The sequence below is a fragment of the Hyla sarda genome, chromosome 6 (genome assembly GCF_029499605.1).
Source record: "Hyla sarda isolate aHylSar1 chromosome 6, aHylSar1.hap1, whole genome shotgun sequence".
Classification (NCBI taxonomy): Eukaryota; Metazoa; Chordata; class Amphibia; order Anura; family Hylidae; genus Hyla; species Hyla sarda.
Window position 1 is genome coordinate 126,817,935 of NC_079194.1, and position 264,762 is coordinate 127,082,696.

A 264,762-nucleotide genomic window follows, 5' to 3' on the forward strand; every position below is an offset into this window, starting at 1 on the left:
TCTTCCTTCTGGAGAAAGCTAATTTGCATAATGTTTCTCCAGGAGAATTGCTTGTAAATTCCCATACACCACCACGGTCTCTTGATACCAAATTAAAAAGCTGGGTGTACATCCTGCAAGTGTGATGATTTAATCATTTTTCCCAGGGGTCGTAAATAAATCACGTGACACTGTCTGCTAAGCCAATGTATCTAATCCTGCTGTTTGATACGGTGCCGCTGAATTTAATGCCATTATGTGTGATACTCTTTGCTCAACCAGTATATTCAAGCTTATGATGTTGTGATCCTGTCTTAACCCTTTGTGTATCCAAATCGCAGTAAAAATACAAAAGACGGGTACATTTGTAGAAAGGATTTAATAATTTATATAAAATATTAATGGACAATGCTGGTGATTGGCGGACACAGGGGGGAGGGGCTATCTTGGCCTCATTACAGGTTGGCTTCCTCAATGGGTTTCCGGCAGTAAGGGCAACAGTTGTGCTGTAGGACAAGAAGTTCATAGTCTTCTGCGTGAAACATCTAAAAACAAAAAAAAGGTCAATGAAAAAAATGTTAACATACACAAAGACAACAGAATTGAGCTTGTCATTTTAGCTCATTATGTGGTGGTATCTCATTGTCCAGGTTATAAGAGGTGATGCTACCAATTAAAAGGGGTATTCCCATCTCAATAACAGGTCATGTTAAATATTTTTACAAATACATTCACTTAGAATATGTGCCTCCTTCTCCTGATATTTCTGCCCCTCTCCTTGTTGACAGCTTGTTGCCTAGGTTACAGACCACCACTCCAATAATTCAATACTAATTAAAAACTGTGAATTCGGGTAGAAAACAGACATGGTGCACATCTACATCAACGACCCACTGGCAGAGCGGCCCCAATGCCACTCAAACCAGTCTATGGGCCGCACCCGCCCGCAGACACAGCGCCACGGCAGCAACGGACGCCGCACAGCACCACGCCAGTGTGAACAAGGTGTAATAGCTCACTTACCATGCTCTCCCAGTCAGACTGGGAGGCTGCTAGGAAAGAAATGGCCCATGTGTAGCTAACTACTACTTATATAGGGTTGGGCTGAGGGGGTGGGGAAGAGTGCAACACATGCTCAAACAAAAAAAAAAAAAAAGGAGGGGATAGAAAACACAGTGTGAATTCAGGTAGAAAACAGACATGGTGCACATCTACAATCTTGTATAATGATCTGATTGCTTCTCAGCATAATATCAAAAACTAACAGTTAGTATACATTTTTTGATCAAAAAGTACAAGCCCACTCGCCACGTCAAGGCCACCTATTTAGAGTGGGTCCCTAACGTCCCTAGCATAAAATGGCGTAGCACTGGGCGCTCTGCCAGTGGGTCGTTCCCCCTGTGGGCACTGGTGTCACGGCGGTGGTGGTTGCCGCCCGGTGCTGCGCCATTTTATGCTAGGGACGTTAGGGACCCACTCTAAATAGGTGGCCTTGACGCGGCGAGTGGGCTTGTACTTTTTGATCAAAACGTATATACTAACAACCTGTTAGTTTTTGAAATTATGCTGAGAAACAATTGGATCATTGTGCAAGATTGTAGATGTGCGACCATGTCTGTTTTCTACTTGAATACTAATCAAAAACTAATTAGAAACTTTTCCTGGTGTTCTAAGGAGATAAAGGAGGTAATGTCACAAACCTAGGGCTGTGCCTCCAATTGGTGTACTAGGGTAAAAGAGAGGGTTTAAAGCGCATCTGTCATGACTATGGACCCCCACAACCTAAGCCCAGTTTGTGGAAGATGGTGAGAAGTTTAATGCAGCTATACCTTTGGCTCCGTTTTAGTAATCTTGATTGTCCTAAATTGCTTTTTACTTGCAGCCACCAACAGTCAGATAGGCGTGGCCAGAGGTTAGCAATGTCCCGGAGCCGCCACTCCTATCTCCTGTACATCAGTCCTGGGGCCGCTGTATGATTGACACACAGGTCCTCAGAGCATGCACCAATATAACTCCCCGCGCTCAAGGAGCAGAGATGCAGGGAGTTATATTGGTTAATCATGTGTATTAATCTCTCCTTACAGTTCCTCTATGCTCCGGGCAAGTTTTCTTTGTGACAGCGCTATTTATGGCACACCGCACCTGTTTAATACTGAGACAGCGCTGCCTACTGATGGCTCCTGACACCACACGCCTGTATAAAACTGAGACATAGGTAGCGAGTACTCTCACAGCAGTACACATGCTATCAGTAGCGAGCACTGTCTCGGCGTTACACAGGGCGAGCTGTGTTTGTGACGCTTGCTACTGATGTAACGCAGAGACAGCGCTCGCTACCGATGTCTGAGTTTTACACAGGAACGCTAAGTCTGGAGCCATCAGTAGGCAGCGCTGTTTCAGTGTTACACAGGTGTGCTGTGCGGGGAGCCATAAATAGTGCTGTCACAAATACAACTTGCCCAGTGCATGGAGGACCTGTAAGCTTTACACTTTATTAGCCAGAGTTTAATACACTTGATTAACCAATTTAACTTGCCGCACTCAAGGAGCAGAGATGCAGGGTGCATGCTCTGAGGACCTGTGTGTCAATCACACAGTGGCCCCAGGGCTGATGTACAGGGGCATTGCCAACCCCTGGCCACGCCTTTCCGACTGTTGGTGGCTTCAAGAAAAAAGCCTTTTTAGGACAATCAAGATTAGTAAAAAGGAGCCAAATGTATAGCTGCAATAAGCTTCTCACCATCTTCCACAAACTGGGTTTAGGTTGTGGGGGTCAATAGTCATGACAGCTGCGCTTTAAAAAGTTATTCCAGCCAGCGGCTGTCCGGGCATGCTGGGTGGTGTAGTTTTGCAACATCTGGAGGTCCGCAGGTTGTAGACCACTGCCCTATACTTTACATTGCACGGATCCCTCAACATGCGATGGTTTCAACAAACGATGGTCCGTTTGGAATGGATTACCATCGTATGTTGAGGGACCACTGTATTTGCAGCGACCACTTCTGCAGGAAGGCTATTCCATGCATCCACTATTCTCTCAGTAAAGTAATACTTCCTAATATTACTTTTAAACCTTTGCCCCTCTAATTTAAAGGGGTATTCCAGGCAGGAATTTTTTTTATTTGACTATGCTACAGGGGCTGTAAAGTTAGTGTAGTTCATAATATAATGTCTTTACCTGTGTGTGACGTTTTTTTTCACAATTCTTCTGTGATTTTCACCCCAATATTTATTTTTAGCAGCATACAAAATGGCTGTTGTCTCAGATTTTTCCCAGCTTGCAATGCTGCTGAGACCTGACTCACTAGTCAGCTGATGACAGGGAGCCTGTCTGCTTCAATGGGTGGAGCAATCTCTTGGTGGGAGAGAGATCAATCTGCAACTAATGCAACAGCTGTAGGCACCCTGATTGAAAACCACAGGTCTTTTGTTTCAATGGGTGGAGTGGCAGATGTGTGGGAGGAAAATGGAATTGTGGGATTTGTAGTCAAAAAAAGAAAAGTCAAACAGGAAATAAAAGTTCACAAAAAGCTAGCCACAGTGTTATGGTAATCTCACAACATAGCCATTTAGCCCCAAGACGAGTGCAGATCTGGGAGCGGTAAGCATCAAACTGATCAGCGTCCCCTGCACTACCAGCCAGTACTGCTGGTTAGTGCGGGGGGGGGGGGGGGGGGGGGGGGAGAAAGCTGACAGTTTTCCTTTAACTTTCTAGCACCAGTTGATTTTTAACCCCTTTAACCTTTCCTGGTAAGTTTTATCCTGCAATCCATGTACTAGTTTAGCAGCTCTTCTCTGAATTCTCTCTAGAGTATCTATATCCTTTTGGAGATACAGCCTCCAGTACTGTGCACAATACACCAAGAGAGCACTTCTCTATTTCTACTGCTTATACCTCTCCCTATACATCCAAGCATTCTGCTAGTATTCCCTTCCTATTACATTGTTTTCCTACCTTTAAGTCTTCTGAAATAATGACTCCTAAATCCCTTTCCTCAGATACTGAGGTTAGGACGGTATCACATATTCTATATTCTACCCTTGGGCTTTTATGCCCCAGGTGCATTATCTTGCACCTATCCACATTAAATGTCAGTTGCCAGAGTTCTGACCATTCTTCTAGTTTTCCTAAATCCTTTTCCATTTGGCAGATCCCTCCAGGAACATCAACCATGTTACATATCTTTGGGTCATCAGCAAAAAGACACACCTTACCATTGAGACCTTTTGCAATATCACTAATGAAGATGTTAAACAAAATTGGTCCCAGTACAGATCCCTGAGGTACCCCACTGGTAACAAGACCTTGCTCTGAATATATTCCATTAACTGTGTCACTCAGTCTATGTGGGACAGTGTCAAAAGCCTTACTAAAATCTAGATATGTGATGTCTGCTGCCCCTCCCCCATTTATTATTTTAGTCACCCAATCAATTAATTTCCCCACTATTGATGTCAGACTTACTGGCCTATAGTTGCTTGATTCCTCCCTACTACCTTTCTTGTGAATGGGCACAACATTTGCTAATTTCCAATCTTCCAGGACAACTCCTGTTACCAGTGATTGGTTAAATAAATCTGTTGTAAACGGTTTTGCTAGCTCACCACTAAGCTCTTTTAACAATTTTGGATGTATCCCATCAGGCCCCTGTGACTTATTTTGTCTTCACTTTAGACAGCAGACATAGAACCTCTTCCTCTGTAAAGACACATGCATTCAATGATTCATTAGTCTTTTTCTTCTGTAAAAACTGAACAGAAGCATTCATTAAGGCAGTCGGCTAGCCTTTTATTCTCTTCTACATACCTTCTTACTTTTTTTTTATTTAGTTATTCCTTATTTTAATATCTTTTTTTTTTTCATTTATATATCTGAAGAATGTCTTGGCCTCTTTTTTTTCACAGAGCTTGTTTCTCTTCTGCGTGTGCTTTAGAAGGTCTTATAACTTGCTTGGCCTCTTTCAGCCTAATCTTGTAGATTTCCCTATCTTCATTGCTCTGGGTGTTTTATAATTACTAAATGCTAGATTTTTTTTTTTTATGATTTTAGCTACTTCTGCTGAGTACCACAGTGGTCTCTTCCTTTTTCTGCTTTTACTGACTAGGCTAATGCAATTATCTGTCGCCTACAATAATGCATCTTTTAAGTAGTCTAATTTCTCCTGGACTCTTAATAGGTTCCAGTCTGATAGGGACTGATTTATGACTAATTTAATTTTTGAAAAGTCGGTCAATTTTTCTAAAATCTAAAACCTTTGTTTTTGTGTGGTGTGACTCCTTCACTGTTCTTATATTAAACCACATTGACTGGTGATCACTAGATCCCAAGCTTTCGCCTACAGTAATATCATCCAAATCCCCATCCCCATTGGTAAATACTAAATCTAAAATGGCCTCCCTCCGGGTTGACTCCTCAACTACTTGTTGTAGAGATAATCCCAGTAGGGAATTTAGAATATCTGTACTACTGGCAGAACTAGATATTTTGGTTTTCCAGTTTATATCCGGAAAATTGAAGTCTCCCATCTCCTCAACTAGTAGATCATCCAATTCTTTAACTTGGCCAGGTGGTCTATATATATCACACCTACACGAGTAACTGTCAGATTACCAAACTGCAACGTAACCCAAACTGACTCTATGTTGGCCTCACTAACTTGTATTAGGTTAGATTTTATGCTATTGTCATGACCGACTGGGGGGGGGGACGGGGGGGGACAGGGAGAGTGAGGCCTAAACTGACCCTAAAAACACTCTCCCTGCCTACTTGCCCATACACCCTAAGTGGTGAATCGACAACTTGGAGCCGGTCCCTCCCTGTGCAGGGTCCCTGCACAGGGAAAACTACCAGACAACCAGATATACCAGACAGACTACAAATACTAAACAGGCAGAATATAGTGTATAAACAAACAGTTCATAAACCAGATATCAGATAAAAGGCTGAGATAGATAAAATGAACAAGACTAGGAATGGAACAGGTATACAGCAGTATCCAAGAAATGCAGGGGATGAACGGAAGAACCGAGAGCTAAAACACTAAACTGGTCAGGTAACATAGGACACTGTTTTCACTGGACACATAAACATGAACTTCACAAAAAGGAGTAGCCATAAGAATAAAGCCAAATAGACTACTGTCCAGCAGGCACACTCCACCGTGTAATCAGGATGCTGACCCAGTAGGAAACAGAAATATAATACATGAAACTTCATAAAAAGGGATACAAGAAAACCAAACTCTACAACGTAGAGGAACTCTGGTCAGGATCCTAGACAGGATATTTCTCAAGATTCAAAACAGGATATATATTTCAAGATACAAGACAGGATAAATTCAAAACCAAACTCCACTATGTGGAGGAACAGGACAGGATTCTCACAGTGTGAACACAGACTAAGCAGAACAGACATACATCCTAAAAACAGACAAACAACACAGACTAAAATCTACAATAAACAAGACTATTTAACCATGGCTAAAACTAGGATATATAACAAGATAAATACAAGGTGCATGCTCAAGCAGACTTGGAAGTGTATTGCGCAAACAGACATCATAGTAGCACTACTGCACAAAATAACCAGCAACTAGAATGCAGGAGAACTCTTGTAAAAATACACACACCTGAGTTCTCATTCGTTCAAAGCATTAACTATTCCCTATCCAAGGAGAAAAGCAAACTGCTCTGAACATACTAATATGCGAATACACACTTAAACAGAAAAATACAAAAAACAAATAAACAGACATTACAATCTTCCCATACAGGGCCACCCCTCCCCCTTTCTTGCCTTCTCTGTCTTTTCTGTATAAAAAGAATGCCCTGGTATGGATACGTCCCAGTCATTACTCTCATTAAACCATGTCTCAGTAACAGCCACTAAATCTACATTCTCAGATGCCATTATTAACCCAAGTTCATTATTACCTAAACTGCGAGAGCATTTGTAGACAAAACTCTAAGCTTGTCATTTCTTAACTTATGGCTACTGACATGTCCTGGCATTGTTTTGGGAGGCAAGCAGCCTCAGAGCGGCTTCTTAACAGGATTCATAACCGCACTGAGGCCACTTCTGGGTGTAGCCAAGAAGCTGCTCATGCGCAGTAAACACGATTACAGAGCAGGGAGGAGGGGGGAGAGGCGGAGGGAGGCGGTGAATAATGATTAGCCGGGCCAAGAGCCGAAGAAACAGCGCTGACGTCACAGCAACCAAAGGCTGAATTGTAACCCCACCCGTGCCGCTTACTGCTAATTTGCATATTCAGAAATGGATCCAGGCATTGTAAGCATCATTTTTCTCAGCGTCACCCGCACTACCAGGCAGTACCACTGGTTTGTGCGGGTGACTATTCTGACAGTTTTCCTTTAAATACTCCTTAGCAAATTCTTGGAATTTTTTACTGGGTACATTCGTTCTGAAATGTATAAGGGTAAGTTCACACTGGCAAAAATTTTGCAGAATGTCCGCACGGAATATTCTAGGACTCTGCTGCACACAGAATTTCCGTGCTTCTGGCATGGAAATTCAAATTCCGGCATCTGCAAAAAGAATAGCCAAGTCTATTCTTTCTCTGCGGAGTCTGCAAGGAAATTTACTTCAGTCTATGAGAGGGTACATTTTTGTGCGGACATTCTGCACATCATGTGAACATAAATAGTCTAAATCTGTATGCAGTCAGCTTCCTCTAGTGGTGGCTGCAGGAGCCATGTAAGGCTACAGTCACATCATGTTTTTGCAATTCGGCAGGGGAATTTAAAAGCCAGCTGCTGCAGTATCGTCGCTGGACCAGCATCCCATTCATTTGAATGAGCCGGACAAAAATGCAAAAACTTGGTGTGAATCCACCCTAACTATGGTTGTATGAGGCAGAGTTTTTGGAGCTCTAGCAGAAAAAGAGAGCGACAGCTCCAATAAGGATATATCATAAACATTAATCGGCATAGAATTTTTGACCGATTAAGAAGCATTTAGAAGGTAAGCCAAAGGCTGCAGAGCACTGTATAACTGCAAATCATATGGCTAGTTACAGCTCAATACTTTTGTTGCTGCTGCATACACAACACGTTTTTGCAATTTGGCGCAGCATCCCATTCATTTGAATGAGCCGCACAGAGTCAGATAGTGACTCTGGTTGGCTAATTTTTGTACCGGCCTCAAAACCATGGTCTGCCACAGTTTTAAAACGGCAATAAAACTGATATAGTTAAAAAACAAGCCGACCTGAGTCACTATCTGACTCCGTCTGGCTCATTCAAATGAGCGAGGTGTGGCACTGGCCGGGCGGGGATACGGCAGGAGACTGTTTTTAAATTCCCCCGCCGGACCCATCAGCCGAAATGCAAAAACATGGTGTGAATGTAACCTTATAATGAATGTAACCAGAAGATGAGGTTTCAGCTATTGTTCAGTAAAAACAAGCCATAGTGGGTGGGTGACACCTGAAGGAGGCCTTCAAGTCTCCAGATGACCAGACAATAAATCAGAGAGTAATTTAGAAGGAAGCCCAAGCCCTATGTTAAATAGGACTCATACCTGGAAACAGGACTGACACATGGTGATGGAGACATCGGGGAGCAGGGAGCGGTAATACTGCCACTTCAAGGGCTTCGGCCAACGCTTTACCATGACGTCTCGCCGGGTCATAGACCTCAGGACTGAGCGATTCACGATCACAGGGACAAACTCAGAGCCACCTTGCTATATTAAATTGTAGAAAAAAATTACTTTAGCTGCATCTTTACTCTTAAAGGATTTGTTCTACAAACAACAATTCTCACCTATTCACAGAATCAATGACAGATGTACGATTACTGAGAGCAGACCGCTGATCATAAGATTGGGAGTCTCAGGCGGCAGTCATATGTGCATACTACTGCTCCATTCACCATCTATATGGCTAGCGGAAATAACAGAGTACCGCCCAAAGCTATTTTGTCATTTTCATATACAGTGAGAAGAGCAATAGTAGACAAAAGTGATTATGTAATCTTATGACAATGATTACAAATAAAAAGAAAAGTTTGTGCCAGGATTTCTCTTCTAAAGCTTTGATTCATTCGATCCATGAATACAGCACCAGAACAGAGTGCCACCCTACAATGATATATTTTACACAAAAATTACCACTGCTTCTTTCAGACTGGGAGCCCAGGAACCCTATTCTTGTGATCAGCGGGAGCACTAACCGTTGGACTCCCACCAATCATAGAATTATTATCTATCCTGAGGATAAATGATAAGTGTTGTCCATGGGACAACCGTGCAAGTAAAAACAGGCTATGCCATAAATAGAAGGAGTCCCATGTCTTTCCATGGGTGCAACTGGTAAATATAGTCAAGACACACATCTTTACATGTAAATTAGGTGATCATATATGCCCATAAATTGTAGGATAATCTTAGGCAGACATATAGCCTATATCTCTAGCCCCCCCGCAGCCATCGCATTAGGTATTACCCCCCGCCTGCGCATTAAATATATACCAGCCGACGCATTAAATATATACCCCCGCAGCGCATGTATATGTGCCCTCGCAGCTTTTCTATATACTATACACATGCCCCTACCGCCGTATGAATGAAAAGTATTTCTATTAGCAGCGCATATTGCCGTCTCCCGGCACTATGTGCTGCTAATAGAAATACCTTTCATTCATATGGCAGCAGGGGTATATGTATGTAGAAGCACGGGGGGGGGGGGAGCAGATAACCCTATATGTCTGCCCCCCACAGCTCTTCTATATACATATACCCCTGCTGCCATATGAATGAAAAGTATCTCTATTAACAGCGCATAGAGCCGGGAGCCGACTCTATGCACTGCTAATAGAAATACCTTTCATTCATATAGCAGCAGAGGTATATGTATGTAGAAGCACTGGGGGGGCAGATAACCCTATATGTCTGCCGCCCACAGCTCTTCTATATACACATGCCCCTGCCACCGTATGAATGAAAAGTATTTCTATTAGCAGCGTATAGTGTCGGGAGCCGGCTATATGCGCTGCTAATAGAAATACTTTTCATTCATATGGGAGGAGAGGTATATGTATGTAGAAGCACTGGGAGGGGGGGGGGGGGGGGGGAGAGATAACGCTATATGTTTGCCCCCCACAGCTCTTCTATATACATATGTCCCAACCGCCGTATGAATGAAAGGTATTTCTATTAGCAGCGCACATTGCCGTCTCCCGGCACTATGTGCTGCTAATAGAAATACCTTTCATTCATATGGCAGCAGGGGTATATGTATGTAGAAGCACTGGGGGGGGGGGGGGGGGGCAGATAACCCTATATGTCTGCCCCCCACAGCTCTTCTATATACATATGCCCCTGCTGCCATATGAATGAAAAGTATCTCTATTAACAGCGCATAGAGCCGGGAGACAACTCTATGCACTGCTAATAGAAATACCTTTCATTCATATGGGAGGAGAGGTATATGTATGTAGAAGCACTGGGGGGGGGGGGGGGGGGGGGCAGATAACGCTGTATGTCTGCCCCCCACAGCTCTTCTATATACATATGCCCCTGCCGCCGTATGAAGGAAAGGTATTTCTATTAGCAGTGCATAGAGTCGTCTCCCGGCACTATGCGCTGCTAATAGAGATACTTTTCATTCATACGGCGGCACGGGCATATGTGTATAGAAGAGCTGTGGGGGGCAGACATATAGTGTTATCTGCCCCCCCCAGTGCTTCTACATACATATACCCCTGCTGCCATATGAATGAAAGGTATTTCTATTAGCAGCGCATAGTGTCGGGAGTCGGCAATATGCGCTGCTAACAGAAATACTTTTCATTCATACGGCGGTAGGGGGCATATGTATATAGAAGAGCTGCGAGGGCACATATACATGCACTGTGGAGGTATACATTTAATGCACCGGTGGGGGGTATATATTTAATGCGCCAGCGGGTAAATATTTAATGCGCAGGTGGGGGTCATATCTAATGTGCTGCTGGGGGGCTAGATATATAGGCTATATGTCTGCCCCCCCCCCCCTCTGCAGCACTATAGATCTTGCCCCCCACAGTGCTCTTTGGCCCCTGCTACTCTCAAAGTTCATTTTTCAATCTTTCGATGAGAGCCCTAATTGGCTCCTCAGTACCGGCCATTCAGGGCTTCCTGCGGGGGATTCAAAAATGAAAGTTAAAACACACTGATACATCGCAGGGTTGCGGAGCATGCCGCCCACTCCCCTGCTTAATAACTTTTGATCGCATCGGGTCTCAGAGTCTGTTCCATGATGGGGGTAGTAGTACAAACACTAATGTAGCCTCCCCAGCTGTCTGCAGACTCCTGCAGCCAGGGAATTTCTACTCCCATCATGGAAACAAGTCTGTTCCATGATGGGAGCAGTAGTAGTCCCGGCTGTGGGAGTCTGTAGGCAGAGGTGTTTGGCCATACATGAGGGATAAGGGTAACGGATGAATATTTATTCAGCAGTTCGCACCCTTTATTTCATCCGTTATTAAACGTCCGTTTTTACAGAGGAAACGGACATTTAATAACGGATGAATGCTCATAGTGTGAAAGCAGCCTCAGCCCACCAGCCTATACAAAAAAAGCAACCCTTTCTTCTGTATTGCTATAAAAGCACTGAGAACAAATAGAACTGGCATCCAACCACAAAAATAAATTACCTCAAAGCTTAACTTTGCTGTGAAAGGGTCATCGTCCATGATCACTTCATCCTCATCCAGCTGTAGGGTCTGTGTGTCTTTTTTGCAGGTTAAAGTTATAACGGCAAATGCCAGAAGCTATGGTGGTGCCTTATAATTAGACAGATCTCTCTCTCTCTCACACACACACCTAGATACATTGTATATACTACAGAAAAGTATCACTTAATTTACCAGACTACCCTTTACAGGCTTCTCTCCGAGCTTTTTGTCATCACCGGCCAACATTAATATTTGGCCAAACTGTACCTATATCACCTGTATACAGTTTATTTGTACTGAAATTTATCAGTCAACATTGTAAAATCACCAATTTCAAATAAATATATTTTTAGTGTGCGTTCACACGGAGTAATTCAAGAGGAATTCACTCAAGTAATTCCTCTTGAATTCTCCTCTCCAAATTAATGCACATCTCCTCTGCCCATTGACTTTAATGTTATTTCTGCTGGCCTGTTCACACTGCAGAAATTCCGACGCTGAATTCCGTTCCGCTTGAAGAAAGAACATGTTCATTCTTCAAGCGGAATCCGCTAACAGAAATCAATTGAAGTCAATGGTAAAAAAAAATTCAGCCAGACATCGTATTCGCGGGCAATTTGCGCGGAAATGGCTGAAAAATCCTTCACTTCTTTCTCCCCATGTCTGTGCGCAATTCCGCGCACAATTTCGCACAAATTTGCGTGCGAATTTCCTGCGAATTTGACACAAAAAAAATAAATGTTTCCGCCCCGTAAATTTTTCTGCGTGAATTACTCTCCATTTACTCAGTGTGAACGCACCCTTAAATGAAATATAATTTAATATATAATGTCATATTTAAAAAATGTTTGTCATAGTATATATTAATACTATATAAAAGTACTCATTTCAATGGGCTTCTGTAACTTAAAGGGTACCTCTCATCAAAAAAACTTTTGATATATTATAGACTAATGTATGCAGAATAACTTTACAATTGCATGTTATTAAAAAATATGCTTCTTTCTATTTAATTTTCCACTTTGAAGAATTGACCACTAGGGGTCTCCCTACCAGTCCTGGCAGCAAGCATTTCAGACTCATGCTGGAGTCCTAAACACTACGAGCTGCCAGTCTGCTTTGTTCACAAAGGAGAACACTCAGAGCTGCCAGCCTGCTTTGTTCACAGCCTGTTTGGCTGTGAACAAAGCAGGCTGGCAGCTCTGAGTGTTTAGGACTCCAGCATGAGTCAGAAATGCTTGCTGACAGGACTGAACGGGAAAAATACAATAGAAAAAAGCATATTTTTCATTAACATGCTATTGGAAAGTTATTCAACATTCATTAATCTAAAATATATCAAAAGTTTATTTGATGAGAGGTACCATTTAACATTTATTTATAAAATATTGGAAAAAGAAAATCTAATTTTCCTAGACCCGTCCCATTTCAGTTCTATACATGCACTTAAGCAGTTAAAGGGACTCACACATATAAAGAAGTTCGTGCACAGACTTCATTTCTCAGTTATTATTGGTTTGTGGCAAACACTTTATAGTACTGTAATTTGCAAATCTTCGTATGTCACCACCATATGCATTACATTTTTTTAAGTACCTTTCTCAAGTGTATGTCTAATATTAAAATAGGTGTGGGGAATTAGATACATTTTTTTAATGCATTCACCTCAAATGTAGCAGAATAGACAATATAGTAGAAGATGTAAGCAGTATAAAAAGAAATATAGACATTACAAGTAAAAGTTTTTGCTAAGTCTACACTGAAGTCTATGTAAATGCCAATTCGGCTTAAAATTCATGATTTGGCACTATTTGCATGAAATTTATCAACTGTTTTGACAAATTTCCCACAGGCATAAATAAAAAGTGTGCAGAAAGTATAGGCTCACTTTGTGATATTAATAAATGTGGGTTAGTGATTGTACAGTTGCTTGGATCATTAATCTTTATGTCATTGGACAGACGTTAGTGCAATAAGGATACTAGCCACAGACATCTCCTTCCATCTGTCTTTATTGGCATTATTTCTTGGAGCTTCCAGGTCAATGAGGGACGTGGCCTCTTCGTCAGAGATCCCTTCTTCCAGGTAAAATTCCACCAGAGGCAGCACTTCTACAACCAGAGGGGAAAAGAGCTGAAATAATGCTAGAGACTGAAGCTGCACACTCACTTCTTGCTATGGTCACTTTTATCTATCTGCAAAACCGCAATAAATGGAGTAAAACAAGACGGATGAACCTTGAATGTGTCCATTAAAGTCAGATTTAGTCGCTAAACCTCAAATCTGCTTCTAAGGTGAAAGGTAATCCTGCAAAACATGCTGCTGAGTGTGAAGATGAGGGATGAGCCACTGCAGAGGAGGAGACAATGCACAGGATCGCACTCAAGGATCTAAGTGCTGTGAGGGAGGACAAGCAGCAACCTCTCCATACCTGGATGACATTTCTTGCAAGTTTTCCCCATGTCTACCAGCTTGCAGTCTGAAGACTAATGGCACTACTATGGTACTACTCAGAGACTCTGAGAACAATGCATCCTCTTCAGATTTCTGTCACCTACAGGGAATCCATATAACCATCTACATCCATATCACATCCTTCCACACTTGAACAGTGTGTACATGGTAAAAGTGATGTATTTGGATCCAAACAAAGTGTCCATGAGGACAATGCCCCTAGTAGAAATCAGAAAGGGATATGTTTTCATCAGAATATCTTACACCTGTAACTTTATATGACCAGATCTTAGTGTAAAAAAATAAACTGATTGTATATACTTCTACTTCCTATAGGTCTCCTTTAAAGCCAAAAATACCCTTACCCTTAAATACCCTATTGGCTACTAAATTTATATGGGAATAACCACTTTAAGGTGGTCAGAAACCAGCCCCATACACTAGCACTATGACCCATGTCATCAAAATGAACATGTTTTAGCTGGTAGCTGTCTAATCGGACATGTTTTTTTGCCGGAAAGGTTGAGACAATTTAAAAAAAAGTTGCAGATGATAAATCACTGACCACAGCAAAAAGCTAACCATGCCACACTACATGCAAGTAGTTTTTGCAACTTTTTACCCGTTGTGCAAATGTTTAAACTTTTTAAAACACCAAAGGGTAAAACCAATGATAAATTCCCTTGATGCATCTGTTGTCGGAGTCTATGCAATGAGCAGAGTCTGGTCTTCCTGCACAACGTCTGGCCAGGTTCTATGGCAGCTTGTCTATATATAGCTGTAAATGCCAACAGATCACTTAACTGACTGCTAAACCTTGTTGTGCAGATTAGGAAAGGATTAACCCACTGTCCGGTAATTAATGCCGTGTGTGGACGCTTCAATGTGTCGTATATAATACGCTAATTCATTCCTTTCTCCTGTTCACCCCTAACATGACGAATAGGAATGAACTGGACTATCGCAGTAGAAGGTTTCTCATAAAAAGAAAAGGCCATGTATGTTCTTTTCCTGCTTGTAGGGGGTTATCCTCCCTCACACTTGCCACATGCTGTTGCATGCTACTACCACTAGGACTGCATACAGAATTAGGTTAAGATCATGCTAAACAGAATGGGATGCCAACATAACCATAGCCTGTCCATGCCGGATCCATTAATTTCAATATCTAATCTAATAAGTAGCTTAAACCAGTCTGGCTATGGTGTACGATGTGAAAATTGCACATATAGGGGTGCTCAATCTCCATTCAAAAGTATATCATAATAACAATAATGCAGATATAATGAGAGGTACTTACCATCCCTTGAGCTAAGTGTACTGAGCTGCATTTTAAACAGCAATTAGAATAAACAGTACAATAAGCACAATGGATGGTGAGTGCTTTTCATTATGTCTGCATTATTGTTTTTATGTCTAAAAGTGACTACATTCAGCACATTTTGTGGAATCTAAGTGTGAACATATGATTATACAGCATCTATAACAAAGGTCCTAAGCTCCATACAAAGATGCTACAGACATCAGAGTCTGAAGTCACTTGCACAAGACATGCTAAAGATGTCTACCATACAGTTTGGAGGCATAGAGATGGGGAGGGCAATGGAAAGATACAGAGTCTAACATGTTTGTCCTGCAAACATCTGTAACACATGGCGGTCTGAGCCAGACAGAAGAAAAAAAGAAGATGGCTGCAATTGGGGAAGACCTCATCTGTGAGTCACTAGATGTAACTGCATATGATCACTTCTATTATATACAATTCCCATGTACAGCTGGTATCTACCTCTATATAGGAATTGTAAGTTTGGTGATATTTGCTTGTTATATACGCTTGTTATTTTGTACCTATATATTTTAGTTACAATTCCAAAATGTTAGTTTTTCTTGTGTTTGCTCCTGTATTAAATGGTTGAGCACAATATTCAACATCATCTACATTGCCTGAGGGAGGGAATGTTGACTGTAAGCTGCACTGCTGCAACAGATATGGAGCTACATAAACAATGGAGACATATGCAGAATAATAATAATGCAGGGGCTGCGTACACTCCGGGGCCTCCACTGAGTTTTCATATAAATTTGTAACTATTACAAGATGCCTTTTTTTTCTTTTCTTTTTTTAACACAGTCTCGGCTCCTATAAAGGAAGTTTATACCCTGCGTGTAAGAATGTCTTGGATATCCCTTACAACATATGGATATAGTTTACCCAGCACATTTGTAGTTACAGATTTGTATACATGTCTTGTGGGGGCTGTCATTGTGGAAACAGATTTCCCTTATAAAACACAGAGGCACATGCCTTTATCCGGATATTAGGGGGAAGAAAGAACAACATCAAGTGTGGTTCCTTAAAAGGGCTGTAACAATAACGAACAAGAAGGTAATATAGCATTTGGCAGGATTTACTAATGCAGAAACTGCTACCACCCACACCAAATGTATAGATCTAATCCTATGATCACACCTCCCCTGGAGCCCATCATCCTGCATTCAGAAACTCTGCAGTGATATACACATGTATTATGTACAGGGCCATATTTACTCCTGATGCTGTACAGGCGCAGACACTAAAGTTACCCCTTTAGGCACAGCATATGTGTTGCGGATTTTAGGTGTAAATACTGCACATCATTGAAAAGCTACATCTAATTTATAGTAGAACACTGAGGGGGTTTATGCCCCCCTCGGCTTATACTCAAGTGAACTCTCCGCCTGTCAATCCCTTCTCATAGGTCTCCAAATGTTGCAAAACTAGAACTCCCAGCATGCCCGGACAGCAGGGAGTTGTAGTTTTGAAACCTCCCGAGGTCCGCAGGTTGAAGACCACTGCGGCCTTCGTCATCATCCAGACCTCCCCCCCCCCTTTAGTTTTCTACTCACCTCCCCTCGGTGGGAAGGAAGGGTGAGCTGGTCCGGGCCATCTATGCTGCAGGGACCTTCCGGTTGTCGTTCCGGGCTGTCCATTTTCACTGTGCTCCGGGCCCGCCCTGGACTAGTGACGTTGCCTTGACGTCGACGCACAGGGATGCGCATGAACGTCCCTGTGCAGCGGCGTCAAGGTAATGTCAATAGTCCGGGACAGGCCCGGAGCACGGAGAAGAGGGTCCCCCCGGTGAAAGTGGACAGCCCGGAACGACTAACCCTCCCCACCGGACGGTCCCTGCAGCATAGATGGCCCGGACCAGCTCACTCTTCCTTCCCACCGAGGGGAGGGGAGTAGAAAACATAAGGGGGGTCTGGATGTTGACGAAGGCCGCAGTGGTCTTCAACCTGCGGACCTCCAGAGGTTTCAAAACCACAACTCCCAGCATGCCGGGACTTGTAGTTTTGAAACATCTGGAGGTTCTCAGGTTGAAGACCACTGATGAAGGGATTTACAGGCGGTGATGATGAAGGGGGGGGATGATGACGGGGGTCTGGATGTCGTCATGGGGGGGGGGGGGGAATGATGTATTTCCCACCCTAGGCTTATAGTCGAGTCAATAACCCTTTTCCTGTGTTTTTGGGGTGAAATTAGGGGCCTCGGCTTATATTCGGGGCGGCTTATACTCGAGTATATACGGTATATTACAGTGTCTGATGTAATGTGCTTACAGTCATGTATATTACACTGCCCCCCAATTACCTACAGTGATGTATATTAATCTGTCAATCCCCCCCCACAGTGTCAGTAGTCATGTATAATTTTCCCTGCACTCCTTTTTCAGTGCCTGCAGTGTTGCATATCATCCGGTCTCTGTCAGGCTCTTTCACTGGTGCCTATAGTGATATAAAATGTTGCCCCCTCCAGACCGGAACACCTAGTTCAACTCACCATAAGAGGATGCAGAGAAGACAAATTGTTGTCGGCAGTTGATGCACACGTTCCCCAGGTTGTTAAGAAAAGGATTATTGGTTGAACATCTGTAACACATGGGGACCAGCTCCTGTGGAAAGATGACATGAAATGTAAGGGAATGAGCCCAACACCTGCTGGAGTCAGCAATGTTTATGTATGGTAACTGCAGAATACATGACAGCACGAAAAGTGGTCTACTTACCATAGACCATCACATGTAGTAACACTTGACCTAGGGTCTGGCAGTGGAAACTTCTCCCATAGTCAGGAGCTGGTAAATTTGTAGAGAAAAATCCCAGAGCTCTACTGTATATTGTGCTGGAAATGGTTTTTTAATGGTCTGTTCTTTCCACTAGGATAAGATAATACTATAACTGGCCTACAACATGACATTACAGTGTATTATCAGTCGCCAGAGATCTTACCTGCAGGTTACAACTGTAATGGATAATATGAGGAGAATAAGGTACTGGATGGGCAAAAGTAAAGCCCAGAACTAGTGCAGGGCCTGATAGGGCAGAACATGATACAGGGTATCACTTAAGTGTTCTTGAATGCCTGTGGCATGTTCTGCCCCTCAGCCCAGAATTAGACATAACACAGGCTATCAGTTCTGTCTGGGTTTACCATTAAAGTCTTGGGTCATGTAGTTATTTTGATCAAATGACAGGAACATCAAGAACTGTTGAGCATTGGTGCATCATCCTATAGAAGGATGCAGGGAAAATACTATTTGGGAGTCGCAATTTCAGGGCTTACCAGTGAGGAAGGATGACATTTAATAAACTGCTCGGGCTAAACTCAAGTGGCTACTTCTAGAAAGTGAGAGCCACTATCACTGAACAGCACATCTCACAGAAATGTACTAAGAATGTACACCGTGACCCCTATAAAAGTGTAAATAAAGCTCCTATGAAAAGCTCTGAAGCTTATTATTAGTAGATGCAATCACAAAAGAACAAACAGATCCGGCACAGCCCTATGTACCTGTCAACTTAAATCCTCTAAATACATAATTTGGTGTAACAGGTGTATGCTCTCCTGTGGGTGGTGCTCTACGCCAGTAGTATAAGCAAAATCAATGTCCACAAAAGAAAGAATAGCGGAGCAACTCACCCGGTATTCGTGACGATCGGCATCGCGGTCAGGCGGGGGTGCAGCGGGAGGCGGAAGATGTTATTGGGGGGGGGGGAGTCAGGCGTCAGGTCGCAGGGGCCTGACGAAGCACCAAAAGGTGCGATACGGCTGTGGCCTGATTTGTCCCCGTCCCCCCCCCCGTAACATCTTCCGCCTCCCGCTGCACCCCCGCCTGACTGCGATGCCGATCGTCTGAATTGACGCCACTAATACCGGGTGAGTTGCTCCGCTATTCTTTCTTTTGTGGACACTTATTAGTATGTTTTTATACGAGTAGTCTTCAGGTAATACACTCCATCACTGATGTATATAACACTGTCTTCCTGTCTCCCAGTCGTGTGTTATACCTGAAGAAGAACTTTAAAACAGGTTGTGAGTGGCACCTAATAAGTCATAAATTGTATAATAGTGATAAAAAGTCAAATGGATTCCTTGGGTGGCAGCTGTGCGAGACTTCCATAGACAACGAAACACATTATAAACACTGCTGTACAGTGTACAGAGTGGATAAGGAAGATGCCAAATAAAGCACTGTTCTGTTTCTTTTTTAGCTTTTGTTCACCCCAGGGGTGTCCTACCTTTGTATGTGTAATTAATCAGTTGCCTATATATTTCTAAACAAATATCAACAAACTATAGCTACTCATCCTTATCCATTAAACCCTTCACCTCCTGGTCACAGTACACTCCACCCTACCCCACGATTGTGTGCACTGCTGCTCCTGATGGCCGACTGACATTCCAGACCCACTTATTAAAGAGCAGAAATCTCAATATAAATCAGGCATGTCGGCGGCTTGATATGACATCACAGCAGGGACCTTGAACGTAACTTTACTACAAGACACAGACTGCTCTGCCAACACTCCCAGAGTTCTTTATGACCTTAAAAAATCTTGTGTGTAATTCTCTGGCAACGCTTAGTGGAAACAGATGTGCACTTCTGCACTAGAATTAACCCCCTCCCTGCCAAGGCCTAATTACATAATGATTTATTCTAGGTGAGCTCCAGAACTCCAGCAGTTTATTTTGTTAAGTGAGGCACAGATGACAGTGTTTATGTTAGCATTAAACAAGTCTTCCAACATAATAAAGCCTGGAAGTGGACAGATCCACGAAAGCAGATTCATGCTTCGCTCTGATGATAATTAAAGGAATAGGTACATAGGGGGAGTCTTTTATAAGGCTCATGGAGGTACAGTACTGAACATATGGTCAACTTTGACGCTAATGTATAAAGCCTATGTGTACGTTTGCATTCAAATTTTGTTGTCCTTCAACCAATCTATAAAAATGTAGCAACTGAAGTGTGTATCCCATTGTTTTATGTATTATGCTCCTATGTAGCCCATCTCCAGTCCTATCTGCTATAAACACCCAAAGCCTGTAGGACATAGGTGGGAGATTTTAAAGCGCTAACTTGTTTTTGTGATCTCACTTTATGTGAACTGGTTTTCTTCCAACACTACTGAAATATATTGATAACCTTCCCAGTGGTCCATGTCCCTTGGCTTACAATTCAATTGCGATATTTTAAATATGTGATATAGGGTCAGTTTCAGAGAAAACCAGGTACTCATATTAAATGACATCCAAACAGTAGAAATGGGGGTCACCATTTTCCTCATAAAATTACCAAAGTATAATAAAGTAAAATATTAGAACAACATAAAAAAAAATTGTGTAGAAAAAAAAACACATGTACAGTGAAACGCCAAGGTGTTTCAAGCTATATACAGCAGAATTTCCCAATAGTGGACACTTACAGGGGGGAAAAATTTCCCCTACTGGGAAAAAGGCTCAAAAATCTTTCTAAATGACAGAATACTGTACTGTACTCACTCCAGAGTATAATTACCTATAAAACAAGATAAAAAGTAAAAGAAATAATTTTGCACTTGTAATGGTGAACTACACTGGCGGCCGGGAAAGCATTGCGCTGTGTTCACCGGTCGCCCTGACAAGCTGCAGCACCATATGTATAGAAGCGCTGCAGGGGGGCAATATACATAGCTAGCATGGGGGAATGGGGGGGCAATATACATAGCTAGCGCAGCAGGGGGCCAGACATATAGCGCTAAATATATATTGCCCCCCTGCAGCGCTTCTATATATATATGTCCCTCGCAGCACATACATATGTCCCTCGCATCGCTATCTGTGAAGTATGCTATCAGCAGTATGATGGCATACTTTTCACTGATAGCGCTGCGTGGGACATATGTGTATAGAAGGGCTGCAGGGGGACAGATATATAGTGATATATAGCGGCGCTTCTATACACATATGTCCCTCGCAGCACTATCTTTGAAAAGTATGCTATCAGAAGCGCTGTGGGGAGGAATATATATAGCTTGCGCAGTGGGGGGAAGTTCTATAGGTAGTGCGGCGGGGGGGGGGGGGGGGGGGGGGGGGAGAAGAGATATATAGCTAGTGCAGCTGGGGGTCAGATGTAGTGCTATATGTCCTGCCCCCCGCTGCACTAGCTATACAACTTGCCCCCAGCTGCACTAGCTATTTATATTGTCCTCCGCTGCGCTACCTATAGATCTTGCCCCCCCTGCAGCGCCTCTATACATATGGTCCTGCAGCGCATCAGGGCCGCCGGGGAACGCAGCGCAATGCTTCCCCGGCCGCCAATGTAGTTCACCATTACAATCCTCACTAATGACTTTAAAAACCCCGTCGGGAGCCATGAATGGCCCATCGGTGTCGGCCATTCAGGTCTCCAGGCGGGGTATTTGAAAATGAAAGTAAAACACACTATGTACATCGCAGGAGCATGCCGCCAGCTCCCCTGGTTAATAACTTCTGATCGCATTAGGTCTCAGAAGTGAGACCGAGTGCGATCCATCCATCAGTCCCTCTACTACTACCCCCAACATGGAACAGACTTTGTTCCATGATAGGGGTAGTAGTACAAGCACTAATGTAGCCTCCCACCCACCTGCAGCCTAGAAACTACTACTCCCATCATGGAAAAATTATGTTCCATGATGGGAGTAGTAGTAGTCCCTCAGCACTGCAGGAGTCTGCTGATTTCACTCCTTCTGAGAATGTTCAGAAGTAATAACGGTTAAAAAACATATTAAAAACTGGGTGCAAAGGGAAGGCATTACAGGCTCATCTGTTTGCCATAGACTTCAATGTAAAATTTTTAATATCCGTTTCTATTCCGTTATTTTTTACGGGAGAAAAAAAATACTGCATGCAACATTTTTTCCCCATCAAAAAAAAAAAAAACGGAACAGGAAGCAAATGGGTAATAAAGGTTTGTAAAAAAAAAAAAATCCCATTGACATCAATGGGATTATTTTACAGCAGTTTGCAACCAGTTTGAAAAATTATCAAACGAATTGAAGAATGGGCATGAATTTACAGGGGCAGACAGCCATGTGAACGAGCCCTAAGCCAGGGAATAAAAAACTGTCAGCAATTGGAAGGTGTCCACAAAGGGAGATTTTACTGTATAGTTCTTAGCATTACAGTGCAACAAAGTTCAATGGAGCAGTCAACATAGCTCAGAAGGAAAGGAATCTCCTAGTTATGAGCCAATTGGCCACAGTACTTAGCCAGGGACCTCCACCAATGTTCTCTTCTGCCACGTGAAGTGGAGAAACTCTGTAGGTGATAGAGACTTACTACTCTTAAAAGCAAGATGAATGTTCTGTCTGTCATCATGTATAGAGAGGGTGCTATTAACTGAGAATCTGGTAGTATGGTGCCCCCTTGTGGTCATCCATGATTGTGATCTGGCATTTTATTGAATCTTAGAACAACACATGTAATTTGCAGGAATAGTGCCTGAATAAATTTCCGAATCTAAAGCATGTGCCTAAATGTTACTGATTTCAGGAAAGAATAAAATCTTATTTGGATGAGTCTGTCAGATGCCAAGCTCTAACCCACAGTGGAAGAATTATATAGACAGGCCTAAATAGCATTCACTGTGAAAACTGCACGCATTTTTAATTTACATGGCAGCTGTATTTATAGCACAGCATTCTTGGGCTTATTGTCCTGGACATATTCCAGGAACATTGACCCGATTCTGTTCAAACCACAGAAAGGATCATTAACAAAACACAAAGCGAGAAATCTCACACTCATGAATGGTTTTTATATATGGTACATATATGGTTTTTATATAGAATAAGACAAATATAACTCAGGCAGAATACCCTTAAAGGGGTTATCTAGCTATTTAAAACTTTTCCCCTATCCACACCTCTAAGACCCCAGCCGCTGATTGGCTGAGTGGGCTGTCATTGCAGAAACTAGTAAGTCTCGAAGGATGGGGCTGGAACACTCAGCGGTGGACCTCGTTCTGGAGATTGTTGGGGTCTTAAAGGTAAGACACCCCACAATCAGACACTTATCCCCTATCCTGTCCCAAAGATTCCATGAAGGGTATAAACATCAGCAAGTTATGTAGGTGTCATTTACTCTTGTGGTTTAAGAGGAGTGAAGGCCCCCCCCCCAACACAAACCTAATCACTTCTGTCTTTAGCAGGGCTGTATTGCATGCTTCACCAACTATCATACATGTTCTCATATAAAAGCTATATATGCCATGTACATAGAGCAAAGGAACTGACAATCTTCCAAAAGAGCAGAGATCACCTATTTTAGTTATCTGAGTTCAGTCTCCAGTTTATTGAGCAGGGCTCACTCACATGGCAATATTATGTACCTATGGTTTTGGTACAGATCCATAATATGATAGATGGATGCCAAGATTGTATTTTCATGGAGTTTAGGACTTTGTGTGTCGCCATACATGGTACATGCACGATCAACTTACTGTGTGCTTGATCCTTTTACTAAGGTGGACAACTGCTATCTAAAACTTCTGTGTGTAACATGTTTGCCCCCTAATTTTAGTGGCTTCTGTGCTATGCCTTGTTTCTCTTGCACTTCTGATGCAGGGACAATTACTGAGGTGGGTATCACATGATCAACTAGTAGTACATAACAATTTTTGTGATCACACTTCCAAAATCACTTACAATTAAATTTCTACTTATGAAAGAAAATGGTCTATGGTTGTTCTAAAAATCATATTCATTAACATGGAAAATAGCAAACCCAGTAGGTGAAGATTTATTACACAATTTACATATATTTTACTCTGAAAATTGTATTTTTACCTCACTGTCATGGAATGGCTTAGAGCGGATAGTGAGAATTCCCAGCTCAATGGATTCCTGAAACTTGCTGGGAATTCGAAGACCCTGGAGTCTCTCATACACGTGCCGGGCAAGTTTATAAGCACCCAGGGCATTGCTCTGTTTGGCCAATGTGTATAAAGTATTTCTAATGTCTTGTGTCAAGGAAAATAATGGAAGCTGAAAAAAAAACATGTTTTGCAGATCAACCTCTGGAATTTATAGCTGGGATATATAGATACTGTTCTGTGTTAAAGGATACACTTTGGATATCCCTAGAGTACTTTCTTTGGTCAGACTGTGCAGCAGGAATCTGGAGATATTGAACAAGGTTTCTGGTAAGTGAGAACTGAATGGTTCATCCTGAAATAAAACAGAGTCAACATCTATGGTCAAGATACTATTAAAGTATCCTGTGTGAAGTATTTTCAAATTCTAATACAAAATGTACAGATGTAAGGTGCCAATTACTATTACAAGACAGAGTAATGATCACATGGGTTGTATCCCATGTTTTTCAAAGATCCTCGAGTACCATATAATACTGTAATGTTATATTTACAAGCACCTCCACCCTTTCTGCTGCTACTCTACACAGTGGTTCGGACATTCTGTCTAGGGAGAACCACCACAAAGCTCCTTTTCAGAATCACTGGAATTGTGGAAAAAACACTGAGCTACAAGAGGATGTAAAGAAAACAGTGTTACAAACACTAGGCAATGCTGCACCAATCTAGTGCAAAGTCACTTTTGAAGAAGACCAAAACTGCACCGTTTTACAAGAACATATTTAGCATTGGGTTTCAGAAAAACAATGATACCCAACATTAAAAGAGTACTCTGGGATATGAAATGTATCCCCTACCCTAAGGATAGGGGATAAGTTTCAGATTGCAGAGGGTCTGACCGCTGGGTCCCCCCCCCCCGCTATCTCCCATACGGGGTCCATCGGCTCTTTGGCAAAATAGCGTGTTTCAACCGCCGCATGACGCGGCGGGCGACACGCCCCCTCAATACATTTCTATGGCAGAGGTGGAGACTGCAGAATGGAGCGCTCTGGCTCTCCCATAGAGATGTATTGAGCCGCGTCATGCGGTAGTCTGACACGCCCCCTGGCCACTGACTGCCGGGGCCCCAGCGGTCGGACCCCCCGCAATCTGAAACTTATCCCCTATCCTTAGGATAGGGGATACGTTTCATATCCCAGAGTACTCCTTTAATACATGTCAAGAAAATGTTGGCTCTTCAAAAGTCACTAATGTCTGACAGATGATGCTGGAGGTTATAGTCATTCTGCAATCACCTGTACTACATTCTACATAGACCATTTACTCAACTGTGTATCTCTGAATAGAGTGGTAGGCATGGTAAAGTTCGGCCAGATGCTGGAAATGGTGAAACTTGTGCAGCATGGCATCCTGCTTCTCCTCATTATCTACAGGAAGGAATAAACATTGAGTCATTAACACAACATGAAGCTTCCTGTAAAACCTGAAGATTTAATGTCATTTACATTGTTATTATTGAGGGAACCAGAATATAACTTCAGAGAAATTCAACAAATGATCTCTTGGAGCTCAATAAATGGGCAGTTTAGGTTGAATAAATGGAAGCTTTAATGTTTCACTGACGATACGCCATAGGCCCAAATACAAGAATCAGAATTGGTTTATAAATAAGAGGGTCCCCGGCTGGATCTCTGTAAGGAGAATCAGTACCTTCTAAAAGAGCTTCTACATCTGACACAGTGAACCAGAACCCTGTACTGATCAGGACAGACACATACATGAAATATATCCATAGAGCAGTGTTAACCAGCGTGCCTCCAGCTGTTGCAAAACTACAACTCCCAGCATGCCCGGACAGCCGTAGGCTGGAGGCACGCTGGTTGGGAAACACTGCCATAGAGAGACATTTCACATACATAGAGCTGCCTATATGGACAAGCTACATGAAGCTACAATCAGCAAATGAAGAGCAATGTTTAACCTCTTAAGGACGCAGGGCATATGGATACGCCCTGCATTCCGAGTCCTTAAGGACGCAGGGCGTATCCATACGCCCGTGGGAATTCCGGCCGGAGCCGGATGCCTGCTGAAATCATTCAGCAGGCATCCCGGCATATCGCACAGGGGGGTCCTGAGACCCCCCCCATGTCGTCGATCGGAGAAAATCACATGTCAATTCAGACATGCGATTTTCTCCAATTCCGGGCTGATCGGGTCTCTGGGGACCCGATCACCCGGAAAATAGGGCTGATCGGAGTTGTCAGCAACACCCCCGATCAGCCTAAAGGATAGGAGTGAGGTCGCAAAGCTGCGATCTACTCCTATCCCCTGCCATTACTCAGAACGGAGTTCTGACCAATGGCAGCGCAGGACAGGGGGTTGCCATGGCAACCCCCGTTCTGCCCGCCCCTGGATGTCAAGGGGCTCTGGAAAGAAGATGGAGGCCGTACCTGCAGGAGAAGATGCCTGGGGACCTGGGATCTTCGCTGGAGCCTGCAGGATCCTGATCAGGTAGGGAATCGACAGTGGGGGGGGGGGGGGGGGGGGATTGAAAGTGAAAGTAAATCTATCTTTACTGTGGCAACCACTAGGGGGGGCCAAACTGCAACTCCCAGCATGCCCAGAGAGCCAAAGGCTGTCTGGGCATGCTGGGAGTTGTAGTTTTGCAACATCTGTAGGGTCACAGTTTGGAGACCACTGTTACAGTGGTGCCCAAACAGTAGCCCTCCAGATGTTGCCAAACTACAACTCTCAGCATGCCTTGACTGCCCAGGCATGCTGGGAGTTGTAGTTCTGTAGTTCAGATTTAGCAATTTTCATGACATTTTTGGAAATTACTGCTCTACTTTGAAGCCCTCTAATTTTTTCAAAAAGCAAAAATATGTCCATTTTATGATGCCAAGTGGACATATTGTATTTGTGAAGAAAAATAAAATGTATTTGGAATATCCATTTTCCTTACAATTAGAGAGCTTCAAATTTAGAAAAATGCAAAATTTTCAAAATTTTCATGAAATTTGGGGATTTTTCCCCAAAAAAGGATGCAATTAACGCCGAAAATTTACCACCAAAATAAAGTAGAATATGTCACGAAAAAACAATCTCAGAATCAGAATATTCTGTAAAAGTGTTTTCGCGTTATTAATTCGTAAAGTGACGGTGGTCAGAATTGCGAAAAAGGGCTCAGTCCTTAAGGTGAAAAAGGGCTGCGTCCTTAAGGGGTTAATATATAAACTTAATAATTTTAGTAAAATGGAGTCTTGTTAATGACCCCCTCTCACCTTGTGCTATATCCAGGCATTGCATAGATAGCATCCAGAAATAATAAGAAGCATCATTAAATCTGCTTTCCACTACGGCATTGTGGGTAAGCTGCTCCAGAACCCGGACAGCTTCATCCTGGCGACCAGCTTTGTGGAAGGCTGTTGAGAGGCAGAGAATAAGAGTAATGTGTATTCACATTAAATAGAGCCGCCATTTTCAATAAACACAGCAACAATCCGACAGAATTACAGAATGATAACATACCCTTCTGGGCTTCCTCAAACCGGTCATTTTCTGCCAGCCATTGTGCGTATGGAACGTAGACCTCATCTTTATATTCTGGATATTTTTCTACTAAAGCAAACGCCTGGAAATAGACATAGATACTGTATCGTACACATAAAAGTGGACATCAGATGAAAGAAGGATCCTGATAAGGATTCAGTACTTACCTCTTCCCAGTGTTGAGTCTCCACATGCAACTGGACCAATGCCTTCAGATCCCCGATCTTCATATATGTTTCAGCCGCATAGCCATGATGTTGCAGCTTTTTGAAATAGTAAGCACACCTCGATAGCGGCTCCCTCTCAGCTTTGTCCAGCTTCCTCGCTATATCAATCAACCTGCAGATATAATGTGGCTATTGACAGACAGTTCCCAAGTTTGACAGAGCTTTTACTTAAAAGAGTACTCCGATGCATTTTCTTTTTAACCTTCTGTGCCCGGGCTGCCAAGAGAAACAAAACAAACTTTAACTCACCTTCCTACATTCCCCCGTTGCGCTGATATCTATGTCCCATTCTCCGGTCCCCAACTTCTTCTGCTTCCTGTAAGTCGAAGATGTGACGCTCAGCGAATCACCGGCTGCAGCAGTGTCCCCTTGCGGCCGGTGATACGCTGAGCGTCACATGACTCTTCAACTTACAGGAAGCGGAAGAAGTTGGGGACCGGAGAACGGGACAGATATCAGCGCAACGGGGGAACGTAGGAAGGAGAGCTAACGTTTGTTTTGTTTCGCTAGGCAGCCCGGGCACAGAAGTTTAAAAAGAAAATGCACCGGAGTACTTCTTTAAAATAAAAATCACCTGTAAATACAAGTCCCTGATTCTTCAAATTCTGTTAAGTTAAAACAGTCTATTCAGACATCTCTCAGTAAAATCTGCCAAGTTAATGCAGCTATGTGGAGGTGGGAAACTTATTACTGCATAACTTAACATACTTTCCATTTCAATAAATATTTACAACCCAGATTAAACATAGGACTTATTATCATGCCAAAAGGTCCAAAAAAGCATTGCATTCTGGTCAATAAATCCTCTTTTAAGCATATCTTCCTGTTTGGTCGATCAGCGCCGTGAGCCGGGTTCCTTTGAAGCCAAGTACCTACTACCACTTATACTCCGGAGGGCAGCAGACGGCCTTTTTCTACATCCCTATCCCATTGTTGTGTATGTACTTACACAACCACCCAGGGTGAGCAGTTCTAATTATATAGCCCCCTGGGTCCAACAATATTATTCTATGGAGCGCTTACTTCCTTGTCTCTAAAAGGTCCTGAACGGCTGTTAATAACTCTGGACAAAATTTGTCATCTTCCCCCTCTGGCAGCGGACAATACAGTCCCATTTACTTCCTCCTGCAGAAGTCTTCTCGAATATACTACAATATTGCAGAGGCTCTGCTACTTTGCCCAGGATGTAATAAGCAATCACTGTTCATTTTTTATCATCTATTCAATGGCTATAATATTTAATGGTGGAACAATTTCTTTAATATTATGAGCACCTTAATGAAAAAATAACTGAAAGACCTTAGTAATGCAAGAATCCCCTCCATGCCTATGCCTCCTTGCTAGGAAACATTAATGGGAAACTTGGTTTTGGGGCACATCTCTGCTGTTCTGCTACCAGGAAGTACACATCCTTTAGTCTCTATTAAATTTAATTGTCCTTCTAATTCACCAATAAATCTCCCAGGGTGTTTTTAAGAAAGGGGGGCGGGGGGGGGGGGGGGCTCTAGCCTACAGAAAAAATGTGTGATTATTTAAAACTGGGTCAGGGAATAAATTAATTTATTTAACTCTAGCACCAGTTAATTTTTTTTTAATCAACTGGTGCCAGAAACTTAAACGGATTTGTAAATTATGTGCTAAGTAGAGTAGACACTGGCACTAAAGTCAATATATTGCAATATTTGCAGGTGTCAATTCAACAAAAGGATTTGTAAATTACTTACTTGCTATATGCTCCAGAGGAAGTTTTATAGTTCTTTCCAGTCTGACCACAGTGCTCTCTGATGACACCTCTGTCCATGTCAGTAACTGTCCAGAGTAGGAGAAAATTCCCATAGCAAACCTATCCTGCGCCGCACAGTTCCTGACTTGGACAGAAGTGTCAGCAGAGATAACTGTGGTCAGACTAAAAAGAACTATACAAGTTCCTCTGGAGCATACAGCAGCTGATAAGTACTGGAAGGATTAAGATTTGCAAATAGAAATAATTTACAAATCTGTAAAATTTTTTGGCACCACTTGATTAGAAATGTTTTTTCTTTCCACCGGAGTTACCCTTTAAGGCACACAGCTCAGCATCAAGAAATGATGAGGGTACTGCCAAGGTCAAAAGAAAGCTGCAATGTGAAGTCTGAAGTTAAATAAAAACAGATATATACATGTGTTATTGTCTGCAGACTGCTACATTAGGACACATCTATGATGAGTGACTTCAGCTTAGCTGCATTGTCTACTGGAGTCTATAGTAGTCTGCCAGTTTAGTTCCTTCTCTATTATATGCTTTACATTGCAGCTCTGCGCTCCATTCTTATCAAATGATAGCTGTAGGTGCATCTGACAACTAAAAATGTATTCAATTTTTTTATTTCAGAAAAATTTAAATGTCATGGAAACATGTCAAATTTTTTAAGATAGACAGGGAGAGATGTGTTTGAGTGCTTCTCCTTGCTCATTCTAAAGATTGGTGGGGGTCTAAACACCCAGACCCTGACCGATCAAGCTTTTCTGAAAGTATAGTAACACATTAAAACCCTGCATTATTTCACTGAGCTAATTTCAGTGCTATATATACTTGTGTCAAGACACCCGATGCAGGGGTAACAGTAGCTCTCCTCTCAGTTGATAAAGGGGAGCCCTCATTTGGCAAGCACATCTGCAAAAAATATTCTGTGGGGCACCTCATATTTCCAAGGATAACCCATACAGCCTGGCTTTCAGCTACAGGGCACCTAGCTTGAGTTAAGTTTGGGGAGACCCTACTAACAGAAAGAATATTCCTTGCTCCTAAAGCCACCCTAAAAAGGCCCTATACTTATCACTTAGGTGACAGACATGACTTTAATGGAGAACAGCACAAATCCTGGACCTCGAATAAAAAATAAAAAAATACATTTCCTGCTGGAACTGGAAAAGATGAGCAAATAGACGCGGAAGGACAGGAAACCACATCTTTGTTATCGAGCTGAATGGCTGCAAATAACCCTCTTCCTGTGCGGCCTTATTTTAACTTGTTTTTCAGGTATGCAGCTAACAAAACAAAAGGCTAAACATAACTGAGAAACGTCAGGAGCAGCTGCCTCTAGGTTTTCTGTCCACTTGGTGAAGCTGCCTGTTATTCTCTATATGGATTCTCTCGCAGGACACATCGGAAGAGTGGTGTACAGAGAGCGATTGTTGCACAGAACTAGGCAGGTAAAAGGCAGGAAATTAAAGCCAGCTGAAAGTCGTTTTCGGTCTTAGGTAATGTAATGTCCTGCCCATGTACCCAGCAAGCAGGTGTTCCTGTCACCAACATCTCCTGCCACACCTTATTATTATGAGACGTGAGCTCAGCCCATCAGTCCCTAGAGGTCTATCAGCTTAAACCTTCCATTACATTACACCGAATAGACCAGCTCCATGGATCTAATAACTTTACAAACCATTACTAAAAAGTATGAGGTTGACTTGTAACCTGCCACTGATACTAGATATTACGCAAAGATATTACGCATGTGTCATGGAAATTAAACAGTTAATATACTCAAAGTACAGAATTTGTTAGAAAATAAGCTGAATTTGAGTAAGGCTAAGAAGTTGGTTCTACTTTATATCAGTGTATGAGTTCTCAGGAAGGAATGGCTGAGCTGATAACAGTAAGCTGAGGAGTTTCTGGGAGATCGGTCAAGGGCTGAGATATCAGGCAGGTGTCCTCTGGTTAAATGCTATGTATAACTGTATAACCTGTGACGTACACTTAGTATATACCCAGTGTATAAGAAGTGGGTAGCTCTGCCTAATAAACCGATCAGCACATTATTGTTTTCGTAGAAGCTTGTCTGTGTATTCATTAATGTAGCTTTTCTCATTTGGACAAATTATACCTCTCATCCTAATTTGGACCATCACAGGTGACCTGTAAGCAGTGCTGTGGAGTCGGAGTTGAACGAAATTTTGAGTACCTGGAGTCGGAGTCGGCAAACAATGCACCGACTCCTACAAAATTTAGATTGGAATTTAAAAAAAAAAAACAAGCTTAAATGTCCCAATTCACAAAAAGTTATAATTATTGACTTCTCTACTGTAAGCATAAAGACCAATGCATGCAGTGCCTCATGTAACCGCAAAAAAAAACACGTTAAGTGACGGTGAAGAAGCAAGCTTTTCATGTGCTTCACTATATGGCACGCAACGAACAATTAGGAGCGGCAATACAAATACTTTCCATAGTGTTGTGTTCTGCTGTTACAGGGAACCCATGGGTAACCTAGCCTCTCACTGATAAGGGATTAAGTAAATATGTTTTTTGCCAGACTAGAGACACTTGTATAAGTGAAGGGAATGGAGGGTCAATAGTTCAAGACTGAAGCTGTAAACCATTGGAAAAACTGCTGCCATTCAGCTAAGGCTATAAAAACTTGTAAACTCCAATTGTTAGCTTAAACTTTAAACATGACTATGGGATTCTACTAGGGAAATCATGTTTTATAGTAAATGCCCCTTCCTGGATCCTCCCCCTGCCCTATCTTCAGCAGCAGATCAGCACACAAACAGGAGAAGGCAGCAGCTTCTGCCCAACTACCTCTCTCTGCTAGAAGAGCTTAGAAGAACTTGGTAGAACAGCTTCATGGATTCAACTGTAAGTGTTTATAAATACATTCGCATATTAATACAGAGGAGTCGGAAGTACAAAAAAACTGCGGAGTCGGAACATTTATATACCGACTCCACAGCCCTGCCTGTAAGTGGATGTTTATCCAGTTCACATGTAAAGAAGTATAGTCGCCACCTACAGGAGACTTGTATGTTATCAGCAGCAAAGCGTACAGTCACCATACAAATGAAACAGTGATACCCTATACTAATACAGAGTTACACTGCTTGTTATATTCCAGAGCTGCGATCACTACTCTGCTGGTGGAAACAGTGTACACATACATTACTTATCCTATACTGATACTAAATCACAGCCTGTAATATAGTCACTCTGCTAGTGAAATCACTATGTACATATAGATAATTCACGCGATAGGGAAATGTTTTTTTTTTTAGATTAGCCCCAGATACCCCCAGATATGCCAAAGAAGAAACTTTTCTATTTGAAGTAAAATAAAACTTTAAAAGGTGAAACCTGGAAACAGACTTACAACTCAATCCAGCCATGGTCCCCGCTCAGCTCTATGGCTTTCATGTGCTCTCCAGCTGACAGATACATCTCTGCTGCTGCTTTTGGTTCCCGGATATTCCGGGCCCAGTCTGCCTGCTTTGTAATTAAAGTTTTTGTCTCTTTTGGGTCTCCAGATCCCAAGAAATCCTGAAAGAGAGAGAGACACAGACATGAAACAGAGAAACACACCGAATTAGACATATTTGCCTGCATATAGCCCAGAGAAAGCACAGCTTTCACATATACATTATTGTTATTTATTTTTTTACAATGCCCTGCTGCACCTTATGAGTCTTTGTAAGGGTAATATGTCTGTATTTACATGTGCATTTTACCAATCATGTAGAGTACAGAGTATTCTAACAAAAGTAAACTTTTTTCTCTTATTTCATTAAAATGCAGTTTGTAGAAGGAAATCTCTATTTTATTTGATTAATTTTTAACGTGTCCCTGATGGAATATTACAGAACTCAAAGTGAAGGTCGTACACATTTGAGCACACCTCATACAAGCTTTAATGTCTGCACTTCTCTAAGACCCCAATGGGAAATCTGCCAAATAATGATGCTGCTTCTCTAACTGGAGGTCCTGACTGCTGAAGTGCTTAGTGCTACTTACTTTGTGGTCTTAAATAACTTTCTAATAAATGAACAAGGATAGGCAAACCTAGGACATGAATTGTCACCATGTGCTCATGATGGTCGATAATGGCGGCCACACACAATCACCAATCTTGGCCACAACTGGTGAGACTTTCGGACATTCATGAACCCTGTCAGTTGTATAAGAGGTCCGATCCCTCACTTTTAACTGACAACTAGGGAGTGTTGGGACAATGGGGGGAGATTTAGCAAAACCTGTTCAGAGGAAAAGTTGCTGAGTTGCAACCAATCAGATCACTTCTTTCATTTTTGAAAAGGCCTCTGAAAAATTAAAGAAGCGATCTGATTGGTTGCTATGGGCAACTCAGCAACTTTTCCTCTGAACAGGTTTTGATAAATCAGACAGATAACTGAGAGTAGTCAATGTCTACTTACACAGCCCAATTAAAATCTACACCAACAGGTCCACTGGGCATATAACAAGGATAGCCTGTCAATATCCTCTGTTCAGAATGTAATTAAGAAATGGCAGTAATCAGGAACAGTGGAAGTTAAAGCAAGATCTGGAAGACCAAGAGAAATATCAGACAGAACAGCTCGCAGGATTGTGAGAAAAACAATTCAAAACCCACGTTTGACTGCACAATCACTCCAGAAAGATCTGGCAGACACTGCAGTTGTGGTACAATATTCCACTATAAAGAGATACTTGTACAAATATGGTCTTCATGGAAGAGTCATCAGAAGAAAACCTCTTCTACGTCCTCACCACAAAAATCAGCGTTTGAACTTTGCAAATGAACATATAGACAAGCCTGATGCCTCATGGAAACAAGTTCTGTGGACCGATGAGGTTAAAATGAAACTTTTTGGCTGCAATGAGCAATGGTACGTTTGGAGAAGAAGGGGAACAGAATTTAATGAAAAAAACCTCTGTTCAACTGTTAAGCCTGGGGGTGGATCAATCATGCTTTGGGGTTGTATTGCAGCCAGTGGCACAGGGAACATCTCACGAGTAGAAGGAGAAATGGATTCAATAACATTTCTGCTAATTTTGGATGCTAACTTGATGCCATCTGTGAAAAAGCTGAAGTTAAAGAGAGGATGGTTTCTACAAATGGATAATGATCCTAAACACACCTCAAATCCACGTGGGATTACATCAAGAGGCGTAAACTGAAGGTTTTGCCATGGCCTCCACAATCTCCTGACCTCAACATAATTCAAAATCTATGGATAGACCTTAAAAGAGCAGTACGTGACAGACAGCCCAGAAATCTCAAAGAACTGGAAGACTTTTGTAAGTAAGAATGGGCAAAGATACCTCAAACAAGAATTGAAAGACTCTTGGCTGGCTACAAAAAGCTATTACAAGCTGTGATACTTGCCAAAGGGGGCAGTGCAAGATATTAAAGGGGTATTCCAGCTCAAAACTTTTTTTTATATTTCAACTGGCTCCGGAAAGTTAAACAGATTTGTAAATTACTTCTATTAAAAAAAATCTTAATCCTTCCAATAGTTATTAGCTTCTGAAGTTGAGATGCTGTTTTCTGTCTAACTGCTCTCTGATGACTCACGTCTCGGGAGCTGTGCTGTTCCTATGGGGATATTCTCCCATCATGCACAGCGCCCAGGACGTGACATCATCATTGAGCAGTTAGACAGAAAACTTCAGAAGCTAGTAACTATTGGAAGGATTAAGATTGTTTAATAGAAGTAATTTACAAATCTGTTTAACTTTCTGGAGCCAGTTGATATTTATAAAAAAGGTTTTGCCTGGAATACCCCTTTAACTCTGCAGGGTGCCCAAACTTTTGCAGATGACATTTTTTTGCTTTCTGTGATTTTGAAAGTGTAAATGATGGAAATAAAATCTAACTTTTGTTGACATATTATAAGAATGTCTAATCTGTAATTTGATGCCTTTTGGAGATTTTTCCATCTCTCCTTGGCTTCTTTATGCACATTATGCCCAAACTTTTGATCCCCACTGTAATTTGCACTTCACTATATGTGAAAATCGGATTATAGCATTTATAGGCAATATATGCAATAACTCAATGAAGGAATATCCTTGGCGCTATACCAATGTTGGGTTAAGGACCCACTCTAAATAGGTGGCCTTGACGTGGCGAGTGGGCTTGTACTTTTGGATCAAAATGTATACTAACAACCTGTTCGTGTTTGAATTTATGCTGAGAAGCAAGTAGATCAAAATACAAATGGTGGATCTGCGGCTGTGTTTCTTTTTCTCTATTTTTGTTTTACAGTTGTAGTCTGTCCCCTCTTTCATAGCCAGCACTCTGCTCCACCCATGCGGCCCAGGCGTTTGTAATTAGCAGGAGACTGCATAAGAGTTTCTTCCTAGCATTCTCCCAGCCCTCTGGCAGGGAGCACTTGGTAGGTATTCACATTGGTGTGGTTGCACTGCGGCGGCCATTGTTACTGTGATGCTTTGTCTGTGGGGTGGTGTGGCCCGGAGCCAGGGGCTTGGTCGGGCAGCAGTGGGGCTGTCTGGCCACTGGGTCGCTCCCCCCGTGGGCATGGTGTTGCGGTGGTGGTGGCCGCCGTCCGGCGCTATGCCAATGTTGGGTTAGGGACCCACTCTAAATAGGTGGCCTTGACATGGCAAGTGGGTTTGTACTTTTTGATCACAATGTATACTAACAACCTGTTAGTATTTGAATTTATGCTAAGAAGCAAGTAGATCAAAATACAGATTGTGGATGTGCAGCTGTGTTTCTTTTTCTCTATTTTTTGTTTTACAATATGCTTGTTATGTTCTGACCCACTTTAACCCCTTAACGACGCAGGACGTATATTTACGTCCTGCGCTGGCTCCCGCTATATGAAGCGGGGTCGCATCACATCGCATCGGTCCCGGCGCTCATCAACGGCCGGGACCCGCGGCTAATACCACACATCGCCGATCGCGGCAATGTGCGGTATTAACCCTTTAGAAGCGGCGGTCAAAGCTGACCGCTGCTTCTAAAGTGAAAGTATCCCCGCTAGTCAGTTGGGCTGTTGAAATCGCGGTGTCCCGAACAGCTTACAGGACACCGGGAGGGCCCTTACCTGCCTCCTCGGTGTCCGATCGATGAATGACTGCTCCGTGCCTGAGATCCAGGCAGGAGCAGTCAAGCGCCGATAATACTGATCACAGTTTATCTGTTAATACACGCCTGTGATCTGTGTAAGAGATCAGTGTGTGCAGTGTTATAGATCCCTATGGGAACCTATAACACTGCAAAAAAAAAGTTAAAAAAAAAAGTGTTAATAAAAGGTCATTTAACCCCTTCCCTAATAAAAGTTTGAATCACCCCCCTTTTACCATAAAAAAATAAAACAGTGTAAATAAAAATAAACATATGTGGTATCACCGCGTGCGTAAATGACCGAACTATAAAAATATATCGTTAATTAAACCGCATGGTCAATGGCGTACACGTAAAAAATTCCAAAGTCCAAAAAAGCGTATTTTGGTCACTTTTTATACCATTCAAAAATGTATAAAAAGTGATCAAAAAGTCCGATAAAAACTTCAGATCACGGCGCAAAAAATGAAAGTCTTCATACCGCCCTGTACGTGGAAAAATAAAAAAAGTTATAGGGGTCAGAAGATGACATTTTTTAACGTATAAATTTTCCTGCATGTAGTTATGATTTTTTCCAGAAGTACGACAAAATCAAACCTATATAAGTAGGGTATCATTTTAACCGTATGGACCTACAGAATAATGATAAGGTGTCATTTTTACCAAAATATGCACTGCGTAGAAACGGAAGCCCCAAAAATTCTGTTTCGCCGTGAATTTTTGGGTAAAATGACTAATGTCACTGCAAAGTAGAATTGGTGATGCAAAAAATAAGCCATAATATGGATTTTTAGGTGGAAAATTGAAAGGGTTATGATTTTTAAAAGGTAAGGAGGAAATAACGAAAAGTGCAAAAACGGAAAAACCCTGAGTCCTTAAGGGGTTGAAGAATCTTTCATACTATATTTACACTTTGGAATTACAACTAAAATGCATACCCATGTCTGGTATATATTGTTGGTAATCGAATTGTTGTGACATAGGTGCCTCCCAAGTAGCATTTTGGATTTCTCCTGAACACATTGGCCCAAATTTATCAAACTGTGTGAGAGAAAATTAATAGAGTGATTTTCCCACAACAACCAATCACAGCTCAGCTTTCACTTTACCAGAGCTCATCAGCTGAGCTGTGATTGGTCGCTGTGGGAAAAATCGCTATTTTTTTCTCTCACACAGTTTGATAAATCTGGGCCATTGTGTTTTTTTTTGTTATAGTGATTAAATAAAGTAATGATAAGAGTCACAACAACTAGTCTTTCTCAAAACTATTTCTTTTAAAGGGGCACTCCGGTGAAAACCTTTTTTCTTTTAAATCAACTGGTAGCAGAAAGTTAAACATATTTGTAAATTACTTCTATTAAAAAAATCTTAATCCTTCCAGTACTTATTAGCTGCTGAATGCTACAGAGGAAATTCCTTGATGACATCACAAGCACAGTGCTCACAATGCTGACATCTCTGTCCATTTTAGCAACATGCATAGCAGATGTATGCTAAGGGCAGCATGGTGGCTCAGTGGTTAGCACTGCTGCCTTGCAGTGCTGGGGGGACTTGGGTTCAAATACCACTAAGGGCAACAATAAATAAAGCGTTATTATTGTTATTATTATAACGTCAGCAGAGAGAACTGTGCTCGTGTTGTCACCAGAGAGCATTACAAAAAGAAAAGAATTTCCTCTGTAGTATTCAGCAGCTAATAAGTACAGGAAGGATTAAGATTTTTTTAATAGAAGTAATTTACAAATATGTTTAACTTTCTGCCACCAGTTGATTTAAAGGAAAAAAAAGGGTTTCACGGAGTACCCTTTTAAAGGGGTATTCCAGGCAAAACCTTTTTTTTTATACATATCAACTGGCTCTGTAAATTACTTCTATTAAAAAATCGTAATCCTTCCAAAAGTTATTAGCTTTTGAAGTTTTCTGTGTAACTGCTCAATGATGATGTCACGTTCCGGGAGCTGTGCATGATGGGAGAATATCCCCGGGACGTGAGTCATCAGAGAGCAGTTAGACAGAAAACAACAACTCAACTTCAGAAGCTAATAACTATTGGAAGGGTTAAGATTTTTTAATAGAAGTAATTTACAAATCTGTTTAACTTTCCGGAGCCAGTTGATATATAAAAAAAAGTTTTGGCCTGGAATACCCCTTTAAGCACCCAATCCATATCGGACATCAATTTGTGAAATAAATTTGAAACATACGTGGTTCTAACACAATATTTCTAATACACTTGATATAGAATCTTTAGTACAGACAAAACACAAAGGTTGTTGTTCCATTTTCACCAATATAAGGCAATCTGCATTAGTCCCTACTGAGCTAAATAGAAGATGCATATAAATAGCACTCTAATGGTGTCATTCAAGATTTTTAAGAGTTTGTACGTTTGTGAGTGGATTCATCGTGATCTGTACTAAAATAGTGAAAAGTGCAACCCTTATTGCGTACTTTCATACTCCAAATGATTGTTACTACTATGAAGAATAGTCTACACACAATACCTTGGCGTAGTCAAACATGCGCAGGTCCGTGTACATATTGAGAGCTCGGCTGTCCTGACCACCTTTCTTGTATAGTTTGGCGGCCTCATGGAATTTGCCTTGGTAGGCATACACATCTGCCAAAAATAAGTCATCATTCGAATCGCCTCGCTTTTTACGGTCCTTGAAAACACATAAATGGATAATAGAAAGCAAGAATTATTGTTATTTTCTTAGAATCACTCTTCAGCTATTTCTTTGACATTTTAGTTAGGACATTTAGCTTAAATCACTGAATTAATCTTGATATTAGGGAATATATTGTTATTTATATCTGCAGGCTGATATTGATGAAATGATTGGCTTAAATTGTATCCAGTCTAGACAATACTCTGTAAGCTAAATAGATCTGCATTGACACCCTGTAGAAGGTTATTATTAGGACAGAAGTTTGTGCTGCTGATGTGTTTACCTTACAGAGGATTGTCTGGACCAGTGTGCCTCCAGCTGTGGTAAAACTACAACTCCCAGCATGCAGGGTGTTGTAGTTGTACAAAAGCTGGAGGCACACTGTTTGGGAAACACTGTGAGAACTATTAGTATGGGTTTTCCACCACTGACTGCAAACATGAATGTTCAGATTAATTTCCAACAACCACAGATCTTGAAAATAGTGAATTAATTATATAAGAACATTGCATATCTTTTAAGTATGCAATGACTAAACCGTTATGATAATATTCTATATTAATAATGGATTGCATATTTACTATGGGAACCGCCAACTGATAGCAGCAAATAGGTGTCCTCACCTAGAATTTGCTGCTATCTTATAGCCCAGAAGATTGTAAGGGGTTAATCATTAAATTCCATTTCTAATGCAATATTACTATAGCAGTAATTACACCCTGGTGACTGGAAATAACATTGGGGGACAGGACCTCAGCCCATATGTGTGTCATATGTGGTCTCAGGTGGGGGCTGGAGTGAAAGGAGCATTGTGATTCAGCGACTGTGTAAAGTCTGTGCTGACAGCAACCAGACTGGATTTAATATAAGTGCTCACCATCCCATCTATAAATCTAGTGACTTCCCAAATATACTTAAGGACTGTCTGCAGCAGTTATTAGCTCCTTTCTCATGCCAGTGGATCTGCAGCACATTAAATTATGGTGCACAGTGGGGTCTTTAATATTGAAAGCCACTGGTGGTATTCTCCTAACCTCAGTCATTACCATTAAAACAGATCCTGGCACATCACAGATGTACAATATTACACGTTATTAACATAGAGCCAGAATATTCTGCAGCATTTTACAATTAAGGGGAAAACAACCAAGGAGGAGCATAATGATAATGATTTACTGTATAGTAACAGTGATCATTTCGGAAAGATAACAATCTATACCATTATCTATGAAGATTTCCTTTGCACGATTAGTCTGTGAATAGGTTAGGGGTGTGAGACTTGTGGCCTTCCAGCTGTTGTAAAATTACAATTCGCAGCATACTCGATAGCTGATCAAGGGAGTTGTAGTTGTACAACATCTGTACAGCACTGGGATAGATCTTGGGGATCGAAACCTCTGGGATTCCATACATTCAGGACAATGGGGGGGGGGACTAACCAGAGCAATGGGCATAACCACAATATCAGTGGGTATCCCCATATTAGAACCCCCAACAATACATAATAAAATGTTATTGTGGGAAACACTATTTCATCTTATTAGTCAATAATTGGAAATTCTTTGTATCTGTACCAATTATAAACGTCTTCAGGGTAAAAATACCTTCCTCCTCTATGTATACATTAAGATGTTCCTGTAGCTTATTTCCAAGCCTGTATCCTTAATGAGGAAGGAAATGTGTATTTTATTTTACAGTCACATATTTAAAAAAAAAAATCTCAAACAAAAATTTTGACATTGGCGGCTGCTGACCAGTTCAGTCCTAGACTATCAGCATTGTATACGGGCCCAGAACGGATATAGCTCAATATTAGAAATTTAGGGTGGAGGAAACTTACATTTATAATACAAATGAGGTCATTGAGCTAAACTGAAAAACAAACAAGCAGAGGAAGGAAAGGGAAAAACGTGCAGAATAATCTATGACACTCCCAGCTCTGGACACTACATTCATTCCTTCAATTAAGGGGCATAGAACATAATGTTGCCTTTGTGAAAATATTAGTAATGAAGCCTTACCATACTTTCCAATATTGGTTATTATAGGATTTTCCAATCTCAAGAAAAAGATTGTAAAAAGATTAGTTAGGCAGCACTGGACATGTTAGGACCCTTTCAAAGGGACGCTGTGTCAGCAAACGTCTGTCAGGCACGGACGTTATTTTTGACGGGACACCACGGGTCCGGACAGATCCTATCTACTATTATGGTGTTTGTCGGGCACAGTTGTTTTTTGACGGGAGTAGCGAGAGGGAAAAAACTTTTCATGATTAATTTTTCTCCCGCTATACTCCCCGGGTTCCCCAACGGACATTACACTGCCATGTCACAACGGCAGTGTGAAAGAAACCCAAGTTTGGTTGCACCAAGAATACATGTTATTAACCCCTTAAGGACCAAGCATTAAGGACCAGAGCGTTTTTTGCAAATCTGACCACTGTCACTTTAAGCATTAATAACTCTGGGATGCTTACGTTCTGATTCAGAGATTGTTTCTTCATGACATTTTCTACTTTATATGTAAGCGGTAAATTTTTGTAGATACTTGCATCATTTCTTGGTGAAAAATCCCCAAATTTCCTGAAAATTTTCCTTTTTTTTTTAACTTTGAAGCTCTCTGCTTGTAAGGAAAATGGATATTCCAAATAAATTCTATATTATTTACATATACAATATGTCTACTTTATGTTGGCATGTCTTTACTTTTTGAAGACATTACAGGGCTTCAAAGTTTAGCAGCAATAGTTTTACATTTCACGAAAATGTCAACATCTGAATTTTTCAGGGACCAGTTAAGTTTGAAGTGGATTTGAGGCGCCTTTTGTGAGAAATACCCCATAAATGACCCCATTATAGAAACTACACCCCTCAAAGTATTCAAAATGACATTCAGAAAGTTTGTTAACCCTTTAGGTGTTTTACAAGAATAGCAGCAAAGTGGAGGAGAAAAATCTAAATCTGCATTTTTTTTTTACACTAACATGTTCTTGTAGCCCCATTTTTTTTTTTTTTGGTTCAAGAGGGAAAGAGCAACTGTGGGATTTTTTAAAACAAATTTTGCTGAAATGGTTTTTGGGGGCCATATTACATTTAGGAAGACCCCATGGTGCCAGAACAGCACCATGGGGGCTATTTTGGAAACTACACCCCTCAAGGTACGTAACAAGGGGTATAGTGAGCCTTAACACCTCACAGGTGTTTGATGACTTTGCGTTGAAGTTAAAAGTGAAAATGAAAAATGTGATTTTTAACACTAAATTGCTGGTGTTACCCCAAATCAAGGGGTAATAGGAGAAAATGCCCCCCAAAATTTTAAACCCCATTTCTTATGCGTATGGAAATGCCCCATATGTGGACGTTGAGTGCTCTGCTGGCGAACTACAATGCTCAGAAGAGAAGGAGCAAAATTTGGCTTTTTGAAAGAGAATTTTGCTGAAATGGTTTTTGGGGGGCATGATGTATTGAGGAAGCCCTTATAATCCCAGGACAGGAAAAAAAAAAAAAAAACACATGGCACACTATTTTGGAAACTACACCCTTCAAGGAATGTAAAAAGGGGTGCAGTGAGCCTTAACACCTTACAGGAATTTGACGGGTTTGCATTGAAGTTGGGCGTGAAAATGGAAAATTAGATTTTTAACACTAAAATGATGGTGTTACCCCAAATTTCTGTTTTTTCACAAGAGGTAATAGGAGAAAATGCCACCCAGAATTTAAAACCCCATTTCTTCTGAGTATGGAAATACCCCATATGTGGATGTAAAGGGCTCTGAGGGCACACTACAAGCCTCAGAAAGGAGCAACATTGGTCTTTTGGAGAGAGGATTTGGCTGGAATAAAAGCCATGTTGTGTTTAACAAGTCCCCATCGTGCCAGAACAACAGAAACCCCCCAGATTTGACACCATTTTGGAAATTAAACCCCTCAAGGAATGTAAAAAAGAGCTTTAGTGAGTCTTTATGCCCCACAGATGTTTGGAGCAGTGGGTTATACATACGGAAAATTAGATTTTTTTTACACTAAAATGCTGTTGTAACCCCAAATTTAGCAATTTCAAAGAGGGTAAAAGGAGAAAAGGGTCCCCCCAAATTTCTAGTCTAATTTCTCCAGAGTATGGAAATACCCCATATGTGGATGTAAAGTGCTCTGAGGGCACACTACAGGCCTCAAAGGATGGAGCGACATTGGTCGTTTGGAGAGAGGATTTGGCTGGAATAAAAGTCGGTGGCCATGTCGTGTTTAACAAGTCCCCATAGTGCTAGAACAGCGGAAACCCTCAACATGTGACACCATTTTGGAAACTTAACCCCTCAAGGAACGTAACAAGAGCTTTAGTGACTCTTTATACCCCACATATGTTTGGAACAGTGTTGTGTAAATATGGAAAACTAGATTTTTTTTTTTTTACACTAAAATGCTGTTGTAACCCCAAATTTAGCAATTTCAACCGGGGTAAAAGGAGAAAAAAAAAACTACCAAACTTTGTAATACAATTTCTTCTAAGTGAGTAAATACCTCATATGTGTTTTTTTGGCTTTTTGGCCACATGGTAGGACTGAGAAGGGAAGTAGCATCCTGTGGATTTAAGGACATAGTAATTTTACCTTAAATGATTTTTAGGCCCCACTGCATGTCAGCCAAGGATTGAACTTGCAAGTGATGTAATACAACCATAAGTGAGCTCATTTCTTATTATTGAGATTATAGGGGATTTTGGTTGAATTTGTCATAAAAAGAACAAGAATCTTAGCATCTTTTGTGTGGCACGTCTGTATTTATAGCGTTGTTGATCCTATTTTAGAAATACAGTGAAATACTAATGGTACTAACTTTGCATCCTTGTAAATATGACAATATCATGCTAATTACGCAGCTGACCAAAAACTGTGTCAAGCCATAAAAAAAAAAAACAACTGTGCTGAAGTGAAGGGCAATACATTTTGGACATGGAGGAAAAAAATTTTATTTTATTTTTGGTTATATGGGACTGGTTGTACATGATTCTGGCCCCATTAATCCCTATATAAGGGACAAATGCCAGTTGACATCGGCACACTATAACAGATTCCTGCCCAGAAAGGTAGGAATCGAAATGTGCGCAAAACAAGCAATCACCTCCAGACATGGCAATGTCAAACAACACACGTGAACAGAAATGGATACTATTAGGTATTATCAGGTATAGAAAAATGCCTAATAAACAGCACAAAACCATGAACAAGCCCGTACTGTATTGATCATGTTTCAGATATCCTCCAAACATAATGAACTATGCCCATATCACCAGTTCTAACAATGAAGATAACAGCTTTATACGGCATGACACAGTCATAAAAACTGGTCAAAAAAATTTATGAATAAAATTTTATTAGCAAAATGCCAGTTTAGCGCTTTTGTTGTGCCCCATTTCTACAGATATACCACGTAAAGTATTCATCTAGGGGTATAGTGAGAATCTCTGTCTATGCTTTTTTACACATATTACAATTTAGTGTGATCAGTTGTAAAGGAATATCCCTCTATGTATTCATTTAGGGGTATAGTGAGAATTTCTAATGTCTAAGTTGTGTTAAAAGGATAGCAACAAACGCTTCAACGTGTGGAGGCAGAGACACTGTTGGTTTATTTAAAATATCAACAAAAATAACGGCCTTAATGTCAGGTGCCGAACCCAGCCTTACCTGGTACATGGAAGTGACCTCCCACCCATCTCTTGGCCACTCCAGGATAACCGACCCTGACTAAGGGGGTTGCAACAGCTTATACTACAACTAGGATGTGTCAGTAACATAATATCACTGACACACAAAATTTTCAGTTTTCCTTCACTGAACCCAGGCCTTTCGGTGACACGTAACTGTCTACAAACTGCCTAAAGCCACATAGGAGAGCATTGTAGGGGAAATATGATATATATTATATACACACATATATATATATATATATATATATATATATATATATATATATATATATATACTCATATATATTCATCTAGTGAGAATTCCTAATGTATATGTTGTTTTACACATATCGTAATTTAGTGTGATCTATTGGAAAGGAATATCCCTCTATGTATTCATCTACGGGTATAGTGAGAACTTTTAATGTGTACATTGTTTTAAACATATTTGAATTTAGTGTGACCAATTGGAAGGGAACATCCCTCTGTGTATTCATCTAGGGGTATAGGGAGATTTTTTAAAGGAAAACGGTCAGCTTTCTTCCCCCGCACTAACCAGCAGTACTGGCTGGTAGTGCAGGAGACGCTGATCAGTTTTATGCTTACCGTGCCCGGATCTGCAGCACTGTTCGGCCTTAATCTTCTATTTTCTGTATATTCAAATGAGGTGCTAACTGGCACTCTGATGCCAGACCGGGCCGCAGTGCCGCCCAGCTCATCAATATTCCTCCTCTCTCCATTACAGCGGGGACAAGAGGGAGAGGCGGAAGGAGGGGAGGAATATTGATGAGCTGGGCGGTGCTGCGGCCCGGCACTGACGTCAGAGTGCCAGTTAGCACGTCATTTGAATATACAGAAAATAGAAGATTAAAGCCGAACAGCACATCGGATCCGGGCACGGTAAGGATCAAACTGATCAGCGTACCCAGCACTACCAAACAGTACCGCTGGTTAGTGTGGGGGGAAAGCTGACAGTTTTCCTTTAAAGTTCGTTTGGGGGGGTTAATAAAATGTACAGCGGGGCATACAAGTTAAAACAAAAACAAAAAATGAGTTTAAAATGGCCAATGGGGGATAAAAGACTAAAAAGAAGGGACAAATTAGAATTCTAAGGGTGTATGGTAAATTTGGAAGCATTCTTTCATGCAAAGAACAGGTTTGGAGGGGCACATGTTGCACTGATATGTAACATCTTTTCTTATCCCTCTACGGGCACACACCTGACACCGCTTCTGTGGTCTCTTTTGCTTCTCTGTTGAGGGGATCTCCGAGGAGAAATGTTGCCCGGGAACAATACGGCTGATGCTTACGCCAGAAACGGAGTCTCCGCTCCAGAATTGCTGAAGATAAGGGCCTTTATTACTTTTTCCTGAAACTTCAGGAAAGTTACTATTCCCTGCCTCCTGTGTCTACACAAAATCATTATAAAATGCAATCTGGATGAGGTGGGCTGTCAACTTTTTATACCATGTTCTGGTCTTCCTCATTGTAGGGTTTGATGACTTGGTCCAAGAGGTCCACCCCACCCATGTAGCGGTTGTAGTCCAGTATGGATTTTGGTTTCTGGACATCTGTGCTTGACTCCCTCACAGGAACAGTTCTGCTTTCATCTGGATGAATGGAGGACAGAATTAGAACCTCTCTTTTGTCCCGGTATTTCAGAAAGAAGGTTCTCTCTGCAAACAGCCCTACTTTGCCATTTCGGAAGCAGTGTGAAGAGCAAGGTTTTTGGGAGGCCCTTTTTGTTTTTTCTAATAGTTCCACAAGCTACGGTGGACCTTGCAGCAAGGGACTTAAGAAGCGGAATACTGTTATAAACATTATCTATGTACAGGTGATATCCCTTGTCGAGAAGAGGGTAAATCATATCCCATACAATTTTTCCCGTATTGCCCAGGAAAAGGAGGCAATCAGGGAGGTTAAGGCATGAATCTTTTCCCTTGTAAACTTTAAAGCATTGTTACTTTCACACACCTTATACATTTTGATCCTGTACCGAGCTCTCGTTAGGGAGGTACTGCCGGAACATCAGCCTCCCTTTAAAGCTTACGAGGGATTCGTCAACCGCTATATATTTTTTTTTTATTTGGGGGTATATACTTCAGCAAATTTAGAATTTAGGTTATCCATTAGGTGCCTAATTTTAAATAACCGATCATAATTGGGGTCTTGGCGGGACGGGCAGAGGGTATTGTCATTGTAATGGAGACATTTGAGAAGGATCTTAAAGCGGGACCTACTCATAACGGATGGGTAAAGGGGGGTATTATACAATACATCAGTGGACCAATTGGTTCCTGATGGTTGGCTTCTTAATTATTACCATATTTTAAAAAAGGCCCCCAAATTTACGGATTTCCACTGGGTCTGTGGGGGTTCAATGTTGCCCTAGGGAGATATATAATGCGGGGAGGGAGGCAAGGAGTTGCTGGGCATACAAATTAGTTTGGTGGACCATGTTATTCACTAATTCCTCTGTGAAAAAAAAAAAAAAAAAAAATATCTATCTCCTGGAATCCTACTGTGTTAACTTGGACACCTGAGGAGGCAGTAAAGTTGGGAAGCTGGGGGGTGTAGTTGGTAGAAGATATCCATATGCCGTCCATGTCCGTAGACTCAGGTTCTGCAGCTACTCTTCTGTGCAGTGCAGGGGGCTCATCACTCTCAGAGGATAAGGAAGAGTGCGAGTATGGAGGATGCAGATGAAAGTATTCATTCACCCTCACCGTAACTAGCGCTGTCTGTATCAGCGAATATCATAGCGAAGGCCTCCTCTGCACTGTAATCCCGTCGTGCCTATTTTTTTTATACTACCACATGAATCTGATGACTGAAAAAACGGATCAGATAACTGATGGCACGAATCAGATGGCTAAACCTGATCTGATGGCTAACAACTAACCTTTTTTTTTTTTTTTTTTTGTGTGTGTGTTTTTTTGAGGGGGGGGGAGGGTTACAACAAATACTACACGGATGATCAAATGACGGACTACACGGACCAGATAACTGAACGCACTGATCAGATGATAGAACCTGATCTGATGACTAACAATTTTATTTTTTGCTGTGTTATTAATTTTTACTTTTTTTTTTTTTTTGGGGGGGGGGGGGGTACTGATGGCACAAATCTAGTGGCGGGAACTAGATTTTATTTTATTACACAGTAAAGGATTTTTTGCTGAGGCAGCAGACAGCTCACTGATGGAAAAGGATCTGGATAGATGGATCTGAGGATCTGTGAGAGAGGTAGGATGCAGCAGATCACTCAGGGGGCTGTGGATAAACTTAGGGGGGGGTTATGTGTATGCTTAGGGGCACATTTTGGGGGCCTTTTGTGAGGGCACAAAAAAATCTTCACTGACAAGGAGATAGTCAGTGAGGAGGCCGCTCACTATCGGCGATCTAAGCAAGGACCCAACAGATCGCCTAGGGGACAAAGATTTCACTTGGGGGGGATGTGATAAATGTTTGTGGGGGACAACTTGGGGGGGGTAACTTGCTTATGTGAGATCACAGACAGCGATCTCGATCTCACTGTCCGGAAAGCCGGCAGTAGCAGGATGCAGGAGACCGGCACATCGCTCATGACACAGATCGGTCTGCAGACAGAGACCCGCGCAAGATACACAGCACAGCGATGTCAGCAATGCGGGCATAGCGATCAGGGGTTAATTCTCCTTTTAAAACTGCTTTTGTGGCTGCAGGATGCAGGAGACTACTGAATCCGAGAAGATCAAGCAGCTAAATTAGCTTCTCAGATTCGGTAAACACCGCGAAACCCTGCATGTCATTGGTCAGTCACTTACAGACTGGCCAATGACAACGATCAGTAGCAGGGGACCATTCTGATTGGTCCCTAGCCGCATAACAACATCGGTCAGCTGTTCAAAACAGCTGCGATGATGTTTCTATCACCATGCAATGGGACACGGTGATAGAAAATGTATTGGACGTCTATGAACGTCCATTTGACGTTCATGTTTTGCTTTCCAAGTGTTCGGATTCCCCGGAGAAGTCTGGAATGACAGTCTAAACTAGATTTCCTCAGCTGAAAGAAGTAAAAGGTCTATGGTCACCTTAAGGGGGTTGTCTGCTACAGAGAACCCTTAACCATGTGAAAACTTTCCTGATCATATTCTGACTGTGGGGGCATAAAATGGGGCCTGAATAGTGAGTCCCAAATAATCCCAGCAACATGCATCCATATGCTCTAATAACTAACAAAGCAGATAACTCTTATAAGTGCCAATTTTGCCAATGGCTAAATTAACACCAGCGTGTTTAGTTATTTTATTTGCAAAAGGAATTAGTAGAACCAAGAGCCATGTGAACACAAGAAACATATACAGTCAGAAGAGATTGGACTTGAACCCATGACCAAAGGCACACACATACCTCAATATTGTTGATAAGCTCCAGGTACCGAAGATCCCTTATACGTATAAAAGCCTTAGTAAGGGGGAAAAAAAAGGGGGGAAAAAAATGTTGTTTATATACATTTACCAAGGCATCTGCTTATTTCTAGCCAACACTAAACACATTCTCAGCATTCCTGGCAACTTACTACTTAATTAAGTCACATTCCCCAAAAAAAAATTCTCCACTCAACTCATGCGAAATAACGTATGCCAAACGAACCCCATTCAAAGACAAGGAGACCTGTCAGGACTCTATGTACGCTGTGCAACGGACAGTCTAGCTCCTTTTATTGTTTCTGGAACGCACTGTGTGATGGAGCTCCCGAACAGAGCTTCGAAGCAGATGTAAACTAAGCCTTAGTCGTGTCTAACCGCATCTGCAGGGGAACCGAAGAAATCAAACTACTGCAAAGTTGCTTAAAGAGTACCTTTCTTGTTAAGAGTACCTCTTGCTAAATTTTAGAATCTTCCTGGTTCACTGCCCCCATCATAATAAACCAGGGGTCGGCAACCCGCGGCTCCGGAGCCGCATGCGGCTCTTTTAAGCCTTTGCTGCGGCTCCGCGAGTCTGTCCTGGTCCCGGTCCCCCTTACCTTTACATTTACTCACCTGCCCTGGTGCCATCGGAGCGGAGTGTCTTCTTCCGGGGCCGCGCGGATCCTCACTGTCATGTGACAATGTAATTTAACATGACAGTGACGTTGCCGGCCTGCACGCTGAGTCGAGGAGCGCCGCCGGGAGAGGAAGACGCCTCGCGAGGAGCTTGTGAGTACCATTACTCACTTGCTTAACCCCTCATCCCGCGGCAGCGTTAATGCTGCCGCGGGGTGAGGGGTTAACGCTACCGCTGCCATGGGGTGAGGGGTAACATAACTCCTCACCCCATGGCAGCGGCAGCGTTATCGCTGCCGCAGGGTGAGAGGCCTACCGCTGCCATGTGGTGAGGGGTAACTTAACTCCTCACCAGGCTCATCCCATGGCAGCGGCAGCGTTAACGGTTGGTTAACCCCTCCCCCCGCGGCAGCATTAACCCCCCTCTCCCCAGCCCACCCCAAGCCTGGGCCTAACTAAAAAAAGCCCACCCCAGGCCTGGGCCTAAATTAAAAATCCCACCCATGGCCTGGGCCTAACTGAAAAAACCCACCCAGGGCCTGGACCTAAATAAAAAAAAGCCCACCCGGGTCCAAGTGGCTCTTTTTGTCTTAAAGGTTGCAGACCCCTGTAATAAGCCAACCCCTGCCTTTATTTTTATTATTTTTTAGTTTTCTGCCTTGATATTTCTCTGTATTTTCTGCTCAGTCTCAGTCAGAATTACAGACTGGGAAGGGGAGTTACCCAGCAGGCGTGAAATCATGTGAAGCCATACAGGGGAGAACTTCCTCCCTCACTCTGCTACACACACCCCACAGCAGTTCAGTGTGAGATGAGTTATGATTGGCTTAGGCTGCACACATCCCCCTCAGCACACGTTGAAACATTTATTGGAAGATTTTCCTGGCATAATTGCTAAAAGTGCACCACAGACATGCTGTCAATATTTGTGATCCTGTTTTCATTTCCTGTTTTTGGACTTCTGCCAGGCCAGCAGATGTCCAAGGTCTGTGCAAGAGATAGGTGGAAATGTGCCCTGGAAAGTAGGGAGACACCTGGTGGCAGCTTTTTTTAAACACAAATAAAACATAAAAAAACTTCATTTTTTTCAACAAAGTACATTAGAAATATTTTTTTATTTACCATAAGGAGTGCAAAAGGGTCACTCTCCTTTGTAAAGATTTTTGAATTGTCGTTCAGTCAAAAGTTTAGATTGCAAAAGGTGTCAGTCCTAAAACCTGCTGCGATCCAGAGTTATAACCCTCCACTGCTCGTCAGCCTCTAAACCCAACTCATTCACTATATTTAGGGATATGGTGAATGAGTCAGGTTTAAGTGACAGCAAGTGAGTGAGGGGCACTCTGCTGCCCACTTTACCCAGCTGTAACTCACAAAATGCAGTGGGTTTCAAGAGCGAGAATCGATGCGACAAATGACACTTTAAAGACCACCTGATGCGCCTGGAGTCTGAATTTCAATTATATATTTTTATTTTGCTGCTACCCCCCCTTCCTTGGACATTGGACATAAGGATTTTACTATGTGTTTGACTATTTAAACCTTTCCCTGAATAGTCAGATGGGTGGGAGATTTATTTCATAAAAAGGGTGTGAATGCTTGGCACAGGGGGTATAAGCCTGATTCTTGCACCCTCAGCCGTGACCCTGTTCATCAGAGCAATTTTGGTGAGTAAACTAACCTTATGTTGTACATTGCTGTACAGACAAGTCATCAATGCTATTTCTCTGAAGATCCTTATTGACACTCATATAGGTAAAATGACTTTACATATGATTGTGTACATAAGATAGATTCTCACATGTGTTCATGCTCAGTTTGACTACAGTCACTAAAACCACATCTGCTCTATATTTGATATATGTTTACATATGTGTAATTTAAGTTTAAACATGTCACATGCACTTATGTATGTTAGGCTAAATTCACATTGCATTCAGGGTCTATTATGTTTAGTTGCATTTGGTTTAACTGGTATTTCTTTCTCAGTACAGCTGGGGCAGCAGGACCCTGCTAAATACCCCCAAACATTCAGCAAAAACCCATTAGAATCTATGCGCACGTTGAAACATTTATTGGAAGATTTTCCTGGCATAATTGCTAAAAGTGCACCAGACATGCTGTCAGTATTTGTGATCCTGTTTGTGTAGCCTGGATTGCAGCATTCTTCAGTGTTTTTAGCAGAGTTTGTGTTGGTGTCAGCACTTTTCCATCCTTGCCCCAGACAGGATGATTCTGTGAATTACAGGAAGTGCCTAGGACCTTCGGTTTGGGAATATACAGTAAACAAACAGATCGTATAAGGTCAGACAAAGCAACAAAGCATCCTGGTCAATAAGGAAACATCTTGTCACCTTCTTAGCAGTCTCAAAATCCAGGCCTTCCAAAGCTTCAATTGCCAACTCCCTCCAGTCTAGATCGGTGACTCCCAGGCAGGCAATCTGATAAGCCTCACGGAACATCTTCCTTTCCAAGTATTGATACATTGGAGTAGACTGGAAGTAATGAAAAAAATTTAAGTAGTCAGGATAGCATAGAATGATCCAATGCAGTGCACTTATTCAAGACTTGTGTCTATTTTTCCCAGAATTCCACGATGCCAAGTGGACTGGAACACCTGACCGTCTGGATTAAAAGGGGTATTCCGGGCAAAAACATCTTCTCCCCTATCCAAAAGGATAGGGGACAAGATGTCTGATCGCGGGGGGCCCGCCACTATGACCCCCCGCATCTCCCTGCAGCAGCCCGCATTCTATGCGTAGCTGCGTCTGCAGTTTTGAAAACCGCCGGGCTTCAGAGACGAGGATGTGAAGTCACGCCACGCCCCCTCCATTTATTTCTATGGGAGGGGGCGTAACGGCCGCAACACCCCCTCCCATAGACATGAATGGAGGGGGCGTGGCGTGACGTTATGTCCATGTCTCTGAAGCCCGGCGGTTTCCGTAACTGCATAGAATGCGGGCTGCTGCAGGGAGATCGCAGGGGGTCCCAGCGGTGAGCCCCCTGCAATCAGACATTTTATCCCCTATCCTTTCGATAGGGCATAAGAGGTTTTTGCCCGGAATACCCTTTTAAAGCTGCCCTTACACAAAAGGGGACAGTCAGCCAAAATAGATGATTTTGACTAGGGATGCACCGAAATTTTGGATGCTAAAAAAGCTTCTTTAGGCATTTTCGGTTGATTGAATTTTCAGCCGAAAACTTCCGGGGGCTTGGATTAACCCCTTCCCGACCGATGACATTCATGAACGTCATGGGTCAGGGGGGTTGGTTGAGGACATGACGCGGGCCAGCGGGTCAGGTCCGCGTCATACACGGGAGATGACTGCTGCTATGAGCAGCTAACATCTGCCTGTAATGACGGACATCGGATATTGCTCCGATGTCAGTCATTGACCATACCCCGCAGTTCCCTGCTAATCGCCCCCCTGCAGCGTGATTGTGTGTGTGGGGGGGTGGGGGTGGGGGTGGGGGGGGGGGAGCGATCCACTGTGGCGGTAGCCAGAGGGCTTACCTCTGCTTCATTGGTGTCTTGGTGTCAAATGAGCACAGAGCACACAGATCAATGGAGTTCTATTGGACTCCATTGATCTGTATGAGGAATCTGTAGGCGCTATATAAATAAATAAATCTAATCTAAAAGTCCCCTAAGGAGACAAAGGGTAAAAAAAAAAAAAAAAAAAAGATTAAATCACTCTCCATTTTCCATATAAAAAATATGAAAAAAAATAATAAAAATAAACATATTTGGTATCGCCACAAGCATAATCGTCCCAGCTATTAAATTATTATGTTTCTGATCCTGCACGGTCAACTGCGTAAAACCAAAAAAAATCCCCAAAATCCCCCCCAGAATTGCTGATTTTGGTCACATCACACACAAAAAAAAAGTTATAAAATGTAACAAAAACTATTTTTAAAAAAAAAGGGGGTGGGGCAATAGATTTTCGGTTTCGGCCAAGCATAGCCTAAATTTTCGGTTTCGGACCAAAATTTCCTTTTCAGTGCATCCCTAATTTTGACCATTATGTCCAAAAGCAGCAAATAGTTGACTGTTGTCTGGCACAACTTTGGCTGCGATTGCCTCCAACCAGTGTTTTCCAAAAATTGTGTCTCCGGCTGTTGCAAAACTACAACTCCCAGCATGCCCAGACACTGGGAGTTGTAGCTTTGCAACAGCTGGAGACACACTGTTCGAAAAACGCTGCCTCAAACTATATGTGTACATGATCAGCCAAATCTGACCGAACATGGCATGGTTATAACAAGATCATTCATACAAAGATTGAATTCCGGTCGATCATAGTCCTAGGTACCCTTTACGTGTGCAGATTTTCTGCCCGTAATGAGCACCCATAAGTCATATAGCAAGTTGACTGGTAATAAAGGACTTTCATTTTCATGGTTTAATGTTTGTGAGGGGCTTGTAGGAACAATCATTTGTACAAACCACTTTGTTTTGTGAGGCCAGTTTAAAAATAATAATAATAATAATACAAGTAGAAGTGCTGACGACCAAACGTACTTTTTTTATGCCCATATAAAGAAGCAATCACATGCAAATAAATTTTGGCTGTCATTTGAGCGCAGGGCATGTTTAGACTTGGCACTGAGAATAATCGTTTATATGACTGATAACATAAGTGATCACTGCTCCGTGAAAGGACCTTTTCACCTATTGAAGAGCCCCTAGACCTCTCATATACTATCCAAAGGATCTCTGTGCAGCACTCGGCGTTCGTTTAGAATGCTGGGTGCTGACGGTGCGGGTCGTGACGTCACGGCCAAACCCCCTCCCATGGACTTCCATTGAGGGGGTGTGGCGTGATGTCACAAGGGGCGTTGCAGTGACGTCACAACCCCGCCGCCGCTCCAAGTGTTCGGAACAAAATGTTTCGAACATTGGGACAGCGGAGTACCCCTTTAAGCCTAGACTATAACTGTGTACATTATAAGAATAATAGTCATTATTTTTTCATTTTAAGTGAAGCCATCTTACATTTTTGTTGCACTGCTTTCTTTCTAAATGTTATGTAATACATTGAAAAGGTATTTATTGCATTATGAAGACATAAAATAACTAAGCCAATAAAAAATGTTGTCCAGTAATTTACATAATCTACAGTGGATAATTTTATTTAGATCTCACTATAATACAGCGGTCTCCAACCAATTTTTGGTCTTGTTCCAAAACATTTCTGCAATGTTATACATGCAATTACTAGGCTGTTTTTATCCAGAACATTCAATGTAAGTTCTTACAGTGGAAACAGCCATAGACAACCTTATTTTACATGAACTAAGCATGTTCCGATACTACATGTAGTAACATACAGTAGTCTTTAAGGCTGAAAAAAATGAGATTTTGAACACTTACCGTAAAATCTCTCTCTCAAAGGATCCATTGGGGGACACAGACCGTGGGTGTATGCTGCCGTCTCTAGGAGGTATGACACTATGGCAACAAAGAAGTCGGCTCCTCCCAGCAGGATATACCCGCCTTCAGGCCCTGAGGTAATCAGTTTTAGTACCAGAGCAATAGGAGAGGAGCGACAGGTCAAAAAAAACTGTCCGAGAATCAGACAAAAATATATAACTGAACACACCCTCGGACAGAGAACCAAAGAGAAACCCAAAAGGGCAGGAGCTGTGTCCTCCAATGGATCCTTCGAGAGAGATTTTACAGTAAGTGTTAAAAATCTCCTTTTCTCTATCGGCTCCATTGGGGGACACAGACCGTGGGACGTACTAAAGCCATCCCTTGGGTGGGCAGATAATCAGTCAGGCAGACGGCTGTTCCACTGCCGCCTGCAGCAGTCTACGGCCCAGACTAGCATCAGCCGATGCGAAGGTATGAACTTGGTGGAACCTCGAGGAAGTGTGCAAAGTCGACCAAGTTGCCGCCTTGCAAATCTGCGAGGCCGAGGCTTTGTTCTGGAGAGCCCAGGATGCCCCAATAGAAACGGGTAGAGTGAGCCACAACCCTGAAGGGAGGAATCTTCCCCCTACAGCGATAGGCTTCCGAAATGGCAGACCGGATCCACCGAGAAATGGTGGCCTTGGAAGCAGGTTGTCCCTTGCGACGACCATCCGTAAGGAAGAAAAAGGAATCACACTGACGAAACGAAGAAGTGATGGAGAGATAAGACCGAACAGCCCAAACTACATCCAGCTTGTGTAGTAAGCGCTCCTTAGGATGAGAAGGAGCAGGACAAAAAGACGGGAGGACAATGTCCTCATTGAGATGAAAGGCCGAAACCACGTTAGGCAAAAAGGAGGGATCTGGCCGGAAAACAACCTTGTCTTGGTGGATCACCAGAAACGGAGAACGGCAGGAGAGAGCTGCCAATTCAGACACCCTCCGGATGGAGGTGATAGCAACAAGAAACTCCACTTTCCAAGAAAGGAGGCGGAGAGACACCTCTCTAAGGGGCTCAAAGGGTGCACCCTGGAGGGCACTCAGAACCAAATTCAAGTCCCAAGGGGGAGAGGGTGATCGATAAGGAGGAACAGCATGCGTCACTCCTTGAAGAAAAGTCCGGACATGAGAATTAGAAGCCAGGGGCCGCTGGAAAAGAACAGTAAGGGCCAAAACCTGACCTTTAAGGTAACAGAGACAATCCTAGTTCCAAACCCGACTGCAAAAAGGAGAGAAGACGGGGAACTGAGAAGGTTACCGGGGAGAAGTCTTGAGCTTCACACCAACGAAAATAAGATTGCCAAGTACGGTGGTAAAATTCTTGCAGAGGAGGGCTTATGAGCCTTGATAATGGTGTGAATGACTTGGGAAGAGAACCCGCGGGCCCTCAAAACCGCGGTCTCAACCGCCACGCCGTCAAATGAAGCGACTGTAAATTGGGGTGGCAAAGAGGACCCTGAGAGAGCAGGTCCGGACGGAGCGGAAGGCGCAGTGGAGTGTCGTCCAGGAGCCTGACTACGTCGGTGTACCACGACCTTCGGGGCCAATCTGGAGCTACCAGAATGGCGGGGACGTCCTCTGCCTTGAGCTTCCTCAGCACCCTGGGAAGGAGCAGAAGAGGAGGAAACAGATAGGATAGGGCAAACCCCGCCCAAGGAATCACTAGGGCGTCCACGGCCAGAGCCTGAGGGTCCCGGGACTTGGACACAAAAGGAAGGATCTTCCGATTGTGCCGGGACGCAAAGAGGTCCACGTCCTGAATGCCCCAGAGGTCGCAGAGTTGTGCGAAGACCTCTGGATGTAGAGACCACTCGCCGGGGTCGGGGGAGGACCGACTGAGGAAGTCCACTTCCCAGTTGAGCACCCCCGGAATGTGGATCGCCGAAATGGCCGGAACCTTGCTCTCAGCCCAGGTGAGAATCTTGGTCACCTCGGCCATGGCTGCCGAGCTGCGAGTGCCGCCCTGTCAATTTATGTACGCCACGGCCGTGGCGTTGTCCGACTGAACGCGGACAAGACGGGACTCCCAATGAAGAAGAGAAAGAAGAATCGCCCATAATTCTAATATGTTTATCAGAAGAAGGGTCTCCTGGGGAGACCAGAGTCCCTGAACCGTCCAATCCCTGAACACGCCGCCCCAGCCCGACAGGCTGGCATCCATTGTAACAACCTGCCAGTGAAGGGGAAGAAACGACCGCCCTTGGAGAAGAAGGGGGGAGCGGAGCCACCAGAGCAGAGACTGACTGACCCTGCGAGGGAGAACAATCTGACGATCGAGGGACAGAGGAGACCTGTTCCATCGGGAAAGAATCGCCAGTTGAAGGGGGCGGTATTGAAACTGGGCAAAGGGTACGTCCTCCATAGTTGCCACCGTTCGAACCAGGACTTCCATACAAGTGCGGATGGAGACTGATACCCGGGACCGAAGTGAGCGGACCCCTGACCGGAGCGCCAGAAGTTAAATCCGGGCAGAGGCTGTGTCGAATTGAAGTCCCAGGAAGGTTAGAGACTGGGTGGGGCGGAGGACTGACTTGTCCCGGTTGACCATCCACCCGAAGCGAGTCAGAGAGTGTGGAGAGTGACGTCCAGATTCTTCAGAGTCTGGGCTCTGGTTGGAGCCTTGATGAGAAGGTCATCCAGATAGGGTATCACCGAGATTCCCCTCGACCGTAACAGGCCCATCACTGGCGCAAGGATCTTTGTATAGACCCGAGGAGCCGTGGCTAGACTGAAGGGGAGAGCTACAAATTGTAAGTGCCCCTCCAGAACCGCAAAGCGGTGGTACCGATGATGGCCTGGGAATATTGGCACATGGAGGTAGGCATCCTTGATGTCCACTGATGAAAGGAACTCCCCTTGTTCCAGGGACGCCACCACCGAACGGAGAGATTCCATTCAGAAGTGGCGGATGAGAAGGTGATGGTTGAGACGCTTGTGGTCCAAAATTGGACGCACAGAACCGTCCTTCTTGGAAACCACTAAAAGATTTGAATAGAAACCCCGAAACAATTCCCCTGGAGGAACGGGAACAATAACCCCCTGAAGAAGCAGAGACTGGAGAGCCGCTCGAAATTGCTTCGCCAGAGGAGGAGACCGGGGGGCCCGGGAGCAAAAAAAGCGATCCCTCGGAATTGAGGCGAATTAGATCCGGTAACCGTTGGACACCACATCCCTGACCCAAGAGTCCTGAATGTGAGAGGTCCAAATGTCTCGAAAAAACAAGAGACGACCTCCCACCCGAGAAGAAACCACGGGTGGGGGCCTCACTTCATGGAGAAGTGGGCTTGCGGTTGCCCGATTTGGGCGCCAAGAGGCCGCACCGGTTGGAGTACGACTTCCAAGACGGGCGTGGCCGGAACGAGGGAGCCTTCCTGTCACGCGAGGGCGCCTGCCCGGACCATTTGCTGGAGCCAGAGGTCCGAAAGGAAAAGGGCTTCCTTTGGGAAGTAGGGCGAGCCTTATTTTGAAGTAACAAGGAACTCTTACCTCCCGTTGCCTCAGAGATCATTTCATCAAGGCGTTTGCAAAAAAGACAGCCGCCCATAAAGGGAAGCTCAGTGAGAGACCTTTTGGAAGCGGCATCCGCATTCCAAGCTTTAAGCCACATAGAGCGGCGGAGAGCCGCTAGGTGACCCACAGCAAAAGCAGAACAACGGGCTGCCTGCATGGAAGCTGTGCACAGGAAGTCCCCAGCTTTAGAGCATTGGAGAGCCAGAGCAGATAGATCCTCCGGGGAGGATCCCACTAAGATATCCTGAAGGAGTTTTTGGCACCACTCCGCCAGGCCCTTGGACACCCATGTCGAGGCGAAGATGGGAAGAAGAGAAGAGCCAGCTGCTTCAGTGGCAAACTTCGCTAAGGATTCTACCTTCTTATCCGTGGGATCCTTGAAGGCAGCAGCATCTGCCAGAGGCAGTATAGTCGCCTTAGAGATCCGGGAAATTGGTGGATCCACTGAGGGAGGGGAAACCACCTTAGTGACAAGGTCCTTGTCAAATGGATAAAGTTCTTGAATTGTCTTGATTTCTGGAAACCTCTTGTCTGGATTTTTTCATGCGGTTTCCAGAATGTCGTCAAAGTCAGCGTGAGAGCTGAACCTTTGAAGTGCCGGCTTAGCACGATGAAAGGATACTCCTGGATTGACATCCGAAGATCCTGGGTCCTTTAAGTGAAAGGTGTCTCTTAGGGCTGTCACCAAAGAGTTCACCATTGAAATCGAGTCCGGGCGGTCCTCTGAGTCAGATGCCGGCTCGGAAGCCTCGTCCACCAGTTCACCAGGGGAATGAGAATGAGTAGAGGCAGTCCTGGAGGGGGGCGACCCTGACCGAGTACGCGGCTCTGGCGTGGCAGAGCGGCGACTCCGAGAACGTCCTCTAGAGGAATGACGTTTGTGCCCAGATGACCGGGACCCACGAGAGGAATGCTCACATCTATCTGAAGACTCAATGGAAGAGTCAAACGAGGCACCCCTAGGACGCTTGTGAGAAACCCAGGCTGGTGGAGCACCTGAACCCACCGGGACCGAAGGGACATCAGGGGGTACCAGGGGGGAGCAGTGGAGCAGGCAGGGCAAGTGGGCTCAGCAGAGACAGACATCTTGGTATTACAGTGCTTACAGAGCTAGTAAGTCACGGAAGTTCCAGGTTTCTGTTTAGAGGAAGGAACAGCTCTGGATACGGACATAATGTAGAAAGAAAAAAAGGAGATAGGAACTTTCTCACCCTAGTCTGTGTCCCCTGTCAGCTGCAGAGAGGAGAACTCGCTCTGAGCAGCTAGAAAGAGAGTGAAAAGGCCAGCCAATAGGAAGAGAGGGGCATGCCTGAAGCAAGGCACTCACTAACTGACCCCTTCTAACTGAAAATCACGCCCACGGCGCTGATTGGAGGCTGCTTCGCGCCTCTGAGAGCTCCTATCCCTGTGGGCGGAGCTATAGACGGCCTTAAAGAACTGTCATGGTGCTCGCTCCTTGTCCCAAGCGCACCTGACGGCCGTTTATGCACCCGGGGGAAGAGAGCGGGCGGACAAAGCGCTGGCAGACTGCCGGTGAAAGAGAAAGTAAGCCGGCGCTTAATCCATATAAGGCACTGCCGACGGAACAAAAGTAAACAGGCGCTGAGAGCGCCTGGCCCGATACAGCGCCGCGACTGACAGGCGCTGACAGGCGCATATAAGGCGCTGACATGGTAGCACAAGCACACACATATAAGTGAAGTGCACCAAGCACACACACACACACATAAGTGTAGTGCCCCATAAAAAATGCCCCCTCAGGTGCCACTGCTCCCCCAGAATAAAGTACAGCCCTTGCATAGGCTAGCCAATAAAGTGTAGGTGGACCAAAACAGGGGGTCTCCAGAGGTTGCGAGTTCGTACCTATGGAGAAAAAAAGGGGGAAGTACTTACTTCAGTCAGAAGAACTTACCTAAAGGAGTCTTCAGTGAAGTCTTCAGTCAGCTTTAGTTACCTGCATCACGCCTGGCTGCTATACGCGAGCGAGGCGAGCAGGTAAATAGGGGGACCCGGACCCATGAGGTACCACCAAAGCGCTGACCGTTGGCGAGGGGGGGTTAACAGCGCGTATACGCAATGTCTGTGCCCCCTCACTCGCAATGGGGAAACGGGGAACCGCAGTCCCCGAGTCCCCACCTGAAAACAGAAAAGAAAAGGAATAAAAAACTAACACGTCTCTAACTAGGAAAACAAAAAAACAGAAGACCTGGTCTGGAGCAGTCCAGATCATGTCCACCTCCTTCAGACACTAAGCTTAAACTGATTGGCTCAGAGCCTGAAGGCGGGTATATCCTGCTGGGAGGAGGCAACTGTTTTTGTTGCCATAGTGTCACATCTCCTAGAGACAGCAGCATTCACCCACGGTCTGTGTTCCCCAATGGAGCCGATAGAGAAATTTAGGATACTTTTAAAATACCCCACTTAGTGTCTATACTCTTATTTTTGAATGCAGTGTCCCAGTCTATAGGGTTAAAGGGGTTATCCAGGAAAAAACTTTTTTTTTATATATATATATATATATATATATATATATATATATATATATATATATATATCTCAACTGGCTCCAGAAAGTTAAACAGATTTGTAAATTACTTCTATTAAAAAATCTTAATCCTTTCAGTACTTACGAGCTTCTGAAGTTAAGGTTGTTGCTTTCTGTCTAAGTCCTCTCTGATGACACCTGTCTCGGGAAACGCCCAGTTTAGAAGCAAATCCCCATAGCAAACCTCTTCTAAACTGGGCGTTTCCCGAGACAGGTGTCATCAGAGAGCACTTAGACAGAAATGTACAACCTTAACTTCAGAAGCTCATAAGTACTGAAAGTATTAAGATTTTTTAATAGAAGTAATTTACAAATCTGTTTAACTTTCTGGAGCCAGTTGATATATATAAAAAAAGTTTTTGCCTGGAATACCCCTTTAATAGATTCTCTTAGCTGATAAAACGTTGCTTTCTTGAAGTTCAGTGTTTTTGGGTCTCCTCGACAGAACACCCTATTGAAGGACAAGTTAAAATATTGTGTATTATATTGTGGTCACTATTTCCTAAATGTCCCATATTAGTTTTAGTTTTTTGTTTACAAGTTTATATTGGGGTAGTTAAAAGTCCCTGATGACAACAACAACAACAACCTCGTTGTGGGTTGCAGCCTCATCTATTTACTTTAATAATAGATTCTTTGCAGCTTTTAATGAGGACACGTATATATATATTTACCACACTTCCAGGAACCTGCAAGTCTTACCTGTGGGACATCAACAGAAGACATAGAGTAGACATGTAGGCAGAAGATTTTGGAGCCATTATACCCCACCACAAACCCCTGAAGCTTCTGCTGGTGTACAGGGAAGTTACTAGCTTTGATGTTTAGGTATCCTCCTCCCGAAAAACACAACATGTCCTCACACTGGGTGTTCCAGGCTACACTGTTAGCATTGGGCTCCTAAGTAGACATAGACAGGATTAAAATTAGATGTAGCACATGATTAACTATATTCCAGATTCATCACAAAGCCTAAATAAACTAGCCAATGTGGATTTCTGACCTGGAAGAGCAGCTCCTTGGTTGTGATATCATACACTAGACATGTGTTGTTCTCATCCACCACAGCAAGCTTGTTACGGCTAGCGCTCATATCCAAACACCGGACGGACGTTGATTGTTTCAGTAAGGTGATGGCAAAGAGGTTGTCCACAAAAATCTTCAGGATCTAATTGTAACAGAGTGATAAGGTTATACAAATAACTAAATGTGGCTGGAGGGGGTGGGGGGATAAATAAAACCAAAAACTAGTTTTACCAAAAGTAACCAAACAGGGCTTAGGTTTCATTTTAAGAAAGCTTGTTCAGAAATGAAACCTGTGCAGTGATTGGTTGCTATGGGCCAAACCAGACAGTTTATTCATTTCCCCCTAATGCAGTGTTTCCCAACCAGGGTGCCTCCAGCTGTTGAAAAACTACAACGCCCAGCATGCCCGGACAGCCTTTGGCTGTCCGGGCATGCTGGGAGTTGTAGTTTTTCAACATCTGGAGGCACCCTGGTTGGGAAACACTACCCTAATGTCTTAGGTGTCTAATATTGCAGTCCATAGTTTTAGGTTAAGACCTCGGGATCACCACCTGATCTTTAAGGCTTCCCATCTATGGAATCTATACCCTAGCTGAGATGCAGGGAAACCAATAAGACCTTAAACCAATAGCAATGATCAATAATGAACATAGTAATGAATGCAGAAAGCTAGTTATTTTAAAATGGAGATTTTTTGTACTTACCGTAAAATCTCTCTCTCATAGCCTTCATTGGGGGACACCTATACTGATGGGTTTATGCTCTTGCCACTAGGAGGCGCAGATACTAGGAAAAGAAGTCGGCTCCTCCCCACCCACTGGAAGGGAGGTAATCAGTTTTGTCACAAAGCAGTAGGAGAGGCCTTGTGCGAAAGATCAAAGATCTGAACATCTGCAGTTCCAAAGCACCTATCCAAGAGCCTGCCGTGAGCACCTGGGAGGGGACATAGCTCAACTGGTGTAATCCGGAAGACCGGAACGCCCTCCATTTCGAGAGAACATGGACCCAAAAGGAGATGATGGAAGGGAATAATGGCCAAGAAGAAGCGAAATGTCCAGTAAAGGGGCATCCCGGAACACCAGAGCGACAGACATGAGAAATGGAAGTTCCTGAGTCACCTGGAAGATGGACACAGAAGAATAAAAGGACCAAGAAAGGAGTGGAAGACCCTGAAAAGGAGTATCTGGAACAACGAAGCGGCTGACATGGGAATTGAAGGTTCACAAGTCTCCCGGAAGAGTTACACCCAAAGGGTAATGAAACCCAACATCCACAAAACGCTCCAGGTGACAAAGATCCGTGCCGAGACAGAATAAGTGTGGTACAGAAAGACCACCCCATAAATGAGATCGGAGAGAAATCTGGGCAGGACAGCTACACATGCGCGAGACCTCAACCATCACTAAGGCCCAAAGAACCAGGAGGGCCGACCTAGAGAAGAAGGCACGATACAGCGTCCAAGGATAGTGGCCAAGACAAGGAGACCAACTGATCCTGGGCCTCAGCAGTCCGAGCGGATCAGAGCACTCCGAAGCAACAGCCCGTCAGGACGGGAACGGAGGGGGAACAAAAGGGAACCCGGCTGGGACTCCCAGGCTCTGGGCAAAGAAAGGTGACTTTAGAAAACTGTGGAGTGTGTAGCGCTTCTGACACAGTCATGGGAAGGAGGAACACACCCTACCAGGGAGATCATGCCGAGGGGGAAGGAGAGCAATGGAAGGACACAAATGACAGACGGAGGCTAGACCAGCTGTCTCCGAGCCACACATGATAGCAGAAACCCCTCCGACAGAGGGGAGTGCCAAGGCTGCCTGAGCAGCAGTAGATAGCAAAGAAAAAGGAAGAAAGCCAGGCTGAAATAGTGGGCAGTACGTACACAGGCAGAGACAGCGAAATGCTCTACTGAATGCTCTCAGCGAAAAACAAGAGCCCAGCCAGATATTTCACGTATAAAGTGGGAAGACAGATGACTCCATCTCGGTAGTAGACAGCAACCAGCGAAATAGTCCCCCTAGTGGAGGGGAAAACAAGAGGTGGTGGAGATGAAACTCAGGCACTGACCATGTCAAGCCCACTGATCCCCGTACCCACATGAAAGGAGGATTGTCACAGTAAACCAGGCACTGTAGAAGGGACAAGCCGACCTGCGGCAACGGACAAAGTACTGGGTGAACAAAGCCCCCAGGAACTCTGCGAGAACATATCAAGGAGCCAATTTGTGTCCCCAGAGGTATCTGAATCCTGGACACTGGAGCTGGGCACAGATGCAAAGACATGACTACAAATGCAAAGAAGAAGTACACACACAGCAACCAACAGCTTTGAGAGGAACACACCATCGGGGTGAAACCCCGGGCCAGATGGGCACCAACAGAGCCAGTCTAGTCGTGTGTAAGGCAACCGAGCAGGCGCCTGAGCCACCCTGCACAGGAATCCAGGAAGATATCTGGAGGCATAAAGGGGAGGGGGGGGGGGCTCTGAACTGTATGTGACGACCCACCAGACCCCATGCCAGAGCAAAAGGTACTTAACCGCCGCAGACCTGTGGAAACAAGATTACAGGAAGGTCCAAAGCACACCCCACCGACAGAAGGGAAGGTGGGCTCTACACGTGCCGAGGGACGTAACTACTCGATAGTAGAGAGGAACCAAGATTGCAGACACGAAAGGAATCGCAGACATCCAAATCCGTAGTATGAAAGACAGGCTCAGCACCGAATGGGGTGTCACAACCATGCCCCTAGCAGACCAACGTGGCACTCTTAGAAAGGGGAACAGAGTTCTGCAGTTGCCATGAAAAGCCATGGAACCTGTAGGAAACGCCCACACCCCATTTCCTAATGGTGCCCCACACCAGGACTGCTGTCGCAGATGCAAGAGATGAAGGAGATATGTGGGGCAGGAAACATGCAGAGACAGTCTGAATAGTATAATAGGTTCAATGAACCCACAGAGACACACTTCGTGGAACTTCACATGGAAAGGGAGTCCCCGGGATGCAGTGACGGGAGCAGTAGCAAAGGGGGAGGTGAACTGGTGGATTAGAAACCCTGCAGACATAGTCTGGCTATATGGCATAGGGACCATGGCCACACCTGGTTCTGCAGTCAGAACAAGACATTGAAAGTGGGTTACCAGCCTTCAGCCTTGAGAACGGCAGACATGCAGAGAGGTACCTGCGAACCAGTATGTGGTGCATTTCACAGGGCACATGGAGCAACATGGGTTGACTCACTCAGAACTACACCTCGGCAGTGGGATACCTGAACTGCGGTCCACGGAGTGGGAAGTGTATGGTAGGTGACCCGCAGTAAATCATGGCTGACTGGATTCCTGAATGCACAGGATCACACCTTCGAACCCTCCCACAGAAAGTGGGGTACCGGAGTGCGGCTGATCCGATGGGCGACCTGGTGGTGAACTTGCAGGAACCCTCGTCCAGAAACCCCCCATGCAGAAAGGTATGGGAAAACACTGCCAAGCACACCGTCAAGCACGTGGCAGCCCAGTGCATAGAATCTCCGTCACTATGCAAGATCAGGGGAGGTTGAGGAGCACTGGATTGCATCCCTGTCGCCCTGAAATGGGTCGATAGGACACGTAGGGTCACTTCTTCGGACTCTGTGATATAGCAGTGGGACCATAACTCTTGAAGGGCAACCTAGATGTGTAGGAGACCATGAAGACCACTGTCCAGCTTACTGGAACAGGGTCCCCTTGTACCTATAATGACACCCTTCTGGACTTCTCACATTAGAAGAGGGGTACAGGAACTCCAGCTAAGCACGTGGCAGCCCCATGATGGGAGACCATGGTGTCAGAAAACCGAGCAGACAATAGTCTGGCTTATCAATAGAGAACAACCCCCAGGTGCTGGTGTCCTATTGTCGCATATGGAGGGGCTGGGAGGCTTGGGGCCATGGATAGTATCCCCGTCACCCTGCACAAAATCCATTGTACAAGCCGGGTCACTCCTTCGGACACCACTTGTTAGCAGTGGGGAGCCGTAATTCCAGCCATGGATGAGTGACTGGAAGCAGAGGAAATCACGCAGTCCACGTAGGAACATGTGCTTGAAAACCTTGAACTAGAAGTGTGGGGGGGGGGGGGGGTCCATTCCAAAGACCTATAAAAGGACCTGTGGGAGAAAATTGATACAACTGTGGTTTCCCAGCAGCCTCCCGGGAATAAAGACCACAAAGAGGACACCTGATGTATAAATACACAAGAGAAAGAAACACCTGTGAAAGGCCCTCAGCTAAGGTCAAGGTTGCATCTGCAGGGGCATCCCACCGGTGTCTCGCCCTGGGGAAGGGGCTGGAATGCGGCTGTGGGCGCGGCAGACATGTCATGGCAGAAATGCCACACACAATATCTCTGAGCTGGCGAAGATACCTTTGCCTCTTCAGGTGATAAAACAGGGTTGCGGAAGCAAATATTAAAGTGGCCCAAAAAATAACATTTAATATAAAAAAGGTCCCCAAATCAAAAAGCCAGCAAGATTAAACCGGTAAAAAGCAGACATCAAAAGACTGCAATAGCTGTCTGCCACTACAAGGGGCTGCAATCTACTGAATGGCCACAAGAGGTGGGTAAGAACATGGACTGAGAAATGAAAGATTTATTACATTTTTTTAAATAAAAAGAGCACAGGAAGAAGTGTGCTGCGCAGGGACCCCGAGGCCAGAGCCTGCAGGACCCCTGGGAGAGAAAGGCCGAGAACTGCAGACAAAGCGCCCCTGACCCATGTAGCGAACCCCCACACCCGAGAGCCCCCCCCCAAAAAATGTCAGGGATATCCCCCGACGACGACCCCCAATAATGCTTAGGATTAGCCCCTGTCAGGGTAAAAGCGGGGGGCGGGCGGGCGGACGTTGGGGGGGGGGGTGTTTGAAGATTGCTGCAGATGGGGCTGCCGGTTGAGTGATCAGGAGGCCACAAGGTTAGCCAAGCACAGCCACGTGTAATGGCGGCTGAGGATTCGGCGCAGGGGAAAAGGGAACCTAAGGATAGAAAAACCATAGCGGAGTACAGAAGGGGAAGGGGAGAAAGAGGGGGGCGCAGGGGCAGTGGGGGATCCAGGGTACAACCTCCAGGCGCTGGCCGTTGGAGTGAAGGGGTTGACAGTACATAACTCTGTCTGTGCCCCTTTGTCGCATATAGGGGAACAGGTAGCGCCATGCTCCTGAGCCCCCACCTGAATAAGGGAAACAGAAGGGAGGAAAAAAAAAAACTAAACAGACCTTACTAGAAAATAAATTATTTTCTTGCCTCCTAAAATTGATTACCTCACTTCCAGTGGGTTGGTATATCCTGCCAGGGAGGAGCCGACTTATTTTCCTAGTGTCAGCTCCTCCTAGTGGCAAGAGCATATACCCATCAGTATAGGTATCCCACAAAGAAGAGTGACCGAGAAATTTATTTTTAGCATTTGGAAAAGCGAAAGAAAGTAACAGTCATATTGCGCCACCAAGTGGTTATTTACATACACAACAGAATCTGTAAATTTTTTGCCTCCAGTATTCCGCTTCCAGCCTCCACAATGATCCTTTTCTTGCTTCTTGTTTCTTCTGGTCTGACTATGGCTCAGCTAATCACCGGCTGCAGTCATGTCCTACCTCAGCTGGTGACAGGCTTAGTGGCAGTGTGATGTATTGAGCCCCAGGACTTAATAAGTCCCACTACCGCTAAGCTTATCACTGGCTGATGCAGGACATTGTTTTGGTCAGCGACTTGCTAAGCCTCAGTGTGACTAGAAGTCGACAAGAAGAGGATCACTGTGTAGGCAGGGAGTGGAATACCGAAGGCACCAGGAGAGCAGCAGGAGGCAAGTCCAGTTGTTTTTTTTTAATTGCCGGCATTCTGGGCAAGTTGGGGGGGAAAAAAAAAAAAGGTTCCTGGAGTACCCCAGGAACTTTACCAAATTTTTACATATAATTAAGCTTAAAACAGGATTTACCATGAAGATAAGTAGGTGTAAACCGATGCATTATGCGAAATGAAACATATTTCCAATGTACATGCATTTCTGTAAATGTACAGTTTGAGGGATATTTATACTTCCTATCTCCCAAGTGTCTTTTTTGTTTTGCCCTGTTGCACTTGGTTACAACCATCCTGCACATTGCTTGTTAGTCTTTACAATGTATGTATGTAATTGGAGAAAATGCCCCCTATAATTTGTAACCCCATCTCTTCTGAGTATGCAAATACCCCATGTTAGGACGTAAAATGCTCTGCAGGCGAACTACAATGCTCAGAAGAGAAGGATTCACATTTGGCTTTTGGAAAGCAAATTTTGCTGAAATGGTTTTTGGGGGGCATGTCTCATTTAGGAAGCCCCTATGGTGCCAGAACAGCAAAAAAAAAACAAAAAAAAAACACATGGCATACTATTTTGGAAACTAAACCCCTCAAGGAACATAAGAGGTACAGGGAGCCTTAACACCTCACAGGTGTTTGACGACTTTTCGTTAAAGTTGGATGTGTAAATAAAAAAATTTACAATGTGTAATAGGAGAAAATGACCCCCAAAATTTGTAACCCCATTTCTTCTGAGAATGGAAATACATAGTTACATAGTTAGTACGGTCGAAAAAAGACATATGTCCATCAAGTTCAACCAGGGAATTAAGGGGCAGGGGTGTGGCGCGATATTGGGGAAGGGATGGGATTTTATATTTCTTCATAAGCATTAATGTTATTTTGTTCCAGGAATGTATCTAATCCTGTTTTAAAGCTGTTAATTTTTCCTGCTGTGACCAGTTCCTGAGGTAGACTGTTCCATAAGTTCACAGTTCTCAGGGTAAAGAAGGCGTGTCGCCCCTTGAGACTAAACTTTTTCTTCTCCAGGCGGAGGGAGTGCCCCCTCGTCCTTTGGGGGGGTTTAACCTGGAACAGTTTTTCTCCATATTTTTTGTATGGGCCCTTAATATACTTATATACGTTTATCATATCCCCCCTTAAACGTCTCTTCTCAAGACTAAACAATTGTAACTCCTTTAATCGCTCCTCATAGCTAAAATGTTCCATGCCCCATATTAGTTTAGTCGCGCGTCTCTGCACCCTTTCCAGCTCCACAGTGTCCCTTTTATGTACAGGCGACCAAAACTGAACAGCATATTCCAGGTGAGGCCGTACTAATGCTTTATAAAGGGGGAGTATTATGTCCCTGTCCCTTGAGTCCATGCCTCTTTTGATACATGACAATATCCTGCTGGCTTTGGAAGCAGCAGCCTGACATTGCATGCTATTCTGTAGTCTGTGATCTACAAGTACACCCAGATCCTTCTCTACCAGTGACTCTGCCAGTTTAATCCCCCCTAAGACATACGACGCATGCAGGTTACTAGTACCCAGATGCATAACTTTACATTTATCCACATTGAACCTCATTTGCCAAGTGGATGCCCAGACACTTAGTCTATCCAAGTCATCTTGTAACTTATGCACATCCTCTATAGACTGTACCGTGCTACAAAGCTTGGTGTCATCTGCAAAAATACCCCATGTGTGGACGTCAAGTGCTCTGCTGGCGCACTACAATGCTCAGAAGAGAAGGAGCGCCATTGAGCTTTTGGAAAGAGAATTTGTTTGGAAGTCAGGGGACATGTGCGTTTACACAGCCTCCCGTGGTGCAGAACAGTGGACCTTCCTACATGTGACCCCATTTTGGAAACTACACTCCACACAGAATTTAATAAGGGGTGCAGTGAGCATTCACACCCCACTGGCGTTTGACAGATCTTTGGAACAGTGGGCTGTGCAAATGAAAAATTACATTTTTAATTTTCACGGACCACTGTTCCAAAAATCTGTCAGACATCTGTAGGGCGTAAATGCTCACTGTACCCCTTATTACATTACATGAGGGGTGTAGTTTCCAAAATGGGGTCACATGTGGGGGGGGGGGGTCCATTGTTCTGGCACTATGGGGGCTTTGTAAAACACACGTGGCCTTAAATTCTGGACAAATTTTCTCTCCAAAAGCCCAATGGCGCTCCTTCTCTTCTGAGCATTGTAGTTTGCCCGCAGAGCACTTTACATCCACATATGGGGTATGTTCTTACAAATTTTGGCTTTTTTTCCCCCCCTATTTTCCCTTGTGAAAAATTTAGGGTAACACCAGCATTTTAGTGAAAAAAAATTTTTTTTCTCATTTTCCCATCCAACTTTAATGAAAATTCTTCAAACACCTGTATGGTCTTAAGGCTCACTATACCCCTTGTTACGTTCCGTGAGGGGTGTAGTTTCCAAAATGGGGTCACACGTGGGTATCTATTTTTTTGCGTTTGTGTCAGAACCGCTGTAAAAATCAACCACCCTTGTGCAAATCACCAATTTAGGCCTCAAATGTACATAGTGCGCTCTCACTCCTGAGCCTTGTTGTGCACCCGCAGAGAATTTTACGCCCACATATGGGGTATTTCCATGTATTGCGTTACAAATTTTGGGGGTCTTTTCTTTTTACCGCTTGTGAAAATAAAAAGTATGGGGCAACACCAGCATGTTAGTGTAAATTTTTTTTTTTTTTTACACTAACAGGCTGGTGTAGCCCCCAACTTTTCCTTTTCATAAGGGGTAAAAGGAGAAAAAAAAGCTCCCCAAAATTTGTCGTGCAATTTCTCCCGAGTACAGAAATACCCCATAAGTGGCCCTAAACTGTTTCCTTGAAATACGACAGGGCTCCGAAGTGAGAGAGCGCCATGTGCATTTGAGGACTAAATTAGGGATTGCATAGGGGTGGACATTGGGAATCACTGGCGTAGAATACCCCTAACAGTGTGCCTCCAGCTGTTGCTAAACTCCCAGCATGCCTGGACAGTCAGTGGATGTCCGGAAATGCTGGGAGTTGTTGTTTTGCAACAGCTGGAGGCTCCGTTTTGGAAACACTGCCATACAATACGTTTTTCATTTTCATTGTGGGGGGGGGGGGTGTAAGGGGGTGTATATGTAGTGTTTTACCCTTTATTATGTGTTAGTGTAGTGTAGCGTTTTAAGGGTACATTCACACAGGCGGAGGTTTATAGTGAGTTTCCCGCTAGGAGTTTGCGCTGCGGCAAATTTGCCACAGCTCAAGCTTGAAGCAGGAAACTTACTGTAAACCCGCCTGTGTGAATGTACCCTGTACATCCCAGAGCATGCATTGACAGACCGTGCATGCAGGGAGTTGTACTTTTGCAACAGCTGGAGGCACACTGGTTGGAAAACCACCAGTTAGGTTCTGTTACCTAGCTCAGTAGTTTCCAACCAGTGTGCCTCCAGATGTTGCAAAACTACAACTCCCAGCATGTACTGATCGCCAAAGGGCATGCTGAGAGATTTAGTTATGCAACAGCTGGAGGTACGCAACTACAACTCCAAGCATGCCGAGACAGCTGTTTGCTGTGTGGGCATGCTGCGATTTGCAGTTTTGCTACATCTGGAGAACTAAAGTTTAGAGACCACTGCACAGTGATCTCCAAACTGTGGCCCTCCAGATGTTGCAAAACTACAAATCCCAGCATGCCCAGACAGCAAACGGCTGTTTGGGCATGCTGGGAGTTCTAGTTTTGCAAGATCTAGAGCGCCACAGTTTAGAGACCCCTGCCACCTCTCTCCTATCCCTTCAGGGGTATCTTGGGTGTCTTGGACAACCCCGATCCCCCTTATTTTCTGGGTCACCGGAGACCCGGAATCGATGGTGTGAATTCACGGGAGACTTGCAGCGATCGACAACATCAGCAGTTACCTCGGCCCGGTTCCCGCCAGGCGGGGACCGAAATTCCCACGGACGTACGCGTACGTCCTCGGTCCTTAAGTACCAGGGATCCAGGACATATGCATACATCCGTGGTCCTTAAGGGGTTAAAGGTGTACTCCGGTACTTTTAATCTTATCCCCTATCGACAGGAAAGGGGATAAGTATTATCGCAGGGGGTCTAACTGCCCCTCCCCACACTGTCTATGAGAGAGCTGGAGATAAACGAGCGCTGTACTAATGTATCTCTGCCTCCCCCATAGACAGTGCATGGAGTGGGCATGTTGATCACCGCCGTTCCTAGCACAAGGAGAGCTGGTGTTCTGAACAAAAATCTTCAGAACACCGGGCAGGAGATTGCAGGGGTCCAAGCGGTTAGATCCCCTGTGAGCATACACTTATCCCCTATCCTGTGGATAGGGGATAAGATTAAAAGTACCAGGTTTTACCTTGATTGTTTACTTCTTTTCATCATAGAATTGTTATAATTTTTTATATCATGTAATTGTCATGTCTATGCATGTATATGTATGAGTGTATGAGTGAAAGTTTGTACAAGTAAGTCTGAGCATTCATGTGTAGGAAAGTGTTCATCTGTGTAGGAGAGTGTATGTGTATGTCTAGGTTTGCGAATGTGCAAATGCATGAGTGAAATTATGTATGAGTGTGGATGTGAGATAGTGTATGTTTGTGAGCCTGGGCATACGTATGTGTATAGTGAGCATGTATACATGACTGTACATGTTGAGTGTAAGTACATGTGTATATATTAAAAGTGCCTATGTACATGTGTTTGAATATTATTAATTCATGTAAGAGTGACAAAGCCCCTGTTCACATCATTCTAATAGACTTTTTGATGTAGATGCTGTGAAAAGCTCCTGATGTATTACTCCAACAGACAGCTGTCATGTATTCCACTGTACACCATACAGTGAAAGACACTGCCCATAGAATCTAACTGTAAAAAAGTACACTGTCTGCCATTTTACCTATTTATGTAGGCCTCATTAGGAACTGTCTCTCTGGACTTTTTATTTATTTATATAGCGCCTACAGATTCCGCAGCGCTTACAATTATGGGGTACAAACAAAGACAAGTATCAGACATAATATTACACAATAACTATTCAAACAAGAAGTGTGGGGATATGTTGGGGATATGCTGGGGCCAATTAGAGACTGTTGTAGGCCTGTCTGAAGAGATGTGTTTTTAGGCCACGTTTGAAACTGTGGATGATGTTGTTGAGTCTGAGGGATTGCATGAACTTTATGTTGTTCCAGTCCCCACCCATTATTATGAGGATTACATTACAGATAACAGCATCTCCTTACAGCAGCAAAGTGACAATAGTTTCCCTTGGTATTCAGTATAAAGTTATTTGTCTGACGTTCGGTTAAATTTAAAATATTCTACAAGCAGCCAGTTTGATGCCTCTCCAGTCCTCACCACAGCCTGTGTTTACTTTCCTAGATGACACATCCCCCTGATATCCTGATGATATTTCAAACTCAATGATCCACCAGAATCATTGATCTGAGCGGTCTCAAGATGACTACTGCTGGGGACAGTGACTACAGGATACCCCAGGGACATCATCAAGGGAGCAGAGAGGGCACAAAAGTGAACAGAGGCAATGGTGAGGCCAGAGAGGAAAACGTGCGAGTATGTTGTGTGTGGTCATCTTAGAACCACAAGCAGGCTTTCACACACATATAGATAGATAGATAGATAGATATATATATATATGAACTCCTTAAAGCAAGTCCTTTATACATATCTTTTAAGTGAATTTTAAACACCATAAATACTAGTTGGCTTTTGACATTATTTCTTAGGGTATGTGCACACAAGCATAACTATGTGCAGAGCTGTGGGCAGTGCGGGGAAGCAAGAAGGATTCAGTGGGAGTTTCAGCATGTAGCCGAACATAAAAGGAGTGACATGTCACTTCTTTACTGCACGGTTCCCTACTTTTCATTGAACCCCATTGTGAGCAGGGTTGCTGGCCCTGACCCTGCATGTTTTGTTTTTTGTTTTTTTGCTGCCAAAATCAGTTCATTTTCCAGGGGCAAAAACCACACAGCTCTTAGCCGTATGAACATGTCCTTATATTAGGTTGTGAAATTCGGCAGAAGTACGGGATAACAATAACCAAATATACATTACCTGTCCATTTTTCAGTCCCACTAACAAGCCTTCTCTCCCTGATGGGCCTCCAATAACCTTTATATATCTGATTAAAGATTCCATCATCCACTCTCGCTCCTTTACACCTTTAAAGGACAAGCACTGCAATTTCTTCTCCTGAGATGATTGAAAGATTTTTATAAAATCAACACAGAAACTCCAGTATAAACTAATCACAGCAGTCGCGATAAAGATTAGTAGAGTAAGGGCCTAGGCACACTATGGAATTTCTGCCAGAGTGGGGATTCCGATGCAGCACGGTGCACAATGTGGAATTTAGCCACAGAAATTCCAATTCCGGACTCCACCAAAAGAATGAACGTTTATTTTTTTGGCAGAATTCCTCCAGGAACTGTATTGCCATTAATAGGGCCAGTGTCGACTGTTTCCAGTGGCACCTGCTACACAAGGAATGTCCACCCAGAATTTCTCTGGTTGGAGATTATATAGTGTGTTTGGACCCCTCAGTGCTTAGAAAGACACATACGAAAACAAATGTAATCCTTAAAACCAAGAACAGTCTCTGTCATCAATGGGATTCACAATATAACAAAGGGTCTTTGCTGGTTTTCCAGGGAACTAAAGAGATAAGGTCCCCCCGCCCTCATGGTGCTACGTCAAAAATGCAAACACTAGGGCCGTCAAATCACCATGTGCACAAAACAGCTAGCTAGTAAAGAGTTAACTATGATATACAGAGCTATGTCACTGACACTTGGGGGCTATTATGCAGTTAGTGCATCACTCACCTGGCACAGGATAACATGCTGTGAACAAACCACAAGCAGATTACATTCAAACTTCTTGATAATTTTTTCTTTAACCCGGTAATGCATGTCAGCAGCATCTTCAGAATACAGCTCGTAGATCAAAATCTTCTCAGGCATCTGAATGGCCAGCCTGTTCTTATAGATGGCAATCTTCTTCACCAGCTCACGACACTTAATCCTCACTGGAGAAGGGAAAAAATTAAGAGTTTACATTAGGGATCGACCGATTATCGGTATGGTCGATATTATCGGCCGATAATCAAGATTTTGGGCATTATCGGTATCGGCAATTATCTTGCCGATAATGCCCCGCCCCCACCGCACCGCAACCGCCACCCCCTCGACCCACCGCACCGCGTCGCACCCCCCACCGTCATGCTAGGCGGTATACCGGTATGGATTTTTTCCCATACCGCTATACCGGTCGGGCCCACCCTCCGAGTCAATAAAAAAATTAAACTTACCCGTAATGGGGGTGGTCCAGGCAATCCTTCCTTCATGTAGTGTCCGGGGGCGTTCCGGGTGGAGGGTGGTCCGGTCCGGGCTGTCCTTCTCCCACGGTCTTCTTCTCCACTCCGGGCAGGCTCCGGCCTAGTACGCTGCATAGACGCCGCTACGCTGTGACGTCAGGTGCGTCGCTGCGCACTGGCGTCACTGCGCAGCGACGTCTATGCAGCGTACTAGGCCGGAGCCTGCCCGGAGTGGAGAAGATGACCGCCGGAGAACAAGGACAGCCCGGACCGGACCACCCTCCACCCGGAACGCCCCCGGACACTACATGAACGATGGATGGATGGCCCGGAGCACCCTGGCAGGTAGGGGAGAGAAGCGGGTAGCGGCGGCGGCCTATGGCCCCGCAAAAGCCACTGCAGATCATTGATTTAAAGCGCCCGCTTTAAATCTATGATCTGCAGCGGTGTCGCAGGGGGTTAAATAGCTGATAACTTATACCGGAATATCGGTATAAGTTATCGGCTATCGGCCCTAACCTGCACCGATTATCGTATCGGCCCTAAAAAAATGATATCGGTCGATCCCTAGTTTACATGACTATTCAAGATTAGAGCTTTTTGACTAAAAGAAGCCACAAGCATTTAAACTGTATTTCTGGTGGACAGGCAATTCTGTGAGAAACTGTATGTAGACTACATAAATGTACTGTTCTTTACCTTTTTGCTCAGTGATAAGATGTTGGACTATAACATCAGTCATACAGTCCCTGAAGGCATATCTGTCCTTGTAGAGTCCATGAACTGTGCTGAAAATAAGCTGGTAAAAAGCGAGAGTTCCATCCTGACACCCAATGACCTAAAACATAACATATGTAGGGCTTATAACTCTCACATTCCTACCCAGAATCTCACTCAGCTATTACATTACTCAGTCTTACCACATAGTTTGAATCAGGTTTAACTTTGCATGTCCACACCCAGGAGTTCTGCTCCCCGATTGTGCCCAGTCGCACTCCATCCTTTGTGAACAGGGACACCTGCCTGTCTGAGCCGCTCAGGACAATATATTCACCTTTAGAGAAGTAGCTTACACAGCAGGGATCACAGCCCAGAGATCTGTCCTTCCCAACCTACAACACATAAGAACATCGCATTACTAATAAAACATAGTATTATTGGAATGGGCTATGAAAACAAGTATGGAAAATGTACTTAATCTCTCCATCAATAAGAAATGAGAGGTGCCAGATGAACTCTCTAATCATAGATATCCTTTAGGCAGAATGCAAACTGTTCAACTACCAAACAATTCTTAGCTTTGGATGGATAAAATGTATTACCTTTATAAAAAGATAACGAGAAACCTTTATACACGTTCAGATCAACAATATAATAGGCCAGATGTCCATGTAGTACCTGCTTGCCACTTAGCTGATAAAAGGACAACTTCTGTCCCCAATCTGCCACGGCCAAGATGTCATTGTGTTCGTCCCTGATGGAAAAAGAAACATTTTTACAGTCACTCATAGGCACACATAACACATAAGGGGGAAGACAAAAAGAGGAAGATTTATGAAAACCTGTGCAGAGGAAAAGGGGTGCAGTTTCCCCATAATAACCAGATTGTTTCTATGCTTTTTAAGCTTTTTAAAAATGTATCTGATTGGTTGTTATGGTCAACTGCACCACTTTTACTCTGCAAAAGGTTTTAAAAACAGTCCCTAAAATGCCTACCCAATAGGAAATCCACCTACCTGACATGGATTTTCAACATTACCTTCAGCTAAGTGATGCTTACAAACGCCAATGTATGAGGGAAAAAGATTTAATAGGAGATAGTGATTGATTTGCTAGTCTTATATTTTACGAAATGTTCTAACAAGGTATGCTCTAAATAATAATATCACATGGTAAAGGGCTGTAGAGCCAACAATTTAATAAATATGGGGGCCTCTCGACTCTTTCCCAACAGATGATGGCAAGGGAGAGAATGTTCTGGCATGTTTGCCTTCAACTGCCCCTACCCTTTTGTTCTCAGAAAAATAAGTCACCAGAGTTGTCTGGCAGGGGTTTACCCCTTCTTTCTCCTTTGAGAATTTACAAAAGTTCGGCTACGTCAAATGTTTGTGTGTATGGGGAAATCCGGAGAGATAGCTGTCAGCCAAATGAAAGTTCAGCAGACACTACTTAAATAGGTCTTTCAGACTTAAAAAAATAAAATAAAATATCCCCCTATCCTCAGGACTGTCTGATTCGACTCTCTGCACTGAATGGAGAGGTAGACGACACACACTCCATGTATAGTCTATGGGAGCACCAGAGATACCCAAATGATGTTGGGGCTCTGCTTTTGATATTGTGTGGAGTCCCAGAGGTTAGACATGGCTGGAGACAGAGGACAAAAGGACACAGTTTTGGGGCTTTATAAGATGATACAGCCCCACAGATATATTTAATGTGTACATCGATTTTTTTTTCCTGTATATATGCCAAATGTAGGGCGTCAGATGCAGTGTGCCTAATATGAATACAAATGTACTAGAAACTTACATGACAAAGAAACTCTCAATACAATGTAATCTAACAATACACGTGGGCTATGATCATAAATTTGTTTAATTCAGGTTCCTGTACTAGAACTTACTTTGAAGGGTTCCAGCAGATAGACCAGATTGGTGACAGAGATCCTCCAGGTCGCTCAATTTTCACTTTTTCTTCACCATTCTTGTTCCTAATGCTTACAACTCCGTTAAACATTCCAAGGGCAAGATACTGTCCGTCATTTGTCCAACTTGTAATAAAGCAAAAAATAAGGGCATACAAGAAAGACTCTGTTGAGGTGACTGGTATTAAAGTAACAGAACTTGATTAGTTGACTGTTGTGATATAGCTGACCAATACTGGCTGCATATTCATCTCCAGTAAAATGGGTTTTTACACTAAGCCCTTACCTGCAGCAGGTAATCTTACTGCTCACTTTATGTTTGGAAACAGACTTCTGCTCTGGAGACCAAAGACCTAAAAAATAAAAAAAGGAGATTTGTTGTACTTGCTGTAAAATCTCATTCTCGTAGCCTTCATTGGGGGACACAGAAACCATGGGTATATGCTCTTGCCACTAGGAAAAAAAAACGGCTCCTCCCTGGCAGGATATACCCGCCCACTGGAAGTGAGGTAATCAGTTTTGTCACAAAGCAGTAGGAGAAGCCAACCAAGAGACAAGTCCGAAAGGACCCTAGAAAGGAATCCTGGAGAAACACTCAAGAACAGTTCACACTGTCCATGGAGATGGACTAGGACGCCAAGGAAGTAACCGTCCTTAGAAGAGACTCTAAACGAACAGGCCACAGAGAGAGAGACAAGAAGGGGCGATGCAGAGACCAGATGGGCCGAACCAACTTGGAAGGAGGTAGGAAACCAACTCCAAGAAGCACAGAACCAGACCGAGGAAGAGCCTGGTTGGGAACAAAAAAGGAAAAGGGAACGACAAAAGAACCCCATACAGAGGGCCAATCGAAAGCAGAGAACCTGGCGAGAAAACGCCAGGAAGAGACGAAGGCAAGTCAGTCAAGGTGACTGAAACTTAAGACCAGAAACTTCTGGAAAAAGAGAGATGGGAACTGTCTCAGGAGAGGCATAGTGCAGAAGATCCGAACCAAAATGCTGTAGGCACCAAAAAACACTGTCCAAGGGGCACAGCGTGAGCACCCAGGGAGAAGAGTGGACTCAGAGGACGCCACTCAGGCTGAACAGCGGGAAGAAACACTGCCATGCTGCAGCCGAAATATGGCCCGACTGGAACAACCGGTAGACAGACTTGCCGTTCAACTCTGGAGTAAATGGACACCGAAGGAGGAAAAGGAAAGTAAGGATTAACCCCGAAAACCGGAACAGCGACATGGAACTGGAGACTCTAGAGACACCGGAAGGTGCCCCATCTGTAGGGGGAGCAAAAAACAAAACAACCGCGAAATGCTCCGGGAAACATACTGCTATGTCAGGACAAGAAGAAGAGCGGTACAGAACGACCGCCCCACAATAGAATTGTGGAGAAGCCTGGGCAGGGGCACTACATGTGCCTGGGACCGCAATCATCACGAAGGCCTGAAGGACTAGAAGGACCAACCCAGAAAATAAGGTACACCACAGCAGTCTAGAAGAGAGCCCAAAACAAGGATTAATTGGTCTTGAACCCAGCGGTCAGAGCAAACCAGAGCACTCCCAGCAATGTCTCGTCAAGATGAAAATGGAGGGAAAAGCAAAAAGGGGACTCAGCTGGGACTCCCAGGGTCTGGGCACAAGTTTACTCCAAAAGTTCGGAGTGGCAGTGTAGCGCCACCGACACTGACACAACACCGGATATTGCACCAAGAAAGGATGAGAGCAATGGAAGACTGGCTGTGGCTGAGCTATAAACCCCTCTTACAGAGGAAAATGCCCTAGCTGCATGAACAGGAGTAGACAACCAGAAACAGGAGGAGAGCCAGGCTGCAATAGTGAGAAGTAAGCACACAAGCAGAGCTAGCGAAAAGCACTTCCGATCGCTACCAGTAAAAAAAACAAAGGCCCAGCAAGCTACCCCACCATGTAGGGGGAAGTGCGAGATGGCACCATCTTGGCAGAAGAAAGTGCTCAGTGAAATAGTTGCCCCAGTGTAGGGGAAAAGAAGGGGTGGTGGAGACAAAACTCAGGCACTGACCATGCCAAGCTTCCTGATCACAGTATCCCCTGTGGAAGGGAATTTCCCAAGAGCGCCATGTACTGTAGAAGCAAGGAAATGCCGCCCTATGGTAAAGGATCAAAGCACTGGGTGGATGTAGCCCCCAAGGATCCTGCGAAAACACACCGAGGCACGGAGGAGCCATGTTGTGTCCCCAGAGGGATTTGAATCCTGAACACTAGAGCTGGGAGATACAAAGACAAAACTACAAATGCAAGTAAGAAGCACACCTAGCAACCTACAACGTTGTATGAAACACCTCAATGGGACGAAACCTTGGACCCTGCAACAAAAAGGGGGGGGGGGGCAGATGGTGCGCCCACGCAGCCATCCTGGCCGATGAATAAGGCAACAGAGCAGGCGCCTGAGCCACCCCGTACAGGAACCCAGGAAGATACCTGGAGGCTTTGGGGGGCTGCTGCAGAACAGGCCGTCTCCCAAGCAGGCCCCATTCCCGAACAGAGGGGCTCAACCGCCACAGACCTGTGGAATCAATTACACAGGAAGACCTGAGGTACACCCCACCAAAAAGGAGGGGAGGAAGGCTCTACATGAGCAGGGTGTCCAGAGCATATGTAATGACAAAGACATGGGTACCGGACATTTGGATGTCTGTGGTTCCCTTTGTGGTGGCAGTCTTGGCAGTTGTGGTGGCAAGACTGCCACCATGAAGAGAACCACAGACATCCAAATGTCCGGAAGCATGGAAACTAGTCTCAGCACTCAACGGCGTGCCACAACCATGCCCTGAGAATGTTGCTGTGAGGTCCATAGAACCTGCAGGAAACACCCACACCCCATCTCTTAATGGCACAACACATCAGAACTGCAGTCGCAGACTAAAGAGATGAAGGACGAATGAGGTGCAGGAAATATGCAGACACAGTCTGACTTACCGGTAGAAATGTCCAATTAATCCACAGAGCCACTTCTTCTGAACTTCACACTGAAAGGGGAATGGAGAAGGTGACCTGGTGGATGAAAAAGCCATGCAGACAGTCTGGCTAATTGGAATAAGGACCGTGGACACACCGGTCCAGTACTTAAAAACCACACAATGAAAGTTGCTTACCAGCCCTTATCCGTGATAGCAGCAGGCCTGTGGAGAGGGACCTGGGAAACTAAGGAACCCTGCGAACCACTACGTTGTGCATTGTGAAAGGCCCATGGAGAAACATGGGGTCCCCCGCTCAGAACTACACCTCGGCAGTGGGATACCTGAACTTTCGCCAAGGTGTGGGAAGTGTATGGTAGATGACCCGACGTAGTAGTAAACCACACAGACCAGCCATGCCCGCGGCAGGCCAGGGATGGGAGACCAACTGCATCAGAAACCGTGCAGACAACAGTCTGGCTTAACAAGTATACCTCCAGGTGCTGGCGAGAAAGGAACAACAGTCATATCACCGATCATTGTGCTCCCTTGGTCGCAGCTGGGAGGACAGGGAGGCCTAGAAGCCATGGATAGAATCCCCACCACCCTGGGAGATCGGGGGAGGCTGAGGAGCCATGGATTGTATCCCCGTCGCCTTGTTTAGGGTCCATAGGATACGTCAGGGCACTTCTTTGGACACCGCGCACTGGATGCGGCAGATATGAGATCAGTGACCTGTCGAGGAGGGAATCGTAGTGTATGCCCGCGCAAAGAACCCTCCCCTGATGGATGACCGTTGGAGAAAGAACCCCGAAAAGGCCCTAGGCCAGGAAGGTAAAAGCCCTGTAAGGGCACCGAATCGGAGCCGTGCCCCAATAGGGAGGGACTAGGACCGGTCGTGGGCACAGTAAACATGGCATAGAATATAACCCGGAATCTCCAGGGACCGCGTAACGGCCCGCCACCACGGACGCAGGATGCCCCGCGAATATCCCGAGCCCAAGCCTAGACGCGCTATGGGGGAAGGAGAGGGGCAAAATTGCGCCGATCCTTGCCCGTCAGCACAGGAGAAGAGAGGAACTGCGGGTGTCCTGTGAGACACCCTGGGAAAAGGGCCCACCCTCCAGGAAAGCAATGCTAGTCAGTGCTGGAGGGGGAGGGGGGGGGGGGTAGGGAGGATGATTTACTAACCCACGGTCTTCATATACTCACCCAGACGGCTTCAACCAGCTTATAGCCATACTGCATCATAACAGGCTAAGATAGTGTGGCGAGCAGGGGCAGTGGGGGATCCTGAGACCGGGTAAAACCTCTAGGCGCTGGCCGTTGGCGGGAAGGGGTTAACAGTACATACTCTATGTCTGTGCCCCTTTGTCGCATATGAAGGAACAGGTAGCGCCATGCTCCTGAACCCCCACCTGAAAATGAGAAACAAAAGGGAGGGGAAAAAAGCTAACTGAACAGCCCTTACTAGAAAATAATAAAAAAAAAAGAAAAAAGAAAAAAGAAAAAAAGAGACCAGGTCTGGGGAGCTCCTACTGACACTAGTTAAAACTGATTACCTCACTTCCAGTGGCGGGTATATCCTGCCAGGGAGGAGCCAACTTTTTTTCCAGTGCCTCTAGTGGCAAGAGCATATACCCATTGTCTCTGTGTCCCCCACTGAAGAGCGACCGAGAAATTATAATATTTTTATACCGTATCATTATGTATATTTCAGCAGTAAACCTTACAAATCAGATGTATTACAAGGAGGGCCAAGTGGCTCTTCCTTTCACTGTTGATGTACCCAAGATAATGTAATCTGCTTAATGAGAGCAGAATACAATTCTAAATGCACAACTCTGTTCAGAACCAGAGATTTTAATTTATTATGGATGAATGTGTGGTGCCTCATTGTAGCCAAAATCCTGAATAGAGAAGCTTCACTAATGTAAAATAAATATATGTATCTTACAATAAGTTAGCTAAAAACAGACGGGGAACTCACCAAAATCACTGGAGGAGCAGGATGCCAGCTGATGGGTGACTGGGTTGTAAGATACACACTGGATGGAATCATTGTGCCTAAAGATAGCAAATAAATAGAACTACATTTCTACAAATATTCACTCCAACAAAACTTAATTTAAACTAAAATATTGGGAGGTTCTGGGATTTTAATATTTATTGCCTACCATATTTATCTGAAGGGGATTCAACTTTGGGGACTGCCACCAATCAGCAGAATAAGCGGAATTGGGGCGGAAATCAAGCAGAAATTTTCTGCCTCAAAATATTGTTACTTTTCCATAAGAACTCACAGAGATTTGGCGCGGAAATGAAAATTTCAAGCGGAGGAGGTGAAGAGTATAATATATATATTATCCTCTTTTCTTTTCATGCTGAAATTCCACGCGAATTCCACGCATGGAAATGATTCTGACTTAATAAAAAAAAAATTAACATTGATCTCTATGGGAGTAAGCCGCTGATTCCGCCTGAAAGAAAGAACATGTTTTTTTCTTCAAGCGGAACAGACTTCGTCAGAATTCTGCTTGAGGAAATTCCTCAGTGTGAACTGAGGGGCAGAAATTCTGCACAGCTCTATGGGGATTTTCACTGCTGAATGAATTGGAGAGGAAAAAGCCAGCAGAATTACTCGTGGAAATTCCTCTCCAATTCCTCAGTGTGAACATACCCTAATGAGGTCACAAAGCACTAGAAAGACCTGTAATTCCCTGTTTACACAGGCACAGACATACACATACTAGTACATCCAGGTCCTATACTGGTACCAAGCACAGGGTTGCAATGAACATCTGTGCAGTGTATGTACAAAGGAATTCAACCAGGGTAAAATACATTGGGGGGGTATTTATCAAAACCTGTGCAGGGGAAAAGTTGACCAGTTACACATAGCAGCCAATCAGATAGTTTCTTTCATTTCTCACAGACCTTTTCAAAAATGAATCTGATTGCTTGCTATGGCAACTGGTCAACTTTTCCTCTGCACAGGTTTTGATAAATCTGCCCCATTCTGTGCACTGGTTCTATCTGATCCCAAGGCATGGGTCTCCCACCCCTTTGTTAATAGACAATGTGGAAAGGGATTAACTATAGAGAGCATAGCTATATAAATAAATGAACTTACGTATACTTCAAAATTCCTTCTAGTTTGGATGTCCATATGATGACACTTTTATCAGCAGATCCAGAGGCAAATCTTTTTCCTGGAATCATAGAGGACAGAAAGCCACCAGATATAAGAAGTTAGTAGTGTTAATACGGTGCATGGTTCAAAGAAAAAACAACAATCCTATATTTGCACATAACTTTTATAGCACTGTACAGTAAAGTGTAGAAATAAAGTAGGTTGTCCAGCAAAAGAACAACCTGTGTATGGTGTCAAAAAGTATAATAAAGCAACTTACTAATAAATAGATTTGTTATGCTTACCATAAAATCTCTTTCTCTAAGGATATATTGGGGGCACAGAGACTGTGGGTATATCTTGCTGCCACTAGGCATACAAAAAGAAAGTCGGCCCCTCTTGGCAGGATATACCCCACCTACTGACCCTAAGCTAATCAGTTTAGTCCCAAAGCAGTAGGAGAGGACCAACAGAGAAAGAAACAAACAGGTGTCTGAGGGAACTAAGACGAAAAAGGATCTGAAAACAACCCCTTGGACAGAAAACCAAACCATAGCAACAAACACAATGGGAGGGTGCTGTGTCCCCCAATGTATCCTACGAGGAAGAGATTTTACGGCAAGCATAAAAAAAAGGAGATTTTTATGCTTACCGTAAAATCTCTTTCTCAAAGGATCCATTGGGGGACACAGACTATGGGTGTATGCTGCTGTCTCTAGGAGGTTCGACACTATGGCAACAAGAAAAGTCGGCTCCTCCCAGCAGGGTATACCCGCCCACAGGCACCTGAGGTAATCAGTTTAGTCCCAGAGCAATAGGAGAAGACCGACAGGTCCAGAAAAAGAAAAAAAAAAAAATTTAAAAAAACACAGCCTGTCCAAGCAACCAGAAGAAAAGGTAACTGAACACACCCTCGGACAGATGACTCAAATAGAAACGCCAGAACAGGGTGGGAGCTGTGTCCCCCAATGGATCCTTCGAGAAAGAGATTTTACGGTAAGCATAAAAATCTCCTTTTCTCTATCGGCTCCATTGGGGGACACAGACTATGGGACGTACCAAAGCCGTCCCTTGGGTGGGTAAGGAATCAGACAGGTGGACGGTTGGACCATCACTGCCTGCAACGTCTTACGGCCCAGAATAGCATCAGCTGATGCGAGGGCATGAATCTGGTAGCACTTTCAGAAAGTGTGCAAAGACGACCACGTGGACGCCTCACAGAACTGCAAGGCCGAAGCCACGTAGCGGAAGCCCAGGATGCCCCGAAAAACGGATGGAATGAGCAAAACCCTAAAGGGTGGATCTTCCCCTTGCAGCGGTAAGCTCCCAAAATGGTTGTCTTGTCCAACGACCACAACAGGTTGTGGAACAAACGCTTCCAGAGATGAGAAAGGACCGGAAAAAAGGACGGAAGGACGATGACCTCATTGAGGTGAAAAGGTCAAAGCCATATCAGGTACAAAGGACGGACATGGACGGAAAAACAAGACAACATGTCCTGGTATACAACCAGGAAAGGAGAATTGCAGGAGAGAGCTGCCAGCTCTGACACCTCCCTAACAGAGGGAAGAGCAATAAGGAACGCCACCTTCCGGGGAAGGAGGCGAAGGGAAATGTCCCTGAGAGGTTCAAAAGGGGGGCCTTGCAGGGCATCCAAGGCCCAGTGCAAGTTCCAAGGGAAAAAAGGAGACTGATAAGGAGGGGCAGCTTGTGCCACTCCCTGAACTAGGTTCGGACATGGTAATTGAACGCCAGAGAACGTTGGAAAAGAATGGAAACGGCCAAACCTTTGACCCCTAAGGAAGCTACAGCCAACCACGACCGAAGAAAAAAGGATGAGTGTCACACCAACAGAAATAAGACCGTCAGGTATGGCGGTAAATCTTTGCAGGGGAAGGCTTGTGAGCCCTCAGCATGGTGGGAACTACTTGGGAAGAGAAACCGCGGTTCCTCCGAACCGCTGTCTCAACCGCCACGCCGTCAAAAGCAGAGACGGTAAATAGAGGTGGCCCAGGAGACCTGATACCAGAGGTCTGGACAATAGGGAAGGCGCAGCGGTAAGTAGTTTAGGAGCCTGACCATGATGACGTACCACGCCCGCCGGGGCCAATCTGGGCCCAGAGAATGGCGGGAACGCGCTCTGCTGTGAGATGCCTAGGACCCCAAAAGGAGGGGAAGGGGAGGGAACAGATAAGGAAGGGCAAAGCCCGACCAACAGAAGGAAACGGTATGGTTGTGGCGGAACGTGCAGAGGTCCACGCCTGGAGCGCCCCAGAGGTTGCAGGTCACTGCAAACCCCTCCGGATGAAGGGACCACTTGCCTTGGACGGCTGAGGCCAGTCTGAGAAAGACCACATCCCAAAAACATCCGAAATGATAAACGCTGAGATGCCGGAACCTGAGTTCCGCCCCGAAGGGAATTTCCCAAGAAGCGGGCCAAGAAAGAATTGCCCTAGGACAAAGGCCCCGAGAACGATCTAGCAGTCGAGAGACAATGGAGACCTGTCCCACCAGAAGAGAATCACCAGTTGAAGGGGTCGGTGATTAAACTGGGCAAATGGCATGGCCTCCATGGCCGCTACTAACCGATCCAGGACATCCATGCAAAAGCGAATGTAAACCTGAGCAGGATGCCAAAATCATCGGACTCTTGGTAAGAGAGTCAGCCGACTGGTCGGCGGAAACAAGAGCGGGTAGAGGCCATGTTGAACTAGAGCCCCAGGAGAGCAGGTGGACTTGTCCTTATTGAACACCCAACCGAAGTGAGACAAAGGTCTGGAGGTTGAGACTAAGACTCAAGGATCTGGGCCTTGCTGGAGCTCTGATCAGGAGGTCGACCAAGTAAGGAATCACGGAAACAACTGCTGTCCATAAAGGGGGCTATCACAGGCGCCAGGACTTTGTGAAAGGTCCGCAGAGAAGTGGTCAGACCGAAATGGAGAGCCACAATAGGAGATGACTGTCTGCTGCAAAAGCGGAGCTACCGCGGATGACCGGGAAACAATGAGATGTGGAGGCAGGCATCCTTGATGTCCACCGAGGAAGAAAACTCCCGGTGAACCATGGATGCCAGCACCGAGTGGAGAGACACCATTCGGGATGGAAGGCAGAAGATGCTGGCTGAGATACTCAAGAACCAAGAGTGGGCGAGCAGAAACGCCTTTCTTGGAGACCACAAAGAGGTTGGAATAAACCTCGAAAACGTTCCCCTGAAGGAACCGGGACAATTACTCCCTGGATAAAAAAAGGAGCTGGGGCGTGCCCGGAACTGCTTCCGCTAGAAAGGGGAACCGGAGGGTCCAGGAAAGAAAAAGGCAATCCCAAGAAAGGGAAGCAAATTCGATCCTGTATCCGTTGACTACCACATCCCTGACCTAGGAGTCCTGAGTGCTTGTAGTCCGGGCGTCCCGGAAGAGTAAGATGCGACCAACCCCCCGAGAAAGGTCGGCGGGTGGGGGCGACCCTTCTGACCGAGGAAGGCCTACGGGTGCCTGATGGGGCCGCAAAAGATAGCCGACCTCCAGGGCAGGTCCGGAAGGAGGGAGCCCTCTTTCCGTGAAAGCACCTGGCTGGACCCTTGTTGGTACCCCTTGATGGTACCAAAGGTCCGCAGAACAAGAAGGAGGACTTATGACAGAAAGCGGTTCTGTGAGCCTTATCAGAGGTAATAAAGAACTTTACTCCGCCCGTCGCCTCATTTCTTGAAGGCGGCGTCCGCATTCCAGGCTTTAAGCCATAAGGAGGGATGGTGGCTACCAAGTAGCTTATGGCAAAGGCAGCACAGTGTCTGCGCATGAAGCAGAACACAGAAAATCTCCAGCTGCGGAGCTAGATTAAACAAATCCTCTAGAGGGATCTTGAAGACTACCCTGGTGGAGTTGGGAGACCATACTGAAAGGGCCTTTGACACCCAGGCTGAAGCAAAAGCAGGAAGAACCTGCTGTCTCAAAGGCAAAGTTTGCCAAAGTCTTGACCTTCATGTCCGCTGGATCCTTAAAGGCAGCCGCATCAGCAAACAGTCGGGTAGGCGCCTTAGAGAGGCGGGAGACCGATAGATCCACAGTTGGAGAGGAGGTCCACCGAGCAATGAGGTCCATGGCGAAGGGATACCGTGCTCGAACCTTCTTGTCAGGGTGCCTCGAGGCAGATACCAGCAGGGCGTAAAATTCAGCTTGAGAGCTGAAAGCCTTGGTGCCAGTCGGGCACAAAGCAAGGAGACTTCTGGAGCGACATCCGAAGTTCCTGGGTCAATTAGATGGAAGGTGTGTCTTCTGGCCGAAACCAATGAGTACACCACATCAGGCATCCGTGCGTTCCTTGAGTCGGAGGCCGAATCAGAAACCTCAACCACAAGTCCTCCAGTTGAATGGGGACGAGGTGAGGCAGCCCTGGAAGAGGTCGGGCACGATGAGAGGAAACTTCTGGACCACGTCCGAAGTTCCTGGGTCCTTCAGTTGGAAGGTGTCTCTTTCGGACGAAACCAATGAGTACACCACAACAGGATTATCCATGCGATCCATTATGAAAGGAAACTTCTGGAGCTGCGTCCGAAGATCCTGATGAGAGGAAACCTCTGGACCGCGTCCGAAGTTCCTGGGTCCTTTTGCTGGAAGGTGTCTCTCATGGCCGAAACCAATGAGTACACCACATCAGGCATATCTGTGCTGTCCCCTGTGAAAGGAAATTTCTGGAGCCACGTCCGAAATTCCTGGGTGCATTAGATGGAAGGTGTCTCTTATGGCCGAAACCAATGTGTGCACCATGTCAGATGTATCCAATCGGAAACTCCATCCACAAGTTCTCCAGGTAAAAGGGAACGAGGTGAGCCAGATGAAACACCTTGATGATGCTTGCGAGAGCGGTTAGTATAGGGGGAGAGAGGGTCCCTCTGGAGGGCCGGCGTAGGGCGGACCTCTCCAAGGCTGTCACCACAGAACGGGAGACCTGAGCCAAGTCGATATAGACTGGGAGATTGGTAGAAATAGCAGGGGAAGCAGTGGTGCAGGCGGAGCAAGTGGGTTTAGCAGAACCAAGTATGGTAGAGTTGCTAACCCCTGCAAGAACAATAGGTGACCAGGCCGGACACCTCCATTCTATATATTTATTTAATTTTTTTACATTTATTTATTTTTTACGTTTCAAAGGTTTTTATTGGATTTTGTACATAACAATAAGGAGCATTGCGTAACATAATGCACTACATTAAATACATTAAATATAAAATACACAGCTTAATACAGGTTAAAGAAAAGCCAGTGACCAAAAAGTCAGGAAGGCTGCTTCCCACCACTACCTCCCGCTACGATGTCAGCAGACACTCGGTTTGCACGTCTGCCCAACCACGGAGGGAGTGGCTGCTCCTCGAAACACCTGATCAAGTAAGCCAATAAAAGAAACACAACAGAACTAGTAACAATAAAGGTGGTGTTCAAATATGTCAGACAAGTAGTGAAAAAGCCTGTCTGTAAACCCTTCATAGTATAGATGTGGCTTGATTCTGTGGCTACAGTCGAATACCATTCTGGTCTTCCCAAACTCTAAGTACTATATAGCAGTGAAGCATTGAGTGTCCCCATTTAATCCCCTACTCCCTCTATCGAAATCCCCCGGACAGTCAGCACTCCTCTATCTGCCAGTCAGTATATTCCCCTACCCCGATAAGGGGAGGAGGGGGGGGGGGAGAGATGAAGAGACCAACAATCCCCCTGGTAGAGCCGTGATGGTTTACGCTGGCCCACCCCTAGATGTAAAGACAGTCCACGCATCCCATGTCACCCTATGGGCAGGAAAATTACCCTGTCCTGTCGCCCAGACCTCCTCCAATGAGCAGATATGCTTAATCAAAGTCACAAGTTCTTCCACCCTGGGGGGGGGCTGTGTTTCTCCAGTTACGAGTGATTAAGATCTTTGCCAGAACCAGAATTTTACAGAAAAGGACTCTCGCAGAGGGAGGGAAGTCTTGCATGTCAATTAGTAATAAGGCTGTCTGAGGGGTAAGTTGGATAGGGTCCCCTAGTACGTCACTCAACAAACTCCCTATCTCTTTCCAGTATTGGGCCAGTTTCGGGCACGCCCATAACACATGCAGTAGAGTGCCTCTCTGAGAACACTCCCTCCAACACCTATCTGAGCTCAAGGGGTACATAACATGGAGTCTAGCAGGGGTGTAGTACCACCTAAGGTGCGTTTTGACTACAGCTTCTAGATGGGAGACAGCTTTTAAAGACTTTTGGACCAGTTTAAACGCCCCATTCCACTTCTCAATAGGCAGTTCCAGGTTCAACTCCAAATCCCATGCCCTCATATACTGTGTCTTCTCCAGTGGGTCATTAGAGGACAAATCATCATACAAGGGTTTGAGCCCTTTAAGTTGTTTAGAGAAATATTCCACTAAACTAATGCTCATTGGCGGAACAATGCGGCCTGCTTCAACTAAAAAGCTTTTAATACGTAGATATGGGAATATTAGTTGAGTAGGGAGGCCAAATTTAGCTTGTAGATCTGAATATTGCAACAACTGGTCGTTCTCATATAGATCTGACACTCGAAGAACACCCCTGTCCACCCATTTCCTCACATCAAGATCTTCCACCACCAAGGAAAGTATAGAGAATGGGGCCATTTTATTCCCAGTAAATGACGTGTCAGTCCTATTCTGTTGTGCGTAGGCGTAACATTGTTGAGCTGCAGATGTAAACAAAGATGTCCTGGGCGAGGTGGGAACTCGCCAGGCGTGGAAAAATATTATACTTCGGGGGTCATGTATAGACGCCAAAAAGCACTCAATTTGAACCCAGTGAACATCAGTTCTCCTTTCCCAACTTGGTCTCAATAGGGAGATTATCGTAGCTGTATGGTATCTGCGTATGTCAGGGATCCCCAAACCTCCCATCTTCCTGTGTTTAGTCGCCACGCAATACGGAGTTCGTGGCTTTTTATTGGCCCATATGAAAGACGATATTAGAGTGCGCACCGTGGTGAAAAAGGATAGAGGAGGCTTGATGGGTAGAGTGCGGAATAGATATAGCAACTTAGGGAGAACCGACATTTTAAATGCAGCTATTCTACCTAGCCATGAGATTTCTGCTTTGCCAATGGATTGTAAGTCACTCTCCAGGACTTTGAAATACGGGACATAGTTAGTTAAGTATAGGGAGCGTGCATGAGAGGTTAGGGAGATTCCTAAATATTTGATATGATGTTGTTGCCAGTCCAGTGGATAACGGAGCTTTAAATCATTTAACAACTGAGGGGGTAAATTTAGAGGGAGGACTTGGGATTTAAGTTCATTCAGCTTATAATAAGAGGTAAGACCAAATTTATGTAATAGTGACAGCGCGGCCGGAAGGGACACCGCAGGGTTGGACAGGGACAAGATAATATCGTCCGCATATAATGAGACTATATGGTCTACATGTCCCACCTTGATGCCCGTTATGGTATCTGCCTCCCTCATCGCCTGTGCCAACGGTTCTAAAGAGATTATAAAAAGTAAGGGGGACAGTGGGCACCCCTGTCGGGTCCCGTTGGACAGGCGAAAAGGGTCAGACAGGGTCCCATTAGTGAAGACTTGGGCAGAAGGGTGTGAATAAAGTGCTCTAATGGCCTTAACTATATCGCCCTGAAACCCCAGTTTACCCAGGACTGCGAACGCATATTCCCAGTGAAGGCGATCGAACGCCTTTTCGGCGTCTAATGCTACCATGACAGCCGGCAAGTTATAGTGATTAGCATAATGTATTAGATTAAGTACCCTCCGGGAATTATCAGACGACTGGCGTCCTACAACAAACCCTGTTTGGTCCTGGTTGATTAGACTAGGCAATATAACAGCCAATCGTTTTGCTAATAATTTGGCATATATTTTGGCATCACAGTTTAGCAAGGATATGGGCCTAAAGTTTTGGGGGATGTCCGGTTCCTTCCCAGCTTTGGGAAGAGTCACAATAAGAGCCCTCTGGTTTTCTTCTGGAAAGGACCCGGACATAATCGCTAATCTAAAAAAGGATAACATAGGAGCACGCAGAATATGGGCAAATTTCTTAAAGTATTCGTTGGTAAGCCCATCTGGTCCAGGTGATTTACCAGATGAGAGGGAACGTATCACATTATCAAGTTCCATCAAACTGATGGGCTCATTTAGACTATTAATTTGGGTGGACGTAAGCTTTGGCAGGTTAACAGATGTTAAAAACGCATTAATGGTATCGTCAGAAGGCTGAGGTGTGGATCCATCCGAGGCCAAGTTATACAAAGACGCATAGAATTTTTGAAACCTATTTGCTATTGCTTTAGGGTCTACCAATTTCCCTTTTTTATCCCCATCCCATAGGAATGGAATAGTGGATTTAAGCTGTTTAGCTTTGATGCGGGACGCTAATAGTTTCCCAGCCCTGTCAGAGCAGGCATAAAAGGTCGCTTTCATTTTCCTGGCTTTCCTTTCATAGTCTACAAATAATCGCTCTCTAAGAGTGCGCCTCAGATCTTTAAGGCTACTTGCCAGCAATTCAGACGGGGACGTTTTATTAAGGACCTCACATCTATGTATGTCATCCAACAAATTATTAATTTCTACCCTTCGGGTCTTCTTAAGTTGGGCACCTAGCTTGATGAAAGTCCCACGAATAAATGCTTTGTGGGCATTCCACACAGAGAACATGTTAGTCTGCGAGTTATCATGAACCCGGAAGTACTCCTCCAGGTCCCTGCCTACTATTTTAGAGAAAGCCGGATGCTTTATTATATATTGATTAGCCCTCCACAAATATGTTAGCGGGAGCCTATCACTCTCTTTCAGGGTCAGAACAATAGCAGCATGATCAGACCACTTAATTAAGTCTATGGACGATGACATAGCGTCAAGCAACACACTCCTGTCCACCAGAAACATGTCGAGTCTAGCATAGCTGTTATGGGCCGCTGAGTGAAAAGTAAAATCCTTTTCCGAGGAATGGTGCGCCCTCCACACATCATGCAGGTCTGAGGACAATAATATGTCTTTTATATTAGAGGGCCTAAGATGTGACCCCCCAGTGCAGTCCCATTCCCTGTCCACCACTGCATTAATGTCTCCGCAGAGAATAACTCTACCTTGGCGAAGTCTGTCAATTCTAGATAGTACTTTGCGTAGAAACCTCTCCTGACCCCTGTTAGGGGCATACACTGAGGCCAATGTGTAGAGAACATTATTGAAATAACCTATTACTATAACATATCTACCTTGCGAGTCCGTTACTACCTCTTTAAGCTGAAATGCAACAGTATGTTTAATAGCAATCATCACCCCTCTAGTTTTACTGTTAGCATGTGCCTGAAATATGTGAGGATAAAACCTATTACACAATCTATGCGCATCTTTCTTAAGTAAATGCGTCTCCTGCGCACACAATACATCACTCTTTAACTGCTTGGCTTCATTCCACAGATAATTTCTCTTTTGTGGGCTATTAAGCCCGTTAACATTAATGGATGAAAAACAAATCACCATAGTAAATACCCATTAACGCTAGATACGAAGAGCATAAGGAATACCATACAGAAAGACACATCTCAGGGTCCACGCTGGAATGAAGCAGTCCACCTAGAACAGAACAAAAAATAACAAAAAACCACGGCAGGTATGTGCCATCAAAAGAAAAAAAAGGAAAAACCGGGAAAACCTGTTGAGAAAAACAGATAAGACCGTCTTGGACAGGGAGCATAGTTCACTTGAGCCAGAACAGCCCTATGACCAAAGGCCAGCACTGCGACTAAACAAAAGGCCCTCAGGTTGCAGTCCCAACTCTTTTCCATTCCTCAGCAATTCTAGAAGGAGGTTTCTTGGTGGTGAGCGGATCTCTCGGCTGCGGTAAATTCCACTGCTGTAGAAGGTTGGCACCTTCCTCCACGTTGCGCACCACGTGCATGCTGTTATCCCTCTGTATCAGGAGGCGAACCGGAAACCCCCAGCGATACAAAATTTTATGATCCCGGAGCACTGCAGTAATGGGCGCTAAGTTGCGCCGTTGCTGAAGGGTTGCTGCAGACAAATCAGTGAACAATAAAATCTTGCTAAAGTCTCCAGATAACTCCAAAGGCTTCCTTGTAGCCGCCATAAGCTCTTCCTTAATATGGAAGTAGTGGATCCGGGCCAGTACATCTCTTGGTACATCCTCCGCGAGGTGTTTGGGTCTCGGGACCCTATGAGCTCTATCAATCACCATATCAATCTCAGTGCTATGAGGAAGGACCGTTTTGATAAAGTCCTGCAAGAACTTCTTCAATGCTGAAGGTGGTATACTTTCAGGTACACCCCGGAATTTAATATTGTTCCGGCGGGACCTGTCTTCTAGGTCCGCCATCTTTGCTCTCATTAGCTGTATCTCGTCTTCCACCTCATAGTGTGCATCCAGCAGCTCATTATGCGAGGACACTAACTCTCCCATTTTGTTCTCGATATGATTAACCCTGGATTGCACCTCCACTAGGTCCCTTTTTACCGGAGACAGCATGGTCGCAACGTCCACATGTATAGACTGGTGGAGAGCCATAAGCATGTTCTTTAAAGTCACTTCAGTAACCGGGGCATTAGAGGAGGGATGGCTCGCCAGACAGTCAGCAATGAAAGTATCAGTTCCACTCACCTCCACCCCTTGCTGTTCGTCCTCTGAATGTAGTCGCTGTCTCTGCTTAGCAGGGCTTCCCGAGAGTGGTGAAGCAGGCGCAGAGGCCGGCAGCCCCGTACCGTGTAGTCCACGGCCGCGTCCTCCGGAGCTGAGAGGTGAGCCTCCATCCTCCCGAACATCAGGTAATGGGCTCGGGGGTGCAGACACGCTCCTCCGGTTGTCATCTCGGGAGGAGGGTAGCGCTACTTTATGTCTCCGGGAGCCCATTGAGTCCCGGAGGGTAGCGCGGGGCCGCGCCATCTTGGAAATCCCCCGGGTCAGCCGCGAGGTAAAAGTCTGTGAGTTTGCGGAGTCTGGGGTTCGCTTTTCCTCTCCTTCTAGGTCTAGATGCCATCGTGGGATGAAATAGGTGGGTTTGGCGCAATTATCTTCCTTAAAACGGGCAGTAAGTCGCTTTAGTTGCTTGCAGTGCTCGGAGCTCTCTGATCAAGCAGCCATCTCCGGCAAGCGCCAAGCCACGCCCCCTTATTTATTTTTTAAAGAAACTGCTCACTCAGTGTATGTGTCCCCAATAAGGTAGCGGCTGTGAGGAGTGCTGCACGGCTGAGGGGAGAGAGCGAGGGAGAAGAAGCATAGCCAATGAGAAGAGAGAGAGACCGGCCTAGCCAAAGGGCGCCACTCATTGGCCCTCAGAAACCCTCTGCACGCTGATTGGCAGAGAAGGGACTGGCCGCATACAGAGAAGGGGAGAGAGAAGGATTCCCGCAGCTGTGAGTGGGCGGGGCTAAAGCCCAACAAGGACCCGGGGCCAGAGAAAGAAAAATGGCCGGGCTCTAATGGCGTCCTCGCTCCCATAAATAAAAAGCACCGCCGGCAGCACGCCACTGCCGACAGGAGAGCAGGGCTGTATTACGGCGCAGTGAGCGATATGGCCGGAGATAGGGGCCGCAGTCACTGAAAGTGCAGGAGGAGTCGGCAGTGCTCCGCTGCCGAAATGAAATTAACTGCTGCCGATAGGAGAGCACAGGAGAGCAGGGCTGTGTTATGGCGCAGTGAGCGACATGGCCGGAGATAGGTGCCGTGCTCACTGAGAGCGCAGGAGTCGGCAGTGTTCCGCTGCCGAAATAAAAGTAACTACCCAAGTAGTGTCGGACGCCGAAGAAAAGGAAAGACTTGCACAGTCCTACACCACTGATTTTAAGCCCCCATTGCCTGAAAGGGTTCCCACAATTCAGGACATAACAATATAGAGGAGTGGGCTGAAGAAGGGGGTCTCCAGAGGATGAAGAATCCTAGGACCTGAAAGAAAAGTGGGGAATTATACTCACCTTTAGTCAGAAGAACTTACCTAATGAAGTCTTCAGTTATGAAGTCTTCAGTCAGCATTTTGTCACCTGCATAATGCTAGGCTTGAAAAGCGAGACAAGCAGGGAAAGAAGGGGGACCCGGACCCATGAGGTAAACCCCAGACGCTGACCGTTGGCGAGAGGGGGTTAACAGTACATCCAAGATGCCTGCCACCTCTCACAATGGGGAAACAGTGAACACTATGTTCCTGAGTCCCCACCTGAAAACAGGAAAGAAAAAGGAATAAAAAAGCTAACATTCCCTAACTAGGAAAATAAAAAATATGAGACCTGGTCTGGAGAGAACTCCAGACCGTGTCTACCTCCTTAGACACTAAGCAAAAACTGATTACCTCAGGTGCTTGTGGGCAGGTATACCCTGCTGGGAGGAGCCGACTTTTCTTGTTGCCATAGTGTCGAACCTCTTAGAGACAGCAGCATACACCCATAGTCTGTGTCCCCCAATGGAGCCAATAGAGAAAATCTACTTTTCTCGGTCAGCTCCATTGGGGGGGGACGGGGGGGACGGGGGGGGACGACAGAGATCATGGGACGTACCAAAGCAGTGCCCGGAGTGGGAGAAATACCTAACTCAGAATCAGGCAGAAGACACTGCCACTAATTAAGCAGAATGAATTACAAGATGTGATCTGTAGATTTACCATCTTTAGCATATGCCACACAGTAGACCATGTCCTTGTGTCCTTTCAAAGGCTGCAGCAATGTCCCATCTGATGTGTCATAAACCTGAAAAAAAAATTTAAAAGAAGAAACCCAATTAATACTGTATCACATTGTAGATATAAAGAACAGCCCCAGTACCTTTGACTTATTAGGTCATAAGGTCACCTATTTTCCAGATTCCCTCTATATGTCAGAACAGGTAAACCACTATGGGGGACATTTATCAAGCTTTTTACACTGCTTTTTGGTGTAAATTTGTCACACTTGCGAAAAAAGTATGTAATTTAAAAAAAAAGTGATTTAGACTAAAATTACTTTGGTACACACTTTTGCATTGGTAAGAGATTTGTGAAGTGCGGCTTTTCTCAAAAAGTTGCAGATTTGTTGCATAACCTTCAAATAAACCCCAACCATACACCAGCCCTGACCTGGTTAACAAAGATGGTCGCACTGGTGAATAAAGTTGCAGGGAAGGAATTATACTAAGTGATGTTCTGAAGTAAAATTTCTAAACAATGTGTACTAGGACCATACCTATCACATGCCCTGCACCATTTAATATATTTGGTGCATATACACACACCATTAAAACATCAGTGCACCTCTGTACAAGCGTCTCCCTTGAGTTACGCTGTTCTTGTATGGAAACTATGGACGGGCATTCATCTGAAGGACCTCTATGTAATACTACATTTACCCTACAGAAGCCACTGCAGTAGAAAGAACTGGCCGGATTAGCTGTCTGCCATGGGTGGCTACATTTTCAGTTCTTTTTTTCTTTGCTGTGCAAATTTGGGGGGAGTGGCTCCCTCTGTAGCCGTACATCCCCTCCCCTATTTTCACAGGAGGTGGTTTGGATCGTTAGTGGATCCAACATGTCACCCAGCCTGAGGTAGGTGAGTGTTTAGGGACCCATCCGATAAGAGGCCACCTCCGCGTGGTGGATGGGGGACACGTTTTGATCAAAAAGTGCGCTAAGAGCCTCCATTTTGTTGACCAAGTGTGCTGCTGCCATTTTCTTTTCTTTTTTTTACATGCCATGGGTGTCAGCACTGGTATTAAAACTGATCTCCCGGGGGGCACATTCTGAAAGGTGTTATATTTTAAAAGCTTTTTGTTGAAGTTTTTTATTCAGTTTTTGAGCCAAAGCCAGAAGTGGAATTAAAAGGAATGTGAAATATTCACATTCACAAGAAGAGACTTCTATCTGCTGGATCCACTTCTGGCTATGGCTAAAAAAATATGAAAAATTGCCACAGAAGGGAATAAGGGGACTTTCTAATTTTATGTATATATAAAATGTAAGCACTGTATGCTGAATAGTTCTGCAACTTTCTAATAAACTGTGTTTTTAGTCCCCACAATTTTAATATCTCTGTTTGTTGTCAGTGAACAGGAACATTACTATTACAAACCTGGGTTGTTCATGTCTGATATTTCACACTGCAGCTCTTCTTCAATAGGACACATATGAACAGTACCTTCAGCTAAACAGCACTGTCTATTGGGGTAAACTAATATCCACCTGCTGCCTCAGCAGATACTCAGGTTGCTGCTCTATCCCACTATAATGCTTAACACTGCAGCTCTGCTTGCTTAACTGTGGATAAGCTCAGCTGATATCAAATCAGTCCTTTGAGAATGGTCATAGCATAAAAGCAGCTAAATCTCAGGAAAAACTGCTGCCCATAGACTGAGTTGAGGATCCTCAATATGCCTAAAGAATGACCTTTTCATATATGTATTAAAGTATCCTAAAGATATGCCAAAACATTTGAGTAGCCAGACCTCCAGCGATCATTAGAACGAGCAGGGAGGTGTGCACGCTTGAAAGCTTCACTTCTCAGCTCGCAGCAATCTCTATCCAGGTCACTATACAGGCTCCATGGACTTATAATAGAGCCCATCTACTGAAGCTGGGCAAAGATCGCAGCATGGTGAAGCGCTTTAACACGCGTTTCTTCTTGCTTCTTCTACTGATCAGCTGAGGTCTGCGCACTCACATCCTGAACGATCAAAACCTTTGATATATCTCTAGTACATGACAAAAGTTTTGGTTATTGACAGTGACATTTTAATGTAAAAATCTAATGTAATTTTAAGGTTTTACTTACCAGCACTTTGTTCCCTGCAGCCACAATAAGCTGAGTTCCATCGGGTTTAAAAGCAAGGTCATAAATGCTGGAAAATAAGAGGAAATGAAATTTAGTAAACTTACATTTAAGATATTAACTTTTTCATGCTTCCTATGCACTTTTACTACCCTGTGTGGATAGATGACTAACATCTTTGACAGCTGAATGTAGGCCCCTCAAAACATGAGAATAAGGATACAATTAGAGATGAGCGAACTTACAGTAAATTCGATTCGTCACGAACTTCTTGGCTCGGCAGTTGATGACTTTTCCTGCGTAAACTAGTTCAGCTTTCAGGTGCTTCGGTGGGCTGGAAAAGGTGGATACAGTTCTAGGAAAGGGTCTCCTAGGACTGTATCCACCTTTTCCAGCCCACCGGAGCACCGGAAAGCTGAACTAATTTATGCAGGAAAAGTCATCAACTGCCGAGCCGAGAAGTTCGTGACGAATCGAATTTACTGTAAGTTCGCTCATCTCTAGATACAAGCAATGAAAGTGAAAGTAAAGCGATCTTTACTGTGGCAACCACTAGGAAGGCAGAACTGCAACTGGGCATGCTGGGAGTTGTAGTTTTGCAACATCTGGAGGGTCACAGTTTGGAGACTACTGTTACAGTGGTGCCCAAACGGTTGCCCTCCAGATGTTGCCAAACTACAACTCTCAGCAAGCCTAGACTGCCCAGGCATGCTGGGAGTTGTAGTTCTGTAACATCTGTCCCTTCAGATTTTGCAATTTTCATGACATTTTTGAAAATTGCTGCTCTACTTTGAAGCCCTCTAATTTTTTCAAAAAGTAAAAATATGTCCATTTTATGATGCCAACATAAAGTGGACATATTGTATTTGTGAATAAAAATAAAATTTATTTGGAATATCCATTTTCCTTACAAGCAGAGAGCTTCAAAGTTAGAAAAATGCAAAATTTTCAAAAATGTAACGACGAAAATTTACCACCAAAATAAAGTAGAATATGTCACGAAAAAACAATCTCAGAATATTCTGTAAAAGCGTTTTAGAGTTATTAATGTGCAAAGCAACGGTGGTCAGAATTGCGAAAAAAGGGCTCAGTCCTTAAGGTGAAAAAAAGGGCTGCATCCTTAAGGGGTTAAAGGGGTACACCCGGTGGGAAAAAGGTTTAAATCAACTGGTGCCAGAAAGTTAAACAGATTTGTAAATGAGCACAGCAAAGGATAGTCAGTTCACCAGTTCACCGGACGGCAAGAAAGTCCTCCAAGTTTAGTTAGAAAAAAAGGGGGTTATGCCAGTGAGTAAGAAACTTCACCTTTATTTTGTCACTTTAAAAGCATTGACATGGAAAAACTTCAATAGCAGACATGGATAAAATCCTTGGAGAAAGCGCCTAGCATGATGCGTTTCAGGTCATGTGACATTTCATCAGATGCATGGTGGGAAGCCGAGGCGTAGGGAATATATCAGGCAAAATAAATGGAACAGGTGAGTGAAACACTAACCTGGGATTAACCCCATATGTTCCGAAAGTGCATTATCCCTTCGGCTAAGCACCATGGCAAATAAAATTCAAAGAATACAGACATGAAAAAAGTTTTTCAGAAAGAAACTGACCACATAATGACTGAATACCATTTGTGGGATGCATAACACAAGATTTGTAAATGACTTCTATTAAAAAAAATCTTTAACCTTTTTAGCAGCTCACAGAGGAAACTCTTTTTCTTTTTGAATTTCTTTTTTGTCTTGTCCACAGTGCTCTCTGCTGACACCTGATGCCTGTATCAGGAGAAAATCCCCATTACAAACATATGCTGCTCTGGACAGTTCCTGACATGTACAGAGGTGTCAGCAGAGAGCACTGTGGACAAGACAAAAAAGAAATTCAAAAAGAAAGGAATTTCCTCCGTAGCATACAGCTGCTAAAAAGTATTGGAAGGGTAAAGATTTTTTAATAGAAGTAATTTACAAATCTGTTTAACTTTCTGGCACCAGTTGATTTAAAAAAATAAAAATAAATGTTTTCCACCGGAGTACCCCTTTAGTATTACGATTGTGCAATGTGTGGCAGATAAATATCAGCAGACTGCTAAAATGGACCAACCACATATGCATGCACTGGCAGACACGAGCCCCATTGGATTCAATGGCCCAAACATTCTAGTCATGTAAGTGTCCCATGTTGACACTTTGCCGACATATACAGTCTCCAGACTCGGGACCTCCACCTGTTGCAAAACTACAACTCCCTATATGCCCTGACAGCCAAAGGGCTCCATTCATTGATCAATGGCATGGATCTTGCAAATTGTGAGTCAGTAGTTTGTCAACCTGTGGCTGTCCGGCTGTTGCAAAACTACAACTCCCAGCATGCCCTGTCCTGACCGCCAAAGGGAATGATAGAAGTTGTGGTTTTGCACAGTTGGAGAGCCACATGTGAGGGGATCAATTGGGCTGGCCCTTTAAGAACACTGGTACTGTAATCTTTATGGTCAGTTTGCAGATAAGCTTTTGTATCTAAGCATTTTGTATGTGTGATACAACTCAAGACAACCAACAGAAGTGTCTATGCTATGCTGCAGCCATGTTGCTCACATAATAGATGCTCAGCTCCTGGTTGCTATGCATCTATGGCAGTGTTTCCCAACCAGGGTGCCTCCAGCTGTTGCAAAACTACAACTCCCAGCATGCCCGGAAAGCCAAAGGCTGTCCGGGCATGCTGGGAGTTGTAGTTTTGCAACAGCTGGAGGCACCCTGGTTGGGAAACACTGATCTATGCACTTCCAGTAACTGTTTGCTATGCAGCTTTGGAACCTCAGTATCTGACTACTCCGAGTCCCCAATTCCTGGTTGCTATGCACTTCTACACCCCCCACTACCCGGTTACTATGCATTTTTACCCTTCAAGCTCCAGGTTGCTATGTATATATGGACCCCCGGTAACCTCAGTATCTGGTTGCTATGCACATTTACACTCCCGCTACCCGGTTACTATGCACTTTTACACTACAAGCCCCCGGTTGCTATGTATATATGGACCCCAGTAACCTCAGTATCTGGTTGCTATGCACATTTACACCCCCCACTACCCCGTTACTATGCACTTTTACACTACAAGCCCACAGTTGCTATGCACCTTTACACCCCCTCACTACCTGGTTACTATGCACTTTTACACTACAAGCCCCCGGTTGCTATGTAACTTTACACCCCCCCCCACTACCCGGTTACTATGCACTTTTACACTACAAGCCCCCGGTTGCTATGTACCTTTACACCCCCCCCACTACCCGGTTACTATGCACTTTTACACTACAAGCCCCCGGTTGCTATGTAACTTTACACCCCCCCACTACCCGGTTACTATGCACTTTTACACTACAAGCCCCCGGTTGCTAAGCACCTTTACACCCCCCCACTACCCGGTTACTATGCACTTTTACACTACAAGCCCCCGGTTGCTATGTACCTTTACACTCCCCCCCACTACCCGGTTACTATGCACTTTTACACTACAAGCCCCCGGTTGCTAAGCACCTTTACACCCCCCCACTACCCGGTTACTATGCACTTTTACACTACAAGCCCCCGGTTGCTGTGTATATATGGACCCCAGTAACCTCAGTATCTGGTTGCTATGCACATTTACACCCCCACTACCCCGTTACTATGCACTTTTACACTACAATCCCCCGGTTGCTATGTAACTTTACACCCCCCCCCCACTACCCGGTTACTATGCACTTTTACACTACAAGCCCCCGGTTGCTATGTACCTTTACACCCCCCCACTACCCGGTTACTATGCACTTTTACACTACAAGCCCCCGGTTGCTAAGCACCTTTACACCCCCCCCCCCCCCACTACCCGGTTACTATGCACTTTTACACTACAAGCCCCCGGTTGCTATGTACCTTTACACCCCCCCCCCCCCCACTACCCGGTTACTATGCACTTTTACACTACAAGCCCCCGATTGCTGTGTATATATGGACCCCAGTAACCTCAGTATCTGGTTGCTATGCACATTTACACCCCCACTAGCCCGTTACTATGCACTTAAACCCTCCAAGCTCCCGGTTGCTATGCACCTTTACACCCCCACTACCCGGTTACTATGCACTTAAACCCTCCAAGCTCCCGGTTGCTATGCACCTTTACACCCCCACTACCCAGTTACTATGCACTTAAACCCTCCAAGCCCCCGGTTACTATGCACCTTTACACCCCCACTACCCGGTTACTATGCACTTTTACACTACAAGCCCCCGGTTGCTATATATATATGGACCCCAGTAACCTCAGTATCTGGTTGCTATGCACATTTACACCCCCCACTACCCCCATTACTATGCACTTTTACACTACAAGTGCCCAGTTGCTATGCACCTTTACACCCCCACTACCCGGTTACTATGCACTTTAACCCTCCAAGCTCCCGGTTGCTAAGCACTCGGGCTGACCCAGTCGGGCTTCTTACCACTGCTCCACCTTGTCCCTGTCATGGACCTTATCCACCCAGGTGGGCACAGCCCTCATGGTGCCGGTTTTCTGGGCTTTAGGGATCCGTTACCGCCGCTCACCCGACTCCAGGGTTACCACAACAGCTAGAAGAAGATTTCCATACCAAGCCACGCCCCTGGAACTAGGTCACACAGCGCCTGCGCGGGATAGACAGATATTGTTGTGGGCTTGCGCAGTAGGGGGTGTTCGGTTTAGTCACATGATCCTGCAGAAAACAAACATGGCTGCCCCCATCCAGGACAGGTAATTACACGCTGGTTCTTGTTACTGAGAATCGGGAATAATCATAACTAGGGAGAAGACGGTAGAACAGATTTGATGGGCTGGGTGGTGGTTACGAGCGGCATTGCCCATATTCGAATTCGCGATATTTCGCGAATATATAGACGAATATTCGTCTTATATTTGCGAATATGGCGTATTCGTTATATTCGCAATGCAATACGCATATTCGAGGAAGAAAACAGAGAGTGGGTGGGCAACTTTACTATTGGTTGCTAGGGATGTTGTTGATAACCTCTGTATTTGCATCATTCTAATTGGCCCACAAGTGAAAAGAAGGAATATGCAAATATGCAGAAAAAAGTGAATATTCGTAATTTTGAATATATAGCGAATATCGCAAATTAGCAATAAAAATTCGAAATGCGAATATTCACGCCCAACACTAGTGCTTAGTGATGAGCGGCATAGGCCATATTTGAATTTGCGATATTTCGCAAATATATGGACAAATATTCGTCTCATATTCGTGAAATTTGCATTTTCGCTATGTTCGTTTTTTTGTTTTTTGTTTTGTTGTTCATGTGAAAATTCGTAATGAAATTCGTATAGTGCGCATACGCAATTATATCTGTCACCTAAAAGAAGGGAGGGATCTGTGTCCTCTGACTGGAAGTGCCGATATTTGCATATTCGCAAAAAAACTAAACAAAAAATGAATATTTGTCATTACTAATATATATATCCCTATATTTTAAATATTTGCGAAATTGCGAAGTGACGATATTTGCGGTAAAAATTCACATTTCGAATATTCGCGTGGTGGTGTGATACAGTTACTTGAATATAAGTCACATTTTACTGGTATTTAGACGTGCATTTTAGTTTTGAATATTGTGCACACACAATCAATTTTTAACCCCTTAAGGACCAGGCCATTTTACACCTTAGGACCAGAGCGTTTTTTGCACATCTGACCACTGTCACTTTAAACATTAATAACTCTGGAATGCTTTTACCTTTCATTCTGATTCTGAGATTGTTTTTTCGTGACATATTCTACTTTATTTTGGTGGTAAATTTTCGGTGTTACTTGCATCCTTTTTTGGTGAAAAATCCCAAAATTTCATGAAATTTTAGAAAATTTTGCATTTTTCTAACTTTGAAGCTCTCTGCTTGTAAGGAAAATGGATATTCCAAATAAATTTTATTTTTATTCACAAATACAATATGTCCACTTTATGTTGGCATCATAAAATGGACATATTTTTGCTTTTTGAAAAAATTAGAGGGCTTCAAAGTAGAGCAGCAATTTTCAAAAATGTCATGAAAATTGCTAAATCTGAAGGGACAGATGTTACAGAACTACAACTCCCAGCATGCCTGGTCAGTCTAGGCTTGCTGAGAGTTGTAGTTTGGCAACATCTGGAGGGCTACCTTTGGGCACCACTGTAACAGTGGTCTCCAAACTGTGACCCTCCAGATGTTGCAAAACTACAACGCCTTTGGCTGTCTGGGCATGCTGGGAGTTGCAGTTTGGCCTTCCTAGTGGTTGCCACAGTAAAGATCACTTTACTTTCACTTTCAATTCCCCCCTCCCCCACAGAAGTTTCCCTACCTGACCCAGGATCCAGCAGTCTCCAGCAACGATCGGGGTCTCCAGGCATCTTCTCCTGCAGGTACCGACCTCCATCATCTTCCCACGATCCCCTCGACATCCAGGGGTGGCCAGAACGGGGGGTTGCCATGGCAACCCACTGTCCTGCTCTGCCATTGGTCAGAATCAATTCTGACCAATGACAGGGGATTGGAGGAAATCGCAGCATTGCGACTTCACTCCTACCCTTCAGGATGATCTGGGCTGTCACTGACAGGTCAGATCATCACAATTTTCCGGGTGATCGGGTCACCAGAGACCCGATCAGCCCGAAATAGGAGAAAATCGCATGTCTGAATTGACATGCGATTTTCTGCGACCCCCCCCTCGGCATTTGCACTGCATGCCTGCTGAAGGATTTCAGCAGGAATGCCATTCTGATCTCTGCCCGGCGAGCGGCAGAGACTGGAGAAACACCAGGACATTCTGGAACGTCCTTGGTCCTTAAAGCCCAGGGTGCGGGGACGTTCCAGAACGTCCTTGGTCCTTAATTGATTAAAGTGGGAGAAATACACATATATAGTAATAAAGGGGAGGGGGTTCATTAAGATTGTATTTGTGCAGAATGGAGATTACTGTTAATAAAGCCAAAAGAAAAGAAAAAAAGGTTTGATGTCCTATGTACAATATGGGAGAGATTTATCAAAACTTGTCTAGAGGAGAAGTTGCCCATAGCAACCAATCAGATTCCTTCTTTAATTTTTCAGAGGCCCTTTTCAAAAATGAAAGAAGAGATCTAATTGGTTGCTATGGGCAACTTTTCCTCTGGACGGGTTTTGATAAATCTCCCCCTATGTCCCCATGACTGCTGTGACCAGTTCTACACTGTAAATATAATTTTTGCCTGAAAAAACCTTATTGGGGGTTTTACACACGTACAGTATCCTGTGCAGATTTTATCAATGTAAACTAAGTGACTGAATACAGCATCAAATCAGCAGGTTCAAAATCTGTGCATCAAATATGTGCAGGATCCTGTACATGTAATTTCACTCCTAGGGTAAATTCACACATACAGGATCTGCTGATTTTGTTACCCATTGAACTTAATGGGAAGCAAAATCCGCTACACAAAATATGCGGCAAAAATATGCATCAGATCCTGTACGCGTGAACGTACCCTTAGGGAACATGCGCACGTGCATATTTTCTGTAGCAGATTTTGCTACCCATGGACAGCAAAATATGCAGCAGCAAAAAATATGTGAATATACCCTTAGGGTAAGGTCACATGTACAGGATCTGATGCATATTTTCTGATGCAGATTTTTTACCCATTGAAGTTAAAGGAGTAGTGTAGCAGTGTTTTTTTATGATCCCTTTGTCCCAGGGCTGCAAAAAGTAAGAAAACAAACTAACTCACCTTCCGTCACTCCCCTGTTGCGCTGCTATAGCTGTTCGGTCCTCTCCAGTCCTGATCTTCTTCCTGCTTCCGTCAAACTGCGATCAGCGTATCGCTGGCTGCATCGATGTCCCGCCTCAGCTGGTGATAGGCTGAGTGTAGTGTCATGTAACAGGCCTGGGCAGCAGGGAGAAGGCGGGGCCCAGATTCCTTACATGACACTGTGCTCAGCCTATCACTGGCCAAGGCGGCACATCGCTGCTTTCAGCAATATGCTGATTGCAGTGTGACGATCGGTGAACAAGGAAGCAGGAAGAAGACTGGGACCGAATAGCTATAGCAGAGTGAGGGAAGGTGAGTTAAAGGTTTTTTTTTTTTAACTTTTTGCAGCCCGGGCAGAATAAGATCATAAAAACCTCTGCTATCCTACTCCTTTAACCCCTTAAGGACGCAGGACGTAAATGTATGTCCTGGTGCGGTGGTACTTAACGCACCAGGACGTACATTTACGTCCTGTACATAACCGCGGGCATCGGAGCGATGCCCGTGTCATGCGCGGCTGATCCCGGCTGCTGATCGCAGCCAGAGACCCGCCAGCAATGGCCGACGCCCACGATCTCGCGGGCGTCCGCCATTAACCCCTCAGATGCCGGGATCAATACAGATCCCGACATCTGCGGCAGTACGCGATTTCAATGAATGATCTGATCGCCCGCAGCGCTGCCTCTGTCCGGCTCCCGGTGTCTTCTACTCTGGTCTGAGATCGAGCAGACCAGAGCAGAAGATAATCGATAACACTGATCTGTTCTATGTCCTATACATAGAACAGATCAGTATTAGCAATCATGGTATTGCTATGAATAGTCCCCTATGGGGACTATTCAAGTGTAAAAAAAAAATTTTAAATTAAAGGTAAAAAAAAAGTGAAAAATCCCCTCCCCCAATAAAAAAGTAAAACGTCCGTTTTTCCTATTTTACCCCCAAAAAGCGTAAAAAATAAATTTAATAGACATATTTGGTATCGCCGCGTCTGTAAATGTCCGAACTATTAAAATAAAATGTTAATGATCCCGTACGGTGAACGGCGTGAACGTAAAAAAAAAAATCCAAAATTGCTACTTTTTTAATACATTTTATTTAAAAAAAATTACAAAGAATTTATTAAAAGCCAGATCATGGCGCAAAAAATGAGCCCTCATACCGCCGCTTATACGGAAAAATGAAAAAGTTATAGGTCATCAAAATAAAGGGATTATAAATGTACTAATTTGGTTAAAAAGTTTTTTTTTTTTTTTTTTTTTTTAAGCCTAACAATAATATAAAAGTAGGTAATAATGGGTATCATTTTAATCGTATTGACCCTAAGAATAAAGAACACACGTCATTTATATCGTAAATTGTACGGTGTGAAAACGAAACCTTCCAAAATTAGCAAAATTGCATTTTTCTTTTTAATTTCCCCACAAAAATAGTGTTTTTTGGTTGCACCATACATTTTATGATATAATGAGTGATGTCATTACAAAGGACAACTGGTCGCGCAAAAAACAAGCCCTCATACTAGTCTGTGGATGAAAATATAAAAGAGTTATGATTTTTAGAAGGCGAGGAGGAAAAAAAGAAAACGTAAAAATTAAATTGTCTGAGTCCTTAAATGGGCACTGTCATGAAGTACAAAAATTGATATGTTGTAGTACTTAAGTACTACAACATATCTCTAATATACTTTAATTAAAAAAAGTGATTTTAAACAAGTTTAAAATCACTTTTAAATTCGGCCACTAGGGGTCGCCCTCCTAGTGGCCGAATGCATTCAGCAGTGACGTCACCACTGAATTTCGACTCATTTCAGCCGGGCAATGAGTCGAAATTCAGGCACTGCTGTGCTCGCTCCCGCCTGTCAATCAAACAGGCAAGAGCGAGCACGCTGATAGCTGGCCTTGCGCGCGGCCCCGCCCGCCCCCGTTACCCTGTCCGGAGGCAGCGCGAGCACTCATTGCTGCGCTGATCCTCCGGATGGGTAAGTCTGATCTGAGGTCTTATATTAGCCGGTGTGAGGTGGACGCATGGATCTACGGTGGCGCAAAAAACCACCTCACACCGGCAGTAATATCGTGCACGGCAGGCCGGCGTTGCTCCTCTACTCCTCCTCCCTGGATAGCACATGCACAGCTAAACAGGGAGGAGGAGACCCCGGAGCTGCCTGCCGTGCTATTGGCAGATCATCTATGTGCGCTCCCGACAGGAGCGCTGCATAGACGATCTGAGGGCGGAAGCAAACGCCCGGCAAGGCATCAGTGACGTCACGCCTGCTGGGAAGCGCTGCTTCCTGCCCTGCTTGATAGAGCAGATTTAGAAGCACTAAATCTGCTCTATTAAAGCGATTTAACATGTTTTTAAAGCCAGGTAGGGGGTTAGGGCTAGATTACTAATAGGTAGGGACATATTAGATTATATATAACTTGGTGGGAGCTACACTTTAAGGCCAAAATGGGCTGAGTCCTTAAGGGGTTAATGAGTAGAAAAATCGGCAGCACAAAATATGCAGTAAAAATATGCAGCAGATTTTATACATGTAAACGTACCCCCAGGGTGTGTTCACACATACAGTATACTGCACATATTTGATGCGCAGGATTTAAAGCTGCAGATTTGATGCTGTATTTAGTCATTTAGTTTACATTGTAATCTGCAGCATAAAATGTGACCTATGGGAGCTTTACTGATTATGACCATGAAGTCATTCAGTGCAGATGTAAGGCAGTGTCCTCTTCGCTTCTCTTAGGCTAGGTTTCCAAACTGTGTTTTTATCTGGCGTTTTTTGGAAAATGCCATTGCTTTTTGAGCCAGACCGGAAAGTGGATCCAAAAGACTTGTGCTTCTCCTTCCTACTGGATCCATTTCTGACTTTGGGGCTCAAAACAGCAGTGGCAGTTTTCCAAAAACCTGTGTGGAAACCCCTGGTCACCGAGCAGTGCATGAAACTGCAGACTACCTCATTCACTTGAATCAGCATCACTAGGGTCCTAGAATGTGCAGATTTCTAAGATTACTAGATAGGTAAACAGTTGAATGGTTGCCCAAAGGGACCAATCAGATTCTAGCTTTTTGTCAGACCTTTTTAAAAATGAAATAAGCAAAAAAAATAAATTAAATAAATAAATAATATATATATGTGTATGTATGTATTAGGGATGCACCAATATTTTAGTAACTGTAACATATTGGCTGAAAATCGTGTTTGGGGCGTGGCTTATGAAAAGGTCATGGCTTGCGAGTCAGGAGTTTTAATCATTGCCTGACACTATACTAGTGCTCAGGGGCCCATACATTAGCTCCCCAGGGACTGACACCCAAGGCCTCTGAGACCACATGATCTCCAGCAGCATTTACTCCCAGCAGCAGTAAATCTACAGCAGTGTTTCCCAAACAGGGGGCCTCCAGCTGTTGCAAAACTACAACTCCCAGCATGCCCGGACAGCCTGGGAGTTGTAGTTTTGCCACAGCTGGAGGCACCCTGGTTGGGAAACACTAATTTACAGGATTCTTCAGTACTGTCAGGCTTGTAGTTTTCTGTGACCTTACGTAAATTATAGTGCAACATGCTGGTACTATGCTGTATTTGGACATGCTGGGAGTTGTAGTTAGTAACTAACTTTAACTCAGAGCATTATCTCACACAGCCTATGGCTCTGCAGCTGACAAAAAACTAGTACTAGTTTTTGGGTTGTTTGGTTTTTCTAAGTGGGCGGGGCAAGTCATTTTCAGTTTCCGTTTTTGGCCAAGCACATCCCAAATTTTTGGTTCTGGACTCAAATTTTTCTTCATACATTTTCAATTCTTTTACCCAGTTATATAATTACACATGCTGACACATAGTAGGGTCCAGAACCCAATGATGTCCTAATAATCACTTTTCCATATTTACTCTACATACTATCTTCCACCAGCAAGAAGAAGAAACTAGAAACAAAAACATGTTAAAAAAAAACTATATATATTTCAGAGAACACATTTTTGTATATCATCTAGCCAAGTAGACTTCAGCTATATAACAATGATATTACCTCTTATAGGCAACTGCTCCACTGTCCCCTGCCCAAGGTTTGATTAAGCTCCCCTGTTGTGTTAGATTTGCTCCTCATTTTTAAAGTGTACCTATCGCTTTAAAAACCTTTTGACAGGTAAAGAGATTTTTTATTGGATGGGGTCTGAGTGTTCCAATCCCATAGACTTATATTGCTTGGTATGCTCTACTCCCAGCTAGTTATAGCTATTAATTGCAGTTTGAACAATCAGACCCCGATCAATTAAAACTTTTGACATATCCCCATGTCAAAAGTTTTTTAAAGTGACAGTGCCCATTTAAAATCTCTCTCTTGCTGGGCAGGATCATTCTTGTTTAAATCCATATGATGAAAACCTGTACAGGCTTAATGCTTCTGACAGCTGAGGATTTGTCAACATATCATCAGCACAAATGTCCCTACTGTCCTGATCATTCTTTACACGTCAATGCAGGCTAGTTCAGATTCCCTAAACTGAGGACCGATGTAAGAAACACTGAGAAACGTTAGGTTTGGACATGATGATCCCATTTACTGACTGCAAAGGGATCCAGATTTTACATGCTGCTAAATGTAACCAAGCTCACTTCATTCTTTTCCTTCCAGGGGGCAAGTTGCTGATACTAAGGAATCCAAAGTTCTGTATTCGCAGAATGCAACCTTAAATATGTCCATTAATACAGAAATATGCAGAGATAACAGCAACAAGGATTCAGGTCCTGAAGTCCCGGTAACCCTTCCCAAGGGCTGGAAAAAAGTCATAACCCAAAGACAGACCGGAAAAACAGCTGGAAAATATGATGTATTATTTGTGAGGTCAGTCATGTACAACAAGCACCATAAATGTAAGACTTGTTACTGCGTATTATGCACTGATATCCTTATGTCACAGCAATGCTCACAAACTACACTGCTCAAAAACATAAAGGGAACACTTAATTAAACAACACAATGTAACTCCAAGTCAATCACACGTCTGTGAAATCACACTGTCCACTCAGGAAGCAACACTGATTGACAATCAATTTCACCTGCTGTTGTGCAAATGGAACAGACAACAGGTGGAAATTATAGGCAATTAGCAAGACAGCCCCAATAAAGAAGTGGTTCTGCAGGTGGTGACCACAGACCACTTCTCAGTTCCTATGCTTCTTGGCTGATGTTTTGGTCACTTTTGAATGCTGGCGGTGCTTTCACTCTAGTGGTAAGCAGGAGACAGAGTCTACAACCCACACAAGTGGCTCAGGTAGTGCAGCTCATCCAGGATGGCACATCAATGCGAGCTGTGGCAAGAAAGTTTGCTGTGTCTGTCAGCGTAGTGTCCAGAGCATGGAGGCGCTACCAGGAAACAGGCCAGTACATCAGGAGATGTGGAGGAGGCCATAGGAGGGTAACAACCCAGCAGCAGGACCGCTACCTCTGCATTTGTGCAAGAAGGAGCAGGAGGAGCACTGCCAGAGCCCTGCAAAATGATCTCCAGCAGGCCACAAATGTGCATGTGTCCATTCAAACGGTCAGAAACAGACTCCATGAGGGTGGTATGAGGGTCCACAGGTGGGGGTTGTGCTTACAGCCCAACACCGTGCAGGATGCTTGGCATTTGCCAGAGAACACAAAGATTGGCCAATTTGCCACTGGCGCCCTGTGCTCTTCACAGATGAAAGCAGGTTCACACTGAGCACATGTGACAGAGTCTAGAGACACCGTGGAGAACGTTCTACTGCCTGCAACATCCTCCAGCATGACCGGTTTGGTGGTGGGTCAGTAATGGTGTGGGGTGGCATTTCTTTGGGGGGCCGTACAGCCCTCCATGTGCTTTCCAGAGGTAGCCTGACTGCCATTAGGTACCGAGATAAGATCCTCAGACCCCTTGTGAGACCATATGCTGGTGCGGTTGGCCCTGGGTTCCTCCTAATGCAAGACAATGCTAGACCTCGTGTGGCTGGAGTGTGTCAGCAGTTCCTGCAAGAGGAAGGCATTGATGCTATGGACTGGCCTGCCCCTTCCCCGGACCTGAATCCGATTGAGCACATCTGGGACATCATGTCTCGCTCCATCCAACAATGCCACGTTGCACCACAGACTGTCCAGTAGTTGGCGGATGCTTTAGTCCAGGTCTGGGTGGACATCCCTCAGGAGACCATCCACCACCTCATCAGGAGCAGGCCCAGGCATTGTAGGGAGGTCATACAAGGCACGTGGAGGCCACACACACTACTGAGCCTCATTTTGACTTAAGGACATTACATCAAAGCTGGATCGGCCTGTAGTGTGGTTTTGCACTTTGATTTTGAGTGTGACTCCATATCCAGACCTCCATGGGTTGATGAATTTGATTTCCATTGATAATTTTTGTGTGATTTTGTAAAGATGAAAGTATTTCATACGATTAGTTCATTCATTCAGATCTAGGATGTGTTCTCTTAGTGTTTCCTTTATTTTTTTTTTGAGCAGTGTATAAGGCTGCATAGATCTTAGGTAGTATAACCACCAGTGTGGCCCAATGGGAACATGCACATCCACTGTACATGCATTCCCACCACTCTGTTCCAAGCTGCCAGTAATTTTTGCTTCTAATCTGGCATAAGATTATTTTCATCAATTGCTGAATTAGCACCATTTCCATACCATTGGTTTTCAGGTATTAAGAAATTTGATTTTATTTGAATCATTTATTTTATTTCTTTGTTCATTTCCCAGCCCCCAAGGAACCAAACTGAGATCAAAATGTGCTCTTATAAAATATATTGATGCCAATCATGTCAAAACGAAAGTAGAAGACTTTGATTTCTCTGTTCCATCTCAGAAGAAAGTAACTAAGCAAGAAGGTGAAAACGGTGATGATCCCTCAAGCATTGACCCTTCACCAAGTGAATGTGGGACTGAGACTTTATGTAATACAAGGACAATGCATGATGCAGAAGATGACATATTTTCTGTGGGTGACAAGGAAAAAAATGGTAATATGAAAAAAGATGGTGGCCGGAAAAGGGTAAGAAGTCTGAGAAGACAGTCGGAAAGGGGGTTAAAGGGATCAGTATCTAAGCCGCTAATTCAGATTAAAAAAAGGAAATGCAATAAAAGGATAAATCTAAGGAAAAGAAATGGGGAAAATGGAGCACATTTGATGAATAATACCCAATTACAGTTGCCCAGTAACTCTAAAAGAAGAGACGATTCTGTATACCAAAGTGAGCCTGAAGTGACTTGTTCTGAGGAAACACAAGACCAGTCAGTCTCCTGTGCTTTACAGCAGTCTACTGACTCTGAGCAGGAGAAAACTGCACCTCATTTTAACCAAGATAAGAGTGACCAAGAACTCATCCCAAGATCTCAGGTGGACAGGAGAAAGACTAGCCCTTATTTTTCCAAAAAAGCTTTAAGCGAAGGTTTGTTTTGGTTGCTAGTGTTTTTTCCTCCTCCTCTTCTGTTTGATATGATTTGTAATAATACATCCAATAATAGGAAATTACGAGGTTGGTCAGGGTGTCTCTATGTGGTATTGTATTGGGAATTGTAATCTTTGCATGAGGCACTGTACAGTAATATAAATTTGTAAAAAGTAAGGCTCTGTATACGTATGTCTGTTGCCCCATATCTGTCCTGGATGAGGACGTTGGATGCAACAGTTGTTCCATTTGGTGCCCCATAGGGGCTGAAATGGTGTATGGTGCTTGATCAACATACTATCTGGCATAGTTGCCCCATTGTTTTAGATCTGGCACGACCACGCTGGGTGGCATCTAAGCCGGGCCATGTGTGAGCATAGCCTAACTGCCCTATGTTCACAAACAGAATAGTGAGTGCAGCTCTAGAGTATAATACAGGCTGTAACTCAGGATAAGTACAGTTTGTATACCATTCCTTTTCCAAGACCAGTGAGTGCAGCTTGGAGGTATAAAACAAACTCTAGATTAGTACACGATAACTACTGTAATGGCATTTGCAGAGTTTGTGTAGATTTATTTTAGATGTAGGATGTTGAAAATGTTGTTCAGAGAATTTATGTATCCTTCAAAGGGGTTGTGTAGGTATACTCTTCTGCATTATCTGATATTGGGCATTGGGGGGTACAATTGTATGCTGGATGGGACAGTTTCCTGTTAACCCTTATGAGAAACCTATATAAAGTAATGGGCATGTTAAAGTGCTAGTCTGTTCAAAGATTGAAAAACTATGCGGTAAATGGTTGGCATTCCTAGAAGTAGTATAAAAGCACTGGTCCGATTGACTGTTTTATCACAGTTTGGCATAATAGCATTACAATCGCATCTACTAGTGGTACTTCCAGGTTTTCTTTTTATTTTTCTTATAAAGGATACATGGGGTGGTGGTTTCATGAGTGGCTGGGGGTTGGGGGGGGGATGGGTGTTTTAAATGATTTCGCTGATGAACTGTCTTTGATAATTTTAAAATTGACTTATTGCATATGATCATATGTTGTTATGCTTGCTGATCTTTATTAAAAACAATGTGATCGTATAAAAAAAAAAAAAAAAGTAGAGGTGCACCAAAATGGAAATTTCAGAACTGAAACAAAACCGAAATAAAAAAAAAATGTCCGGCCAATACCGAAACCGAAAATGACTTCTCCCCGTCTTCTGGTAAAATGCAGCGCTCCGCTCTCCATCCTCCGGGAGGGGGGATGAGGGGGCGTGGCTTCAACTCGGGCTCTGCCCTCGCTCCTCCCCGCTCTCTCTTTGGCAATTTTCACCCATCACCGCCTCTACTATTTAACTAAGGTAAGATCGTAGTGCAGTAATTGAAAACAATAGCAAACCTGCTATTGGCTATTTCAAAATGCAATAGCCAATCGCAGGTTGGCTATTGGACCCGCCAACTATCTGCAGAGGAGCGGACCTGAAGGAGAACTTACTCCTTCAGCAGGCAGAGGGCGGGTCCAAAAGCCAACCTGCGATTGGCTATTGCATTTTGAAATAGCCAATAGCAGGTTTTTCTATTTGGTAAATTGTATACGAGAAGCGGAGCTTGCAGAGGCCCCGGAGCGGATCGGCCAGCAGGAGATGGTGAGTTGGGATGGTCTTGGGAATGGGGTGGTGTGGGGGAGCGGAGGTAACTCTGCGGTGCCTCAGACATCCAGGCTGGAATCAAGTCAAAAGACAGCTGCCGGCCACAAGATTATGCCGCCGAGAGCTGATTGTAAGCACGGAAAATAAATGGATTAGAGGTGCGGGGCGGGCCTGAAGGTATTAAGCTGTGCCGATTTCCCCCCCCCCCACCCCCCACCCCCCACCCCCCCCCCCCACTCCCTCCTTCATTTTCAATGTGGCCATCTATACCTGCACTGTACGGGAGAATTTTCACCGCTCGCACAAAAGGTCAGTCTGAGTGCGGTCTTGGCAGAGTGACAGCAAATGGCGGGGGCTTCAGATTGGTGGGCACTGGCAGTGTTTGTAACTTAAGCTGTGGGCGGGCAGGGGAGGTGGGTCATTATCGGCAAATTTTTTGTTGTTTCAGCATTTCCCCAAAATAGCCATTTTCGGCCGATATATATCGGTGCATCCCTAAAAAGAAGTAAGTAAGTCTGCCTAAGGGCTGTTTGTATGTACATGACCAAAATTTTACTTCCTGATCATATCCAAGGAAAGTTGGCTAAGACCTGGACAAAGCAGTTTAATTTCTTAATACTATACGTACATTACTGCACCAGTGCTTGTGTAGCATATGTTGTTTGAATAACCATTATTCCAATCACAGAACTCTCTGTCATTGGAGAAGTATAGTTATATGTATGTTTTCAGCATTTTGGTTGTATATAAACTGTAAAAATGTAGTCTTCTGCACTTCCTTTGCAGCTTTGGACCCACCTCGAAGGAAAGCTTTCTCCAAGTGGACTCCTCCCCGCTCCCCCTTTAATTTAGTCCAGGAAACGCTCTTTCATGATCCATGGAAGCTTCTCATCGCCACCATCTTTCTGAACAAGACGTCTGGTGAGAATTTTTCCCAAACTTGGTTCAAGACATGCATTTTATGGAGGACGGTGGGGGGCTCAGGATGCAATCTTATTATATTTGCCAACATGGCATCTTAAATGGGCACTGTCATGAAAAATAATTTTTGATATGTTGTAGTACTCAAGTACTACAACATATCTCTAATATACTTTTATTTAAAAAAATGCTTTTAAAACATTTTAAAAGCAATTTGAAATTCGGCCACTAGGGGGCGCCCTCCTAGTGGCCGAATGCAGTGCGGAGTGACGTCACTGCAAAATTCCGACTGATTCCGGCAGGGCATCAGTCGAAATTTTGCGCAGGCGCAGTAACAGCCAGGGCTCCGCATCGGCTTCCCGCACTCGCCGACGGCCCTGCTGCAAGGTGCAGGCGGCGCGGGGGGTTGGCTGCTACAGCAAGGTGCGGGAAGTGCTGCTCCAAGGTACGGGGGGGATGGGGAAAGCTGCTGCAAGGTGCGGGGCGCTGCTGCAAGGTACGAGCGGGATGGGGGGCGCTGCTGAAAGGTACGGGGGAGGATGGGGGGCGCTGCTGCAAGGTACGGGGGGGGGGGTTTACTTACCGAGCGGCAGGAAGAGTCTCCCCCGCACCCGTCCCTCCCGCATCGGCTCCTGGCTCACTCCTTCCCCAATGAAACTCCTGTCCTGGGTGCCTCCAGTTGTTTTACCACTACAACTCCCAGCATGCCCTGACAGCCAATAGATGTCAGGGCATGCTGGGAGTTGTAGTGGTGAAACAGCTGGAGGCACCCTGTTGGGAGAACTAAGGGCGGAAGTCCCCCCCAGCAGGCATCAGTGACGTGGTGCCTGCTGGGGAAGTCTGCCTGGTAGTGAGCACACTACCAGGCAGACTAAATGCCATTTTAAAAATAGTAAAAAATAAAAATAAAGGCAGGGAGGGTGTTAGGGATAGAAGTGCAATAGGCAGGGACAGAAAAAAAAAAATCATGATGGTGGGAGCTACCCTTTAATGGGCCTTCATTGCCTCTGTATAGGGAAGACCTTATGTATAAAATAAAATTCTATGGTTATGAACAGTTGTTATCCAGCTTTCCTAGAGCCCTGACTGATATTTTCTGACAATGCAGTTATATTCTTGCCATTCACGATACTGCGTAACAAACTCATATGGAAGCAGTAATATTGCCTGTCAACAGCAACATCTAAATCTGTACTTTCTGCTTAGGAAAAATGGCTATACCGGTCCTGTGGAGTTTCCTAGAAAAATTCCCAACCCCAGAGGTGGCCAGAGCTGGAGACTGGAAGGAGATATCTGAAATTCTGCAGCCACTTGGACTCTTTGAGCTCAGAGCAAAGACCATTGTCAGATTTTCAGGTATTTTTGTGCGCAGTCACTTATCCAATGGAAATGTAATAAAAAAAAAAAAAACTACCTGTCCACAGGACTAAAACGGAGCAAAATCTACTTTTCCCTCATGACGATCCACTTGTCTGGACCAATTTTCGCTTTTACACTCAAATTTTTTCCTCTTCGCCCTAGAATAGCCATAACTGCCTACTATAATGATACATTTTAATTTTTCAATAACATATTCTCCGAACCACCGAACCAAAAAAAAAAAAATTATATATATAAAAGTGGTGAAGTGAAATTGAAATAGTAAAAGATAATTTAGCAAATTTGGTGGTTTTCTTTTCTACACCATTTACCTTGTGGTTGAGCTAACGTGTTGTTTTGATACTTTAGGTCGCCTGATTACAGCAATACCAGATCTGTATAGTTTCTGTCATGGTTTACTAATTCCAGAAAAATTCTGAACTTTTTTGAATTTTTTTAATTGCCATTTTTTGACCCCTGTAGCTTTTTTTTTTTTTTTTTTTTCCCCCGTATACCAGGCTGTATGAGGGCTAATTTTTTCGCAATAATCAGTTTTTTTGTATCGGTACCATTTTGGTATTGATCTAACTTTTTTTTCTGGGATATTATAAAAAATTGCAATTCTGTGGTTTGGTATTTTTTTTACATTTACGTCATTTACCGTATGGGATACATAATGTTATATTTTAATAGTTCTTACAATTAGGCAAGTAGAGATACTAAATATGTTTATTTTTATGTTTACATGTTTGTATATAAGAAAAGGGGGTGGTTTAAACTTTTAACATGGAAGGGCTTAATGTCTATCTTTTAAACTTTTATTAAAACTTTTTTTTTTTAGGACTTTTATGAGGAATCATTCCTCATATGGATCAATAGAGTTCATGCTGCGGGAGGTGGTGGCATTCACCCCACTAGTCCATCAGGGAGCATTCACATGTCCCTTTAGACACCGCTGTCAGTGGCGATCTAAAGGATTAATAGCCAGCCGTGGCGATTGCCGCATGCTGGCTATTAGCTGCGGCCCCCAGCTACTGAGAACAGCCGGGGGCTGCCGAGTATGGAGCAGGCATGAGTCCTGAGTTCGTGCTTGTAAGGTCCGGCCCTTCTTGCCCAAAGCAGGGCTAAGGGCCGTAAAAATTCACCTGCCCGGCGCCCAGACTGCATGTCTCGGGCGTCAGGCGATGGGAATTCCACATCCCTGATTTATATACACACATATAAAAACCATAGTACCTGAATTCATCCCAAGCCTCCACATTGAGGGGTGTAAGGGCTCTTATTAATCAGATCAGGCCCCCACACTCTTTATTCACTTCAGTGTTCATTCACTCATTGAAAAAAAAACACTCATGCTTTAAAAAACTGTTTTATATATGTATAAATATATATTTCTTGTGCAGGTGAATATCTCAGTAAGAAGTGGCGTTATCCTATTGAGCTTTATGGAATTGGAAAATATGGCAACGACTCCTATCGTATCTTCTGTGTGAACGAGTGGAAAGAGGTGTGATTTTATGACCCTTTATGTAAATATGATTTAATTATGAATTGTTTCCTGCTTGTTTGATCTTCCCTGGTATTTCTAGGGGATGCTGAGCTTATTTAAGAGCCATGTAAGTCCTCTATGGAATACATTAGCAGTACAAGTCTCCCCTTTGTCCAGGGTGGTTGCTACAGAGTCCAGACTATTTAGCTCACAGAGGGGGTTCAAGACTGGATTCAGTTGTAGCAGACCTGCAGCTTTGAGAAGTACTAAGCTTTACAGGCTTTCAGCTTCAGGATGAAAACATGAGTGTTCTTTTCACTTACAGCAATCAGAGATCTTAAAAATATAGTAAAAAAGCTGAAGAATGTAACATGATTCAGCGATTACTCTTTGTCTACATAAAATGTTCTGTGAATTAAAAAATGTATGGGTTAAAATTGATAACAAAAATCTGCAATTTTTGTTTTAACGCCGTTCACCATGTGGTAAAACTTTTAAAATAAGTTAAATTGAAAGAATATGGGAGAAATTTATCAAAACCAGTGTAGAAGAAGAGTTGTGCATTTGCCCATAGCAACCAATCAGATCACTTCTTTCATTTTTCACAGGTCTCTTTCAAAATGAAAGAAGTGATCTGATTGGTTGCTCTGGGCATCTCAACATCTTTTTCCCTAGGAAGGTTTTGATAAATCTCCCCCTGTATTTTTTTAAATAAATTTTCCAAAATTTTTATTCCCCTATGAACTTAGAGGGGTACTCCGCCCCTAGACATCTTTTCCCCTATCCAAAGGAGGATAAGATGTCAGATCGCCAGGGTCCCGCTGCTGGGGACCCCTGGGATCGCCGCTACGGCACCCCGCTATCATTACTGCACAGAGCGCATAATGACCGGCAATACAGGGGCCGGAGCATCGTTATGTCATGGCTCCGCCCCTCAATACAAGTCTATGGGAGGGGGCGTGGCGGTCATCACGCCCCCTGCGATAGACTTGCATTAAGGGGGTGGGCAGTGATGTCACAAGGGGCGGAGCCATGACGTCACTCTACTCTCTCCCCTGTATCGCCCGTCATTACGCACAGAACGAACTCGCTCTGTGCAGTAATGATAGCACGGTGCCGCAGCGGCGATCCCGGGGGTCCCCAGCAGCGGGACCCTGGCGATCTGACATCTTATCCCCTATCCTTTGGATAGGGGATAAGATGTCTAGGGGCGGAGTACCCCTTTTAAACATGCGATTATTCTTATTCTTTTGTACAGTACACTGCAATACAGAGACTGCACTTAGGCCACATAAATTTGGTATTGGATTCCATTTCAAGGGAAAGTAAAGCTGCTGGCAATGTGATGTAGGTGATTAAATACCCATTCTTTACATGTGGGTGATATGTGTGAGTTTAATGTTTTTTTTTTTTTAGATAATCCTTTTTTTTTTTTTTTTTCTTTTTTTTTTTCTGCTACCTATATATGTCATTGAGGCGTTACACAGCTGCTCTGAGTTGTTTGTCTACACTCACCTCTCCCCCTGTTGCAAGCACACCTCCTGCCTGATAACGGACAGCCCTCAGCCATTAGGCAAGAGGCATGCTTGCAGCAGGGAGAAAGATGAGTGCAGACAGATGACAGCTGTGTTATGCCTAATGACTCCAGGTACTTCTATTACTTTGCATACAGCACAGACAGCAAAGTTTAATATCTAAAAATATCACACAAATGTATAGAGTGGGTATGAAATGACCTACATTGAAATAGCTGCTGACAGGTTCATTTTAAAGTGGACCTGTTAGCAGGTGTTTAAGGTATGATGTAGGGGGATGGCTGTATAGGTCTGTTGACTGTGAATCCACACATAACTCTCATTAGTTAATAGACTCTTCCAGCGAGTATAAAAATATATAAAAATTAGGCTTAGGAGCTTGGAATTTTCCCTCGGCTACTAGATAACAAGGGAGAGGTAGGGGATTACAGTACAGTCTATCAGCTGTCAGTTAGCGGGGTAGAGGAGGTCACCAGTGCACAAAGGGGAGTGACTAACTAGTGAAGGGGCCCATTGTGCTGGGTTCAAAAGCCATTTAAACTCTGATATATCAGTGCTGTAGATGTCCATTAACTAAAGAGAGGTATGTACAGATTCAGTCAAATGCCCTATTCACTGACAGGCCCACTTTAAATCTCTGTTATGCTCTGCCTCCTCTGGACCTACACTAGATATTACAGTGCATTAGCTTTGCCTATATTGTTCCACAAAAAGAAACATTAAAGGGGGTAATTCAGGGAAGTATATGCTCCAAAGCCATCACATTACCAGGATATGTTCCTTGTAAACCATCCTGCCTGATATGCATGGCTCCTGTGGCCTCTGTTGTCTTCTCTGGCTGATTGATATTCTTTGCCATCCTTCTCTTCATTTACCTACATCTCCCAGCAATCATTATAGCTCTGCTCTTCCAGCCCCCAGAGAGATTTGGTGTCTGATTGGCTACGGCTGCACACACCTCCCAGTTCTCAGCACTAAAGGGAGCATGACTAATCAGTGCAGGGCAAAACCACATGGTCTGTGTCTCTCAGGAGGGTGGGGGCTGCTTTCAGAGCGCGATTTGGATAGACACAGAGTGGATGGCTGGCTGATGTCATTCCCCATATAGGTGACAACCAAAGAGGGTAAACTGCTCTATATATCTAATGAATAATATCAAGACAATTTAATAGGTTGTTGAGAGGGAAAGGGCTATGGGCTATGGATTAAGTTCCTGGGAGTACCCCTTTAAGTCACCTCAGTCATGCCTTATTCCTATTATTTTATTTTCTGATTTTACTGTGTCTTTTCAGGTGCATCCAAAGGATCATAAGCTGAATAAGTACCACGCCTGGCTCTGGGAGAACAAGGAAGCATTTGGACTAAGCTGATGATTTTATATTTTATTCTTTTTGCCATCGATCATACACTTATGTACAAATGTAAAATTATATAAGTAAACGTGTTGTCTGTTATTTCTTTATGGAGTTTTAAATGTTATAGCTTTTATAACAAAAAGGTGAAAATGGTAATAAAACTTTTATATTTTTTATATTAAATATTTGTAAAATATTTGTTTATGTTCAACATTAAAACTTGCTTGCTGCCGAATGTGTGGAAACTAGATTCCAGGGAAAGGAGGGCAGTCATATAGAAAAAAAGGTTATATTTCCACTGCTGCATATAACTGCAAATGAGATATCAGAAAATCACATTATACATGGGGGACACAGAAAGCATATGTCCGAAGCATGGCAGGAGGTAAAACATGGCACTCTTTTCTATGTGAATATGTGTGAAAAAAATAAATAAACATCCATATACAATGGGGGGCTCCCAGTGGAATACAGTCCAGTGGGGCTTTTGTCCAAGCAATATCAGTGATACTGTTAGTTTGACAACCAATAACAACTCAATTTGCTTTGTCACTGACCAGCGCCTGTAAATGAGGGTTTATCTGAAATTGGTAGGACCCATTATGCAAATTCTTTTAACAGTCTTGGTTGTCCGCAGTCTGTTGCAGCATCTGAATTTACTAAGTGTGCCATTTTTGGATAGACAATTATTATTTGGATAGAGAATTATTATTTTTCATTCCTTCATTCTGCCCAAGCTTAGAGGTCACACTGCACATTACCGGAATGTCACCTTGGTCAGTGATTCGCTGAGCGGCAGTGTCATGTAACAGCCCAGCCTTCTCCCCGGTGCCCGGGCCCCTTATATTACACTGCCACTTGGCGTATAACCAGCTGAAGCGGGACATCATGGTTCACCCTGCGGAATTCTGACTCGCAATTCAGTGCAGGGCTTATGATGGGCTGTCTGTACCCACATATCACTGCAGGGGGTTTATTGAGGGTCTCTAATGTAAGAGGGTGCACTGTGTGTCATATGTTGGTAACTGCATAATGTGTATTCATGCTTACTGTTAAAGGGGAAGTCTCACTATTAGGACTTATCCCTTATCTACAGAAGTTAGTGTTTACTTTAGTGATGATGGGAGAGCAATGTCCTGTTAGTGTGTCTTTTTGGGGTAGGAGCCTTTTGACCTGGGAGCCCTATGTTATGCCATGTTGGAGGTTGCATTGCTGTATTCCGGTGCCATAGTGTACACTAGGTGATGTTAGATGGGTTCATATATGCCACACTTTGGCACTATTTCAGGGCAGTAGATGAAGTGTGTGTAGTAGGGAAGTGTGCATATCCAGGCCCTCAAGCAAATAGTAGGCCTATGACTCCCTTGTGAAGAGACTGACACCACAGATAGTGGTTATGCCACATAGGCAAATGCTAGAACCAGTATGGGTAATGTAAAGCAAGATCCCAAAAACTTGTTAGATGGAGCCTGCCCATGCCTGAACCTCTGTGATAGAGACTACCCCTTCCCTCTGAACATTGGATTCAGACACAATTTTGTCTTTAATGTATATATGACTGTGTGTGAGCAATCCTCAGGTGCTACAACTATCAGGCCACCATAGCAACTTCTAAAATTGTAGAGGTTCCATCACCCATGGTGCCCCACCCTGTGAGGGTATGTTCATTGCAGATTATTTCCTTTGTGAAATCTACAGCATATTACAGTACTACCAACTGTGCAATTCAGCGTGCAAAATTCCACTCCATTTCCTCAGTGTGAACATACTTTTTAAGGGATAAAAAAAAAAAAAAAATTAAATGGGCACTGTCAGATACAATAACTTTTAAAATATTATAAAGCATGCAAAAACAATGTTTTGCAATTTGCTTTCATAAGAAAATTTTCAGTATTTCATACCGAAAAAGCCAGTCAAAAAATGTGCCCACTAGAGGTCCCCCTGCTTCCTGGAACACATACTAGTCCTGCAGTGTCCAGTGGTTGTCGACACGTCATGCACACCATGAGTGATTGACAGGGCTGCAGGCAAGTCCAGAGCTGCTGTGCTTGCTCCCGAACCTCTGTGAGTCAGAGCAGAGGGAGGGAGGGGGAGGAGTCATCACAGTGAGGAGAAGAGAGGGGTACGCCCCATGCCTCTGCATGGACAAAAACCTCACTGAGCAAATTATGGCAAGTAAATAATGGTAAGTCTGTGAGAGATATAGGTCATAGACACAATTTTTTTTTTTTTTGGGGGGGGTGATCTGACAGGTACACTTTTAAGACCAAGCTAAAAAAGCTGCATTCCAAAGATGGGTAACAAATGCTAATTTCCAGGTTGTATCTGATGCAGCCAGGACAGTAATTGTAGTTGTTACATCTTTAGCAGTTTTTGGTCCTCCGACTTTCCAACCTGTTTCTAGAAATTTGGCAAGAAGTTTGGGTGGCCTGTTTGGGTAGCATTGGTCAAAATCTTCTGCAATGAAATGTGCACTTTTGCAAATGTGGATTATTATAAACATTGTGCTCCATTCCCTGATTCCGTTAAAATGACACTACTTTAGTGGAGGAAAAAAATCTTGCATGTCAGGTTTTTTCCTCTGCTGAACTCCTGAAAAATAATGGACATCTAATAGCACCCCAACAGACCCCCATTCAAAGTGAATGGGACCTGTCGGAATCTGTTGGTGTCCGGTGTCGCATTCTGCATGTGGTCTCGGCTAAATCCAATTTGCTAAAATTGTTTTGCCCTTTTGTTCTAACTCTGACGCAAAAAAACTTTAGTATACAAGACCCTCCCATGGGAGGGCGCTCTACACCTCATGTTCATTGCTAGTCGTTGTGTGAAACCCACCTGCTGCTCTCTTCATGCTGCCAAGGCTGCTGCTGCCAAGAGGCGACTAGCCGTCATCATACGGCTACCCAGGTCATTCATCCCACATCAAGGACGGTAGCTTTTGGTCAGAGTGAGTGGTCCCTATCGGACCGTGCATCTTATATTCCATACCAACTGGCGGTTATTATATATGAAAGCTGCATCTTTTGGTCATTACATTTTTCTTTCCTACAATTGTATCCCCTGATGAACCCCACATTACACCACACTATCCCTTTTGGAGGGGGGGGGGGAAATGCGTCGGGATTAGTAACATTGTTTTTTTTGTGTGTATTGGCACAGTTGATTTTTCTGTAGGATTTTTGTTTGCTGTGATAGGTGAAGGTTTGAGCCCAATATCACTTATCTGAGCTCTTTTTCACCTTTACATGGTTATTCGCTATTGTACTTTGAGGACTATTTATCTTATTACTAAATACTATTAAAAGTTAACGAGCTAACTACTCTACTTCTGTGAAAAAACATGACCATCAAGGGGGAGGTTTATAAAAATCTATGCAGAGGAAAAGTTGCCCAGTTACCCATAGCAACCAATCAGATTGCTTATTTCATTTTTCACAGGCTTTTTAAATATGAAGCAATCTGGTTGCTATGGGCAACTGGACAATTTTTCCTTTGCACATGTTTTGTTAAATCTTCTCCTTAGTTTCCTAAACATCTTCCATATCCCTGCTTGATTTTATAGAAATGAGAAATCATAACAGCTGTTTTTGGTGTTTACTGTTTACCCCAGTGTTTCCCAACCAGGGTGCCTCCAGATGTTGCAAAACTACAACTCCCAGCATGCCCGGACAGCCAAACACTGTTTTACCCTCACATTTTCTTTGTGGCGTTTGACATATTTGGAGCAGTTTAGTTGCAGTCAGGGGAGGGTTATCAAAACTAGTGCAGTTGCCCTTAGCAACCGAATAGATTGCTTCTTTAATTAAAAAAAAAAAAAAAGCCTCTAAAAAAATCAAAATAAAAGAAGCAATCTGGTTGCTCTATGTTGATAAATCTCCCCCATAGTATGCAGAAATGTTTGAATCGAGTCTAGAAAATAGGGCAAGGCTAAGAGCATACAGTGATCCCTCCACTTACAATGGCCTCAACATACAATAGTTTCAACATACAATTGTCTTTTCTGGACCATTGCAACTATAAACCAGACTCAACATACAATGTACAGACAGTCCAGATCTGTGAAACATCTCAATGGCTGGAAGAACCGACCAATCAGAATGGACAATTTACTGGTAAAACCCCTGTATTATTGAAGTGTATGCACTGAATTCCTATCTGGTAGCGCCCCCTACAGTACAGGGAGGTACTACATGTTTATTACTTTTATATGTAAGGACCTGCCTTATCTATATTAGTTATCTACTTATTTTTGTTTAATCCTCACTTTTCCTATTTTTGGATGACATTTTGGTGGCTTCAGAACCAACATATAATGGTTTCAACATACAATGGTTGTCCTGGAACCAAATAATATTGTAACTTGAGGGACCACTGTACTCCATTTTTCCTCACAAGATCTTGGCTAGCTAGCGCTCCACCTAGAAGTAGCAGTAAAATGGTGGCATTACTGCGACTCACAAATGAGGAATGTACAGTTGTGTGCAACCTGTGATGATCAGTAAATAACCCTTGTTTTGTAGAATTATTATTACTGTTTTGAATATTTTTTCTCTGAATGACAGGGGTAGACTTAAAGTAATGCCACCGTTTTACCAATGCAATTCATGCTCCAGGCTGCATCTACCATTAGAGGGGGCACTGTGGAGGGCAGCATCCAAATTAACCATTCGGATACCACAATGTCATTTTGTTGAGCCAATATGTAAAGCTTCAGACAGATTTGATCTTCAGAAATATGGCTGCCTAGTGTCCTGAGGAGACATACTGCAGCTGTTCTCAACTGTAAACAAAAGTCCTGCCCTTAGCCAATCAGTGCGGGGGGCGGAGCTGTTACCATGGTGCTTGTAAACAGTGATCCTGGAGATTTACACTGTCTGAAGGCTGCACAGGTGTGTATGGGGACCTGGGAGACTCCTCTGTATACAGATCTCACTGCAGGGGCTTCTGCATTCACATACTGAAACAGGAGGCCATCTTCTCAAATCAGTGCAGGGGATGCCAAAAGGTCATCTGTACCCACATATCTGTGCTGGGGGCTTATCATGGGTTGTCTGTACCCACATATCTGTGCTGGGGGCTTATCATGGGTTGTCTGTACCCACATATCTGTGCTGGGGGCTTATCATGGGTTGTCTGTACCCACATATCTGTGCTGGGGGCTTATCATGGGTTGTCTGTACCCACATATCTGTGCTGGGGGCTTATCATGGGTTGTCTGTACCCACATATCTGTGCTGGGGGCTTATCATGGGTTGTCTGTACCCACATATCTGTGCTGGGGGCTTATCATGGGTTGTCTGTACCCACATATCTGTGCTGGGGGCTTATCATGGGTTGTCTGTACCCACATATCTGTGCTGGGGGCTTATCATGGGTTGTCTGTACCCACATATCTGTGCTGGGGGCTTATCATGGGTTGTCTGTACCCACATATCTGTGCTGGGGGCTTATCATGGGTTGTTTGTACCCACATATCTGTGCTGGGGGCTTATCATGGGTTGTCTGTACCCACATATCTGTGCTGGGGGCTTATCATGGGTTGTCTGTACCCACATATCTGTGCTGGGGGCTTATCATGGGTTGTCTGTACCCACATATCTGTGCTGGGGGCTTATCATGGGTTGTCTGTACCCACATATCTGTGCTGGGGGCTTATCATGGGTTGTCTGTACCCACATATCTGTGCTGGGGGCTTATCATGGGTTGTCTGTACCCACATATCTGTGCTGGGGGCTTATCATGGGTTGTCTGTACCCATATATCTGTGCTGGGGGCTTATCATGGGTTGTCTGTATCCACATATCTGTGCTGGGGGCTTATCATGGGTTGTCTGTACCCACATATCTGTGCTGGGGGCTTATCATGGGTTGTCTGTACCCACATATCTGTGCTGGGGGCTTATCATGGGTTGTCTGTACCCATATATCTGTGCTGGGGGCTTATCATGGGTTGTCTGTACCCACATATCTGTGCTGGGGGCTTATCATGGGTTGTCTGTACCCATATATCTGTGCTGGGGGCTTATCATGGGTTGTCTGTACCCATATATCTGTGCTGGGGGCGTAACCACATAGTGCAGGGGGTTTATTGAGGGTCTCTGATGTTAGAGGGTGCACTGTGTGTCATATGATGGCATCTCCATTATGTGTATTTATGAGTCTCACTATTTGGACTTATCCCTTATCTACAGAAGTTAGTGTCTACTGTTAGTGTGTTTTTTGGGGGTAGGAGCCTCCATGTTGGAGGTTGCCTTGCTGTATTCCGGTGCCATAGTGTACACTAGGTGATGGGTTCATATATGCCACACTTTGGCACTATTTCAGGGCAGTAGATGAAGTGTGTGTAGTAGGGAAGTGTGCATATCCAGGCCCTCAAGCAAATAGTAGGCCTATGACTCCCCTGTGAAGAGACTGACACCACACATAATGGTTATGCCACATAGGCAAATGCTAGAACCAGTATGGGTAATGTAAAGCAAGATCCCAAAAACATATTAGATTGAGCCAGCCCATGCCTGAACCTCAGTGATAGAGACTACCCCTTCCCTCTGAATATTGGATTTAGAGACGATTTTAAAGTACACCCGAGTGTGTGAGCAATCCTCAGGTGCTGCAACTATCAGGCCACCATATCAACGTCTGAAATCGTGGAGCTTCCGTGCCCCATCCTGTGAGGGTATGTTCACGGCAGATGTTCTACAGTGGATTTCGTTTATGAAATCTACCGCATATTACAGTACTACCGACAATGTGAACTTTAAAGGCTTTTTCGGAGATAAAAAAAATATAAACAAATAAATAAAGCCTGCTGTGGTTATAAAATAACAAAATACAACATACTCACCTGTCTTTGGTATTCCGAGTCCAGCACTGCCGCTCGGGTCCGTCCCGTTACTTCTGTTTACTGCCCTGATGACAAACTCTTCCTGCTCTGTCTATGATGTCCTGAAACCACTGCAGCCAATAACTGACCTAAGCCGTGTATTCAGGGCGACCAGAACATCATCGGGGAGCAGGTAGTGTCATCCAGGAAAGTAAACAGAAGCAGCAGGGAGGAAATCTAAGACAGGCGAATACAGTGACCCCCCGACCTACGATGGCCCCGACATATGATGAAATCGACATACGATGGCCTCTCAGAGGCCATTGCATGTTGATGTCAGCATCGACATACGATGCCTTTTTATGTCGGGGCCATCGCATTAAGTGCTATCCGGCAGCGCCAAATGCTTAAGCTGCTGCCGGATAGCAGCTTAATGTTCCCCGTGTGGTGCGGTAAGTATTACTTACCCCTCCACGATGCTCCGGGGTGCCCTCCGGGTCCAGTGCTGGTCTTCCGGTGTCTTCTCGGCCCTCTCCGATGACGTCAATACGCTGCTGCGCACGTCATCCAATAGGAATGGAGTACGCAGCATCGTAATGACGTTGCTACGCAGGCCCAGTAAGGCCTTGCGGAAGACAGAAGAGGACCGGAGAAGACAGAAGAGGACCGGAGAAGACAGCGGAGAGCCCAGCGGAGGCCGGGGTCACCATCGGGAGCGGCGGGGACACCATCTCGAGCGGCGGGGACAAGAGAGTACAGCTTCCTATACTTTACATTGCACGAATCCCTCAACATACGATGGATTCGACAAACGATGGCTCGTTTGGAACGAATTACCATCGTATGTTGAGGGACCACTGTATAGTGTTTTATATTGTATAACCATAGAATGCAGGATTGTGCCATGTGAACATATCCTCACTGTTGCAGATTTGCTGTAGAAATGCTGCAGAACCAGATTATGACTGGTTTGGTGCAGATTTGCATTTTTGGATTTATCTCTGGAAATGTAGATTTTCTGATTCTATCCTGTGTGGCTGAGCTTTGACACTTTCATTTTTGCATCTACACAGAATAGGACAATGGCTAAAGAGGTTTCTTTTCAAGACATGAGATCCAACAATGAGTCTTTAAGGTGGAAACAGCGAGATATGTCCCAAACTCGGTTCTTCAAGGTGGCCTGCAGGACATTTGGTCCTCCAAAGTCAAGGTCACGCCGAATCATTGCTCCTTCCATGGAAAAATTAATAACTGATAAAACGAAAGAGGAGACCTCTGTGACATCCACGAATATCTTCAGATCACAAGCTGATTGGTCGAGAGGAACAGGAGAGCCCGGTCATGCCGGGAGAAGTATTTCAGAACAGATTTTGGAAAGGCAGAATTTAAGGATTCAGCTGGACAATATGGGGGATGTAGGAAAGTGGCTGCAAGGCAAACCAGAGTTGACAAATCTAGAGAGACGTGTACAGACCAAGATGGAAGAGAGACGGACTGAAAGCCAGCTGTCCAGAGAGAATACCCAAAATATGGTGGGTACTACAAATATATCATTGTTATTTGAAAGAGACCTTATAGATGAATCAGAACATGCTTCATGTGGAAGAGTGGTTTAATATGGGAATTACCGTATTTTTTGCCCTATAGGACGCACCGGCATATAAGACGCACCCAATTTTAAAGGTGCAAAATCTAGAAAAAAAAGATTCTGCACCCAACAGTGATCTACAACCTGCAGACCTCCAGATGTTGCAAAACTACAACTCCCAGCATGCTGGGAGTTGTAGTTTTGCAACATCTGGAGGTCCGCAGGTTGAAGACCACTGGATAGGAGGTAGTACTCACGTGTCCCTGCCGCTCCGGACCCGTCACCGCTGCCCTGGATGTCGCTCCATCGCTGTCGCCGTGTCCCCGGGGTGTCCCCGACGCTCCGGACGTCTTCTTCTCCGGGATCCACGCTCTCCGTCGCCGTCATCACGTTGCCGTCATCACGTCGCTACTCACGCCGCTCCTATTGGATGACGGGACGGCATGCGCGACGACGTGATGACGTCGAAGGAGAGCGCCGCCATGCAGGGGATCCCGGCACGGAGCAGACACCGAGGAGGCAGGTAAGGTCCCTCCCGGTGTCCTGTAAGCTGTTCAGGACGCCGCGATTTCACCGCGGTGGTCCCGAACAGCCCGACTTTCGCTTCAGACGCGGCGGTCAGCTTTGATCCCCGCGTCTGAAGGGTTAATACAGGGCATCACCCCGATCGGTGATATCCTGTATTAGCCGCTGGTCCCGGCCGTTGATGGCCGCAGGGACCAACCCGATAGGTGTGTATTCGCCGTATAAGACGCACCAACTTTCCCCCCCCCCCTAGTTTTGGGGAAGAAAAAGTGCGTCTTATACGGCGAAAAATACGGTAATCATAAAATATCTGAGGGGTCAGTATTGCCTTCTATCATTAGAAGTATGGGGTCACAGTGTTCTACTGGGCATCATTCTGCACTCAATACCCCATAATGACAAAGTGAATACAGAATATTAGAATTCTTGGCTAACTTATGTCAATGCAATATTTTAGTTATTCCTTTTCAATAAGTATTCAGACCCTTTACTCAGTACTTAGCTGATGAACCAGGAGAATCTTGAGACATGAAAGCTGAGCTATGATTGCTTGCTATGGGAAACACGATAAATCTCTCCCAGTGTGGACCCACGGTCAGGCCTGCCCTTCAGCTGTAATATGGACTCAAATGTGTCTGTCTTGTGTAATTCCATCTTAGATAATCATATAGCCATTATATGAGTGGATTCACATATACTGGGATGTTTTGCCATAGACAGATCCACCACAAAGTCTGCAGGTTGTACATACAGATTTAGATGTATATTTGCTGTATATTTTAGCTTTTGCATTGCTCAAGGTGAAACCTGTAGCAAGTCCAAACAGATATGCACCTAACCCTTCATGTATGACATACAGACTTGTCTGTGGTAGAAATACACAAGTCAGTATAAGGTTGGATTCACTCTAACATAACACAGATATTTCCATCTGTATGACAGCCACAAGTACCAGCCTGACTGTAGGTCTGATGAGCAAAATCTAACACTGAGGGCCCATACCCTGGGTGTTTTAGGGCCCTAGCAAGGCCCCTGCTTTGTACTTTGTCTATTTATCTTTTCAGTCTTCCTGTCCAAGCCACTAAAAGACACCCACAGCTTGATGCTGCCACCACCATGCTTCAATCATGGCCCCCGGTGATTCTGCTTAAAATCGAGGATACTTCCCAAATTAAGTCATTAGGTGTGATTAGGGTCCGATGCTTCCATTTAAAGTATTTGTGGGCATCCTATTTACAGCAGGATACCGACGGATAAGATTAACAGGGGCAGGAACACAGTGTGGACTCACCCTTATTTAGGACAAGCTTCTGTAAAGCCCAGATTGGTGGAGTGCTTCAGTGACTTTCTTTCATCTACACAACTTTGGAGCTCAGCCATTTCTTTTGGGAACTTTAACTGCAGCAGATTTTTTCTGTACCCTTCTCCAGATCTGTGCTTTAACACAATCTTGTCTCTGAGCTCTACAGGCAGTTTATTCCTCCTCGTGGCTTTTATATGCATTATCAGCTGTGATACCTTATATAGACAAGGCTGTGTCTTTCCCAATCATTGTCCAATCAAATTAATTTACGGTACCTCAGGTGACTCCAAACAAGGTGTAGAATCATCTCAGATATGATCAAGAAAAATTGGAGGCTCCGGATCTAAGGGCACAAACACACTATGTTTCTGCCCCCATTAATGGTATCCGTCAGCATCTTGCTGAAAATGGGATGCCAACATATACTGTTAAAGGGAGCAGCGAACTCCATTCACTTCTATGTCTGAAAGGAGTCGCCTAGTGAAACAGCCCCCATCATGAGTCCATTTAAAATAGCTTATATGTCCTTAACTAGGCGACTCCTTTCAGCCATAGAAGAGAATTGGGTCGGCTGCTCCTGTATACGTCGGCATCCCATTTTCAGCGGATACGATTAGTTGAGGCAGAAACAAAGTGTGTTAGTACTCTTAAAGAGGTACTCCGGCGGATAGGATAGGGGATAAGATGCCTGATCGCGGGGGTCCCGCCGCTGGGGACCCCCGTGATCTTCCACGCCGCACCCCGTTAGAATCAGCCCCCGGAGCGTGTTCGCTCCGGGTCTGATTACTGGCGATCACGGGGACGGAGCATAGTGACGTCACGGCTGCGCCCCCGTGTGACGTCACGCTCTGCCCCCTCAAAGCAAGACCAGGGAGAGGGCGTGGCAGGGATAAGATGTCTTAGCGCCAGAGTACCCCTTTGATTGTAAGTGTCATAGCAAAGGGTCTGAATACTTATGTCCTTGTGGGAATTAAGTTTCCTTTTTAAATAAATTTGCAAAAATCTCTAAAATTCTGTTTTTACTACTTTACTACTTGCTATTGTGGGGTAGTGAGTGCAGAATGATGGGAGAAAACTTGGATTTATTTTTTTATTGTATCACAATGACTCAACATAAAAAAACAAAATTGGACCGAAAACTTTCTAAATTCATTGTATAATACTATATTGACTATTTCTCTAACTAATCTCATTTGTAGGATGAAGAATACAGTGTATCAAAGAGTGCAAAACACCGTGTGATCAACCCCTCCATCCAGCAACCAAGCCCTGAAGCCCTGGCTATTCTGGATTATTACTTGCACCAAAAGCGAATTCGCCTTGTAGACATTTATAACCAGACAAACAAAAGCAAAAAGAAAGAAATCTCCAGTCAGGACCTGAAGTCTGTGAGGAAAGAGGTGATGAAAATGTCCAAAATTACAGTATATACCAATTCATATGTGACAATATTATAGTTTTATACATGCACATAGGGAGAGGTATTACGGTAGTTATATTGTCGTACATAGAGGGCAGTATTTTAGAAGTTATATTCTTGTATTTAGGGGAAATATTATAGTAGCTACGGTATATTCTTTTACATAGGAGGCAGAATTATAATATTCTTGTACATAGAGAGCAGTATTGAAGGATATTCTTGTACATAAAGGGCAGTATTATAGTAGTTATATTCTTGTACATAGGGGGCATTATTTTAGTAGTTATAGTACTTATTTATACTATTCTCTCAGGCTAACTTACCTATCAGCGACTTGCAGTTTGATGATCTGGTCGTCTCACTCAGCAACAAATATCCAAATAGCATAAATTACAAGGAGCTTTCAAATGGACGGCATTTATGGTGGAAGAAGACCATGCACGAGCGGAAGAAAGGGATCTCAGTTGACCCAGGTAGAGTAACAAGGTCACAATCCAACAGACTTTCTAAACTGTCAAATATTCAATTAAAGTGGTACTCTGCTGGAAAATATTTTATCCCCTATCTAAAAGGGGACCCCTGCGATCTCCGTGCCGGCAGCTGCGGCGTCCGGGACACGGAAGCTTGGAGCTTCCGTGTTTGTGACATCACGCCATGCCCCCTCCATTCATTTCTATGGGAGGGGTTGTGACGGCTAGTACGTAGCTGTCACGCCTCCTCGCTTAGACATGAATGTAGAGGGTGTAGCGGCTGTAGTCGCCGGTCATCCAGCACGGAGCGGAGTTGGCTTTGTGCAAGGGATGACTGGGGTGCCGCAGTAGGGGATAAGATGTTTTCCAGTGGAGTACCCCTTTAAAGGATTTATACCTAAGAAGTGCTCTCCATTTACCAAACCCTTATATACTGCTCAAAAAAGTAAAGGGAACACTAAGATAACACATCCTAGATCTGAATGAATTAACAAATCGAATGAAATACTTTCGTCTTTACATAGTTGAATGTGCTGACAACAAAATCACACAAAAATTATCAATGGAAATCAAATTTATCAACCCATGGAGGTCTGGATATGGAGTCACACTCAAAATCAAAGTGGAAAACCCCACTACAGGCTGATCCAACTTTGATGTCCTTAAAACAAGTCAAAATGAGGCTCAGTAGTGTGTGTGGCCTCCACGTGCCCGTATGACCTCCCTACAAAGCCTGGGCATGCTCCTGATGAGGTGGCGGATTCCCGGACAGTCTGTGGTGCAACGTGGCGTTGGTGGATGGAGCGAGACATGATGTCCCAGATGTGCTCAATCGGATTCAGGTCTGGGGAATGGGCGGGCCAGTCCATAGCATCAATGCCTTCCTCTTGCAGGAACTGCTGACACACTCCAGCCACATGAGGTCTAGCAGTGTCTTGCATTAGGAGGAACCCAGGGCCAACCGCACCAGCATGTGGTCTCACAAAGGGTCTGAGGATCTCATCTCGGCACCTAATGGCAGTCAGGCTACCTCTGGCAAGCACATGGAGGGCTGTACGGCCCCCAAAGAAATGCCACCCTACACCATTACTGACCTACCACCAAACCACGGCGTCTCCAGATTCTGTCATGTCTGTCACGTGCTCAGTGTGAACCTGCTTTCATCTGTGAAGAGCACAGGGCGCCAGTGGTGAATTTGCCAATCTTGGTGTTCTCTGGCAAATGCCAAACGTCCTGCACGATGTTGGGCTGTAAGCACAACTCCCACCTGTGGACGTCGGACCCTCATGGAGTCTGTTTCTGACCGTTTGAGTGGACACATGCACATTTGTGGCCTGCTGGAGGTCATTTTGCAGGGCTCTGGCAGTGCTCCTCCTGCTCCTCCTTGCACAAAGGCGGAGGTAGCGGTCCTGCTGCTGGGTTGTTGCCCTCCTCGTCTCCACGTCTCCTGATGTACTGGCTTGTCTCCTGGTAGCGCCTCCATGCTCTGGACACTACGTTGACAGACACAGCAAACCTTCTTGCCACAGCTCGCATTGATGTGCCATCCTGGATGAGCTGCACTACCTGAGCCACTTGTTTGGGTTGTAGACTCCGTCTCATGCAACCACTAGAGTGAAAGCACCGCCAGCATTAAAAATTGACCAAAACATCAGCCAGGAAGCATAGGAACTGAGAAGCGGTCTGTGGTCACCACCTGCAGAACCGCTCCTTTATTGGGGGTGTCTTGCTAATTGCCTATAATTTCCACCTGTTGTCTGTTCCATTTGCACAACAACATGTGAAATTGATTGTCAATCAGTGTTCTTCCTGAGTGGACAGTGGGATTTCACAGAAGTGTGATTGACTTGGAGTTACATTGTGTTGTTTAAGTGTTCCCTTAATTTTTTTGAGCAGTGTATTATATGGTTCGTGTTTCTGCAGCTGCTGTAAAATGCTTTTTGCCACCAAGTGATGCCCAACATGAGCCTTCTACTTCTGGAACTCCTGATAGCCTGAAGGATTACAAATGGAGATCACATCAAGTCAGCAGTCTACAAAGTGAGAGCAGCAAGTCACAGTTCTTACAGGTGCCCCTGGTCAGTATGGACGAGATGAGACCCCTCAGCTATGAGGACATGGAGGAGATTGGAAAGAATTACAGGGAAAGGAGACGAAGAGCACAGGTGAGGGCCTCAGATATCTGTTATTATGAAACCATAACCATAAAGCAGCAGAGTAGAAGCCATAGGTGCCAGTACCCTACTATTATGTCTGCCAGAACAGCTTACCCTTGTTTTCTATGCTCTAGGAGGAAATAAGCCTATTCCTAGAAGATTGTGAGGAGGAAAGTGGGTGCATTGGTGGTTTTATCAGTTGTAACAACTCTACTTTTTAGAGAAATTAAATATAAATTAAAGTATAAATATTTACTCATTTAAAAAGTGTGTAGTAAAGATGATTAATTAGTGATCTGCTTTCTCCTGTCCTTAGAGCAACACCCGGCTATTAGAATGGCTGGAGCAGTGCCGTCTGGTGCGTACTGGTAATGCGACTGTAGATGCCCACTCTTTGCCCTCTACCCTGGGAGAGGAGGCAGCTGAGCTGGTGGAGCAGTTCAGAAGACAAGGCCTTCAGCAATACCACAAGATCTTAAAACTGTGCAAGACCTATGGGGTCCCCCTCACTGAGAAGCTGCTAGAACAAGGTAACACCACAATTTCATTATTAACTTTCTGTGTTAGGACAATTTATTTTGGTCTGAATCTGAAAATGGCAAATAATTTCAGCTTTATTATATCCTGGGGACAAGTTGGTTTGTGAATCTAAAGAACATCTGCAGCTCCGTCAGCCCGGGACAGGACTGAGGTCCAAATATTCTATCAAGGGGGAAAATAATGGGGCGACATCTTCTCTAGAGAGAGAAAGAAGGGACAAGAAATTGAGGAATTCTTCTGAGACTTGGTAAGATGCCATGATGAATGAATATAAAATAGGGAAATCTAGATGGATACATAGAGAGAGCCCCATGGCAAAAATGAAAATAGGGCACCCACCTATGTTTTCTGAAAATGGGCCCCCCTTCTCTTGCTCTTACCCATAATAGGTATAGATGGGCAATGCTTGTTTGCCCTCTATCCCATGCTTTCTTTACATCCTCTGTAATTCTTGCACTATGTTCATAAACCAGGGGATTTGGGATGAACAGAACTATATGTCCTGTCCAGACAATATGCTGTGTAGAGAATTATGGAAAGAGAAAAGAAAAAGACTTTTAAATGGTGATGCATTTCTGGTTTTAGCAGCAGTGGCCCATATCCTCCAGAGAAATATGTCAAATGGGTCAAGAGAAAAGTAAGAGGCAAAAAGAATGCCAGGATGGAAACACTGAAATGCTGGACAACATTTGAGCAATTTGAAGAAATGAGTCGGTAAGATGAAAAGTCAAATGTAGCCCTGTAAAATCATAGCATATTTTAGCACATAATGTGCTGATGTTGTGGGAAGTCATAGACTAAGGCTGGGTTTACATTTGCATCCGTATTCCACCTGTCTGCATTTGATTTCAGTAATCAGACCTGCGCACAGGTTGGGATTTGTGGCCGAAAATGGACGCAAAAATGCACCCGTATTAGGCCAGTGTGAAACCAGTCTAAGATTTACTTAGGAAAAGGTTGCAATTTTAAATATTTCAAGAAGACTAAGATTTAGGGCTCTTTAAGATGGGCACAGCTTAATTATTGTGCAGGTCAGGATGCACGAACTATTGGCGGATTGTTTGGGCGGGTACTTTAATTTTATCATTGTCAGCCACACATCCGCTATTTACATAGAGGGTTGTGTGGCTGATACTGATTTTAATGCACGCATAAAATATCAGATCAACCAAAGGGTGTTTTCTCATTCATCGGATGATTACTGCCCCATTTACACAGGACAATTATTGGAAACGAGAGTTCCTATTTGTCTGATAATCAGTCTGTGCTGTGTAAAGGGGCCCATAGACATGAATGGAGGGGGTATGGTGTGGCATGGGGTCATGAACACAGAAGCCCTAGGCTTCCGGGTTCATGAACACTGCAGCACTGGCCCAGAGATCATGGGGGGGGGGGGGGTCCCAGTGGCGGGACCCCCGCGATCAGACATTTTATCCCCTATCATTTGGATAGGGGATAACATGTCTAGGGGCGTAGTACCCCTTTAAAGCTTTGTAGTCCTAGATTATTTTGTGCAAATTACCAGCCTACAAATTCTTTAATCCACCATGTTCATCTTTTCTTTTTTAGAAACCTAAGGCACCGATTTCCTCACTGCTTCTATACGTCTGATGACAACATGTTTTGGCCAGGGCAGATTCTGGAGAAACTTTGTATCTATCTTCCAAAATTATCTGTGACATCTAAAAGTTGATTCACATCAGTGTAACATGCATATTGTGATAAAATGGATTTTCTTTCTTAATACAAACCTTGTTTATTGTATTTATTACTGACTCAATAAGATACCACTTTTAAATTCAGAGATGAGTGACCATCTCTTACGAGTTTTGTCTTGAACCCTCAGGCTGGGTTCACACTGTGTAATATTTGGGGTGTAATTTATTGCACGTGGTGATTTGCAGTGAAAATTTGTCCGTAAGCTGTAAAAATGTTGATGTAAGCTGTTAAAATGTGGCTGCATTTTCGCAGGATATCCGTGCAGAAAATACAATTTGCGCCCAAAATTTTACGTTGTGTGAACCCAGCTTTATACGTGCCTACCCCCTGCATGCAACCTTTTAAATGTGTACTAGTTATCCAGGTTTAGCCAGGAAGCCATCTATGTTTTATTTCTTACAATAAGATGTGTTGAAACATTCAGAGATGACTACAACCCCAATGTTTCTCTCCCCCATATCACACTTCCAGGAGTTCAGTGAGATATGAGTAGCTATTAGTGTGGCTCAGATAGGGGGGCCTGGATTGTGGTCCACTAGGACAATCCTGAGGGCAGAGGTTGAGTCCAGTAGAGAGCGAAAGAGGTAATGATGTGGGGTCCATGAGAGTACAGTGTGTAAGAACAAGATTACACTGCTCACAGTGCTAAGGGGAGATCTAAAGACAGGCCATATAGTATAGTGATAGAGCCTACTGGGCAGTATTTTGACAGAAAACAATGTTGAGGTCAGATCTATTGAGAGTGGGCTATAAAAGATGATGTCAAATAAATGGTGGAAAGTTTGACTATGTAAAGAAACATGTGCCCAGGCTGTCTGATAAAAATATAAAAAGCATGTACTTACCTCCCTTGCGGCCTGTTATCACGGTACTCAGTCTTCACTGAACTTCACTTCCTGCTGCTGTCAATATGTCACATTGCTGCTCAGCCAATCACTGGCTGATAAGGGGCACAGCTGTGGCCGGTGATTATATCAATATGGCACGCCGACCCCAGCGCCCGAAAATGAAATTTAGCAGAGACCCCTTGCTGAGGTTGGCGTGTCACTTTGTGTGATTACATCGCAGGGATGCCAATCAGGCCACTAGATACCAGGGATGCAACTCAAGACAGTTCAAATCCCACGATTGCTACTAATTGTGGCACTTAAACAATTAAATGACCAGCAGCTGAGTGATCTCTGATGTCAGTCATTACTGACATCTCTTGGCTACAGATAGTTCCCAAGCCCGCTTCATACTTGCGTGATGCCCAGCTGCCATACAGAAGTATTCTGGCGCAGCACATTTTAGTGCTAACATCCCCAGGCTGCCATTATATAAAACAACAAAGAGGACTTACCTGCCGCAGCTCCCTCAGTGCCACAGTTCCCTGGAGCTGTCTTCTTCCTGGGCACAATACGTCACTCTACGGACCTATAATCGCCGTCTGCCTTGGACAGTACAGCAGGAATAATAAGAAAAACATTGCTTTGGTTGAGTATTTTCCTATGGGTGATAGGGGCATGAAGAAGTTTGCGGGAAAAGAGGCATCAATTAAAATGAAAATGTAGTCAATACTGATAAATCTGCGACCACTGCAACCCTAGGAAAGAAAAAAGCTTATGGTAGAATGTTCCTGAAAAATAGAATGTATTAAAGGTGCACAAAAAACGTGACACAGTTCCATTAAAAAAAGGAGGATAAGTGATGATGAATTCTTCCCATTGGCCCAGATTTATCAATCTGTCCAAGACAAAAACTGGAGTGATTTGCCAATAGCAACCAATCATACTATTAGCGCTAATAGGGACTTGCTAAAAGTGCAAAGGGCATGGAATAAAGTAAAAACCGCAGATAATGAAAATGCGGTGTCCGTAAGGCATTTTCAAACCAGCGTCCATCATTTACGCTCATTATCTGGGGTTTTTACTTTATTCCATGCACTTTGCACTTTTAGCAAGTCCCTATTAGCGCTGCTGTCAATCATATTTATGTTTTATTGCTGCATCACATTTTAATGGTGACACAGGGTCCTACCTGGAATCCATAGCGCCAAGGGGTATTTCCTATTTTTTCAGTCAAGCAAACAATCATAGCTCAGATTTTATTTTACCAGAGCTTGTTATGAAATAAAAAAAACAGATCTTAGTTGCTTGGGGCAAACCACTCCAGGTTTTTTTTTTTGCCCAGTGTTTTCATGGCTGCAGTACCGCTGGGTGCCGCTATATAGGTGTCGCTGTTGTTACAGGAAGTCACGGGCTCTTCTTTACCTCGCCCAGCGCCTCTAACTCTCTCTCTTCCTCGGGCTGTCTGCGGAGAAGGCAGACGCACCGAACCGGTGAGTGAATCTATCGGCATCCGCGGTGATTCTTTCGTTGTTTTGTTCCGGCAGATACATCATCGTTAGCCGGTAGTGTTGCTGGGGTTATCCGCAGTGTTATTTTGTACGGGAGTCCGGTATATAGACGGGATAGAGGTGCTAGGTCTGCCGGCCTGGGAGGAATATGGCGGCTTGTGTATGTGCGGGCGGTAATGTGGCGGCCAAGCAGACGACAACACAGAGGCCGGTGCGGGCACGTATAGCCCTGTATACCGCTGTAATCTACGTGTGGTGCATGGCGGCCCGGCCTGGGTGTTATTACGGGAAGCTGCACTGTGAGGGCCTATAGACCCCTCCGCATAGCGTCACCGCGACATGTGGGGAAGAGGGTTGGGGGGCAATCACTGCTATATGGGGGGGGGCAGTCACTGCTATATGGGGGGGGGCAGTCACTGCTATATGGGGGGGGGCAGTCACTGCTATATGGGGGGGGGCAGTCACTGCTATATGGGGGGCACTGCGGGATCCAGAGGGCAGTTAACCCTTCCCTCCCCACACTGCTCAGTGCTGTCATGGCTAGGCCTGTGTGATGTAGCAGAGACCTGATTCTTCTGGGATAGGTATGTGGGGATCAGGCAGAGGGTTCTGCTTTCTATGAACCTGTTCACACTTGTGTCTGTACATTGTGTTCAACTGAGCTGCATGCATTGATGTTTCTTAACTGGTGTGCCTCCAGCTGTTGCAAAACTCCCAGCCTTTAGCAGTGGACACTAGAGATGAGTGAAGTTACAGTACTTTGATTCTACATGAACCTCATGGCTCTGGTGGGCTGGAAAATATGGATACAGTCCTAGGAGACTCTCTTAGGATGGCTTCACATCCTCATATGGCAGGGGGAGCTAAACACTTGTGCTCCTGTATCCCTGCGCATGCGGTCCTGTATGTAATTCATTTCAGTGAGCTGACTGGAGTGAACCGGTCGGCTCATTTTCCCCCGGATGCAGTTTTCTACCGTACCAAATCCGTAGTCATCCATGGATTTAGGTCTGGTAGAAAACTGCATACGGGGAAAAATGAGCCGACCAGTTCACTCCAGTCAGCTCACTGAAATGAATTACATATGGGACCACATACGCAAGGATACGGGAGCACAAGTGTTTAGCTCTCCCCTGCCGCATGCGCTCCCGTATGGGGAAAAGCGTGGTGTGAACCCACCTTTTCCAGCCCACCGGAGTACCTGAAAGCTTCACACCACGTTTTTTGCCATACTGTTTTCAATCAGTTTTTCTAAAGAAACCCGGATGGGACAGTATGGGGTAAAAGTAAACCTGAGTCAAAATCGTGGGTGACTGTTTTGTCTCTGGTTTAAAAACCGTACTGCAACCGCATACATTTTTAACATGGACGTCAATTGGAAATGCACATGTATGCGGTTTCTTACGGGAAAATGTATACGGTTTTTACTGTGCACATGCGCATTTACATCCTAAAGTCCCCACCAACACCTCTCCCATTTAAAATGGACAACATTTTCAAAAACGTGTGTATTTTTTAATATAAAAACGGACGGAACTGTATGCACTTTTAAAAACAGTATACAGTTAAAAAAAAACGCATACAGTTTACTTTTTCCCATACGGTTCCAATTTATACAGGCTAAAGTCAGCAACTGCCCAGCCGTGAGGTTCATGCAGAATCGAAGTACTGTAACTTTGCTCATCTCTAGTGGACATGCTGGGAATTACAGCTTTGCAACAGCTGGAGACACCCTGGCTTGGGCTTTGATGGGTTGACCTCTGGTCATTACCCCTTAGTACCCTGGTATTCCTGCACTATGTACAGTCATGTGCTACGTGGAGTCCACCTGGAGAAATTGTGGCCAGTGACTCGGATTTGTTATGAAAACTGTCCCTGTAGCAGCATGTGACCGTCTGCACAGCATCAGTTTTCTGCTTGACAGTCCTTTCTATCCCTGCTGTTGCATGACTACTTCCCCCAGCATGTCCTCACTGTAAGGACATGCTGTGGGAGTTGTAGTCTTTCAGCAGGTGGTGGATAATGTTGTGGGGTGCTCCTGTGGTGGGGAGATGTGTGGAGAAAATGTCCCTGTCCCCCTAGGTGAGAGGGAGTGGGATGTAAAGCAGAAAACTGTCCCTGTGTGGAGGGTCACATTCCGCCACAGGTAGTTTTCTTCATTACACTGGCTCTGGTTACTGTGAGGATGTCCATTTTATTAGGTCCTTGTAAATATTGTGATGCATGGAAGATGAGGCACAAACACTTTGCATATTGTTTAATGACTTGAGTCTTCTCAGTGTGTATAATGGTTTCACACTTATTTATGGCTGTTTCCCAGACAGGGAGCCTCCTGCGTTGATAAATTACAACTCCCAGCATTGCCAGACAGCCTTTGGCTGTCTGGCAATGCTGGGAGTTGTAATTTAGCTACAGCAGGAGGCTCCCTGTCTGGGAAAGTGTGTGATTATTGGTGATCCCGATCTATCGTACAGTTCTCTACTCAGGAGATAACTGGTCTTCCCAGATAAAGATTATTGGGGCTTGCAGTCAGACTCATTAAAGGGTTACTCCGCAAGCCAGCGTCCTGAACACTTGAGTTTCGAACACACTGGCCCTCATTTACTATTCTAAACCTGACTTGTTTTGTCGTTTTTTTTTTGGCGCATCTTTGTCTGCGACATGTCGCAGACATCGTGCGCCAGTCTGCGACACAATGCGACATTTTTTCCCGACGGGCCCGATGTGGATTCTCCCAAACCCTAAAAAGGGGCATAACCCGACATTTCGGAGCTTTCCCACCTATTTATAAAGGTTTCCAACCCGAATTTGTTGAATTGATTTTTTTCCCGACAACTCAGAGGAGTTGGAAACCAAAACCAACAAAACCCACGTGCGACAAACAGGATGCGACATAATAATAAATACCTGGGGGAAAAAAGCAGTCGGGTAAGAAAGCAACATAGACTTACAACCCGATTTCCTAAGTAAATAAGGGCCACTGTGCGTGCTTCCGTGTTCACGCCCGCCACCTCGTGACGTGACCGCCTGCCCCCTCAATGAAAGTCTATGGGAAGGGGGTGCGACTGCAGTCACTCCCCCTGCCATAGACTGAGGGGGCGGGCGTGAACGCGGAAGCCCGCACACAGTGTTCGGAACTCAGTGTTCCGGATGCTGGGGAGTGGAGTAACCCTTTAAGCATATATGTTGTGGATGGTAAAGCCCTTTCACCCTCCATACTGGAGTCTGTGGGGCGCTCAGTGCCCTTGCAGCGGGCGTCTGTGGAGGGAGAGCACTGCAGGGTGATACCCATTCCGTTGCTGGTCTCTTGTAGCAGTAGACGGAAGTTTTCCTGCAACAAGTGAGTGAGTTTGTGCCTCTTCAGCATAGAAAACGATTGAATGTTGACCGATTGTGTTGTCTTTAGGTATCATGGCGGCCCTCCGACCTCTCATTAGACCCAGGATCATCAAGAAGCGGACGAAGAAGTTCATCCGCCACCAGTCAGACCGTTATGTTAAGATTAAGGTCAGTACAGACACCTTCATTTGTTGTGTATATCAGATGCTGGTCGTCTTGTGGTAACGTGCCAACAACTCTTCCTTCCTGCAGCGTAACTGGCGTAAACCCAGAGGTATTGATAACAGAGCCCGCAGGAGGTTCAAGGGACAGATCCTGATGCCCAACATTGGTTATGGTAGCAACAAGAAGACCAAACACATGCTGCCCACAGGATTCCGCAAGTTCCTTGTCCACAATGTCAAGGAACTAGAGGTTCTGATGATGAGCAACAAGTAAGTGGCTTGAGAACATTTCCAGGGTTAGGAGGTGGCAGTGTCTGGGCATGATTGGTGTTTTAAGGGTGTTCTGCAAATACTGCTTAAAGGGAACCTGTCAGCACAATTGTGGCAATAAAAACAAGGGTAATGTGTAACAGGGTGTGTTTTTGTTTTCTACCACGTGTTGCAGGAACTGCAGTCTAAATGCCCGAATAATACTTTTAATTCAGTGAGTGGGGTTTGCAAATGGTTTCAAAGTACAGTAGGGCATTAGGATGGAGACCAAGCCGCAACTAGTAACTGCTCACTGTAATGATAGGCAAAGACTTCCATGTCCTGGCAGCAAATGATTTAGAAGCCCAGACAGAATTGCGGCTAGTTACATCTTCAACAAATGCATAGTGGGAAACATTAAAACACCTATTATGCACTGTCACTACTTTTAGGGCTTAATTGTCCTGATGGGTTCCTTTATAAAAGGAAATGCCACCTGTATCATGACTATGGGTTGGTTACTGCCTTTAGCGCCTTCTTATAAATGCTGTTCTATTATAGGCTTGCATATTATAATTAAGAAATGTGCCCTTTGTTTTGCACTGCTGTCTAATACCTTCTAGATTTCTTGCATCTAGGCATGAGTTCTGGCTGTATGTGAATGCAGACAATGTTCTGATCAAATGAATTGGCTACATGTTTCTTTCCAACTCATTGCTGGATTTTCTAGTAAATCTATGGAGCAAGTCTCCCACAGCAATCCAGGGAGAGAAGCCCTCAGCTGAGTGTATCCCCTGACTCACTTAGCGATCAGGAGTTGGGTCTGGGTCTAAAATCTAAACTCTTGATTTGTCCCTATGACAAGTGAGTTTCGTTAAATCACAGCAACGATTTAGTGAAATATTAAAGGACTGCTTAGGTTTATGAACTACTTTTAAATTATTTTTTCCATGAATGTAAAAGATTGCTTCCTGGCCATCTCCAGCATTCCTCAGTTGACCGTTGGACACACAGCCTAGTCGGTTGTGTTACGCAGTTTAACTCCCACTGCCACAAATGGGTGTTGTGCAGATGGCGCATCCGGGGGGGGGTTGCTACGCTATGAACATAACTCTGGAGGTTATGCAAACAGCATAGCTTGCGGAGCTGCTATTTTCACAGCTTCACTTAGAGTACCTGTCGCCAAACTAAACTTTTAATTGTTCCTTATGCTATTATAAGACACTTTGCTATTCACTTGCTGTTAACACTCTCAACCTTTTTAGGTTTTTTAATGTGATTGAAAAAAAAAAAAAAATGGCCACTAGGTGACTTAGTTCCCTGCGCAAGTCAAACTGTTTGGTCTCCTGCCAGGCCAGGAGGAGACCAAACTCAGGAAGTGCATGCGGGACACAGCTCTTATGTGCTTCAGTGTCTTCACGCCTTCTGGGGAACATGCACTTTCTCCTGCCGGGCAAGGGGAAAGGTATAATACAGAGCTTTTTAAAGCTCAGAATTATTATTATTTTTTTTTTTTTAAGGGCAGGAGGGGTGTTGGGAATAGTTAAGAATATAATCTGAGTGAGTTTTGAAAATATGGTTTGATGGCAGGTACTCTTTAATGTGTTAAGGGTATGTTCACACTATGGAATTCCACGGTGTGAACTTAACATTTGTGTGAATGGGTCTTCCGCGAGACTCGTTGACACTGGAATTTCAGTGGCGGACAATTCCGCCGCTGAAATTGTTCTGTGCAAAGAAAGAACATGTTCATTCTTTGCGCGGAAGTCTGCGAGCACTGCATAACAGTCAGGGGTGACGGCGCGGTCCTCCCGCCGCCGGCTGCCAGTCTGAATCTCTGAATTCAGCGAGCGGAGATTCCGCTCACACTCTGTAGTGTGAACATACCCTAACAGAAGTTGATCTGTGGGGGACTTGCTGCTGGGACCTACACAGATCCATAGAACTGCAATGTTGGAAAGTCCCTAGAAAATGAATGCAGCTGCTGGGTAGCACTTTCCTGACAAGCATGTGGTGTATGTTTCATTCATAGCTTCAGTAACTTTGGAGTGTCTGGCACTTGGTTTGTAAGAATAGATCTGTTCCATCAGAATCTTAAAAACTTCTTCTTTCCTAGGTCCTTCTGTGCAGAAATTGCTCACAATGTCTCCTCAAAGAACCGAAAGACCATTGTGGAAAGAGCAGCACAGCTCGCCATCAAAGTCACAAACCCCAACGCCAGACTTCGCAGCGAGGAGAATGAATAAACTTCTGGTTATTTGTGCTAAATAAACATAAAAGAGAAATTTTTGGACTTCAGTCTCTGTCTTCATTCTGAACCATTTAAGTATCAAAGGAAATATGCTTCGAGGGGAGGTATCTGGTCTTTACACATCACAAACTGGTATTCCACAGTTCAAAACCTCAGGAAGGCTGCAGGCTCTTTACACACAAAGCGACAGCATAATGCTAATCTAATGCCCTATACAGTGGCAATACCTGTGTTTGGTTCTACGTTCTGTAGAACTAATGTTCCAAACACTGGTATTGCCACTGTATAGGGTATCAGATTAGGTATTGCCACTACCCTAAAAAGGAACTTTTTAGGGTAGCAGGCTAAAGTTCCCATTGTGCACTGTGGACATACTATTCTATAATTTTTATATTCTTCCCTTGGTTTCTACAGTCTCCATCCTTCTGTGCACTATATTGCACTTTATATTGTGCTACTTGTCAAATTGGCTCCTAGTTCTCATCCTCTGCTTTGTCGTAGACCACTCCTCCACTAACACTTTCCCAACCAGGGTGCCTCTGGGTGTTAAACTCCCAGCATTCCCAGACTGCTTTTGGCTGTCAGGGCATGCTGAGATGGGACTTGTTTTTGCAGCAGCTGAAGACACCCTGGTTGGGAAACAATACTCTAAACACCTAGGGGAATATTTATCAAAACCTGTCAGGAGGAAAAGTTGCTGAGTTGTTCATAGCAACCAACCAGATTGCTTTTTACTTTCCAGAGGCTTTTTCAAAGGCCCCATGTTTCAGTTGAGCTTGTGGGACCAACAAGCTGCAGGTAAACTAAAGGGGTACACTGGTACTAGACATCCTATCCCTTATCCTGTGGCTAGGTGTTAAGATGTTTGACTGCTGAGACCTCTGTGATCTCCAGCCCAACATTTATGTTTAGAATGCCAGCTGTGCCTATGGGAGAGACTGAAATACAGCGTCCGTAAATCTCCCATAGATTACTGGGTTCCTGGCTCTCGTGCATGAAGCAGTGGTCGACAATGCCCCCCCCCCCCCCCTACTCTACATGCATCTCTATGGGGAGAGCCTGCTGTTTTTATGGCAGGGCTAAAATAAGGCAGCGCAGGTCTCTGCTATAACGAACAGTGCAGAAAAACCTCTACTCCATGAATAACCCTTCACATTTGTATTGAAAGCATGACTGCTGCACATGAGGGGTCACAATTGCCATGGCAGCTGGGGGCCTTAAGGCCTGCAGCACAGCGGTGTTCCTCTGCGCTGGGTGCACTTGAAATCTACCGTACAGGGCCCTGGCTCTGCGCTGCTAGAGCACGTTTTGTACCTAGGATATTGGCAGGTTTAAATATGCCACCTTTCACATGGAGATAAATGGAGAGCTCACTTTTGTACCTGGTGTGTGCATTATTTCATGCATAAAAAACGTATCTTCTATTCACAGTATAGGAGTTTTTAGATGGGGGGGGGGGGGGGGGGTCTGATCACTGGGACCCCTGGGATCTCCTCTAAGGTGCCCCAGCTGGCGGCGGGAACTGCGTGGCAACCCCCGCACCAAGTAGCGCCAGACATGCCCCCTCCATATATCTCTATGTAGAGCTGTTCGGCTATCTTCTGCTCTCTCATAGGAGATGAAGGGAGTGTTTTGGCTGCCGCTGTGTGTGTGGGATAGATATATAGATATAGAGAGATAAAAGATAGATATATATATATATATATATATATATATATATATATATATATATATATATATATATATATATATATAGATTTTTTTTATCCTAGTATATATAAAGCATACAGAAAATTTAGTTTGTGTGATTTTTTTTTTTTTTATTGCACAAACATACTTCATATTTTGGAGACTTAAGATGCAGCATTGCCTCTGGGTATGGCGCTTTGGCAGGGGTTTTAGCTGCAGAATGGCTTGGTAGCTGTTTATAGGCAGTGCATTGGGTTGGTTCAGTTTATAGCAGCTAGAGTCAAACCCTTAGCTGATGTCCATGATCTCTGTGCTGCAGGCCGTTAGGGAGTCTTTCTGAATGTTCTCCATCAGGGATGAGAGTTCAGGGTTGGCCCTGATCTGAGTCAGGAACTCTGTCATGCTGCGGCTGTTCTCTGCTTCTGGGATGGTGAGCAGAGCAGTGATGGTTCTCATAGCTGATCGCTTCAGCTCATCCTGCTTCTCAAACTCCTGCTTCACTGAGCCGGCTTTCACCTGAAAGTGAATGGCAGTTAACAATGGTTTAGCGAAGATTGATTTTGTAAGGATGTCTACCCAGTAAGGGCTTCTCCACACTGCATTTAGCCTCTGTTTTAAAGTGGTACACCAATACTTAGACTTATTCCTATCCTGTAGATAGGGGATAAGTTGTGTAATCTTCTGACCGGCACTTTGACTCTCCAAATGAGCTTTGTGCAATGGTCAACAGAGCTGTGTTGACCATTGCACAAAGCGGCGGCCGAACCACCCCATCCAAACATTTCTATGGGAGAGTATCTCCGGCTCTCCCATAGAGATGCTTGGAGGGGGCATGTTGAGCACTGCTTCAAGCTGGAGTGCTGGGAAGAATGTGGGGGTCCCAGGGCTCAGACCACCTGCTATCAAAGACTTATCCCCTATCCTGTGAAAAGGGGGTAATTTTGCTAAGTACTGGAGCACCCCTTAAACACAAGCACCAGGATAGAACAACGCATGCATTAAACACCCATAGAGCCCCTTGTACCGGAAGGAGGCCAAAATTGTCGTTATGTTTGGGATGTATACATTGTGGTTTGCCAGGTGGAATAATAACGTAGTTGACCATGCTATTTCATCAGGCGGGATCCCGTTAGTGTGTGGTAGAACGTTTTAATTAAGAATTCCTATTTATGACCGATGCTACTATGGTATTCGTCCTATAGCTGAGTTATAATCTGTTGCAAGAATAACAAAGACCCTATTTGTCTGATGAATCTGGACCAGTCGCAGTATTCAGAATCTTCATGTTTTACACTGGGCATACATTAGAAGATCAACAGAGGTGAGGGGGTGGAAATAGCTAGGGAACATACCTTAGTGGTGCAGGTGCTTCGAAGGGGCTCGATGAGTTGGTCCAGACGCTGGAGAACAGCACTGGGACAAAGAGTAGCCAAACGGGTTAGGATGATAAAGGTCAGAATCTGTAAAAGATGAGGATTTATAAAAAAATATATATGTGAACAAGCCCATTCCCCAAGAAGTTTGAATTGCCCCTCCCCCTTTCTATTCAAATAAAATGATGTAAATAAAAATGAGGTATTGTGTATTCATGAATTCAAATTTAACTTTTATTAAACTACATGGTCAGTGGCATATACATAAAAAAGCCAAAGTCCAGAACTCATGATTTTTGGTAATTTCATATACCAGAAAATTTGTAAAGTCCCATAAAAATGGTAAATAAAAGCCACAGATAACAGGCAAAAAAATTTGACAGTCTACAGGAAAAATGGACAATTTTAAAGTGAACCAATCGGATTTTACCCTGTATAATGCTTGGCAATGCATTATTTGGGGTACATTTTTAATTTCTAACGATAATTTGTTTTCCCTTAGTCCTAACAGTGGCACATATGGAGTGTTTCGCCCACGTGGAACTGGTTAGGACCGGTGGAATTTTTAATGACGCACCACAAGTAGTTAAGTCTTTAGACCCTTCCACCTCCCACAAAAGAGGGGAAACACCCAGCCTCCTTGTGTTATAGCAAATTAAAGAAAAAAAAAACCATAAATATAGGGACGGATTGTTGTGCCACTGTTAGGACTAAGGGAAAACAAATTATCGTTGGAAATTAACGATTCCCTTACGTCCTAACCAGTGGCACACACGGGGATTTAGCAAGCAGATACCCCATGGGAGGGCACTCATGCCTGCTGGAGGATAATACCGACTGCCCAAATCAGAATAGCTAGCTCTTCTGGAATTAACTCTATAGTGTGAGATAAAGGTGGAGTGAGAACTCCAAGAAACTGACTTACAAATGAGTTCCAAAGGAATCGAGCTTCTCTTCCTGCAAAATAAGTAGCTACTCCTTTAGTAGAGTGAGCTTTAACAAATTCAGGGGGCTCCAGACCCTGAGAAACATGAGACTCCCAAATAGCTTCCATAATCCAGCGACTGGTTGGTTTGGAAGCCTTGTGGCTCTTACGGCCACTAAAAAAAAAGGATAAGACGGTTTTCATCGTTACTGGACGCCTTGGATCGATCCAGGTAAATCCGAAGACATCTCGAGGTTGTGAAGGCCTCTGTTTTCTTCCGAGGAGGGGAGTGGAGCTAACACAGGAAGAGAAACAACCTGGTTGATATTTGTAAAAGTTGGCACCTTAGGAAAGAAGGATGGCAAAAGCTTCAAAAGAACCCGGTCCGGGAGGAACTGAATGTAGGGCTCAAATGCTGAGAAGGCTTGGAATTCACAGACTCGTTTAGCAGAGGTAATGGCCAACAGGAAGGTAATCTTCAAGGTGAGGTATTTAAGATCTACCTCCTCCAAAGGCTTGAAGGGGGAGATGATAACCCCCTGAGCACGACTGATAGATCCAATGCAGGGATAGGTCGAATGATTGTAGGCTTTATTCTATAACAGGCATAGGCAACCTTTTTGGACTACATCTTCCATGATGCTTTGTTAGCATTTTGTCTGTAAGAGCATCATGGGAGATGTAGTCCAAAACATCTACTGTGCCGAAGGTTGCCTATGCCTGTTCTAGAAGCTCCTTTAAGGAATCTTCTAACCAGGGGATCTTGAGAGAGAGAGACACCTGTGGAGAAAAGCTGAGATGGCAAACACTTGCACTCTTAAGGTGGAAGGAGATAAACCCTTGTCTAGTCAGTCTTGTAGAAATTGAAGAACTGCAGAAGTGGCAGGATTCTTGGCAGACAATTGGCGTAGCCGGCACCAGGATGAGAATGTATTCCATATTTTATAGGATCTAGACGTGGCTTCAGATCTGGAGTGCGATAAGGTCCTCAAAACGGCCCCTGAAAGCCCTTCTATATTTGGAAGGGACTGGTAAACCTCCAGGCTGTCAGGTTGAACATTTGGAGATTGGAGCAGCTGTGAGTGTCCCCTGACACTCGTGCTTGCTCTGGGGGAAGCCACCAAAAGCCTCCTCTGAATGAGCTGGGTGAACCAAGCTCTTTTGGGCCAGTATGGAATGATGGCTATGACAGAGACTTGGTCTTGCCTGATTTTCATCAATACCCTCGGAATCAAGGAAATTGGAGGGAAGATGTAGGCCAGCCTGAACCTACAAGGCATTGACAGTGCATCTATTGCCACAGGATTTTCCTCCCTGTAAAGGGAGAAAAACCTTTGCACGTTGGCTTTGAACCTTGTTGCCATGAAATCTATCTCTGGCATACCCCACCTGAGCGAAATCTCCTTGAAGATGTCTGGATGAAGAGACCACTCTCCGGTAGGAAGACCTTTGCTCAGGCTATCCGCAATCACATTGTGAGTGCCCCAGATGTGCACGGCCGACAAATGGGTTTCACTTCTGTCCAATCCAGAATCACACCTATCTCTCTCAAAAAGAAAGAGGGAAAGATGCTCCTTGTGGAGTAACGTAGATAGTAAGGGTAGACAATTGGGTAGATTCAATACCGCTTACCAGATCAGGTTGTGCAACTACATACACAACAATGGGAAAGGTGTGTAGTAAAATAAATTCCGTCTGCAGCCTTCCTGAGCACATGTAGAGTATGATCAAAGGGAAGCTTTGTTTGGAGCAGGATAGTGGCGCTGACCGGAACAAAGGATCAAGAAGCCAGTATAAAATCCATCTGTTTTATTTCCAATAATGCAACGCGTTTCGCTGAGCATGCGCAGCTAAACGCGTTGCATTATTGTAAATAAAACAGATGGATTTTATCCTGGCTTCTTGATCCTTTGTTCCGGTCAGCGCCACTATCCTGCTCCAAACAAAGCTTCCCTTTGATTATACCTATCTCTCTCAGGAGACTTTGTGACCTCGTGCCTCCCTGCTTGTTGATCTTTAACTGTCATGCTGTCTGATTGAACCTTCACCACGTTGCCTTGGATGTAAGGAGCAAAGTGAAATAGTGCTTATCTGATGTCCCTGATTTCTCGGAGATTTGAAGACAACATCTTCTCCAGGGGTGACCAGGACCTCTGGACTGTTTTGTCCAACAAGTGCGCTCCCCAGCCTACAAGGGATGCGTCTGTGGTAAGTATGATTCAATTGGGCTGGATCAGGGACTTGCTGTCCTGGAGATGACTCCACCATCTCAGAGAGGACCGGACTAGAGTAGGCAGGGAGTGCACGGATTTTAGTCCCTCTGGACTGTGATCCCACTTGGCTAATACTTCCAACTGAAGCGGACGTAGGTGCCATAATGTCCAAGGAACCGCTTCCACATTGATTAGATAATGAAGGGCTACCCTCCTGGGAACTAAGAGAGATTGGACTGTTTCCTGAACGCGCAGCTTTCTTTTGGGAGTCAGATGAATAGTCATGGCTACTGAGTATATCAGGAACCCCGGGAATCTCACTGAGGTGGCTGGTTGAAGATTGGACTTGTTCCAATTGATTATTCATCCTAGTTGATGGAGGAAGGAAACATCTGTTTGAATATGTTGGGGACAGAATTGCTTGAGAAGAGGCTTTGAGAAGCCAATCGTCTAGGTAAGGGACTATACATAGTCCCTGAAGTCTTAGAGCTGCCACCAGTGAAACTACCACTTTGGTAAAGGTGTGTGGGGCCGAAGAAATTCCAAACGGGAGGACAACAAACTGATAGTGCTTTAGAACTCCCTGAATTTGGACAGCAATCCTTAAGAATCTTCTGGACCAAGGATGGATGGGAATATTAAGGTAAGCATCCTTGAGGTCCAAGGTTGCCAGGAAATCCCCTGGCATAAGAAGATTGATGACAGACTGTATTGTTTTCATGCGGAAATGTTTGCGTCTGATAGACCGGTTGAAAAACCTTAGGTCTATTATCATTCTCCAGTCCTCAGTGACTTTGGGGACCAGGAACACAGGAGAATAGATTCCTGCCCCCTGCGCCTGAAGAGGAACCTCTTCCAAGGCTCCCTTAGAATGTAAGCTTCCAAAACTGTTTATTGGAAGGTAAAAGTCTGGTCCTGACAAACTTGTCTGGAGGAATGCTGTCCAACTCTACCTTGTAACCTTTTGAAATTATCCGAAGGACCCAAGGGTCCTGAATATGAGCTTCACAGGAAGACAGGAAGACCCTTTTATGAGTGGGGTGAGAGGGTCTAAAGACTTAATTACTTGTGGTGTGTCACTGTTGTAAGACAGAAAAGAAAATCACAAATTTCTCTGTTTTATACAGCAGCTAATAAGTACTGGAAGTAATTTACAAATCTGTTTAACTTTCTGGCACCAGTTGATTTGAAAACATTTGTTTTCTACTTGTTTCCACCGGAGTTCCCCTTTAAGCCTTCCTGTACTTATCAGCTGCTGTATACCACAGAGGAAGTTGTGTAGTTCTTTTCTGTCTGACCACAGTGCTCTCTGCTGACACCTCTGTCCATGTCAGGAACTGTTCAGAGCAGGAGAAGTTTGCTATGGGGATTTGTTCCTACTATGGACAGTTGATGAAATGGACAGAGGTGTCAGCAGAGAGCACTGTGGCCCTCCGAAGTACCCCTTTAAAAGAAATGGAAGTGGGACCTACAGTAGATGCAGGCATATTGGTCAAGATTTATCAATCTGCCTGGCTTGACCATAACAACCAATCTTAGCTTGGTTTTCATATCTTCCCAAAAATAGATAAAATAAAAGCTGAGTTGTAATTGGTTGCTATGGGCAAAACCAAACCATCTTGGTTTCACAAGATTGATACATTAAGGCCATTGTGTATTTTTTTCCCCCTAACGTCTCATATTGAAATCCAATGAAAAATTAAATTTTTTATGCAAACCTGCATGGTTTCTGCATAAAAAAAACATGTGGGTTTTACCCATGTGAAGATGCTGGTCATGATCATTGGGCTTTAAACCACATCCAGAAGACCTTGAATTACCCTTATGTCATAGTGATCTTTCAAGCCATCCTCCACATGGTTCAGATACTCATAGATGTCCAGCTGGTCCAAACAGCTCTCCAGCAGTGTGTACATACACTCAAACGCTGCCTTCCGCACATCTAGCCCATCATCCACTGTGTGCTTGAATGGGCCCATCTCCACCTTACATGAAAACAGAAGCAGAGATCACACAATTGGAATTAAGTAAGGATTATTCCTTAAATTGGCAATATAAGATTTAAAAACTTTTTATATGTTGTACATCTTGGCAAAACATTAACCTTTCTAATAAACTTCATAAGAAAATTGTATTCCCATTTTATAGAAATCATGGCTTATAAAATCATGGTAAGTGAGGTTGGGCTAGCACTCCTCCGTGCTCTCTCCTGTCTGAAAGTACTCTTCTGTGCCCTCTCCTGTCTGCTAGTACTCCTCTGTACTCTCTCCTGCCTGATAGCATTCATCTGTGCTCTCTCCTGTCTGATAGTACTCTTCTGTGCTCCCTCCTGACTGATAGTACTCCTCTGTGCTCTCTTCTGTCTGATAGTACTCCTCTGTGCTCTCTTCTGTCTGATAGTACTTCTCTGTGCTCTCTCCTGTCTGATAGAACTCCTCTGTGCTCTCTTCTGTCTGATATTACTCCTCTATGCTCTCTTCTGTCTGATAGTACTCCTCTGTGCTCTCTCCTGTCTGATAGAACTCCTCTGTGCTCTCTCCTGCCTAATAGTACTCTTCTGTGCTCTCTCCTGTCTGATAGCACTCCTCCGTGCTCTCTCCTTTCTGATAGCATTCATCTGTGCTCTCTCCTGTCTGATAGTACTCTTCTGTGCCCTCTCCTGTCTGATAGTACTCCTCTGTACTCTCTCCTGTCTGATAGCATTCATCTGTCCTCTCTCCTGTCTGATAGTACTCTTCTGTGCTCTCTCCTGACTGATAGTACTCCTCTGTGCTCTCTTCTGTCTGATATTACTCCTCTGTGCTCTCTTCTGTCTGATATTACTCCTCTGTGCTCTCTTCTGTCTGATAGTACTCCTCTGTGCTCTCTCCTGTCTGATAGAACTCCTCTGTGCTCTCTTCTGTCTGATAGTACTCCTCTGTGCTCTCTACTGTCTGATAGAACTCCTCTGTGCTCTCTCCTGCCCAATAGTACTCTTCTGTGCTCTATCCTGTCTGGTAGTACTATTCTGTTCTCTCTCCTGTCTGATAGTATTCCTCTGTGCTCTCTCCTGTCTGATAGTACTCTTCTGTGCTCTCCCCTGTCTGATAGCATTCCTCTGTGCTCTCTCCTGTCTGATAGTACTCCTCTGTGCTCTCTCCTGTCTGAAAGAACTCTTCTGTGCTCTCCCCTGTCTGAGAGCACTCCTCTGTGTCCTCTACTGTCTGATAGTACTCCTCTGTGCTCTATCCTGTCTGATAGCTCTCCTCTTGTGTCCCTCCTGTCTAATAGTACTCTTCTGTGCTTTCCTCTGTTTTATAGCATTTCTCTGTGCTCTCTCCTGTCTGAGAGTACTCCTCTGTGCTCTCTCCTGTCTGATAGCATTCCTCTGTGCTCTCTCCTGTCTGATAGTACTCTTCTGTGCTCTCCCCTGTCTGATAGCATCCCTCTGTGCTCTCTTCTGTCTGATAGAACTCTTCTGTGCTTCATCCTGTCTGATAGCTCTCCTCTTGTGTTTCTCCTGTCTGAAAGAACTCTTCTGTGCCCTCTCCTGTCTGATAGCATTCCTCTGTGCTCTCTCCTGTCTGATAGAACTCTTCTGTGCTTTATCCTGTCTGATAGCACTCCTCTGTGCTTTCTCCTGTCTGATAGTACTCCTCTGTGCTCTCTCCTGTCTGATAGCACTCCTCTGTGCTCTCTCCTGTCTGATAGCACTCCTCTGTGCTCTCTCCTGTCTGGTAGCACTCCTCTGTGCTCTCTCCTGTCTGATAGTACTCCTCTGTGCTCTCTCCTGTCTGATAGTACTCCTCTGTGCTCTCTCCTGTCTGATAGTACTCCTCTGTGCTCTCTCCTGTCTGATAGTACTCCTCTGTGCTCTCTCCTGTCTGATAGTACTCCTCTGTGCTCTCTCCTGTCTGATACCACTCCTCTGTGCTCTCTCCTGTCTGATACCACTCCTCTGTGCTCTCTCCTGTCTGATACCACTCCTCTGTGCTCTCTCCTGTCTGATACCACTCCTCTGTGCTCTCTCCTGTTTGATAGGACTCCTCTGTGCTTTCACCTGTCTGATAAGACTACTCTGTACTCTCTCCTATCAGACACAGGAGGAGTCCTATCAGAAAGGAGAGAGCACGGATGAGTGCTAGCCCACCCTAACTTACTTGACTTTGTCCATGCCTGTGCTTTAGATTGGACAAAGCCATGATTTTATAAGCCATCATTTCTATAAAAAGTATGAAGTATATTAGGAAGGTTAATGTTTTGCCAAGATGTACAACATATAAAAAGTTTTTGAATCTGGCAGTGCCCATACAGTGACCTGCCAATGTGACTAACATATATGGGAATTCTGCATATCATGGTCTTCTCACCTCTCTGATAAGTTCTTTGCGCACTTTAGTTTCTTCATACACAGGTGGAAGGACCTTGCTCAGAAGTTTCCGTACCAGAGATGGTTTGTTATGAGCAGCTGAATTAAACATGACCAGAGTGACACGACGTACATTAGGGTCTGTGTCCTGGAGGGGTTTCAGGAAATCTCCTGCACAAGAAACATGGAGGAAAAGCATCATTTAGTATAGTTTTATATATTGTAAAACCATCTTTGGCCTTATTCAGTTTGTTTTTGTGCACTGTAGGACAGTGACCAGTAGATGTCAGTCTTGTGTCTATCCCCAGCACTTACCAATGCAATTCTTCAGGAGGGAGTCAATAGGAGTCGGCTGGTCAGATATGGTGAATTTGATAGCTGTGACTACTGTGCTGCGAGTATGCGAAGAGCCTGCAAATGGCAGGGGAGAAAGAAAACAAGTGCTGAAAAGATCCTAATTTAGAGTTCAATTGCATCTTTACTAATATGTACGCAGTGAACTCCACCTAATAGTGGCTACAGGCAGACAAAATTATATAATTTAAAAGGGTTTTCCCATGGTTCCACTCAGTGGGCCTGACCAAGAAAGATGAGCAGTGTATTCAGTGATCTTTGTCAGGCCCATAGAGTTGAGTAGGAGCACTCCGTCCCCCAGACTGATCAGACACACATTCAATTTTCCTGCAGGTAGGTGATAAGTGACATTTGTGGGAAACCCCTTTAACTTCCTGAGACTATAAAGAAAAAGCAACAAAGAGCAGACTAAGGGAGTCTGATCTCCTTCTCGCCAACACCTTTACCAAGTGTATAAATGTACTCCCTGTGAGTGACAGCCTCCCCACCACCCCCCTCCCAGTAGATCTTCATACTGCATTCACACCACGTTTCCAAAATCCAGCTGCCGGATCCGGCTGGGAAATTTTCAAAACCCAGCATTTCCATATACCAGCCGTACCTGCGCCAAATCTTATCCATTTAAATGCGCCGACCGTAGTCAGTTACTCCGGTTGGCTCATTTTTGCCTCGTATACGGTTTTGTGGCCAGACTGAAAACCATAGCATGCCAAGGTTTTCAGTCCGGCCATATAACCGGATACCGAGCAAAAATTAGCCGACCAGTGTCAGATAGTGACATTTAAATGAATGAGATTTGGCGCTGGTCCGTGGTGTGAATGCACCCTTATATTCGCTCTCTGTGATTTTGGTTTGATCTTTCTACTATAAAGGAAAGCAGAGAGTTTGTGATAATTAAGTCTGCTATACAAATGTGCTATAAAGTGAACTGGTGCACAGTTTTTAACCTATATAGATAATATACTGGTTACACATGTTCTTACAGACAATGTACATTTAAAAAAGGAACCTGTCAGAGTGAAAATGCCGTCCAATCTGCAGTCTGCCTGTTATAGAGCAGTAGGAGCTGAGAAGATTGATACAATATATAGTTTTGTGTGAAAACATTTAGGATAACCTATCATTTATTTATGTAAATCTCTGCTCATTCTGTGCTAAGTAGTCATGTGGGCGGGCCTACTCCGTGATTGACAGCTCTCTCTACCTGCACACATACACACAGTGAGCTGTCAATCACGGAGTAGGCCCGCCCACATGACTACTTAGCCCAGAATGAGCAGAGATTTACATGAATAAATGACAAGTTATCCTAATAGTATTTCACAAAACTCTACATCAATCTGCTCAGCTCGTACTCTCTAACATTGTGCCTACAGTTTGGACTGAAATGTCAATGTGACAGGTTCCATTTATAAGTTGTTTACAGATTTGATGTACTTAGGGGTACTCCCATGGAAAACAAATGTTTTCAAATAAACTGGTGCCAGAATGTAAAACAGATTATAACAGATTGTAAATTACCGCTTTGTAAAAATCTTAATCCTTCCAGTACATATCAGCTGCTGTATGCTCCAGAGGAAGTTGTGTAGTTCTTTCCAGTGTGGCCACAGTGTTCTCTGCTGCCACCTCTGTCCATGCTAGTAAATGTCCAGAGCATGGACAAATCCCCATAAACCTCTCCTGCTCTGGACAGTTCCTGACATTGTCAGAGGTGTCAGCAGAGAGCCCTGTGGTCAGACTGGAAAGAACTACACAACTTCCTCTGGAGCATACGGCAGCTGATAAGTACTGGAAGAATTAAGATTTTTAAATAGCAGTAATTTACAAATCTGTGTAACCTTGTGGCACCAGTTGATTTAAAAAAAAAATCCCACTGGAATACCCCTTTAAGACACAATCTTTATAGATTAAAAAAAAAAGTGTTTAATATGCAAGTCTTGAAAGGGTACTCCTCAGAAAAAAAGTGTTCTTAAATAAACCAATGCAAGAAATGTATGCAAATCTGTAAATTATTTCTATAAAAGGAAAAAAAAGAAAACTCAAGCCTTCCAGTACTTATCCAGCTACTGCATACCTTGGAGGAAGTCGTGTCGTCTTTCCAGTCAGTCACTGTTCTCGGCTGACACCTCTGTCCATGTCAGAAACTGCAGAAAAAGAGTAAATCCCCATAGCAAACCTCTTCTCCTCTGGACAGTTCCTGAGATGGACAGAGGTGTCAGCAGAGGGGACTGTGGTCAGAATGGAAATACTACATACATAACTTCCTACAGGGCATAAAGCAGTACTGAAGGTTATTTAAAATAAAAGTTATTTACTAATTTGTATACATTTCTTGCACCAGTTGACTTAAAGGGGAACTCCAGTAGAAAAAAATGTTTTCAAATCAACTGGTGCCAGAAGGTTAAACAGATTTGTAAATTAAAATGCAAAATATACTTGTGTATCGGCGCACATAAAAGGAACACCTATATGGGAATACACTTACTTAGTATGGTTGATTTATTGGTTTCTGCATGAAATAGACAACTTCCGAAACTGTGCTGATAGTGGTTCCGTTCACTGGGCAAAAAACTGAAGAAAAATGGGAAAACATTTTTTTTAAATAACCGATCCAGATACTGTGTCTATATTGTGATATATTTTTGCAGCATGTATCGGCTTTGTACTGTTACAGAGAGACTTACACAGGTGCCTCTGTAGGAATTAATCTATAGTGAAACTGGATGCCGATTTCCCACCGTACTGGACGGCGTTCCCGATATACTCCTGTATTGGTCACTGTATATATATAAATTAGACCAATAATTACATGTATTATACTGTGCGATATATCCAAATAGAACGTGCTTACACTCTATTGTGCATGAACAAAGAGGCGGCAGGGTGCGCAGCTGTGTTTGCGCTATGTGCTGATCGCCGCGGGTATTAACGGTACCTGTAGTTTGTATATTGGTTTTCACACTGTGGTCCACGGAGTAGTGTTCGTCCTGGAATGTGGTGGGTGATGATTGGGTTCCTCCAGGGGCTCCCAGGAAGATAGTAAGGGAGGGAGTCCGGATATACAGTGGGTGTATGCCCTGGGAGATCTGCTCCGGCCGTGAGCGTCTCACCGATGCAACCGCACTGTAGTAGTTCGCACAGAGATCTGATTACTGAACGTGACGTCACGATTACAGCTACAGCAAGGCACGGGGGACACACTTCATCTAACGGGTTTCGGTCAGTGCGCTGACCTTCGTCAGAGATGGAGTATCAATGATGGCTCCTGATATTTATGCGAACTAGCAGTTGTTAATCCAGGATGGTCCCGACACTCCTAATCACATCCCGACCGACCATATTATCCAGGTTTCAACTTCCTGATAGGACATATTTCCTATATGTGGTCTCTTTTGGTTACTTCATTAGTCCCCCTATGTCTCAAACCCTAATTTTGATATTTACACTTTCATATATGCAGTGCTTCAGAGTCTTTACTGTAAAAAACGCAACAATAACGCAGGTGCAAAAAACGCATTATGTGAACATGCACTTACTCAAAAATTGCTAAAAAGGGGGTAAAGGAGGGAATGTATATATCCTATATGTTGATGGTGATAATCTGGCAACCCACTGAACTATCATTATAATTCTTTTAGCTAAATACCTCACAGAGAAGTATCACAAAAAGGCGAACAGTTCTAAATCGGCATTTAAACTGTATGGAGACATTGTATTTCGATTAAAAATCCAGCGGCTCTCCGCTCTTGACATATCTGCCACATGGTTTCCGCCTCTTCAATGTTTCTTTACTTTTTCCAATCCAAAAAATACAGATTGTGCAAATGATGCATTGTGCTTGTCCACGAAATGCTTTGAGAGTGGATGGCCCAAAAATGTCCTCTCTATGTAATAGATATGCTCTCCAATCCTAGTGGACAAAATATGTTTGGTCCGTCCCACGTACACTTTGCCACACGGGCACTGAATGCCATAAATTACATTTTTAGTTTTACAATTGATGTGTGACTATATGGAGCTTTTATAAGAAGCGTCCCAACTCTCCACTTCACGGATCAGAGTTCTTTTTAGTTCCGTTTTTTTGCAGCATTTACATGAACGATATGGAAAAAAACCATTTTCTTGAAAAAACGTTGGCTGATCCTTATCAGACTTATTTTTGATGGTCGGTGCCACTCTGTTGCCTATATTAGAAGTTTTTTTAATTATGAAGGTGGGGTTTTTCGGTAGAAGTTGTCCCACAATTTTGTCTCTCTTCAGGATCTCCCAGTGAAGAACTAAAAAGAACTCTGATCCGTGAAGTGGAGAGTTGGGACGCTTCTTATAAAAGCTCCATATAGTCACACATCAATTGTAAAACTAAAAATTTAATTTATGGCATTCAGTGCCCGTGTGGCAAAGTGTACGTGGGACAGACCAAACATATTTTGTCCACTAGGATTGGAGAGCATATCTATTACATAGAGAGGACATTTTTGGGCCATCCACTCTCAAAGCATTTCGTGGACAAGCACAATGCATCATTTGCACAATCTGTATTTTTGGGATTGGAAAAAGTAAATAAACATTGGAGAGGCGGAAACCATGTGGCAGATATGTCAAGAGCGGAGAGCCGCTGGATTTTTAATCGAAATACAATGTCTCCATACGGTTTAAATGCCGATTTAGAACTGTTTGCCTTTTTGTGATACTTCTCTGTGAGGTATTTAGCTAAAAGAATTACAATGATAGTTCGGTGGGTTGCCAGATTATCACCATCAACATATAGGATATATACATTCCCTCCTTTACCCCCTTTTTAGCAATTTTTGAGTAAGTGCATGTTCACATAATGCGTTTTTTGCACCTGCGTTATTGGTGCGTTTTTTTACAGTAAAGACTCTGAAGCACTGCATATATGAAAGTGTAAATATCAAAATTAGGGTTTGAGACATAGGGGGACTAATGAAGTAACCAAAAGAGACCACATATAGGAAATATGTCCTATCAGGAAGTTGAAACCTGGATAATATGGTCGGTCGGGATGTGATTAGGAGTGCCGGGACCATCCTGGATTAACAACTGCTAGTTTGCATTAATATCAGGAGCCACCAGTGATACTCCATCTCTGACGAAGGTCAGCGCACTGACCGAAACCCGTTAGATGAAGTGTGTCCCCCGTGCCTTGCTGTAGCTGTAATCGTGACGTCACGTTCAGTAATCAGATCTCTGTGCGAACTACTACAGTGCGGTTGCATCGGTGAGACGCTCACGGCCGGAGCAGATCTCCCAGGGCATACACCCACTGTATATCCGGACTCCCTCCCTTACTATCTTCCTGGGAGCCCCTGGAGGAACCCAATCATCACCCACCACATTCCAGGACGAACACTACTCCGTGGACCACAGTGTGAAAACCAATATACAAACTACAGGTACCGTTAATACCCGCGGCGATCAGCACATAGCGCAAACACAGCTGCGCACCCTGCCGCCTCTTTGTTCATGCACAATAGAGTGTAAGCACGTTCTATTTGGATATATCGCACAGTATAATACATGTAATTATTGGTCTAATTTATATATATATACAGTGACCAATACAGGAGTATATCGGGAACGCCGTCCAGTACGGTGGGAAATCGGCATCCAGTTTCACTATAGATTAATTCCTACAGAGGCACCTGTGTAAGTCTCTCTGTAACAGTACAAAGCCGATACATGCTGCAAAAATATATCACAATATAGACACAGTATCTGGATCGGTTATTTAAAAAAAATGTTTTCCCATTTTTCTTCAGTTTTTTGCCCAGTGAACGGAACCACTATCAGCACAGTTTCAGAAGTTGTCTATTTCATGCAGAAACCAATAAATCAACCATACTAAGTAAGTGTATTCCCATATGGGTGTTCCTTTTATGTGCGCCGATACACAAGTTTATTTTGCTTTTTAGTTTATTCATTTTTGGGCCCCAGCCAGGACCCATATAGTTGTATCTTGGCTGCCTAAAAGGGAACCATTCCTGCGCCAGTGGATATATATTTCCTCTTTCCAGATTTGTAAATTACTTCTATTTAAAAAAATCTTATCCCTTACAGTACTTATCAGTTGCTGTATACTACAGATATACTACAGAGAAATTTGTGAAGTTCTTTCCAGTCTGACCACAGTGCTCTCTGTGACACCTCTGTCCCTGTCAGGAACTGTCCAGAGCAGGAGAGGTTTTCTATTGGGATTTGCTTGTAATCTGGACAGTTCCTGAAACAAACAGAGGTGTCAGCAGAGAGCACTGTTGTCAGGCAGAAAAGAAATTCACAAATTTCTCTCTTTCATACAGCAGCTAATAACTACTGGAAGGATTAAGATTTTTTAATAGAAGTTATTTACAAATCTGTTTAACTCTCTGGCACCAGTTGATTTGAATATTTTTGTTTTCTACTTGTTTCCACCAGAGTTCCCATTAAAAAATTTTTTTCTCTGGAGTATACCTTTAAATTAAAATAAAGTTAATTCAATTTAGTAGGAGGTGCACCCTTCTTAATTAAAGTTGCAAATCTTGGAACATATTTAAGCCAGAAAATGAAATACATGCCTGCTCACAGCTTTTTAACCATTTCCTGGCTTAAAGTATGATAGATTTATTTTACACAACTTAGCTAGAGGTGTAGAAAGTTCCTTAAACCGAAATATGTCACAAAAGGTTTGATAAATTCCCATTTTTTGTGGCGTTCCGACCGCTGGGACCCCCCACAATCTCCTGCCCAATGCCCCAGGTCTTCTTCTCCCCGGAGTGACACGACACCACCATGTCTCTCTATGGGAGAGCCGAAGATACATGAGTACACTGCTCATGTGTCTCCAGCTCTCCTATAGTGCATGGAGGTGGCATGTTGACCACCGCCACTCCGTGCACGAGTAGAGCCGGTGTTGTGAAAACAAATCTTCAAACATCCAGGTGCCGTGCAGGAGATCACAGGGGTGGGGGGTCCCAATGGTCGGACCCCCTGCGATCGGAAGTTAAGTACCAGAGTTCCCCTTTAAGACAGGCTTGTCTTAGTAAATTGCCCCCAAAGTAAATTATAACATTGCATTAAGATTTGTTTACATAGGATTGGCCAACTTAAGTACATTCTTCTAGTTAGTGTACATTTCTGTTGATTCCATTATTTCTCATAATATGTGTATCACCTGAGCTTAGCTGTTTGCACAGTCGTGGTAGGAGTTGTTCTGGGTTTACAAGGGTCAGCTTTCCCACACATTCAGCAACCACGTTCCTGGTGCCTTCCTCTGCAGCCTCACAGTGCTCTAGCAACAGTTTCCAAACGTCCTCCTGGTATGGTCTCAGCTCCTCACTGGGAAGGCAGGTGAGAGCTTCTTTAAGTGAGTGCAGGAGCAAATACTGCCTTCTTAGCTGACCCCCAATTTCATGCAGCAAAAAGGGCAAAAAATCTGCAGGACTCCCCACACAGGCATTTCCTAGGGCGTAAGATGCCGCAGACTTCACCTCTTCACTGGGAGATGCAAAAGCTTCCAGGATAACATTCTTCAGCTCTTTCTGCTGGTTGCCAAGGCTTCTCTCACGTCCAATTTCTGCCAGTGTCAAGAATGCTAACACCTTCACTGGGTCTCCAACACGAGGATTTTTGGCATCTTGTATAAATTGGGTAATGGAAGCATTAGATTCCTTAGGGCAGGCACTAGCTAGAGTGGCCACACACTTAGCCACAGAATGGAAGGCCTGTTTGTGAAGTGTTGGCCCAGTGGAGTGCACAGGACCGGTAAGTTGCTTAAAAAGATCAGCATATCCAAGGTGAGGTGTGTGGCTTGTGACCAGTGCTCGCAAGAAGGAAAGAATGGAGGCCAAAGCACCCCCTTGGAGTAGAGGAGAATGCACCAGCTGAAAAAGTTGAGGGAGGATGCGTGCACTGAGTTTGGGAAGAGATGCTGAATGTGCAGACACCAAAGTAGTGAGAAAATCTAGAGACACTTGAGCCAAATGCATGTCAGATTCCGCCAGAAGAGACGGAAGCTCCCCCAGCACAGGTTCCAACATGGTGGGCTTTAAACAGTCATTGTAATTCCTCACCAACACCTCGAGGGCATATACTGTTCCTAGCCTAAGGGCTCGCTGGTTCTTACGTAGGAAAGAGGCAAGAATGGGCAGTGCATCCTTCAGTAATGGCCGTAAGTCAATCTTGAGAGGAGAGCTTGCTATGAGGGTGAGAACCTTCACTGCTGTCAGTCTAGTAATCTCATTGCGGAGACGTTCAAGGATGAGCTGGAGAGTGGATGGAAGCTCATTCCCCAGCTGGTCTCCAAGGTGACTTATGAGATGACCCATGCAAGACAAAGCCCTTTCCTTAACCTCCTGGTCAATATCTGTTGCCTGTAGTCTTTTCAATGTGGCACTAAATAGCTCTTTTGTATAGGGCGAAGGCTGAGAAACCTTGATCTGGTCTAGTGGCCGGATCACTCTTACCAACTGTTGTGCTACCAACAGGGCCTCCGAAGTGATCTTATAGAAGGGGTCAGAAATACAGGTTACCACTGGTGGTAAGAGGGCGGGAAGGTGAGGCTGGAAGCATTCTGGTGGATGACAGCTGAGGATAACATGAAGAAACATTAGTGTGTCCAGGCGCATATTGGAGCTGCTGACTTTGTCCGTCAAAGAGAAGACAAGACCTATTAGTAGGAGACAAAAAATATGGTCACTTGGTGACACAAGAAGACCACTCCACTCACTGCTTGTCATGCATATGTTGGCTGTATGAGGAGCAGGAGTCATACCTGGAACCAGTGCGGGAATATGCTGGGAGAGGCAGCCTGGAAGTGCACTGGTCAGTTCTGTGAGAACTGCAAAACATCCTTGACGAGACTTGATGCTTTTATCTTTGAGGAGTTTTTGGAGAGACTTCATTACCAATGGGACCTATGGAGGAAGGACAGTGATGTACTGACCAACTTATGCATTTTCAATGGCTGCCAGGGCTTTGGAGACAACCCTATGGTATATCTCCCATCTTCAGTTACCTGTTTCTGCAGGGCACTAAATGGGCTATCCCCTTTGTCAGTGACCTCTACATTCTGCCTGCAGCTGTGAGAACAGCGCGTCTGCCTCAGCAGGGCATTGTAAGCAGAGAAGATATCCGCTTTTACATTCTCTTCTCTTTCTTTAAATCGCAATATGATGGCCGAAGCTGCTGTTTTATAAAATTCCAATAGGAGATCGGGTCTGGCTGTGATCAGAGTCTCCAGGCACTTGGCTGCTGAGCGTCTCACTTTCCAGCTCATGTCATCATCATCGCTGTATTCTTCTTCACTTTCTATGGAGATCAAAGCAACAGAAATCGTTCATAGATGGGAGTCCCCTATAACAGTATTATAGTATTCTTGTACATAGCAATCAGTATTATAGTAGTTATATTCTTATGCATAGAGGGAAGTATTATAGCAGTTATATACTTGTACATGGAACATTATTATGGTAGGTATATTTTTGTACATAAAGGGCAGTATTAAATTAGTTATATTCTTGTACATAGGGCCAGTATTATAGTAGTTATATTCTTATACCTAGAGGGAAATATTATAGCAGTTATATACTTGTACATGGAACATTATTATGGTAGGTATATTTTTGTACATAAAGGGCAGTATTAAATTAGTTATATTCTTGTACATAGAGGCAGTATTATAGTAGTTATATTTTTGCACATAAAGGGCAGTATTAAATTAGTTATATTCTTGTACATAGAGGCAGTATTATAGTAGTTATATTTTTGCACATAAAGGGCAGTATTAAATTAGTTATATTCTTGTACATAGGGGCAGTATTATAGTAGTTATATTCTTGTACATAGAGGGCAGTATTAAATTAGTTATCTTGTACATAGGGACAGTATTATAGTAGTTATCTTCTTGTATATAGAGGGCAGTATTATAGTAGTTATATTCTTGTACATAGGGGCAGTATTATAGTAGTTATATTCTTGTGTATAGAGGGCAGTATTATAGTAGTTATATTCTTGTACATAGGGGCAGTATTATAGTAGTTATATTCTTGTATATAGAGGGCAGTATTATAGTAGTTATATTCTTGTACATAGGGGCAGTATTATAGTAGTTATATTCTTGTACATAGAGGGCAGTATTAAATTAGTTATCTTCTTGTACATAGGGACAGTATTATAGTAGTTATCTTCTTGTATATAGAGGGCAGTATTATAGTAGTTATATTCTTGTACATAGGGGCAGTATTATAGTAGTTATATTCTTGTATATAGAGGGCAGTATTATAGTAGTTATATTCTTGTACATAGGGGCAGTATTATAGTAGTTATATTCTTGTATATAGAGGGCAGTATTATAGTAGTTATATTCTTGTACATAGGGGCAGTATTATAGTAGTTATATTCTTGTATATACAGTGCAGTAGGCAAGTAGTATAATCCTGAACTTAGGAAGCTGAATTCCAGTTACACTCACCTGGTTCTTCCTCGCTTTCTGTCTCCATCATCTCCTCTTCCTCTTCACTATCATAGTTGTAGTTAGGATCATAAGCAATATACTTGAGACACAAATCAATAACTGTTGGGACGTAAGGTGAGACCTCTTTTGGGCAGCGTCTGATGAAGGAGTCCAGTGCCTGAAAACACTGCTCCTGCAGCTCATCATCTTCTACTTTACAAAACCCCACCACTAGGGGCACTATTCTCTCCAGATGTGGTCCTGTAACAAAAAAAAAATAGAAAGGAAAAATAGTAGAAACGTTGCTTCTCTTTAGATACAGTTTGGTGCTACATGATGGAGAATATTAGAACCAGGTAATAGAGTATAATGTTCCTTTAATCACTAGTAAAGCAAATAAAAAGGCAGCAAATCACAATGAGGTGGTAATATTGGGGGACTTGAACTACCCCGATATAAACTGGGAAACTGAGACCTGTGGATCTCATAAGGAAACAGGTTTCTAACTATATAGGACCCAACCAGAAGGGGCACCCTACTGGACCTAACATTAACTAACAGACCTAACACAATTGCTAATGTAATGTGCAGATGGAAGGACACCTAAGAAATAGTGACTACAAGACAATACATTATAACTTGTCCTTTAATAAGGGATCTTTTTGAGGAGCCACAAAAACAGTGAACTTAAGCAAGGTTAAGTTTTATGAGCTCAGAGAAGCCCTTAACATTATAGATTTGGATAATGTGTTCCAAAACAAGAGTACAGACACTAAGTGGGAGATTAATAAAAAAAAATTTCACTGAGAGAGGTAATTATCTTTATGGAAATAAAAGGGTGAGGAACAGGAGAAAACCAATAAATAAATAAAACTGTAAAGGGGGCAAAAAATTACAAAAAAGCATTTAGTGTACTAAAACAGGAAGGCTGTGAAGTAGCATTAAAAAGCCATATGTAAAAACAGATAAAAGCAAAAGTGGAGACAAAAAGACTCATTGCCAAAGTGAGTAACACTAACACCAAATGAAAATGTTGGCCCTTTAAAAAAGTAAAAAGCAATTATAGACGGGGATGAGAAAAAAGCAAATATATTAAGCACTTTCTTCTCCACTCTATTCACAGAGGAAAATGAAATGCCAGGTAAAGGTATAAGGTAAACACCCCCAGTATAAGACACAGAAACCGCCATTAAAAACGCAATGTGTGTTTTACATTGTCGTTATTTATGGCATTTTTTTCTATTTTTAAATAAGAGTAAAAAAAAAATATATTTTGTTGTACACAGGAACAGGAAAAACTGCCAAAGGCCGGATTCACATGGCAGAATTTCTGCACTGAATTCTGCATGAAAATTCTGCATGAATTTATAGCCAACACACTTCAATTCAGCTGTCCCCATTCACACAGCAGAATTTCTGCTGCAGGAATTCCATTAAACTCAATGGGCTATACATTCTTGCAGAATTTCCATGCAGAATTCAGCGCAAAAATCCTGCCGTCTGAATCTGGCCAAAGGAGTAAAAAACGCAGTTTTAAGACAAAGGCAAAACAAAGAATAACATTACATGTTATAGACACTAGGTACATTATGAATGCCATATTTGGAGTGGGAGGAATTTTTCGCCTAGTATGGGGCATTTAGCATCAACCTCATAGTTTTGTTGCCTTCCTGTGGATCAGCACAGTAGGAACACAACAGACATATAGGTTGAACTATGAACTATGTAACTGCAGTGACATCATTGTGTCCGCCTTACCCAGTCTGTGTCCTGCTTGCAAGCATACAGTAGCCACACACTGAATGTATGTTCTAGTGGTAGACGTGGATTCATTCTTTTTCATTTCTGCCACCAGATGTTCCACAAGTTCTGTGAACAGGTTTCCATTACAGGTTTGCACCAGGTGGCCCAGTGCCATGACTGCTCTCTTCCTAACTGCAAGACGAGGGCTGGTGAGTTGGGGCAAGAGACAGCTGAGGATGGAGGGATGGAAAGAGAAAAGGGCTCCTCCTAATCTGCTGGGAACATAGAGGAGGTGAGATAGTAGTCACATTACAGAGATCCACAATAATCAACCTATTACATAGTATCATCTCACCTTCCCAACATGTCTGACAATATATCCAGAGCCTCGAGCTGCACTGCTGCGTCATCCTGTTTTCCTATAGCCCCAGTCAGTTGTCCTGTGATCTTTCTGCACACATTGGCAGCTAAGGAGGAGCCTGTAGGAAAATAACTTAATAACGTAATAAAATAACTTTTAAAATACATTTCAATACATAAGTTGTATTACAGTGCATTTGGAAAGTTTTCAGACCTGTTCACTTTTTTTCACATTGTATTATGTTGCAGCCTTGTGCTCAAGATCCTACAATAACAAAGTGAAAACAAAATGTTCGACATTTTTGATAATTTATTGATAGGAAAAACTACAATATTGCATGGACATAAGTGTTCATATCTTTTACTTTTGGCAGTGATTTTAGCCTCCAGTCTTCTTGGGGATGATGCCACAAGGTTTCCACACTTGGATTTGGGGAGTTTCTTCCAATCTTCACTGTAAATCATCTAAAGTTCTGTCTGGTTGGATAGGAAACTTCGGTGGTTGGCCATTTTCAGGACTTGGTTCAAGTGAGAACTCAGAATGGGCCATTCAAGGACATCACCGAGTTGTCCCTAAGCCACTACTTTGTTGTTCTGGTTGTGTTGTTTTGGCTGTGTTATTGCCTTGTTGGAAGGTGAACCTTGAAACCAGTGAGTGGTCCAGAGCACTCTAAATCAGGTTTTTATTAAGAATATCTCTGTACTTTGCTTCATTCAGCTTTCCCTGACCAATGTCCCTGTCCCAGCTGCTAAAGAACATCCCTACAGCATGATGCTGCCACTGTGCTTCACTGTAGGGATGGTATTAAGCAGGAGATAAGTAGTGCCTGGTTTTCAAAAGACATGACACTTAGAATTGATGCCAAACACTTTAATCTTCATTTAATCCGACCAGAGAATCTTGTTTCTCACAGTCTGAGAGTTTTTAGATGTTTTTCTGCAAACTTCAGGTAGTATACTTGTATATGTTTCGTAAGGGTGGCTACTTTGGGCAATCTGACATAAAGCCCAGATTAGTGGAGTCTGCAGTGTTTGTTGACCTGCTAGAATTTTCTCCTATCTGCACACAGGATCGTTGGAGGTCAGCCAGAGTGACACTGGGTTCTTGGTCAACTCTCTTAAAAAGGTCTGTCTCCCCTAATTACTTTGTTTGGTAGAGCTGAACAACCAGGAAGAATCCTGGTTGTCCCAACCTTATTCAATTTAAAAATTATGAAGATAACACGAGTGGCACGGCACTGCTCTCACTGGTGGACTCGATGTGGTATAAGTGGATAAATGTGGATGAGGGTGGTGGTGCTCTGGTCAAAGCTGAAACACAGGTGATTGGCCATTGGCCGGAGGAAGCACGGTGGTCCATGCGAAACGGAGTCTGTTGCCTGTTTATCCCCCCCACTGCACGTCCTGATCCCCCAAGTGTGTGAGTATTTGTCTATGAATTGCTAACGCAAATAAAGAAGAAGAGAATCGTAGTGAGTCTGCCGATCTGATCTTTTTCCTCTTAAAAATTATGAAGGCACTGTGCTCATGGGAACTTTTTTTGCACCCTTCTCCAGATCTGCACCTTACACAATCTTGTCTTTGAGGTCTACAGACCTTCCATCTCATCGCTCGGTTTTTGCTCTGATATGCATTGTAAGCTGTGAGACTTATATAGACAGGGCTGTGTCTTTCCAAATCTCAGAGCCACATTTCAAGTATCATAGCAAAGGGTCTGAATACTTATGTCTATGCAAGTTTTGAAAAGTGGAAGGGTCTGAAAACGTTCCAAATGCATTGTATACTCCAGAGCTGCACACACTATTCTACTTGTAAAATCACTGTGTACATGCATTGCATTTCTTATCCCATAATAGTCCTAAACTATGGTGTGGATTTTTATCTAAAACAACACAGGGCTCAATCACCTTCAGGCTATGTGCTACAGTTTCTTTGTGGAATTTGTGCCAGAAGTGACAATACTTTTTATTCCACCCACAAAATTAGAAATCCCCTTAGGGAAATCTGCACCGTAATAAACTTTGTGTGACCCTCCTCTTTTCCTACCAACCTTTTCCCTCCTTCTCTTCCCTAAATCTTTAAAAATTAGGTTCCATTGTTTTGTTTTTCTCTTTATTCTAAGTGCTCATAGTGGGGGAGATTTATCAAAACCTGTGCAGAGGAAGAGTGGTGCAGTTGTCCATAGCAACCAATCAGATTGCTTCTTTCATTTTCCACACGCCTCTAAAGAGGCCTGTGGAAAATGAAAGAAGCAATCTGATTGGTTGCTATGGGCAACTGCACCACTCTTCCTCTGCACAGGTTTTGATAAATCTCCCCAATTGACTTAATAGATTTCTTCCTGCCATAATCATACAGTATATCATAAAATGATAGGTCTTCACTTTTCTTTGCGCTGTATGGTTCTTGTTAACAATGTTGTAACTTTATTTGTTGAACATTGTTGTTATATTGTAGGTATTATTTATAATGTTTAAAAAGAAACTATGGTGTGTATTTTTGTTGAAAAACGGGAAGCGGTTTGTGTGGATTTTGCATCTGAATCAATGTGGAATTTAACCCATGTGAACCTATTCTTAGGGTTGTAGTCACGGTACTTGTAGTCACACCATTAAAGAGGAGCTGTGGCCAACCCCCAAAAAGATGAATATATTATTAAAATTACATTAAAGGGGTACTCCCCTGGAAAACATTTTTTTTAAATCAACTGGTGCCAGAAAGTTAAACAGATTTGTAAATTACTTCTATTTAAAAATCTTAATCCTTCCAGTACTTATCAGCTGCTGTATGCTCCACAGGAAGTTCTTTTCTTTTTGAATTTCCTTTCTTTCTGACCACAGTGCTTTCTGCTGACACCTCTGTCCATGTCAGGAACTGTCCAGAGCAGGTTTGTTATGAGGAGAGCGAATGATTGAGCCTTGTGAAGGCTCTGTAAACTGCAGCTTGTCTGTCTGTCAGAAGAAGACCTAAGCTACTGTACTGCTAACGGGACAGTAAGTTTTTATCACATTTACATTTCCAGAATGCAAATCACCAGCTCAAGCTTTGTGCAGACACTGAATATGCAGAGAATGTTGGCGGATTCCGCTCGAAAGCCTGCAGAATTTGGAATGCAGCTCTGCAGTATAACACAGTAATATTAATTAATGTAAATATTTGTACACAGTGTCTACACCAGCAGAATAGTGAATGCAGCTCTGGAATATAATTTGTAACTCAAGATAAATAATATAATCAATATTTTTTACAAAATTTTTCATTATACATCAGTTTACAGTACTTCATGTCAACACTCGATCTACCACATTGCTCCATCTACATGACTCTCTACAGACATTGAACAAAAAAGGTCGACAGTCTGGGAAATCAATGTGATTACTGGATATAGCTCTAGATGGACTGAAGTACAAAACTTTTGATTACTGCAAATAATTTGTAAAGTTACATAAGATTTTATGCGGACAGGATCAAGAAAATTGTGTATTTTAAAGCTCCCTTTACATGAGTCAAAGGTCAACAAAAATACCAAGATTTTAGCCATCCATCCATGTAAATGTATGATATTTCTTGTTCATGATAGCCAACAGCTGATTAATTGGTAAAGGAAACCAAGGCACTCCAATTGTAAATGCAATTCAACTTAAACAGTATTTTATTAGTTAGCATACATCAATGTGGATTTGTGGTTGGTAAGACATATAGGATAGGCAATGTATACCACTAGGATCATAGTAGTGAGTCGTGAGGTCTTCCCTGGCCTTGCTCTCCTCACTTATTAGATTTAGTTCCTTGATCAAGACCTGGGAAGTGCTGAAACACCAGCTTATTGCTCACTGCTAAGATCTTATTGGTATACATTGCCTACCCTCTATGTCACAAATCCCATGTTAATGTATGCTAACCAATAAAATACTTTTTATGTTGAAACTCCTTTACAATAGTAAGGCCATGGTTTTCCTTACCGATACTATTGGATATTCCTGCCCGACCAGTGAGCACCATATCCTACCAGAGCGCAGTGCCACTACAGTTTACTACAATAACAGCAGATTAATATCTGCTAAAAATGTCATGAGTGCTGGATTTTGTGGCCTTGTTTAGTTGAAATAACAATTGTCTGCCCTTGCCTATAGTGCATGCATCTCCTCTGATGTCCCCCATCCTTGCTCATAGTCTTCTGGTGTCTACCTGTGCTTGCTGCAGGAAGTTCTGATATGACAGTCTTTAGCCCGATGCTGCAGATATCTCTCAGCTGTTCTTTCTCTGAAAGCATGTTACTACAAAGAGTGTCCACAATTGTCTCCACCTGATGCTCTTTCACTTTTCCCACCAAAGGACCAAGGCTGAAAAGAAAAAAGTGACAAAAACTCACATTCAGCAATAACACAAACATGGAGTCATGAGAAAGCCAGAGTTGTGTGACCTGTGGCTAAATGGCCTTGTGGTGGCGGGTGGAAGTAAATTGTGGACAATGTTGAACTGTTAAGAGATGGAATCATGGAAATAAGCATTGACTGGGTAATATTAGACTGTTAATGGATAGAGATTGGCTACAAATGAATAGTAGTCAGTTATAAATACTGTAGATGGACTTCAATAGTGACTGTACTTTCACTCAACTGTGAATATATGACTGAAAATTGTGGTTCCTCAGATGTACATGCACAGTGAAGAGCTCAAGTGCGAGAAATATATAACTAATGATGTATGAAGTTCAGCTGTGAATGGACAATTGTCAGACATATATGGGCCTCAATAGTACTGTGAGGAACTGTAGGTAGAACTCAACTGTGAATATATTGTGGCGAGCTATGGATAGGAGAATGTCAAAAGTGAATGGTGGAGAACTGTAGATAGATAAACCTAGACTGTAAAGAGATGGTGTAGAACTGGGAAAAAATAATCCTCAACTGTGAAAGTATGTTGAAGGTCTGAAGATAGCAGGACCACAACTGTAAATGTATTGAGGATGACTGGAGATAGAAGGACATCAACTGTGAATGTTTGGTGAAGAACTGGAGATAGAGGGAATACAGTGTTGGCAAAATTAAAGGGGTATTCCAGGAAAAAACTTTTTTATATATATATATATATATATATATATATATATATATATATATATATATATATCAACTGGCTCCGGAAAGTTAAACAGATTTGTAAATTACTTCTATTAAAAAATCTTAATCCTTCCAATAGTTATTAGCTTCTGAAGTTGAGTTGCTGTTTTCTGTCTAACTGCTTTCTGATGACTCACGTCCCTGGAGCTGTCCAGCTCCTATAGGGATATTCTCCCATCATGGACGTGACATCATCATTGAGCAGTTAGACAGAAAACTTCAGAAGCTAATAACTATTGGAAGGATTAAGATTTTTTTATAGAAGTAATTTACAAATCTGTTTAACTTTCCGGAGCCAGTTGATATATATATAAAAAAGGTTTTGCCTGGAATACCCCTTTAATAGAAATGTTTAAAAACAAAACAAAAAACCTGCATTTTTGCTGTTGCTTTGTCTTGTATCTCAAACGAAAATATCAAATACCACTGAAACAGTTTTTTTTACAAGAAAATCATGAAGAAAAATGTGTAAATATAATGCTTTGCAAGTGATCCTTATGCCAATATAAAGGATTTAACTTGATAAGGCATAGGGTACGTTTACATGTATAGGATCTGCTGCATATTTTGTTCAGCTGATTTTGATACCCATTGACTTCAATGGGAAGCAAAATCAGCTGCACAAAATAGGCAGCAAAAATATGCAGCAGATCCTGTACGTGTAAACTTACTCATAGAGTGAACGAGGTCCTTACAGTGTTCAGTCATACAGTCATAGCGTGCCTAAGCTAAGCCCAAGTTGTTCCATCAGTTGCTGCTTGTATGTTATGGTTTTTTATTTTAGACTTTAGATTATGGGAAGTTCCAAGGTCAGAAATCAAAAAAGATCCATAATAAACAAAATGCAAACTGCTAAAATTTGTTGACATTATGTTTGAATGGGTTGAGATAGATCTCTACGGTTAATGTATGATGAGAACTGGACATAGATTGTAAATTTATGGAGGAGAAGTGGAGACTAAATAATGTAGAACTGGAGATAAACCTCAGCTGTAAATATATAGTAAAGAACTGACCATAGAAGGACTTCAACTGTGAATGTTTGGTGGAGATCTGGAGATAGGTGGACCTCATTTGTAAATGGATGGCTGTAAAGGTGGAAATAACTAAATAAGGGATGCATGGAATTCAACATTCAATTGTAGTAGATGAACTCTGGAGAGGTGTAGTAGGACTGATCTGTTATTGTTAGTGAACTGTCAATGGATATATGTCGGCTGTGTATGGCGAATAGGCAGATGAACCTTAGTTGTGAATGTATATGGATGAATGTATGTAACTATAGCTAGATGAATAAAAACTATACTGTAAGTTGTATGTGTAGTACTGAACTAGGCAAGCTAGATGTAAGCTATAAGCTAGATGTGGTAATGCACGTTAGGTAATGCACGTTAGCTCCGGAAGCGATGGAGGGTCTGGGTCCCGACCATTGGAACGGAAGTCCGTGACGTCACGACTCCGCTCCAGTGTGACATCACGCCCCATCCCCTCAATGCAAGTCTATGGGAGGGGGCGACTTGCATTGAGGGGATGGGGCGTGATGTGACACGGGGGCGGAGTCGTGATGTCACGGACTTTCGTTCTGGTGGTCGGGACCCAGACCCTCCATCGCTTCCGGAGCAGAAACAGGTGGGTGCCGCATGCTATATTGTGGGGGCTCCCAGCGGCGAGACCCCCCGCGATCAGACATCTTATCCCCTATCCTTTGGATAGGGGATAAGATGTCTAGGGGTGGAGTCCCCCCTTTAAGTAGTGGTGGCACATGGCCAAAAATGCAACTGGAAATAGATATTGTAAACTTAGAGCCAATAGAGGCACCTGGAAATGGAAAGAAGTTATTTACGGGCTATGGGACTATCAATAGCTAGGTGAACAAAAGATTATGAAGACCATTATGGATGTCTGGAAACTGTGTGGTACTCTCATATTTACAGACAATGTACACTGAAGACCACTAGATCCCAACATCTCTCTTACCACTTCACTGCTAAGTTCTGCACTTCTCCATTCTTGTCCTCCAGCAGCTTCAGAAGCATCTTGACCACCCTCCGCTCGCTGTCCTCATCTAACTTGATGGAGTCCTTCTGTAGCTCAACCATCAAATCATTTGTAGCCATGAACCTTTAAGAGGAAAGAACAAAAGGGTCAAATGCAATGCTTTTAAGAAAAGCCTGTAACGTCTACATTTTATGGGTGCTTCAATTATATCTTGTTTTCTGTATCAGCCATTTAAAGATGTCTGTAGTTTAAATCAATGAGATGAGGAAACCCCCCTGCCCCGATTAGCACATATCTCCAGTGCTGAGAACCTCCATTTACCTTTATATAATAGGTGTAAGAGACATCAGCAGCTTCTCATATAAAGCTTCTGCGACAATATAAGATATATATTTTAGATCTAGTGCTCCTACCTATTTACTCATTGTTACAGTATCAACTTTTGAATTCACTTTTATCTACACAATGGTTTTCAAAAATCTAAATAATTTTGAGGTATACATCTATCACTGACTCCCCCCTGATGAAGAGCAGCATAGGGTATGATGAGGCATGTAGTCCGCATTCAGTCTACTTTGTGGTCAGGTCACTTTCCTTTTTTTTACAGGGGTGGCTATGAAAATGTCTGCAGTGCCAAAGAATACTTAATGCTATAAGTTATTAACCCTATGATTTTCATTTCACTTAATGGAGGATAAAACACATATAATTCTACAGACATCTCTCTATAGATATTATCACATGTGAAGGACATGCACACATGGCACTAACAACTCCAGACGCCCCCTCCTTACCTGAAGTCCTTGTCACTGGATGTCATCTTCTCCAACAGGCTGGAGATATGATAGGTGACATTGGTCATGGTGACAGCAGCACTAAAGCCAGTCTAGAAAGAATTATAGAGGTCCACGGGGGATAAGTGGGGTTGAAACTTTTGACCCCTAGACAGAGAGAATATGGCGTCGAGGGTGACATGCGATGGGGGGTGGGGGGATCTTGTTTGCTGTCCCCTCTTTGGAAGTCACTGGAAAACCTGACACTGCGCTGGTTATTAATAGATGGTGAGTGAGCATCTCAGAAAAGACCCCTGCTGGCCAACAGGCTGAAATACAAGACAGATTGCAGAGTCATATACAGTACAGGAGAACACGGCACTACATCATCTAATGTTACTGAATTCTACTGAACAATAACCTTTAGGGACAATAATACGGTATCTCAGTCTATCACATGTGATACTATCTGCTGAGCTACTGTCTCTAAGCCTATCATTTATGATACTGTGAACTACTGTATCTAAACCAATCAGATAGTATTATGCCTGCTAAACTGCTGTATCTAAGCTCATCCACTAGGGAGTACAAAGAGTCCTATGGGCCCCTAAGCAAATTGATTAGAGTTGTTCATTCTTTCCAATTTTTTCATCTGTCCATGACCACATGACCCCTTTGTGCCCCCACATAGCAATGACTTTCCCTTTGGTTCCTCTTATGGCAGTTATGCCCACTTTGTTCCCTCACACAACAACTGGCATCCCATTTAGCCTCATTCAGCAATTAGGTTTTTGCCCCTATACAGCATTTAAGCCACTCTTTGTACCTTACATAGCAGTAAATGGGTATTGTTAAATCCAAAATCTTTTTATATGTTGTTACTTATGAAAATGTAAGACATTTTGTAATATGGTAGTTAATTTTTTATATTTAATAAAGAAAATGGACCCTGAAAATCTCACCACTAGGACCTACTGGGACACTAACCAGTCCGGCAGCAACATCAGCTTGTCCATGAGTCATGGACATGAGATGACTCATGGACAAGGCTGCATGATCAGACCAACCAATCACCTCCCACCACCACAAGGGAGGGACACCCCCCCCTTCTCCTGAGAGGATTTCTAACTCTGTCAGCTAATGAAAAGAGGAATTTTTAAAATAATTATAGGTGTTAGAGGCATAAAAATTTGATTACATGGTCAGGATTAGGTACTGAGTTACATATACATTTTTTTTTTTGGATAAGACAGGTACACTTTAAGCCCCCATTGTGCTCCCACATGGTAGTTAGGTCCCTCTTTATGTCCCAAACAGTAGTTAGTCATTACTTTGTGGCTTTTTTTCTTTTCCTGCTGTTAGAATCCAAAAGCAGCGTGTGGTTGACATGAGTAAGTAACAGAGAAGGGAGCCAATGGAACTCTTCTTTCCACACTTTTCAATTGTATCATGCCAGGGGTTTGCGACCCCTAGTCTAGACTACAAGATGATTGCCAAGACCCTGAAACTAAGATGCAGCATGGTGGACAAGATTTTTCAGTGATTTCACAGGACAGTTTCCACTCAGAACAGACCTTGCAATGGTTGACCAAAGAAGTTAAGTGCACATGCCCAGCATAATATCCATTGTCTTTGGGAAATACAGGTATGAGTGGTGCCAGCATTGCTGCAGAGGTTGAAGGGGTGGGGGAAGCCTGTCAGTGCTCAGACCATATGCCGCACACTGTATAAATTTGGTCTGCATGGCAGTAATCCAAGAAGGAAGTCTCTCCTAAAAATGAAGCACAAGAAAGCAAACAGTCTGCTGAAGACAAGCAGACTAAGAACATGGATTACTGGAACCAGGTCTTGTGGTCCGATGAGATCAACATGTACTGTGATATACTTCCCTTCAGAGACTGGACCACAGGGCAGTAATCCAACATGATAATGACCCCAAACACACCTCCAAGACCAGCACTGCTTTGCTAAAGAAGCTGGGGGTAAAGGTAATGGACTGACCAGGCATGTCTCCAGACCTAATCCTTACTGAGCATCTATCTGTGTGTCATCCTCAAACAGAAGGTGGGGGAGCGTAAGGTCTCTAACATCCACCAGCTCTGTGATGTCATCATGGGGGAGTGGAAGAGGACTCCTGTGGTAGTTTGTGGAACTATGGTGAATTCCATGCCCAAGAGGCATAAGGCAGTACTCGAAAATAATGGTGGCCACACAAAATATGGACACTTTGGCCCAGATTTATCAAACTATGTGAGAGAAAAAATAGAATGATTTTCCCACAGCAACCAATCACAGCTCTGCTTTCACTTTACCAGAGCTCGTTAGCTGAGCGGTGATTGGTTGCTGTGGAAAAATCTCTCTATATTTCCTCTCACACAGTTTGATAAATCTGGGCCTTTGAGCCCAATTTAGATGGTTTCACTTAGGGGTGTATTCACTTTCATTGCCAAAGTTTAGCCACTGACAGCTGTGTGTTAAGTTATTTTGAGGGGGCATAACATTAAACACTGTTATACAGGCAGAGCAATGTCATTTCTTCAATGTTGTCACATGAAAAAATATAATAAAATACTTATAAAAATGTGAAGGATGGACTTATGTGAGATACTGTATTATAAATATATATTGTTTTTTCCTGAGCTATCACGTTGTCATCAGTTATGGCATCAGTTGCGTTGGGATCTAGCCCGTTGGGATCTAGCCCGGATGGCGGTAGGGTTGCCACCTTTCTTGCAAAAAAATACTGTCCATTATATATGCGTAACATCACAGGATACACATATGCGGAGGAAATTTTGTCCTATTCCCCTATATCTTTTTTATTTCTCCTTTTATGGGCCTTTATGAGAGCTCATTTTTTGTGCCCTGATCTGTAGTTTTTAAAGGTACCATGGGACATTTTGATCGCTTTTTTTTATTAAATTCGGGAGTTGCAGTTAGTTACTAACTACAACTCCCAGCATGCCTTAATACAGCCTGTGGCTCAGCAAATGCCCCAAATGAAAACTACAAATCCCAGCATGTTGGACCATATAGTAGTGTATAGTATAGGTCAGTGTTTTCCAACCAGGGTGCCTCCAGCTGTTGCAAAACTACAACTCCCAGCATGTTGGACTATATAGTAGTATATAAAGTTTAGGTCAGTGTTTTCCAACCAGGGGTGCCTCCAGCTGTTGAAAAACTACAACTTGGAGTCGTAGTTTTGCAACAGCTGGAGGCGCTCTGGTTGGGAAACACTGGTATAGTATATGGTGCAACATTCCAGGACTTGGAGGATTGGTTGGATAAATACCAGCCATTGCATTGCTGGTATTTTTATTATAAAAATACCGACAGGGTGGCCAAAATACCGGCTGTGCCGGTATAATAACGGCCAGGTGGCAACCCTAGATGCCGGACATATGTGAACCCAGCCTAAGTACTGCACATCTTGATCATTCTGACTAAGTGTGCTGAGCACCATGTAGAGGAGCATCCCATGTCCATGAGAGGGGCAAGGAGGGCGGTGTTATGTGGAGATAGTGCCGCTCTATTTTCAATGTGCCTTGCTTTTCCCCACCATAAACTGTGTATATATATATATATATATATATATATATATATATATATATATGTGTGTGTGTGTGTATATATATATATATATATATATGTGTATATATATATATATTGTATATATATATATATATATATATATATATATATATACACATATATATCCTGTTCGTTCCACGTCTATCAACCACAAGAAAAATATTATGCATCCATTTCTATGAGATTCATGTTCATTCCACTATAAACTGCACATTTATTCATTTTATCTCTGGTCTATCAGGAAAAGAAAAGATATTAGGCATCTGTTAGGGTGGGTTCACACCACGTTTTTCCAGTGTTTCACACCACGTTTTTCATGCATCCTGTTGCGTACGGTTTGCTTGCCATACGGTTTTCTCCCGTACCCAAAACCGTGGTTGACCATGGTTTTGTCTACGGTTTAAAAACTGTACTGCAACCGCATACGTTTTTTTTTTTAACATGGATGTCAATGAGAAACGCACATGTATACGGTTCCATAGGGGAAACCATATACGGTTTTTACTTTGCACATGTGCATTTGCATCCTTAAGTCCCCACCCAAGACCCTTCCCATTAAAAATGGACATTTTCAAAAACGTATGTTTATTTTAAAAATAAAAACGGACAGAACTGTATGCACTTTTAAAAACGCATACGGTGTACTTTTTACCATACTGTTCCATCCGTTTTTTTGTCATACGGTTTTCTTTAGAAAAACCGATTGAAAACAGTATGGCAAAAACGTGGTGTGAACCCAGCCTTACTATGGAATTTGTGTTTGTTTCCCATTAACTATGAAAAGAACCTGTTTATTCCAGGTCTATCAATACTGGAGAACTCATTACATCATCTTTTATGTTTTTCTCCCGGATTACTGCATTGATGTGCAGCAGCTCCATAATAACATATTTTCTGTCATTACTACTGGGGTTTCCATTCAGTGACAGGTGTCATGACGAATGGCCCTGGCTCTACACCAGGTATAGGAACTTCGGAACTGCAGATGTTTTGGACTACATCTCCCATGATGCTCTTACAGCCAAAATGCTGCAAAACTATAATGGGAAATGTAGTCCAAAGCATCTGCAGAGCCGAAGGTTGCCTATACATGCTTTACACCTAATGTGCACAGATGTAGTGCGGAACGTTTGTAACTTGGAACCTATACCCACCCGGACCGGAAGCTGCAGTCACTCGCCGGAAGTACTGGCTGCTTGGACGCAACTGGAGCAGCCGGGAGCTGCCACGTCTGAGAGAGACACCAGAGGGACAGAGGCGGCGCACACAGGGCCCGTGAAGCGGACACCATGGTTCGTATTAGCTGCCCGGCCATCCTTACCCCCCGCTGGTGCCCGTCCTATACAGCCCGGGCGGGCCTCTGTTGTCAGGGGAAGTTAGTGATTCTCGGGTTATTCTGGGCCAGTATAGGAATCCAGTAGGATAGAAGTTATAGGATATACAGCTGATTTATTATGGCAGGTTTACTAAGCAGGCATGCTGGGAGTGTGGCAACTGATGTAGTAGAGCGGAGTGTCATTTATCTCTGGTGTTACATAGGACTGCAGGTAGTATGCATTGCATTATCTCTACTCAGAGCTGTGTTTCCCAACCAGGGTGCCTCCAGCTGCTGCAAAACTACAACTCCCAGCATGCCCAGACAGCCAGAGGCTGTCTGGGCATGCTGGGAGTTGTAGTTTTGCAACAGCTGGAAGCACCCAGGTTGGGAAACACTGACTCAGAGAGTTATTACTATGTGTTATCCATGCTGTTACATAGGACTGCAAATAGCATTTATAGCATTTACTGCCTTATCTGTAATTACTTTGTGTCATCTATGGTCATACATAGGAGTAGGGATGTCCCAATAGCATTTTTTTTAAGACTGAGTACAAGTACCGATACTTTAATTCTAGTACTCTCCGATACCAAGTACTTTTATTTTAAAGGGAATCTGACCCCAGAGTGACCCGGTCTCTGGCACTGATTACCGTGCTGATACCATCCTCGTTGTATACAATGGAGGCGGCTGCTGTAGTATGAGCCAAGATTTCTCTCTTCTCCATTGGACAGAACAGGGAATTTGCATTGGCGGTGAGACTAATGTCTCATGGTGAGCAGCGGTAGAAACCGGGTCACATGTACTACCTATAAATTGAAGTTAGTGCAGGTGACTCTGCTGTAAGATTGTCTTTAATAGTAGGTAGTATCCCCTTGTAGGTAATAGATAGTTGCAGACATTAGTAGCAGCCCCCCTGTAAACAGCAGGCCCCCCATTCCCTTATAGACAGTGCCCCCTTGTAAACAGCAGGCCCCCCTTCCCTTATAGACAGTGCCCCCTGTAAACACAGGCCCCCCCTTCCCTTGTAGACAGTGCCCCCTTGTAAACAGCAGCCCCCACCCTTCCCTTGTAGACACAGTGCCCCCTTGTAGACAGCAGCCCCCTCCTTCCCTTGTAGACAGTGCCCCCTTGTAAACACAGGCCCCCCCTTCCCTTGTAGATAGTGCCTCCTTGTAAACAGCAGGCCCCCCTTCTCTTGTAGACAGTGCCCCCTTGTAAACAGCAGGCCCCCCTTCCCTTGTAGACACAGTGTTCCCCCTTGTAGACACAGTGCCCCCTTGTAGACAGCAGCCCCCTCCTTTCCTTGTAGACAGTGCCCCCTTGTAAACAGCAGCCCCCCCTTCCCTTGTAGACAGTGCCTCCTTGTAAACAGCAGGCCCCCCTTCCCTTGTAGACAGTGCCCCCTTGTAAACAGCAGCCCCCCCTTCCCTTGTAGACAGTGCCTCCTTGTAAACAGCAGCCCCCCTTCCCTTGTAGACAGTGCCTCCTTGTAAACAGCAGGCCCCCCTTCCCTTGTAGACAGTGCCTCCTTGTAAACAGCAGGCCCCCCTTCCCTTGTAGACAGTGCCTCCTTGTAAACAGCAGGCCCCCCTTCCCTTGTAGACAGTGCCCCCCTGTTAACAGCAGGCCCCCCTTCCCTTGTAGACAGTGCCCCCCTGTAAACAGCAGGCCCCCCTTCCCTTGTAGACAGTGCCACCTTGTAAACAGCAAGAAAGTGCCCCCACGGTAGTTGCTCACCTGCGGTTGTCGCTCTGCTGCCCCATTCTCCTGTCCGCATCATGGCGTCCGATAGAGGATCATGTGACATACACGTCACTCTGCTTCCTCCGTAGTGTTACGCTGGGCGCAGTGGAGGAGGTGGAGAGACGTGTGTATCACATTCTCCTCCATCGGACGCCATGATGCGGACAGCGGAACGGGGCAGCGGAGCAGGGAATTTGACGGCCGCACTGCAGCAGGTATCGGCCTTGGTATCGGGGACATTAAAATGGGTCTGCGATACCATGCAAAGGCCGGTATCGGCCCCGATACTAGTATAGGGACATCCCTACATAGGAGTACAGGTAATATTTACTGTATTAGCCATAACTATAGTTATCACTGTGTTATTTGTGGCTTTGCACAGGACTGCAGAGAACACCTAGGGCACATTGATAAGTTATCATGTTTACATAGGACTGAGTTCTGGGGTAGAGGAATGCAATGGAATTGGGGTCCTGCGGATCCTGATATAAAACTTGTGGGAGCTAGCGATTTTTAGTCTGGAGCGGGTGGTCAGGGAACATACAACATAGAGCGGGTCCTGCAAAATCCTGTGCACTCCCACAAACTGATGAAAGGCACCGGGGAGGGCGATCTCTGAAAGCTGTGACAAAATATTTGTGGATTGGGCACACGTTGCAGAAGCGGGTGGTATTGGCCAGAAATTAAGCAGTATAAGGATTAAGAAAACAGGTCTAATTTGAGGTATTTCTCATGCAGTAATACCACCTCATAATCCACTATAAGATAAAATGAATAGGGAACATTTATAAAAGCATTTAGTATATCAGTTTTTTTTGTTATACTTGTCTCTCAAATGTGTCTTGTGCAACTAGGCACTTTTTTGTGTGACTTTTAACCAGCGAGAAGAGCTAGAAAATTCTGTTTGGCTGAAAGCAAATCTTCAAAAATGACTTGTAGTGTTCAGAGATTTATAATGTGCGAAAAAAGTTGCACGCCATGAAAAAAAAATGCCATATATTGTAGCCATACCCTGGCTTACAGATTTGGTTTCCACAAGCAAAATCTCAAAATGGAAAACAGATTGTAAGGAGGAAAGTAAAGTTTCATATACAACAATCTCAATAAAGAAGCATAACTGCAGTGTAAAGCATAATGGAGGGAGATGGCCACAGCCTTACATCTCATACTACAAAAGGCAATGTTCCTCATACACCAGTAGACAGTGCAGCTACGTCAGTCACTGGTCAGTGATGTGTTCTAATGGAGCAGAAGCCCCATAGTCATTAAGCAGTGAGGGCTGTGCCTCATCCCCTGATGATAAAGGGGTACAGCTTACCCTAACATGTGATTGGATGGTTGTTATTGTTATACAAAGCGCATACATATGATCTGACCACTGACCTTTCTCTCTCTTTCAGGTTTCCGTAATCAACACAGTGGACACCTCCCATGAGGATATGATTGTGAGTGAAATCTTATCTATCATTTACAGCCCCCGTATATCTCCAGCACCCTAATAGAGAATCTATTGAGCACGTACTGACCCCACGCTCTATGCAGTGTGAAGATTCAGGACCCCATCCTGGAGATCGTGGTTGGTCCTAGAGGTTAGACCCCCACTATCAGACACCTATCCCAGGAATAGATTTTTAAACACTGAAATTTACCTTTAACTTTCACATTTTTAGCAGTGCTGTAGAATTTTAAGTATTTTCTGACTTTTTTAAAATAGAAGCCATATCTCTATAGGGGTTATGGTAACCACCAAGGATACGCAAGTTTTTGTAGCCCCCTATTGAATTGCTCATCACTGCAAAGCGGTACAGGGATCTCCTTTTCTAACAATTTTTGTTAGAACCCTTGGTTCTAATGTTATGTTATTTCTGGTTAACCCTTGGTTTTGTGTCTATTAAGATCTTTGTGTTTATATATGACTGTATGAGAATGGTTTGTTTTTGGCTTCCCAGCACGATGCTCAGATGGATTACTATGGTACACGACTTGCCACCTGCTCCTCTGACAGATCCGTGAAGATCTTTGATGTGAAGAATGGCGGTCAGATACTGATTGCTGATCTGCGGGGGTGAGTGAAGCCATAGTCTGATGAGGAGCAAATATTTAAGGTTCCATTGATATTATAGATCCTTAAAGGGGATCTCCCATGATATACTCGGTGTATCCAATGCTGTAAACATAAAAGTCAAACAAGCAGGTATATGGCCATTGAAACCCTCACAGTACTAAAAACAGGTCCTGTTAAAGAAGTGACCCCCACTTCATAGGACTGGTGCAGGAGTTAGAAGCTGATATGCGATTAGTCTGTCATAGGAAGGCCTCTTTAAAGTGTTACTACCGTGCTGACAACTTATCCTCTATCTAAAGGATAGGGGATAGGTTGCCTGATCGCACGGGGTCCTGCCGCTGGGGACCCCCGCGATCTCGCACGCAGCACCCTGCTCTCAGGCCGCGGAGCGAACATCCGCTCCGGGTCTGATGACTGGGCCGGTGATCGCGACGTCACAGCTCCGCCCCTCAGTGCAAGTCTATGACAGCTGTCTCGCCCCCTGCCATAGACTTACATTGAGGGGTGGAGCTGTGATGTCACATGTGGGTGGAGCCGTGACGTCACGATACTCCGGCCCCATGATCGGCAGTTATCAGACCCGAAGCGATGTTTGCTCCGGGGCGTATGAGAACGGGGTGCTGCGTGCAAGATCGCGGGGGTCCCCAGCAGCGGGACCCCGCACGATCAGGCAACTTATCCCCTATATAGCAGTCAGAATAAATCCTAATGTTCTGTCCCTATAGATCTAGAATCCATAACCAGTATTTTATTAGATTAAATATGAATGGTTTTGGTCACTGCCGACTACTTATTCCTGTTGACTTGTTAACAATCGGGCAGATTCCTGACCATCTAGATTTCTTTAATCTTATTATATTGTATAGACTAATATTATATTTGCAGGTCAAGTAATGTCAACCATATTTGAGAACTTTTTTATATTCTTATAACATTTGTTTTTGTTTTCAGTCATGAGGGGCCAGTTTGGCAAGTGGCCTGGGCTCATCCCATGTATGGCAACATCTTGGCCTCCTGCTCCTATGACAGGAAAGTCATTATATGGAAAGAAGAAAACGGGACCTGGGACAAAACATATGAATACACAGGCCACGACTCTTCAGGTGACTACATTTGCCTGTAGGAGGATGGTGGTGATAGTAGTTCTGCAATGATGATAATTTGTTGCCTCCCCCTCCTCACTTATTATTCTTATATCAGAAAATACTTGTGCTTCTAACACCATCTTGTTTCTTTTTCAGTGAATTCTGTGTGCTGGGCTCCTCATGACTTTGGGCTGATGTTGGCCTGTGGCAGTTCAGATGGTGCAATTTCTCTCCTCACTTACACGGGTGACGGTCCCTGGGATGTCAAAAAGATAAGCAACGCACATACGGTAAATGCCAGTATATAAGTATATTTACCAAACATATAGGGCAAATCATTGAATCAATTCCCTGAGAGACCACCAGATGGCAGTGTGATCTATTGAAAAAAAGAATGCCACTATAGCAGTGGTCTTCAACCTGCGGACCTCCAGATGTTGCAAAACTACAACTCCCAGCATGCCCGGACAGCCAACGGCTGTCCGGGCATGCTGGGAGTTGTAGTTTTGCAACATCTGGAGGTCTGCAGGTTGAAGACCACTACACTATAGAACAAATTGTATTATTTTTTTCCTGTGTGCTTCCTTTAGATAGTGGTTTAATTGTAGACATTTCTCTGCCTCAATTAGATCGGGTGTAATGCAGTCAGCTGGGCTCCTTCTGTTGTCCCAGGCAGTTTGGTGGATCAGCCATCTGGACAGAGACCAAGCTATATCAAGAGATTCGTCTCTGGTGGATGTGACAACCTTGTTAAAATTTGGAGGTAAGTGACAACCTCTGTTTATATAGGCATGTGCCACCTGGCTGAAAAGAATTGTATTGGTAATACTAAGGGGGCCATACACCCCTGCAACATCCAGTATTATTGCTATGTGTTCTTTTAGCCACTTGACTTACATAAGTGAAAAGAGCTTCCTTGTATGATCAAACATGTTCAGTAAATGGAGGGTAATTGTGTTATGGGCAGGACAACTAAGTTCTCATGATCTGTAGAGAAAAGAAAGGACCGACGGACGGCGCCTCGTGTATTTACCCTCAATGTGGTGGGTGGGGGGGGCAACCCCACGGGGCTTATAGATGGCCGCTCACCTTGAGATCTATGCAAAAAAGCATATCACCCACGATATAATCTGGGTACTGTAGTACGAGTCGCTGCTATACCGATGGGTTGCAGGAGGAAACAAGTCGTCCTGGGAGTCAATATTAGAAGTAGAGCTGGAAAAAACCCTCAGGTATGGCGCTGCAGACTCTTGTAGACAGATGAGGCGGATGCCAAAGGTAATAGGAAAGTCCTCAGCAGGACATTTTATTGTTTTTTTAATAAAATGTCCTGCTGAGGACTTTCCTATTACCTTTGGCATCCGCCTCATCTGTCTACAACAGTCTGCAGCGCCATACCTGAGGGTTTTTTCCTGCTCTACTTCTAATAAGTTCTCATGATTGTCTGGTTCCTAGTTGTTGGCTGCCATCTATAAGGCTATGACATGCAGGTTTTATTGTAACATGCATCTTTCAGGATAGTTTTTTATAGGTCTGTTCATAACTGAGATAACATAATTGAGGTAATAAAACTTTTGCTTTTAATAGAGAAGAGGACGGGCAGTGGAAAGAAGATCAGAAGCTGGAGGCGCACAGTGACTGGGTGCGGGATGTGGCCTGGGCACCTTCTATTGGTCTCCCTACCAGCACCATAGCCAGTTGTTCTCAGGTAATGTTGGGCGCTGGGTTGATGTGTGATAGCAGAGGTGTGTGTGTATATAGTGTTCTGAGCCTCTTATGTGTATTTGCAGGATGGCAGAGTTTACATCTGGACCTGTGATGACCCATCCAATAACAGCTGGACCCCAAAACTTCTACACAAGTTTAATGATGTAGTCTGGCACGTGAGCTGGTCCATCACAGCCAACATCCTGGCCGTGTCTGGGGGAGACAACAAGGTATAGGGGAAGGGGCATGCTTCTAAAGTTACTAAAAGATTCAGGTATATGCAGGGCACCTTCTTCATACCAGTAAATCTTTAAAGGGGTATTCCAGGAAAAAACTTTTTTTTATATATCAACTGGTTCCAGAAAGTTTAACAGATTTGTAAATTACTTCTATTAAAAAAAATCTTAATCCTTTCAGTACTTATGAGCTTCTGAAGTTAAGGTTGTTCTTGTTCTCTCTGATGACACGTGTCTCGGGAAACACCCAGTTTAGAAGCAAATTCCCATAGCAAACCTCTTCTAAACTGGGCGGTTCCCGAGACACGTGTCATCAGAGATTACTTAGACAGAAAAGAACAACCTAAACTTCAGAAGCTCATTAAGTACTGAAAGGATTAATATTTTTTAATAGAAGTCATTTACAAATCTGTTTAACATTCTGGAGCCAGTTGATATATATAAAAAAAGTTTTTTCCTGGAATACCCCTTTAAATCCTCATGCCAGGTGGTGGGGGAGTGATATTCTTCTATATTCACATCTGAACAAACAGAAATGTATTTTTTTTCTGCCTAGAAATAGGCTGCACTTGTATATATTTTATGTCCATTTACCCATTATGTGTATTAACACTTTCACTTGTCCTGTTATTAGGTCACCCTGTGGAAGGAGTCTGTGGATGGCCAGTGGGCAATGATCAGTGATGTAAACAAAGGACAAGGGGCTGTGTCTGCAGCGACAGACGGACACCAGAACGAGCAGTGACACCTCTGTGCATCCCAAAGATTAATTCCATTTTCTTGCTCTGTAAGAATTAATCATGAAAGGACAGTTTTACCCTGATACGTATAAAATCATTCATGACCAAGTGGACCTGCATACTCCTCTCCCACTTCCTTCTGAGATTGCAGATTTGGGGGGGCATTCAACAATTGCTCAGCATTTTCCCCCTTTATTTTTACTAAATTATTGGTTACACCAGTGCAAACAGTAAACACTGTCAACTGCAATGATCACGACCTGGAATCTCCCTATAAATGTTTTATAAAATTTCAATGTTGCCCATTTTGCTCTTTATTTGTAAACTTTGTTAATTCTTGGATTAAAATATCTACTTGTTGAAGTGGTCACGGAAAGCTTTATCTCCAATACGACAACTTCCTCTCCATCCAACATAAGCTTGTATGTCTTTGCCACAGCTTTAAAAAGAAAATAGGAGTGATGCAGGAACATGACAGATAGTTGTGTTATCCATCTGCACACTATGAAGTAGGGTTACAGTCTTATATACAGGATGTGCTGCAGATTTGATGCTGGGTTCAATCATTCAGTTTACATTGAAATTCACAGCAGATCCTGTATGTGTGAATGTACTGAAAGGATAAATGACACATATGTTCATCCTTCTTTCCTGCAGTGTTGGTCCAGAGGAAGGCAAAAAAGAAACTTCCATGAGGTAGAATCCAGTTGTTTTCAAATGTATTTCTGACTTCAAATATGGCATTCAAAATAAATCTTTTGCTCAATAACCCTTATCTAGAATCTAGTGACACTAACCTATAAAGTGATTACACTCCTTCTACTGTGTGTTTGTCCAGCTTGCAAACCACATCTCCTTCCTGTAAAATCACACCCCCTTATATTTTTCATTCTTCAGCATACAATCTCTTCATCACCGCTCTTCCACAAGGTTTAGGTAGGAAGACCATGCAATGCCAGGTACTCTGCTAGTATATAAATATGCACACAGAATGGAACAATTAAAGGGGTACTCCGGGGATCTAAACCCATAGCCCATCCTTTCCCTCTCACCAACCTATGTATTTGTCTAAATATCGTTCATTAGCTAAATATAGCGGTTCCCTCTTTCAGCTATCATATGCAGGGAGTGAGAGAAAGACGTCATAATCTGATCCTGCTTGTCTTTGTGCAAACTTCTCGCTGAGACTAGCCCCCACCCTCCTGGAAGACAAACACCCCGTGATTTCTGTCTAGGGCTTTGTCTCCTCAGCACATAACGCTGCTTTTTGCCTGCTGTAGATTTAATCACGGACTGCTGCCATTCAGAGAATATCATGATTTATTGGTGAGGGAGGGATAGTTTGAAAGAAAAGACTTGTACACTGTGTTTACAACAACACAACTTGCACACAGATAGTTAAAGAAATTGGCTGCAGCTATTACACAGAGCTGCACTGATTGCTGGGAGTTGTAGTCTGGGCTGCAAGCAAGGAAAAAGAATATTCAGGAGCTGGTACAATCACATGGATAACTACATGGTCTTAGCAGTAGGATAGTCAGCCGCAAAAACGACTGCCAAATGTACAATGTCTAGGGAAGCTGAAGGTGGCACGTACAGGAAAAGTAAAACATGGGACATTATGTATAAACAAATATCTACCATGGGGGTCTCTTCGAGTAGTTATGGGCTCATATCTAAGTGACCTATGTACTAAGACAGACACACCTCTAGAGTATGAAGTATGGAAAGAGTGTAAGGACCACTGTATCCACGGGCGGGAGAGTGTTTCCTATCTGAGGTGAGATGGGATTCTTGTAAAGAAACAATGTGGGGGTTAAAGGCATAGATCTGATTAAACAGAAGAAAGAGAAAAGGGGAGGGCAAAAAAAGAGAAGAAATGAATATAAAGAAGATCAGCAAGAGAGAGGTGTAGGAGAGAGCAACAAAGGCAGAGTAAGGAGGCATGATGAGCAGCATCAACAAAAATAAAACCTCTGAAGATAAGTCTAAGGCACAATTCGGGAGCTTGAGGAGCAGTACATGCAACAGGAAGACCAAAGTCCTAAAACCACGGAGCAACCTTGGGCAGGCAGTCCATTAGTGCCTAGTCAGGCACAGCCTTCCAAGGGATGGAAGGAAGGGTACAAACAGGAGAGCAGCAATGGGAGCAGGGTCAAGGGTCTCATGGCTGGGAAGGGAGCTCCGTCCAGCAGATGTAGGGGGCAAGAGAGCAGCCGAAAATCTCAGAGATGAGGGGGAGCGGGGGCCATCTCCTAGAGCTGGGCAAAATTCAGGGCAGTCCCAAACTTGAAGGAACTCACAGTGGAGCATCTGAGTCCCTAAACCAACGGAGTATCTTGTATCCATCCATGTGCAATCCAGCACAGTGTTCCGAGGAATGGAGGGAGAGGGATGAACAGGGCAGCAGTGGTGGGTTCAGGGTGCAGGGCCACAGGTTGAGGGAAGGGAAAGGGAGCTCTGTCCAGCAGATCAGGGGGGCAGGATATTAACGGAGAGTCACAGGGATGGGGGGACAGGGGCCAACTCCCAGTACTAGAGAAAGTGCAGGATAGTCTCAAACTTAAAACTCACGGCACCATGTCCGCAGCAGTGCAGGATAGAATGACCCCTCAGCTCCGATCCAAGTAGAAAGGGAAAAGTGCAGGTCTCGGAAAACTGCTAATCTCCAGCAAGATCCACGATCAGTCAGTCGCCTCTCAGGTGGCGGGACAGCCACTCATCCGCCTCCTGTGGGGACGTGAAGAACACTGTCTGGTCTCCATCTACAATCCGCAAACGGGCAAGATAGGCCATAGAATACAGGATACCTTCAGCTTTCATCCGTCCCTTCACTGCAGCAAAGGTGGCACATCTGCGCTGAAGATCTGAGGAGAAGTCAGAGTAGATGGACACCCTCGCATTACCAAAGGTGAGATACGGGAGCCTCCAAGCTGCCCGCAGTGCCACATCTCTGTCGTTGCAATTTAGGAGCCCGGCGAGAAACGGCCTTGGTGGAGCTTCAGGTAGAGGGGGCCGGGCAGGTACTCTGTGAGCCCTTTCCACTGCAAATGCTGAGGAGAAGGGTGCATCAGGAAAAAGTTCTTTCAGCCACCGCTCCATAAAGACACTGGGGTTTTGGCCCTCAGCTCTCTCCGGAAGGCCTATTACCTCAGGTTGTTCCGACGCAGCCAGTTCTCCAGGTCATCATTTTTCTGTTTAGCTAATTCCACCTGGGATCGGAAGGGTAGCAATGGATTCAGGTACCAGAGCCACTGTGTCTTCCACCGCAGAGATGCGTCGTACAGTCTCAGATACCTTGTCCCTCAGCGTCTGGAGATCATGGCGTAGTAGGCCCACATCCACCTTTAGCTCCTCCAGTTTGCCCGTAAGAGAAGTATTGAAAGTTTGGATAGGCGAGAGCAGGAGCTCACTCACTTCTTTGAGGGTAAGTTCCTCCGGGTCCTCAAGACTTTCGACCGGGGAGCCAGGCTGCGCCACAGGTGCAGGAGAGGAGCGCACCTCCAGGAGCTTCTCAGCCGCTTATATATTGGAATTCCTGTTCAGATCCACTTTAGGGCCCATCTTCCCGGTCTTGACCCTCTGTGTAGTGGTCCGTTAAGCCAGGATGTGCAGTCAGGATAGTATATTAGCAGGTTCGAAGCGGGAGCACTCACAGCATGCGACCACTTATACCAAACGCCAGGCCACACCCCTGACCACATCCTTGTCACCCATTTAGACAAGGGACTAAAGTGGCGGGGTATCAGGGCAGGTGAGTATAGTTTTGTTTACATTGGACAACCCATTTAAGTGGACTCTGTTAGCTGCAATTCACGTTCCAAACTGCTAAAAATGTTAGGGCTCATTTACACTAGGCGAAATCCTCAAGGAATATTAATGAGGAATTCCTTGTGGATTTGCCTTGCTGCACGGTTAATCAATGGGACTTCGAATTTCAGCACTTTTTTCCGAAGAAAGGGAACAAAAGTCAGAGAAGAAATTTTCCTCATTGAATTCAAAGAGTAAACATACCATTTCATAGCTGTTAGTGCAAGGTGACATGGTACCTTTCGTATATCTGTCTGTTTCCATAAGATAGAAAAATGCTTTTATTCTCTGGTGCTAAGTGTCAAAGTTTCCTTTCCAATCCCCTGGTGTGATGACGGCCGGAACGCCTCCCTGCTCCCCTTCCCATTCCTGCCCCTGCTTGATTAACAGTCAGTTGGAAGCTGAGCCCTGTTATCCAAATCTCACACCTGTTTACAAGTCATATAATAAATTACAATCACACAATGCATGACTGTCAATCAAGCAGGATTGGGGGGGGGGGGGGGGGGATTCGTTCCAGCCCTCAGCACTTCGGCTGCTTGGGAATCCTTCTGTGACTTTTGGCACTAGAGAATATATAAAGCTATAGGAACCACTTGCAGCAGACTCTGAGTTTCAATAAAAATATATTTTATTAGCTTACATTAAAAACATACACAAAACACAATCACATACAGTGGGGAAAAAAGTATTTAATCAGCCACCAATTTTGCAAGTTCTCCCACTTAAAAAGATGAGAGATGCCTGTAATTTTCATCATAGGTATACCTCAACTATGAGAGACATAATGAGAAAAAATCCATAAAATCACATTGTCTGGTATTAAAATAATTTATCTACAAATTATGGTGGAAAATAAGTATTTGGTCACCTACAAACAAGCAAGATTCCTGACTCACACAGACCTGTAACTTCTTCTTTAACCCCTTAACGACGCAGGACGTAAATGTACGTCCTGGTGAGCTGGTACTTAACGCACCAGGACATACATTTACGTCCTAAGCATAACCGCGAGCATCGGAGTGATGCCCGGATCATGCGTGGCAGGTTCCGGCTGCTTATCGCAGCCAGGGACCTGCCCGTAATAGATCCGATCATCCAGCACGGCAGACGGAGATCCCCTCACCTGGCTTCGCTGCCTTCCCGGCGTCTTCTGCTCTGATCTGCCTTCCCGCAGACCAGAGCAGAAGATGACCGATAATGCTGATCAGTGCTATGTCCTATACATAGCACTGAACAGGATTAGCAATCGAGTGATTGCTATAAATAGTCCCCTATGGGGACTATTAAAGTGTAAAAATAAAAGTTAAAAAATAAAGTAAAAAAAATTTGAAAAACCCCCTCCCCCAATAAAAACATAAATTGTCCCAGTTTCCCTATTTCACCCCCAAAAAGTGTTAAAAAAATATTTTATATACATATTTGGTATCGCCGCGTGCATAAATATCTGAACTATTAAAATAAGATGTTAATGATACCGTACGGTGAACGGCGTGAACGTAAAAATAAAAAAAGTCCGAAATAGATACTTTTTTATAACATTTTATTCAGAAAAAATTAATAAAAAATAGATTAAAAGTTTTATATAAGCAAATATGGTATCAATAAAAAGTAAAGATCACGGCGCAAAAGATGAGCCCTCATACCGCCACTTATATGGAAAAATGAAAAAGTTATAGGTCTTCAAATAGGGGATTTTAAACATACTAATTTGGTTAAAAAGTTAGCAATTTTTTTAAAGCACAACAGTAATATAAAAGTAGTTATCATGGGTATCATTTTAATCGTACTGACCCAAAGAATAAAGAACACATGTAATTTTTACCGTAAATTGTACGGCGTGAAAGCGGAACCTTCCAAAATTAGCAAAATTGCGGTTTTCTTTTTAATTTCCCCACACAAATAGTATTTTTTTGGTTGCGCCATACATTTTATGGTAAAGTGAGTGATGGCATTACAATGGACAACTGGTCATGCAAAAAACAAGCCCTCATACTAGTCTGTGGATGAAAATATAAAAAAGTTATGATTTTTTGAAGGCAAGGAGGAAAAAACTAAAACGTAAAAATTAAATTGTCTGCGTCCTTAAGGCCCAAATGGGCTGAGTCCCTAAGGGGTTAAGAGTCTCCTCTGTCCTTCACTCGTTACCTGTATTAATGGCACCTGTTTGAACTTGTTATCAGTATAAAAGACACCTGTCCACAAACTCAAACAGTCACACTCCAAGCTCCAATATGGACAAGACCAAAGAGCTGTCGAAGGACACCAGAAACAAAATTGTAGACCTGCACCAGGCTGGGAAAACTGAATCTGGAATAGGCAAGCAGCTTGGTGTGAAGAAATCAACTGTGGGAGCAATTATTAGAAAAATGAAAAACATACAAGACCACTGATAATCGCCCTCGATCTGGGGCTCCACGCAAAATCTCACCCCACACTGTCAAAATGATCACAAGAACGGTGAGCAAAAATCCCAGAACCACACGTGGCGCCCACCCCTATGACCGTTTCGGATATGGTCCTTCCTCAAGGGGTCGAGAAGGAGGTTCAGAAGGACTAGAGAATATAAAAGCATTATTCTATTTTATGGAAGTAAAGTCAGATATATAAAAGGCACCTGGGGGGGGGGGGGGGGGGGGATTTATCATTGTGTAAATCAAGTTATTTTTATCCCCGTTTGCCTGGTTGAACGTGATGTCGATTTCCCCCACATTTATCAAAGAACTGCATGTTCTTCATAAATGGGCAAGTAGCTTAGATGTAGACGAGTTTCTAAGTGTGCTCCACGTTGGTGTTAGATTGCGCAAAAAAATTGCGACAGCATACAATGTCATCCTACATTCAAGTTGTTTTCATTACTTTTTCACAATTTTCTGAGTGCAACCTGTGTGAATGTCATATGCAATTGTTGCCATTGGGAATCCACACCATAGGTTGCACTGTCATCTACAGTACAGAATCAAGGAGCCAGGGTGAAAAAATGTGGAAACTTGGGGTGACTCCTCCGCATACAAGCTGCTAATCCGAGTGTACGATTTTAAGCCTGTTCACTGGGGATTCTATGATGGATTTTTCTGAGGGGAAAAATAAACATACCCTATAGGTCAGTGTTTATCAACCAATGTGCATCCAGCTGTTCCAAAACTACAACTCCCAGCATAGGTGTTGGTAAATCCATCCGGTGTTCAGCTCATAAAGGTGGATTCAGAGCAGATACATTGCAGAAAACTGTGAACAGGACTAAGTCAGGACCAGGACAGGTTTCCAGGCAGTGAATGAAAATGAGGATGTTTCTATTCACTGACAGCAACTAAAAACCTTGAAATTGTTAAAGTATTTAAATACAAATGTGTATCCGAAGTTAGCAAAAAAAAAAAGAATATATATATATATTTATAGTGAATTTGAGAAGCCGTTTGAGTTGCAGTATCTTGTAATACCTTTTTTATTGGACTAACAGCATTTCGTAGAGACAAGATTTCGGGATTCCTCCCTTTATCAAGTCCCTTTATCAAGATTTGCTTTGGACTTGATAAAGGGAGGAATCCTGAAATCTTGTCTCTACAAAATGCTGTTAGTCCAATAAAAAAAGGTATTACAAGATACTGCAACATTTTATGATTTGCAGCTATATATTTATATCAACATATATATGCACAGTACCTGGAAATAAAGCTCCAGATGGCATATTAATTCACAGTTTACATGAATATGTTGCCCAGTCCAGGTCTGAAGATGACAGCTGTGCGACTATGAAGGTAAATAACAGGACTTAAGTATGATACAGCCAATATATTTGCTTTTCACACTTGTGCAAACACATCACTCCTAACAGGGACCGCTGCAATACACAAGGAATTCATTACAATAAAGAGGGAAAGACCACATGCAAACAAAATATAAGAGCAATGACAGGAAATGTTCTATCCTATCAGTATCAGCATAAGAAAACACAAGTACAAACATTTTACAATGGAGGACTGCCTGGAATAGGTCCCTGGGGTCAGCTACAATGGCCACGGTCACTTCCATCCTTCAGATCAGAACAAAGGGGTTTCTTTACATTACCTGGTTGTGTAGATGCAGCACTACAGATGTCCCCGTATTTCACCTCCTCACTGATTTTCATCACTTCTGGTGCCTTGGGATACGCTCAAAATTCCATTGGCCTTTCCTATAAATATGCAGTGGACTAAAGGGTGCTAAAACTTTCCTGTGAGACTCCATGTAAGTCACATCCACAGGTCATTTCCAGTTTTTGCTTTCGACTTTGTTTAATATCTTTTTTTCCATTTTGCAGACCTCCTGTGGAAAATCTGAATTAGAGATGATGTTGGCTAAAGTTGCTGTCTGTGGCATCGTCCTGTTTTGTCTTCTGTGGACGGAGGATGTGGAGGCAGGATCAAGCTTCTTAAGTCCATCAGATATGCAGAAAAATGCGGTAAGAGGGCATGCAGTATTATACAGGTAAAACGCACTCCAGTGCAGTGGTCTCCTTACTTTAGCTCTCCAGCTGTTGCAAAACAATGCGGCTGTCGAGGTTTGCCTGTAGTTTTATAACAGCTGGCAAACCATAGCTTGGAGATCGCTGTCGTAGACTATGTTCACTTCATGCTTTTTAAAGGAGTTCTGTAGTGAAACATAACTTATCCCCTTTCCAAAGAATAGGGGATAAGTTATCGACTGCTGGGACCCCCGTGATCTCCTGAACAGGGCCCCGGCAGTCTGCTGGAAGGGGGCCTGCTGACCCCCCACACGGAGCGACGGCGGACATGCCCCCTCCATGTATCCCATAGAGATACATGGAGGGGGCATGTCAGGTGTGGCTTCCTGCAGGGGTCGGAACGGGCGCTTCCAGCAGACTGCCGTGGACCCGTTTAAGAGATCACAGGTAGAGATGAGCGAACTTACAGTAAATTTGATTCGTCACAAACTTCTCGGCTCGGCAGTTGATGACTTATCCTGCATAAATTAGTTCAGCTTTCAGGTCCTCCCGTTGGCTGGAAAAGGTTGATACAGTCCTAGGAAAGAGTCTCCTAGGACTGTATCCACCTTTTCCAGCCCACCGGAGCACCTGAAAGCTGAACTAATTTATGCAGGATAAGTCATCAACTGCCGAGCCGAGAAGTTCGTGGCGAATCGAATTTACTGTAAGTTCGCTCATCTCTACTGCTGACTAAAAATACAGGTTGTGTATAAAATAAGTGACATATCGTTTCCTTGCTTTATATTGCACATTTCCTTCTTTTTAACTGAGCTGTATTCTCGAAAATATGCTAAAAATTATAGTTGTCAAATAAGACAAAAAAAATAAAAACTTGTAAAATATTAAAAATACCTGTTAACTAGACAAGTAATGCTGATTTCTCTTTCAGTTATCTTAGCAGTCACTGCATATAAAGCAGGTTCAGAATCTGAGCCCACTCCATATGTCAGTGGTCTTCAACCTGCGGACCTCCAGGTGTTTCAAAACTACAACTCCCAGCATGCCCGGACAGCCAACGGCTGTCCGGGCATGCTGGGAGTTGTAGTTTTGCGACATCTGGAGGTCCGCAGGTTGAAGACCACTGCCCTATGTGGTGATGCCGGTTGTATATTACAGACAACACTTACTGTTAGGATCGGATGTAGAGGGAGCTGATACAACCAATGCACCTCCAGTAATGTTCAAATGATTTAACATTAATTGTAATTTTTTTACTACCATAAAATCTCTTTCCTATAGTCAAAAGCAGCAGAACCAATTCAGAATATTCTGTTTTACTGTAATGATAGGACAGGTGATATAAATTAACCATTTAATTCCATATGACACTTCCTACTTCTAACGACAAACTTCAAGGTTTGCTGTATAACTGTTTTATTGGTTGGGAAATATGTGCTGCTGCTTTGGACTAAAGGAAAGGTAATTTAGGGTGAGTTAAAAAATTACACTTTCCTTTACATCCTAAAGCAGCACCAATGGGGATTTAGAAATGAAGGAGGGGGGGGGGGGGGGGGCTTGCTATGCACTGCAGTACCATTCTGCTGAAGATTGGTTGTCTAGCTTTTCCAATGTCCATTCTGTAGTACTTCACAAAATGTGTGAGACAGAGACCGATGTGCAATTTCACCACTCTGGTCAGTAGGGATTAATCCCCCCCAATGATAAAAAAAGACTCTTCTGTGGGTGAGTGAGCTCTTGTGGATGAGGTTCTTGTACTCAGCTTGCGTACAGCAAACGGAAATGTTCTCCCCTATCCATCTGGATAAGCAGCCCAGATACGTTAAGACACTTGTTCTTCCTTATGAAAGAAAGTAAGAACATCTCTTTCATATCTCGTTGGTGCGCTCCACATAGATGTTTTAGGGTTCTGTCTACATGAAGAGAGTACAGTCTCTTCTGCAAACCCAGTAATTCAATCTGATGGTCAATGTTGTTGAAGGAAACCTTAGCATAGAATGAGGTTAAAGTTCTCAAGAGAACTCTAAGTAAAATTATCTAAGGGTCAATGGCTGCTAAAGCATGGATCCCACTAAGGGTCAATGGCTGCTAAAGCATGGATCCCACTAAGGGTCAATGGCTGCTAAAGCATGGATCCCACTAAGGGTCAATGGCTGCTAAAGCATGGATCCCACTAATGGTCAATGGCTGCTAAAGCATGGATCCCACTAATGCATTTAGTAGGGGGTTATGGACACAAGAAAGAAGACCTTGAGATATAAATGGTTTAAATCTGAAGCTCAAATGGGGCTTGACAGACTTAGGGTACGTTCACACGTGCGGATTTTTTAGCGGGTTTTCCGCTGCGTATTTGAAAGTGGGCGGGCTCTTCTCGGCTGTCCGCAGCAGATTTTCCGCGGCGGAATGTACACTGCGAAAAATCCGCCGCAAGCCCCATTGAAGTCAGTAGGGACTGTGGCGGATTTTCCGCAGCGTAAATTCCGCCGCGAAAAATCTAGAGAAGAGCCCGCCCACTTTCAAATATGCAGCGGAAAACCCGCTAAAAAATCTGCGCGTGTGAACGTACCCTTAGTCTAGAAACAAGACTGAGGTCCTTTCATATGAATCTCCTCTTGTAGGAAATTTTAGATAGTAGTAGAGGGAAAATGATCTTGCTTTATCCAGCTCCAGCCAGAGAAGACTCTCCTAATCCTCTAGATTGTGTCAGAGGACAGACTAGACCAAAACTTCAAGGCCATAAAGGTAAGGACGAAATTGGCCATCCTGAGTCACTAGATATGTTATTTGTGGACAGTTCTTTTAATCTGTTGGGAGTCCCAGTGATCATAAACCTATCACCTATAGATAGACACTGTTAGTGGGCAAACACCTGTATAGGATTTGTTGCTTATGACTTGGTGCCAGATACCACTAAACCTTGGCAGGGCATGCCAGGCCTCAGAGGGTCTGTGGGAGCGGTTTTACAGCATAAAGGAGATTCATAGTTTTAATCTTATGACTGATAGGTGTATATGAAAAAGCCAAACATGAAATATTTCCTGTAACCCTGTGTTGGGTCCTTAAATACCATCATTTAAAAAAATGTTTTTATACTAAAGAATTAAGAAAAAAAATGTAACCTTTTATACATTTTTTCCAGGGAAAGAAGCTGCCAAAAAAGCTGCCATACACCATGAGCCGCAGGGAGGCTGTAGACTCTTGGGGGAATCCTGTGGATGAACATTCAGAAGACCAGGAAGAGATTGGGGTCTGTAGTTTAGTGTTAAATAGCGGGGTTCACCCCTGTGATCATCTGGTACTACCGTAGCAGCCAATGGTGCACAGCTTTGTAGTATTACATGGAGACCAATGACATTTATGAGGGCTGTGTACCACATGGTTTTGCCAAGACCTGTACCAAGAGTTGCCCTCTGCTGCTGGTTCTTTACTTACATTAGAATGTTCTCAATTCCAGGTGACAATCCCTTTGGATATTAACCTGAAGCTGACTCAGGAACAGTTCAAGAGGCAGAAAGCCGCCATAGAAAACCTTCTGCTCGGACTGTTCTCCCTCGGCTCAGCTCAAGGTACAAACAATTCTATTTTGTGGTTTGCATGTGATGATGTTACAAATATCACAGTATAAAGCATACATATACATAAGCACAAAGTAATCCCCACTACTCCAATGTTTGTACTCTGCAGTGACAGAGGAGGTGTATGATGTATGGAGGTCTATAATGGAAAAAAAACCTTTGAGTGTATTAAATGGGTTCCATGTTTAAAAGGGGGGTAGGAGTCCCAAACACAATTATTTAAAGAAAAACCTGCAGAAGAATTACCTGCACTGACCTGAATATACAGGTAGATAGTGCAGGTGACCCTGTTTATAGCGCTTCTTTCTGGGTTGAAATAGAGGAGCTGGAAGATATTCATCTTGTTACTAATATGGTTTTTACTTCTTGACTGCACTGGAGGAGGCTACTGCTGTATGCTTAATGCTTTCTCCCACCCACTCCAGAAATATCCATCCCCTCTTCCTCAGCATGTCCATGAAGGGGGTAGAGTTAATGGCTGAAGGAGGTGGGAGAAAGCATTGCATATATTGCAGCAGCAGCCACCTCCCTGTGCAGTTAACCCCTTAAGGACTGAGCGATTTCACGTTTTTCCATTTTCTTTTTTTCCACTTTGCCTTTAAAAATCATAACCCTTTCAATTTTGCACCTAAAAATCTGTATTATGGCTTATTTTTGTCACCACCAATTCTACTTTACAGTGACAGTCATTTTACTGAAAAATCCACAGCGAAATGGAAAAAAAAATCATTGTGCGACAAACTTGAAGAAAAAATGCCATTTTGTAAATTTTGGGTGCTTCCGTTTCTACACAGTACATTTTTCGGTAAAAATTACTCCTCTTTATTCTGTAGGTCCATACGGTTAAAATGATACCCTACTTATATAGGTTTGATTTTGTATTACTTCAGAAAAAAATCATAAATACATGCAGGAAAATGTATACGTTTAAAATTGTCATTTTCTGTGCCCTATAACTTTTTAATTTTTCTGTGTTCAGGGCGCTATGAGAGCTCATTTTTTGCGCTGGGATCTGAAGTTTTTAGCGGTACCATTTTTGTTCTGATCAGACTTTTTGATCACTTTTTAGTGGTATAAAAAGTGATAAAAAATTAGCTCTTTTGGATTTTAGAATTTTTTTGCGCGTACACCATTGAACGTGCGGTTTTAAAAGTGATATATTTTTATAATTCAGACATTTCCGCACGCGGTGATACCACATATGTTTATTTTTATTTACACTGTTTTATTTTGTTACTAGGAAATGCCGGGTGATTTAAACTTTTAATTCAGAAGGGAATACCTGAAAGGGTTAACTTTTTTTTTTACACTTTTTTTTGCGAGCTCATAGCTCCTATAGGGACCTATGAGCTTGCAATGGCTGATTGTATACACAGATTGTTGCCTTGCCGTTGCATGGCAACAAGCTGTGTAATCGGCGGTTGATTGCTCCAGCCTGTAACTCAGGCATGGAGCAATCAATCAGAGCCCAGACACCGACGGAAGAAGGTGGGGACCTTCTTCTCTCCGGGTAGCTGATCGGAGCATCACGATTTTATCACGATGACCCCGATCAGCCCGACTGAGCAGCCGGGAAGCATTTACTTTTTACTTACTATTAGTTTTGAGCGCCGCATCGGAAGGGTTAATAGTGCGTGGCCGAACGATCGCAGCCGCGTGCTATTAGCCACGGGTCCCAGCTGTGAATAGGCGCCGGGACCATCCCGCTATGATGCGAGGTCCGGGACCCCGCGTTATAGACAGGGACCGGACTTAGGACGTACTCATATGTCCTACGTCCTTAAGGGGTTAAAGGATTATTCCACTTTTTTTTTTCTTTTAGCCAATGATGCCATGTTATAATACTGTGTAATATACTTCTATACCTTGGTGCCCCGCTTTGTCCTGTTTTCATGCACTGGACCCACAATTGGAAGTGTTGTAGTGCAAGTCTTTATGTTACTGTTGCCTATGACCTTTCCCAGAATTCATCTGGCCAGAGACAATGGCCCTCATTTACTAAGAGTGTTGTGTTGGTTTCTTTGTGAGTTTTAATTCCCTACAATTTATTTTCCACGGTATTTACTAAGGTTTCCCTACATTTTCCACTTTCCCTACATTTTGCTTTTTTTAAACATGCTCTGATCTGTCTGGTTTCCTCAGCTCAAATCCACCACATTTTATGTGGAAACCTTAGTAAATATGTTTGTTTTTTTGTGAAAATGTCGGGAACACACCCCTTTCAAGGACCACGCTCACTTCCACCGGCAGCCATGCCCCTTTTTAGGGGTTTTCCCCGCAAAATTGAGTTAGTCAGGTTTTTTTCATTTCTGGCGCAGACAGAATTTCTGGCGCAATGGGACAGAATCTGGCGCCCAACCCGTCAAAACATGTTGGGTTTGCAATAGTAAATGAGGGCCAATGTGTCATAAGGTCTCCAGGGGGCAAGGCTATGCTGCAGTGGGTGGGTGTATAGCAGGGTGATTTACTGAAGTAATACTATCCACCTCCCCACTGCAGCGTAGCCATTTTCCTGAATGGCTGCACTGATTTTCACGCAGTAATAAGTGTTCGATATATCACCACCTGCACTATCTACCTGTATATTTAGGTTAGTTCCCATGATGATCCAACATACAAGCAGTCAACATATGACCGCTGCTGCCAATCAGTGGCCTTGGCATTCAGGTGTCATACTCGTGACATCATTGCTCCCATCACTGAGCTGTGCTGCCAGGAGTGCAGTTGCATGTGACTGCCAAGGTTACCAATTGACTGCAGTGGTCACGTGACAGCCGCTTGTAAATAAAGAATGGGGTGGAATTTGAAAGGTACATCTCCACAGGTTCTGAGAGGCAACAGTCTTGTTTCTTCTTGTTTTTTGGGGCCTTTTTTATTTTATTTTTATAAACATGGATAACAAATGTCCGCCAGTGAAACCTGTTACATACTACTAGGCATGTGTGAAACCAAGTTACTCTATATAAGAACCAATTATGCTACTAGCAATTAATGAAAAAAAAAAAATACAAAAATGTTATAAAAATGGTGAAATATTTTGCAGCATTAAATGACTTTCTGCTGCCTTAAACATCATCCTGTTGTATCTTATTTTATCAGCTGAGAATTTGTAAAATATCATATAATGTACCTAGTATAGTGTGTTATATCATATAATTGACTGTATTAATATATATATATAGTATAACGTGTCTCCTCTCTCGATCTCACCAGGTACACAAGAGGAGAAAGCCTAGTGGTCCTCATCCTGTACACACAGCTGTAGACGACCTCCCTATCCTGTCAGTCAATGCCTGAACCTGTCTGTGAAATAAAGTAGATATTTACAAGCAAGAAATCCATCTTGTGGAGTCATTTTTGATCTGCAGCACTTATAATATTGCATTTAAGAAAAAAAAAGGATAGCTGTAGCCAGAAGAGTAGTAATGATGTCAAGAAGTAAGGAGGGGGAGGGTATCGTGGAAGGGGCCAAGAGGGAGCGGAGGAGGAAAAGATGGAAAGAGGGGGGGGGGGGGGGGCAGGGGTGAGGACCGGTCCATGGAGGAGAAGGAAAAGCAGAGGGAGGTGGTGGGGGGTTAGGAGAGAAGGGGACAAGGTGGACAAAAAGAAGTTATTTTCTTTTTTAATTTCCTTTCTTTTCTTTTTGAATTTGCCTGACCACAGTGCTCTCTGCTGACACCTCTGTCCATTTTAGGAAAAGTCCAAAGTACGAGCAAATCCCCATAGAAAACCTCTTCTGCTCTGGACAGAGGTGTCAGGAGAGAGCACTGTGGTCAGGCAGAAAGGAAATTGAAAAAGAAAAGAACTTCTTGTGGATCATAACAGCAGCTGATAAGTACTGGAAGGATTAAGATTTTTTTAATAGAAGCAATTTACAAATCTGTTTAACTTTCTGGCACCAGTTGATTTAAAAAAAATAAATAAAAATGTTTTCCAGTGGCGTACCCCTTTAACTGTGGGCAGGTCCTTCCTGGTGTGATACCAGAGCCGTGACATGTGCTCTTATCTCAGTATCAAATACAAAAGGAAGCTGCTGCTGTGTCTCCTTCACCTGTATTCTTTACACTTACAGTATATACTCGAGTATAAGCCGAGTTTTTCAGCACGATTTTTCGTGCTGAAAACACCCCCCTCGGCTTATACTCGAGTGAACTCTCCACCCGCAGTGGTCTTCAACCTGCGGACCTCCAGAGGTTTAAAAACTACAACTCCCAGCAAGCCCGGGCAGCCATCGGCTTTCCGGGCTTGCTGGGAGTTGTAGTTTTGAAACCTCCGGAGGTCCGCAGGTTGAAGACCACTGCGGCCTTCGACATCATCCAGCCCCCTCTCACCCCCCTTTAGTTCTGCACAGTACTCACCTCCGCTCGGCGCTGGTCCGGTGCTGCAGGGCTGTCCGGTGAGGAGGTCGTCCGGTGGGATAGTGGTTCCGGGCTGCTATCTTCACCGGGGAGGCCTCTTCTAGGCGCTTCGGGCCCGGCCCCAGAATAGTCAACGACAACGACGCAGAGGTACGTTCATTGCCAACGTACTTCTGCGTCATTGTCAAGGCAACGCCTCTATTCCGGGCCCGCAGCGCGGAGAAGAGGCGCCCCCAGTGAAGATAGCAGCCCGGAACCACTATCCCACCGGACCACCTCCTCTCCGGACAGCCCTGCAGCACCGGACAGTCCTGCAGCACCGGACCAGCGCCGAACGGAGGTGAGTACTGTACAGAACTAAAGGGGGGTGAGAGGGGGCTGGATGATGTCGAAGGCCGCAGTGGTCTTCAACCTGCGGACCTCCGGAGGTTTCAAAACTACAACTCCCAGCAAGCCCGGACAGCCGATGGCTGCCCGGGCTTGCTGGGAGTTGTAGTTTTGAAACCTCTGGAGGTCCGCAGGTTGAAGACCACTGTGGGCAGATGATGAGAAGAGGATGATGAAGGGGGGGTGTGGGATGATGACAAGAGGATGATGAAGGGGGGGGGGGTGGGATGATGAAGGGGGGTGGGGATGATGACAAGGGGATGATGAAGGGGGGATGTGTGGGATGATGACAAGGGGATGATGACAGGTGATGATGATGAGGGTCTGGATGATGACAGGCGGTGATGATGATGAGGATGTTATTGACGGGTCTGGATGATGACAGGGGGGGATGATGTATTTCCCACCCTAGGCTTATACTCGAGTCAATAACTTTTCCTGGGATTTTGGGTTGAAATTAGGGGTCTCTGCTTATACTCGGGTCGGCTTATACTCGAGTATATACGGTAACAAGATTTGTAAGTAGGGTTGTGAATATTTACAGCAATCCTGCAAGCAGGGTAAGGAAACTACATGCTGCTGGGAGGTGTAGAAAATACCTCTTGCCCGTAATAAGATCAGCAGACAGAGAGAATTAATACAAATTCCCAAGGAATTGTCCTTGTAAGTGTCCTAAAAGCAAGCAAGTCCCACCAATGCCAATATTTTCTTAGGACATGCTGCAGGTTGTCAAAGCCCTACCTATTATTGCAATGCAAACTTTGACATGCAATCTCCCGATCCAGATGGATATAATCAATTCCTGGTTATTTTATTATATTCAGCTTCTCCCCAGTCAACTTTAAAGGGTGAAATGCTTTTTAATAACACAAATGTAAACAACTGTTTACAATCATATAGGAAAAAACCTAATTAAAACTGAAATCTTAAAATATCTCATCTTTTTTAACAGACAAGACATCCACTTAAAAGAAGAGACTTCCAAACCCAGAACAGAAATAACTCTGATAGAACATTTCCCTCTCTGGTTTCCAGAGAAAAGTAAGACACATGTCATTAAAATAAGGCGGCAACTGGAAGCATAAGGCACTTATATACTATATATCCGGTATGTGTTTTCCCGTAATTTTGACATGATGGTTTTGACAGGTAAATTTCGGAGTCTGGCGATTTCATGAACAGTGTGTAAAGCCAGACCGGGGTGGGCAAATTTACACACTCGTTTAGGCACCTAAAAAAGAAGAGAAAAAAATATTACCAAAATTGGTGACCATCAAGGTTTCCTTGGTATTACGCTAAAAATTGTGCCGACTGCTATCATATGTATTATATAAAAATATGAATCATATGAGGCTAAAAGCCAATCGCTAGTTCAGCTGACTGCTCTCCCAACTTTCACTCAGCTGAGTGTTTATGTTATTTTAATGATGAAGACAAGTCATATGTCCTGTGATAGCAAAACATTAGGCCTGCTGAAGTCCAACATGCTAATCCTTCATTCCCCCACTATCTGATATTAGGGAACAGAGAGGCTGCTGTAAACAATAAGGGGGAGATTGATCAAAACTTGTGAAAAGAAAAAGTTGCCCATAGCAAACAATCAGATCACTTCTTTCATTTTGTAGAGACCTTGTTAAAAATAAAAGAAGCGATCTGATTGGTTGCTATGGGCAACTTTTCCTCTGGACAGGTTATGATAAATCTCTCCCTAAATCATTAACTGATCCAACAACAATCTGCATAGGTTGACAATAAGTGATATAATGTATATGACCCATATGTATAAGGTTGTACAGGACTGAAAATGATGGTTGTATTTTCCTCCAGGAATGGCGCTACACACATCCACAGGTTGTTTCTGGTACTGCAGCTCCAATATAGTAAATAGGATGGCGCTGCAATATCACATTGAACCTGTGGACAGGAGCGGTACTCTACTGGAAGAAAGCTGCCATGTTTTTCCAATGCTGTACATCCAATTTAAATGCTGGTTTCACACAACAGTATTTGGCCAAGTATTTTGCATCATTATTTGTAAGCCAAATCTGAGCCCAAAACACAGAAAAAGGGGCATCTTTCCATAATGTTTCTTCCACCGATACAAATACTGCTGTGTGAAACCAGCCTGAGGGTGCGTTCACATGTACAGGATCCTGCGCAGATTTGATGCATAGGATTTGTAACTGCAGATTAGAAGCTGTGCTCAGTCATTTAGTTTACACTGAAATCTGCAGCAGAAAATCCTGTGCATCAAATCTGCGTACGTACCCAAGAGGAATTACACGGGAATGCATCTGCAGCATATTTGACTCCATGGATCTGCTGCTGGCACACACAGAGTGGTGGATTTCTTACTAAGACTAATTAAAAAAAAAGTAGATGTGAACAGCCTTTTAGATTCTGCAAGTTGCCATTATCATAAGTGGATATATAATATCCCTTATGGGCAATATCGCAGAATCCCAAAGAACTGTAGTCTTGATTCAGATCTTAAAAAAACAATCTAGGATTTTGTTTAATCGTTTTCAGGAAAAAGGTTATTCTAAAATTCTATTATGGACAGCTTTTTAAAAACACAATGTCTAAAGTAGAGCGACGTGATAAAGGATGAAAACACAAATAAAAACAAAAATAAAAGTAGTGGTAAAAATTCCTCTTAATTTAATTACTATTTATAATAGTTTGAGTTCTAAAATAAAATTGATTCCCAGTAGTCACTGGATGATCCTGAAGGTTGACACTATTATAAAAAAACATATTCCTGCGAAACCTAGCATCACATATCGCAGAGCCAAAAGTCTTAAAAATATTCTTGCCCCCAGTAGGTTACGATCAACAGTGGTTAGATGTCTTTGCTGCCTATAGATTGTTATGCCTGCTAGAAATTCTGTTCAATCCTTTTTCCACGGCTGAGGCTGGGTCCACACTACGTTTTGTCCCATACGGGAGCGCATTCGGCAGGAGGGAGCTAAAACCTCGCGCTCCCGTATGTGACCGTATGCGCTCCCGTATGTCATTCACTTCAATGAGCCGACCGGAGTGAAACGTTCGGTCCGGTCGGCTCATTTTTGCGCCGTATGCGCTTTTACAACCGGACCTAAAACCGTGGTCAACCACGGTTTTAGGTCCGGTTGTAAAAGCGCATACGGAGCAAAAATGAGCCGACCGGACCGAACGTTTCACTCCGGTCGGCTCATTGAAGTGAATGACATACGGGAGCGCATACGGTCACATACGGGAGCGCGAGGTTTTAGCTCCCTCCTGCCGTATGCGCTCCCGTATGGGACAAAACGTAGTGTGGACCCAGCCTGAGTTGTTCACGATTAGGGACCTTGTGTATTTGTTAAAGGGGTACTCCACTGGAAAACATTTTTCATTATCAGCTGATGTATGCTCCACAGGAAATTTTATTTTTGAATTTCTTTTCTATTTGACCACAGTGCTCTCTGCCGACGCCTCTGTCCGTGTCAGGAACTGTCCAGAGCAGGAGAGGTTTTCTATGGGGATTTGCTCCTTCTCTGGACAGTTCCTGACATGGACAGAGGCGTCAGTAGAGAGCACTTTGGTCAAAGTGCTCTCTACTGACACCTCTGTCCATGTCACGAATAACTCAAAGAGAGGCAACAAACGGTCTTATGAGGCGCTGCTTGGGAGATCACAAAACGGAGAGACTTGGGCCAGCACAGGACAAGTGATTTTTATTTGCAAAAAAGGACAACGCGTTTCGGCACATACAAAGTGCCTTCCTCAGGTCCAAACGTATAGCAGCACTCTTCAGACGCTGATGGGTGCAAGAGATACTGTTGAGGATCCTGTGTGATGCGGCACCTCTATCCATTTTGTGATCTCCCAAGCAGCGCCTCATAAGACCGTTTTATGCCTCTCTGGTGTCGTAAAACTGGCTCTTCCTGCTAAGAGTCCAGTCCCGGTCTGAGTGCAGCAGCTTCTCTATATTTTCTACCCCCAAACCCTCCAGAGATTTTCACCAATGCCAACGGATGAGTAATATCACCTAGGTGTGGTGGAGGGACCCACAGATCTTTTACCTGATACAAAGGGAGTGCCCCCTGTCTCTTGTTTTTTGTCTTTTATCTCTGAGCTCTGTCCATGTCAGGAACTGTCCAGAGCAGGAGCAAATCCCCATAGAAAACCTCTCCTGCTCTGGACAGTTCCTGACACAGACAGAGGTGTCAGCAGAGAGCACTGTGGTCAGATAGAAAAGAAATTCAAAAAGAAAAGAACATCCTGTGGAGCATACAGTAGCTGATAAGTACTTGAAGGATTACGATTTTTAAATAGAAGCAATTTACAAATCTGTTTAACTTTCTGGCACCAGTTGATTTAAAGAAAAATGTTTTCCAGTGGAGTACCCCTTTAACATTTATTTGTGGGCTTCAATACGTGGGGCGCACCGTTCAGATTGTGCGCCAGCATATCAATAAACACTGACACAATATCTGTATCAGATTTATGAAACATAGTAGATGACGTCATGTTTGTTTGGTACATGGGGGTGATATAGATGTTCTTAGTTTGTCTATTATTGAGTCTGTCCTGTCGTCTGCCTCCAATAGATTCTAGCGTCTAATTAATAGAGAGTAATTTTGGATCTATAGGTTTTACTGCTCTGGATGTGACTAGAGCAATAATCTCCAACCTTGGGATGGCTAGCATTTACAAAACAACAAAAGCTTGCATGCAAGCTATAAAGTTTGCTTGGAGTAGTAGCTTTGCTGGACAGCCACAGGTCGCATAAGTTATACATGTTATACTGCTACGTATTAAAGGAGATGTCCGGTGCAGACTTTTTCCATTCTGCCCGGGCTGCAAAAAAAAAAAAAAAACACAAAACAAACTCACTTACCTTCCTACGTTCCCCTGGAGCTCCGCAACAGCTGATCGGTCGGCCGGGCGGTTTACTTCCTACTTCCCTTATCCCGGTACGTCACATGGCGCTTCAGCCTATCACCAGCCGAGGCGGGACATCGCTGCGGCCGGTGATAGGCTGAAGCGCCGCGTGACGTACCGGGATAAGGGAAGTAGTAAGTAGACAGCTGTTGCGGAGCTCCGGGGGAACGTAGGAAGGGAAGTAAAAGTTTGTTTTGTCTTTTTTTGCAGCCCGGGCAGGATGGAATAGAAAAGGTCTGCACTGGACATCTCCTTTAAGTATGTTATACATGTTATACTGCTACTGCTAAGTATTTGCAAAATTTAAGAACACTGATGCTTCTTTCCTCCCACCGCTGTTGTCCAGTGTACCCATGTCATGTATAGGATGTCCATAAGTGCCACAGGTGACAACAAGGACATAATAGACAATCATGAGCTGTAGTGACAGCCATCTCCAGCAGCACCTATGGAGCAGTCACAGAAGCATGTTTAGTGCAGCTCCCTCTTGTCCTGACCATACCTGTTTAGGAACGAAAAATGGGGCATCTGTCTCCACAATCAGCCTCTCCAAAGGGATTTTTGCCACTGCATCACGCGCCTCCCAGGCGGAAGGATAAGTCAAGACGGCAGTAAAACCCACAGCCATGTTTGGAAACTCATTCAGAAATGGCTCTATGTCTTCATACTTGCCAGTGAAGCAGTGTCTGCAATAGAAAGGAAGAGGTTATCAGGATCTACACTAAGTAAGTACACAATTAGATCAGATAAGGACACAGATCTCACCGATGTATCTTGTAGTCCTGGGGAACCCATTTTTTCATTATTTTGAACAAGTCCTTGTCTGCGCCCCGGCAGTGAATGACCAGGGGCTTCCCCAAAGGCACCACCAGCTTCAGCTGCTTCTCAAAGACCTTCCCATGTGGAAATTAGAGTAATGTCACAAGTAAACCTGATAAAAAATTTACCAAAAATTGTATACTAAATCCTCTGGAGATGTGTTATAACCCAGAGCAGCCATACTGTCCAGAACTTTTTTCCTTAACATTTAAAAATCTCAAAAATATCATGGATTTTCTTCTAGACAGAGTGAATAAAGGGAAATTCTGACTTCAGCAACATCTGGCATGGAAATTCTGCCGTTTGCACAGCGCAGCAGAATCCCAATGAATTCAACAGGACTCTGCTGCAGCAGAATCTCCACGTGGAATTCAAAGCTGAAATAGGTACGAAAATTCCGATGTGTGAACACAGCCTTACAGGGGATAAAAATCAGTCTTGGTCACGTGGTGGACGCAAACTCACCTTATCGGCTTATTACAAGACATGGCTGATAACTGCTGTAGTGGTTTCTATTGAATGACAGCAAGTGGAGAGCTTGATAAATATGAGGAACGGATATAAGAAGTTGCACACAAATTATAACTTATTTATCCTCTAATTGGTATAGGTCACAGCAAAAAGTATGCAGACTCCCAATTTCAAAAAGGCTGTGGTCTTTATTTAGGTCATCAGCAATGCAACGTTTCGGCTATAGTGTAGCCTTTGTCAAGCATGACAAAGGCTACACTATAGCTGAAACGTTGCATTGCTGATGACCTAAATAAAGACCACAGCCTTTTTGAAATTGGGAGTCTGCATACTTTTTGCTGTGACCTATACCAATTGGATGTTCTATATCTGGACTGGTTATCCGGATGGTGACGGGCATAAGAGCAGGGACTAGTGCTGTCTTCCTCCTTGGACGTTATTTATCCTCTATTTATCCTCTTCTGGTAGAGATGAATAGTGGCTTTGTCTAGTTCATGCAACATCTAGGAAAGCTACTGGTGGCCATACTGACTTTCACCTAACTCTCCAATATTTTAGGAAATTCGGTTAGAACAATTGGCTGTATGGGTTATGGCACAATCTCAACAAGAAACTCTATAGAAATAATTTTTTCTCACCGTCATTTGGTCAGGAATACTAGTGGAACATTTATGTGAATAGTCCAGGCCCATTTCTCCAAAAGCAATAGCTTTCGGGTGCCGTAAAGCCATCATCATGTCTTCATGCAGGTGGTCATCATAATACTGAGCAAAGTGGGGGTGACAGCCAAATGCCCCCCAGACCAAGTCCTCGTTCAGCACCTGCTGCCATGGAAGGTTTTGCAGAGTGCGAGGATCACAGTAGTCAGTAATGCAGCCATGGAACTCCTGGGGAAAGGTAGAGGTATACTGCTTCCTAAGATCTGCAAAGGAACTCCTGTGTGACAATCTTGCAAAGAGCATGTCAAGGTGGCAATGTGTGTCTATAAAACCACCATCCAGGAACTTTGAGTCTGTGCTCGAAGGAAGAGGAATCTCTAGAGACCTTCTAACGGATTTAATTGTGTGCTCAAAGGTCCAAGAATTGGTTCGCTTGCGGCTTTTTTCTACAGGACTCTCATTACTGGACACACTCAAGTAACTGCTGTTCAGAAGGGAATGTTCTGACAAGTAGGTGCTGTCCTGTTCTTTCTGACGCCAGGTGTTGTGTTCTGCTGCTGGCCTATAAATTGGACTGCTCAAGGGCTGCTCTGTGTAACGTCTCCATGGACTTTCATATTGGTAATTTGAAGTTTTAATGTCGTCTTGCATTGAACAGCAAGGTGAAACCTCACTGTCTTGAGGAAATCTGGCTAGTGGTTCCACATCTTCTATATCAGAGAAGTCACTACCAATAGAAGGATCCTTCTCCCCCAGATCAGTCTGCAAAAATCAAGAATAAGATAAATATAGTGACTGTACTGTTAGGCATCTATATCGTTTTTCCTGTATTTCTTGATATTTTTCTGCATCAAATGAGTCAAGATTGAAACTACCTTGTATTGGGCGTTGGGGTGGGGAAAGATGGGTTTCTTTCTATGTGTATAAAAACTCAAAAATCATTTTATTTATAAGAATAAAAAAAAACAAGATACAACTGTTATTTTGTGTTAACTGTATATAATCAAAGTATCTCTGCCCTTCACCAATCATGTATGGAAACTGCCAGACTAATAAGACTATGTGAGAAAGGCCTAAAGTATTACTATACTATAAAAGTAAAATTCTATTAGCCACCTAATAGGCCTTAGTCTGAATTGCCATGCTATAGTGCTCAAGAATACGTTCTACACGTGTCCCATGCCACCATAAAGCAGGTGCTCAGCAGGGGCTGCACAATTCAGATCATCAGCTTTTCAAGTGACATGACTGCAGACTGAGGGACCAACGTGCAGCCAGTGCTAGGGGCCTATAAAGAACCCTAAGGCTGTATGTACACTAAGGGGGAGATTTATCAAAACTTGTGTAGAGGAAAAGTTGCTGAGTTGCCCATAGCAACCAATCAGATCCTTTCTTTCATTTTTGGAAAGGCCTCTGAAAAATGAAAGAAGTGATCTGATTGGTTGCTCTGGGCAACTCAGCAACTTTTCCTCTTACAGGTGTTGATAAATCTCTACCTAAGTGTTTCCCTAACACACTGTGCCATAATGACACAGGAAATAATGTGTACAGAAGAATGTTAAAACAGTCAAAAGGAAACCAGAAATGTTGAAAATGCAGTCCAATCTGGGACAACCCCTGGGTCATCAGGACAACCCCTGCATACACCAATGTTACACTTCTGTTCAGTGCGTAGACCAGCGTTTTCCAACCAGGGTGCCTCAAGCTGTTGCAAAACTACAACTCTCAGCATGTCCGGACATGCTGGAAGTTGCAGTTTTGCAACAGCTGGAGGCACCCTGGTTGGAACACGCTGGCGTAGACAAAGAGACTGAAACCAGAAGAATCTCCTAGCCGCTTCTCCAGAGATCTGATTAAATGGTACTTACGGTTTTATCCACATCTTCATCAGAATTTTCATCTAGAAATACAAGTCGGGGGGTTTCTGGCAGGACATTGGCTTTCTGAGTGGGCGTGACATTGGTGACAACGCGTCTTGTGCTGGGGGCTTTCTTTACGTCTTCACTCCTCTGTTTCCTTTCTCCCACAACTTTCTTTTCAGAGCTGGTGGATTTTGCAGTTAAGGGGGTAAGTGGTGACTCCTGTGGGTCAGAATGACTTCTTTTCTCTACCTTCTTTCCTTCCAGGGAACGTCTTGTCTCACTGTCCAGCGATCTCCTGGGTCTGCAAGGAGTCCCCAGGATGTCACTGAAGGCTTTCTTGAATAAAAGGGATGGCCCACTGACTTTTGAGTTTCGCATTTTATGTACTTCATAGCCTGATCTTGAATTACCTTCAGTATTTTCCTCTTCCTGATGATCATGCTGAAAAGAAAAGTTATATAAAACCAATGAAACACCTTGTGAATGCAAGAAGAAAAGAGATCGCACACCGGCGCCTCGTGTATTACCCAAGGACAAAAGGAGAAAAAAGCCACAGGGACAGACAGACGCCTCTGATAGATGGCCGCTCAGCTCAAGTAAGTGATAAGAGCGCTTATCACTCCAGTTCTGTATTGGGATGACAGGGGCAGCCTGTCCTGTAAAATATCCAATACGGTGATGCAAAAAAAAAACTTGTAACTGGCACTGCTACTTCTGGTCAAGGAAGGAGGAGAAAAAACTCCAGAGATACTTCCAAGCGATTTATGGAATAAAGTAGCAGCGTCAGGTACAAGGTTTTTTTTGCACCCCCATATTGGATAAAACACCCTGAGCAGTTCTGTCATGGTAGCTGAACTTCGGACAAGCCTCCATGGTGCAACAAAGTCATATGTGGGCACAAGAAGGATTAGGACATTTGTGAGAGGCCCTATCTAAGCTGAATGAATGGCTACACTTGTACTCACTAAATGGTTCTCAGAAGTGCTGATAATGGGATCTGAAGAGTGTTCCCCTGTTTGGCAGGTGGGGAAGTGTGACATTTGATCCCTCTGAAAACTGAATTGCTTATACAAGTAGTAGACTGTGGGGCATACAGGGAAGGCATCAAACACTTGTTTAGTCTTTTGGAGATTCATTTGGGAGGTACCTGTCAGAATATAGGTGAGTGAGCATAATGCCCATGTACCTTTTTTCTGTATTCATCTTCTAAGATACTGAATATTACCTCTTTGTCTAGCCGCTTTTCTGAGGTCTCTGTCTGGGAGTCATCTCTGTGGGTTTGCAGGCCATCAGTTTGTCTGATCCTGGCTCTCACAGTGGAGCGAACACCAGCGCCTATATCCAGCCTGCGTCTGGGCGTACTCTCGTGGGGGCGATATGTCACCCGCCTATCCTGTGATGGACTGGGACTTTCAGCATCACGGTCTCTGCTGTGACTGACTCTCCGTGACTCGCCACTTCTTAAATATTTGCTAGGAGACATCTCTGGTGGACTCAGCCATTTATGCTTCCGTGAACCACTCGCACTTCTGTCAGCCATGATGCCTGAAATACAAAAAACAAAAAACTATTAGAAACAAAACAAATTGCCCTATGGCAGGATTCCCCCAACCAGTGGCTAATTTTAAGGCAGAGCTTTTTTACCCCATGTTTTTATTTTTTTATTTTTTCAGCTTTGCTAGCATTATCTCACTATAATATACTATTACTCATTACTATTATTTCCAGTGATTTGTTTCCCAACACTGTTGTGTATCTCTCAATATCGATGCCAGATACACAGCATTGGGTACAGCATTTGAGAGCACCATGGACAGCAGAGCACGCAGTACAGCCTTACAATGGCTCTTTAGGATTAGCTGCAGTTTTCTCACAGAAGGGTTGTAAATAGCTCAATAAAGTAACCGTAAAGAAGCACTCTGAAATGTATTTTATTTTTTGGGAATAAAGTGCAGCATAGGCTATTAGAGAATAATGTACAGGTTCTTGTGTATGCCTTGTGCTTCCATGTTTTAGCTGATGTGACAGACATGGGTTAGGTTCCAAGTTACATGCAACCCGATTACTGAGATGATTTGAAATTATAATGCTGCCTATATTTCCCACTTCGTTCATTTTTACAAAGGCCTCTAATAACTGAAAGAAGCAATCTGATTGGTTGCTGTGGACTAGCAAACAACTATTCCTCTACACAAGTTTGACCAATCTCCCCGTTTAACCCTGTGAATTAGGTCCAATGTCAGTGAACCAGATGTCAATTAAAGTGTACTTTAAAGTTCCTTTAAAGTGTACCTGTCATATTGCCAAAAAAAAAAAAAAAGTGATACAGTCATGGTCGTAAATGTTGGCACCCCTGAAATATTTCAAGAAAATTAAGTATTTCCCAAAGAAAAGGATTGCATTAACACATATTTTGCTATACACATGTTTATTCCCTTTGTGTGTATTGGAGATAAGCCAAAAAAGGGAGGAAAAACAACAAATTGGAGATAACGTCACACCAAACTCCAAAAATGGTCTGGACAAAAATTATTGGCACCCTTTTAAAATTGTGGATAAATAAGATTGTTTCAAGCATGTGATGCACCTTTAAACTCACCTGGGGCAAGTAACATGTGTGGGAAATATAAAAATCACATCTGAAAGCACATAAAAAGGAGAGAAGTTCACTTAGTCTTTGCATTGTGTGTCTGTGTGCCACACTAAGCATGGACAACAGAAAGAGAAGAAGAGAACTGTCTCAGGACTTGAGAACCAAAATTGTGGAAAAATATCAACAATCTCAAGGTTACAAGTCCATCTTCAGAAATCTAGATTTGCCTTTGTCCACAGTGCGCAACATTATCAACAAATTTGCAACTCATGGCACTGTAGCTAATCTCCCTGGGCATGGACGGAAGAGAAAAATTGATGAAAGGTGTAAACGCAGGATAGTACGGATGGTGGATAAGCAGCCCCAAACAAGTTCCAAAGATATTCAAGCTGTCTTGCAGGCCCAGGGAGCATCAGTGTCAGCACGAACTATCCGTCAACATTCAAATGAAACGAAACTCTATGGCAGGAGACCCAGGAGGACCCCACTGCTGACACAGAGACTTAAAAAAAGACTACATTTTGCCAAAATGAACTTGAGTAAGCCAAAATCCTTCTGGAAAAATGTCTGAGACCAAGATAGAGCTTTTTGGTAAAGCACATCATTCTACTGTTTACAGAAAATGGAATGAGGCCTACAAAGAAAAGAACACAGTACCTACAGTGAAATAGGGTTGAGGTTCAATTATGTTTTGGAGTTGTCTTGCTGCCTCGGGCGCTGCAGAGTATGTAGCGGGCACGAGTCCGGAGCCTGCTCCATACACAATGCAGAGCACCGCATGCTGGATACTAGCGGCGGTGATGCATCAGCGGCCCCCGGCTACTTAAATCAGCCGGGGGTCGCAGAGTACGGAGCGGGCACGAGTCGGAGCCCGCTCCATACACCCAGAGCGCCGCCGCGTCAGATCCGGCCTGCCCGGCTCCACAAATGTGGAACTTGTATCTCCTGATGCCCGGGACATGCTGTTCCGGGCGTCAGGAGATACAAATTCCACATCCCTAAAAGAATCGATTCAAAAATATTTTGAATCGATTCAGTATCGCCAGATGAAAAAAAATCGCAATAATCGCGCAAATCGATTTTTTCTTACATCCCTAGTTCCAATACACACAAAGGGAATAAACATGTGTATAGCAAAACATGTGTTACTGCAATCATTTTCTGTGAGAAATACTTCATTTTCTAGAAAAATTTCAGGGGTGCCAACATTTACGGCCATGACTGTGTGTTACTCAGTACCTAATCCTACATATCCCTAACAAATAGCGTTTATGACTTGCTCACTTGCTTTGTGTTCTTACCTTATGGAGGGGGCGTGTCCATCTCTCTCCCTCACTGTGATGACTCATCTGCTCTGAGTCTGGGAGCAGACTGGTAGTCTGCATATCACTGCACAGTAGTTTTTATGCATACATTTTCTATCTGTTCCTAGTAACTGTATAGCAAAAACGTGGCGTGCACACACCGTGCACGCCACGTTTTTGCTATACAGTTCCCATATATGGTTTCAAGTTAAAAACCATACGGAACCGTATAGAAAACCGTATGTCAAACGCATCATCCAGTTGCATCCGATTTGGCCGTTTTTTCCCTGTACCCAAAACCGTAGACTACCACGATTTTTGGTCCGGGTGAAAAACAGTATTAAACCGTATACTTTTTTTTTTTTTTACATGGGAGTCAATGGAAACCGTACAGAACCATATGTGCGTACAGTTCCATCCGGTTTGCACCATACGGTTTTTGACTTTGCACAGTTTTTTTTCTTTCAAACAAACAAGTGAAAGTTTATTCAAAATAAAGTGAAAAGTTAAAAAAGGTATATGTTTTTTTCTTAAAAAACGGATGCAACCGGACATCATTTTTCAAACCGTACACAGTTTTTAACCGTATACAGGTTGAAATTTGTACACACGTTTTGATACAGTTTAGTCTGGTTTTGAGGAATCCGTTTTTCATCAAAAACCTGATACGGGAACTGTCTTGCAAAAATGGGGTGTGCATGCACCCTAAAGCTGGATTGCTAATCAACATAGCTGTCACTATGTGTCATTCAGCTTTTAAAGACTCCTGAATGTCTGATCAGCTTCTTTGTCATTCAGGAGTCAGAGAAAGCTTTGCCTATTCAAGTATGCTGGGAGTTGCAGTTTTGCAACAGCTGGAGCTGCAGTGTTTGTAAAGCACTGTGTTATAGCAGTGTTGAATTCAGCTGTTGCAAAAACTACAACTTCCAGCATGCCCACATATTCTTTGCCTGTAGTTCTGCAAGAGCTGGAGACACACAGCTGGAGAATCCACAGCTCTAAAACAGAGTTTTACAAAGATCGTACCCCCAGCTGTTGCAAAACTACAAAAACTACAACTCCCATCATGGGAATTGTAGTTTAGGAACAGCTGGAGGCTGTAGTGGTGCAATGGTGATCTCCTATACTAGATACCAACACACTTTACGGCCGGTATCCAGTATGCTGCAAAATACAGAGTCTGTCTGTCTGTCTTTAAAGGAAAGCAGTCATCCAGTTCACCCACACTAGACCAAATACACTGGGTTATAGTGAGAGTGAACAGGAGACCGATGCAGGCTCTCTGACTAACATACATACCTTCAGTCCGGCGCCCGGTCCCTCTGAAGGTCCATTTCTTTCTCCGGCGAATTGCGCACAGGAGGCGGCCCGCTGGATGAATTTAAATATTCATGTGGTGCTGGTCACGTGAGTGCTTGCGCCTACGTGACCAGCGCTTACGAATATTCAAATTCACCCGTCAGGCCCGCCTCCTGTGCACAATTCACAAAGAAAGAAGCCGATCTTCAGAGGGTGCGGGCGCTGGACTGAAGGTACATATGTCAGACACACTGCATCGATCTCCTGTTCACCATCTAGCTGTTGCAAAACTACAACTCCCAGCATGCCCGGTTAGCCGTAGGCTGTCCGGGCATGCTGGGAGTTGTAGTTTTGCAACAGATCACAGGAAAGGGCGTACCTCACCTCATGTGCGGGTGACAGTGGTCTCAGCAATGCTTTTAGTAGGGGGCTGCACCGCTAACACCTCTCATAGTGGCCATAGTAGTAACATACTACCTGCACGCCCAGCAGAGGGCGCATTCACATGTAGCAGGAATCCATGCAGAAGTTTACTACATTCAGGTGAAAGGGACAGTCACTATATTAGGGTGCATGCACACCACGTTTTGCTATGCAGTTTCCCGTATACAGTTTCAAGTTAAAAACCGTACGGAACTGTATAGAAAACCGTATGCATTGACTTAACATTGTAAACCGTATATCAAACGCATCATCCGGTTTAGTCCGTTTTGCTTCTTATACGGTTTTGTCCGTTTTTTTAACCTGTACTCACAACCGTAGTCTACCACGTTTTTTGGTCCGGGTGAAAAACTGTATTAAACCGTATAGTTTTTTATTTTATTTATTTTTTTTTTTACATGGGAGTCAATGGGAGCCGTACAGAACTGTATGTGCCGTACGGTTCCATCAGGTTTTCACCATACGGTTTTTTACTTTGCACAGTTTTTTTCTTGGAATTTCAATCAAACAAGTGAAACTTTATTCAAGATGGAGTGAAAAGTTTAAAACGTATAAGTTTTTTTTCTTAAAAAACGGATGCAACTGGACATTTTTCAAACTGTATATGGGTTAAAATTTGTACACATGTTATGATACAGTTTAGTCAGGTTTTGAGGAATCCGTTTTTCGTCAAAAACCTGATTCGGGAACTGTATTGCAAAAACGTGGTGTGAATGCAGCCATATGAGGGAGCACAAGTCCCAGCAATGACTGGCTGTGTGGTCTCTTCATTGACATTTATTAGATGCGGTGATCTGATCACTTTGGGGGGAGACTTATCAAAACCTGTGTAGAGGAAAAGTTGCCCATAGCAACCAATCAGATCGCTTCTTTCATTTTGTAGAGGCCCTATTAAAAATAAAAGAAGCGAGCTCATTGGTTGCTATGGGCAACTGCACCCTTTGCACAGGTTTTGATAAATCTCCCCCTATATGTTAGACAACAGCAGGAACAGCATTTCCATACACGTATTATTACGGCTGACTCGTATATAACAGCACGACACAGGCCTAGAAGGAAACCATAGACTCCCGGGATGACATAATTGTGGAATTGTAATGTACAGTGAAGAGTACAGACCGAACATAATAAACGTAAAAGTGCTGGTGGACGGGCAAGTTGTGGGCAGTGCACCAGGGGGACCCAGTACTGACCTGATCCCCCCCACCTCACCGACACACGTGAGTACAGACACAGCACGTTACCCCGTACTCACAGCCCTCACCGCGGCCCCGTGGTCTCTCCCCTCTCTCTTTCTGCACTCCGGTAACCACTCCCCCTCTTCTGCACGCCTAGAACCGATTGGTTGACACCCAGCGAGGCTTCTCCCCTCTGCTGCTTGCTGATTGGTCAATATTAATACCCGCTTTTTTTCTATTGGCTGAGAAGGGGCGCTGTATTTTCATTGGCCGAGACGTACACGCTGATAACTGGTGCGTCAGTCCTGGTGAGAGTGAAAGTATAGAGCCCTGTTCCCGTCAGGGCATGCTGGGAGTTATAGTTGTGTAACAACTGGGGGCACAGCCACAGATTGAGAAACAGCTAATCTAGAGGAATGCATGAGGTAATTCACTGGTTATTGTACATTGACCAGATGCACAGGGCGTGGCCTCACTGCGCGGACATAGTCACGTCCTGGAATATGATTGGTCGCTGTCTGCTAAAGACAGATAATCTATAGCTTTATGCTACAGTAGGATGCAAAATGTAGTACATAGAAGAGGAGAAGGTAATGGGGAAAATAACGGGTAGAGGAAGGTGAGTAGACCAGTGTATGGGGGGCATTGGAAGCAGTATATAGGGAGCAGTATATAGGGAGCGGGGACATCATAGGGAGCAGTATATAGGGAGCGGGGACATCATAGGGAGCAGGGAGATCATAGGGAGCAGTATATAGGGAGCGGGGACATCATAGGGAGCAGTATATAAGGAGCGGGGAGATCATAGGGAGCAGGGAGATCATAGGGAGCGGGGACATCATAGGGAGCGGGGACATCATAGGGAGCTGTATATAGGGAGCAGGGAGATCATAGGGAGCGGTATATAGGGTGCGGGGACATCATAGGGAGCAGTATATAGGGAGCAGTATATAGGGAGCGGGGAGATCATAGGGAGCAGGGAGATCATAGGGAGCAGGGAGATCATAGGGAACGGTATATAGGGAGCGGGGACATCATAGGGAGCGGTATATAGGGAGCAGGGAGATCATAGGGAGCAGTATATAGGGAGCGGGGACATCATAGCGAGCTGTATATAGGGAGCAGGGAGATCATAGGGAACGGTATATAGGGAGCGGGGACATCATAGGGAGCGGTATATAGGGAGCAGGGAGATCATAGGGAGTGGTATATAGGGAGCAGGGAGATCATAGGGAGCAGTATATAGGGAGCAGGGAGATCATAGGGAGTGGTATATAGGGAGCAGGGAGATCATAGGGAGCAGTATATAGGGAGCAGGGAGATCATAAGGAGCAGTATATAGGGAGCAGGGAGATCATAGGGAGCAGTATATAGGGAGCAGGGAGATCATAAGGAGCAGTATATAGGGAGCAGGGAGATCATAGGGAGCAGTATATAGGGAGCAGGGAGATCATAAGGAGCAGTATATAGGGAGCAGGGAGATCATAGGGAGAGGTATATAGGGAGCAGTGTATATAGGGATCAATATATAGGGAGCGGGGAGATGATAGGGAGCAGTATATAGGGAGCAGGGAGATCATAGGGAGCAGTATATAGGGAGATCATAGGGAGAGGTATATAGGGAGCAGTGTATATAGGGAGCGGGGAGATGATAGGGAGCAGGGAGATCATAGGGAGCAGTATATAGGGAGCAGGGAGATCATAGGGAGCAGTATATAGGGAGCAGGGAGATCATAGGGAGCAGTATATAGGGAGCAGGGAGATTATAGGGAGCAGGGAGATCATAGGGAGCAGTATATAGGGAGCAGGGAGATCATAGGGAGCAGTATATAGGGAGCAGGGAGATTATAGGGAGCAGGGAGATCATAGGGAGCAGTATATAGGGAGCAGGGAGATCATAGGGAGAGGTATATAGGGAGCAGGGAGATCATAGGGAGCGGGGAGATGATAGGGAGCAGGGACATCATAGGGAGCGGTATATAGGGAGCAGTGTATATAGGGAGCGGTATATAGGGAGCAGTGTATATAGGGAGCAGTATATAGGGAGCGGGGAGATCATAGGGAGCAGTATATAGGGAGCAGAGAGATCATAGGGAGAGGTATATAGGGAGCAGTATATAGGGAGCAGGGAGATCATAGGGAGCGGTATATAGGGAGTAGAGATGAGCGAACTTACAGTAAATTCGATTCGTCACAAACTTCTCGGCTCGGCAGTTGATGACTTTTCCTGCATAAATTAGTTCAGCTTTCAGGTGCTCCCGTGGGCTGGAAAAGGTGGATACAGTCCTAGGAGACTCTTTCCTAGGAATGTATCCACCTTTTCCAGCCCACCGGAGCACCGGAAAGCTGAACTAATTTATGCAGGATAAGTCATCAACTGCCGAGCCGAGAAGTTTATGACGAATCGGATTTACTGTAAATTCGCTCATCTCTCATAGGGAGCAGGGAGATTATAGGGAGCAGTATATAGGGAGCGGGGAGATCATAGGGAGCAGTATATAGGGAGCAGGGAGATTATAGGGAGCAGGGAGATCATAGGGAGCAGTATATAGGGAGCAGGGAGATCATAGGGAGCAGTATATAGGGAGCAGGGAGATCATAGGGAGCAGTATATAGGGAGATCATAGGGAGCGGTATATAGGGAGATCATAGGGAGCAGTATATAGGGAGCAGGGAAATCATAGGGAGCAGTATATAGGAAGCGGGGAGATCATAGGGAGCAGTATATAGGGAGCGGTATATAGGGAGCAGGGAGATCATAGGGAGCGGTATATAGGGAGCAGAGAGATCATAGGGGCGGTATATAGGAAGCAGGGAGATCATAGGGAGTGGTATATAGGGAGCAGGGAGATCATAGGGATCGGTATATAGGGAGCGGGGAGATCATAGGGATCGGTATATAGGGATGCGGGGACATCATAGGGAGCGGTATATAGGGAGCGGGGAGATCATAGGGAGCGGGGAGATCATAGGGAGCAGTATATAGGGAGCAGGGACATCATAGGGAGCAGTATATAGGGAGCGGGGACATCATAGGGAGCAGTATATAGGGAGCGGGGAGATCATAGGGAGCAGGGAGATCATAGGGAGCAGTATATAGGGAGCGGGGACATCATAGGGAGCAGTATATAGGGAGCAGGGAGATCATAGGGAGCGGTATATAGGGAGCGGGGAGATCATAGGGAGCAGTATATAGGGAGCAGGGACATCATAGGGAGCAGTATATAGGGAGCGGGGAGATCATAGGGAGCAGAATATAGGGAGCGGGGACATCATAGGGAGCAGTATATAGGGAGCGGGGACATCATAGGGAGCAGTATATAGGGAGCGGGGACATCATAGGGAGCAGTATATAGGGAGCGGGGACATCATAGGAAGCAGTATATAGGGAGCGGGGACATCATAGGGAGCAGTTTATAGGGAGCGGGGAGATCATAGGGAGCAGTATATAGGGAGCGGGGAGATCATAAGGAACAGTATATAGGGAGCGGGGAGATCATAAGGAACAGTATATAGGGAGCGGGGAGATCATAGGGAGCAGTATATAGGGAGCGGGGACATCATAGGGAGCAGTATATAGGGAGCGGGGAGATCATTGGGAGCAGTATATAGGGAGCGGGGACATCATAGGGAGCAGTATATAGGGAGCGGGGAGATCCTAGGGAGCAGTATATAGGGAGCGGGGAGATCATAGGGAGCAGTATATAGGGAGTGGGGAGATCATAGGGAGCAGTATATAGGGAGTGGGGAGATCATAGGGAGCGGTATATAGGGAGCAGGGAGATCATAGGGAGCAGTATATAGGGAGCAGGGAGATCATAGGGAGCGGTATATAGAGAGTGTGTGTTCCATGCTGGGAGTAGTAGTAGTACAACCTAAAAAATTAAGAGTAAAAAGTGAAAAACACACATTTTTATTATTGTCAGCTATATTTTTAGTGCCCTGCCCGCACACATAAATTGATCCCTGTTTAAAAATTTTGTTATAAAAAAGATAAATTTCGTTAAACACAATTTTTTTTTCATAACTACTGTATCTTTTTTTTTTTTTTTTTAATGGTACCCTACAAAATTTTATTTAAAAAAAAAAGGTATCTCCATCTCCAAAAGAGAATAAATATATCTTTCAGTTTAGTAAAATCCTCGTTCTTCAATGTGTCCTTAAGTTGTATTTCCGTGACTTCAATTTCTTTCTTTTTATCCACAATAGCTTTCTGAAGACGATCAACCGTTAGAACGATAATGTCCATAGAACACTTGTTCAGTATTTTTTCAAAATCTCTGCAATGCTGTTGGTCTTCAGCGAACAGGGTCGGTCGCAGGTTCACTTGTAATCCGCTCCGTGTGATAGTACTTCATTAGTGTGATATTATGTAGCTCATATGATAGGAGACGGAGAGGTGATTCTTCCAGTTCCTTACGTAGTGTTGAAACAACTTAATGACACATTGAAGAATGAGGATTTCACTAAACTGAAAGAGAGTTTGGATATACAAATTTCAACACTACGTAAGGAACTGGAAGTACCTGTCTGTATGCTATGTATGTGAAATAAACACATTAAGATCATAAAAGCATTTGGAGTGCCGGGACCTTCTTTTCGGATTACTTGGATTCTCTTGTCCACGAGCACTTACTTTGTGCGGTGCCGACCCTGCTTGGGTATATCTGGACTTTGATAAGGTACGAGCACGCACCTGGTTATGTCTACATTATCTTACAGCGAGGATGAAGCCTCAAGGATAATCTCACAGACAACCACTTCGCCGGACTTCTTACAGACCCCGACCCATGAATTGAGGAGACGAGCACTTGAAAGGGAATCACCTCTCCTATCATATGAGTTACATAATATCACACTTATGAAGTACTATCGCACGGAGCGGATACTGCGCGGATTACGAGTGAACCTGCGACCGACCCTGTTCGCTGAAGACCAACAGCATTGCAGAGATTTTGAAAAAATACTGAACAAGTGTTCTATGGACATTATCGTTCTAACGGTTGATCGTCTTCAGAAAGCTATTGCGGATAAAAAGAAAGAAATTGAAGTCACGGAAATACAACTTAAGGACACATTGAAGAACGAGGATTTCACTAAACTGAAAGAGAGTTTGGATATACAAATTTAAACACTACGTGAGGAACTGGAAGAAACTGTCTGTATGCTATATATGTGAAATAAACACATTAAAGGACATATGCAGCGGTACAAACACTTATCCCCTATCCTCAAGATAGGGGATATGTGTTTGATCGCGGGTGGTCCGAACGCTGGGGCCCCCGGCGATCTCCTGTACTGGGCCGCTGCTCTCCCGTGCAGGGGGCGTGCCGGCCGCAGCGTGACTTTGCGGCCGGCACGCCTCCTCCATACATCTCTATGGGAGAGGCGGGGAGGCAGCATTCGTGCATCCCCCATAGAACTGTATGGGGACGGGGAGGAGACGGGGCTAGGTAGACGCTACGTCACCATGGGCGCTAATGCCGGCGCCCCGTTAGGGAGATCGAGGGGGGTCCCAGCGGTCGGACTCCCCGCGATCAAACACTTATCCCCTATCCTGTGGATAGGGGATAAGTGTAATTCCGCTGCATTTGTCCTTTAAGATCATAAAAGCATTTGGAATGCCGGGACCTTCTTTTTCGGATTACTCAAAAGAGAATAAAAAACGCTTGAAAAAACCCCAAAGTTAAAACCCACATGGCGTTTTTCTTGGCGTTTTTTTACTCCTATAGACTTGTATGGGAGAAAAACGATTTCAGGGAAAAAAACTCCAGTGGCTCAACATGCTGTGATTTTGCAAAATGGCCAAAGAGCTGAAAAACACCAAAAAAGAGTGAAAAAACGCCAAAAGGATAAAAAAAAAATGCCAAACTGAAAAACGCCAAGTGGAAAAAGAATGTTGCGATTTCTCACTGATTTACAGCTAACATCTGGCCGCAGCGTTTTTTGGCCGAAAAAACACCATGGAGCAGAATTGGCGTTTTACTTAGCATTGTCCCCCCCAAAAAACAAGTAGATACTTAGCCTAATACTGTTTAGTGCTATGCATAGGGCATAACACTGATCAGTATTATCGGCGATCTTCTGCTCTGGACTGCTGGAAGGCAAATCATTGCAGAAGACGTTGGGAAGGCAGGAAGCAGGTGAGGAGACCTCCGTCCATCATGTTAGCTGATCTGATCAGCCTTTGTTAAATATACCTGGATTGCCTACGGCGAGCATGTACTTATATGAATGAATAGTGAATTACTCACGACCACAACGTTCAGGTCTTCTTGCAGTTGCCTTTTTTATTTGCATGATTTCTTTTCGGTCACATTAGATATTTATCTTCAAACATATATGAAAAATACATGGGGTACGGTGGTTTACATCCCAAATAGGTAAGATGACTTATACCTCAGCTCCAGCCTGCCGCTCTACGTTGCGGGGAACAACCCCTTAATCATGGGGTTGTTCCCCGCAACGTAGTTGTAGTTTTTCCTCAGGACATTTTTTGTAAACACCCTCTATATAGTATAGTATGTAGTGTAGTGTGTATATGGGGGGAGATTCATCAAGACTTGTGTAGAGGAAATGTTTACCAGTTGCCCATAGCAACCAATCAGACTGCTTCTATTATATTTCAGAGGCCTTTTTAAAAAGAAGCGATCTGATTGGTTGCTATGGGTAACTGGTCGACTTTTCCTCTGCACAAGTTTTGATGATTTTCCTTTTATAGAGTATATATTTAGTAATATAAAATATATATATATATATATATATATATATCTGCACAAATACTTATATGAAAAAAATACATATGTGTGTGTATATGTATTTTTATTCTAAAACTCTACTATATATATATATTATGTTTTAGTAGAGTTTTATTGGGGAGATATATCTATCTATATATGCACACTATCAAAACCTGTCCAGAGGTTGCCCAGTTGCCCATAGCAACCAATTAGATCTCTTCTTTCATTTTGCAGAAGCCTTGTTAAAAATTAAAGAAGTGATCTGATTGGTTGCTATGGGCAACTGGTCGACTTTTCCTCTGGACAGGTTTTGATAAATCACCCCCCTATATACACACATATATATGTGCAGACAAGGTAAGGCTGCTCACCACTCCTGCGTTTACTGCACGTCCTCGTGCTGCGGACACCGGTACCGCTCCCGGCTCAATAGAAGTCACACAAGAAAACGTCCGGCACTCAGGAAGTTGCAGATAAAACTTATAAATGGCTTTATTCACACGCTGTAAGGCAGGGCACAATCTGACGCGTTTCGCACGCTCAGGTGCTTAGTCGTAGATAGACATACATTCAATAATACGAGTTAAAATATACATGAGTTTGGTCACATGACCACATGAATCTTAATTAAAAATGTTAGTTACAAAACATGGAACTGGGAATCATGATTCCATTTGGCATTTCGGAGAGAGTTCACACATGGGCGCATGTATTGCGATTTTAGATTTAGTTTCAATTTCAAGTTTGATTTTAATTAACAATGTGTTTTTTTTAGTTCTACTAAATAGTCCATCACAAAGAATTTGTATGTATCCATTTGGAGCCCATATCAACCGGACTAAATACTTTGGACTATGTGTATAAATGGAGATATAAACTATCCTATTAGTATAGTGACTATTGACCGCATGACATGCGTCTCCCTGTGTGAACACCCACCTATATTGCAACAGCACTCCAGAAGTGTTGATATATAACAAGGAGTATTGGACCAAGGACTGCACACGCGAAATAAACACAAAATTATATACATCAGATGTATTCTCTTATTACATTTATGCACACGTCAACATTAAATCCAATCTTTTATTTAACCCTTGCGGGTATCTCGTTCCCAGAAGGAACATCCAATGTGCCTCTCTATTATATAATTTCTTTCTGAGATCGCCTCCTCTGGGTCCTAAAGTAACTTTTTCCACTCCTTTCAGAAAGAAATTATATAATAGAGAGGCACATTGGATGTTCCTTCTGGGAACGAGATACCCGCAAGGGTTAAATAAAAGATTGGATTTAATGTTGACGTGTGCATAAATGTAATAAGAGAATACATCTGATGTATATAATTTTGTGTTTATTTCGCGTGTGCAGTCCTTGGTCCAATACTCCTTGTTATATATCAACACTTCTGGAGTGCTGTTGCAATATAGGTGGGTGTTCACACAGGGAGACGCATGTCATGCGGTCAATAGTCACTATACTAATAGGATAGTTTATATCTCCATTTATACACATAGTCCAAAGTATTTAGTCCGGTTGATATGGGCTCCAAATGGATACATACAAATTCTTTGTGATGGACTATTTAGGAGTTGAACTAAAAAAAACACATTGTTAATTAAAATCAAACTTGAAATTGAAACTAAATCTAAAATCGCAATACATGCGCCCATGTGTGAACTCTCTCCGAAATGCCAAATGGAATCATGATTCCCAGTTCCATGTTTTGTAACTAACATTTTTAATTAAGATTCATGTGGTCATGTGACCAAACTCATGTGTATTTTAACTCGTATTATTGAATGTATGTCTATCTACGATTAAGCACCTGAGCGTGCGAAACCCGTCAGATTGTGTCCTGCTTTACAGCATGTGAATAAAGCCATTTATAAGTTTTATCTGCAACTTCCTGAGTGCCGGACGTTTTCTTGTGTGACACATATACAGTGGTCCCTCAACATATGATGGTAATTCGTTCCAAACGACCCATCGTTTGTCAAATCCATCGTATGTTGAGGGATCCGTGCAATGTAAAGTATAGGAAGCTGTACTCACCTGTCCCCGCCGCTCTGCACCAGGTCCTCACCGCTCCCGCTGCTGTTCCAGGGGCCCCCGATGCTGTCCCGCTGCGGTGTCTTCTTCGCGATCCTCCGGTGTCTTCTTCGCGATCCTCCGGTGTCTTCTTCGCGATCCTCCGGTGTCTTGCGCATCTTCTGCAGGGTCCGGGCCTCGCTTTCAGGTGACGTTATTACGCTGCTGCGCCTGCGCGGCGTGCGTAGTGACGTAATAACGACGCCGGAAAGCAAGGCCCGGACCCTGGAGAAGATGCGCAAGACACCGGAGGATCGCGAAGTGGACCCGGAGCAGCGGGAATAGGTAAGTGAACCTGCCCGGGATGCTTAAACTGCTATCTGACAGCAGCTTAAGCATTTTGCGCTGTCGGATAGCAGTTAATGCGATGGCCCCGACATATAAAAGCATCGTATGTCGATGCTGACATCGACATACGATGGCCTCTGAGAGGCCATCGTATGTCGATTTTATCATATGTCGGGGCCATCGTAGGTCGGGGGGTTACTGTATATATATATATATATATATATATATATATATATACACACATGTATCGTATAAACGTATCTGTATATATGTAAAAATATATAAACATATACATGTTAGCGATACTAAAATATGGTAGATTTTTATATAGCATACAAAATGATATATATATATATATATATATATTTATTTATTTATACTATGTAGCAGTGTTTCCCAAAAAGGGTGCCTTCAGCTGTTTATAAACTTTAAAACTTCAACTCATGCATGCACAGATGGACTTTGACTTTTTTGGGAATGGAGGCACCCATTTTGTGAATCATTGCTATATAGTACAGCATTTCGATAGATATATAATTTTTTTTCTCTCCTCTCTCTCTCTATAGTTTATGGGCTGTTTCATGGCTTATATGGGCAGTAGGGCAAATTTTAGTAAATGACCATGTTATAAGTATTGTGAAAGGAACAGGTCGTATAACAGGTTTCTTGCTGATGAAAGCAGGATGGGAATGGTTGCTTAGTTACATTGCGAGTGCTGGGGCTGGTCAGGGGACTGGAGCACAGAGCCGCAGCAAAGAATGCTGGGACCTGTAGTTTAAAAACAGCGTGCAGGGAAGGGAAGAAGTAGGAGGGCAGAAAGGTGTATCAGAGCCACGTACAGAAGATAAAAAGGTCACAATAGAATAATAGATGCAAGGTGAATGTCCTATGCTGATCTGTTTTTTTTTCTTGTTATTCCATTTGATAAGGTAACTGAGGATTTTAAGGGGTTAAATACCAAATCGGCCACTGGCCCAGGGGGGGGAATTGAAGGGTAAAGGCCACTACATAATTCCCAACTGTTTCCATCCTGGCCCAAAAAGTGGATTGGCAAAACTTACCAACTACACAGTATACATTTGTTTTCAGTCTGGCCTAAAAAGTGAATGGGCAGAAAAACAGGAGCCAACCTTTCCGACTAACTACATTTTCTGCATTTTGATGGATTATTTTAAGAGGATAAACACCATTTAGCCAGGAACCTAAGGGCGTACATAAAAAAAAAGTAAGGGCCTCTACATAATACCTATCTGTTTCCACCCTGGACCAAAATCTGCATGGGCAAGAAAACAGGTGCCAAACTTGCTACCTGCTTATATTTTATGTAGTTTGAATAGGAATCTGGTATTTTCAAAGGGTTAATTAACGGTGGGCACCTGATCTTACGCTAAAAACACTCAGCGATCGATGCCCCACATCAAATCCAATTAAGTCCAGCCTGGCCCAACGGGTATCAAAGTGGGCAGTCAGGTTAAGCTTGGCCCAAGTCTTTCCTGGAAATAAAAAACTGGCATCAAAATGGGCAGACAGGAAGGTTTTCCCTATTCGAATAGGTAACTGGTGTTTCCAAAGGGTTAAATGATTTGGGCAGCTGATCACATACTGCCAACACACATAGAAGGATGCCTCACATAAAAATCAATTGAGACCAACCTGGCCCAAACCTGTTCTGTTTATAATAAATGGCATCAAATTGTGCAGACTAGTCTTTTTTTTTTTCTTATTTGAATAACTATTGGTTGTTTCCTAAGAGTTAATGCCCTTGGACCACTTTGATACTGGTTTTATATACCCAGCAAGGGTTTGTGTCAGGTTGAACTCAATTGGTGCTACTTTTTATACCCAAAAAACTTTGGGTCAGTCTCTCTGTCAGCAGTGTGAGATCCTTGGCCCAAAGTCATTTAACCATTTGTAAACAAAAAACAGGCAAAATGTCTACAAACCCTTTTAAGATGTTGAATCTTTCAGAACATTTTCTACCTAGAGGCTATGGGGGAGATTTCTCAAAACCTGTGGATCGCTTCTTTCATTTTTCAGAGACCTTGTTAAAAATGAAAAAGCAATCTGATTAGTTGCGATGGGCAACTTTGCCTCTCCACAGCTTTTGAGAAATCTCCCCCTATGTTCACTCGGTGGGATATCCGTGCAGAATCCTGAGGAAAATTTTCAGCTAGGAAATTCTGCTACATGAAGTTAACATTGCGGTGAATGGGATTTCCACTGTCGCATTCACACAGCAGATTTTTTGCTGCATAATTTCCACTGTGAAAATTCTACATTTCAGATTGTTCAAAAATGTTTCCCATGCAGAGTCCAATGAAGTTAAGCTCACCCGCCATATATAGGTCTATTGGTTGGTTGGAACAGTCAAAGGGGGTTAATCACCTCTAGCTCAGGGAGCAGGGTGAGCGGCCGCGATGACTGTGAGTACACTGTGCGTGCGTGCGGCGACTCGCATGTCTATGTGTGTTTCCTCGTAGTGGGGGATTGCTGCTACAAACAGACAGGTACAGCAGGAGGCACACTATAGGATTGGGTCATCGGCAGATCCGCAGCGTAAAGTACACTGCAAATCCGTTACATGTGACCCTACTCATAGTGAGTTATTTATTTTTTTTTTATTTCCCCCTCAAAGATTTTAGTTTATATTGCAATTGAATTGTTATAGGTCATATTTTGGCTATGGTTACATGGTGGAATTTCTGTGATTCCCCAGCAGAGTCCCATTAATCACTATTACTTATAGATCACCGTGGTGATCCAAAAAAAACCTGTTTCCCATATATAGAAAAACCTTGTACTTTATTATTTGCTTCACACTCAAGACAGACAGATTACAATTTAAGTGCCAATCTCTCCATATAGTAACACAATAGGTGCCAACCTGGCTACCTGAACTAATTATATAAATGTTGCATGCATCTGCAGTATGCACTGCGAATGGAGACAGCACTATGTTTAAAATCAGTTCTCAGCCCCCCTCAACATGTTTCACTGCGAGACGCAGCTTTGTCAAGAGGACAACGGGCACTGAGTTAAGAACGCCAAGTCGGGGGTTTATAAAACCTCCCTCCATGACATCATCAGTCCGGATCTGCCGACAGCGCATTGGCTTATATGCCATCGTGCCTTCCACTGCACTGTCCTTTCAGATTGACAGGGCAAGCCACCTATCATTCTACTGTTCTTCTATATTGATGTTCTAATCCACCTATCATTGTGCTGACACATTGGCCAATCAGCAACGATTGCCAGTAGGGAGATGTGATAGGTCCAGCTTCATACACGTATCTGCGCTGTGACCACCTGCATAGAATGAGATTTGCCATAGAATGAGATGCTCCGCCTCCATCACATCCTATTGGCTCACACTTGTCACGTGACATATTTAAACGTCACGCATCGACGCGCACAGCAGTCTCAGTTTGGCTATCACAGGGAGAGGATCTCCTCTCCCTGTGATAGCTGATGCTGCACGGAGCTCTCATGGCCTCTGTGGCCCGACAGAAACTCACACATTTATGCAGTTCATACAGCTGGCTCATATACATTTACTCTATTATTACATGTACTGTTGATCCACAGCGCTATGGGGATCCCTATGCCCGATGGCGCTGTCATCAGTGTGCGTCCCCGCGAGCGCCCCACGCCCACAGCTCTACTCCCCGTCCCCCGTTAACGCTCAGGGAGCGGGGAACAGAAAGTAGAGCATCGGGTGCAGGTAAAGTATTACTGCGCATGCGCAGCACTACGCAAATAACTTTACCTGCGCCCGATGCTCTACTTTCTGTTCCCCGCTCCCTGAGCGTTAACGGGGGATGGGGAGTAGAGCTGCGGGCATTGGGCGCTCGCGGGGAGGCACGCTGATGACAGCGCCATCAGGCATAGGGATCCCGATAGCGCTGTGGATCGCTCCCTGAGCATTAACGGGGGACGGGGAGTAGAGCTACGGGGGACGGGGAGTAGAGCTGCGGGCGTGGGGCGCTCGCAGGGACGCACACTGATGACAGCGCCATCGGGCATAGGGATCCCGATAGTGCTGTGGATCAACAGTGTATGTAATAATAGAGTAAATGTATATGAGGCAGCCGTATGAGCTGCGTACATGTGTGAACTTCTGTCGGGCCACAGAGGCCATGAGAGCTCCGTGCAGCTTCAGCTATCACAGGGAGAGGAGATCCTCTCCCTGTGATAGCCAAACTGAGACTGCCATGCGCGTCAATGCGTGAAGTTTAAACATGTCACGTGACAAGTGTGAGCCAATAGGATGTGATGGAGGCGGACCATCTCATTCTATGGCAAATCTCATTCTATGGCAATGCAGGTGCCCTTCTGTTTACATTCGCTTCTCCCTTCACTGGTGCGCAGTAACACCTGCGTGAACATTTAGCCTGCCGGAAGTTGTTACATAGATGCGCAGAGTCTCCTGCGCAAATACTTAGTTAAATTCCATGGAGATGTCCATCTCCTGACTCATTAAGGCATAGACCTCCTGTTTACATCCTCAGTTTCACTTATAGCCGGACCTCTTTACTGGCTTATTGTAAGTACCTATCATGACAATTTGGGGCTTAAGATATTGCATTTATTATTGTATTTCCAATGTTATAAAAGATGGTAAGTATAACATATCAGAATCATTGTGCACTATTGTACTTTGTATGATTCCCCAATGAAACATGCACAATAATTATGGGGGACGATTCCATTGAAAGTTATTACCAATATCATCTAACTCCAATGGAGGGCAACTTCTCTTCTTCCTAGTTCATATCTTCCAGTTCTATCTATTTGGAATTAATTGCACTTGTTTATATATTTCTACATATATCTATTTTTCATATTTAGCCCAGTCATAACATTCCTTCTCTTAATTACTCATCTTGAGATGGAATTATGATTTTAATTAATCTTATTTCTTTTTGTATTTTTTCAACATTGGCAGCATGATCCTTCTCCGATGCATGTCAATCGACTCAGCTATGTGTGAGTATATCTAAAGCATTATTAATTCTTAATTCATTCCAGGCAGGTTTATATCAAATAAAAGCTGAGAAGGTAAATCCTTCATTCAGCCCATTCGGGCTTAAACTCTTCAGCCTCTGAATCCACTTCGCCTCCTCTCTAAGTAATTTTTTGTCTAGATTCCCCCGTCTGGGACCCAATCTCATCTTGGTGACCCCCCCAAAACTTTAGGGTCTTGAGGTCCCCTCCATGTGTTTCACGAACATGTCTCGCTAGTGGTGTGTCTGTGCCAGTGCGGATAGTACTCAAATGTTGGGATATTCTCCTCCTCAGTTGCTGTGTGGTTTTACCCACATATAGCTTGGTACATCCGCACGAGACAGAGAGTGGCTGCAATGACTGTATGTACACTGTGCAGCGACTCGCAGATCCATGTGTGTTTGCTCATAGCAACGGATTGCTGCTAAGAGCAGACAGGCACAGCAGAAGGCACACTATAGGGTCGGGTCATCAACGGATCTGCAGCGTAAAATACACTGCGGATCCGTAACATGTGACCCTACCCTAAAGCATGGTTGCATAAGGCTAGGTTTCCACACAGGGTTTTTTTCTGGCATTTTAGGGAAAACTGCCATTGCAGTGTATTTAAAAGAAATGGGAAACATAAAGGAACCATTTATACTTCTCCTTCCTACTGTTTATAGCAGCCGGGACCTACTGGGTATGAAATGCGCTCAGCCCCTAAGCATGCTTCAAACAATGAGAGCGGGCGCAGAGTGTACATTAACAACCTGCGTCCTTAAGGGGTTAAAGGGGTTATCCAGGAAAAAACTTTTTTATATATATCAACTGGCTCCAGAAAGTTAAGCAGATTTGTAAATTACTTCTATTAAAAAATCTTAATCCTTTCAGTACTTATGAGCTGCTGAATCCCTGTAGCAAACCTCTTCTACTCTGTGCAGTTCCCGAGACAAGCAGAGATGTCAGCAGAGAGCACTGTTGCCAGACAAAAAAAGAACAACTCAACTTCAGCAGCTGATAATTATTGGAATAGGATTAAGATTTTGTAATAGAAGTAATTTTCAAATCTGTTTAACTTCCTGGAGGCAGTTGACCTATAACCTTTTTTTTCCTGGAATACCCCTTTAACCCCTTAGGGACGCAGGACGTAAATGTACGTCCTGGTGCGGTGGTACTTAACGCACCAGGACGTACATTTACGTCCTGTGCATAACCGCGGGCACCGGAGCGATGCCCGTGTCATGCGCGGCTGATCCCGGCTGCTGATCGCAGCCAGGGACCCGCCGGCAATGGCCGACGCCCGCGATCTCGCGGGCGTCCGCCATTAACCCCTCAGGTGCTGGGATCAATACAGATCCCGACATCTGCGGCAGTGCGCGATTTGAATGAATGATCGGATCGCCCGCAGCGCTGCTGCGGGGATCCGATCATTCAGAACGCCGCACGGAGGTCCCCTCACCTTCCTCCGTCCGGCTCCCGGCGTCTCATGCTCTGGTCTGAGATCCAGCAGACGAGAGCAGAAGATGACCGATAATACTGATCTGTTCTATGTCCTATACATAGAACAGATCAGTATTATCAATCATGGTATTGCTATGAATAGTCCCCTATGGGGACTATTCAAGTGTAAAAAAAAAAAAAAAAAAAATGTAAAAGTAAAAAAAAAAGTGAAAAATCCCCGCCCCCAATAAAAAAAGTAAAACGTCAGTTTTTTCCTATTTTACCCCCAAAAAGCGTAAAAAATAAATTTTATAGACATATTTGGTATCGCCGCGTGCGTAAATGTCCGAACTGTTAAAATAAAATGTTAATGATCCCCTACGGTGAACGGCGTGAACGAAAGAAAAAAAAAGTCCAAAATTGCTACTTTAATACATTTTATTTAAAATTTTTTTATTAAAAATGTATTAAAAGTTTTTTATATGCAAATGTGGTATCAAAAAAAAGTACAGATCATGGCGCAAAAAATGAGCCATCACACCGCTGCTTATACGGAAAAATAAAAAAGTTAGAGGTCATCAAAATAAAGGGATTATAAACGTACTACGGTAATTTGGTTAAAAAGTTTGATTTTTTTTAAGCGCAACAATAACAGAAAAGTATGTAATAATGGGTATCATTTTAATCGTATTGACTCTCAGAATAAAGAACACACGTCATTTTTACCATAAATTGTACGGCGTGAAAACGAAACCTTGCAAAATTAGCAAAATTGCGTTTTTCCTTTTAATTTCCCCACAAAAATAGTGTTTTTTGGTTGCGCCATACATTTTATGATATGAGTTATGTCATTACAAAGGACAACTGGTCGCGCAAAAAACAAGCCCTCATACTAGTCTGTGGATGAAAATATAAAAGAGTTATGATTTTTAGAAGGCGAGGAGGAAAAAATGAAAACGGAAAAATTAAATTGTCTGAGTCCTTAAGGCCAAAATGGGCTGAGTCCTTAAGGGGTTAAGGTCTAGGCTCTGGCTGGGCCATTAAAAAATAAACATTTTCACCTGGTGCTGAAGCAATGGCTTTGTGGATTGTGATGTGTGCTTTGAGTCAATGGCTTTGTGGATTGGGATGTGTGGATTGGGATGTGTGCTTTGGGTCATTGTCACACGTAAAGGTGAACTCTTCATCAGCTTCCTCTTTAGCTTCCTGAAAGGTGAACTTCCTCTTCAGCTTCAGCTAACGGATGCCTGAAGGTTTGTGCCAAAATTGCCTGGTATTTGGAACTGTTCATAATTCCCTTCACCTTGACTAAGTCCTCGGTATGAGCTGAAGACAAACCTCCCCAAACAAGAGCCCTGCAGAGGTCTGTCATCTTAATCCCACTCCCGATGAATTTTTGATCATTACTGACCGCTACCGCAAAGCGTACGTTTCAGTCCCACAACATGTGTTTCATCCCGCCCATTTGCAGGCTGTGTTCACACAGCGGAATGTCTGTGCAGAATTACGCTGGAATATTCAGCAAGACATTCCACTGCAGCAAAGTCCCATTGATTTCAATGGGATTCTGCTGCACTTTGCACACAGCGGAAATCCTGATTCCGGCATCTGCAGAAAGAATAGACTTTCTATTCTATCTGCGGATTCAGCTCGGAAATGCATTACTGTCTATGAGGCTGTGCCATTTCAGAGAAATCACAATTTTAACTTGGCTCAGAACGGGCTAGCAAGTCATTGGGGTGGTTTGCTATATGTGTATATCATGTCCAGGAACCACCTTCATGACTTGGAGCTCCCGCCAAAGTTACAAGTGTGATTCCTCTGAAAAGACACAGCCAATGAGAGGGAATTTTGTATCGTGATAAGGGAGTCTGTCAGTAGTTTATTCTGCCTGTGGTTCAGGCAACATGAAACTAGTGACAGGTTCCCTTGACTTGGTTTCTTATCATTTTTTTCATTATGAGGAGGCTGCAACATTTGCACGTGGATATCACAATGAAGGACACATTTCTAATACATCTTATAGTTTTTTGTATGCAGTTTATAAAACCAACAATTATATACATATATAATAGATTAAGTTAAAAGGTTTGTTCAAAATTCAAGACTATAATGCTGCTCTGTAGAAATGATGCTAAATGGCAAGTCTGTTCATTGCTTGTTGTGTAACTAAAAAGGGAACCTGCCATCACATTCATGCTGCCTTAACCACGAGTCATTGGGGTGGTCTCTGGCAGCTTATCCCTGCCCCATCAGCCTTAGTTGATCGATGTCTTCCTGTTTAGGTATAGGGAGAGATCTATCAATCAAGGTAATTGTGGCAGGAAGAGGCTGCCAGAGACAACCCCACTGATTTATGGTTCAGGCAGCATGAAAGTAATGGCAGGATCTAAGGTGGCTAATTGACAAGGAGCCCAAGCTAAATTTGGTTGTGACTCTTTTCCCAAAACACAAATTGGGAAAAATATTGCTGCTCTCTTACAGAAATTGCAATATACCTGTCCATTTATGTGATTGGGACTAAGCTGCACTGCCAGACATGGCCCATGGATAAGGAGGCACTGGTTCTGGAAGATAGCCATAGTTTTCTAATCTCAGACATTCATAGGGTTTCTTCTCTCCACTGTGACCCCAGCATAAGCACACCAGGAGTGGGGTTTTGCCTCAGGTTCATGTAGCCCTTTACCCCAACTAGAGATAGGGGCCATCAAATGCCCAGCCAAGATGGGGAGAATTCCTTGAACCAGCAGCACATCTCCTGTATGTACATCCATGTTTAGACGTGACTAATGCCCGATCACCTATTCTTGGAACAAACCTGACCTAATGGTAGTCTCCGATGAGGTAGTTTCTACTGAAGATAGTAATGGTAAAGGTGTATCTGTTGCATGAAACAACTTAAGCAATCACCATTACGTCATACGATCAAGAAATATGCAGCCCCCAAAATGTCCACTACACTAAGCTCACGCCGATTCAAACAAGACCGAGCTGTCCACCTTCTCTTCTGCATACAGCTCAATTTCCTCCATCAGCTTCAGTTTTGCTTCATTTACTTTGATTCCCCAAGACGGTTCATTGCTTTCTGATAAATGGGGTGGGGAAAAAAAAGAAAAAAAAAAATAAGAAATTATTTATCTTCTCAATGTTAAATTCTAATGTTAAATATAAAAAAAAATGTTGAACATTACAGAACCTTATTAATTCTAACCATTCTATGACCTAAAGAGTTTCTCAAATTATTAGGTTCCAGGAACAGGCACCTGAGGGGTGTTGTGTCAGCAGATTAGAAGGATTCATTCACATAATTGTTAGGAGCTCCGTTCAGAGATCCCGTTAAAATGACAAGACTTTATAGGTTTTTTTTTCTCTCCACTAAAATCCTATAAAATCACAGACATCAAACGGAAACCCGACGGACCCTTTTCAAATGTCAATGGGACCTGTCAGGATCCTTTGGTGTTCATAACAAAGCTCCATAAAGCTTATGTGAACATAGCCTTAAATAAATATTAGATAGCTAGATAGAGTCCAAACAGAAGCAGCACATCAAGAGGAAATGCAAAATACCTAGTAAGGGTGCTTGCATAACTAGTGACCCATACAAAAGCACATAGATGCAGCACACCAAGCGTATATATTACAAACAGGTGCTTTATTTAATGATGTATCAGAGACAACTTTTCGGTAGTCGCAGACTACTGAAATGCTGTCTCTGATACATCATAGATTAAAGCACCTATTTGAATTATAGACGCTTGGTGTGCTGCATATATATATATATATATATATATATATATATATATATATATATATTATATTAGATTTTTGTGTACCTGTTGGTGAATTCAACACCTTTTGGGGACAGTTCCTTTCTGGGGTACATGAGTTGGCCTGATGTCCAGCAGGTGATGCGGTGGCCTGAAAAGATGGCTTAGTCCCATACCAGCCGTCTCCAGGATAAAAGCTGAAGCTTCCCGATTCATCAAATTCACATGGGCTCCTTTTGAAGACATCATTTCGAGGTGGAGAATACGTTGCTCCTTTGGTGGAAGTGCTAGGCACTTCTAATGCATCTCCTCGGGTATAGCCTAAGGACAAGGATTCATCGCTTTCCTCTGGGATATTCAAACTGGACATCTCTCTTTGGGATTTCTTAACAGATGATCTGAATGACTCCTGAGCTTTCTCCATCATACTTACAACCTGTTGATAAATACAAGAAAAATAAAGAGTTATTATTGGCATCCGTAACAATGGCTAATCTTGCAGGCACAACTATGTTCTCTAAGGAGCACAGGCAGTGCTAGAATTCCCATTTTCAGAAACATGAAGATCCAAGGGAAATATGATGGAGACATTTTGATAAGAGGATCATTTTGGCGGTGCTAAATTGCTGCAGAGCCTCATGGGAGAGTGCCGACCACCATACATGCTCATACTAAATAACAAGGTAGGACCATGTGTGATCCAATTTAACTTTTTTAGAGGCTCCTACAATTATAGAGCAGTACATTATATTGTATAATGTTATTAAAACAGTCAGCAAATTTATTGACAAACATGGCAGTATAGGAATAGCTTTGTTTCTGTAATGCAGATGGTGGGCGACATTTGGCTTTATTGTTATATAATGTAATGTACAGGATAGTTTTATAATGTTACCTCTGTTAATAAAGCTCTCTTCTTGGTCAGACACAGGCAGATTGCAGAAGCCCAATGTATCGCAGAACTTATTTCTAATCCCTCAAGTCTTTTATCTGTGTATTTTTGTCCAATTCCTCTTGCGCTGAGGAGATCCACAGACCCCATTCTGTCAGATTCCGCTTTTACCTGCTCCACTTCAGTCAGTATAAGATCTTTCTGGAGAGGACAGTAGGCACGATTTTAGTAAAATCCTTAAGTGAAGTCAAAATGGAGCCTGTGCACATGGCTTAGTATACGTATTCTTACCAGGTAGATGGGGTCCCTGTCCTCGTCAGTGGGCTTTTGTCCTGTCAGAAGTTCTGCTAACACCTAACAGATCATATAGGATTATCATGGTTAGATAGGGGGGAAAAAAGATCACTTTTATAACATCTGATTGGCCAAAGGAAATTTGTCAGCTCTGTTGGCTGCTAAAAGCTGCAAATACTATTGGATAACTGTTATTAAAGCAAACCTTTCTTGGAGCTGATAGTTGTTGCCAAACTTATAAAGCCGCCATTTTATTTCTTAGCAAAGTGTCAAGGAGGCAGGGCTGAGTTTCTCAAGTGTCACATCCTAGCACGCTTTCTTGCTAGCTCTTACCTCCCAGCTCCTCCTTGTCTAATGTACAGGGCTCTGCACATCAATCAAGAAGGGGCAGGAAAGTTAGATTGAGCGAGGAGGGTTTGATACAACTGTATCCTTCCTAGACAATTGGAGAATATAGGCCAGCTCACCACAGGTGGGTCCCATCCACAGCGCGGTAGGTATATGGCAACAGCGGAGTCCAGTAGCATAAAGAGAAGATAGCCAGCGTGGATTTTAAAAAATGCAGAGTCCCGTTTATTAGGATAAAGTTCAGAAGACACAAGGAGTGAACACAAATGATGCGTTTCAAGCGTTGCCGCCCTTAGTCTTAAACACATCATTTTTGTTCATTCCTTGTGTCTTCGGACTTTTATCCTAATAAACAGGACTCTGCATTTTCAAAAACCACACTGGCTATCTTCTCTATTTTACTCCTAGACAATCCTCTGTGACACAGAAACACATTAGCAGCTAAAATATTTCTTCTATCCTGCAAATTTACTGCAACGTAACAGTATTAGTTCTGTTCAGGATTTCAAACTTCTGGGTGTAAACATGAAAACACCAAAACTGAAAGCACAAACTCTAATAAAAACATCCTTACACCTAAGTCAACGCGGAAGAATCATCGTGACATGGACCAGGAGCCAGCCCTGCATATTAGGCCGATATTTACAATTCACGCTGATTTTCTTTTTACTTACTACACCACAGGAGAAGATGTCTGTCTGTGCAGTCAGCTGGCCGCTCCTCAGGTAGCTGTCAGGCAGGTAAGGCTGGAATCTTTGCAGCTCATAGGTTTTTACATTCGTGTAATTTGCGGATCGATCAGGACAGAATCGAGCCCCTGCATGGCCCAACTTGGCGGTAAAATCTTCTGCGAGGAAGATGTTGGAACTGAAAAGTGGAGACAACAAATTAAAGAAATAATCATTTAGAAGTGATCTTATCTAATACAATGAAAACTACAACTCCCAGAAGTCTACAGTTATGGTGTATTTTTGCCATTTGATGAATTTCAAGGAAACATGCATCTGTGGAAAACTGATGGGAACACGACTGTGGTTCCTATATTTTATTTATTTACAAAGGTCAAAAATCCTGCGCTTTGCTCAGACATAGATTAAAGGGGTACTCTGGTGGAAACCTCTTTTTTTTTTAAATCAACTGGTGCCAGAAAGTTAAACAGATTTGTAAATTACATAAAAAAATTGGACAGAGGTGTCAGCAGAGAGCACTGTGGTAATGACAGAAAGGAAATCCAAAAAGGAAAGAATTTCATCTGTAGTATACAGCCGCTAATAGGTACTGGAAGTATTAAGAATTTTTAATAGAAATAATTTACAAATCCTTTAACTTTCTGGCACTAGTTGATTTAAATAAGAAAAAAGTTTTCCACCAGAGTACCCCTTTAATATTGTACAAATCTGGCTACCTACAGTCACACTTGGGTGAGCTCAGGAGCTTACTGAAGACAGAGTTAGTTTAGAAGTCAAGGGAGATGTATTAATCCATATGCAGTGAGCTTCCCTTAGTGGTGGCTATTACATTTTTAAAGATTGCTCCACTGCCCCAGCATTCAGAACATTTTGTTCCGAACGCTGGCTGCGGGGTCATGATGCCATACCACACCCCCTCAATGCAAGTCAATGGAAGGAGGAGTGGCGCCCTTGCAGGTGTAGAAGATGGCGGAAAATGATTCCCACTCTAATAAATAAACCAACCGCCAAGTCAGATTAACCCCTGCTACAGAAAGCTCTCTTCACATCTGTGTTGACGGCTGTGTAAGAAGCCTCTGGTCCACCAAAAATGCCAGAAAACCATCTGCAGTGTTATTTTTCCTTTACAGAAACCCAATGGTTTGCATCATTGTCAATAGGGACCACTGGGCGATGTTGGTATATGTCATATGATGAATACAGCACTGCTGCTATATCATATCCTATAATGGAACTGAAAAATGGAAATACAAATGTGATTTATATTGCTTAAATCTATAGCCCTTAGTATACTCTTAACATCTTTAAGGGTATGCTGGGAGTTGTAATTTTGCAAACAATAATGGTACCATTCATCGCTCATCCATCAACTTGCTTCAGCCCTTACAAGTAAACACAGAACTGATCTGATGCAGTCAAGGACAGAATAAACATTATTGTCATTTTCTTTCAATCTTTTCTCCATTTGGCCCTGAACACCAGGATAATTCTTCCATCAATATCTCTCCTCTACAGTGCTTGGCACCCATATAACTTTGGTTTCTCACTTTCGGAGCAGATCTTCACTCTTTATACTAAGGGTTCACATCCTGGGGACCCAGTATGTTATTCATGTGGGAACTATGCTTTCAATTTTAAGGCCTAGGCAAAACTGTTACAATTTTATGTCTCGAGAAGACCATAACTGGGTGTTGAATTTTATATTATAAACAGGGCCGGCCTTAGGGGTGTGCGAGCTGTGCGGCCGCACAGGGCGACATAGCAACAGGGGAGCCGGGCGGCCGACACAGCTCGCACCAGGTATATGAAATTTGTATTGCCGGTCGTGCAGTCCGGGCGGCCGGGCAGGTAACTTCTTCAGACATTTAGCGCTGCTTCGGGCAAGCAGCACTAAATGCCGGTGTAATGAAGAAAACTGTGCCCTGTAGCGGAATGTGACCCTCCGCACAGGGACACAGTTTTCTGCTTTGCAGGCCGCTCCCTCTCATTCCATTCCCACTACCCTCCCTCAATTGTGTCCCTATGCGGAGGGTCACATTCCGCTTCAGGGCACAGTTTTCTTCATTACACAGGGAGGTTTAACTTACCCCGCTCTCCTCCGCGTCTCTGGTTGGCTGGCCGGCCCGAGTCCGAGGAGGGACGTCGCGCATGTGACGCCCCTCCGCAGACCCGCACAGGAGGACGTCAGTGACGTCACTCGTCAGGCCGACGCTGCAGAGAAGCGCAGGACAGGTAAGTGTGTCTGTGTGGATGTCTGTCTGTGTGTGTGCATGTGTGAGTGTCTGTGTGTGTGTGTGTGTGTGTGCATGTGTGGTTGTCTGTCTGTGTGTGTGTGGGGGGGGGGGGGGGGGGGGAAGAGAACCTGCTTCTACCTAATGTGGGGAACCTGCTACTACCTAATGTGGGGAACCTGCTACTACCTAATGTGGAGAACTATATGGTACCTAATGTGGTGGGGGAACTATACTGCACCTAATGTGGGGGAGCTATACTGTACCTAATGTGGGGGAACTATACTGCACCTAATGTGGGGGAACTATACTGCATCTGATTAAAGGGGCAGGGGACTGGTGAAGGGGTACATGACTGATTAAGGGGTCAGGGGACTGATTAGATATAAAAAATTAATATTTGTCACAAATATTTTTTACCTCTTTGTGTACGTTTATGGGGGGGACGCCACAAGGTTAGCTAGCTTAGGGTGCCATAACACCTAAGGCCGGCCCTGCATATAAATATCAATGTTTGTAGCAAACTTCCCTATAGGTACAGAAACCTGTGACTACTGAAATAGGACTTCAAAATTGAAAGGAATCTGACATATCACAGGTGTGGTGACCAGTACAGGAGGTGTTACCCCGTGCTCCTGCTGTCCTGTCAGGCAGCCTCCTTCAGTGTGACGCCCTTTTAAAGGCCCAGCATTGACTCTTCCAGTGTCCCGTTTTATTACAAAAACTACAAATATGTCACAGGTGGTCCTACAGGAGGAGTATTGGGCTGAGGAACAGGACGACGAGCAGGCCTTTTAGGTGTAAGCGTAAGAGGCCTGGAAGGCTCAGACCTGCCCACCATCTCTTTGAAAGCAAGGCCCCCTGCTCTTGTTTCCCCATTGTAAATATGTTTTACCATGTAAAGTGTTATAAAATATAATGTTGCTCTAAGAGTTATAACCTTTTGATATGTCATGTGATTGTTACCCAGGAGGTACCAGTGACCAGGTGATCCCAAGAGTGACCTATGGGCTCCCTGCTAGTCTCCCCCATATAAGCCCTGGGTGGAGCTAGCTGCACTCCTCTTTGAGTTCTGCTCTTCTTAGCCTGCTGAGGTCCAGTGCAGTCGCCTACTGTGTGTCCAGAGTGTTGGAGACCTCAAAGTCCAGTCCTGCAACCACCATCACTTCAAGTAAGCTACAGTCACAGCTTTATGAGTCATGTCAGTCCCTGTCATCTGTCAAGTCAGCGTGGTCTGCATTCAATTGTCCAGTCCTACTACAAGTCCCAGCAAGCCCTTAAGGTCTCTGCATCACTGGTCACCTCCTTGGGTCCTGGCTAAATTGTATAGACTTTACCAACTGCCTACCCTCAGTAAAGCTACTGTTGTCCGTAACTTGGTGTCAGAGTCTTTATAGCCCCCGTGCCATACCATGCCCTGGCGTCACGAATACAAGGGGTTAATGCCATCTGTCCCTAGGGTAACAACATCTGCCCTGCACCACACAGGGATATATATCACCTTTATGTTTCTCACAGCTTTGGCAATGAAAGGATTAATTCTGCAGGAACCATAAAAGAGGAACCATGACTGGACACATAGTATGTAAAAAGTAATAAGCTTATAACCTGTGGTATTAAAGGCGGATGTTTACATTGCACTACTTTTAGAATTAAAGGGAAACTGACAACGGATCACCGGCACTAAACCCAATAAATGGGGTTATGGTGCAGATGGAACCAGATTAAAATAAGGTAAACCTTACCTGGATCTGCGGTCCGGTTCCAGAGATAGGCCCGTTATTAGCCGACATTGCAAATATGTTAATCACCAGCTTTGCAAAGTGTAGATGTGACGAGGCAGGGATCTTGGGTATGCCAGGGCCGGCCTACATTGTCAGCGAATAACATATTAATAATGTCGGCTAAGAACGGGTCCATCTCCGGAATCGGACTTCAGATGCGGAAAGCTATACTTCATTTTAATCTGGTTCACTCACACATTACCCTCGTGTATTGGGTTTGGTGCAAGTAAATTGTCAGTTTCGCTTTGAGAAAGTGAGAAAATGGTTATTGTCCTTATCTGCTGTTACTATAAGATGGAGCTATACTTGGATTGTGTCTTCCCACAAACAATGCTCTCACCTCTTGATGTTTCCATGAAAAACCCCGGCCTTGTGCAAGTGATCAACACCTTGTAACAAACCGGCAGAAATAGCAAGTCTTCTCTCCCAGCTCAGGACACAAGATCCAACCTTCAACATACACAGAATATTTAAAGTAAATGTCCACCATTGTACAGGTTATATATAGGTTACATTTATATCAAAATTACATTACTTATCTTGTTCTATATTATACTTCAAAGCTGCACTTATATATATTACATATGTGGTGTCCCGGTACCGTATTGCATACCGTAACTTGTATGGTGGTCCCCAAAGCCAGAGTTACTACGTTCAGGTAAGGTCGCCCAGGTGGGACAGCCCCTAGTCACCTCCTTCTACTCTAATTCTATAATGTTTATATGTACATATTTAATAATGTGTATATTTAATATAATGCATATTAGTACTTACCTTGGTAGCGTCGCAGGACCTTCGGTCATGTGACTGTGTTAATTCCTCTATGGTATGTTGGAGGACCTTTGGCGGTCCCTGGGTCACATGTTTACCCATAACTCTATGTAAGGATGATTGACAGAAGTATTGCACCAATCAGCTTTAGTTCAGCCCCTGCCCATAAGGGAGCTGTAGCCAATGATCGCTCTCTTTGGTTGCTGCTCTCGTAGATGCCGGACTAGCAGGATGGATCTGCGCAACTTTCACAGACAAGCTAGGCCAGAAAACCTGCCGGCCTCAGCCTAAACTAAACCATGAGTCCTAAACTAAATCCCCGCTAAAGCTAGCGTGACTGCTGGACCTCAATTATATCCCCTAAATCCAGTGGAACAGCGCATATCAGTCTACGGACTCTAAAACGCTTAAGGTCCCAACCACTGTCAATCTCTAAGAGACTTTGCCTGTATAGAGACTGTTTCGTTTATGAAGCTTGCATAAAATCTTCAGTAAAAGTTCCAACTGTTTTCAGCAAACTCTCCGGTTGTGGACATTAAATTATTGCATACCTCCCTATCGCTCTTGGGAAGGGTGGCGGTAGGACAAGCATTACAGAGGAGCCCTCACCCTGGCGTCACGAATAGCAAGGGTTAATCAGACACCCTTTAATTACCAAACAGCTACACCCCATATACCCTACACCCCCAGCTATCACATATATATCATTACATTATTTATTCTTTACTGATCCTGAATTTCACAAGTGTTATTGTAGTGAGGAACTGTGTGGAAAGCCTTGTGGGGTGTAGGGTAGTTGGGGTGTTGCTGTTCTAGATACTGAAAGGGCGCTGTTAATCCTTGTCACTCGTGACACCAGGGTGAGGGTTAAAACTCAGTATTGATACTGGGCCTATCGCCACCCTTCCCAAGAGCGATAGGTGAGTGTAGAAATAAATGGATTGTCCACAGCAGTGCTGAACTTAAAACTTGCGGAATCTTTACTGAAGATTTTCTGTATTTGCAATAACGGTAACAGTCCAGATTACAGAGTCTATTGAAACAGCACAGCAGTGATTGACAGATGCTTAGGAACGGACAGTTCTCTTTAGCTTTAGAGGATTGTATTTGCATAGATCCGCCGGATTTAGGGGTTTGATTAGGTCCAGAGATCTTGCTGAGGTAGCAGGGAATTGTATGAACTATCCGTCTCTAGCGCAGGCTTAGGCCTAGATATTTGTCTTGTAAGCTGCGGAGGTCCTACCTCATCCAGAGTCAGCAACCCAAGAGCAATGATGCTGCTTGCTTGGCAGCGCAGGAACAAGAGAGCGATCAAGATGGCACAGCTCCCTAATATGGGCAGGGGCTGGCTGTTTTGGATTGGTCCAATCAGCTGTCACTCACGATTACAATGGATTGTGGGAGATGACATGTCATGAGAACCACCAAAGGTCCTTCAGAAAACCATAGAGTTCTGAACTAAGTCACATGACCCGCAGGTCCTGCGACGCAAACAAGGCAAGAATCTTTAATAGACATATCTACATGTTTATTTACATAAATATTAACTAACTATGGGGTGACGAGGGACTAGCTAAGGTAGAGGACCCTCACTGTTCCTAGGGACTCTGTCTTTGGGGACCTAACCACAAGGTAGCGTATGAAATACGGTACCGGGACACCACATTATAATCCAGAGCATTAATTACTATATTGTCAGGGCAGTTACTGTGAAAATACATTACATTATTTTGTTATAATGATTTTGATTTGCAGTCTCTATTATACTCCAGAGCTGTATTGACAATTCGGCTGACTTCAGAGCTAAAATCTCATAGGATTGCTTGTTCCGTGTCTGCACAAAGCTTTGATGGGTTACATTCTGCCAAGTGTCATCTTAATACCAGACACTGTAAATACATATGATGAAGGAAAAACTAACTAACTATCTCTCTGCATTAAAGGGGTACTCCGGTGGCAAACTTTTTTTTTTTTAAATGAACTGGTGCCAGAAAGTTAAACAGATTTGTAAATGACTTCTATTTAAAAATCGTAATCCTTTCAGTACAGTTGAATTTCTTTTCTGTCTGATCACACTGTTCTCTGTTGACACCTCTGTCTGTGTCAGGAACTGTCCAGAGCAGCATAGGTTTGTTATGGGGATTTTCTCCCGCTCTGGACAGTTCCTGATAGGGGCATCAGGTGTCAGCAGAGAGCACTGTGGACAAGACAAAAAAGAAATTCAAAAAGAAAGGAATTTCCTCTGTAGCATACAGCTGCTAATAAGTACTGGAAGGGTAAAGATTTCTTTATTGAAGTCATTTACAGATCTGTTTAACTTTCTGGCACCAATTGATTTAAAAAAATAATAATAATAATTCCACTGGAGTACCCCTTTTAAGGAGTTCTGCTAAGAATTATGCCTGACCACAAGCTTGAAGCTAAAAAGGCTGTAACTCAGTCTCAGTATAGTTTCAGTAATGCCATGTGTTTAAAAAGGGACACTCAAACAATAGGGGTACAATCATTTATATACAATATTTTTTACTTGAATTATTTCCAGGTTTCCAGATGTGGAGGTCAAGTGGAATTCAGGAAAGGGACATTATCTCATAATGGAAAATCTATTAAGTTGTCAGTAAATTCATGGAGTGAGGAAAGAACAGAGAGGAAACTAACACGTCATGTAGACCCTGATAAAGCCATCATCACCCCAGGAATATTCTGCAGACTTTACCCTGGGGATGGATTCTTACTGATCCACTGGATAAAGGATAAGTCGCTGATGGGTGGGGGTCCGAGCACTGGGACTGCCGCTGATCATGAGTTCTCCCCCAACTCAGTGGAGTGTAAGCATGTATGCTTGTACTCGTGTGTTCTGATCTATCAACTGAATGGAGAGAACGCATACATACTTGTACTCGCCTGTACCAGAACATCAACTAAATGGGCTGAACATATCCCGTGCTGTTCTATTCAGTTGAGGGACATGGGACCAGCTTGCTACTGATTGGGGGGGGGGGGGGGGGGGCCTAGCTTAATCCCTGTTAGCTATCACTTTCTTGTAGATAGATGATAACTTTTAGAATTTTCCTGTGGAATTCCGCTTGGAATTCTGTAGTGTGAACATAGCTTTAGGCTATGTTCACAAGGCTGGATTTCCACATTGAAATCCGCATATAAATTCTGCATGTGTTTTAAAGGGGTATTCCAGGAAAAAAAACTTTTTATATATATCAACTGGCTCCAGAAAGTTAAACAGATTTGTAAATTAATTCTATTAAAAAATACTTAATACTTTCAGTACTTATGAGCTTCTGAAGTTAAGGTTGTTCTCTTCTGTCTAAGTGCTCTCTGATGACACCTGTCTCGGGAACCGCCCAGTTTAGAGGAGGTTTGCTATGGGGATTTGCTTCTAAACTGGGCGGTTCCCGAGACAGGTGTCATCAGAGAGCACTTAGACAGAAAAGAACAACCTTAACTTCAGAAGCTCATAAGTACTGAAAGGATTAGGATTTTTTAATAGAAGTAATTTACATATCTGTTAAAATTTCTGGAGCCAGTTGATATATAAAAAAAATTTTTTTCCCCTGGATAACCCCTTTAAGCCTATTGAGTTCAATGGGATTCCGCAGTCCAAATAACACATGACACATTTTCGGTGTGGATGTTCCACAAAAATATAAGTCATGTCTTATATTTTTACAGACTTCAGCTGAGGAAGCCCATTGAAGTGAATGTTTTATTTTTCTCCACCAAATGCGGATTTGGTGCATATTTCGTGTGGAATTCGCGTAAAATGTAACATTTGCATTAAGTACAGCCACTTTTTTAACGTGCACTGTGTATTCAGGCAGAGATTCTGCATATGATTGAAAGATGCGGAATTCTGGCCAAATTAATGCGGATACAAAATTTACACATCTATGGGGAATTTCTGCAGTCTGAACATAGGTTTACTCTTGAGATAACCCCATAAAACAAAAGTAAATATCAGTCCAGAACTCATCCTCTTATGTCAAAATATATTCAGCTTTTTCTAAATAGTGATATCAGTTTCTGGGAAAGTTGGATAACAACCAATATGACTGCTATTACATCTTCTTTTGCTGTTATGATCTAGCTTTCTATAGGTCCTGAATGACTAGTCTTTTCCCAATAACTGTGTAGAATCATATGTACCCACATGTCAAAATTGCAAAGTTTAGGGAACCTGTCACACAAACTCTTTATGGCTATAATGGCAGCTGTATATTAAAGGATGACAATATGGCTGCCATTACAGATTTTGAAACAGCTTGTTTTCAAGTATACGCCAATCACACAGTGAAATAACCCTGCTATGCAGTTAAAAGACTATCCATATATTTACAGGGAGAACATACAATTTCTATGCTAACATTACAGCCCTCACATGTGAGCCTATATCAAAGGAAATCATTTGCCCTTTGCAGAGAAGAAAATTGGGATTAAGCCTTTTTAACCATTTGGAGAGAAGAATTTTTTTTGCATTTTTGCTAACATTTAACATACACATTTTATACTCTTGAAAAAGGTAAAAAAAAAAAACACACATTATCAGATGCTAAATGGATGCTGTTATGTATCATACAGCAGAATCTGTTTATCATTTACTTACATTATAAAATAAAACACATTGCAATTAGAGATGACCGAACTTACAGTAAATTCGATTCATCACAAACTTCTCGGCTCGGCAGTTGATGACTTTTCCTGCATAAATTAGTTCAGCTTTCAGGTGCTCCGGTGGGCTGGAAAAGGTGGATACAGTCCTAAGAGACTCTTTCCTAGGAATGTATCCACCTTTTCCAGCCCACCGGAGCACCTGAAAGCTGAACTAATTTATGCAGGATAAGTCATCAACTGCCGAGCCGAGAAGTTCGTGACGAATCGAATTTACTGTAAGTTCGCTCATCTCTAATTGCAACATATCCTTTTTTTTTTTTCTTTTTTTTCTTTTTGCTGTATGCAGTTGCATAGATGACTACGCTTTTGTATACAGCAGAATTATACGTAAAAAAACAAAAACAGTGAAACATGATCACAAAACATAGTGTGAACCCAGACTTACTTTCTGCAAAGCAACATCCAGAGATCCATTTTTCATGAACTGATGCACAAGGTAGTAGTGTTTGGTCTCCACACAGAAGCCGAGCAGCTTCAGCAGATTGGGATGATGACATCTGTACATGAGACAAAATGAACGGTAAGACACTCCACAATTTACCTACTATAAGCACCGAGTCAATGTATCCATCCGTGGGCGGGAGGCATAAGACTTGGAGCCTCCAGCGCTTCCTGCAGTGCTCATAGGTGGGGGCTGCATGCTAGATTGCGGGGGTCCCCAGCGGCGGGATCCCTGCGATCAGACATCTTATCCCCTATCCTTTGGATAGGGGATAAGATCTATTATGGCCGGAAGTACCCCTTGACAAAAAGCCAAAAGTCTATTCAAAAGGAATAGGAAATATAAAGGAAGGACTTACACTTCTCCTTCCTTCTGAATACACTTCTGACTTTGGCTCAAAAACTGCAGTGGCAGATATCCAAAAAAAACTTATTCCAATTATCATCCATTTAAGACTAACATCTACTTTATTATACAGTAATTAAAGTTAATTTTTATAAAAACAGCTTGACCACTTTATATATTTTTTTTTTTATTATATATCTTTTATTAGTGAGACAAAACATTTACAAAATATCATATCAACACAAATAATTCTTCAAAATTTCAAAATATAAATCATCAATTTCTGATTTTCTAAATTATCCAAACACCAGAAAAAAATTAAATAAGGGGAGGGAGAAATTCTCTGCATCTCCCCCGCTCTCCAACTCCACACCCATCCTCATTTTCTATTTATCCATTTATTCCAAACCAAACCAAATTTATCTACTAATCCCCTTTTGGTGTAAATTGCTTTCTCCCAAACCACCACCTTCTCCATCTTCATAACCAATTGTTTTTTAGTCAGGGGGTCTGACTCTTTCCAGAATTGTGCATTTCCCTTTTGTGTAATTCCCTTGCGTTATATAATAGTCTTCCAAGAGCAATTTTAGTATAGACTGGTATTATTAAATTATCTACATATCCCACTATACAAACTTTCAGTTCCATAGGTATTACAACATCCCAGACTTCCTTGGCAAGACCTGTTATTGATATCCAGTATCTTTGAATAGAGACACACTCCCAGAACATATGTATAATATCTCCATTGTCTTTTAAACACCGCAGGCATTTCCCATCCCTTCGATAACCAATCTTATAGAGAAGGGCAGGAGTTCTGTATGCCCTATACAAAATGTACAATTGAGTTAGTCTTGCCCCTTCTCCCAATGCCAACCTTGGGGTATTAGCAAGGATAGACCTCCATTGTTCCCCACTGATACTGGCGTCCACTTGCTATTTAAGGAAAGCCGGTGTCCTATTCACACAACTTTTCTACTAGCAACCGATAAATTCTAGAAATGTGCCCCTTCTGTTTCTCTGATTTAATAATTATGTCCAAAGCAGAGTCCCCACCTACCGACAAAGAGATACTTTTGCTGAGCCCCAATCGCATGCCACAGCTGGAAATACTGTAAGAATGCTCCAGCGGGGACATGGAAATCCTCCTGGAAGTCCCCAAAAGTCCTCAACTTATCCCTCTTGAACAAATCTTTAACCCATACTACCCCCATCTTGCTCCACATAGCGGAACTCTCTAATTTACGTAGTTCCGGGAGCAGTAAATTATCCCAGAGCAGGGTATATTCATTAATCTCTCCAACCCCTCTAATTTGTTTAATTTTGGACCAAACTTTGTGTATTAAATTAAAGGTTGGAAAACTGGGAAAAAATTTCCTCCTAAGCTCATTCTTTTCTAGGGCCATAACCACGTTTTTGCCAGAAAGTGCACTTAATATAGTAACCATAGAGGGGTTGGAAAAATCACATATTTTGACACAATCAGGGATTGAAAGTGGAGCACTGAGAAGCAGAAGAGGTAGACCTTTTCTGCTTCATGGACAACCCCTTTAAAATAAGGGTCTACAAAGTGATTGACTGCCGAGGCTCTTACCGAAAACCTATTTGGGCTTCTTTTTCATAGAATAAATCTGTCCTATCCGACTGCTCCATGTGAACCTAAAGAAAGAACAGGCATGAGAATATCCTCCTCTAACGTGTTGGAGAAATCTCCCCCAAATGAGAGTACTCTTTTTTTAATCATTTACCTCTTTTAGCCTCTTTATTGCATACACATTGTCTCCTTTCCGCCCTATAAAGACATCAGAAAAGTGTCCGCTGTGTATTTTCCTGTCCACACTGAACCTGTCTGTCGCCTCCTCCAGTTGTTGCTTGGTCCAGTGCTGACATGTGGTGTTTAGTGACAAGCTGATCTCTTGCTGTGGAATACTAAGCACCTTCCATAACAAAGGATAACAACGTTAACATTTAGTGATATAATCCTATTACTTTGTACAGCTGGTATAAGTTCTACATTTTGGTGTATAAACAATGCATTTGGAAAGTTTTCAGACCCTTTTACGTTGTGGTCTTGTGCTAAAATCCCCAGCACTGTATAGCATTGACAAGGAGACTGTTGTCCAGCACAACCACCTGTGGGAAAAGCTTCAGTCTTTATTGAATCTTGCACACGACCACACCAAGATAGGTGGATGTGTAAACAGTGACATGCTTCAGTCAGAGATCCCAATCTTAGCCAACAAAGGTTGGGATCTCCTACAAAAACACGTCACTGTTTACATATCCACTTATCTTGATGTGATCGTGTGCAAGATTCAATAAAGACAAGTTTTTACCGCAGGAGGCTGCGCTGGCCAACAGTTTCTCCTTCCCATTTTCTTTGGTTGTCTTTTTCACGCCAGGCCATGTTGTACCAGGCATTTATGGGGTGATATTGACTCAGTATGCTAATATTGTTACTGTAGATCATTATATAACAGAAGATGCCCAGGGTTAACCAACATGGTCCATTTCACAGTATACAAGAAGATGTTTAAATTGTACCAGCTGTATGTAATTATATACTAGAACAGCAGTTTTCAACCTAAAGTTTGCGTATCCCCTGGTGGTCTCAGCCACTGGTCACTGCTTCTAATGAAGTGTCCGCGAAGAATTTTAGAGAAGTGAGCCATGGCTGCTGGTACACTGACAAAACCCTGAGGAGCAGAGCCATAGGACAGCAAAGAACAAGCATGGGCACCAGGCCACTGTGGATGGTAAGTACCATTAGCTTTAGTGCTACAGAGTAGCAGTGGAGCATCAAAGCAAGGAATTATGGGGCCTACAACTATATGGGGGCAGTGTGGCATCCTAAAACTATATGGGGTCAGTAAAAGTGCTTGCAATTATGTGGGGCTAGTGTGAGGGCCTACGACTATATGGGGGCAGTGTGGGTGCCTGCAACTATATGATGGAAGCTATATGGCGGCATAGAGAGGGCTTACTGCTATATGGAGGCAGAATGCGGGCCTACAAATATATGAGGGCAGTGTGGGGCCTAAAACTCTATAGGGGCAGATTGAGGGCCTACAACTATATGAGGACAGTGTTGGGCCTAGAGGTATTTGGGGTAAGTGTGTGGGTCTACATCTGTATGGGGGCAGTGTGGAAGCCTACAACTATGTAGGGGCCTACAACGATATGGGGGCACAGAGGGGGCGTTTGTAAAGATGGAGAAACTAGCCTTAAATGTTTGTCTGGCAGGGTCTGTGGAGACAAGTCTTGGCCGGGAGACACCTAATGGTGGTCTAGGCTGGATAGTAAGGAAAGGGGAAAGTGAATGACTTAGAGAATAGAAGACCGCAGGTAGCATGGGTAGAAGTAGGATATGGGGAGTAGAAAAGCATATAACATTTGAAATAACAGGTATTATATTGATTACCAACATGTCACTAATATGAGGGGGTACAGTTTTTGGAAATGGGCTGCCAAGGAGTACTATAGCACACAAAAAGTTGAGAATGACTTACTAGAGGATACCCAAGTTATACCCACACAGTTCATATAAAAACATAGACCCGTACTGACAGGTAGGACGCACATACCTGATCTGTGCTGGATACCGGGTCAGCATATGAGTCTATCCATAGGGATTTTAGCAGTTCTGATGGGGGTTGAGGTGGCGAAGGAAGAGACTGTGCTTTGATTTCTGTAACAAATAGGAAACCATGAACTACTGCTGACCTCCTAAATGATAGTCAGTATAATACAGTTCTATAGTCATTACCTGGCAACTTTTTCGTAACATCATTGTAATTCCTGCTGTTTTTTTCTGTTCCTTCAGGAGTTTGCAGAGCTCCTCTACTGGCATCATGCACAGGGGATGTCCCTGGACTGTAGGGGCCTATAGAAGACATCACTTTTTATTATCATTCCGCACATAGCAGTTCATAATAATTTACCTTCCTAAAATGTCATGTCCTGTAGGGCTCTCCTGTCTTGGCAGAGCTATATTTGCCATTAGGTACCCATAGGTCTGTGCTTAGGGTAACAGTGTTAAGGGGAACAGCAATTCAGTAAAAAAAAAATAAAAAAAAATAACGGGCAGTGGTCTGAAGAAAAAAAAAAAAAATTTCCCCATCCACATGAAGGGTCAGAACAGATGTGAAATTTTCCTGAATATTGCTGCAGCAGGCAAATGTAATAGATCAGTGGTCTTCAACCTCCGGACCTCCAGATGTTGCAAAACTACAACTCCCAGCATGCCCGAACAGCCGTTGGCTGTCCGGGCATGCTGGGAGTTGTAGTTTTGCAACATCTGGAGGTCCACAGGTTGTAGACCACTGTTATAGATCATGTATTGAGTTGGAGTGCCTAGGGCGGCACAAGCTGTAAATACGGCCCTGCATCTTAGTGGTATCTGTATCACTGGTAATCTAAAGCTTTTCTGGTACATAAATATTACCGTTAAGACTGACACTAACACCAGCAATACAGTACAAGAGATGGAGCCAGGAGAGAACTAAGCTCACATTGATATGCCATTCTGGGTTACCGGAAAGCTGGGTGACAAACCATAAGAGTTCTGTAATGGGACTGAATAGACATCCCAGGAACATCAATTGGCAAGTCAGATTTAAACTTACTCTGCATTAGAATTTCTAGTGCTCGGTAGAGCTCCAGCTCCTGAAGAATGATCTCCAGGTCCTGGACAGTGGCCAGCTTCTGTCCCCAGCTCCAAAGCAGCTCCCTGGTGACGTAATCCCCAGATTTCCGCCTCATATAAAAACGTTGTATAGTTGTTTGGTCATTCATAACATGGGATGCTGATAAAGAAAAAAAAAAGTCAGTCACATGACATAAAAATGTGGGTACAATGATGACACAGATCTTTGCTTGTTGTCATTCAATTGAATATATTTTTGCAGCCAGAACTAATTTACTGTTCATAAAATAAGAGAAATAAAGTACATAAAGTATATTAAAAAGTACCGAAATAAAACGTTGGATATATAGATAGATAGATAGATAGATAGATAGATAGATATATATATATATTTATTTATTTATTTAAAAAAAAATACACATTTAATTAAATTTTTGTACTGTACTAAATATGGTACCGATCACAGCTAGACAAGCCCCTGTGAGCAAAACTCCGCACCAGCACAAATCTCTTGTTTGTTACAATGCATCAGTGCAGGTAAAATGTATCAGTCTAGAGCCCAGGCTATTTAATTCCCATATCAGATACATAACTAAAATGGAAAATAAAGTAGAGCTACACATCACTTTGTAAATACATGACAATACTTAAAGGGGTACTCTGCTCCCAGACATCTTATCCCCTATCCAAAGGAGAGACAGTCTACTGTAGAGGAGATAATACAGGAATGTACAGCATGGAGAGACAGGGGATAAGATGTCTGATCGTGGGGCCCCCGATCTCCCTGCAGCACCCGGTATTCGTTTAGAGCACCGGCTGCAATATCGGATGCTTGTGATGTCACGGCCACCCCCCCTCAATGCAAGTCTATGGGAGGGGGCGTGACTGCCGTCACGCCCCCTCCCATAGACTTGCATTGAGGGGGCATGGCCGTGACATCACAAGTGGGGTGTGACCGTGACGTCACGAGCCTCTGCCCCGCATGGCCAGTCATCCGGCATGGAGCGAAATTTGCTCCATGCACCGGATGTCTGGGGTACCGCAGCCGAGATGACCGGGGCCCCCAGCGGCAGGACCCTCATGATCAGACATCTTAACCCCCATCCTTTGGATAGGGGATAAGATGTCTAGGGGCGGAGTACCCCTTTAAATTAAGAGCTGCACTCACTATACTGCTGGTGGAGTCACTGTGTACATAAATTAAATTATTTGTCTGGTACTGATGCAGGGTTATGTTTTATACACCAGAGGTGCGTGAAGTCACTGTGTACACCGTGCCAGTGGATCCGTCCTGTCACTACTGCCAGGGCTTTTGGTGCGGGCAGTGTCTCTGTATGACGCTGTCTGCATCGGAAACTTAGGTAGGTGAAATCATGGAGAGCAGAGCTACATGGGAACAATGGAAAGGTGAATGATTGTTTTCCATTAGGGACACAATATGGGGGGCCTAATACTATATGGGGGTCACAGAAGGGGCTTAATACAGTATGGGGGGCCTAATACTATATGGAGGCACAGAAGAGGCTTATTACAGTGTGGGGGGCCTAATACTATATGGAGGCACAGAAGAGGCTTATTACAGTGTGGGGGGCCTAATACTATATGGGGGCACAGAAGTGGCTTAATACAGTGTGGGGGGCCTAATACTATATGGAGGCACAGAAGAGGCTTAATACAGTGTGGGGGGCCTAATACTATATGGAGGCACAGAAGAGGCTTATTACAGTGTGGGGGGCCTAATACTATATGGGGGCACAGAACTGGCTTAATACAGTGTGGGGGGCCTAATACTATATGGAGGCACAGAAGAGGCTTAATACAGTGTGGGGGGCCTACTACTATATGGAGGCACAGAAGAGGCTTATTACAGTGTGGGGGCCTAATACTATATGGAGGCACAGAAGAGGCTTAATACAGTGTGGGGGGGCTAATACTATATGGAGGCACAGAAGAGGCTTAATACAGTGTGGGGGGCCCAATACTATATGGAGGCACAGAAGTGGCCTAATACAGTATAGGAGTATAATACTATGTGGGAGCAGTATAGGGGCCTACTGTTATCTGGGGGGCCTCACTGTACTGTAATCACTTATATGGTTTGCAGAGTGCTGGAATAAAGTGGGTATCTACCTCTATATGGTCATTGTATGCAGGAATGTTGGTCTTTGTATAGTGGATTTTATTCAGTAACAGTATGGTGGCATTAATCAGTTATTAGTCAGTGCTAGTGGTCATGGTGTGGCAGTATTATTTGTCCCATATCAGTAAAAACAAAAAAACAAAACTAGCAGTGTGCACTTGTGCATGTATTTCATTTTTCAGGAGGTACTGACTATTTTAGTTTTTGGCAATGGTATTTGTTCAGTATCTGTATGGTGTCCAGGTCCAGAGTTGTGAAATAATGTAAAACTGGTCACATATGCATCAATACTTAAAGATCTAATGTATTATCCTAATTGTTAAAAAAAAAAAAAAAACACAGCAAAATATGGAACATTCTTACCAAAGCGCATCCATTCCCAGTCGTTCAGGCTGTCAACACAGCGGCAGAAGTCGTCCACAACTCTGGGTGAGAGGTCAATAATCAGAGGGGACACACTGCTGCCACTCAGGGAACATGCCATGATCACCTTTGTCTGGATTGATGACCCAGATTAAACTGTAAAAAAAAATCACCAGGGGTGAAATTAAAATGAATATAATTATGAAATACACTTGAGATTCACAGGACAGCACACACATATGAATATGTTCTGAGTCGTAGCTTAAAGGGAATTTTCAGTTTTAGGTAAACAAAAGTTGAGGGGATTTTTGGAGACTTCTATGTTTAAAGGGGTTGTGCGCTGCCCTGCAGTTCGGAGCTCCGCTCACAGTGTCCGGAAGTTCATTACTCCGAACGCTGTGTGTGGGCTTCCGTGTTCGCGGCCGCCGGGCGTGATGTCACGCCCGCGCCCTTCGTGACGTCTCGCCCGCCCCCTCGTGACGTCACGTCCGCCCCCTCTACCAAAGTCTATGGGAAGGGGGTGAGACAGCGGTCGCGCCCCCTTCCCATAGACTTTCGTTGAGGGGCGGGCGAGACGTCACGAGGGGGTGGGCGAGACGTCACAAAGGGGCCGGGCGTGACGTCACGCCCGGCGGACGCGAACACGGAAGCCCACACACAGCGTTCGGAGTAATGAACTTCCGGACGCTGTGAGCGGAGCTCCGAACAGCAGGGCAGCGCACAACCCCTTTAATGGGCTATGAGGGAGATTTATCAAAACCTGTCCAGAGGAAAAGTTGCTGAGTTGCCCATAGCAACCAATCAGATCGCTTCTTTCATTTTTGAAAAGGCCTTTGAAGAATGAAAGAAGCGATCTGATTGGTTGCTATGGGCAACTCAGCAGATTTTCCTCTGGACAGGTTTTGATAAATCTCCCCCAATGTGCATAAATATGTACGAAAAATGCAAAGTGCACACATGACCTAACAATGTAACCCATACCGATCCTCCATAGTGAGAAGCATCCTTTCTGTAATCCGACATTTTAAACAATGGTTGTGGCTCTTTCTTGGATGAGAAAAGGTGGTGGAGATCATTCACACCCATATATTTAAAGGGGAAGTACACCTTCAAATCGTCTTCAGTGTAGAGCATGAAGTGTCATGGAAATCACAGCATAGTCATATAGTACAGTGATCCCTCAACCTACAATGGCCTCAAAATACAATAGTTTCAACATACAATGGTCTATTCTGGACCATTGTAAGTTGAAACCAGACTCAACATACAATGTATGGACAGTCCAGATCTGTAAAACGTGTGGAAGAACTGACCAATCAGAATGGGCATTCACTGGTAAAACCCCTGTATTACTGAAGTGTATGCAGTGACTGGTGTCTGGTAGCGCCCCCTACAGTACAGGGAGGTATTACATGTTCTGTACACTTTACCTGTCCCAGGGTTTCCTACTCCTTTGGACACCAGGTGAGGGCAACTCCATGTTACTTTTTTAGGACATTGCATGTACTGTACAGGACCCTGAAGGAGCTCCTGTCCTCTACATAGACAAAAATAAGTAGATAACTAATATAGATAAAGCAAATCCTTACATATAAAAGTAATAAAGATCTGCTGGGGGCTGTAAATCACTGTCTATGTCAGTGTTTCCCAAGCAGGGTGCCCCAAGCTGTTGCAAAACTACAACTCCCAGCATGCCCGGACAGCCTTTGGCTGTCCGGGCACGCTGGGAGTTGTAGTTTTGCAACAGCTGGAGGCTCCCTGCTTGGGAAACACTGACATAGACAGTGATTTACAGCTCCCAGCAGATCTTTATTACTTTTATATGTAAGGATTTGCTTTATCTGTATTAGTTATCTACATATTTTTCTTTAATCCTCACTTTTTCCTATATTTGGATGACATTTTGGTGCCTTTAGAACCAATTACCAGGTTTCCATAGAGTTCTGGTCTCAACATACAATGGTTTCAACATACAATGGTCGTCCGGGATCCAATTAATATTGTAACTTGAGGGACCACTGTATAGCTTTGACTTTAATAGACCAGACATATCATCTACTAGAGACCACAGTCTGTTTTCCAAAAGGTATATTATTTTTGTAAAACTCG

The 264,762-nt window shown here is 43.7% G+C and overlaps 9 protein-coding genes and 1 long non-coding RNA gene across 36 annotated transcripts; 6 read left to right on the forward strand and 4 right to left on the reverse strand.

Annotated features, from left to right (window-relative positions):
- Positions 1-326: 326 nt before the first annotated feature.
- Positions 327-104,065, reverse strand: IFT122 (intraflagellar transport 122). Of its 2 annotated transcripts, XM_056524955.1 has the most exons (29): positions 103,868-104,065; positions 99,397-99,463; positions 97,261-97,345; positions 84,649-84,727; positions 83,506-83,582; positions 78,873-78,939; positions 78,566-78,712; positions 77,338-77,413; positions 76,860-77,051; positions 76,639-76,777; positions 75,449-75,651; positions 74,679-74,816; positions 62,747-62,911; positions 62,446-62,643; positions 52,624-52,764; positions 49,638-49,691; positions 39,390-39,551; positions 33,169-33,335; positions 27,983-28,154; positions 27,795-27,897; positions 27,548-27,688; positions 25,596-25,693; positions 24,521-24,621; positions 24,241-24,406; positions 17,930-18,041; positions 13,638-13,766; positions 11,635-11,711; positions 8,519-8,683; positions 327-524 (listed from the first exon to the last, which is right to left on the reverse strand). In XM_056524955.1, exons 1-29 carry the CDS (start codon positions 103,924-103,926, stop codon positions 435-437), a joined length of 3,570 nt encoding a protein of 1,189 aa, XP_056380930.1. In that variant the 5' UTR covers positions 103,927-104,065; the 3' UTR covers positions 327-434. The 2 variants fall into 2 exon arrangements, with proteins under 2 accessions (XP_056380930.1, XP_056380931.1); XM_056524956.1 differs by lacking the exon at positions 49,638-49,691.
- On the forward strand, positions 104,022-123,031 carry MBD4 (methyl-CpG binding domain 4, DNA glycosylase). 3 transcript variants are annotated; one of them, XM_056524957.1, is made up of 8 exons: positions 104,022-104,154; positions 111,806-112,015; positions 113,900-114,588; positions 117,016-117,150; positions 118,357-118,506; positions 119,913-120,016; positions 121,257-121,345; positions 122,826-123,000. In XM_056524957.1, the coding sequence occupies exons 1-8, from the start codon at positions 104,111-104,113 to the stop codon at positions 122,848-122,850; spliced, it is 1,446 nt and encodes a 481-aa protein (XP_056380932.1). In that variant the 5' UTR covers positions 104,022-104,110; the 3' UTR covers positions 122,851-123,000. The 3 variants fall into 3 exon arrangements, with proteins under 3 accessions (XP_056380932.1, XP_056380933.1, XP_056380934.1); XM_056524959.1 differs by having other exon boundaries at positions 104,045-104,154; positions 111,852-112,015; XM_056524958.1 differs by lacking the exon at positions 121,257-121,345 and having other exon boundaries at positions 122,826-123,031.
- A 190-nt stretch (positions 123,032-123,221) lies between these two features.
- EFCAB12 (EF-hand calcium binding domain 12) lies at positions 123,222-139,449 on the forward strand. 8 transcript variants are annotated; one of them, XM_056528330.1, is made up of 9 exons: positions 123,222-123,273; positions 130,784-131,242; positions 134,326-134,526; positions 134,860-135,019; positions 136,940-137,181; positions 137,489-137,702; positions 137,785-137,959; positions 138,298-138,426; positions 139,282-139,449. In XM_056528330.1, the coding sequence occupies exons 1-9, from the start codon at positions 123,253-123,255 to the stop codon at positions 139,403-139,405; spliced, it is 1,725 nt and encodes a 574-aa protein (XP_056384305.1). In that variant the 5' UTR covers positions 123,222-123,252; the 3' UTR covers positions 139,406-139,449. The 8 variants fall into 8 exon arrangements, with proteins under 8 accessions (XP_056384305.1, XP_056384306.1, XP_056384302.1 ...); XM_056528331.1 differs by lacking the exon at positions 123,222-123,273 and adding an exon at positions 125,737-125,835; XM_056528327.1 differs by lacking the exon at positions 123,222-123,273 and adding an exon at positions 126,788-127,000.
- Positions 139,450-141,693: 2,244 nt separating this feature from the next.
- RPL32 (ribosomal protein L32) lies at positions 141,694-147,814 on the forward strand. Its single transcript, XM_056524960.1, has 4 exons — positions 141,694-141,751; positions 145,176-145,276; positions 145,361-145,542; positions 147,638-147,814. The coding sequence occupies exons 2-4, from the start codon at positions 145,181-145,183 to the stop codon at positions 147,765-147,767; spliced, it is 408 nt and encodes a 135-aa protein (XP_056380935.1). The 5' UTR covers positions 141,694-141,751; positions 145,176-145,180; the 3' UTR covers positions 147,768-147,814.
- A 1,772-nt stretch (positions 147,815-149,586) lies between these two features.
- Positions 149,587-189,129, reverse strand: LOC130276087 (cullin-associated NEDD8-dissociated protein 1-like). 8 transcript variants are annotated; one of them, XM_056524966.1, is made up of 15 exons: positions 189,043-189,129; positions 179,137-179,444; positions 178,322-178,465; positions 175,413-175,567; positions 171,220-171,343; positions 170,880-171,139; positions 169,140-169,382; positions 167,685-167,977; positions 167,442-167,583; positions 165,843-167,336; positions 158,636-158,731; positions 158,322-158,491; positions 155,793-155,957; positions 150,814-150,921; positions 149,587-149,977 (listed from the first exon to the last, which is right to left on the reverse strand). In XM_056524966.1, the coding sequence occupies exons 2-15, from the start codon at positions 179,202-179,204 to the stop codon at positions 149,750-149,752; spliced, it is 3,690 nt and encodes a 1,229-aa protein (XP_056380941.1). In that variant the 5' UTR covers positions 179,205-179,444; positions 189,043-189,129; the 3' UTR covers positions 149,587-149,749. The 8 variants fall into 8 exon arrangements, with proteins under 8 accessions (XP_056380941.1, XP_056380939.1, XP_056380940.1 ...); XM_056524964.1 differs by lacking the exon at positions 189,043-189,129 and adding an exon at positions 183,534-183,646; XM_056524965.1 differs by lacking the exon at positions 189,043-189,129 and adding an exon at positions 181,145-181,341.
- SEC13 (SEC13 homolog, nuclear pore and COPII coat complex component) lies at positions 183,866-191,966 on the forward strand. The gene is made up of 9 exons (XM_056524970.1): positions 183,866-183,998; positions 187,171-187,215; positions 187,720-187,835; positions 188,787-188,938; positions 189,077-189,210; positions 189,550-189,683; positions 190,508-190,628; positions 190,711-190,857; positions 191,498-191,966. The coding sequence occupies exons 1-9, from the start codon at positions 183,996-183,998 to the stop codon at positions 191,606-191,608; spliced, it is 963 nt and encodes a 320-aa protein (XP_056380945.1). The 5' UTR covers positions 183,866-183,995; the 3' UTR covers positions 191,609-191,966.
- Positions 191,967-193,805: 1,839 nt separating this feature from the next.
- Positions 193,806-207,620, forward strand: LOC130277618 (ghrelin-like). Of its 5 annotated transcripts, none has more exons than XM_056528336.1 (5): positions 193,806-194,514; positions 199,714-199,854; positions 202,997-203,104; positions 203,312-203,423; positions 206,646-206,953. In XM_056528336.1, exons 1-5 carry the CDS (start codon positions 194,491-194,493, stop codon positions 206,666-206,668), a joined length of 408 nt encoding a protein of 135 aa, XP_056384311.1. In that variant the 5' UTR covers positions 193,806-194,490; the 3' UTR covers positions 206,669-206,953. The 5 variants fall into 5 exon arrangements, with proteins under 5 accessions (XP_056384311.1, XP_056384312.1, XP_056384313.1 ...); XM_056528337.1 differs by having other exon boundaries at positions 194,509-194,608; positions 206,646-207,620; XM_056528338.1 differs by lacking the exon at positions 193,806-194,514 and adding an exon at positions 194,645-194,845 and having other exon boundaries at positions 206,646-207,620.
- Positions 207,621-208,536: 916 nt separating this feature from the next.
- Positions 208,537-230,085, reverse strand: TATDN2 (TatD DNase domain containing 2). 6 transcript variants are annotated; one of them, XM_056524971.1, is made up of 7 exons: positions 223,539-223,674; positions 218,122-218,441; positions 216,903-217,337; positions 215,014-215,796; positions 213,851-213,978; positions 213,588-213,771; positions 208,537-209,408 (listed from the first exon to the last, which is right to left on the reverse strand). In XM_056524971.1, exons 1-7 carry the CDS (start codon positions 223,657-223,659, stop codon positions 209,268-209,270), a joined length of 2,112 nt encoding a protein of 703 aa, XP_056380946.1. In that variant the 5' UTR covers positions 223,660-223,674; the 3' UTR covers positions 208,537-209,267. The 6 variants fall into 6 exon arrangements, with proteins under 6 accessions (XP_056380946.1, XP_056380948.1, XP_056380951.1 ...); XM_056524973.1 differs by lacking the exon at positions 223,539-223,674 and adding an exon at positions 229,966-230,085 and having other exon boundaries at positions 208,538-209,408; XM_056524976.1 differs by lacking the exon at positions 223,539-223,674 and adding an exon at positions 223,798-223,902 and having other exon boundaries at positions 208,539-209,408.
- LOC130276091 (uncharacterized) lies at positions 223,980-242,001 on the forward strand. Its single transcript, XR_008845016.1, has 3 exons — positions 223,980-224,136; positions 237,773-237,813; positions 241,862-242,001. It is a non-coding gene; the product is annotated as an uncharacterized LOC130276091 (long non-coding RNA).
- Positions 242,002-242,202: 201 nt separating this feature from the next.
- On the reverse strand, positions 242,203-263,027 carry IRAK2 (interleukin 1 receptor associated kinase 2). The gene is made up of 13 exons (XM_056524978.1): positions 262,654-263,027; positions 260,131-260,310; positions 259,272-259,388; positions 259,090-259,193; positions 257,254-257,442; positions 257,100-257,164; positions 255,104-255,215; positions 249,602-249,711; positions 245,232-245,424; positions 244,207-244,269; positions 243,919-244,116; positions 243,090-243,459; positions 242,203-242,338 (listed from the first exon to the last, which is right to left on the reverse strand). The coding sequence occupies exons 1-13, from the start codon at positions 262,772-262,774 to the stop codon at positions 242,220-242,222; spliced, it is 1,941 nt and encodes a 646-aa protein (XP_056380953.1). The 5' UTR covers positions 262,775-263,027; the 3' UTR covers positions 242,203-242,219.
- Positions 263,028-264,762: the final 1,735 nt, after the last annotated feature.

Bases quoted from the DNA above. Each gene is read 5' to 3' on its own strand.
- EFCAB12 (XM_056528327.1), top strand. From the start codon at position 126,926: ATGTACAGACAGTCCAGATCTGTGAAACATCTCAATGGCTGGAAGAAC. The intron at 134,527-134,859 runs GTGATGAAAATG...CTATTCTCTCAG, and splicing joins TGAAGTCTGTGAGGAAAGAG to GCTAACTTACCTATCAGCGA. The intron at 138,427-139,281 runs GTAAGATGAAAA...TTTCTTTTTTAG, and splicing joins CAATTTGAAGAAATGAGTCG to AAACCTAAGGCACCGATTTC.
- TATDN2 (XM_056524971.1), bottom strand. From the start codon at position 223,659: ATGTTCGGTCTGTACTCTTCACTGTACATTACAATTCCACAATTATGT. The intron at 217,338-218,121 runs GTAATATTCAGT...TTTTCTTTTCAG, and splicing joins AAAAGCGGCTAGACAAAGAG to CATGATCATCAGGAAGAGGA. The intron at 215,797-216,902 runs GTAAGTACCATT...TGATTTTTGCAG, and splicing joins ATGAAGATGTGGATAAAACC to ACTGATCTGGGGGAGAAGGA.
- LOC130277618 (XM_056528335.1), top strand. From the start codon at position 194,878: ATGCGTCGTACAGTCTCAGATACCTTGTCCCTCAGCGTCTGGAGATCA. The intron at 195,031-199,713 runs GTAAGTTCCTCC...TCCATTTTGCAG, and splicing joins GCTCACTCACTTCTTTGAGG to ACCTCCTGTGGAAAATCTGA. The intron at 199,855-202,996 runs GTAAGAGGGCAT...CATTTTTTCCAG, and splicing joins CAGATATGCAGAAAAATGCG to GGAAAGAAGCTGCCAAAAAA.
- SEC13 (XM_056524970.1), top strand. The intron at 188,939-189,076 runs GTGACTACATTT...TTTCTTTTTCAG, and splicing joins CACAGGCCACGACTCTTCAG to TGAATTCTGTGTGCTGGGCT. The intron at 190,858-191,497 runs GTATAGGGGAAG...TCCTGTTATTAG, and splicing joins TGTCTGGGGGAGACAACAAG to GTCACCCTGTGGAAGGAGTC.
- RPL32 (XM_056524960.1), top strand. From the start codon at position 145,181: ATGGCGGCCCTCCGACCTCTCATTAGACCCAGGATCATCAAGAAGCGG. The intron at 145,277-145,360 runs GTCAGTACAGAC...TCCTTCCTGCAG, and splicing joins ACCGTTATGTTAAGATTAAG to CGTAACTGGCGTAAACCCAG. The intron at 145,543-147,637 runs GTAAGTGGCTTG...CTTCTTTCCTAG, and splicing joins GTTCTGATGATGAGCAACAA to GTCCTTCTGTGCAGAAATTG.
- MBD4 (XM_056524957.1), top strand. From the start codon at position 104,111: ATGATCCTGCAGAAAACAAACATGGCTGCCCCCATCCAGGACAG. The intron at 114,589-117,015 runs GTTTGTTTTGGT...CTTCCTTTGCAG, and splicing joins CAAAAAAGCTTTAAGCGAAG to CTTTGGACCCACCTCGAAGG. The intron at 117,151-118,356 runs GTGAGAATTTTT...CTTTCTGCTTAG, and splicing joins CTTTCTGAACAAGACGTCTG to GAAAAATGGCTATACCGGTC.
- IFT122 (XM_056524955.1), bottom strand. From the start codon at position 103,926: ATGAGGGCTGTGCCCACCTGGGTGGATAAGGTCCATGACAGGGACAAG. The intron at 52,765-62,445 runs GTAAGACTTGCA...CATTACTTCCAG, and splicing joins CTTCTGTTGATGTCCCACAG to TCTACTCCAATGTATCAATA. The intron at 39,552-49,637 runs GTATGTGTGTGC...TGTGTTTTCAAG, and splicing joins AGCTTATCAACAATATTGAG to GACCGTAAAAAGCGAGGCGA.
- IRAK2 (XM_056524978.1), bottom strand. From the start codon at position 262,774: ATGGCATGTTCCCTGAGTGGCAGCAGTGTGTCCCCTCTGATTATTGAC. The intron at 259,194-259,271 runs GTAATGACTATA...TATTTGTTACAG, and splicing joins TGTTACGAAAAAGTTGCCAG to AAATCAAAGCACAGTCTCTT. The intron at 249,712-255,103 runs GTAAGTCTGGGT...TGTATGTTGAAG, and splicing joins TGGATGTTGCTTTGCAGAAA to GTTGGATCTTGTGTCCTGAG.
- LOC130276087 (XM_056524966.1), bottom strand. From the start codon at position 179,204: ATGACCAATGTCACCTATCATATCTCCAGCCTGTTGGAGAAGATGACA. The intron at 171,140-171,219 runs GTGAGATGATAC...CTATGTTCCCAG, and splicing joins TTGTCAGACATGTTGGGAAG to CAGATTAGGAGGAGCCCTTT. The intron at 150,922-155,792 runs GTAATTCAAGGT...CATCTTTTACAG, and splicing joins AAGATCACTATGACATAAGG to ATTCTGACCTTTATCATCCT.